The sequence below is a fragment of the Dermacentor variabilis genome, chromosome 2 (assembly GCF_050947875.1).
Source record: "Dermacentor variabilis isolate Ectoservices chromosome 2, ASM5094787v1, whole genome shotgun sequence".
NCBI lineage: Eukaryota > Metazoa > Arthropoda > Arachnida > Ixodida > Ixodidae > Dermacentor > Dermacentor variabilis.
In genome coordinates this window covers 255796886-256085243 of record NC_134569.1, presented here as the reverse complement: position 1 = coordinate 256085243, position 288358 = coordinate 255796886, and the positions used below count along the sequence as shown (strand labels likewise).

The 288358-nt window shown below is 48.0% G+C and overlaps 3 protein-coding genes, 1 long non-coding RNA gene and 1 pseudogene across 8 annotated transcripts; 2 read left to right on the top strand and 3 right to left on the bottom strand.

Moving 5' to 3' along the window:
- Window positions 1–24687: 24687 nt before the first annotated feature.
- LOC142571252 (uncharacterized) lies at window positions 24688–27877 on the bottom strand. Its single transcript, XR_012825816.1, has 3 exons — window positions 27584–27877; window positions 26882–26944; window positions 24688–24848 (listed from the first exon to the last, which is right to left on the bottom strand). It is a non-coding gene; the product is annotated as an uncharacterized LOC142571252 (long non-coding RNA).
- A 34922-nt stretch (window positions 27878–62799) lies between these two features.
- On the top strand, window positions 62800–245455 carry LOC142573252 (motile sperm domain-containing protein 1-like). 5 transcript variants are annotated; one of them, XM_075682861.1, is made up of 6 exons: window positions 62800–62954; window positions 84749–84940; window positions 138805–138880; window positions 150434–150597; window positions 194450–194668; window positions 245288–245455. In XM_075682861.1, the coding sequence occupies exons 2-6, from the start codon at window positions 84760–84762 to the stop codon at window positions 245317–245319; spliced, it is 672 nt and encodes a 223-aa protein (XP_075538976.1). In that variant the 5' UTR covers window positions 62800–62954; window positions 84749–84759; the 3' UTR covers window positions 245320–245455. The 5 variants fall into 5 exon arrangements, with proteins under 5 accessions (XP_075538976.1, XP_075538973.1, XP_075538977.1 ...); XM_075682858.1 differs by having other exon boundaries at window positions 62940–63076; XM_075682859.1 differs by lacking the exon at window positions 62800–62954 and adding an exon at window positions 63118–63339.
- On the top strand, window positions 143268–147364 carry LOC142573254 (uncharacterized). The gene is made up of 3 exons (XM_075682863.1): window positions 143268–143814; window positions 144606–144752; window positions 145774–147364. Exons 2-3 carry the CDS (start codon window positions 144612–144614, stop codon window positions 146014–146016), a joined length of 384 nt encoding a protein of 127 aa, XP_075538978.1. The 5' UTR covers window positions 143268–143814; window positions 144606–144611; the 3' UTR covers window positions 146017–147364.
- LOC142571251 (uncharacterized) lies at window positions 172658–174283 on the bottom strand (annotated as a pseudogene).
- A 38456-nt stretch (window positions 245456–283911) lies between the features above and the next one.
- LOC142573251 (SAP30-binding protein-like) lies at window positions 283912–286082 on the bottom strand. Its single transcript, XM_075682857.1, has one exon. It carries the CDS (start codon window positions 285782–285784, stop codon window positions 284975–284977), a length of 810 nt encoding a protein of 269 aa, XP_075538972.1. The 5' UTR covers window positions 285785–286082; the 3' UTR covers window positions 283912–284974.
- Window positions 286083–288358: the final 2276 nt, after the last annotated feature.

The following is a 288358-nucleotide window of genomic DNA, read 5'->3' as shown; positions in this document are numbered from 1 at the left end:
CGTCAGCGCTGCGTCCAGAAATACTGCACGCCCTACACGACGATCCAACCGCTGGGCACCTCGGATTCTCCCGGACGCTGTCGAGAATACAGGAAAGGTATTACTGGCCGCGTCTGACCGCCGACGTCGCCCGTTACGTCAAGACATGCCGAGAGTGTCAACGACGCAAGACACCACCGGCAAGGCCAGCAGGATTACTACAGCCGATCGAACCTCCTCGCCGACCATTCCAGCAGATTGGGATGGATTTGTTGGGGCCGTTTCCGATATCAACATCCGGGAATGAGTGGATCGTCGTAGCGACGAACTATCTCACCCGCTTTGCTGAAACTAAAGCTCTACGAAAAGGCAGCGCAGCCGAAGTGGCGAAATTTTTCGTCGAGAACATCCTGCTGCGACATGGTGCCCCAGAAGTCCTCATCACCGACAGAGGAACGGCTTTTATAGCAGAGCTCACCCAAGCCATTCTGCAGTACAGCCAGACAAGCCACAGGAGGACAACGGCCTACCATCCGCAGACGAATGGTCTCACGGAGCGCCTAAAGAAGACCCTCGCAGACATGCTAGCAATGTACGTCGACGTCGAACACAAGACGTGGGATGCGGTCATGCCGTACGTAACCTTTGCGTACAACACGGCGGTGCAAGAAGCAACACAGATCACGCCGTTTAAGCTGGTTTACGGCAAGAACCCGACGACGACGCTTGACGCCATGCTGCCGCACGTAACTGACGAAGAGAATGTTGACGTCGCTACCTATCTACAGCGCGCCGAAGAAGCCCGACAGCTCGCTCGTCTGCGAATCAAGAGCCAGCAGAGGACCGACAGCCGGCACTACAACCTCCGACGACGCTTCGTCGAGTACCAGCCCGGCGACCGTGTTTGGGCGTGGACACCGATACGCCGACGAGGACTCAGTGAAAAACTACTGCGACAATATTTCGGACCCTACAAGGTCACCCGACGTATCGGCGCACTGGACTATGAGGTCGTGCCAGACGGCATTTCGCATTCACAGCGACGCCGCGCACGATCTGAAGTGGTCCACGTGGTGCGTCTTAAACCCTTTTACGGACGCTGACGAACTTCCTTATTTTGTTGTTTTCTTTGCTAGGAGTGCTTTTCTTTTATTACTTTCGTTTGTTTGCAGCATCGGGTCGATGCTTTTTAAGAGGGGGGTATTGACGCGTGTACTTATATTTAACGGGCGACCACGCTTCGCCACCTAACAAATGTTATCGCGCAGCGCGGGACGCGTCTGCATGTATCCGAAGTTTCTGGAAAGTTATCGATGCTTCTATCCGCTGTCTGTTGTCGCCGAACCTTGTGTTGTCTGATTTCATCGCGTGACTCGAATAGTGTAGAACATTGTGGAAGGCATGCGGGTCCCAACGACTAGTCTGGAAGATTCGATGACTGCTGTATAAAAGCCGACGCACTTGACCCGCTGATCAGATTTACGACGATCGCCGACTGTGTTCGCCGCTCTCGTTGTGCTTTAAGTGTAGCCTGTTTTGTGGGCACAGGTTCGCCCAATAAAAGCTAGTTTTTGCCTTTCACAGTATTGCTACTGTGTTCTTTGACGTCACGACCACGTGACAATACTATGGTGGTTAGAGGGGGAGGTGTCGGCATCGGAGCGCCGGAGAGACAGCATTTTTTCAGGACGATGCGGCGGCGCTGCTGTCGGCTCCGAGATGCCTCCCGTACGCTGGCTAAGGTCCGCTGCGGTGATTTGGCTCCGCTGTGAAGTTCTTTCTCGCTCCGCGGCTTCTTGGGACGCAATACGCGTATCGAAAAATCATTTTCAACGCTAGGCACCTTTATCACTGTAGCTGGCGTAACGTACTATGTACTAAATTTTGGTCATTTTATCGCCGCGCTTTAGCTTCGCGCTCAGTGCAACACTTGTGAAACTCATAATTGCACCAAACAGAAAGCTTCCGCAGTAGGCGCTTGTTTGCGGTTTGCCAGTGCCGCTTTAACATTTTAAGGGACTATTATGGGTGCCGTATGCAGTTCTGTCTGGCGTGACTTTATTAGTGTCTTTAGCTACACGTGCTTGTCCTAATCGTCTACTGGTTGGAAACGGGCTGCTTGAGTGAACCATGATAATTTCAAGTTTATTTAGTTTTGCAATGAAAGGTAGAACTGTAGGCACCAATGGTCAAAACTCAGCATAATGAGAGCGTTAAGGGAAATTTGCTTTCCAATATTAGAAACCTGCAAAGAACTAAGTTCGCATATTTAGTACCGCTGAGATAGTGCCAAAGATGCCTTAAAAAATATTTGTTGTTAATGAAATAATACACACGACTCTATATACATGGTTGTTAGCTCTCTAACAAACAATATGACACGAAATGGAGCGCAAATCCAATATATAATGGAGGTATTTAACCAGAAACGGTGAACAAGGTGCAGTGCAAACAATCATTTGTCGGGTGGGAAATTCTGTTCAGATATGCAGATATTGCTGGGCATACAATGTGATGTGAACAATTCTTGTTTTACATATACAAACGCTTTATGTTGGTCTTGCCGATATAAACGTTGCAGTTATGCAGTTATGTTGTGCGCCTCAACTTGAGGTACTTCATTTTTTCTCGATTCCCTTGCTTCGATGCGTTCTGTCCTGCGACAAGGACATGCAACCTCGTGATGACAAAAAACCGTATCACTTGGTTGGTGATTTCTACTCTATGCTGCGCACAGCCAACCATATCCAGCTTATTTATTGACAGGCAGGAAATAAGGCCCATGGTGCTGTCAGCCTTCAACTTGTTAAAGCTGAAACAATGCGTGAAGGCATCTTCCATCGCAGCAACCAAGTCTTTTAGTGCCTGAGATGGGTAAAGTAGGCCACCTCTATCCATGTGGTTGGTAAGGTACGACTCTTCCGGAAGCAAGCGCGAGTCTTTTGCCTGAAGCAACAGCTAGAGAACACTCTTCGCACTTTGTTCTCATTAGCATTTTCCTGGTAACGTACCCGCTGACGTAGTAGGGTATGCGAGAGTCGCTATTTGATCCCACCATTTCACGATGAGCTGGCATCGCATCACAATGCTTTACCATCTCGTGAACTTCATTTAGGTGGCCCACATCCAGGAGATCATCCAGCTTACTCTGCATCCCGACCAAAATTTTCCAGTGGCGTGGGTCAAGAAGGCTACTCATAACTCCTTATGACAAGCAAACAAAAGCGGGGAAGGCGAAGCTAACTTCACCCCAGACTTCACGACGCGCGCTTGGAGCCGGAGAGATTGCTCAAACACATCACGCTAGGCATCTCGGAGACGATGCCGCACCGCCATACACAGCGCAGCCCAGCCGATGCTGACACCTCCACCTCTAGCCACCATAACGTATACTACAGTGTACTAGAAGACCTATTCTAGTACACTGTACATATACCGTCATTCCCATGACGGCACTTCTAGCCACCATAACGGCACCGTGCCCCCTTAAGAACCTCCCATAGACGGTGGCGCCAGATTTCTCTCTAGGTGTTATAGTGAGAAACTCTATGCTATGTTTAAAAGCACCTACTGAACATCAAACCCGTTGTCTATGTTTTTGGCTATTTCTCGCTCACAAAAAAAACTGGGTCTGACTATTTCTGGGCTACATTTTGAGGTCATTTGGCTATTTTTTGTTGGGGCCATCTGTCAACCTTGTTTGCCTTGTGTGGTATAGTGTCGCCCCCTGCTAGATCTGCGTGTTATCATCATTTATGTTTTGTAGTAGTCCAGCTAGATGGCGCACCCCCCTTCTGTCATGTGACGAGCTTGGACCAATCAGGAGGTGCCATCCGGCGAGTGGTCTTTTTTTGTAATAAACGGCCGCTAGCCGCCTCAGTAACTTTTTTTTCTTTCTCTATGCCTCAGTCCTAGTCCGGTTTTCATCAGGAGCAGGTAGCTCCGCGTCTCCCTCTCTGCATCGGCGCTCGCCGCGCGTTCGCTGGGCGCGGGCCCCCACTTGCCGCTGCCGACACATCTTTTGGCGACGAGGATGGGATTCCCGCTGCGGTTCCGACCGAAGCCCCAGGAAACCAACGAGCTTCGTAAGTGAAGCGTCCCTTCCTGTGTCTGCACCGCACGCAAACGCCGCCGACGCACTTGGCGTCGCGAGGCTTCCGAGCCTAGGCCTGCCCGACCCCTTTGTTCTTCCTTGCCCCATTCCTGCTGCGAGCTCCGGCTTGTCTCCTGCACTGTCTCCTGCACGCTACCTGGCATGGCGTCTTGTACGGCGAACCTTCCCGTTTTTCTTGAAGTGCCCGGGCCACCGTTAATTCCATGGTATCGATGGAAAAAAAATTTTTCAGGCCCACCTCGAAGCGGCCGGCGGTGGCGACTGGACGGACGCGCTACGAGCGTCCGCGCTCGTCGCGCGGACGCTCGTCGGACGTGAGGGGCAACGACGTGAGGACGTGAGGGACAACGAAAGTACTTTGCAGACGAGGAGCAGAAAGCAGCAAGGCAGTTAAACTGCGCAGCGTCACCGTCAAGCGAAGCAGCAAGGCAGTCAACTAGCGCAGCGTCAACGTCAAGCGATACGGTTCCGCCAGCGTCAGACTTCCAGAAACTATTGCAGCGGCTTGACCGGCTGTTCGCCCCGTCAACAAATGTTCTGGCGGAGAGGCACGAATTCACCAGTCGAAGGCAGTTCGTGGGAGAAGGATTCCTGGAATTCGTGACCCTCAGTGAAGGAAAAGGCGGTACAGTGCAACTTCGGCACAACCTACAATGAGCGCGTCCGAGACCAAATAATACATGGGGTAGCGAACGTCAGCGTTCGCGATAAGTTATTAGCTCATGGCAAAACCCTGTCCCTGGACAAGGCAGAAGAAATTGGACGCGTTTTAGAAGCCTTGCATCGAGTGAACCACGCGTTCGGCTCCGAAAATGTACGAAGAATCGAGGCATCTCAACTTGGCGTTCCGTCGACGGACCAAGATGACAGACTTCTTCCGGGGAGCTGCCAAGATGGCCGACTTAGTCCGGCAGGCCATGAAGATGACCGACTTCTTCCGAGAGGCCGCCAAGAGGGCCGACATTTCGCACATGGCTCCTCCGGGAACCGTGGTGCATGCGATCGGTGTGGCAGCAGGAACCACATCGCGTCTTACAGGAATTGTCCAGCAAGAAATCGGCGTTGCAACGCCTGCCACACGTTGGGCTGCTTCGCTTCGGTATGTCGAAAGGCCCAAACAGCGGTGCAACACGTCTCTTCCGCAGAGACGTTGTCTTCGTCAACTTCCGCAGGGCAGCCGTCCGCGTCTGTCTTGACGGTAAGCGCTTTTGAAACTAAAAAAAGATTTGGAAGTTCCGGTCGTAGTTAACAGCGTCTCCATGCGACTGGTGGTGGATACGGGAGCGTCTGTGTCATTCATGACGGCCGAAGATTTTAGAAATCACTTTGGTCGACAGCACAGGCTGTCACAAACAACAGTGGACTTGAGAAATTTCTCCAAGCAACGCATCGACATTGAAGGCCTGTTTCAAGCCACTGTCCAGTTTTTCCAAAGGTCATGCTCCGTCACGTTCCACGTAACGACTACAGGAACATCGCTGCTGGGTTTAGACGCCATCAAACGCTTGGGCATACAGATCGACGGTACGTCGCTGACATGTCGTCTACCTTCGCTTCCTCCAGTACAGAGCCCCACAGGTGTGCCTCCGGGTTTTGATCACCACTTCAGTGACGAGTTGGGTGTCGTCAACAACTTTCTGCACCGAATTCATCGGCAGCAAGATGTGAAACCAGTATCTTCAAAGTTGCGCCGACTACCCCTGGCTCTCCGTGACCAGGGCACAAATGAATTGCGACGTCTCGAGGACTGCGACGTCATCGAGCACGTCGAGGCTTCTGAGTGGGTGTCTCCACTCGTGGTGGTGCGCAAGAAGGATGGAACCATGCGGCTCTGTGTAGATCTACGGGAACAGGAGAGTCTTGTGCCTCAAGTTCAAGAAAGGGTCTTGCAGAAACAGTGGCAAACTAAGCAGTGTGCAGACAAACGTAGAGGTGCTCAGGCAACTCGTGTTAAGGTGGGAGACACCGTCAGGATTAGATTAAACAGGAAAGGATTTTTTAAATACAGTAAACCTCGTACAGTGAAGGCCCAGATAGGACCATCTATTTTTGCACTCAGTGATGGGAAGACGTGGCATGTGTCTAAGTTAACCCTAGTGATGAAGGATCCAGCATGTAGTACATTGTGTACAAGTGATAGACTTTTTGTACTCATATCCAAATCTGGATAGTCATTCCGATGACTCGTCTGTAGTGACAGCGTCTTCCCATAGTCATAAGCATCAGCTAAGTAGTTCGTCTGACTGTATCACTTCCAAGTCTGAACAGTCAGCAGTAGTCTCTGATTCCGTGGGGGAATCGGTAGCCTCCCAGGACTTGTTGGGACTTCGAGAGGAGCTTCCTGGGCAACCCTCTCCAGCTTTGAGCGACACCAACATTCAGTTGTCCAACCAGGGGGAGGGAAATAGTAGTGGGACGACTGGGTCTTCGAAGTCGACCGATACGCGTCGCAACCCCCAAAGTTCTTCTGAGGTACGCACACGTCCTCATCGTGACAGAAAACAGCCTCCGTGGCTCGATGATTGTTTCTTGAGTGTAGAGCGTATTTCCGTCTTCGAAATGCCACGGCTAGGGGCCTCGCTGTGACATTTAGGAGACAGTTCACATGTTTCGTTAACACAGGTATAAAATGTGTTCCTTGTTGCGGTGCAGCGAGTCTTGTGCCGTGTTCCTTGTCGGATTTTGTTTTGAGTGACTGCCTGTTTTGGTGCCCAAGACTGGTGCGCGTGTGTGTGAACTTGGGCAGGGACGGACTGAATTTGTTGTTGACTTAAGTGCGTGCCTTGTGTGCAACTGGTGCGCGTGTGTGTAAACGTGGGGGGGGGGACGAACTGAATTGTCCTTGGACTTAAGTGCGCGTCTTCTGTGCGCGTTTCACTGTATGCTGACTTTGTTTCCAGGGGGGGATGATGTGGTATAGTGTCGCCCCCTGCTAGATCTGCGTGTTATCATACATTTATGTTTTGTAGTAGTCCAGCTAGATGGCGCACCCCCATTCTGTCATGTGACGAGCTTGGACCAATCAGGAGGTGCCATCTGGCGAGTGGAGTCTTTTTTTTTGTAATAAACGGCCGCTAGCCGGCTCAGTCCTAGTCCGGTTTTCATCAGGAGCAGTTAGCTCCGCGTCTCACTCTCTGCGTCGGCGCTCGCCGCGCGTTCGCTGGGCGCGGGCCCCCACTTGTTGCCGCTGCCGACACAACACCTTGCTGCACTGCTCAGTAGGTAACGTTGGCTCAGTCTGCATTTAGAGCCTTGAGCTCAATGTGAATAAACACCCACTCATTCAAAGTGCTTGAGGTGTGTGAGGTTTATTAACTGACTTGCTCTATGATACATCTTGCACTGGCCAAGTTAACAAAGCAAGTGATGATAATCTCGTGATTTCATTATTCCAAACGTGAAATGCCTAAAGCAGAACAACCCATTTTCTCTTTTATTTAGTAGCACTGTTTTCCAGAAGGAAGCAACTCATAGTACTTCATTTAGTCATTTGTGAACAATGAACAGTTTGGCAAGTGAACAGCAAATAATTAATCGAACCAAACAATTACTGAATATGGTATATCGCGGAGGAAGGAAACTAAGGAGAGGCCCTGACGTCACTCTTCGTGAAGCTAAAGTAAAGCCGGAAGTTGGCGCTGCTCATGGCGTTGCTCCGCCTATCGGGCCAGCTCTCCTCTCTTGTTTACATTTCTCGCGAAACCACACCGCGCTGCGCGCAACCGTGCTGCGCGGACCCGCGCGCTCCGCAGCAATACTAAGCAATCGTTAGCATGATTCCGAGAAAAAGGGCAAAATTTCCCGCGGATATTCCTTCGTCCGTTGCCATTGCCGTGGCGCCGTACATTGCGTACAGCGTTGCATGCGCGTTCATTTCACGAATTTTAGTTCCTCCTGTCCCACCTGGCCACTGCAGCAACGTCCGGTAGAGCACGGTCCAGATAACGCAGCGCAACAAAACACGGAGGCCAACGCAAACCTGCCCGCACGGCGCCTTTGCCACGGTACGAAACCTACGGAGCAACACGTGTGAGCGCACAGAACAATAACAAAGCCGCCATTGTGGCCCGAAAGGCGGGGCCACTGCAGCAAAGAAAAAAAAACCCAGCAAAACAAAGCATAACCTACTACGTCATTTCCTCCACATCTTTCTCCTAGCGCGCGTAGGGGATAGGGCCTCTCCTCAGTTTGCTTTCTCCATGGGAGGAGGGGTGGGCCATGGTGTGGCGCAGACCGCTATGGGGATGCAGTGGGTCGGGGTGCTCCGAGGTGTGTGGAAGGGTGTAGTGGTTCCGGGACTTACTTTTGGAGATGCGGTTGTTTGCTTTGGATCAGGGGTACAGTCGGGACACGATGGGGGCCTGGGGTCAGTGGGTCGCCTCTCATTGGGCGCTCACGGGGGGACTGCGGATGAGGCTGTGCAGGTTGATGTGGGCTGGACTGGTCTTGGGGTGGGGGAGGCTCGCAGCGAAATTGAGTATGAGGAACGAGTGAGCAAGCAACAGAAAGTCCCCGTTACAATATCGGCCCGACGTCTCTGGCCGACTGCAACACGGTTGGCCCGAGCTCGGCGCCCGATGGAGGGCCAGTATCGAGGATTGACACTGGCCTCGCGTCCGCCGACCATCGGCAAGTGATTTAGGCCCGACCATGGACTGTAGCCGACGTGACCGAGTGCACACTGCATGCGGGCCGACTACGGCCCAATATTTCGTAAGCACCGGTTTGCCGTTGGTCATTGGTCGGGTGCTGAAGTTTTTTAAAATTATTTTTTATATTAAAAAACACATCAGGTTTTTTTTTCTTTTTTTGCTGGGAGTTGCGTTTTCAGGTCGACGATATACAGTTTATTAGAAGCGTTTAACTCGCGCTGACAATTAATATACGCGATATGCGCGTAATTCACAAGTGAAACATAATTGAACGCCTCTAATTCTCTGTACTCGTTAGTGTAAATACGCAACACGCAACAAAAGAAACCCGTGAACACAATTTCTCTTTCTAGGTGTTTATGTTGCAATCATAAGATACATTAATTTTTTCGTTCAGCAGTGTCAACAATTTGCAAGTAGTCTTTGTTCCCTGAAATAGTATGATACAGCTAAAGGACAGAGCTGGTCTGCTGTGAGAGTTTCCCATACTGCCCGGGAGGCTCTCTTTCAGCCGTTTCTATGTTCTTGGCTCTGAACGGTATAGCATCCGGCATTTCTCTGTCACCGTCGAGAGTGAAGCTTGGATAGTTACAGTGCTCATAAAAAGTGAAACAAATGAACAAACAATAATATAGTAATGAATAACTCTGTGAACCATGCAGATGATTTATCGTGGACTTTTTTCACAGTCGTGTGCAAGAAATCCCGATCCTGACACAGCCACGCACAAAATAATTATTTTGTCGTTGCACATGCACGTAATGAACATATACTGTGCACTTTCAGTGAAAATTAGTGCGTCTAACTTCTGCCACGTGATTCACGCTTTAGAGCCGCCCAAGGAAACATGAGGACAGGAAGGATAGATTTACTGACTTGGCTCAGAATATCATTGCGAAAAAACAAAAAACATCCAGGCAGCGCGATAAATGAATACAACATATTGTTGCACAAACAAAATAGCAAGCATACTGCCACGAGACAAATGTATAGGTATACATAACGTCGCGACCGCGGTGACAAAGTATTACACATACACTCGAAAATGCAACAACAGAAAAATTGAGGAACTTGCATATGGGCTGTCCGCAGGGTTTCACGTACGTGTCTTCTTGCCTGATGTTCCTAGATCTACTCTAGTCCACAAGCGGTGAAGCGCCACACACAACCCATTCTTACCTGCAATGCACCAGACGTATATCGTACAGTACTGGGTATTTACCGTTTTGTTTTTTCATCTGTGGGAAGGAACGAAAGCAACTTCTACTTAATTATGACTCTTACGCAATTACAAACAGACAAGCGTCTTACCCGATTTCTTCCCGAATGGTGATAACAGTTCCGAGCGTAGCAGGTCATTCGCACACTGTGCTTCAATTTAAGCAGTGTCGTACCAGTGTTTCCTAGAGAAAAAATTTAAAAAAAAAATACGTCACGCTTACAAGACGAAAAAGATAATATTAGAAACATATACATAAAAGTACGTCTCACATTTCCTTGTCCCAGCTCTCGAACGCTTGATTCGTTCTCATATAAAGCCTCTTTTTTTTCTTCCTGTCAGAAAAAATAAACACAAAAAACAAGGAGCTCATCATACGTTGGAAAACCATTTACGCAATACAAAGCTAGTTTTGTTCGCTTGAAAAAGACGGTCATGCATTACACAACGTGAAATTAAAATGCCACTTACGAGTACGCATATCTTGAACAGCGAGATACGGCGGCTCCACTGCATGGAAAGGGCTTGCGCTGTTCTTGTCCTTGTCACTTTTGTGTAGTTTGCGTTTATATGCACAGTCCACGATAACAGAAATGCACCAACTAGTCTACCAAGAGACGCGGAATGAGCTGGCATCCAGAGCTATTGGAATGCATCATGCAACCGCACAAAAACAAGGGACAAAGAAGGAACACACAAGACAGGCGCGGAACTTCAACTAAGATTTACTCAGGGAAATCTCACATTTATACAAGTATCATAATCACACTTGCTAATCATCAGACAGCCATCACTCGACGTTGGCATGCGGGCGTGAGTGCCACAAATTTGCTTGTAAATATTTGAACTCTTTATCGCTCAATGACACTGAAGAGCTGCTTACGCAGCTGCCAGATTGGATTTTTATACAGTAAGCTTCATAGATTTCTCGGCTCAGTTGTGACGCAAACATCTTCAAGACTTTAGTGTCGCGGAACCTAGGCGTGCAATTACGACAATGGCGACAATGGTCAGCCAGTTTGCCACTCCCCGCCAATCCTTCTACTCCTGCGCGGTGCTCCTGCAGTCTGACGTTTAGGCACCGTCCCGTCTGCCCTATGTAGCTATTGCCACAAGAGAGAGGTGTCTGGTACACTACCCCTATTCTGCATGGGACGAACCTGTCGACGTGCTTGATACCACATTCATTTCTTTTGTTCTTTCTGTTTTCATTTCTTTTGTTTTGAAGTACCGTTGGTTTTCACGGCGCCCAAAAAACTGGCGGGCATGTGCAACATGGTGCAGCGTAAGAACAAAAGAAATGAATGTGGTATCAAGCACGTCGACAGGTTCGTCCCATGCAGAATAGGGGTAGTGTACCAGACATCTCTCTCTTGTGGCAATAGCTACATAGGGCAGACGGGACGGTGCCTAAACGTCAGACTGCAGGAGCACCGCGCAGGAGTAGAAGGATTGGCGGGGGGTGGCAAACTGGCTGACCATTGTCGCTATTGTCGTAATTGCACGCCTAGGTTCCGCGACACTAAAGTCTTGAAGATGTTTGCGTCACAACTGAGCCGAGAAATCTATGAAGCTTACTGTATAAAAATCCAATCTGGCAGCTGCGTAAGCAGCTCTTCAGTGTCATTGAGCGATAAAGAGTTCAAATATTTACAAGCAAATTTGTGGCACTCACGCCCGCATGCCAACGTCGAGTGATGGCTGTCTGATGATTAGCAAGTGTGATTATGATACTTGTATAAATGTGAGATTTCCCTGAGTAAATCTTAGTTGAAGTTCCGCGCCTGTCTTGTGTGTTCCTTCTTTGTCCCTTGTTTTTGTGCGGTTACATGATGCATTCCAATAACGACCACCAACTAGCCCGCTTATCCCTGTTAAATATCCACAGCTAGCATTTGGCGGCAACTCACGCCACTGCTTGCGCCTCCGCGCCATTTGGCGGGAACTCGCCTGCGCCCCTGCGAGTAGGCGGCGTTGCGCCTGACGAAGAAAAAATAGACAGCAAGGAAAACCCCGCTTCGCTTTCTCGCTCCGTCCTCGCTGGTGGGACCTGATGCCGACGGAGAGAATCGCCCGTCCCTGCTTTTCAAGAACCTATTCATTCTTTCTTGGAGAGGGAGATGCGACCGCGCTAGACGACCGCGGTTCTCCACACTTTTCCTTTTTTTCAGGCGCCTCCTGTGAGCGCGTCGCCGTTTCCTTTTGGTGTGTGTACTGTGAACGTGTGCGTGCGTGTAAGGAAAATCTGCGTTCTATATTTTGCAGGGATTGGTAGCTCTATACGAATATGTATTGTGGGGTTCTCACACCCATGCTCTTGGGACAAAGGAACGACAACACAGTAGTGCAAACAATCACAAGGGCATTTATTGCACCTTTCATAGATCAATGCCTGCTAGCCGAGTTGCTATCTACAAAACATGCCGATGGGCGCGCGACAAATCGCGGAAGTCCGACTCACCGCGACCGGATAGCAAGCGAATATGTTTGCCCCTTGCTGGATCCCAACGCCTGGTCGTTCGCGCGTACGGTCACGCGAACGGTGGCTCTTTCGCACGAGACCTCACGAGACGGTCTCGCAGAAGCATGGATAGGCGCACGCGCGGCCCGAACCAAAGAGGAAGCGCCTCCCCCTTTTCGCGCCCAAGTAACCCCGCCCGTAGGCGGCGTTAGCAGCGCAACACTCGCGCCATCTCTCGTCCTGCGCCTCAACCAGACCGACTGCCGCGGGCATCACGCAGGCCACGCGGCGAAGCCGGACCGCAGGAGACGGGAGCCACGCGAGAAAACAGCACATCAGGGGACGCGTGAGAGTTGCGCATCCCCACAGTATATAGCTTATGTATAAAATAACTTTGACCTCTTCATTGCGTCGAACAGTACATTGGGTGCTATGTACGTTAGCATGTAGGTTCTGTTTTCTTTTTTGGGAGTATTGTATAAATATTTTATAATCTTGTTTTGCTTTCTTTTGTACTTGCTCATTATTGTATACCTGTTATTACCGTGTGCAATTATCTTTGTTTTAAAAGTCTCGCTGTAAAGGCTCTGCCAAGCGAAAGGGGGCTGCTGCTTTGCCAATCTGTATCTGACAGCTTTTTCTGCGCCTCCGCTATCTGTACCTTTACAAGGCAGAAATAAATAATTTGAATTTTAATAAATATTTATCGTCAGAGCATCACGTCTATATGTGCACGAAGTTCGATATGTGCGTGCATGCATACACAGTCAATACGCTTTCCAGGGAGCATTGCACGAAAATGGTAGATATGCTCACAGGAGACGGCGCTTGAAAAAACACTCATAATATACCATGAATTTATTAATTCTTAACTGCTTGATTGTTGAATGTCATTAGTTCATTGAGAAAAAATTGGAAGAATTTGATCTAACTATAGTTGTTCCCAATCAAATCCACGTCGACAGCAGAAATGCTCCATTTTATGAATTACATTGATTTGCATGCAGACTTATTCTTAGACGAATCGACAATAGCTACAAAAATTGCAGATTTTGACATCTCTTCACAATTCGGCTTCGTATAATGGCTTCTTCCACCCTCCCCAGTGAAAACATCCAACTGAAATGTTTTCCTAGAACTGTACAGTCGCCTCCGCTTATATCGTTTGACGATTTTTGCTGTGCTGCGACAGGGCCGTTTACAATTAACACGCCGTTCGCGAACAATTTTACTTGACTATTTCCGCAGTTCAGATGACTATTACGAGAACTGTCTAATGCGATATCCATTTGATTAAATTTTGTTCCCCGTTAAATAGTTATTTTCTCGATAGTATACACTAAGAAAAAAAAAAGAAAGCAATAATGAACGATGGAATAGTGTTACAAACATATACGTTTTCGAAGCATTGAAATCTTGTGATTTTTCGTAAAGGGCATGTAATACTTCCGCCACATGTATTCTTCCTCCTACTTCCACAGTGGTCTCCACTAACTCATATTCTCATAATAGTGGTCATTGCATGCGCACCCGCATATATCGCGAGAATAAATTTGATTCTGATTTCATAATTCGCTCCAATTACTACTGTTCGATCAGTCCAGAACAAAACACAGAACCATATCCTTTAGCCGGAAGTTTATCTAACAGCCAGATGAACTGCCACTGACGTCTGTATGTGATGGTTGCTGTTTTCCCCCGTGTGACGAACCGCCGTCATCGCTTTTGTATAGCTGCTCTATATTCCGTCATCATCCGTCCGTCAACAGTTGTTACGCAAAAACAAAACAAAATTATTTCTACCTCTCACTTGTTCAAAGCACTGCGCAGCCTGTAGGAACGCGCTGGCGCGTGTGAACCTGTGGCCTAAAGGCTCAATTTCAAAGTATAAATTCCTGACTGAACCACTGGCGAAGACTTTTCGCGCTACGTTACATTAATATGCTCGCTTTTCTTGTTACCGATGACAAGACATTAAATTTGTCGGCCCCTGCATGCAAGACAAAGCTGCATCAACACAGCTTCTTAAATGTATTGACTCAGCGGCAGGTGGTCTCATGGGTGGCGGCGGTGGAAGGGAGACCTGCCACGAGGAGAGGACGAAATCAGGAAGAAAGCAATTTGTGCAGATAACTCAAAGGGAGGCTCATTTCTCATTGGCGCACGCTCCTATGGAGCGAGATATGGGGTGGGAGTGCTTGCTGCAGTGGAGCACGTTTTGTTAGAATGTGAAGACGTCTGCCCAGCGGTCGATTTGGGCACCACTGGCCTCCTTGAAGCCCTTGGGTTCAACGAGAGCAGCTGAAAAGTAAAGATATCCGCAATAAGGATTAGTAAGAGGCGATTGGAGGATTGGTGGAAGAGAAGTAGGGAGACGACAAAGAACGGAGACGTACAGGGGCATGATCAGAGGGTTTGGTTGGGGGGGTTCATGGTGATTTTTTCTTTGTTTATTGTTTAACCTGGGTAGAACATTGGGCGGTATAATAGCGGGAGCTTGGTGGCGCGGCCAACCGCCCCGTTCCAAAGGGGACGCTCATAACACCCATCCATCCATCCGTGCTCCAGCACCCCCGGCCATAGAGTTTCATACAATAATTTGTAGGAAACTCTATGCCCCCGGCCCTCATCGCAAAAAGAGGCACGTTTTCGCCTCCGGCCGACGCACTACCCTACTGCAGTACACCATAGTACGAGAGCCATACTTGCGTACTAGGCCGTTGTAGTGCGCTCACATCGCGGCAGAGCTTGACGCACTTCGTGTCGACGCCGACAGGTGGCGCGGTTCGCAGCGTCACCTGAAACTTTCCTACGCGTTGCGGTAAAGCGGCTATCGCGCGCTGCTGTTTTGACCCTAATAAAAGTAAAATGCACGACATGCAACACACGAAACTTCTTTCGGTGCACCTTCGCAGTTGCACAGAACTAAATTACTACTGTTGTGGTTAATCTAGAGATGGTTGGCGATGTTTTGTTGCCGGAAGCACGAATGAACTAACCTTGCTATTAACACTGTTCTGTTAATAGCTTGATACGGGCGCTGCAGTCACCGTAGCAAGGAACACTCGAGTGTTTTCTCCTGCTGATTGATAAAATTGCGAGTCTGGTTTTGCCACAAGGACCGTGCATCCGCGTTTCCAGCACCACCGCGCCGAATTTACCAACCACTTCGTTTTTCTATTTTTCTCAGGTAAGGCGCGTGCAGCGCGGAAGTGTGTTGCACTAAAGCAAACATTTTCACGTTGCCCCACCTATACCACACTCTTACACAAAGGTACACCCCTTCGGGTCTATTGGCCTCGAGCTCCACCACTGGAAAAGCTGGCGCCACCGTCGGCGTGACGTGTTAGGAGGGATCACGTGGACAAAGCGGCCGCGTCGGCTGCTTCGGGCGCGCCGAAGCGAGCTGAAAACGAGTTTAAATTCCCTCGTACGCTGCGGTCCTCAGTTAGTGGCGAAATTTTCCCGCTTCGAGTGTCTCCTTTACAACGCTTCAAAGCACTACAATAGGTAGTGGCTGCCTTTGAAGGCGCGCAACATGGTAGGCTACTGCTCGGTTCCGCAGGGCCGGACGCACGTAACGGAGGCCGGTGTCAGCCTTATTCACATGTAGCCACAGGACAAGAAGCTGCGTGAAGCTTGGCTCGCGAAACATAAAACCGGAAAACAGTCATCGGCTACAACTCGGGTATGCAGGAAGCACAGACGCGAGGAAGATTTCTGCTACGTCGCCCGGTCTGCGATGTTCTGAAAACGCGCACTAAGACGCTCGCCCGAGTCCGCTGCCCGACTAATTTCATGACGGTCTGGTCTATGAACTTGTCGATGCTATAGGTACTCGCAAGTTCAGTGGAGTGGAAAGGCAGCGGTAAGAAGCACATTTAAAGGGCCCCTGAAACGGTTCGGACAAATTTTGTAGACGCGTAGGGTACAGCTTAAATAGAACATTCGCACTACAATTTGAGTGAAGCGTTACGTATTAATGGAGCTACAAGCGATTAGAAGTTACCCTCCTCCCCATCCACGCTTTTCCTCCTCAACTCGTTCGCCGAGCGAGCGGGGCTACGCTCCGCCTTCACTGGTCCTGCGTCACGATGCGACGTCACATCGTCCACTTCCGTTTGTTTTGGAGCCCGCCCCCGCCCGCGCGAGATCTCTCCGCTAGCCGCTTGGCTGTCGACCCCAAGCGAGAGCTATCGAAGCAGCGTGCGTTGCGAGCATTCTGTCGTAGCGCCGAACGTGTCTGGTATTCCGTTAACCACAGGCAAGCTGGTCATTTCGGCAAATCACTGGAGGCATAAACTCAAGCTGATGAAGGAACTTTGGCGTAGACGTACGTGAGCGGCCTGATCGGTCTACACGGTCCAGACAATTGTTGGCGCAGCGCTTAACCAGCCAAACAAAGTGCTAATATTGCTATAACCAAGTGTAATACATTTTAAACATTTATAAAAACAACGTGTCGATGATTACACTCCTGCGAAAAATACGCACCAGCAGCAAAGAATACGCTTCGTTGCTGCTACTGTGTATGGTTGCGCTCTATGCCACCAGGTGGCTGCACCGTGCAGACCATTCACATTTGCCCTTCTGCTCATCTCGGCTCATACCGTTACGGCACAGTCAAGCGGCCAGACCCTGTCCCCTTGCGCTTGCGTTTGCCCTAATATCGGACTCGCGAAACGCTGTTGCGTTAGCAATCTTCCGGTGTAAAGTGACGGCCACAAACGCGCAAATCCTGGCGCCGATCGGATAGCGGTAGTCCGATGCGCAGCAGCCAGTTCGCTCGTACGCTGCCTTGCAGAGGGACACGATGTCGCAGCTTGACATATTGCCAGTCGCTACGTTTGCAGTCCACAAGGCAACAAAGTCGAATCATAGTGTTCGCGAAAAGACTGAGACCAACTGTGACCGCGGAGCTCTCGTCAAAATGGAGTACGTTGTAACACAAGCAGACGACACTTGCTGTGTGCCGGAAGTGCTTAATGTACTGAAAAATTGTTCTTGTGCATTCTCTTTATGCTACTTTCTTATCATAAAAACAAATTAACCAACATTCCAACTATTACGAAGATAATTTGTTTACCATAAAGCTGGAAAAATTATCGATCACGCGCCCTGGTCAGCCAATCGGATAGCTCGCCCCACTGACGTCATACGGGTGATTTTGGTCATATGGGTAGGGGCGGCTTAAAATTCTGCCGAGCAGTGCGCTGCGATCGGCAGCGATGTGCATTTTTAAAACTTTATAATAAATTACACGCTTTACTCAGAGCACTTAGATGTGTCAATTAATGATCGGAAGGACCTACTCTAACGACTCAGTACGTTTGTAGAAAATCGTCAAAAGCGTTTCAGGGTCCCTTTAAAAAAAGCATGGCATATGGTCATGTTTGTGTTATGAATTATTGCACTGGATTACAAAAAAGGAGCAGCGGGAAATTGCACGCTGAGAACACCGATAAACATACAGTGCGACGCAACTCGAGAAACAATATTGAAAGGTCAAAGAATTTAGAAGAAAAAAAAGATTGAATCGTCGCGACGGGACATCACAGTCCACGTAGGCGTCGAAGTCTCTACAATGAAATTATTTTTGAACAGCTCTGATAGCGCCCACGCAACAATGGTTGCTTGTATACTGTCAAATGCTCATATTCTGCGGCCTAAAGCTCATGGCACAGTGCGAGAACGCGCGCGCGGAGAAAGCGAAACAGTGCGCGGACAAGTATGCAGACGCGCAGTCGGTCGCTGCGAATCTGCGCGATCGCTGCATTGAGGCTTCGTTCTATTACGCTCCATTTAGTTATACAAACACTATAAGAACATATTTCACATAGTTTGCTCTCAGCGTTTGGCTACCTTTCACGCAAGAAGCCGGTTCGGGCGACTCCATCGCGGCGACCGTGCGCAGTGGCGTTCACTGTACGTATTCGGTAAGGAGATAGCGTCTGTAAACGATTGTGTGCTTTCAGTTTGCCCAAGATTATTATTTAGACAGTAAGAAACTTCTCTCGTTTCGAAAGTACTTATAGAAATGTCCGGGAGAGCTCGCGCGTGGTGTTTTCAGTGAGCGCTGACAGCAAAACCTATGAGGAGCGCGCCATATGATCCCTCATACTACGCCAGCGAGGCGCTTCCGATAGATGGCGACTCCGTAACTCCTCGCCGCCAATATCTGCCACACAACGATAATCGTCATCTGCCTTGCTTGCGTTTCCTTTCTTGAAAACGCCGCGCCCGCTACTTTCCTGTCGGGAATGATATGTCATGCTGATAACGCGAATGCCGTTCGTTACTGGGAAATACCGGGCTCGCGGCGTTAAAGAAAGGAAATACGGATAAGACAGATGACGATTATCGTTGTGTGGCAAGATACGACTCAAAGGGCGTAAACTTTTCTTAGAGTGCACGTTGCCCCGTCCACGCTTTTCAGCACGTTCTCTGCTTGTTCCTGAGATTTCAGGCTGAGTTTCTTAATCGCTGGTCCCCTCATGTATACCTTGCAGTAAACATCGGTTGTCTGTTGCAGAGGAACACGACTACTTCATCGGACGGGACAATGCCTTCTTTTAGGTTGGTCGACGTGCAATAAAGCACTACGTCAAGGTCGGGGAGTTGATGTGAACTCCTATACTTGAAAGGATCGCGAGTCTTTAAATCAAAAAGAAACGACCAACAGTGTTGACGCTAGCTCTGCCGTAACGCCCTCGTCTTGCGCCGAGTCATGGTCTATCCCGGAAGCGCCGGTGAAAACTCCGAATGGTTATTGTCCAGTGCGCATCGGTTTGTTTTCTTCGCGGGTGCTTTGTCATTTTCACACCTTTTCCTTTTGTTCCTGGGCTTCGGTGACTCCTTCGTCAGCTACTGTTGTAAATTCGGAAGTATCGTGGGAACAGCGTTTTCTGATAGCAGTGGCTTCTCACGAGGAATGCGCACCTCTTTGCCGTCTATAAAGTGCACGAAGTCCCTAATTATGAATCGCGGTTGGAAGAGCAACTCACAGACGGCGCAAGATTCATCCAGTGTCTTATCTGCACGGTGGAGGTTCCTCTCCCATTCCTTTCTCTGTTCTTCATCACGTGGTACGCTGAAAAAATACGCCTATAGTGCATCTTTCACGCGGCTGTAGCTACTTCTGCACCCGGGTGTAAAAGTAGTAATTTCTACGGCGGCTTGCCAATCTCACTCACTCACAGTGCGCATTGAGTGAAGTACGAACGTGTCAAGCACAGAGGATACTGGTGCAAACGCCGGCTGGACTTGCAGTCGACAGCACGTCGATCCAACAGAAGATACTCCACACGAAGCGAGGGGAAGTTTTCAGGATGGATGGTGTGATGCGCAAATATGGGGGCAACGGTTCGTGTACTCAAAGGTTTTAACGGTTCTCTTAGGCGGAGCCTCCGAGAACCCAATTGAGGACAAAGCCATTGGTTTCAAGAACACACACACAAACTTTCAATGGAACTAAAAAAGGCTTAAAATAAATGATAGAAAGAAATAGAAAGAATAAAATAAACACTCAAATAGACATCACGGCAGTAAGACGCATTTGGGGCTAGTGTGAAGCTAACTAGTGCGCGAGTCCGGGCTTGCCACGACGGCAGGGACGCATAACAGTCTCGATGCGGGGACGCGGCGACAAGTTGGCGCAAGGAGTTGCGCCGGTCTCACCAAAGGTCGTGGTGTAAGTTGACTGACCGGGCGACCGGAGCGCGCCAGCTCTGGCTTGGAGAGGTAAAGCAGGCGGCTTGGTGGCACGAGCAGACGGCGACGGCGTTCTGGCCGGGCAGCTGGCATAGAACTCGGGCCCGTAGCCCGACTGTTCTCGTCCTGCCCACGGGCGCAGAAGCTCACCGGCCTTGAGGAGCTGACGGCACGCTCGGGTAGACGGGCGACGCACAGGAACAGGTTGGCAGGAGGCCCCGGTCGGGTGAAGTCCTGGTGGCTCGGGTCCGGAACCCGACGGCCCGTCTTCAACTCCCGGTCCGGTGGTTGACCTCCTCCTGGCGTCGCTTCCTGGAACTCTTCCGGCGTCTCCCCTGCGTCTCTCCTTCGTCTCCCCTTTCTGCCAGCGCACCACGCTTTTTCTTCTCTCTGGCAGATTAGGCATTCTCCGATTGCCTGCCTGACGCCCCGTGGTCTTTCCTAATTGGTTTGCTTTTCTCCTTTTAGTTGTTTTTCTTGCGCCGCGCGTTCACGTGCCGGACGCTCTTCGGCGTTGTCGTTTTTCTCCTTCCAGCACGGAATTCGCCTTTGCGCGCGCACTCCTTGTCGTCTGCTCCTGACCGTCCCGATCACCGCACCATGTCGCGCACCACACATCACAGATGGATGGATGGATGTTATGAGCGTTCCCTTTGGAACAGGGCGGTGGGTTGCGCCACCAAGCTCTTGCTACTATGCTGCCTAATATCCTACCTAGGTTAACCAATGAAAAAAGAAAAAAAATCACTATGAACTACCCCGTCCAAATTTTCTGATCCCCTATTGCGAACTCTGCTTTTGTACGTCTCCGTCTTTTGTCGTTTCCCTACTTTTCTTCCACCAATCCTCCAATCGCCTCTTACTAATGTCTATTGCGGACCTGTTTGCTTTACCACTGCTGCCGCTGAACCCAAGGGCTTCAAGGAGGCCAGTGGTGCCTAAATCGACCGCTGGGTAGACGTCTTCACATTCTAATAAAATATGCTACGTCGTTTCCCTAGCTTGACCGCAGCAAGCACATGCTTTTTCTTCCTTCTTATATCTCGCTTTATAGGTGCGTGTTCTAAGGCATCCCGATCTCGCTTCGAAAAGTAGAGCTTCCCTTTGAGTTATCATAAATGGTTTCTTTCCTTATTTCGTTTTTTCCTCTTAAGTAGTTACTCATGGCAGGTTTATTTTCCATTGCCGCCACCCATGAGATTAATTCAGCCTCTCTGACTTTCCGCTTGACCTTTGTTGCTGTGTTGCCCACGTACCCCACAGGCCGCATACTTGCTGGTAAGCTTCCTAGTTATTTTCCTCCACTGTGAATCAATGTTTTGCCTGTACAGATACCTGAACACTCTCCCAGCCCATTTACTTTCTTCCATATTCCTCAGCCGTTCTTCATACTCAATTTTACTGCGAGCTTCCCTCACTTGAAAACTAGTCCAGCCCATATCCCCCTGCACAGCTTCATTATAGTCTTCCCGTGAGCGCCCAATGCGACCTCGACCCACTGACCTTTGGTTCCTGTCGAGTCCTGATTGTACCCCTGACTTAAAGCAAACAACCGCATTTCCAAAAGTAAGTCCTGGAACCATTACCCCTTTCCACATACCTCGGAGGACCTCGTACCTATTGTATCCCCATAGCGCTCTGTGCTTCATTATGGCTGCATTTCTCTTCCCCTTGACTGTTATGGTTTTTTCCTGTATTTCCATATATCCATTGCCTTCGTTTATCCATATACCAAGGTATTTATATTCTGTTACCCGAGGTATTTCTTGGCCCTGTATCTCCACTGTCTGTTCACTGTTTTCATTGAATACCATAACACCTGATTTTCTAACACTAAATTTCAAACCTAAATTGTTGCCTTCCTGTCCACAGATATTAGCCAGACGTTGCAAATCACTTTGCTTGTTAGCGAGCAACACAATGTCGTCCGCATAAAATAAACCTGGGAGTTGCTGCTCTATTAATAACTGTACCTGCCTGTTTGTATGAGAGATTAAACTCGATATTACTTCCTTCTATAGCGCCCTCTCCATCCTCACTATGTACATCATAAACAGCAGCGGGGATAAAGGGCACCCCTGCCTCAGTCCCTTGTTGATATGAACTTTCTCCGCGCTCCGCATCCCTTCCCATTCATCGCAAACGGTATTTTCTAGGTAAATCTCTCTCAAAAGCTGTAGAAAATCGTTACCTAAGCCTTCCCCTTCCAGAATATCCCACAAAATGTTGCGGTCTACGTTGTCGTATACTCCTGTAATGTCCAAAAAGGCCGCATACAACGGTCTGCTTTCTGCTTTTGATATTTCAATACACTGAGTAAGAACAAACAAGTTATCATCCAAACGCCTACATATTCTAAAGCCATTCTGAAGCTCTCCCAAAATGCCATTATTCTCTGCCCATGCTTGAAGCTTTAATTTGATTGCCTGCGTTGCTAGCCTGTATATTACCGATGTAATGGTCAACGGTCTATACGAGTGAATTCTGTCTTTCTCCCCCTTACCTTTTTAAATTAAATTAATTCTACTTTGTCGCCAACTGTCTGGTATTCGTCTATCTTTTAAATTTTTTTCTGCTTTCACCAGAGCTTCCTTACTTTTTGGTCCCAGTTCATTTATCAGCCTAACGGGAACCTCGTCTAGCCTTGTGGCTGTGCGCTTAGGAATTTTTTCTTCCGCTTTCTTCCTGTCTAAATTTGTCAGCACCAACTCCTTTTCCACTTGGGTATCTTTCATGCTCTTTTTTTTTTTTTATCAAATACAACCTCGTCCTTGCCTTGGAAAGATTCGGCTGTTACTTTTTTGATGTAATTTATTGCCGCTTCTCCTTCCAGTCTGTTTTCATCTTCGTCTAGGATATGTTGTTGTATTGTTGTTGACTTCCTGCCTAATAATTTTATGTGATTCCAAAATATTCTAGGTGCGGCCTTCTTTTTCTCACGTATTTCTGACAACCAACGTTCACCTTCACCTTTTAATTTTGCTGGCACCAGTATTTGAACCATAGACTTTTTCTCCCGGTGGTGGTGAAAAACTTTTATTGATGAGAAGGCCAAAAGTAAAAACAAATTAAAAAGCAGCGTTGTGGGCGGCCTTCAGGCTGCCGGTCGTGGCGTCCAGGCCATGCCTAGTCGCGACGTCCTCCGCCCAGTTCACCAGCCGGAGTTGGATATCCGGCTCGGTGCTGGACAAAGCAGCCTCCCACTGCTGCGGATTGCTTAAGCGCCAAGAGGCAGGGGGCAAGTGTGCCGGTCAGGAGAATAGGACGTGAGCGTAATCGGAGCGGGACCCGTCACATAAGCGGCAAGCCGGCAAGTGCGTCCCGGGGTGGAAGAGGGCAAGACGTGCAGGAGTAAGATAGGTATGGGCCTGAAGGTGGCGCCATAAGTGTTGGTGGGGCTGGGAAAGGGATTGGTGCGGAGGGGGGAAGGCGAGACGAGAGAGCCCACGAAACACGCAAGCAGCTATTTGATGTCTAAAAGATGTCTTGAACGGCTAATTCAAAAGCCTAGTAGCTGTCTTGATCAAGACATTTTGTAGCCATGGACGTCTAGAAATACTGAAGTAAGCCCTGCTAACGTTACGCTAAAAGTTGGCTAATGGACAGCTTGACAAGAACAACTGAAGACTTTTATTAGACATTCCCTCAAATTTTGCGGCAGCTGTTACAGTAACACAACGTTTGCCCACAGTTACAATTTATTTTAAACGAGGCATGGACATCAGAAAAAAAAGTTTATATTGTCGGATAGAGTGATGCAGAGGTAGTTTTTCCAGATGTGAACCATGGGAATAGTGTAGTACAGCCTCATTGGTCAATTTGTGCTTTTTAATTAGACCAATCAATTGAATGCCACCTGTCAGAATTATTTTGCAAATAAAACAATATCTGTATTGTATGCTGATATAATTCCAATGTTCACTTATTGACCTAAACAAGAACATCTCTGCGTGAAACACGTCATTATTGACAAAACTTCGCCCTGCTGGGTCTCCACCAAATTGAAATAGTTTCTAGCAAAGAAAAATTTTGTCAGTGATGCTGCAGTTCAGGCAAAAATTACATCCTTGTTTCAGCTACAGGGGGCACAATAGCCTTACACCAGTATACGAAACAGAACACCGTGCTGCAATGAGTTAAGAAATAAAGGATAGTACACATCTGGAAAAACACTCTGCGAACCACTCTAACTAGCAATATAAATATATTGTTTCTGATGTCCATGCTTCATTTAAAAGTAAATTGTAACTGACTTTCTGGGTGCCTCTTGTAAGGTAGCGCCACATGCTTGCACAGCATCACGCGGAAATAATGGCGAGTTCTTCAGCATACCATACATTAGTGAATTCCTTGTATGTTGCATGTTAGAAGAACTGAAAGATAAATCATAATATGCTGTTATTTTTTTTTTCATAAACTGTATGATGAGCTTTTCATGCATAAAAGGTGATTGCAAGCGAAAATGCAGCAAGGCATCAACTTCACACCATGTCACATACTCATACTTTATTACCTAATAAATTAGAAAAGATGCAGAAAATGTAATTAACAAGAGTGACAAATAGCAGCAAAGGTGATCATGGATAAATCTTCAAGATGATTGCCGCCGCTGCCAGAGTAGGCCAGCCTTCGTAGGAGAGCAACTGGCTGCCCACAAAAGCTTGCTTTCACAGGCCACGCGTGACGGTTCTTGTAGACATAGGAAAGCAATACCTGCACAGAACAGGAAAAAAAGGGCAAGGGAAGAAATGGGAATGTTGAAATTGGAACTTCAATTAGCAATATGTGCTAAGTAAAAAGTTTGGCTCACATTAAAAATAAATTTAAGCACTCATTTCTCTTAAATTACAGGTATCTTAAGGTATGTATGCGATGATGTTTAAAATGACTAGTATATTTCCTATCATAAAAGGCCAACAAACACTGACACCAAGGACAACATAGGGGAAATTACTTGTGCTTAATAGATTAAATAAAGAAACGATAAATTAATGGAAATTAAAGTGGATGAAAAAACACCTTGCCGCAGGTGGGAACCGAACCCGCAACCTTCGCATTTCGCGTGCTATGCTCTACCAATTGAGCTACAGCGGCGTCGTTTTCCCATCCACTTTCTTGGGTATTTATGTGTCCTAGTCGAACGCTGGGAGTGTTAGCCAGCGCCACAACTCAGAGACCTTGTTCCTGGCATATAGTCATTAAGTTGCATAGCAGAGTCAAAGTCAGCCTTTAATTTATTGTATGGTGTTTTGTGGCTAAAAAGCCACTTATCAACCTGTCAAACAAGTCTGAGAAGCTTCCTGCAAAATATAATCAGTTTAAAACAGTAATTCACTCTGCAGGTAAATGATGTACTAACTTAATTAAAAAGTTAAATAGCGTTTTATATTGTTGAACTAAAAGCAAGTTTGGCATTTTGCACTGCCTAGCTGTTGCCTTTCTTTCAAACTTAAACATCACACAGCACAGAGTAAGCAGGTAGCATGCAAAGGAGGACTGGTGATAAAGTAGTGTTCCAAAACAACACTCCTAGCTGGATCAATCACTTTGTTGATATATTTTCATGTGACCCTAATTGGCTTCGGGCAATACCTCACACAAATGACGCAACACCTTGGATGATGCGTCATACAAAATTGAAAATATCTCATGATGTGATCAAACAATAACATTGCCCACTGACTTGGAAGTGTTAGCATGCTGTTTGCGTGAGAAAGTGCAAAGTGATTCGTATAGGTGGCAAATTCATCAGTGTATCTATAGCCTCAGGTAATTCTGAGCATCTATGCTGACTTGCAACTGAGAAGCCACTGCACACAAAAAGGTGTATTCAAGTAATGGTCCATGCAGAATAATTGCCCACCTAGTGAAAAGGCAAATGTGGCAGGCTAATGGGCCAGGGCAAATAGATTGATAAATTCTGATAACACCTCCAATGATATTATTGAAATAGGTGATAAAAAACAGCACAAGTAAAATTGCAGTTATGACAAAATTTTAAAAGCACCTCTGCAAACTGCTGGAACCCTATGCATCATGCCTGTTCTACACGCACATATGTTGCAGCGCAATCTATATCTCAGACGCAGGCACCTCCACAGATCACTTTGTGATCTCCTCACAATAAGGTTAAAAAACAGTCTGGCACAAGCTACTTGATGTGATTCATTTTGCAAGCGCCAGCCAAGTGCTGATGGTGGTAGAGCGAAATTGAAGTTTGTCCTTGTATGGAAGCCTTGGCCCATGTTTTATCAATTCTAGCGGCAAAGCACACCTTTTACAGCACACATAAATCTTAAATTAGACTGCTTGCTGATGCTGTACAGTAAATTCCTGTAAAGAAACTAAATCACACAGAAAATATTTAGAATACCAAACTAATCAAATACTGCCTTGAATACATTTGTGCATTAGCGAAGGAAGGTGTAATGTACACTGTTGTAGAAAATTTTTACTCATGTATGGAATACTTCTATGACACAGCAGAGTTAATTTGTGAGCTCTTACATAGCAATGACTACCTACAGGTAAATTTTGTAAGGCTTAGGGAAACTAATTATTAGTAGAACTGTGTATGTACACTGGCACTGAGAAATGGTTTAATAGTGGCAGCTTATAATGGACCAGTGCAAAAAAATGGCCATTTGTGTGACACCAATTAGCTATTTTACCACGAAGCGCTCCCTGGCCTTAACCCATATAAAAAGCACTGGGAGGACCAGAGAGGGTACAGTACATCGGCTTACACTGATCATGATGAGGTCCCGTCATCCAGCTAGTGCCAAGGTACAAGAAGGATGTCCAGCCGTCTATAGAGTGAAAGGGACAAAATAAGATAGCATCAAGTCAGTTGAAAGGCAAATTTGCAATTACGAATAAGGTGACCCGGTCACAGTCATTCATTAATAAATGCCAAGCTGTCGTGATTTCACTCCCAGATGGAAGCACCTACTAGGTTAAAGGTTTTGCTGCTTATTTAGAACAAAACACAGGTGAAATTTGTACATCAGCAGACGATTTAATTTGGAATTCTATAGATGAAGTAAACACTGCAGTTATATTTTTTGTTTTGCTATGAAGTGGGAAGGCTACAAACTGCATAGTCACTGACACACACGCGCGCACACGTAAGAACAAAAGGACACAAAATAGGGCGAGTTCAGTCTGGTTCAGCATTACAGCCAGTGCGTCGTCTTCGAATGCACTCCTTTCGGTTGGTTCATGCTACGTTAACCACAGGCTAACAAGCAGGGCAAAGTTCTGACTGTTGTTGCGGAAGTCGTGGAGCGCGGTAGTGCTTAACGGCTGAACACAAGCAGAACCCTCGTATAAAAGTAATGACGAAAACTCGTAGGGCAGAAGAGCCCATATATCAAGAATTGTCGCGGGTAACACCTAAATATATTCACATTGTTGACGAAAAACGAAGCGCAATGTATTTAACTTACCGGAAAAAGTGTTATCCGAACGTGCGACGTACAAAGACGCACCGAGACACGAAGGCGGCGAACGCAGATCCCGCCATTGTGGTAGTAAGCCGTCGGCGAAAACACGCAATACAGCCGATGTCACGAAGCACTGATGCAAAACACACGGCACACAGCATCAGCACAGCTAAATGACTCCAGTTAATATCCAGTATAAATGTACAGAACGGCTTAGAATGACGCACACCTGGATAACGAACCCACGACCGAGACATAGCGGGCGGCAATGGCCGTTTTTTCAAACTTCCTCCCTCCCAGTGTTTCCAGCACAGAATAAGATGTCCAACAAATTTGGATTGTGCCGCCGAAGTGATCGCAGCGCGGTGGCTCTGTGACACCGCTGTGCAACACCGGCGTTTCGCTCCTGCTGCTGTAAATACCTGCTGCGCGAGCATAGAATGGTTTCCAGGCGTCGTGTGCGCGCCCCGTATGGAAAACAATAACACGCCTTTGATTGTTGAAGTTCTGGTGTGAAATTATTTAATATTAAAGCCAATTAACTTATGTTGCTTCCAACGAGTTCGATTTGTCTGTGGCGTCTTTTATTCGCTAACGCCGACGGCCGACGGTAACCGCACATTTAACACGTCGTTTGGCATTTTATACACTTTTAGACAAAAAGATCTAGAAAAGTTCTTGAGTTAGACATTCTGAATGCGTTTACCAAAACAGACTCTAGTGACACCAGTAGTGGGTTTTGCCGCAGATAGAATATATACTAGCATATTCCAAGTGCTGAGGTTATTTTTAAAAGAAATTCTATTTTCAGTCTTATCATAGACCAAGACGTCTATAGCCGTTTGTAGCCGTTTCAAGAAGTTTTTAAGAGGTTCTGTGTTTCGTCGGAGGCGATAGTGCTGCGTGATATCGCGGTACGTGAGGAGCGCGTCGCGCGTATCCATTCCCGGCGGGGGCGCGCTTGCTCGGTCAGTCGAATCTCGAGCGATGGAATTGGCCGCCTCGTTACCAGGGTGGGCCGCGTGAGCGGGCACCCAGATGGTTTGGATGGGGCGAGAGGGAAAGGTATCGGAACGCAAGATTCCGATGGCCGGGTGTGCCACCCGTCCAACCGCGTATTTGTAGACTGCAGGTTTGGAGTCGCTGAAGATGTACTTCGCGGAGGTTTGCGTGATGGCAAGGGCAATATCTGCCTCCTCGGCCTCGACAGAGGTAGAAGTGCATACTGAGGCAGTAAGAGTGGGTCGGAGAGAATTGTCAGTGACGGCAAGGGCATGTGCTGGGTAGCGGCGGTACGGGGCACCATCTACGCAAGCCATGGCGGCCTGCCGTTCGTACTGAGGCCAGAGCGCGGAGGCTCGCGTTGCTCTACGGAAGGGGTGGTGTTCGGGATTCATATGTTTAGGGAGGGGATTACCGGTTATGAGGGGGAAGACATGGGAAGGGATGGGCAGTGATGTGGGAAGAGGAATAAGAGGGGAGAGATTAAGGGTGGAGAGAAGTGCGCGACCCGGGCGGGTGCGGGAGAGACGGAGGAGCTGGGCCGTGCGATGGGCCTCCGTCAGCTCCGTCAGGGAGTTGTGGACGCCCATCGACAGTACGAGCCGTCGACGTAGATGTGGGAAGGGACAGGGCTGACTTATATGCGTGGCGAATGAGGCTGCTGACTTTGTCTTCCTCGGCACGATCGAGAAAGGTAGATATACGGAAGAGAATAAATGAAGCGGCTGAGAACAAAGGCCTGGACCAGGCGGCGGAGGTCGTGTTCGCGCATGCCGTGGTGGCGGTTTGCAATGCGGCGTATGAGGTGGACAGTGTGGTGTACAGTGTTTGTGAGTCGAGTGATGAGGGTGGTGTGCTTGCCATTGGACTGAAGAAAGAGTCCGAGGATGCGGAGGGTAGAGACGAGAGGAATGGGTGTGCCGTCGAGGTAGACGGTGAGTGGAGAAGGCGACAGGGGGGCCATCCGCCCAGGCTGAAGGAGCAAAAGCTCCGATTTGGTCGGGGAGCAGCTCAACCCGATGGCCCGGGCGTGAGTTGCTAACGCGTCCACACCTGCCTGTAGAGCGGTCTCCCTGTCGCCAAGATTGCCGGTGGTCACCCAGAGGGTGATGTCATCGGCGTAGAAAGCATGAGGCAGAGCTGCGATAGCTCGTAGAGCACGTGCCAGCAGGAAGAGGGTGATGTTGAACAGAAGAGGGGACAAGACAGAGCCTTGGGGGGTCAGACAACAAGACAACCCTTGTTGCCAAGGGAGAAGGAAGGAGAAGAAAGTGGGCCGTATGAGATTTCGGCTGTGCGTTGGGCGAGGAACGCGGTAACGTAAGCATGGACACGGGGTCCGACACGGAGGGAGGAGAGAGCGTCCAAAATGGCGGTGTGGTGTACATTGTCGAATGCTTTAGTAAGGTCCAGCGCCAGGATAGCTCGAGTAGGTGGGAAGCGGATTAGGTAGGTCGGTGCAGAGGTAGTGGTCCCGGAGGACCGCCAGGAAGTCAGTATCGGTGAGTGGGGAGGAATGAAGGAGATGGGAGATATCCTTGCGCTGGGAAGCTTTAGTGTGTGTAGGGTCTAGCAGCACCCTGAGAAGCGACCACGTGTCGCGGAGGCCCAGGTTGCCTGCCATGCGATCGCACGTCTGGCCCCACTGTTGTCTAACGAGAGAGGCGCAGTGCTCCTCCATGACCAACGCGAGTCGGGCCAAACGGAGGCGCAGGCGGCGACTGTATTTCTGAGCCTGCCACCGGAGGTGGACAGCGTTGTAGGCTTCCCAAAGGTGCAGCAGACGGCTGTCTACCGTAGTGGAGTGTGGTGCTGTAGGGAGCGTGGATGTGGCAGTGTGGACGTCCGCCAAAAGGGTCTCGGTCCAGGCAGAGAGATCGGTGATAGGAGCAGAGGAGGAAGTAGAGAGACGAGTGGAGCGAAAGCGGTCCCAGTCGACTATCTGGGTCAGACGAGTAGAGGCGCGAGCAAGGGAGAGGAGTGGGAAAGTTGTACAGAGGACGTAGTGATCGCTACCGAGGAAGACCCCTGTATTAGTCCAGGTCGGATTGGCGACATATTTGGCGAGGGTAAGGTCCGGATTGGTGTCTCGTTGAACACTAGATACGATCCTGGTGGGGCAAGCGAAATCATTTAAGGACCGAAAGGCACTCGTTGTGGATGAAAGTCCAGAGTGAGTGGTCTTTGCGAGTGTTCTGGGGGTAGCCCCAGCTGGTATGTGGGGCATTGAAGTCCCCAAGAACGACCAGGGCATTGCGGCCAGCGCAGGAGAGCGCTTTGCGGAGGACGAGGAGGAAAGGAGCTGAAGGGGCTTTGGGAGGACTGTACACATTGAGAACAAAGAGCAGGGAAGAAGTTTGGGCGTGTTGGTGGGGTACATTCAGACTAGGATACATAGCGCAAAGATTTTTGACACAGGGACAAGCAGAACACAGGACGAGCGCTAACTTTCAACAGTTGATTTATTGCAGCTGGTGAGTACATATATACTCACTGGGACGCCACTGCAATAGAGCACACTGAAGGGAAGGAGGAAAAAGACAGTCATGTGACCATTATGCCCAAAAATTCGAGCTCTTTCCGGTCGTCCGGTGTTCTGCTTGTCCCTGTGTCAAAAATTTTTGCGCTATGTATCCTAGTCTGAATGAGAACAAAGAGGCTTGTCTCAGTGCGACGGCGAGGAAAGATTTCAAGGAGGAGATGGGCACACTCCGAAACGTCCAACTGGTGCTGCACCGCAGCAAGGTTGCGCTGCACCAGTGTGGCAACGTTTGGGTGGACCCCAGAATGGATGGAAGGAGGTGTAGTCGCGCAGTTTCACGGGAGTTAGGGGTTCCTGGAGTGCTAGGACGGAGGGGAGAGTGTCGGGAGGGATGCCCTGGAGGTGGTGCTGCAGGGTGTTCCGCTTGCTGCGGAAACCCCGACAGTTCCACTGCCAGAAATTAAGGCGCGTGGGGTGTCTGGCCATGATGGATGGCGGAGTCCCGGCCCCGACAGAGTTGGGGTAGGTGCAGGGGTGAGTGGGGCAGGGAGCGACAGGTGTGCGACGGTGGCCTCAGTCGCGCTTTGGCGGGTCTCTAAGGCCGCGACCCTGGTGTCTAGGGCGGTAAGGTGGGATTCGATAGCGGCCACACGGGTGTCGATACTGGCGACGCGCTCTTCAAGTCGCGCAAAGCGGGCCATGGCGCGCTTCTCAAACGCCTCCAAGAAGGAGGTTGTCTGGCGAATCACGTCACGCTCGGGCGCGACGGGGTCGGAGGAAGGTGATCGGCGTTTGAGCGGGGGACTGCGGTTGGGAGAGGAGGCGCGCGATGATGCAGCCGAGGATGCCGTATTCATCGGCTGCACAGCTAGCGACGGCGGCTGTGAAGGTGCGGGAGCTGGGGAAGTAGGAGGAGGAGCGGGGGAGGACAGACGCACTAGCGCGGCCTGCAGCTGGCGCGACAGCTCCTGAATTTGGAGCTGCTGGGCAGCCATAGCGGCCTCGAGGGCCACGGTTTGGGGGTCCGACGTGTGAGGCTGCGGTTTCCAGCTTACCGGTGATGTGGTGGAAGGGGCGGGGGCGGTGGACGCCTCGGAATTAGGCAGAGGCGGGAAGGAGACGGAGCGGTGGCGGCTGGCAGGCTGGGCACCACGGGAGACAGAGTGGCGGCGGGGGCGGGAAGGGCGGGAGGTCTTGAGGATGGGCACGGTGGGTGGCGCTGGTGGGGGAGGCTGGTGCTTGGAGGTGGCCGGGGGAGATGACGGGCCGTTCCGCTCGAACCGGAGCCCGCACGGGCGCGAGCCCGTGACGTGGGCTCCCTTGCACATGATACAGCAGGGGACGCAGGTCGGGTGCTCGACTGGCTTGTGGGCCTGGCCGCAGCGGTGACGAGGGCGGACTTGGGCTTGGTGCAGACATCCGCTCGGTGGCCAGGAGCCCAGCAGTTCGTGCAGGCCTCGGCTCTCGGGCGGAACGGGTGGCAGCGGTAGACCCCGCAGGTGAAGACGATGGTGGAGGGTAGAGTAGAAGCGCCGACGTAGGTGATGAGGATGGACTGGGAGCGCCCCATCTGGCGTGCGTCAGGGATGGCGTAGGGGGTGTTCACGTTCATTGACTGTAGGTCTTGGACGATCTCGTCCTGGGTTGGGGAGTCCACTGCGTTGTGTATGATGCCGCGGAGGGCGTTGTCGGGTGCGGCCATGTAGGCACGCAGGGGGTAAGATATGGCACCCAGGCGGAGTTCCGGGACCCGAAGGTAGAGGCGAGCGCGCGGCTCAGATGGGGTGCTGACAGTGAGGGAGTTGTTGTACGGATTTATCCGTACACGGTCGGCGGTGCGTGCGGTGGTGTAGTCGATGGTCGCATGAATGCAAAGGATTTGGAGCAGGGCTCCATTAGTGGTTGTGCGGAGGTCAAGCCCTCCTCCCGGTCTGTAGACGATCTTGAAGTCCTCCGCTGGGAGGCGAGGTAGGGGAGCGTGACGACGGAGAGTGGTAGTGCAGGCATACTTGGATGGTGTCGAGGCAGGCGGTGGCGAGACGATGGGCTGGTGGGCCGCGGCTGCACGGTGTGCTTTTACGGCACGGATCCAGCGTGAGTCAGCTTCAAACTCGGCAGGGCTGATGGAGGTGTCTGCGGCTTGATATTCCATGTCGGCGTGTGAGCTGTACCGACGTAGGCGGCGAAATCGGGCGGCGTCGACAGCAGACGTTGCGCGGAACGCAGCTCCCGCGTAGGCAGAGTCCGCTTCAAAAAGGCGTTTGGTGGGATACGGCGAGAAGGCCGTTTCCCATATGACTCCCGACGATAGCGGCCCGGGCAAAGGCGGTCGGTGAAGGTCGCGTCGTCTCGGTGGTTACGGAGCGCGCTGACAACACGTCTGTTCACTTCGGCTGACTCGTTGTTTCTCCTTCTCCCGGTATATTTCCCATTTACTGGTTACTTCATCCTGTGGCTACTGCGCCTTCTTTGCCTGCCTGTGCCCTCGAGATGCTTTCTGTCGTTCGGCGACCGCCTCTCGTATCTCCTTGTTCCACCAGCTTTTCGGTTTCTTTTTTCCTTTCCAACAAACATGCTGTTTCTCTTTCCGTATTTCTGTCGTTATTACACTTAGAAGCTCACCATATTCCCACTCCTTACTTGGCCCCTTGCCAAAGTTCTTCAACTCAAGTGACTATATTTGCTATTTGTTCAGCGTTCAAATTTGGACTGGCCATTGTGCTTTCCTTGCTCTCTTTCCCAACTACATATCCCATTTTCAAAAATTGGAGGACGCTTAAGCTTCGCCTTCAAGAGTGGAACGCGGCAGCGTTCCCATCGACCCGCCAAGGGGTGTAAGACAAAGCGCTACGGCGCAGGGATCACTTACGAGGCGCCCCGCATCCGACTTTGCGCCCACCTATCACACGGAGAGCGTCGAGCAACGCAGCATTCTGCGCGGGAACGAAACGTGCGCCTGAGCAAACGGAACGAACCAAAGAACTCGGTGTCTCGGAGGGGGAAACGATGTACGCCAGCCAAACGTCGTGATCGGCACGGGCAGAGAGATAGACAGATAGTAATCTAAAGAAAGGAACGACGCTTGATTCTGCAACCCGCGTGGGAGCACGGCGAAGCGTCGCCAGGGGAGAGGGAGTCGGGGCCGCAACGCGCCTGGCACCGGTCCGCGCACAGCCCAGCCCCAATGCGCGCATGGCGCTGCCACCTGTCGGGGCAGCGCCGTACATTGAGAGGAGGGGTCTTCTGTGTTTGCCGCAAGATGGCTCTGCGTGTGCGGTAAGCGCAGAAGAAATGTAGCGGAAACGTACTTCGCTATTCGTGTAAATGCGACTTCTGTAAGTTACGTGCTCATAATTACCGATATACACCGTAGTATAACATTCTACGGCACGTTTTTAAGGCAACACCGCGTTCACTAAAAGCGCGTTTGTACCGATTTCAAGCATCGAACTCGTGGCTGAGTGGTAGCGTCTCCGTCTCACACTACGGAGACCCTGGTTCGATTCCCACCCAGCCCATCTTGGAAGTTGCTTTTTATTTGTGAAGTGCCTGCCATGATTTATCGCTCACGGCCAACGCCTCGGACGCCGACACCCGACACCGACGCCGACGACACCGGCTTTTCTGCGACACGAGCTCCTTAACGCTATCGCGTTAAAATGATGCGTTTATGGTCGCTCCCTATGCTGCTAAAGGAGGAACAGGCGGCATTTTAAGGAGAAACAGGCGGCAGCGCCTCTAGCGGGCGCCAGAGCAGTCGATGCTGAGTGCGCCACGGCGACACGGTGCAGGGATGCGGCAGTGAGCACACTGCCCCTATTCTAGTACACTGTACTAGTACAGTGCACTAGAAAATATTGGCATATACTTCTAGTTCACTGTAGTACTAGGCTGCTCTGAGTCGCGACATCTTGGCGGTTTTGTACGTTCGGTATTCCCTGCAAGAGCATTAGTATCGCATCAAAGAATGAACTTCTCTAAAAACCTAAAATAAAGTCCTGAATGTACCTGCATTTTAGGCTAGAAAGTATAAGGAGGTCTGTCACTAAGAGGCAGTTTATACTAAGGCCAACCGTTTTTCATATTTTTTAAATGTTTTTTTTAAAGGGCTGCCAATGCAGCGACCCGTTCGGCGGAGTGGAAAATGGGGGTGAGCGTTATTTTGCATGCCCGGGTCGTTCTACTGCGTACCGCCATTACCCCCTGAAAAAGCTGTTCAGGGGGTAATGTGCGTGCGTCTAAATGCCGTACAAGAATCCCTTCCGTGACCTTATCCTAGGTGCCTAGGGACAGAGTCGTTTAGGGACTTTTGAGAAGGCGCGATGGTGGCGCCAAGTGAGGCCGTGGCGCCATGTGGGGCGTTGAATCTCCGGCCCACGCCGACCGCTGGTCGTATGATCACAGAACCGTACGTAAGCTTCGCTTACAACACGACGGTGCAAGAAACAACACAGATGACGCCGTTCCAGCTGGTTTACGGCAGAAACCCGACGACGACTCTCGACGACTCTCGTGAACTAGACCCATCTTTACTGATATGCAATTAAGTAGATCAAAGCAGATGCTGTCAAAGTGCATCTGACAGAGTGTTTGGAATGGGCATTCCTGGGTGATGTTGCCAAGGAGGGAGTCGTGAGCTTAATGCATACGGCAGCTATAGCATATGAAAACCAGCACTTTATTAATTGTTTAGATACCGCAGAGCTTGCGCTAATGGTGGTCATAGTCTACTATAATTTCCACCATATATGGCCCTTGTCATCACAAGTTATTTTTATTGCCCCACAATGTATTCCCTCTGTATACAATCAACATCTCTGCCAAGGACAACAGAAACAGTACGATTGGAAACTGCAGAATTCTCCATCTGCGGAAATGGCTGGCTGATTGCCGCATAAAGTTCTTTGTGAGCTGGCATTGATGTCTAAATCTCAACTGATTTGCAAGCGTACAAAATAGGCTTTGGGATACTTGTACCACAAGAAGAGAGACTAGAATGAATGTTGCCTGTGACATATGACACATACTCATGACGAGGGATCGGTTAGGATTCCCCATGAATACAACATCAAATAGCTTTATATTCCCACTAACTTGATAGTACATAATACTGATATGTAACAAAAATAAACAACAAAGTAACTTAAGAACGAACAGGCCTACTACGATTGAGCCACAAGGGGAAAGATGGAAACATTTGTGTTCATTCATTCATTAAAATAAATTTATTCAGTGCCCTGCGAGTTGGTGGGGTGGGCCTGGACCCCGCCTAGGTTTCAGCCAAGGGTTGTTGGCCCTTGGCAGCTTCCTCGGCTCGCTGGACGGCCCTATGTTGGTGCGGCAGGTCCGAGCTGAGCAACGCAGACTCCCAGCGCGCGCGGAGGCTGTCGCTGTTTGAGGCTGCATCACCGTTACTCTCTATTATAGCCGTACATTCCCATAGGATATGCTCCAGGGTTGCTCTAGAGTTGCAATGTCTGCACTTGTCCGTTGGGTATAAATCTGGGTGTATTAGGTGCATAATAGCTGGACTCGGATAGGATCTGGTCTGTAACTGCCGCCATTCTACATACTGGTTTTTGCTTAATTTTGGGTGCGGCGGCGGGAATGTACGCCTCTGCAATCTATGGTGTTGTGTAATTTTGTGAAATCTGGTCTGTCGATCTTCCCACTCCCACTCATCGGTAGTCGAGGCCAACGTTTTGTCAAGGCTAACCGAGGCTCGGTCCGTAAGTCCTCGAACCATGCGGTGCGCCACCTCATTGCTGACGTCTGGTAGTGTGTGAGCGGGTGTCCAGATGAGATCGACACTTTTGTCGCGGTTATTGGCTAATTTTAGGAGTCGTAGTGCCTCTGGGGAGATTCGACCGTTGGCGAAGTTTCGTATGGCCGTCTGGGAACCACTGATGATTACGCCCGCTGGTGTTTGTGCTGTGGCTAGCGCAATAGCTACTTCCTCTGCGGTTTCTGCCTGTAGCGTGTTGACTGTAGCGCTCGTCATGCATTTTCCCTCGCAATTTATCACCGCTGCTGTGTAGGCGCATTTGTGTCTGTATCTAGCTGCGTCTACAAATGTGGTGTCCTTCCTGTTACCGAATTTCATCTGTATATTGCGTGCTCTGCTTTCCCGTCTACCCTGATGGTGGGTAGGGGGCGTATTCTTGGGTATTGGAGGGATGGTTATCATGTCTCTGATGTGCCTGGGCATATCTACTTTGACGCCATGTTCGGTGTGATACGTTATACCTAGGCGATCCAATATTTGCCTATACCTGTTCGTTTTGGAGAGGCGTTCGTATTGTGCTATTCGTTGTGCCTCGATTAGCTCATCCAGTGTATTGTGGAGACCTAGCTGCGTAGTCTATCGTTGCTGGCGGTGATGGAGAGTCCAATTGCTTGCTTGTAGATTTTTCTGATTAAGCAGTCTAATTTGTATTTTTCTGACGAGTATCATCGTAGGTACGGTGCCACGTATACTGTTCTGCTTATTACGAACGCTTGGACTAGTTGAATCAGATTGCCTTCTTTAATTCCACTACGTTTGTTGGCTATTCGTTTAAGCAGCCGCATGATTTGAGAACTTATATTGTCTAATTTGCATATGGTCTGTCCGTTGTAGCCATTACTTTCAATGATGAGGCCCAATAGTCTGATCTTGTCAACCTTGGGCGTGGGCGTACCTTCTGCCGTAGTTAGGTGAATTTCCGGATTGTTTCGTTCCTCGTACTTGCGTGGTTTTCAGCCACGTCGCGACGGTACATACATGAGGAGCTCAGATTTCTCTGCCGAACACGCCAGTCCGGTTCCTGCTAGGTATTGTTCAACTGCTTCTATGGCACGTTGTAATGTGTTTTCAACCTGTCCATCGTTGCCATCACTCACCCAGAGGGCGATATCGTCAGCGTAGATGGTATGATTGAGGCCATCGATTTCCTGTAGCTTTGCTGGTAATCCAATAAGAGCCAGGTTAAACAACATCGATGATATTACTGAACCTTAAGGCGTACCTGCGCTTCCGATCTGTAGTTCTTCGGAGTTAAGGTCTCCTATCTTAATGTGTGCCTTTCTGTTGGTAAGGAAGTCTCGTATATAACTGTATACTCTCTGGCCTAGGCCTAGCTCATTTATTCTGTTTAGTATTGTTTCGTGGGCAACACTCAAAAGCTTTCTTTAGGTCCAATCCTAGGATATTAGCTTTGGCGTTCCGACTTGTGTTATCTATAATTTGATGCTTAAGTTGGAGCATTGCATTTTGTGTGGACAATTTCTCCGGAAGCCCAACGTTGTAGGGGGAGAACGTCGTTATCCTCGAGATAGTTGGTCAGCCTCGTTAGGACAACGTGCTCCATGAGCTTGCCCACACAGGACGTGAGTGAAATGGGTCTCAGGTTCTCCAACCATAGCCGCTTGCCTGGTTTAGGTATTAGAATAATCTGGGCCGTTTTCCATTGTTGTGGTATTGTACCGGATTGCCAGAATTCGTTCATATATTGGTAAGTTGTTCTAGGGAGGCATCAGCGAGATTTCAGATCGTCTTGTTTGTTATTCCGTCCAGTCCCGGCGTGGATGTAGTGTTAAGCTTTTGTAGAGCTGTTGCTCTCAATTCCGCCTCGCTAATCTCTTCATCTAATTGTCTGTTTTTGGTCCCTGTGTAATCTGGGTGAATTGTTGGCTTAGCCCAAGATAAATACCTTGCGCTATCTCATCGATAAAAGCTGTTTCAGTTTTGTCATATGCATGTAAGATTTTGTTTGTTTTGTATGTACGTGGCTTTACTTTCCTCAGGATTCAAAAGGTGCCTGAGGAAGTTCCACGTTCTGGACAATCCTAATTGATTATCCATATTGGTGCATGTTGCTTCCAATTGTTGATTACAGAGCTGTTGTGCGTATGCTTCTATATCTCTGTTAAGCTGGGCCAGGCTGCGTCGGAGCGTCCTGTTGCGTCTCTGAGTTTTCCGCCTCCTCAAGAGACCTTTAAAACTTCTTTCTGGGCGAGTTGGTGCATACTTCACATAAAAATTGTAACAGCGCAAACAGTGTATCAGCGCTTGTGTCTCGTCCTTGTTACTTTGTGGGCGCATGTGTTTGTGCTGTTACAATTTTTATGTCAAGACCTTCTTTAGCTTCCCACATATGTAGGAATTTACTGTCTACCTGTTCCATTTGCGTGTCCTGGGGGATTACGTGTGTGGCTGCGTTAACATCCTGCTTAAGCTGCGTGCTCCAGTCCACGATGTCTGTGATAGTATTATCATTTTTCTTGCGAATTTGTCTGAGTTTGTTCCAGTCTACAAATTTGAGTTGTTTGCCCTTAGATTAGCGTGGCCCTGCTTTAACAGTGATTTTGAGGATGTTACGATCGCTGCCTAGATCCTGTTGGGTGTTGTGTTAAACCATATCGCATCCTTAATGTTCTTTGTAAAGGTGAAATCTGGCGTAGTGTTCACACTAACACTAGACCCCGCCTCGTAGCTAGGTGTTGACGGGTCTGTGATGAGGGTAAGGTCCTCTTGTTGTGCTTCTAGCCATAGGTGTCTACCTTTTGGGTTTTCAAATTTGTATCCCCATGCCGCGTGTTGAGCATTGAAATCCCCCCAATCACTAAGGCTCTGCCTTCTGTGATAGTGAGAGTCTTGCGGAGAAGTAATCGGAAATTGGGACGTTCGTTTCTTGGGTTACCATATAACATTAAGGAGAAATAGACTTTGTTTTTCTGGTAGGTATTAACTCTACTAATATATTGTCTACATCCGCAATGCCTGTATCATGCTGAACGACCGTGTAGGCACGTTTGACTAGAATTCTGACAGCTCTCGTCTTCCCGTCGGCACTAAAGAATGACCTATACCCAGATAATTTGGCCTTACAGTGTGGCTCCTGTAGCATTATGACATCAGCATGTTCCTTATTGATTAGGTGTTGATGTAGGTGGGATCTCTTTCTGCTGTATCCGTGACAATTCCATTGCCAGATAGTATAATGGTCGTGTCGATCCATGGGGGCAGTTACCTCCACCGTAGGTGTCGAGGGTTTATTATATGGTTTAGTGGTTGTTTTGATGGGGCCGCCTCCACTGGTTTGCGGTCCCCATGACTTCATACAAGATTCATTAGCGGGAAATTTTGTAGCGATTGTGTTAAATTGTTATTGTATTTGCGTCATAATAGCCTGTGTAACTTGCTGGGTAATTTGCGTACGCAGGTCTTTAAAGCGTGTATCTGTGATGTCTAGTTTGTTTTCTAGAATTTAAATTTTGCTTTCAAGTTCATTCTGTCTTTTCTCATGAGGTTTAACGGACTTGGTCTTTTTAACTGTGATCGTCTCATTACCATCCGCGGCTTTGCGCTTGGCTGGCGTGTTAGCCTCTTCTTCCATAACTGCCTCTTTTTCTTCAATACTATCTAGTGTAATACCCCGCCCGTTTTTAAGAGTAATGTTTTCTTTCCGCAGTCCACTGTTTTCTTCTTTTAGAGCGACAATCCACTGATGATGTTCTAGCATCATTTGTTTCATTTTTTGCTAGTTCTTTTTCTAACTCTATTTCCAGTGTTAGGTGCAGCCTCTGCCTCCACGCAAACCCCGGAAACTAAGTCACCCTAGCCCACCTGTGATGGGGGTCCAGTGGTGTAGTCGCTGGTAGTACCCTTGCTGTTGCCAATGGTCTGTGGTGGCTTGATTGGACTGCCATTGCGCGGTCGGGACCTTGACCTTGATCGGTTGCCGGAGCGTGATCTGCTTCTGGCTCTTCTGTTCCTGCTGGCTGTACTTAGTCTTCTTTGTTTATCGCCGTAGTTTTCGTATTCCACTTGTTCCTCCCTCCGGGCACGTTCCCATCTTCATCTCTTAACGAGGTATGGGATGCGGTACCTTGCTTGGCATCGTTTATCCCCGGTCGGGTGGTCTTTTCCACATAGTTGGCATTCTGCTTTGCATTCGTGGTCTTGCTTTGGATTCTTGGCGCCGCAACTCCCGTAAATTTTATCAGTAGGATTGGGGTATACGTCTGCTCGGTGACCAAGTCTTCCGCATTCGTAACAGATGTCAAATTGTTTCTTGTAAAGTGCACATCGAACGAGCGCAGCTCCATAGTTCACATAGCTAGGGACGTAATATCCATCAAAAATGACGATTACGTTGTTTGCATTGCCCATACGCTTGGCGTAGAGGACGCTGGGGTTACGTGGAGCAGCTTCCTAACGTACGATGTCTTCCGGGCTTTCATCGGCAGAGATACCTCGGATGACTCCTTTCGAGGTCTCCTCCGGTGCTGCGCGATATACACAGACTTCATATTCCTTGCTGCCAATGCTTAGACTGGTTACATTGCGAGATGTTTTTGGGCTCTTTCTTTCGATGGCGTGCTGAGGACTATAATGTTCTGCTTCTGGTTGAGGCAAAGATTATCTTCTTCATCCGCTGTGCGTTCAACATTCGCAGCACGTTGTACGCTGTGGTAGATGCGGTCTGCACCATGTTCGGTCACGTTGAGGCCACCTCTTGGTCTAATAATGATCCTGTAGTTGTCCATTGGTAAGTGTGGCATGCGGCTGGCGACGATTAATCGTCGAATCTGCCGATTGCCCTTTTTCTTGTTCCAAGTAGCTTCGTGAGCTCGCTGAAGTGGTGTTTTATCACTTCTATGATTTCTTTTCATCTCGTACCAATGGCCTCGGTCCAATTCTTCTGGTTGAATACCTTCGCCGTCTGCGCTTACCACCTCCATGTTAACCTTAATGCTCCGCGAGAGTCGGGTAGAGGGGTTTTCTCCGGCTCTGATCGCGGCGTTAGGCTCAGCACGTCAGTCGCCGTGGCTGGTGATACATGGCGACGGGGATGCTCTCGCTAGGCGGGCTTCCCGGTCGGCGTGGCAAACTGTTTGAAATGATTTCTGGAAATGGCCCACCGGGTTGATTAGGTGCCCAGGTGATCCTTGCGTCTTCCTGCCTCTTCTTAGATGTGAATTTCGTAGTTCCAGTCGAAAAAACGCCGGCTATCATTCGAAGTTTACGGAGCTGACGTGAAACGCATCCGCTTTCCGTCGTCGTCTTCTCCCATTTGTGTTAATTGTATGAAAAAACTGTACCTAAGATGTCATCTTCCCAGCAGCAAAAATAAGATCATGCACAAACTAGCATTACTCTTCAGGCACACCCCAGGCTGCTCACACCATTTTCTAGATCTGAAGTCCAACAGGCAAAAGGGGTAGCTGTCAAAATTTTTTTTTCGGCTGAATACCTTCAAGATAAAAGAAGTTATTCTATTCCATATCCTCACATGAAACAGCAATATTGTTACAAGCCATTTTCACACATTTAAGAAGGCATCAGCAATGTGATGAAGACAATTGAAGAAGCACTCATGTTCTTATTTCCATTGCAATACAAACCTACACTTGGTCATATGAAGGTGCATGTGCCAAATTCAACACTAAATGGCACCGTGTACTGTTATGAGGCACATAGAACACATTCCAAGGAAGTGAAATATTTGTAATGCAGTTACTGTTGGTGTCGAAAGAATTTGGCCAGTCAGAAGGGTAATGCGCTAAATAAAAAAAACCTACAGGCTCACTATGCAATGCTTTTTGTCAAACTATCCAAAACTTCAATGTGTGCAAGTCCACAATGACCAGGAAAAGAAGTAAACAAATTTCTTGAAGATGGAATGAAAAAGAAATGCTGCGACAATTGAGAAATGAATTCTTTGTACTTTCTAGTGGTACACGGATAGGCAGTCAGTGGGCACAATTTGAACTTGAACTCATGGCAGTGCTGCAGGGGCAAATATACCACACTCATACTTCCGAGAAGCGTCAGTTACAATGCTGAGTTGGAAGGGAAACTTTGCAAATACTTCAGAAGTTCAAGCATCTGACCAGTAAGTAGTCGAACATGACTAGGGGAAATATAATCAATTTCACAAATAGCACCATTCCAAAAGAACTGGCACACTGCATTGATTTCTCAGGTGACTATTTTTCTAAAAGCCACCGTGCGCATTAATACAACCTGAGGCAGCTTAAATCTAGGTCACATAGAATAAAAAAAAAATACAGCGGCGAGTGTAGCCCTTCAATTTACTATCTCGAGACCATGAGCGAAAACTTGAATTTGAAAAGGTTTGTGTCACGATCCACCCCGGGTCGTGAACAAGGGAGGGCTCGTGGCACCTTCCGATAGACGGACGCTCCACAGCGTGGCGGTGCTGAACGATGACTGACCGGCGAGCAGCCGTGCTCGTCGGTGTTTATTGTGGTGCGGTGACCAATTTTGCCTGCCGAGCTTTAGCAGGCCACCGAGCCTGGCGGCGAACGAACATTATGCCTGGAGGGCGTCACATGCTTGCTACACCCCCTTACCCCCAGTTTGTTAAATAAAAAACAAACGTCGATGTTTTAAATACGAGGCTCTGCCTCCACCCTAGCTGGGTCGACGGTGCCTGCTATTCAGGCGAGCAACGGTCCGGTGGCCTCCGCCGTCGAGTGCTCCGCCTGGGCACCGGTGTTGATGGGTCGGGTGTGGCAACGCCAGTTGCTGCCTGGGTCAGCCTCGCTCCATCCGGAGGGTCCGTATTGGTCGGCATCGTCAGTGGTGCCGAACTCGACACCGGTCCAACGGGTGCCGCACCACTGGCTATGGTTGCCGCCTCCGAGGTAGGTGGTGCTCTGCTGGGAGCGACTGGTGCTGCCGCTAGTCCTCCTGCGGGCTGAAACTCAGAAGTGGCAGTAGGGGGTGCTGGCCAGGTCCCGAGGCGAGGCCTGACGTAGTCGGCGTGTCTGTGCCACATGGCCCCGTCTGGCATGCGCACGAGAAGCGATGAGGCGCTGGCAGGAGACACCACCTGTCCCGGAGACCAGGGTGGGCCAGGACGAAAGTTCCTGGTAAAAACTGGAGCTCCCGACTCTGGCAAAGGACCGGGACGGCATCCTTGGTCAGCAGCCAGCTTCTGCTTCAGCTGCTTCAAAAGCACTGTGGATCGGAGGTCCGGATGCAAGACATCCAAGGGTGTCTTGACCATCCGGCCCAGCAGGAGCTCACAGGGGGCACGGCCAGTGACATCGTGAGGCGTGGTCCGGTACTGGAATAGTATCCGGGCAATCTGCGTCCGGAAATCCCCGGTCTGGCTCTTCTTGAGCTTGTCTTTGATTGTTTGCACCACCCACTCGGCTGCACCATTTGAAGCAGGGTGGTACGGCGGAACCATCATCTGGCGGACTCCGTTTTTCGTCAGCCAGGCCAGGTACTCTGCGCTGGCGAAGGCAGGACCATTGTCGGACACGATGACATCCGGCAACCCCTGGGCGGCGAAGACCTGTCGTAGCGCTGCCATGGTCGCGCCTGCAGATGGAGTGGTGACAGGTAGAACCTCCACCCACTTCGAAAAGCGTCCGCCACCACCAGGAAGTAATGGCCCTTGAAGGGTCCCCCAAAATCCACGTGTAGGCGGGACCAGGCTCTCTGGGAACGGCCAGGGGGTGCTTTCCACATGACGCGAGGCTCGCCGATGCTCCTGGCAGATTTGGCAGTTCTGCGCCACATGCAGGTTGGCTTCCGGGTACTCTGGCAGACGAACGCCCAGTGCATGAATCCAGTTTCGGCCCAGCAGCGTCGGCGACGACCCCTTCGTTAAGTAAAGAGGAAGGGTTGCCTCCCTGTCGCCAAAACGAACGCTGACCTGTGCCTGACTCTGGACCTGGGAGAGTTGCCCGGAGGAGCTGCGCAGCATCACGCCCGAAGCCTCGACGGGCACGCCGGGGAACGTACGCTTGAAGAGTTTCCCGGTCATTACTGACACGCTGGCCCCTGTGTCCAGCTTCATGGAAATGGGGTGCCCGCAGATTTCGACGGTCAGCATGTACGGCGGCACAGACGACGGTACACAGCCTGTGTGCCACATGTCGAAAATAGGCGGGTTCTTGGCCACGACGTGAAGCCTGGCCGCGGAAGAATTTGAGCTTGCTGCCGCATGCCTCCGCCGCGTACCCTTGCGACGGCTACCCTGGCCGCGGGCTTGTGTTGTACCTGGGCTTGAATCAGGCTGCTGCTTGCTGTTCGTCCTCCCCGTTCGGAATACACGTTCCAGGTGCCCAGTTTTCCCGCATGTAAAGAATTGTGCTTGAGAGAACTGGCACTGTGAAGGGAAATGGGCACCACCACAGCGACGACAGGTACTGCCCTTCGTCCCGAACTTGTTGACTGCCGCTTCCGCCGACGGTGAGCCAGTCGCACGGGAAATCTCGCCGGCGTCCTTGGCGGCAGCTTCCATTGCCAGCGCTGCCTTCACGGCGTCGTCCAGCGACGGGTCGGGAAGCTCCAGGAGTCGCGTCTGCATGGCGGGGTTGTTGATTCCGCAGACGAAACGGTCCCTGAGCAGCGAGTCCAGTTGGTCCCCGAAGGCGCAGGCACTCGCTAACCCTGGCAGCGCAGCAACGAATTGCCCGAGGGTCTCTCCTTCCTGGCGGCTCCGGTTGTTGAAGCGGAAACGCTCGATTAGTGTGGACGGTGCTGGGTTAAAATGCGAGTGCAGTATGGCAAGCAGCCACGGAGTAAGCTCACCCAGCGTCTTAACGTGCGGCGTGGCTGGCTTGAGAAGGTCGAGCAAGAGGCTGAAGACGCGGGTCCCGCAGCTGGCCAGGAAAATGTGCCGCTGTTTGGCCTCGGGTGTGTCGTTTGCCCGTAAGAACACGTGGATTTGCTCCTCGTAAATTTGCCAGGCGGACCCATCTCCCTCGAACGGCTCGAGCCTTCCGTACAGCGGCATGGCGACAGCAACTGGGGGCGGTGTTTCGCCGCTCGCGGCGGCGTGGGACAATCCGCGGGTACTCGTCGCCAGTGTCACGATCCACCCCGGGTCGTGAACAAGGGAGGGCTTGTGGCACCCTCCGATAGACGGACGCTCCACAGCGTGGTTATGGTGTCTAGATACACCTAAAACCCCTCCATACACGTTTCCGCCGACCAGATTAAGTACCGCCAACTAAAGCCCCTGCATGTACGCGCCACCGCCGCTTTCTTAAAGGGAAACTGAAACGGTTTTCAATTTCCATGAATTGCTGGGATTGGGAAGAACAGACCTAATAATTTACGGTTCCGAATTTTTTTTTCGTTTTGTTAATATAAGGGGCGGAAATCGCTTTCTAAATCACCCGCGCGGACACGCCCCCATCGCTTCCCGGAGCGCCGGGTGAGGTTGTTGCCAGAGGAGAGAACCGGCGAGAGCGACGTCATGGGCGGAGACCGAGCAAACCGAGCTGCGTGCCGGCGTGCTGACATGTGCTGGCATGCCTCTTTCCGTCCTGCGTTTTACTGAACGACGCTACGAGAGATCTGCCGCCGCCGCCGCTCACGTTTGTTTTGCGATTTTCGTAAACTGTTCTTTCTTTCTGTGCTGCGTGAGTGCCTACAGCCAAGGGCGCCCAAGATGCCCTCGTTCTGTGCAGCATTCGGCTGCGCGAACACAGGCGGGCGAGACGATGTGGTGTTTCACAAATTCCCGAAGGAAAAGAAGCTTGCAGCGCAGTGGGTACGTGCGGTGAGGAGAGATAAGTTCGTGCCGACGAAATCAACTGTGCTGTGCTCGGACCATTTCCGCGACAGTGACTATCATCGGAGCTGGACAACGATGCGGGCAATCGGTATTCCAGTTAAATCGGCGCGACTGAAGCCCCGCGTTGTTCCGTCTATAATCTCCTACAAGAGAAACACCTCGCCACCCCCAAAAGCGGCCTTCGCCAAGAGGAGAAAGCGTGAGGTAAGGGTTTTAATGTGCACACGGGCAATTTTTTACCAGATGATCACCTTAGTGTCGAACAAATGGTCTACGACGAAGCGAGGTGGAGGCACCGCCGGGTATATGCACCTACGTGCAAAGTGCTTGCCGTTTTCATCCTGTTTTGCCTCTCCGCTTTGTCACGGAACACTGTACTACAGCTGTTTGTTCGGCGCTGTTCTGATACGGTGAAATAACTGGCCGGGGGCACGCTTGCGCATTCAGTGATATTTGTTATTCGTCCTACCTCGCGGTGCCCGCAGATTTAGCTGTTCAGCATTCGTGTTCAAATCGCACGACATGAGGCGTTACGGTAATATTTTCATGCTCGCGTTAGAGTAGTTGAACTCGGCGTGTAAAAACTTCGTTCCGTAGATTTATACTTATACGGCTGCTAACACGTTCTTTAAAAAAAAGTTTCTTTTCGGTATTTTTAATTGCAGCCCGTCGCGGTAGCTTCACGTGCATGCTCGCGCGAGCAAACGCCGCTGGCACGCTGCGAAGCATAGACGGAAACGCGCGCAGTAATAAATTTTGGTGACCGGACTCGAGCGTAGCTTCCACAGCGTTGCACCTGAGGTATCAAATGGAGTGTAGGCTTGCCTAGTGACATTCGACGTACGGTTCAGTTATCGTGTTTACCACACGGCGGTGCTAAAACTGCCCAATATCTTTATGTCAACACTAGCATGGAGCACGCATACCGATTCTTGATCGAGCCACACTCGCAAAGTCGTCGAACCATAGTATGAATATTGCACATATAATACCTCTGGTCATCTCTGGATGTGTATGATAAGCAACTTCCATGACTGTAACTCACAGCACTGCATGTGCGCGCTTTGAAACGCGGCACTTATGTTCGCGATCGTGTATCAACGCTGAAAAAAACCACGGGACTTTAGACAAGCAGCGGCAAGGTGCATGACATCGCGGAATTGCACCCGTGTTTAGAATCTAATGAGAAGTTAGTGCTTCGGCATTCTTCCAGCAGCATGTTCCCAGTGACACTTTAGCGCATTTTTTCTCCCGTCATTGCAACGTGCAGCTACATGAAAAAAAAAACATACGTACCAGCTAAGATTTCCAGCGCGCGAGAAGGTGCACACATCGCTCTCGCTGTTGGCACACTCAACATCGCCGTTGCCGCCATCGTTTTCCGTATCGGCTGTGGGTTCAAACATGTACGGGGAAAATACAAGCTGTCGGAGTCAGCGAGAACGTTCCATTTTACAACTCAGCTATGAAGCCAGAACAGCAGAACCGCGTGCTACCATAGAGAAAGGAATGGTGCTACGCTGACGGAGACATGCGGCGACATGCGGCGGCGGCGACCGGCGACTACCGCCAACGACGTCACAGCGGCCCCGACCAATCACGGGCAACAGCGGCGTTCGCGCGATGCCCTGAGGCGCTGGTGCGCGTTTTCTTGAAAAAAACAGCCGCTTGCGTTTGTTTCCGCCCTTTTTGAACCAGATATTCGTGTTCAGGGGACTCAGAACTGTAGAATGCCGCAGAGAACTCATTTTTTTCGAAAAGTGTTTCAGCTTCCCTTTAAGTAGCGACAACCTTTGTTGCGCGACGCCTTTTCCCTCACACCAAATCCGGTTCCGGTATTTCCGGTTCCGGCATTTCCGGTTTAAAATTTCCGGTTCCGGCGTTTCCACTTCCTGTAGTTACGCTGCGGGAATTTCTGCTTTGACTGCTGTTAGACGATGGTGAGACGCCCGCGCGTGCTTAGCAGAGCTGTGGCAGTCACCATAAGAAGAATGCAAAGGGGACAACCTGTTGTATTCCGCTGAAGTAGTAGTTCGCGGTCGCTGTTGTCCAAATGCACGAAAAACGGCAGTGGTACCCAAGCGCCCAGGCACTACATTCCACTGTACGTTGTCGCGCGTGCCACAACCCGTCGCAGGTTGACGCGAAGCAGCGAACACGAGCAGATCGCTGGTTACAGTAGGCGATGGTTCTTGGATGTAATCGTATTCACAGTTTCAACCGCAGCTCGTGCAATTAAAGCCTCTCCAGCGGCGCGAAAGTAAACAACGCTAAAAAACAGTGTCCCTTCCATTCGGAACAGGAAGCTGCAGCTACGTAAGTTTCGCTTGACGCCGGAAGCTAAGGGGGTGAGGGGGAGAGGGGCGTGGAGGAGGAGGGCAGGTTGGCGGTACTTAACCTGGTCGACGGAAACGTGTATGGAGGGGCTTTACCGCCAACAACCTGCCCTCCTCCTCCACGGTCCTCTCCCACTCACCCCCTTAGCTTCCGGTGTCAAGCGGAACTTACGTAGCTGCAGATTTCTGTTCCGAGTGGAAGCGACACTTTGTTTTTTAGCGTTGCTTACTTTCGCGCCGCTGGAGAGGCTTTAATTGCACGAGCTGCGGTTGAAACTGTGAATGCGATTCCATCCAAGAACCACCGCTACTGTAACCAGCGATCTGCTCGTGTTCGCTGCTTCGCGTCAACCTGCGACGGGTTGTGGCACGAGCAACAACGTACAGTGGAATGTAGTGCCTGGGCGCTTGGAGACCACTGCCATTTTCCGTGCATTTGGACAACAGCGACCGCGAACTACTACTTCAGTGGAACACAACAGCTTGTCCCTTTGCATTCTTCTAATGGTGACTGCCACAGCTCTGCTAAGCACGCGCGGGCGTCTCACCATCGTCTAACAGCAGTCAAAGCGGAAATTCCCGCAGCGCAACTCCAGGAAGTGGAAACGCCGGAACCGGAAATTTTTAAACCGGAAATGCCGGAACCGGATTTGGTGTGAGGGGAAAAGGCGGCGCACAACAAAGGTTGTCGCTACTTAAGAAAGCGGCGGTGGCGCGTAGATGCAGGGGTTTTAGATACACCATACCGTGGTGGTGCTGAACGATGACTGACCGGCGAGCAGCCGTGCTCGTCGGTGTTTATTGCACGACCTACTGGAACTCCAGACCTGCACAGATCTCCCTCCTCCAGCACGCCTGGTCTATTTCGCCCCTTTTGCCGCTAGGGAAAGAACGTACGAGCAGAGTGGCGCTAGTTATAACCTGTTTGCTGTCGTCTGCTTTTGCGATCTGTTCAGCGCTTGTCTTGCCACTTCGGCAGGCACAAAGCGCTTGTATTGGCCGTAAATGAATAAATTCACAAATATACAAAAGAAAACATATTAGCGAATGCTTTGCGTTTGAATAGCGAAACTATAGGAGGAGGAGTGGTGCGAGAAATGTAAACAACGAGCATAGGTGGCAGCTGCAATGCTAGATCGACGGCATAAATTTCCCTTTCCTAGCCTCCGTAAGAGACTGGAATAATTGTTTAAAAAGATTCATAGGATAATCTAGCTTTTGTAGTTGATTACAGATAGCCTAATGTCGTAGATGACATTAGGATTTACTGCTGTGTGCCGTAGTGAAAGGCAGATGATCTGGTAAAAGTATAGTAAAAGTATTCACGAGTAAGTCCTCCGCCCGATATGTGCAATAGGCTGATCGATTCTGTTTCAAGGGAAGGTGAGCATATCTTGTTTTTAATATCGTTGGATGTCTAGCTCAGTAGAAAGCTTGCAAAAAATTAAGCGATCCCAGTGCTTTAAAACGTGCTGCACTGCAGGCCTTAAATCGTGTCACGGAACTCTCTTCAAACTGTAAAGCTATCTTTTCTGCATGGTACGGCGGCGGCATAACGGTGGTGCTTAAGATACGCACGCAGTGAAGCTGTGTGCGTAATTCACTTTTTGAACTCACAACGAATTCACGGACAACTTTTAAGGGTTAAAATGAGTGGTAATCGTTCTGTCGCCGAACATTACGGTGGTTTAAAGTTTCTAAAGAACGTAGAAGCGAATTTTATAACGTGTACAATGAAACTGTTGTGTACGTTGCGAACTCTATACACAATGTGATTTATAATAATCTGCTTGAAAAAGGCAATAGGAGTGGCTATATATAACGCTATTTTAGAGAGCAGCGGACTACATGCTCCGACATTTTTTAGGTTCGAGCAGTCAACTTTTGGAGCCAAGTAACCGATCAAAGCCTTGTGAGATCACTGTCACTGTGTTAGCAAAAATCATCAACTAGAGAAGCAGGTCGTCACAACACAACAGCTGCCGTACTAATTACAATACCGCACAGCCGCCCACCGCGTAGCAGACGGATGGATGGATGGAAGGTAGGAGCGTCCCCTTTGAAACGGGGCGATGGCAGTTGCCACCATGCTCAGATTTTTATTTTGCCTTTTATTTTTATCTGTGTTGTGTGGTATTGAATTTCTCGATTTTCTTTAAATACGTCTTCCTACCCTTTTAACCTTATGTCACCTCTCTGCTTTTGAGCCACCAATCCTCCAATCGCCTTTTGCTAATTTCCACCGCATATTTATTTACATGACTATCATCTCTGAACCCTAGGGCCTCAGGAAGGGTGACTGTGGCCGCATCGACATCGGGATTGATACCATCACATTCTAGTATGAGGTGTTCCATCGTTTCTACATATTTACCACACACAGTACATGTGTCTTCTTCTTCGTTAAATTTATTTTTATAGCTCCGCGTTCTAAGACATCCTGATCTAGCTTCAAAGAGTAGGGCACTGCCTCTTGAGTTATCATAAAACGCTTCCTTCCTGATCTGCTGTTTCCAGTATCGATATAGTTCTACACTATGCTTCTTTTCCATTGAATTTATCCAATTTTTACCTTCCGCATTTTTAACCTGTCGTTTAATGCTCTGTCCTTTTTCGTCCTCGTGTCTGGCATACTTACTGGTAAGCTTCCTAGTTCTTTTCCGCCATTGTGAGTCAACGCTCTTTCTGTATAGGTATTTAAACACCTTAGCTGCCCACCTGTTATCATCCAATTTCCTCAGACGTTTTTCGTATAGGATTTTACTCTGAGCTTCCGGTGCTTCGAATGATGCCCAGCCCATATCTCCCTGTACTGCTTCGTTTGTGGTTTTCCCGTGGGCACCTAGTGCTAACCTTCCCACAGCTCTCTGATTTACTTCTAGTCTCGACTGAACCTCTGCCCTTAAACACAGGACCGCATTCCCGAAAGTAAGCCCCGGCACCATTACTCCCTTCCAAATGCCTCTCAGTACCTCATACCTGTTGTAACACCACAATGCCTTATGTTTCATTATCCCGGCATCTCTTCGCCCTTTTGCTATTAGAGACTGTTCGTGCTTTTCCGTGTACATCTGCCCTTTGTTTATCCATACCCCGAGATACTTGTATTCGGCCACTCGGGGTATTTCGTGGCCTTGTATTGTAAGCTCCTGATCAGTTGTATCGTTGAAAAACATCCCACCGGACTTAGCTGCACTAAAACTGAAACCTAAACTGTCTCCTTCGTCCCCACAGTAATTAACCAGAGTTTGCAAATCTTCCTGGCTATCTGCTAACAGTACAATATTGTTACGTAGGAAGACACCGACGAAAAGCTATTTACAAGTATATTTACAAGGCTACAAGGCAATACGCTGCCCTTGGCCAAGAGGCAACAGCCCGCGCTAGCTTCTAATCGTCGTCGTCGTCTTCGCACTGCTCGCCTTTCGTGATCGCACATATTGTGCCGTAGCACTACCCCCGGCGGCAAAAGCGCCGTCCCGGAGCGACTAAAGATCGGACTCGGAAGCAGTGTAGTAGGCCTTGAGCCTACTGACGTGTACGACATCACTAGATGCCAGAGGAGAGGACGAGGTTGAACCCACAGGAGCAATTTCGTAAGTCACAGGCGTCACCTGGCGCAGCACGCGGTAGGGCCCTGTGTATCGCGAAAGGAGCTTCTCTGAAAGTCCGACATGACGAGTGGGCGACCACAGGAGCACGAGCGCACCAGGCGAAAACTGTACGTCACGATGGCGGGCGTTGTACTGGCACTGCTGAGTGGTTTGTGAGGCCGTCAGTCGAGCACGGGCAAGCTGGCGTGCATGGTCGGCGAGGGCGATGGCGTCACGCGCATACTCGCTTGTTGAGACCGCAGCAGGAGGAAGTGCCGTGTCTAAGGGCAAGGTAGGTTCGCGACCGTACAGTAGATAAAAGGGAGAAAATCCAGCGGTGTCGTGCCGGGAAGAATTGTACGCAAATGTTACGTAAGGAAGGGCAATGTCCCAGTCGTGGTGGTCCTAGCTTGGAAACGTACTTGGCCAGCATATCGGTAAGAGTACGGTTTAACCGCTCTGTCAGGCCATTGGTTTGAGGATGGTATGAGGTAGTCAGTTTGTGTTGAATGGAGCAGGAACGCACAATGTCAGCGATAACTTTCGAGAGAAAGTTTCGACCACGGTCACTAAGGAGCTGTCGCGGGGCACCATGAAGCAAGATAATGTCACGCAAGAGAAAGTCCGCGACGTCAGTGGCGCAACTGGTAGGGAGAGCCCGAGTGATAGCGTATCGGGTGGCGTAATCAGTCGCGACGGCTACCCATTTGTTCCCAGAGGATGACGTAGGAAAGGGACCGAGCAGGTCTAATCCAACACGAAAGAACGGTTCCACAGGGACGGTGATCGGCTGGAGATGACCGGCAGGTAGCACCTGAGGTGTTTTCCGACGCTGGCAGGGATCACAGGCAGCAACATAGCGTCGAACGGAGCGAGCGAGACCAGGCCAATAGAAGCGGCGGCGGACGCGGTCGTACGTGCGGGTTACCCCAAGATGTCCTGCAGTGGGTGCGTCATGTATCTCAAAGAGCACAGTCTGTCGTAGCTGTTTTGGCACGACAAGAAGAAGGTCAGAGCCGTCAGGGAGGAAGTTCCTTCGATACAGAATGCCGCCTTGGAGGACATATCGGCGAACGGATGCGTCGGTAGGTGTAGAACGCAGACGCTCGATAAGTGCACGCAGCGATAGGTCTCGGTACTGCTCATCGGCGATGTTAGCGAAGGCAGACACAGAGAAAATGCCGTTGGCGCTACTACTGTCGGCGTCGTCAGGCTCGTCGACCGGGTAGCGAGACAGGCAGTCAGCGTCCTTGTGTAGTCGGCCAGATTTATAGGTGACAGTATACGAATATTCTTGGAGGCGTAAGGCCCAGCGACCAAGTCTTCCTGTAGGATCTTTCAGTGAGCATAACCAGCAAAGCACGTGATGGTCTGTGACAACGGAAAATGATCGGCCATATAAGTTTGGGCGGAATTTCGCAACCGCCCAAACTATAGGGCCAGACACTCACGCTCAGTGATGGAATAGTTGCGCTCCGCGGGTGAGAGGAGCCTGCTGGCGTAAGCGATAACTCGGTCGTGGCCACGCTGGCGTTGTGCCAGTACCGCGCCAATTCCGTGACCGCTGGCATCAGTACGGACTTCGGTAGGCGCAGAAGGATCGAAATGGGCCAGAACGGGAGGCGTTGTGAGAATGTCGATTAGATGTGAGAATGCAGAGGCCTTGTTATCGCCCCACTGGAAAGGGGCGTCTTTTTTCAAAAGCTCGGTTAGTGGTCGTGCTATGGCGGCGAAATTTCTCACGAAACGGCGGAAGTACGAACAAAGGCCGATGAAGCTGCGCACATCCTTGACACACTTCGGAACAGGGAAGTGCGCAACAGCATGTATCTTGCCTGGGTCCGGTTGCACTCCGTTCGCGTCAACGAGATGTCCAAGGACGGTAATCTGGCGACGGCCGAATTGGCACTTGGATGCGTTGAGTTGCAGACCGGCTCGACGAAAAACGTCCAGGACTGCTGAGAGGCGCTCGAGGTGCGTAGCGAACGTTGGGGAGAATACGATAACGTCGTCCAGGTAGCACAGGCACGTGGACCATTTGTATCCGTGAAGAAGGGAGTCCATCATGCGTTCAAAAGTGGCAGGGGCGTTACATAGACCGAACGGCATCACTTTGAATTGATAAAGACCGTCGGGTGTGACAAAAGCAGTCTTCTCGCGGTCGAGATCGTCCACGGCAATCTGCCAGTAGCCGGAGTGAAGGTCAATAGAGGAGAAATAGCGAGCACCGTGGAGGCAGTCAAGGGCGTCATCAATCCGAGGTAGGGGATACACGTCCTTTGTGGTAACCCTATAAGGTGCCGATAATCCACGCAAAAGCGCCATGAGCCATCCTTCTTTTTGACCAGTACTACAGGTGACGCCCATGGACTATATGATGGTTCAATAATGTGCTTGGCAAGCATTTTGCGAACTTCTGCGTGAATAACTTGACGCTCAGCTGGTGACACTCGATACGGGCGGCGATGAATAGGAGAGGCATCGCCGGTATTAATGCGATGTTTGACAGCTGTAGTTTGGGCCAAAGGACGATCGTTAAAGTAAAAAATATCGTGGTAGGAAAACAGAACGCGGTAGAGTTCACGAGCGTGCTCGGACGGCAAGTCGGGGGCAATCATTTTCTGGAAGTCAGCGATGGTACAATTTGCCGACTGCTATGGTAGAGGAGTATCGGATGAAGTGTCGTCAACAGCAATGGATGCTACTGAGTGATTCTCGAATGAGCAAAGGTGGGCCAGAGACATCCCACGTGGCAGCACTTGTGTCGTCAAGCCAAAGTTGACCACTGGCAGGCAGACGCAATTCGCCGTAATAGATAAAACTGTATGAGGTACTGTGATCCCGTGTGTAAGAAGGACGTCTTGCATAGGAGCCGCGATGTAGTGACCGTCGGGGACTGGTGGGGATGACACTAGGTCAACGTAGGTCAGTGCCGAAGGTGGCAAGCGAACGAAGTCGGCGGAACTGAGGCGACTGGGGTGTGGTTCAGCAGGATCGAGAACAGGCAGGTCAAGGCGGAGAGTACTGGCGGAACAATCGATGAGAGCAGAATGTGCGGAGAGGAAGTCTAAGCCGAGGATGATGTGGTGGGGACAGTGGGCGATGGCTGTGAATAGCACGATTGTTGAGCGATCGGCGAAGGAGACGCGGGCGGTACACATACCGATAACGGGGGCTGTTCCGCCATCGGCGACACGGACAACAGGCGTCGTGGCGGGCGTAATAATTTTCTTGAGCCGGTTACGAAGGTCAGCGCTCATTACGGACAAATGCGCCCCAGTGTTTATGAGTGCAGACACAGAAACACCGTCGACTTGCACGTCAAGAAGGTTCAGATGAGGGGGCAACGTCAGTAGAGGATTTGGCGGCGTAGGGAGCAATGCAGCGTCACCTCGAGGCGCTGCATCGTCTAGTTTTCCGGCTGGGAGCGGCGTCCGAAGGGAGTCGGCGAATAGGAGCGACGGGGCTGGGGAGAGCGAGATTGGCGTCGTTGGGGCGAAGGCGAACGAGAATAGGGGCGGTTCGTTGCAGGAGAATCAGTGGCGGCATTATCGGAGCGTGCGGCATAGGGACGAGAAGGGCCACCTGGGGAGCGAGAGTAGGCAGTGTAAGTAGACCGGATCGGGGAACTCCAGCGACTGCGACAGTGCCGAGAAATGTGCCCGATTCGATGGCAGGAGAAACAAATGGGCTTGTCGTAAGCAGTGCGCCATTCAGATGGGTTGCGGAAACGTGGTGGGTAAGGAGATGCGGGACGGGGCGGAATGGAAGAAGCCGGGCGGGTATCAGGGCGATGGGCCGAGCAGATGGTGTGAAGACCCATGTTTTTGAACTCCTGGCGGACAACTGCCTGGATCAGGGGAACCATGACTGCAGATGTGTTGGTGGGACTGGAGTCGAAGGCAGCCGGATAGGCGGCCTCGATCTCACGCCGGACGATCCTGGTAACATCAGCAGTGTTGTTGGGACGAGGAGCGTCGGCACAGGAAGATGTCGCTGGGGTGTTGGGCAGACGGGCAAACTTCGGGTCAATACGTCGGCTTTTGGCGAGTTCCAGGCGGCGGCACTCTTTTATAACAGCATCCACCGTCGCTACGTTGTTGCACACGAGCAAGTTGAAGGCGTCATCGGCAATGCCTTTGAGGATGTGGGAAACCTTGTCTGACTCAGTCATGTGGGTGTCAACTTTGCGGCACAGAGCCAAGACGTCCTGAATGTACGTGACATAGGGCTCTGTTGACGTCTGCCCACGGCCGGAAAGCGCCTTCTGCGCGGCAAGTTGGTGACCGTAGGGGTTGCCGAACAAGTCTCGAAGCTGTGTCTTAAGTGAATCCCAACTGGTGAGCTCATCTTCGTGCGTGCGATACCAAACTCGAGGTGTGCCACCAAGGTAAAAGACTACGTTGGCGAGCATGATAGTAGGGTCCCACCGGTTATTGTGGCTGACGTGTTCGTACAGGCTGATCCAGTCCTCGACGTCTTACCCATCTTTGCCCAAGAATACGCTAGGATCACGGGGAGCGGGGAGAGCGATGTAGGTCGTCGAAGTGGCAGCAGGTGTCGGAGGCGGCTGAGTCGAGTTGTCGTCGCCGGGAGCCACGAAGGGAGGCTCGACGTACCGTCCTGTGCGAAGCTTCGTGACGAGGTGCAGGGAACGTCCACGTCCACCAGATATGTTACGTTGGAAGACACCGACGAAAAGCTATTTACAAGTATATTTACAAGGCTACAAGGCAATACGCTGCGCTTGGCCAAGAGGCAACAGCCCGCACTAGCTTCTAATCGTCGTCGTCGTCTTCACACTGCTCGCCTTTCGTGATCGCACATATTGTGCCGTAGCAATATCGTCCGCATACATTAAACCCGGTAGTCGTTGCTCAACAACCTTTTCGCCTAATCTGTACGACAGATTATACCCTAGATTGCTTCGTTGTAACCTTCTTTCCATGCTTATCATATAAAGCATGAACAGCAGCGGTGATAGAGGACAACCTTGCCTTAATCCTTTGTGAACCTCGACAGTTGTCGTACTCTTGATTCCTTCCCATGTTATTTCAACATTATTTTCTCGATATAGTTCCTGTAGAAAATCAATTACCTCATTATCGATACCTTCAGCTTTTAATATGTTCCACAGGAGTTCCCTGTTCACATTGTCGTATGCACCACTTATGTCCCGGAAGCCTAAATACAGAGGTCTATTTTCCGCCTTAGCTATTTCTATGCACTGGGTAAGCACGAACAGGCTATCATCTAAGCGCCTACCACTTCTGAACCCGTTCTGAAGTTCTCCAAGTATTCTATTACTTTCTACCCATGACTGCATTTTTAATTTCACCGCCTGCATCGCCAGCCTATATATAACTGATGTTATCGTAATTGGTCGGAAAGATTTTATGTTCTTCTTATCACCTTTCCCTTTATAAATCAAATTCATTTTACTCTGTTTCCAACTGTGCGGAATTTGCTTATTTGTTATGACTGCCTCCAATGCTTTTATCAGCGTTTCCTTGCTTCTTGGGCCAAGTTCATTAATTAACTTGATTGGAATTTCGTCTATCCCCGCGGACGTGCATTTTGGAACATTTGCTTCCGCCTTTTTCCAGTTAAGATTGGTCAATTCTAAGCTGTTTTCTATTATGCTATTCTGTGTTGCTCCCTCACTTGGGGCGATTACCCTATCGTCTTTCCTAAATGACTCTGCTATAACTGAACCAATGTAGTTCACAGCGTCATCTCCCTCTAAACAATTTCCTTCGGCATCGTGAATCTGTTCCTCTTTTCTGTGATTACCTTTACCCAGCCAGCTTATATGGTTCCAGAATTTTCTTGACCCCCCTTTAGTTGCATCGCGAACTTCAGCCAGCCAGCGATCAGAGGACTGCTTTATTTTAGCCTGGACGAGGACCTGCACTTGTTGTTTCTTTTGTCGATAATATTCCCATTTTTGGCCCATTTCCTCTTCAGATAACTGCGCCCTCTTTGCTTCTCTGTGTTTCCGAGATGCCCACCGTCGTTGTTCGATGGCCTCTCTAATGTCCTTATTCCACCAACTTCGTGGCTTCCCCTTTCCTCTCCAGTGGTTTACTCCTTTTACCTCTATTATTTTTGTACTAATGAGTAGTTCTAACTGATTATAATCCCACCTTTCCATGGGATGTTTCTTTATTGCTTCCTCCATGCCAGCCGCTATTTGCGCTATTTGCGCGTCATTTAATTTTGCGTACTCTTTTTGGCTTCCCTGCATTTCTCTTTTGAGTAGGGCTCCCAACTGTAGACTAATACGCTTATGATCACTTCCGAGGCTGTACTTCCCCTCTTCGTCTATTTCCATTATTGCTAGCTTGCTATACAATCCCTGCGACATTAAGCAGTAGTCAATGGTCGTTTGTCTGTTACGGGACTCCCACGTGATTTGTCCCTCACACTTAGTTTCTCTATTTACTATAACTAGGTTGTGTCGCTCACAGAAGGCTAGCATCAACTTCCCATTACAATCTGTGTATCCATCCAGATCCTCGATGTGGCCATTCATGTCACCCAGCAGACAAATATTGGCACCTTCTCCAAACTGCTTTATATCGTCATCTAGACACTTTACTAGATCTTTGTTCTCTTGCCTGTATTTGTCCCCTGTCCCTAAATAAACTACTCCTAGCCATGCCTTTTTACCGGCAATTGTACCTGATACCCAGACATGTTCTTTGCAAGTTAACTTTATTCTTTGCCGATTTGTTCCTTGGTGTATGAGCATACCTACTCCTCCTCCCTCCCTCTCCGTTGTTGTTCTATTGCTCCCTTCCCAGACGTAGCCTTCAATAAGCGGTGGGTCTTCTAGATCCCTGAGGTGTGTTTCGCATAGCGCGTATACACCTACTTCTTCGTCCTTTAACTGCTGTTCTATTTCTAACCACCTCGCTCTCTTTCTACCGCCTTGCATGTTTATGTACCTGATCCTGGTGTTAAATTTATTTGTAGTTTTCTTCCTCGACCTCCTAGTGGCCATTTTATTGGCGTCAGCCTCTATTGTTGCACTTTCTACACTGTTTCTACCTACCCCTACGCCCTGAGGCGCAGTGGACCCCCTAAAAAAGCTACTGCCCGACCTGCCAGGCGCCAACCGATCTCGGCTCCTAGCCTTCCATTAAAGTGGATGCCATCTCGTGTAAAGCCTCCGCCAAAGCCTGCTCTATGCACTTCTCTGTTTATGTCTGCCACTTCAAATCCTTTCTCCTGGCTTAGCTTTATTTCACAATTTACCGCCTCAACGTCCTTGGCAATTGCTCCGTTCCTTCCTTGCACCTCCGGCACTGTGCATACCACGATCTGGACTTGCTGTGCTATCGCCCTTAAATCGTCAACTCCCTCCGCTAATCTTTCCACTACTTTTGCAGCTTCACCATTCAACACATCATTTAGCCCCGCCGCTACCACTACCAAATTGCGCTCTGCAACATTCTCAGAAAGCTCGCTTTTTGTTTCTCTCAGTACTGCGTCCATTGTCCTGCCTGGGAACGTCCCGACTGCTACCCGCTAATCACCCTTTGCACGCTCCATTATAGCTCTTTTGCACCTCCTCATATTTGAATCACCACCGATAAGTACTAGGGCATTCTTTCCCTCCCTCCTAACTTCCAGGTTGTGCTTATCATTGACTATGAGCTCATTTCTTGGGGTTAGCTTGTTCCCCTCCTCTCCTCGCGCCCGCTGGCGCCCCTGTGGCTGCAGCGTCACCTCCCGCGGGGCGTGTTGCGCTGCTTCGCTATAACTACGCCGATTCACCGGCGGCGAGCTGACTACCGCTTGCTCTGCCACCCTGCCCCCGACTTCGCATGTAGGGTCTACCCTACTTTCTGTGCTTTTGCCACCGGCTTGGTGTCCCGATCCATCATTCTCCGCTGCGCTCGTCTCAAGCGCATCGAGACGCCTATGTAGTTCTGCTCTCCTTTCCCTCTCTTCTCCAAGCTCGGCCACGGTTCTTACTAATTGCGCGGCCTGCACCGCTTCCACCTTGACCAACTCGGTGACTTTCGCCTGCAAAGCTAACCGCCTCTCCCGCTCCTCCCCCAGGTCTGCTTTCAGCTCCTCGAACTTGGCTGTCCAATTTCCTTCCAGTTTTTGGACTGCTTCCCTGACCCCTTCGCACAGCCTGCACGTAAAGCTAGACTCCTCCGCGTCTGCTAAGCTCTGGAAACTGGTCTCGTCGAGGGAGCACCAGCGCAGGCACTCGTCGCACTGCACTGGCTCCGCGTCCCCCGCGGCCTTCCCTTTCTTTGGTTTCATCGCTATAGGCCTACGTCCTTAGGCTCAACGAGCACGTCCGCCAAATCACTTCGAAGAGCTAGCTGAGATAGTTAAATAGGCCTATTAAATAGGTCCCGCCTAGCACCTAGGCCTAACGAGGGAAACCGCCAGACCTAGACAAAGCCGGTACGTTTACCACGCTTACCACGATTTCAAAATTTGCGCTCCTGCTCCATGCAAAATAAAACACTTCAAAAACATCAGCTAATAAGAAGAAAAAAGAGTACTTAGCTACGAACGAAGTCGCTGAAGCCTCGACACAGGAGCGTCCGCACGCCCAATTACTATTTAAATGCAAAAAAAACAGCAAATAAAAACAGAAGCAAGCTCAAAGCATGCACAAAAACTTATGATTTCGTCGTCGCCACGGAGCCCCGAAAAGCACGTCCATCCGCCACAAAATCCAAATCCAACCATCCGATGGATGGTTGGATTCCGCCGCAAAATAAAAGCGCCACCTACGGCCGTCGGTTGAACGAAAGTGGGCGCAAGCTGCTCCTATAGAAGCCGGATATCTGTGCAGGTCTGGAGTTCCAGTAGGTCGTGCCTTCCAGATATGGATGGATGGATGGATGGATGATTGTGGCTCAACCCTTTGAATCGGGCGGCGGCGGCGCGCGCCACCTAGCCTTTAATGGTTCTATATGCATGCATACCTATGTATTTACTCCTTTACTTTTGCGTTGATATTGTCCACCAATCAGATAGCCTCCGTTTAGTTATTTCTACCTGTTCAAAGTCTATTCTACTTTCACTGTCTTTAAAACCCAAGGCTTTGAATAGTTCCCCGTTAGATTCAACTGCAGGGTGAAGTTGTTTACAAGCAAGTATCACGTGTTCCGCCGTTTCCTCCTCCTCTCTACACGCCTCGCACACCAAATCTATCTGCTGGTATCTGGCTCGGTACGTTTTAGTCCTCAGTACACCTGTCCTGGCTTCGAACAACAATGAGCTTCCCTTAGAGTTATCGTAAATATTTTCTTTGGGTATTTCTTGCTTAAACGTCCTGTATGTCTCCAATGCCGATTTGGTTTGCATCTCTGTACTCCACATACCCCTCTCTGCCTCCTTAACCTTTTTCTTGACAGATGATTCCTTACTTGTTCCCCCGCTACTGCCCAAGTATTTGCTTGTCAATTTTCTAGTTCGCTTCCTCCACCTCGTGTCAACATTCCTCGTGTATAAGTAACTGAAAACCTTCCTAGCCCACCGAATTTCCCTCATTTTTCTCAATCGCTCCTCAAATGCTATCTTGCTACTAGCTTCTGTGCCCTCGAAAGAAGACCATCCCAGATCCCCCTGCACTCCAAGATTTGGTGTCTTGCCATGTGCTCCCAGAGCGAGCCTACCCACACCACGTTGCCTAATTTCCAACTGTTGCCGGGTCTCTGTTCTAATACATAGAACTGCATTGGCAAAAGTCAGGCCTGGTACCATTACCCCCTTCCATATCCCTCGTACTACCTCGTACCTATTGTAGTTCCACAGTGCCCTACTCTTCATAATCGCTGCACATCTGTTACCTTTAGTCGTTAGATATTTTTCGTACTCTGTCAGATACTCAATGCCATTATTTATCCACACCCCAAGGTACTTGTATTTATCGACTATCTCCAGCGTGGCCTCCTGTATCTTATGCTCGCCGCAACTGTTACCATTAAAAATCATGACTGCTGATTTTTCTTTGCTAAACCTCAAGCCCAATCTGTCTCCTTCTGTACCACATATGTCCATTAATTCCTGCAGATCTTCTGCGTTGTCAGCCATTAATACAATATCATCCGCGTACATCAGTCCTGGTAATGACTGTTCAATCAATTTTCCTTGCTTGAGAAATGATAGGTTGAAGCCGAGTCCGCTTTGCTGTATTTTGGCCTCTAGACCTTGTAGGTACAGCATAAACATACCTGATCTACAGAAACGCCATCTCGCGTCCCCCCCGCTGAGTTCCATGCGCTGCCGCTGCTCATTTTCGTACCACTGCGAAAGGTGCAGTCATGTGGTACAGTTTACCTTCTCTCAAGTGAACGGCTCGTTTATTCTATGGGCTCGTGTGTTTGAGTGCTGTGGTGGGGTCAGCGGCTGAGGCTCTGAGCGCCGTCGACGATGGTGAGTGTCGCGCGCGTCCCTGCCACTGCTCTGCGGTACGCGCCCAACGGTCGGCGGCGACCGCTGCGATTTCGGCATGGCCCAGCGCGTCGGCATCTGGCAGACCATTGTGAAGGAGCCCGGTGAGGGACAGCTGTTTCCAAACTGGCCTTGTCACGCGGCTTTGGGTGCTGCAAGAGTTGCAGCGTGCGCGTGGTGAAGTTGAACCCACCTTTGATCAGGGAACGGGGAATATGACGGCCGATCGGTCTTCCTGCTTTTATAAAGAGCACCATCCTCGGTATCGTGCTTCCCGAGTGAATACGTACTGTGTACTTGCATCGCATTTGATGACAGCGCGACGGTGGCATAATACATTGTGTCCGCGCGATCATGTGTGCCTGCGGTGAGTTTCTCTTCGTTAGCGGGTACAGCGCTTTTATTTTTTCATTCGTTCTTGCGACAAAGCAGTGTCATGCTTGTCGTGGTGGCGAACGGCGCATCTAAGATGTTTCAGGTCGGGTTCTTACTCGCGTGAATGGCTGGATTCCTCAGCCGAAAGTTAGCAGCACAACGGTTGTCTCGCTTCCTGTCTTTTCAAGGACTCGCCTGTGCAGCCTTTATAAGCTAAATGTTTTACATACTAATGCGTTGCCAATCATAATGAAGTTTCGAAAGAAAGTAATATCGGTGGCCCTAAGCACGCAGTGACAGGGATGGACGAAATTCCTGTTTGAGTATAATTTGATGATTGGATGCAAAAATAAGGGAACAGAATCCTTGTGGAAGGTGACTCAGATGAAATCGTCAAATCAGCCGTGGCGAAAATGATACGCAACACCAAATAATGTTTTATCATTACTATATCGTTTATGCAGTAGCCGAAATGTTGGAGCTTCGGACACAGGCCATGGGTAATTGAATAGGTGATCTTTAATTGTGTATGAATACTTAGAAAGATATGGCTTCGAATGTTCAAGCCGAATACTTCCTTGAAAAAAAAAAAAAAGATACAGGATCACACAACTTAAGTGCTAAAGTATCGAAGTTCATTAAAACAACAAAAAAAAAAAAGACTTCACTTATATGGGTATAATAAATCTGAGAGCCACAGGAAAACCCACCACAGTGGCTCGTGCGCTGGCACAGTGACATTATCGATGGATGGATTGATGGGTGGATATTATGAGCATCCCCTTTGAAACGAGATGGACAATGGGTTGCGCCACCACGCTCTTGCTATTATACTGCCTGATGTTCTACCTAGGTTAACAAAGAAAAAAAAAAAAACCACATGATGAATTCCGATAACCAAATTTTCTGACTTCCTATTGCGAACTTTGCTTTTGCACGTCTCCGTTTTTTTGTCGTTTCCCTACTTCCACCAATCTTCCAGTCGCCTCTTACTAATCTCTGTTGTGGACATGATTACTTTCCCCCTTCTCTTAATGCTGAACCCAAGGGCTTCAAGAAGGCCAGGGGTGCCTAAATTAACCGCTGAGCAGATATTTTCACATTCTAATAAAACATGCACCATCATTTTCCTAGCTTTACCGCAGCGAGCACATGCTTCTTCTTCCTTCTTATATTTAGCTTTATAAGTGTGTGCTCTAAGGCATCCTGATCTCGCTCAAAAAGTAATGAGCTTCCTTTTGAGTTATCATAAATTGTTTCTTTACCGATTTCGTTTTTTCCCTTTTAAGTAGTTACTCATGGCAGGTTTCTTTTCCATTTCCCCCACACATGAGATTATTTCAGCATCTCTGAGTTTCTGCTTGACATTCTTTGTTGCTGTGTTGCGCACTTTACAGGCCACATGCTTGCTCGTAAGCTTCCTTGTTCTTTTCCTCCACTGTGAATCACTGTTTTTCCTGTACAAATACCTCAACTCTCCCTGCCCATTTACTTTCTTCCATATCCCTTAGTCGTTTTTATAATTAATTTTACTGTGAGCATCCCTCACTTCAAAACTTCTTGAGCCCATGTCACACTGCGCAGCTTCATTTGTAGACTTTCCGTGAGCGCTCAATATGAGGTGTCCCACTGACCTTTGGTTGCCATCGAGTCCAGTTTGTACCCCTGATTTCAAGCAAACAACCACATTTCCAAATGGAAGTCCTGGAACCATCACACCTTTCCACATACCCTGGAGCACCTCGTACCTATTGTATCCCCAAGCATTCTGTGTTGCATTATGGCTGCATTTCTCTTCCCCTTTACTGTTATTGTTCTTTCCTCTTTTTCCATATATGTATTGCCTTCGTTTATCCATGCACCAAGGTATTCATATTCTTTTACCCGAGGTATTTCCTGGCCATGTATTGTCACTGTTCACTGTTTCCATTGAATACCATAACACCTGATTTCGTAACGGTAAAATTCAAACCTAAATTCTTGCCTTCCTGTCCACAGATATTAGCCAGAGGTTGCAAATCACTTTGCTTGTTAGCTAGCAACACAGTGTTGTCCGCATAAAATGAACCTGGAAGTTGCTGTTCTACTGTACCTGCCTGTTTGTATGAGAGATTTAACCTAATATTACTTCCTTCTAGCACCTTCTTCATCCTCATCATCGCTCTGCAACAAGCAGTGCCCACTGCGGCAGATTTTGGCACATTCCGGTTAGGGCCTTCCAGGTGTGCAGACTAAATGGCAATGGAGAAGGAGCACACGACGACGCTTTAGTGTCGTCGTGTGCTTTGAGAGAACTATCTGAACATTGGTTGTGAGTGCTGCCTGTGCACTGTAATGGCGTCCACAATGAGGAAAAAAAAATGTCAATGTGCCAATGTCACATGTATATTGTATATAAGCAAAAAATAGGTGGCACATATGAATAGCGGAGGCGTGCTTATAAGCAAGTGCGATATTTACTATTTTTACTACTTCAAGTGCACATTTCCAGTTCTTTGTTATTTATCAGCACAACATAAAATGAGGCACAGTGCAAGGTCCAAACAGAATCACAGAATGTCGCACATCATGCAAATGTGCTGCAATGACACCAATTTATGTTAGCTGCAGAAGTGATGCAGAAGGTGTTGGTACCAGCACGCAAAACAGCTGGTGCAGGAATGTGCAATAAGCTACCAAGCAATAATTTTTCTGATAGGAACTGCCAATATTTCCAAAGAATGGGCCTTACATGAAAACGCTCTGTACGTAACAACTTTTTATGTGCCAGTCCATGGCTTTTAAGTAAACGTTGAGGTAGATTCTTCAAACATCTTCAAGCGGGAAAGTCAAATTAACGAAGGACACAATGCATTGATGTGTCTGAGGCTTGGTGCTGCAGAGTTAAATTGAACTGTCGCTAATTAAAGGATTAGTTGCATCATAAGACATCTAAAATGAGCTATTTCACTATCACAAAGAAACTCCACAAAGTAAATGTCATAGTTGGCTCAGTAAAAAGGAAATGCGTTGTATCAGTAAGTCCCTTTGGCTTATTTATTTATGGTCTACTTGTTTGTGTAATTTCTGTAGTTGAGTTTCTGTTCATAAACTGGTGCAGGCTATGAAGACAGGTTTGGGGCAGAAGCTGCTCACAGTGGCTTGACAACATGCAAATGCCTCCCAAGTGTAAATGCAAACATGTGCATTGGCAGCTTTGACCAAGTGCTGCCGCTTGTCAGTGTGACAACATCAGTCGTTCATGTGGCTTATTTTGTGTGCGCGCAAGCTACTGCTCACTGCGCATGTGCCGAGATATAGCGTGTGCTTATATAGGCACCTGAGTGTCATTGTGTGTTCTCTTCTTGTTGTTGTGTTGAGGCTGCCAGCATGCGGTTTGATAATAAAGTATCTTCTAACCCATGCCTGGTATCAAGCCACGTGACAACAAGGGCAGTCTTTATGCCAGGTTTCTAGGATGTCCACCACGAGGCCAAACGGAAGCATGGCGACCACTGTTGGGAAGCGACCGGGGTTCCAAACGGAGGACGGCAACTTTGAGGTGTAGCTGGAGCGGTTCGAAGTACTTGCTGTGACGAACGACACAGTCGAAGACGAGAGGCTCCCGGTCTTTTTAATGGCTATAGGTGAGGAGGCATACGTCAGGCTGCAGAACTTGCTGCTGCCTAAAACACCATCTGAGGTGTCATTCATGGAAGTCGTGGGTGTTCTGAAGAAGCTTTACGCTCCTAAGTACTCCCTAGTCACGGAACGGCATCATTTTCACCAGCAAAAGCAAGAGCTGCATGAGACAGTCGCAGATTTCTTAGTCGAATTGAAGAAGCTCGCTGCAACATGCGAATTCAGCACCTTTTTGAACAAAGCTCTGTGGGGCCGGCTCGTTGCTATGCTACGTTGAGGGAGTATGGTGCAGGCTGTTGACACTGCCAGACCACGAAGGGACATTCGAACACAGCATAGCAATAGCAATGGAAGCTGCGACACAGAACACGAAAGAAATGCTGCAACCCAATACTAAAGGAGCACCTTCGGAAACAGAAGACATCCAAACAGAACAAAGCACCAGCGAGAGAAACACCGACCAAGTCCAGCCTCACAAAAGCGAAGTGGTCAGCGAAAAAAAGAAACGAAACAAATGTGTCATCGATACGGAGGACAGCATTCACTCGTGAGTTGCCTATTACTGAACAGTACCTGTTATAAGTGTACAAAAATGGGCCATGTTGCCAAAATGTGCAAATCTAAGCTTGTCCACAGTGTAGAGAATTAAGAGTGCGACAATGAACTACTCAATTTGTATCACATGAACCACATAGAAAGCATGCCCACCATTTTACTCGAGGTTCTGATAAATGGTAAAGTGATACCCATGGAACTTGACACAGGCGCAGCAGTGTCAATAATGTCAGAAGGAGAGTGTGTTAAACACTTTTGAAATGCCTCTTGCAGACAAGCAAATGTCAAATTAGCCATGTACAATGGCACGGCAGTCCATACGGTAGGCGTCATGGATGTAAAGGTGCAATACCAAGACCAATGCTTCCAACTGCCACTGGTCATAACGAAGCAAGAATGCCCACGTTGTTTGGCTGATATCGGCTCTCTAAAATCAAAATAAATTGGCCTAAAGTCTTGTCTGTAAAGGCTTCAGATAAGAAGGCATCGCTTGCTGAGAAATTTCCTGACATGTTTGACTCGGGTTCTGGTACCATTAAAGGGTTCTAATGCAACATTGAATTGAAGGATGATGTGTGCCGTGTATTTATGAAAGCACGACCAATGCCATACGCTTTGCGCGAGCAAGTCGAGCAAGAATAGGTCAACCTAGAAACAGTTGGTGTCATACAGAGTCAGACACAGTACATGGGCAATCTGCCTGTTATTTTCCCAAAAAAGAACACACAGGAACTGTGATTATGTGATTATGTGGCGACTATCGTGTCACGGCAAATCCAGCAATAAAAGTTGATTAGAATATCCCTTGCCACTGTCTGAAGATATGTTTGCAAAGCTGCAGGGTGAAACAGTGTTTTCTATCAGAAATCTCTTGAAAGTGTACTTGCAGCTTGAACTAAAACAATCACAAGAACTGCTCACCATTAACACCCACTTAGCCCTGTTTAGCCTCTGTTGCTTGCCTTATGGTGTAGCATGCGCACCGGCTATTTTCCTAGCAGTGATGGACCAGATGTTATGCAGTATGCCAGGAACTGCCTGCTACTTAGATGATGTAGTCATTGCAGGTGAAAATTACAAGGAGTGCTACCACAGAGTGGAGCAAGTGCTTCGACATCTAAGTGAACACGGCATAAAAGTGAACTCTAGGAAATTCACTTTCTTTCAGCAGTGATAAGATTGACAAGAATGGCTTGCACCAAACAACGGAACAAGTAGAAGACATTAGAAAAGCACCAAGCATGACCAAGCTGAAGGCCTTTTTAGGTTTGATTAACTACTATGGGAAATTATTGCCAAATTTCACCTCAGTCTTGGAACCATTGCACTAGCTTCAAAAAGAAACTAAATGGCGCTGGTCATGGGAATGTGATGAGGCATTCAGCAGATACAAAGTAATGTTGACTGATAAGAGTGGGCTGCAACTCTATGATGTGAAAAAAGAAATTTCGATCACATGCAATGCATCTGATTATGGGTTAGGTGCTGTGCTATTGCACGTGGTGCATGGGGAGGAAAAGCCAGTTGCTTTTGCGTCACGGTCATTGTCTGTGTCCAAACGTAACTATAGGCAAATTGAAAAAGAAGCGCTTAGTATCGTGTTTGCTGTAAAAAAAATTTCACAAGTATCTGTACTGATGCGTCTTTGATATGATTACTTATCACCAGCCCTTGACAATTTTGTTTCATCCTAAATGGCCGGGCAGTGCGGCGGCCACTGCCACTGACATTTTTGGCCAACTACAGCTGTAGAATCAAACACAAGCCAGGATTGGCTATCCAGCATGCCGATGCGTTGTGCCGCTTACCCCTACCCAACACAGACAGCAGCTCCAGGAAGTCTTTTACTTTTTGGCCCTAAATGACTTGCTATTAACATCAAAGGATGTCAGCCAGAAAATGGGAGGTGATGAAGTGCTGAGGGCTGTGCGTGACAGGATTTGGCATGGATGGCCCAAAGCAGTGTCTGAGGAGCTAAAACTATTCTGAATACGCCAGTTGGACCTCAGTATAGACGACAGGTGTGTTATATGGATAAATAGAGTTGTAGTACCGGAGTCATTGTAAAATGGTCCTTAGCAATTGCTGCATGAACAGCACTTAGGAATAACCCAAATGAAAGCGTTAGTGAGGTTCATAGTATGGTGGCCTGGAATGGACGAGGCCTTCAAGAACATTGTTCGCAAATGTGAAATGTGCCGGACTGTCCTCCCTGCAGTGCCACCCGTACCTTTGTCTCCGTGGCAAGTATCTTAAAATCCATCGGAACGAGTGCATTTAGATTTCGCCAGACAAAAGGGAAGACATTTCTTGCGTCTATCGACACATAGTCCAAATGATTGGAAATTAAGATCATGAACGGAACAACCGCCTCAAAGACAGTTGAAGTCGTGCATTCTTGGTTCACGGTGCATGGGTTTCCCCTGGAGATACTGATGGACAACAAGCTGCTGAGTTCAGAGACTTCCTGCAAGCTAATGGTGTGCGGCACACACTGACGCCACTGTACCAATTGCAGTCTAATGGTGTGGCGGAGCGTGCAGTTCAGACAACTAAGAAAGCACTGCTCAAACAGGCCCTAGAAGACGCAGAAAACGGCACTAGTAGAACACTTCAACACAGAATAGATAACTTCGTATTTTGTTATCGAACAACGCCTCCCACTTTCACAGGAAGAACACCTGCTGAATTATTCGTACAAAGGAAGCTGTGGACCTGATTGTCGCTACTGTGCTCAGACGTAAAAGATGCGATGAGCGCTAAGGCTGCCAAAATAAAAACACCTTCTGATATGCGCAGAGGTCCGCCGCGAGTGTTTGCTATGGGTGATCGTGTACTAGTGCATGCTGTGTGTGGAGAAGTGGTGAACTGGTGGCCTAAAGAAGTGATGCGTGTAAAGTAGTCTTCAACATATGTAGTAAACATGCGAAGCAAAGTGTGGTTCGTGCACATGGGCCACCTACGAGCATCGAGCCAACGATATTGTCACGTGGTAGTGACGATCGAGGACACAGCTGAAAAACTGGGAAGGATGAAACTAGCATTTTATTGGGCAAAACTGTGCCCACAAAAACAGGCTACACTCAAAACCCAGCGAAAGCGGCGAACACAGACAGCGATCGTGCACATCTTCCAGAAAGTTCTACATCATTTGCATTGCGCATACATGAAATCAGGTTACAAAAGGTTCGGTGACACCAAACAGTAAAAAGAACCGTCGATAACGTACAAGAAACTTCCGGTACATGCAGGCGTGTTGGGCTGTGCGATAAAATTTGTCAGACGGTAAAAAGTGGTCGCCCGGAAAAGACAAACAAGTACACCTGTCAATCTCCCCCTCTCAGAAAGCATCGTCCCGAAGCTGCAAACCAAACAGGGTAGCTAAAAACAAAAAGGACACATATTAAACAAAACCAACCAAGAAGAAGTTCCAAAGTAACACAGTAAAAAAAAAGTCCAGTGTTCAGCTATGTAAAGTCCCAAATTTCATTAGTGCTGGTAGAACGACTTAAGCCTCACAACAAAGACTATTTCAGTTCTTGAACGGCGCTGCTGTGATAGTGAAATGCCATCTGGCACGACCTCATAGTCGAGTGAGCCAATGCGCCAGATGATCTTGTAGGGTCCAAAATAGCGGCGTAATAGTTTCTCACTGAGTCCTCGTCGGTGTATTGGGGTCCAAACCGAAACATGGTCGCCAGGTTGGTACTCGACGTAGCATTGTCGAAGGTTATAGTGTCTGCTGTCGGTCCTCTGCTGGTTCTTGATGCGCAGGCGCACGAGCTGTCCAGCTTCTTCAGCACGCTGGAAATATGTGGCGACAGCTTTGTTGGTGATATGCGGCAGCATGGCATCGAGAGTCGTCATATTCCTGCAGCAAGCCTGCTTGAACGGCGTGATCTGTGTTGTTTCTTGCACCGCCGTGTTGCAAGCAAAGGTCACTTACGCAGGACCGCGTCCCACGTCTTGTGCTCGACGTCGATGTACATTGCTAGTGTGTCAGTGAGGGTTTTATTTTATAAGACCGTTTGCTGCAGGTGGTAGGCAGTTGTCCTCCTGTGGCTTGTCTAGCTATATTGCAGAATAGCTTGGGTTAGCTCTGCTGTAAAGACCGTTCCTCTGTCGGTGATGAGCACTTCTGAGGCACCATGTCACAGCAGAATGTTCTCGGCGAAAAATTTCGCTACCTCGGCTGCGCTACCTTTCAGCAGGGCTTTAGTTTCAGCGAAGCGGGCGAGGTAGTCGGTCACCACGACAATTTACTTATTTCCGGATGTTGACGCAAGAAATGGTCCCAACAAATCCATCCCGATCTGCTGAAAAGGTCGACAAGGAGGCTTGATCGGCTGTAGTAGTCCCGCTGACCTTGTAGGTGGTGTCTTGCGTCGCTGACGGTCTCGGCATGCCTTGACGTAATGGGCGACGTCGGTGGTCAGGCACAGCCAGTAATACCTTTCCTGTATCCTGGAGAATCTGAGGTGCCCAGCGGTTGAATCGTGTTGTAGGGCGTGCAGTACCTCTGGACGCAGCACTGGTGGAACAACAAGAAGGTTGTTGGTGAGGACTGTTGAGAAGTTCTTCACAAGTAAGTTGTTTTGAAGCGTGAATGAAGACAATCCGTGCTTAAACGACCTAGGGATAACATTGGTACTCCTTTCTAAATACTCGATGAGGCCTTTTAGCTCCGGGTTTGCTCGTTGCTGTTCAGTGAAGTCTTCCATGCTTATTATTCCAAGGTCGTCTTGTGCCAGCGGGTCAGTGGGGGCGTGTGATAGGCATTCGGTATCAGAGTGTTTTCGTCCGGACTTGTAGATACAGTGATGTCATATTCTTGCAGTCTGAGGCACCACCGCGCCAGTCGTGATATAAAGGATCCTTTATATTCGCTAGCCAACACAACGCGTGATGGTCGCTGACGACATTGAATGGCCTGCCATAAATATAAGGGTGAAATTTAGGTGTAGCCCAAACAATGGCGAGGCATTCCTTTTTGGTCGTAGAATAGTTGCCTTCCGCTTTTGACAGCGACCGGCTAGCGTACGCTATCACCTGTTCAACTCTGTTTCTCCTCTGGACTAGAATGGCGCCGAGGCCTAGGCTACTGGCGTCAGTATGGATTTCTGTATCGGTGTACTCGTCGAAGTGCGCAAGTACGGCGGCGACTGTATGCGTCGTTTGAGTTCTTCAAATGCGTCGGCCTGCGGCGTTTCTCACTTGAACTCAACATCACATATAGTTAGACGTGTCAACAGCTCAGCGATGCGTGAAAAGTCCTTGACAAAGCACCTCTAGTAGGCACACATGCCAAGGAATCCACGCACTGCCTTCTTGTCGATGGGTTGCGGGAACTGTGCGATGGCAGCTGTCTTTTGCAGGTCTGGACGGACACCAGATTTGCTGATTACGTCGCCTAGGAACAGAAGCTCATCGTAAGCGAAGCAGCATTTTTGCGGCTTCAGAGTAAGCTCTGATGACTTGATGGCCTCTAGTACTGTCGCAAGCCGCCTGAGGTGATCGTAGAAATTTCCGGCGAAGACGACGCCGTCATCCAAGTAAACGAGACAGGTCTGCCACTTCAATCCTGCTAAAACTGTGTCCATCAGGCGCTGGAACGTTGCAGGCGCCGAGCACAGTCCGAATGGCATAACCTTGAACTAGTAGAGGCTGTCTGGGGTGATGAAGGCAGTCTTTTCGCGATCTCTTTCGTCGACTTCTATTTGCCAGTAGCCAGACTTGAGGTCCATCGACGAGAAGTATTTAGCGTTGCAGAGCCGATCCAATGCGTCGTCTATTTGTGGGAGGGGGTATACGTCCTTCTTCGGTGATCTTGTTCAGACGACAATAATCGACGCAGGAACGTAAGGTTCCGTCCTTTTTCTTCACCAAGACAACAGGAGATGCCCACGGGCTTTTCCATGGCTGGATGATGTCGTTGCGCAGCATTTTGTCGTCTTGTTGCCTAGCTTCACATTCTTGCGTCGAAATTTGGTAAGGGCTCTGGCGGAGTGGTCGAGCACACTCTTCGGTTATTATGCGATGCTTTGCGACTGGTGTAATTTGAATCCTCGATGACGTCGAAAAGCAGTCTTTGTATCATTGGAGAAGAGTTCTGAGCTGTTGCTGCTTACTAATGGGGAGGCTTGGACATGTCAAAGTCTGGTTTGGGAACTATGGTCATTGAGGTAGATGTGACAGAATCCGTGAGCACAAACGCATTGCTGGTTTCCACAATTTCCTCAATGTACGCAATTGTCGTGCCCATGTTGATGTGCTTGAACTCCTGGCTGAAGTTGGTTAGCATCACTTCCACTTTCCCTCTGGGGAGTCAAGCCATCCCTCTTGCGACACAAATTTCACGGTCGAGTAGTAGACGTTGGTCGCCCTTCTACGTCAGCGGGTGTTTGGGTGCCGATGGAAATAATGCTGGAGCTCAGCGGAATGCTCACTTGATCTTCGAGCGCACTCAAAGTATGGTGACTACGAAAACTCTCTGGCAGTATTGCTTGACCTTCTGACAGCATTATCAATTTCGACTTCAGGTCAATGAATGCACTGTGTTGGTTCTGGAAGTTCATGCCGATATTGATGAAATTGTGAACACTATTAGAGGATAACGAAGGTGGCAGGGTAAGTCCAGTCATAAACAGTAATTCTTGCCATGCGGATGTCAGTCCGCGTAATGAGGGCCTTCCCATGCAGTCTTAACTTTCTTCAACTGGGCGGTGATGTGTCCACTCATGACGAAGTAATCCACTCCTGTGTCCACTAAGGCGGTGACTGCGTGGCCATCGAGAAGCATGTCAAGGTCGATGGTTCTTTGCCTTGCATTACAGTTAGGTCTCGGCGTCGGATCACGGCTGCGTCGCATTGACCTGTGGCTGGTACGTGGTGTCGTCAGGTCATCTTTCGTTAGCGTATTCTTTGCTTCCAGACTTTGTCGCGATGGCGGCGTGTCGTTGAGAGAGTCTATCTTCGTCAGTTCGACGAACAGCAACCGCACCTCCATCGGTTGCTGCTTTTAGTTTTCCGGATATGGGCTCGCAGAGCAGCGCCCCGGGCTGGGCCACTTATGGACGGCGCTGAAGCGACAGGTGATGGTCTGGTGATGGCGAACAGGACGGTTCTCAAGGACTCCACTGCATGGCGGCGAGGTAGTCGGCGATGTCACATGGATGCTCCTCAAGCTGTGGACGTGGTGCGTGGACGGCAAACACTCGAAGTCCCAAGTCACGGTATGGGCATCGGTGGTACTCATGGCCGGCTTCTCCACAGTGATAGCAGAGCGGGCGGTGGTCGGGGGCTCGCCAAATGTCCATCTTCCTCGCGTAGCTGCGCTGGGTGACAAGTGGGCATGCTGGCGCCAGCGGTGGTGGATGATGAAATTGTGGTGTTACAGGGCCCTGGCAGGGAGACCTTGATGGCAGGCGACAGCGGTGTAGGTCACAGTTTCTGGCAGAGGCTGTGGCGATGACGGTTGCACTTCAGTAACCCCAAGTGATCGCTGAACCTCCTCTTTGAGGATGTCGGCGATTGAGGCTGTGGCGACGAGCGACCACGTAGACCGGTAAAGTCTCGGGCTCTCGCAGGAGAGGAAGAACCAACACACAATCTCTTAGCGTAGCATTCTTTTTAATAATCTCCTTCGGAACGCTAGCCCAGGCCGGAGCGTGCCAGCCTCTCGAGCCTCGTGTAGATGCGAGCGTCTACGTCATCTCTCGTGCGACGCCGATGCTGCTGCCGCTACAGAGGGCTCCCCTCCCTAGAGAGGAGGAAAGTTCGACGAACGATGGAAAGTCCACGTGACGCGGCGTGTCTTGGCGTTGGTCTTGGGTGTCACGTGCGCAGGCGGCGAAGGATGCAGCAGGGTGGCGTCGCATATTGGTGGAGCTGATGGCGCGGGTGCTTCGATGTAGGCGGGTTTGAGACGTTCCAGGGCAATTGTGTCTGATCGGCCGTTGACATTCACAAGAAACGTCGTCGGACGACGCTCTAGAACACAATATGGCCCGGAGTAGCGTGGTTGCAAAGGCTTCCGCACGGCATAGTTACACACGAAAACGTGGGTAGCAGAGGTGAGTGCGGGAGAAACGTACGGGGATCTTGCTCCTTGTGAACGTGTAGGCACGGTGTGTATCTGGCTGAAAAGGCTTGCAGTTCGGCAACGTATTTGGCAGGTGATGGCATAGGCGTTTTGGGGGTGGCGACAAAGAAATCGCACGGAAGGCGTAGGTGAGTGCCGTAAACTAGCTCAGCACAGGAGCAACCTAGGTCGCTCTTGAGTGCAGCTATGATGCCAAGTAAGACGAGAGGCAAATGTAGGACCCACTTCTCCGGCGATTCATGTGCCATAAGGGAGGCCTTTAGATGCCGGTGAAAACGTTCAACTAGTCCGTTGGACTGCAGGTGGTAAGCAGATGTGCGAAAACGTGTCGTTCCAAGTAGTTTGAGTAGCTCGTTGAAGAGTGCTGAGTCAAACTGTCAACCGCGATCTGTGATTATTGTGGATTGGCAGCCGAACCTTGCGATCCACGTAGACACGAAAGCTGCTGCAACAGTGGGCGCTGAGATGTCAGATATAGGTGTAGCTTCTGGCCACCGTGTATAACGGTCGATGCATGTCAGTATGTAGCAGTACCCTTTCGAAGGTGGGAGAGGTTCGACGAGGCCCAGGTATACGGTGTCAAAACGAGCATCCGGTGGAAGAAAAGACTTGGCAGGCGGAATGGGGTGACGCTGGATCTTCGAACGTTGACACAACAAATGGCAGCGAACCCAATCGCGAACTTGCGCGTTTAGCCGAGGCCAAATGAAACGACTGGAAAGAAGCTTCTGTGTCGCGCGTATGCCAGGGTGCGACAGGTTGTGCACGGTTTCGAATAGACGTCTGCGGAGGGATGCCGGAACGTATGGTCTAGGTGTGTCGTTAGAAGTGTCGCAGACGACGGACGTACCATCTGGGGTCACAATGATGTCTTCCAATTTCAGGGACGTTGACGAATTCCGGAGTGTACGAAGTTCAGTGTCGCCACGCTGTTGACTGGCGAGTAAGTCGGCCTCGATGATGAAAGGTTCGATGTCAACATGGAAACGACATTGACACGACTCAGCACATCGGCTGGAACGTTGTCGGTGCCCTTGATGTGGCGGTACGTTGTTGTAAACTCGGAGATGTAGGAAAGGTGTCGAATCTCGCGGGGTGAGTAACAGGACGCCGAACGATTCGTTGCGTGCACAAGGGGCTTGTGGTCAGTCAAGACAGTGAATGCACGGCCTTCTAGAAAATGGCGAAAATGCTTGATAGCCAGGTAAACGGTGAGTAATTTACGGCCGAACACACTGTAGCGGGACTGCGCAGGCTTCAGTTTCTTGGAGAAAAAAGCGAGTGGATGCCACGCATTGTCGATGAATTGCTGCAGAACGGCACCAACGGCGGTGTTTGAAGCGTCAGTCATGATGGTAGTGGGTGCGTCTGGCTTTGGGTGTCTAAGCAGCGTGGCGTCGGCGAGGGCGGACTTGACTCTTGTGAAAGTGTCGGTTGCCTCTTCAGTCCACTGAAGAACTTGTTTGCGCTTGTTTACCATAAGAGCGTCTAGCGGAGCCATAAGTCGTGCGCACTCGGGAATGAATCGGCGGTAGAAATTGACGAATCCGAGAAATTGGCGAAGCTTGGTGAGTGTGGTCAGTCGGGGAAGGTTTTCAATGACGCGAATCTTGGACGGCAGCGGTCGAATGCCGTTAGCGTCGACGATATGACCGAGGAACTCGAGTTCGGATTGACCGAATTCACTCTTGGCGGTGTTGATGACAATTCCTTTACTGGCAAGGCGTGAAAACAACAACCGCAAGTGGTGAAGATGTTCTTCTGCCGAAGAGCTTGCGACGAGAAGGTCGTCAATGTATGCAAAAACGAAAGGCAAACCTCGGGCGACGGAATCGATGAAACGCTGAAAGGATTGGCCCGCGTTCCGTAAATCGAAAGGCATGCGGAGAAATTCGAAAAGACCGAAGGGTGTGGTGATGGCGGTCTTGGGAATGTCTTCTTCAGCGACCGGTAGTTGATGGTTGGCACGAACGAGATCGATCTTAGAAAAGGTCGCACCGTGCAACGCTACCGTGAAGTCCTGAATGTTCGGTAGAGGGTAGCGGTCAGGAACTGTGACGTTGTTTAGTGCCCGGTAATCGCCGCATGGGTGCCAGTCTCCCGTCTTCTTAGGCACCATGTGAAGTGGTGATGCCCAGTTACTGGATGAAGGGTGGATGATGCCAAGTTGCAGCATGTGTTCGAACTCCACGCGAGCAATCTTGAGTTTCTCCGGGGACAATCGCCGGGGTCGGAAATAGACAGGTGGGCCGGAGGTGACGTTGTGATGGCACACATCATGTTGTACCGGTTGCGTCTAGTCCGGCAGGCGCGTCAAAGTGGGAAACTCGCGTAGGAGCGCGGCGAAAGGTTCGTCCAACATGGCAGAAATAGGCGCTGTGGGCGATGTGCCTGATTATGGGACGCCAGTAACGGATAGCTGGGTCACGGAGTCGATGAGACGGCATCGTTGGATGTCCACAAGGAGTCTGTAGTTATGCAAGAAGTCTGCTCCAATGACTGCATGACGGACGTCTGCAATCAGGAAAATCCAGCAGAACGCTCGTCGAAGGCCAAGGTTTAGCATGACGGAGCGTGACGAGAAAACTGGAATCCTGGTGCCATTGACGGCTTGCAAAAACGAGACAGGTGTCGCTTTTCAGTCGGAGTGCTTTGCGGGAAAAATGCTGACGTCAGCCCCTGTGTCGACTAAGAATCGTTGTCCCGTAACTCTGTCCGTCACATAGAAAAGGCGACTTGTGTGTTGGGCCGGACCACTCGTCGCCATTAGAGGTCGGCCGGCCTGTTTCCCTGCCAAGCGCAGGGACGCCGACAGTGACGAGCGTCGTTTCCAAAACGGCGGTGGTAGTAGCAAACGCCAGGCGTTGTAGTTGAGGTTTCATTTTGGGTGCCCGTGCATCTTGCTCTGCTGGAACTACGGCTGCATGGGCGACGAGACGTGTGGCGATGTTCAGCTCCATAGATGATGCGTTCCAGGCGCTCATACAAGGAGTCGAGCGGAGATTGCACTGTGGTAGAGCAGTGAAGAGTTTGCAGAGCGGTTGTATTGTCACCCGGAGACTGTGACGTGGCTGCGATGGTTGGGGTGGTTACTTCCATGACTTTGTCGGCCAAAGCTGCAAGTCTGGTAAGGTCCATGGTGGAGGCTGTCGCCAGGACCATCTGCACGTTAGCCGGGAGTCGTTGCAAAAACAATTCACGCAACAGCGTGTCGTCAATGGATCTCGCGTTGTTTCCGAACAGCTGGCTCATTCGGCGAAGAAGTTGACTAGGGCGTCGCTCGCCGAGTTCTTCAGCGGACAGAAGCTGCTGGATGCGAGAACGCTGTGAAGCTGCTGTGCGCTGTAGCAGTGCTGCCTTGAGATCGTCGTAGGCGGCGGCAGACAATGGGGAGTTCAACAAATCTGCTACCTCGTCAATGGCGGCGGGCGAGAGCGCTGCGACGGCGTAATGGAACTTCGAGGCTTGAGAGCGGATACCAGCGACTTGAAATTGCGCTTCGGCCTGAAGAAACCACGCCGAAGGATGCTGGTCCCAGTACTGTGGGAGGCGGACAGCGATGGCGGAACAGGAGGGCTCACCGCGTTCCTTGGAAGGGTTCTGGCCTTGGGCTCTCGTAGCATCGGTCTGGTCCATGGTCGTCTCTACCACAGGAGCATATGGCAGTATCACGTCCGGAGTCACCAAACTGGGGCGACGAGCGACCATGTAGACCGGTAAAGTCTCGGGCTCTCGTAGGAGAGGAAGAACCGACACACGATCTCTTAGCATAGCATTCTTTTTAATAATCTGCTTCGGAACGCTAGCCCGTGCCGGAGCGTGCCAGCCGCTCGAGGCTCGTGTAGACGCGAGCGTCTACGTTATCTCTCGTGCGACGCCGATGTTGCTGCCGCTACAAGGCCACTCGAGGCTGCGACCTAGGGAAGAGCTTCTGCAGTTCCTCGCAAATGACCTCTCTAATGGTCTCTGGCATGTCTTTACTGCTGAATGATTAAACATTGGTGTAGTTTCGGTGATTATACTGCCTTGTCTGCATATCGAGCGTCTTCTCAATGGTTGTTGCTTCGGAAACAAATTCAGCAACAGTCCCGGGCGGATTGGGTATCAATCCGATGAAGGGCTCCTGTTTTACCCTACGCATGAGGAAACGAATTTTCTTCTCCTCAGGCATATCTGGGTCGGCGTGGTGGAACAGGCATGTAATCTCCTCAGTGAAGATCGCTATGGTCTCGTTGGGTATTTGTACTCTGGCATCTAGCATAGCTTCGGCCCTTTCCTTGCACACCATGCTCGTAAAAGTCTGCAGGAAGCCGCTATGGAATAGGTCCCACGTTGTCAGGGTCAACTCTCGGTACTCGAACCACATTCTGGCGGCATCTTCTGAGGTGAAGTATACATGCCACAGCTTGTCTTCGGAGTCCCAGGTGAAATACGTGATTCATTCATAGGTCTCTAGCCAGGACTCTGGGTCTTCAGTTAATGATCCTTGGAAAGATGGCAGGTCCTAAGGTTGTTGCAGCAGAATGGGGGACGCTGGGGCAGCCATTGGTGTTGGCCATGCTCTTCTTGGTCTTCTAAGGTAGAAGTTTGTGCTCCGGGGGCAGCTGTTGCAGTCGGCAGCTTGCTCGATACTCCGGGACGATTTTGTTATTGTTTTGCAGTCCTGGCTTGGATCACGGCTTGTCGGGGGCGTCCGGTACATTAACGAACTAGCACCTCCACCAGATGTCACATGGCAGTGACGGTCGAGGACACAGCAACAAAACTCTGAATGGCGAAACTAACTTTATTGGGCAAACCTGTGCCCACAAACACAGGCTACACTCAAAGCTCAGTGAAAGCGGCGAATGCAGTCGGTGATCGGCGAAAATCTGATATGAGGATCAAGCGTGTGGGCTTTTATACATCGGTCGTTGAAGGTTCCAAAGTAATCGCTGGTGCCCGCGTATCTTTCAGAAAGTTCTACACCATTCGCGTTGCGCATACATGAAATCAGATTACACAAGGTTCGGTGACACCAAACAGTGAAAAGAACCATCAATAACATTCAAGAAACTTCCGATACATGCGAGCATGTTGCACTGTGCGATAACATTTGTTAGATGGTGAAAAGAGGTCCCCCAGAAAAGACAAACAAGTACATGTGTCAATATGACGTGACCCACTGGTTGAAGTGGAACTGCTGCTTGTACTTGACGTCACCGATACTACACTGACAACAGGCCATAGCCTAGAGTCGTCATCGCCAGCAACAACTCCACTGCATTCCGGCAATCACGAGCAGCCAGTACCCTTACAATGCAGCTCAAGGGATCGGTGTCCACCTGATCACCTAACTTATGATCATTTCTAAAACTGTGCGTAAAGGAAGTGTTCTGATGTCATTAGTCATTCGCATGACAGGTTTGTGTGCTCGCAAACTACTGCTGGCGGTGCATGCGCTGAGAGCGTGTGCTTATATTCACGCTCTAGTATTGTTATGGTTTCTCTTCTTGTCGTTGAGTTAAGGCAGCCAGCGTGCGCCTCGATAATAAAGTATCTTCTAACCCATGCCAGGTGTCAAGCCACAACAGGAGTCCACAGAAAAATTTCTGGAATTTGAAATATCCCAACTGCCCTTCCTGAGCATGCGCTGGAAAAAGCTTTTGTCACTCAGAGTGATGGCTGGCTGGCTGACACAACCCTCTTCTTTCTAATATGGAAGGCCTTGATCGCATCACTAGAGATAGGATGTTGAGACACTAAAAATTGCTGTTTTAGGCACCTCAAATATTCACTAAAGCTGGCATTTAAGGCATATATAGGTGCCAATTATTTTCCTTTAGGCATGTATAAGCTCAATAAGAGCTGCGCGTTTTGGGATAAATTATGATTGTCTAAGCAACACAGCCCACTAAACCCTTATTTTGTGAAATTCATTTTATTTTTTCAATGAAATGGGATGAGGCAGGTTGAGTAGGTTACAAGGTTTATCTGAAATTTAGACACTGTGGGAAAGGTTGTGAAAGTAGTGACAAAGAAGAGCTATCCCCATATTTTCGAGTTTCATGTTGTGCCTTTTCTGACTGAGTATTAGTTTGCGTGAAGAAAAAAAAAAACGCTAAACATCCAACGAAGTTAGCGGCGCATACTTGTACTTTTGAATATTGGATGATCCGGTGCCAACTGTGAAATAGGCACTTTAAAGGTGCCACTAAAATGTTTCCAGACCCATAGTTCGTGCTTATATACTCAACAGGCACAATAAGGACATAAGTTAAAAAAAAAGGAATTTCCTGTAAAATTCCAGTTCTACACATTATGTGCAAGCTGCTGTCTGTGACATGAAAGCACCACTGTGTCATCAAAAAGAGCAGCTGCGTTGATGGCAACGGGTGACAAGGAAAAAAAGTTTCGCTTCAGACATTGAACGTTGGTGCTCTTTGTCTGACATTGACACATTGGCCGCTCTATGTACTACACATTATAGCAGGTTCACATTTACATTTTCTAACATTATAGTGGTACCCGGTGTACAATTCCCACCTCACAGTTTACAAATTTATACCTGTGTCTTACGCCACATCCTGATTCACCTCTTTGGCGTGTTTATTGAACTTTCCCTTTGTGCACATTTCCCTGGTGTCTGGGGTAAGACAGAAAACCGCATCCACACCCCAACTCATTGCTACATTTTTAAGCCTTGTGTAAGCATGTTCTTCATATGAAATGAATATAAACATACATGAATGTCTTTTTTATAAAAATGGCAATCGTGAGTCGGCGCATGTTTTAGGCGTTTTTTATCTGTTGTCCTCGTTTCTGACGAGTGCTTTATGCACCGACTAGCTCTGTTTTCAACTATAATACGTTCTGTACTGTCTCAATGTCAAGCCTGATGGCCCGGAATTTTCACTAGTTCGTGTTCCACCATACCTTAATATCCTTTTAAAAGCACTTGCTCTGCTGTAAAGCTTGAATGGACTCTTATTTACACAACATTTGGCATGTCATTTTGAAAGTACAGTTAAAGGGACACTAAAAGCAAATATTAGGTCAACATGGACTGTGAAAACACCATTCCAGAAACCTCGCAGCACTTGTTTCGTGCCAAGAAATTACTTAGTTTAAGAGCAATTCACATCTGAAGGGTCTGCATAGCTTTAGCGCAATTCCGATCTCAACCTCCAAGTGGAGGAGGGGTGACATGAATATGCTGTCACCGCCCTTTACCGCCGTCGGTGAGTTAAATGATGCGCGGCAAACGGTGCTACGTTTTTTTGCACACAACGCAAATGCGCGGCCATGGAGAAAGCGAACCAAGACGGAGCATTGGATTTGCTACTGCAACTGCTTTTTGGTCAAGTGGCGTGGACTGTTCGGGCATCCGGAGGACGTGGAATTCTCCGTGGCTTTTGTGCGAGTTTCGCGAGCCAACAAAACCGACGCAGCACTACGTGACACCGAAACTACTTAAATGCAAAAGAGTGGGCGGCGTAGAGTCAACCGAAAATGAAACCTTTCGAGCAGCCATGTCAATGAGTTCTTTTTTCAGAATATCGAATAGAACTGGGCAAATAGCATTTTGTTCCGTCTTATAATGCGGTGCAATTATGTTTTTATTACGAGAGGTTGAGTACTAGTCACAGAATTAAAATGTGGAGTGCCTATGTCGTTGGGCTAGTACCTGAATGTCACAATTCGTGACCTGCATTCACTTCAATTTCTCGATTACTAAAACATTGCTTGCAATAATATTGACGCCTCAGGTGTTCTGAAGCATTAATCTATCACTTTAGCTTGACTTAATTATGACTTATGCGACTTGCCTTTAGTGTCCCTTTAAACCTTGATATAACAGATTTCAGTATAACTAAATTCTTGATTTAACAAAGTAGTTAACCTTTATAACTTATCAAAAGAACACTATGTATCGTGAACCTCAGTATACCAAAAGGTTTTTATACAATTTCAATATGATGAAATTTCACTGCTGCCACAAATGTATACCGAGACAATAAGTAAAAACTGCCGTCGATGCAGACAGTCAAATGGTTGAATTACATGCGGCTGCTTGCACACGCACCTCTCAAATCACCCAAGAGAGAGCGGCCACCGAAGTGGAGCAGCGCAACAGCAAGACCCTCTCGCTGTCATGTTCCGTCAAGTGTGATAAGATTGCAATGCGTGCTGTATGCTGCAGGTGCGAGGAAAAGCGTGTGAGGGTGAGCCGAAATAGACAGTGGCTTGATGCACGCCATCTTCCCTGGCTGTCAGTGCACTCTATCTTGGGGATAATCTGCGGCGAGTGCAAAGATAAACCGAGCCAAGATGGTCATTGGTTCATGCACGCTGTCTTTCCATGCGTTTAGTGCTGGAGGTCACATAATCTTGAGTTTCGGAGATGCGTTGAAGCAAGAGGCAGCTGAAACGTTCGCTCCCTTCTGCCTGTGTGATAGTGTTCCAGGTCACTATCAGCTGCAGTGGCAGAATGGACGCAAAAGCTTCGCAAGCTGCACTTCGTACCGCCGATGTGAAGATATCGTCAATGTGGCATGAAACTGCATCTTTGGTCGTTGACTCTGAAGTTCAACAAAATTTCTTTTTCAAATTGAAATTAGTTTTTCTGATTGGCCAATAATCCGGAAAATTATACAGCCCATCTGCGTAAGAAACATCTCTTGGCAACTGCACTTATCAGCATAAAAGGTCGAAGTTCAATACAAGAAACTAAATTGCCGATTTCACCGACTTTGCTATATCAAGAATTAACTGTACTTGCTCTGCTGTAAAGCTCGAATGACTCTCCATGGTGGCGTAGTGGCTTTGGCATTGTGCTGCTAAGCCTGAGAGGGTGGGATCAAATCCCAGCTGTGGCGGCTGCATCTCAATGGGGGCAAAATGCAAAATGCTCATGTACCATGCATTGGGTGCACGTTAAAGAACCCCAGGTAGTCAAAAATTAATCTGGAGTTCCCCACTTCACATTGCCTCATAATAATATTGTGGTTTTGGCATGTGAAACCCCAGATTTTAATTAAATTAATTAAAGCTCAAATGGACTCCTATTTAAGTGTCATGTACTCTTTTGAAAATAGTACTTGTTTTGCTCTAAAGCTCGAATGATCTGATGCTGCTGCTGCAGGTGACCCGGGGATGTGCAGGGAAGCTTCTCCCCTGATGTCAGCCGAGCATCTACGGCATGCTGCCCCCCTGGTGGGCCGCATGCCCGTGGTGGTGTGCCCGTCCCAGCTTGACTTCTACCTGGACCAACAGGAGAGCCACAAGCAGGTGCTCACCCTGTACAACATCAATGACTTCTCGGTCCGCTTCCAATGTGAGTAATCTGGAACAGGGGAACAACTTGGCGCATAAATATCTTTCTTGAAGATATATGGATACATATATCTTCATGTTTATATGCTGCATTTGAGTGTACTATTGTAATTTACATGTACAACCTGTATTTTACTGTTCGTGGACATAAAAAAAAAAGGAATAGGCAAAAGAATAAAAGAAAGGGGGAAAGTTTTTTCATTCATCTTGTTGTTTTGTATTTCTGCAGCCTATCAACCTTTATTATTTCACCATCTATGTTAAGAACCAACTGTAACACAATAATTGGCCAAGTTATATTGTTGTAAGTTTCTCTCTAACTCATGTACACTGTGTGAAAATATGTAACATCATGTGTGTCCTCTCACTGCCAATGAGCTGGCCACCAAATGATGCGCAATATATGTTGCGGGTACAGGGGCCTTTGTCATGGGCTGTGCACCTTTTGCTCCTGCACCTTTGTAGTCAAGATCAAAAATAAACATTCATTCATTCATGCATGGGTTACAATCGACATTCTTGGCGCAGTGCCAAGTACGCTATGTTATCACAGTGTGAAAACACTGCCACCAGTCGACGAATCTGATGCTAATCATATGGAATCTGGAAGCATCTTCAGAAGCGACCGTCCGAAAATATGGACGAAGTTTGTCAATGCGTGGTACCTGCATATACGCTTGCTTTTGGCCTACACGCCTAGACAGTCCATGACTGCAGTTTTCTTGTGATGCCTTTTATGCTATTCCTTTTCACAATTTTTGGGATTTGTCAGTAGTCAGGTCGACACTCCACCCACGTTGTCAACAGGATCAGGTGGCCTTGAACGATGGATAACAAGAGCTAAATGGAACTCGTAGACAAATCAGCAAATAGCACATGCAGACCTAAAGGGTCCATGAAACGGTTCGGACAAAATTTATTGACGCATAGGGTACAGCTACAGTAAAACATTCACACCACAATTTATGTGAAGCATCTCATATTAAAAGAGCTACGGATGATTACAAGTTACCGTTCTCCATAACCGTGCTTTTTCTCCTCAATTTGTTCGCTGGGTTATCGGGGCTAAGCTTCACCTTCCTTGGCTCTGGGTCATGTTGGGACCGTCTACTTCCAGTTGTCTTGGAGCCAGAAGGCGGAGCCTCTCCGCCAGCCGCCTGGCAGTCGCTCCCAAGCGAGAACTATCGAAGCAGCATGTGTTGAGAGCATTCTGTCGCGGCACCGAGCATGTCCGCTATTCCAGTAACCACAGCGAGCTGAGCTTTTTAACGGATGGGTGGAGGCGTAAACTAAAGCCCCTCCATACTACTACTGTTGTGGTGAAGGAGCTTTAGCGCGACGTACACGAGCGGCCTGATCACTCTAGATCAGTCTGCATGGTCCAGCCACCTGGTGGCACAGAGCTTAACCAGCCAAACGAAGAGCTAATATTGCTGTAACCAAGTGTAAAACATTTTAAACATTTATAAAAACAGTATGCTCACGATTACGTTCTTGGCAAAAATTTACACCATGATAAAGTGGAAGCTTAGGCCAGTTGGTGATTCAATATCGACATGTTTGCACAACGCAAAAGACGAGGACTGAAGGAAGAACACAACATAGGTGCTGACTTAACTGATCTTTATTTGTGAAATCGCCAGAACTATATATATGAGCAAAAGTAAAGAAAAGGCAACTTTTGCATTATGTCACACATGAACCTCTATTGCATCACTTCCAGCTACTTGATTTTGCTTTTGGTGAGGGCAATAGATGGCATGCTGATGCAAAGGTCACCCAGCTGCTGTATCTTGTCAGCCTCTATGATTGCATGTGTAGGCTGTTCTTGGTGTTTGGAAATTACGACGCAGTTTTCAAATTCAGGGTCACAATGGCAGTCTCTGCAGTGAATGCCATGATGACTTTGCATGGCGGTATAAACATTGTAGAAACGCTCTCTCAATCAGTCATTTAAACATCTGCCTGTTTGGCCAACGTATTTCTTTCCCCAAGTCAAGGAAATCATGTAAACCAAACCCAGGACGCATGCTCCAAACCGATTCTTATGGTTAGTAGTGCAAATATTTGGTCATGTGGCATGAGCATTCACATGCCTCAGCATGCCATCTATTGCGCTCACCAACAATGAAATCAAGTATCTGGCTGTGATGCAATAGAAGTTCATGTGTTACATAATGCAAAAGTTGTTTTTTCTTTACTTTTGCTCATGTATATAGCGTAAAAACCTGCGTATAATACGAACCCACATATAGTATGAGGTGAAATTTTTGGGACGCGAAATGGAAAAAAATGTTTTATCAGCATATAATACGAGTTAGGAAAACTCGAGGAAAACATTCATTTAAATTGCACTCCATGCTACAATCAGTGTGTTCCTGAGCTGCGCTCTCTTCAGATAGTTCTTTGTCGGACATATCTTCCCAAAGGTACTCATTGATGGCTCTGTGCCATTGAGCACGTTCGAGATGCCGCACTTCTTGAATGCACGAAGCACAAGGTCCTCTGGTATGCTGGTCCATGTGTCCACAATCCACTTGCATAGCGTGGCTGGCGAAGCCCGCTTCAGTCGCCGTCGCTGCAGGCTCACCTGAGCGCATCCAATCTGCTTAACAACGCTTGACTGCGTCCTTGAACGGCTTGTTCATGCAGACATCTAAAGGCTGCAGCTGAGACGTCATCCCACCCGGGATAACGACGAGTTCAGTGCCGGATTCATGCAACAGCCTCTTCACAGATAAAGTCAGCGCCTGTGTTGTATTCTTCCTTCAATCCTCGTCTTTTACGCTGTGCAAACACGTCAATATTACACCACCAGCTGCACCGAGCAGGCTGTTCACGTTTGTGCCTCCGCTCACCCCATAAAATGCCCAGGCCCCGTTCGATAGTGCTTGCATTTCCCAGAATACTGGACACACGAAACACTGTTGTGGTATATAGCAATCCTTTAGCGTGAAGTGATGGCCGCCAATGCATAGATGCTGGTGCCGATCGGGTACCGACAGCCCGATGTGCTGCAGCCACTCCGCTTGCATGCTTGCCTTCTGGAGCGACATGATGTCGTAGCTTGACATGTCACCCATTGATACGTTTGCAGCCCACAACGTAAGCGCAAAAGATGGTGCTCATGAAAAGACAGGTCGAGATCAATACAGACCGCGCAGCTCGCGTCAACAAGGAGCACATTGTTTGTTTGTTTGTTTGTTTATTGATTTCTTTCTTTCTGTACATCAACAGAAATCGAAGCAAGAGCAAAAGGATGTAGAGCCTGACAGAGGCTTTTGTTCTGAAATACAGTTCAGCACGCAGTCATAATACAAGTAGAGAAACAGCAACAATATACAATGGTTAACATAAGATAATCTATGTAGTAATCTACGTAGTAATTGAACAATCTAAATTGTCTCTATAAATATATAGAAAATGAAAAAAAAAATATCACAGAGTAAAGAAAACAAGCAGATCGACATAGATATATTGTGACAAGCGGCAACAAAAGAAACAATGTTTGCTCAGAAATAAAACACACAGTGCACATTGAGTAAGATAAAAAAAGTCAATACACATGGAAGTTGTAATCAACACTTAAACAGTACTTAAACATATTCAATGCAGTTTTCTAGAAGAATTTGCTTAAACCTATTTTTGTAAATTTGTTTATTTAGGTCTAAAATGTTGCCAAGTTTATTAAGCAGACGAGGTATTTGGTGCAGAATATGCTGCCGACCATAGGGAGAGAGAGAGAGAGAGAGAGAGATAGAAATAACTTTTATTTATATAGCCGGCAGATTGATGGGGGGGCCAACCCCACCTAGATTGCGGCCAGAAGCCCTTGAGCTCTAGCGGCATCCTCGGCCTGCTGGACAGCCGAAAGTTGGTCTTCGGGGGCCGAGCTGAGCAACACGGTCTCCCACTACTTCCGATCCTAAATTTTTTGGCCCTGTCGGGGCGCCCGAGGGCAGGCCCAAATAATGTGATCCAGGTCCGCCCTTTCTTGACAAAATTTACAATTGGCCGAATATTGGTCTGGGTAATAATGATTATAAGTCACCGGATTTGGATATGTATTTGTTTGAAGGAGGCGCCATGCCACCGCCTGCTGCTTATTAAGTGATGGGTGTGCGGGAGGAAAACGCACCCTCCCCAATCTGTAATGATTAGTTATCTCCCTGTAGCCAAACATCCGGTCCCCTGTCAGCCCCAGCCGCGGCGCCCCGGTGGCTTGGCTTGTGAGTCCTTGAGCCACGGTGTCGGCCGCCTCATTGCCGGGGAGGGAGAAGTGCGCAGGCTCCCAGATGATATGGACAAACCGCTCACCGCGGAAGTTTGTCAGGATACGTTGTGATTCCGGCTAAATGCGCCCCTTTGTGTAATTTAAAATGGCGGTTTTAGAATCACTGACTATTATCGTAGGGAGTTCTAATTTTTGGTGTTCTTATACTTTGTGTGCGGAGGCAGTATTGAACACATCTAGAAGAACTGTACGTGGGGTATAGCTTATTATTTTGGATATGCGAAAAAAGCTTGAGATAATAGATTTAGTTAGCTTGCAATATGAAATGTTTTGTAAATAGCAGACGCATGCTGAGACCTTGCGGGTGACCATAATATCCCTCAAATATTTGTAGTACCTTTTTTTTTGTAATGTGAGTAATGTGGTATAATTGTGTGCTGTCATTGTGCCCTAAATCAACACACAGTAACTGAGCCTGGAATAGAATAGTGTATAATATAGCGCTTTCTTGAGCCAAAGTGGTAATAATCAACTTAATCTGTACACACATCCAACGCTGTTGCTTAATATTAATGCTAATTTATTTACGTGTTCATTCCAAGACAGGTCTTCCTGGAACCATACGCACAGAAATTTTTGAACCTTAACTTGCTGAAGCGTCTGGCCCTCAAAGAAAACATTTAAGCTTATATTCCGTGGCTTATTGATAGGTGCAAACAATATGTATTTAGTTTTACTCTCGTTTAGCCGTAACTTCTTAATTTTAAGCCAACAAGACAGTTTACTTAGCTAGGTATTTACACTTCCTTCAAGGTTAGAAATTGAAGCACCAGTAAAAAAAAATGTTAGTGTCATTGGCATACATAATTATTTTAGGAGAATCCGGAATGCGACACAGGTCATTTACGTAAATTATAATTAACAGTGAACTGAGTATAGATTCTTGTGGGACACCTTTGTTGACTTTAGCATGCGAGGATGTCTCCTGATTAATAACTACATATTGGTAACGGTCTGTCAAGTAATTTTATAGTAACCTGTTGGCAATACCATGGATGCCGTAATTATTAAGTATTTGTAGAAGAACGCTATGACACGTGGTATCAAATGCTTTATGGAAATCTACAAACAGCCCCAGCGTGTAAAGCTTTCCCTCGAAATTATTTAGTATCTCACTTTTAATATCAAGTAATGCAAACTTGGTGGATTGCCTTTTTGAAAGCCAAACTAGGCCTCACTTATGATATTATACTTATTAAAGAAATTTTTTAATCTGATATTAGTAGCACTTTCAAACACTTTCGACAGTATCGGAAGTACCGATATTGGTAGATAATTTGAAATTTCTTTGTCATTACTACCTTTGAGACCGGACACACACAAGTTATTTTCAGTTGATCAGGAAAAACCCCAGTAGAGAAAGTTAAGTTAATAATGTATGAGAGCGTGGACGATATCACATCAGCAATGTATTTTATTGGCATAGGTTTGATATCATCATGTCCTGCCGCACAGTTGCTTTTAATCTTGGTTATTAATTCTTCAGTCTCACGACGTGAAATAGAATCCAAAACTATGGATTTAGGTAAACCACGGTTATTTATCGATAATCTTGGATCATCGTAACCACAGCTACAGGTTTTCCCGCTCAGTTTAATTCAAACGCCATTCAGAATAATCCAGCTGCCAGCCAATTTAATCTGAGCGCCAGCAATTTTAATCCCAGTGCCAATAATTTAATCCAGGCGCCACCACATTTAATCCCAGCGCCATCCAAATTAATCCGCGTGCCAACTCATTTAATCCTTGCGCCAGCCATGTTAATCGAAGTGCCACACACTTTAATCCCAGTGCCAGTCAATTTATCATGTTCTAGAACACTGTAATCATGTTGGAAATTGATTGAGAAATGAATAATTCTTGCAGAAGAGCTCGTAACAGGCATCATGAATGCCATATATTCATTGATGTGATCACTATATTGGCATCAGCACTATAGGAGCATAGTTTCCACGCTACCGGCGTTGTCACGGTTTCTTCAGAAACACTTCCGTGTGTTATACCGCTCGCTCATTTCCTCCTTTTCGAGACGCATTTCCGAGTGACAACAGACTCACATAAGTGAGGCAGAATTGTGACGGATATTACGCGACTTGGGTTGCGATCATGGCATGTGATTTCCTTCCCTATCGTCTTGCATATCGATCGACATTGTTTGCAAGTGTAAAAACTTGCTCGCCATTACTCAGGCACTTGGCATAATCACTAAGCGATTCAATATAGCTCACTAATCTCGTATTTTACATGCACTCTTATGCTTCCAACATGCATACCAAATGAAATGGTTTTGAGAATGTAACAGCTTATCCTTGAGTGACATGATTAGGTCACTACAGTGACCTACTCGACTTCACCGCCGTCGCACCTCTCCTAACCTGCCTAACATATCAAAGGAAATCGCTTTCAAAGCTCAAAAACCTGCTCCCTATCACTGACTCAAGTGACGTGATCACTAGTGACTCGCGTGACGTCACAACGCTTCTCATGCATGCACTATCCTAAACTGCCGGCATGCATATCAAACGAAGTGGCTTATAAAAGGTAATAACCAGCTATCACCCAGCCAATGACGTGATTACTAGTGACTCCCATGACGTCATCATGGTTCTCACCCAACCATGCACTCTCCTAACCTGCCGAAATGCATATCAAACGATATGGCTTTTGAAGAGCAACAACCTGCTCATTATCACAAAGTCAAATGAGGTGATCACTAGTGACTCACGTGACATCATTACGGCTCTCACCCAACCATGCACTCTCCTAACCTGCCGACATGCCTATCAAACGAAATGCCTTTTAAAGAGCAACAACCTGTTCATTATCACAAAGTCGAATGACGTGATCACTAGTGACTCCCATGATGTCACCGCGGCTCTCGCCCAATCATGCACTCTCCTAACCTGCCGACATGCAAATAAAGCGAAATGGCTTTTGAAGAGCACCAACCTGCTCATTATCACAAAGTCGAATGATGTGATCACTAGTGACTCACGTGACGTCACCACGATTCTCACCCAACCATGCACTCTCCTAACCTGCCGGCATGTATATCAAACGAAGTGGCTTATAAAAGGTAATAACCAGCTCACTATCACCCAGCCAATGACGTGATCACTAGTGACTCCCATGACGTCACCATGGTTCTCACCCAACCATGCACTCTCCTAACCTGCCGAAATGCATATCAAACGAAATGGCTTTTAAAGAGCAACAACCTGCTCATTATCACAAAGTCGAATGAGGTGATCACTAGTGACTCATGTGACGTCACTACATACGCACGCGAGCTTCAACTCCCTTTACCTGCCAGCACGTATATCAAAAGAAACGGTTTTCCAAGGGCAGGTAACTGCTTTTTATCGGTCATTAACAGGACGTGATCACTAGTGACCTACGACGTGCTGTTCCGAGGAACTCGCTCAAGGTATCTTGTTAGAGAAGAGACGCATTGACACGAGCAAACCGTGTTATGATGGTGACTCACATGACGTCACCATGAAGAATATTTAGCACGCACTCTTCATTAATGGCTGAATTAATATAAAAATATTTTTAAAAAGCGAAATATGTGACTTGAATCACTCTTTTTTTCTTACAAATGAATTGGTCATTATGGAACGATGGTTATAATATTGCCAGCAACCTTGTCATGCTACCGACCTCGAAAGAAAATATCCTTGTATTAGGCTTACACTTTGATGGTTGCCTCTCGTTAATCAAATATAAGTGGAAAATTGACGAACTGCTGAATCTAGGATGCGTGGGATTGGGTGCGCATTCTTTTCTTCTAAAGCTCGAGGATGGACTGCAAGAAGTGCAACTGAAAAAATAGCGTCGTGATGTATTTTATGAGACATCTCAGTCGACACGAGATGTACAAAGATACGGTGAGATCTTTTGAACGAAAATATGTAATTTATTCGATGCGGTATTTAATTTCACAAGATACCAGGGCACTTCCTGAATGGGATTATTGAAACAAACCGAGAACAACTACATGTCGTCTTCTCTAAGCGCAGCCTGAACAAAAGAAAAGTTGTGCCTATCAAATGCAGCGCAATCTACGCGTTGAACAAGTGCCATTGCATGTTGTGCACCATTTACAAGCGACGAGCGCCTGAGCTCCTTTTGTGTGACTCCTTATGGAGTCACCAGCACTGCGTCGCGTCGCTCACTGAGGTACTGTTTCACTTGACATTTAAACTTGGAGAAAACTTCCTCAACGGGATTAAAAAAAGGGCTGTATGGCGTCAGGCGCTTGATGGAATGGTTTGAGCTGACCAGATTTGCCTGTTCTGCGCGACTGTGAGCGGGAGCGTTGTCGAAAATGAAGACGGCCTCTGTATCCGGCTCTTTGGAGTCAACCTAGCCCAAAACGTTGGCGAGAAAGTCATTGAATATGATCCAATGGACTCTTTCGACAATTTGCCAGTGCAGCACACCGTTTGCCGACATGCAGGCGATGATGTTCATGTTCGCGCCTTTCGTCGAAGTCGTCGTCTGGAGCGCTGCCGTGCCCTTTTTTGCACGGCCAAATTTTCTTGAGCACCATATTGTCACGTGGTGGTGACGTTAAGAACACAGTAGCAATACTGTGAAAGGCAAAACTAGATTTTATTGGGCGAACCTGTGCCCACAAAACAGGCTACACTTATATCACAACGAAAGCGGCGAACAGAGTCGGCGATCGTCGGAAATCTGATCAGCGGGTCAAGCGCGTCGGCTTTTATAGAGCAGTCGTCGAATGTTCCAGACTAATCGTTTGGACCCGCGTGCCTTCCACAAAGTTCTACACCATTCGCATTACGCGATGAAATCTGATAACACAAGGTTCGGCGACAACAGACAGCCGGGTAGAAGCATCGATAACTTTCCAGATAACTTTCCAGAAATCGACGCAGAAACGCAGGGTTCCGTCCTTTTTTTTCACCAAGACTACAGGAGATGCCCACGGGCTTTTGGACGGCTGGATGATGTCGTCGGGAAACATTTCTTCGACTTGGTGCCTTATAGCTTCGCATTCTCGCGTCGAAACTCGGTATGGGCTCTGGCGGAGAGGTCGAGCGCCCTCTTTGGTTATTATGCGATGCTTTGCGACTGGGGTTCGTCGAATCCTTGATGACGTCGAAGAGCACTCTTTGTATCGTCGAAGTAGACTTCTGAGCTGTTGTTGCTTAATCGCGGGGAGACTTGGATTTATGTCGAAGTCTGGCTCGGGAACTAAGGTCGTCGGGGTAGATGCAGCGGAATCCGAGAGGACAAACGCATTGCTGTTTTCCAGAATTTCCTCGATGTATGCGATCGTCGTGCCCTTGTTGATGTGCTTGAACTCCTGGCTGAAGTTTGTCAGCAACACTTTCATGTTTCCTCCGTGCAGTCGAGCGATCCCTCTTGCGACGCAAATTTCACGGTCTAGCAGTAGACGTTGGTCACCTTCGACGATGCCTTCTACGTCAGCGAGTGTTTCGGTGTCGACCGAAATAACAATGCTGGAGCGAGGCGGGATGCTCACTTGATGTTCGAGCACACTCAAGGCGTGGTGACTACAAGGGCTCTCCGGCGGTATCGCATGATCTTCCGACAGCGTTATGGACTTCGACTTCAGGTCGATGACTGCGCCGTGTTGGTTGAGGAAGTCCATGCCGAGAATGACGTCTCATGAACACTGTTGGAGGATAACGAAGGTGACATGGTAAGTGCGGTCGTGAATGGTAATTCTTGCCGTGCACATTCCTGTCGGCTTAATCAGGTGTCCTCCAGTGGTCCGAATATGAGGGCCTTCCCATGCAGTCTTAACCTTCTTTAACTGGACGGCCATGTGTCCACTCATGACTGAGTAATCGGCGCCTGTGTCGACTAAGGCGGTGACTGCGTGGCCGTCTAGAAGCACGTCGAGGTCGGTGGTTCTTTGTCTTGCATTGCAGTTGGGTCTTGGCGTCGGATCACGGCTACGTCGTGTTGAACTGAAGCTGGTACGTCGCATCGTCAAGTCGTCTTTTGTCGGTGTAGTCTTGGCTTCCTGACTTCCTCGGGACGGCGGCGTGTCGTTATTATGTCGTCGAGATGGTTTCTTCGGCGTCTTCGTCGGTGGCAGAGGATCTTCGTCAGTTCGACGATCAGCAACCGCACCTGCATCGGTTGCTGCCTTTAGTTTTTCGGATATGGGCTCGCTGACCGGCCCCGGGCTGGGCCAGTGTATGGTCGGCACTGCGGCGACAGATAGCGGCCTGGTGATGGCGAACGCGACGGTCGTCGAGAGCTCCACTGAGTAGCGGCGAGGTAGTCGGCGATATCCCGGGGGCGTTCACCTTGCTGCGGGCGCGGAGCGTTCACAGCGAAACCTCGCAGTCCCATCTCCCGGTATGGACATCGTCGGTAGACGTGACCCGCTTCTCCGCAGTGGTAGCAGAGCGGGCGGTGGTCAGGAGCGCGCCAAATGTCCGTCTTCCTCGCGTAGGTGCGCTGGACGACGGGTGGTCGTGCTGGCTGCGGCGGCGGCGGACGACGAAACTGCGGCGTGACAGGGCCCTGGCGCGGTCGCGGAGGGGGACCTTGACGGCGCGCGACGGCGGCGGAGGTCATCGCTTGCGGCTCAGGCTGCGGCGATTCAGGGGCTACTCCAAGCTGTTGTTGGAGCTCCTCACGCACGGCGTCAGCAATCGAAGCCACTTGAGGCTGTGATGATGGGAACAGCTTTTGTAGCTCCTCCCGCACGACAGCTCGGATAGTCTCGCGTAGGTCGTCGGTGGCCAGTGATTGAACCCCAGCGTAGTTTGTATAGTTCGTGCGGCGATCGAATTGCCGGTTCCGGATCTCGAGTGTCTTCTCAATGTTCGTCGCCTCACGAAGAAACTCTTCGACGGTCTTCGGTAGGCTTCTTACCATCCCGGCGAAAAGTTCCTCCTTTACACCACGCATCAGTAAGCGGACTTTCTTCTCCTCCGCCATATCCGGGTCGGCGTGGCGGAACAAACGGCTCATTTCTTCCGTAAAGATGGCGACATTCTCGTTTGGCAGCTGCACTCGGGCGTCCAGCATAGCTTCAGCCCTTTCCTTGCGCACGACGCTTGTAAAGGTGCCTAGGAAGCCGGTACGGAACAGGTCCCACGTTGTCAAGGTCGATTCCCTGTTCTCAAACCAAGTTCTGGCGGTGTCTTCTAAGGCGAAGTAGACATGCCGCAGCTTCTCGTCGGAGTCCCAGTTGTTGAATGTTGCGATTCGTTCGTAGGTCTCCAGCCATGATTCCGGGTCTTCAGTCGCTGCTCCATGGAAGGTTGGTGGGTCCCGAGGTTGTTGTAGGATAACGGGGGACGCTGGGGCAGCCATTGGGGTTGTCTTGACCACGATCTTCTTTGTCGTCTCAGGTAGAAGTCCGTGCTCTGGGGGCAGTCCTTGCAGTCTGCGGCTAGCACGCTGGTCTTGGGTGATGTTGGTTCTGTCCTCGGGCTTCGGGCTTGGATCGCAGCTTTGCGGGGGCGTTCGGTACATGAACGCACAAGCACCTCCACCAGATGTCACGTGGTGGTGACGTTAAGAACACAGTAGCAATACTGTGAAAGGCAAAACTAGATTTTATTGGGCGAACCTGTGCCCACAAAACAGGCTACACTTATAGCACAACGAAAGCGGTGAACAGAGTCGGCGATCGTCGGAAATCTGATCAGCGGGTCAAGCGCGTCGGCTTTTATAGAGCAGTCGTCGAATGTTCCAGACTAATCGTTTGGACCCGCATGCCTTCCACAAAGTTCTACACCATTCGCGTTACGCGATGAAATCAGATAACACAAGGTTCGGCGACAACAGACAGCCGGGTAGAAGCATCGATAACTTTCCAGAAACGTCGGATACATGCAGGCGCGTCCGTCGCTGTGCGATTACAGTTGTTAAGCGGCGAAACGTGGTTGCCCGATAAAGATAAGCACATGTGTCAATATATTGTAATTTCCCTGCAGGGGCGTCTGCGTCAGCAGGCATTTGGTGTGTGGCGACACCACGTACCCGAGCACACGAGGGTTGGACCCTCCCGCGTGTAGCCGTGCGCGGCTTAGCCGTGTCTGGGAGAAAGGGGATCCTGGGGGTTGAGCCTAAGCTGGGTGTTTGGACCTTTAAGGCCCCCGGCGGAGGCAACACACCTCTTCGGCCTCGGCTTCACATAGACGGCACCCTCGGGCTGACCCACCCGGGGGAAATCAGCAGTCGCCTTTTCCTGTCCTCCTCTCCAATCTTCGTCTTTCTCTCCCACTTTTGCATCTTTCCTGTCTTCTCTTCACTTCTTTTGCTTCCGTATTTCCTGGCGGCAAGGGTTAACCGTGTGTAATGTATCCAATCTTGGGTATATACATTAGGTTATAGTGGCTGTGTACTGCTGGCGCTGGCAGGCTGCATTTATACAGAATCTTGTCACGTCCCCGTGTTGGGCTCCATGGTGGGTGGCTGGCACAGCTGCCGAAATTTCAGTAATTTCTATAGCTTTTAGCTCATTCCCCAAGCTACCTGATCGACCTCTTTTGAAAAGAGGCCGCACTGATGAACCCTTCAACTTTTTCGCCAAGAGCAAAGATATTTTCCCACATTTTCATGTGATCCATACCGAAACGAACCAAAGGACTGTAAGAACGCTTTCTCCATTTGTTGTTGCGAAGTGCCTCACTGACACACTAGGCCCTGCATACAAAATTACTAAAATGGCCAGTGGCGACCTTCTTCTTGAAGTTCGTGACAAAATACAACACGACAAATTGACAAATCTTGTTTCATTTGGTGAAACCCCAATTTCAGTAACCCCTCACCGTTCCCTCAACAGCACAAGAGGTGTAGTTTCAGAGCAGGACCTTCTAGAACTGACTGAGGCAGAGCTCCTAGAGGGCTGGAAGGAGCAGCATGTTACTAATGTGCAACGAATCAAAATCCGCCGAGATGACAAGGAAATACCCACAAAACACCTGATCCTTGCCTTTTGTACCAGCATTCTCCCTGAAAGCATCGAAACAGGCTATATGAAAATTACTGTCAGACCGTACATACCAAATCCACGACGATGTTTCAAATGCCAAAGATTCGGCCACGACTCTCAGAGCTGCCGAGGCCGTACCACCTGTGCAAAGTGCGCATCCCATGACCACCCTGTGGACAACTGCAACGACCCACTTCACTGTGCAAACTGTGACGGTGAACATGCCGCCTATTCTCGCTCCTGTCCTTCATGGAAGAAGGAAAAAGAAATCATAACACTTAAAGTAAAAGAAAATATCTCATTCAAAGAAGCGCGCAAGCGTCTTTCTATTGCACAGGGACCTACATTTTCTGAAGTGGCACGGCTGGGGGCACGGCCACAGCAGTATTCGGCGGCTGTTAGGACCACCCAGAGTAGACCGGCGGCATCGCCACTGGCCCCCACTGCGTGACCAGCTAGTGCTGGCCTGCCGCCCAGCAAGATCCAGCAGCCCTCAGGGTCTGCTGTCTCTAGTTCTTTAAGGGCCTCTGCACGCGTAGAGAAGCCCGAAACACCCGCGAGCGGACATCCAACGCCTCGGTGGAGGCGATGGATACATCACAAAGTGCGTCGGCGTCCCAGACGCCGAAGGCTCGGCGCAGTTCTCAGGAGCGCGCCTAAAAGAACAAAACCCACATCACAAGGCCTGGAAAGAGCCCTGTGGGCTAAAGTAGCTTCTCTCTCCTAAACACACAGCACATATCAATAACAACATGGATACACCAATATTACATTGGAACGTTAGAGGTCTCCTCCACAACCTCGACGACGTCAAAGAACTCGTACATAAATATAATCTCAAGGTGCTGTGTGTGCAAGAAACACATCTAAAACCAACACACTCAGCTTTTCTGACGCAATTCGCGATTTTTCGGAAGGACTGTGATGATGCCAACACCTCTTCCGGTGGTGTAGCAATAATAGCTGATAAGTCCGTTGCATGCCGTGCTCTGGAACTTCAGACACCTCTTGAGGCAGTTGCAGTTCGGGCCTTATTGTTTGGAAAACTAATTAGCATTTGTTCTATCTACATACCGCCTAACTTTCGGCTCCATCGAACAGAACTCGAGGGATTAATAGATGCCCTGCCAGACCCATACATACTGGTTGGGGATTTCAATGCACACAATACTCTTTGGGGGGATACCCGATGCGATGCAAGAGGTCGAATAATAAAACAAATCCTGTTTTCTTCAGGCGCCTGCGTGCTAAATAAGAAACAACCAACATTTTACAGTCTTGCACATAACACATACAGTTACATAGACTTAAGCATAGTATCCCCGACCTTAGTAACCCGTTTAGATTGGAATGTTATTCAGAACCCTTATGGCAGTGACCATTTTCCTGTGATCCTCCAATCTACAAAAGAACATGATCCTTTCCCACACGCCCCTCGATGGAAGATTGCATCTGCAGACTGGCAAAAATTTAAGACTCTGACGTATATGCCTCGAAATGCTCTTAACGATTTTAATATAAACGACGCTGTTGCTTATTTTACCGCTTTTATGATTGACGCCGCATTGGAGTGCATCCCACCAAACAAACGGGACCCCGAAAAAAAGGCAAGTGCCCTGGTCGAACGAGGACTGCAGGAATGCACGAAAAAAACAGAATAAGGCTTGGGACATGCTGCGCCGCTCTCCAACAACTGAGAACCTCGTTAACTTCAAACACATAAAGTCCCAAGGAAGACGAACACGGCACACGGCTAAAAGGGAAAGCTGCGAAAAATACATCTCCGGTATTAACTCCTACAAACAAGAAGGAAAAGTATGGAGTCGGTTGAAAAAATTAGTAGGCCACCAACCTTACCTCCTGCCTTTGGTCGATGTCCAAGGCAATAACCTTGAAGACCAGGCTAACGCCCTCGGACAGCATTTCGAACATGTGTCCAGCGCCGAACATTATTCAGAGCTTTTCCATAAACTAAAAGAATCTGCAGAAAGCAAGCCGTTCAATAGAAAGTGTGGAGAAAACGAACCTTACAACAGTCCCTTCAGTGTTATGGAATTCAGAACATCGTTAAACACTTGTGAAAGCTCTGCTCCCGGAGCCGACCTTATTATGTATGAGATGATCAAGCATCTGGACTCGAGCGCTCAAATGGCTCTGCTGTCCCTCTTTAACACTATTTGGGCAACTGGGTTCCTTCCACTGGCATGGAGGGAAGCCATCGTGGTACCCATTCTAAAAAAAGGTAAAGATGCATCCTCAGTGGAAAGTTACCGTCCCATTGCTTTAACAAGTTGTCTTTACAAACTTTATGAAAAAATGATAAACTGCAGGCTCTTAGATTTCCTTGAAGAGAACAAACTGCTCGATCCTTATCAGTGCGGTTTTAGAGAAGGCCGTTCTACAACAGACAGCCTTGTTCGCATAGAAGCAAACATCCGCGACGCTTTTATACACAAACAGTTTTTTCTGTCTGTTTTCCTCGACATAGAAAAAGCTTATGATACAACGTGGCGGTTTGGAATATTACGAAATCTTTCAGAAATTGGTATCCGCGGGAATATGCTTAACATAATAGAAAGCTACTTAACAAATCGCACACTCCGCGTTAGAGTTGGGAATGCTCTGTCCAGACCATATACACAGGAAACTGGGGTGCCGCAGGGAGGCGTACTCAGCTGTACGCTTTTCATCATAAAAATGAGCTCCTTACGTTCAGCAATACCACCTGGCGTGTTCTACTCCCTATATGTAGATGATATACAGATCGGTTTCAAGTCGTGTAACCTCGCAATCTGTGAATGACACATCCAAATTGGACTGAACAAAGTGTCTAAATCGGCCAGAGAAAATGGCTTTAAAATCAATCCCAATAAAAGCTCATGTGTGTTATTCACACGAAAGAGAGGACTGACCGCAGATCCCAATATAGACTTAAATAGACAGCGCATACCTGTAAACACAGAACACAAATTTCTGGGCATTATTCTGGATAAAAAGTTAACATTCATTCCGCACCTAAGATATCTTAAGCACAAATGCCTAAAAACAATGAACATTCTAAAAATCTTGTCGCATGCAACATGGGGCAGTGACAGGAAATGCCTCATGAATGTCTACAAAAGCCTTATACGTACACGCCTAGACTACGGGGCCGTGGTTTACCAGTCTGCCGCCCCAAGCGCCTTAAAGATTCTTGACCCTATTCATCACTTAGGTATCCGCCTGGCTACCGGTGCCTTCAGGATGAGTCCTGTGGAGAGTCTCTACGTTGAAGCCCACGAGTGGTCGCTTCATCTTCAGAGGTCGTACTGCAGTTTCCTTTACTTTCTGAAAGTTAACGCGAACCGAGACCATCCGTGTTACGAAACCATAAACAACCTTGCATCTGCAACGCTGTTTGATAATCGACCTGCAGCTAGAGAACCATTTTCTCTGCGCGTTAGAAAACTTTCTAAGGAAATGGAAGTTCCGGCTCTTGAGCAAAACCTTATGGTCCCAGCAAAGCCACTGCCGCCATGGCAGTGGCAGCACATAGAATGCGATACATCCTTCATAGAGGTTACAAAACACGCTCCAGAGGCACACATAAGAATGCATTTCTTAGAACTCCAGCACAAGTACCCGTACACAGAATTTTACACTGACGATTCGAAGTCGCACGCTGGCGTATCCTATGCAGCTGTCGGCCCATCGTTCTCCGAATCCAACGTTATGCACCCGGAAACGAGCATCTTCACTGCAGAGGCTTACGCAATACTGTCTGCTGTCCAACAAATCAAGAAAACAAAGCTACAGAAAGCCATTGTATTTAGACTCCCTATCTGTCGTAAAATCTCTGATATCACTGAAGAACCTCAAGAATCCCATACTCATTAATCTATATTCACTCCTGTGCAAATTATATTCGTGTAATAAACAGGTCATAGTATGTTGGGTGCCTGGGCACAGGGGCATCGAGGGCAACACGCTCGCTGATGAAATTGCCAAATCCATTACAAAAAAAGCTGGCAACTCTTCCGTAGGTATCGCACCATCAGACCTAAAACTATTTGTGCGCAAAAAACTTAGAAGGCATTGGCAACAGACGTGGGATACTGAAACTTCCAATAAACTCCATTTAATTAAGCCACTCTTAGAAAATTACGCACCAATAACAAAAACACGGCGAACTGAAGTCATTTTCTGTCGCCTTAGAATAGGCCATACCTATGGCACACACTCTTATCTATTGACCGGTAGCGAAACTCCAATCTGTTGTAAATGTGGCGAAACACTGACCGTCCTCCATGTCCTGCTGGAGTGTCGGGAAACGGAATCTCAAAGAAAAAAGCACTTCCCTCTAGTGTACCGACAGCAGATCCCTTTACACCCATGTATGTTCCTTGGTGCTGACCCGCTTTTTAACCCAAAAACAGTTTTTAACTTTTTACAGGATGTTGACGCATTACAAATACTAGGCCCACAAGTTTCGTAGCACGGCCTCTAATCAGAGGCTCCTGCTGTGAAAGCATCGCTTTGTATAGCACTTGCCTCCGGGCCCTTTCAGTTAAGGACTTTGTTGAGGCAGTAGTGCTACTGACATATATACATTTTTAGTACCTCACACATTCATGGTATAACTTTTAGGTTAACAGCACATCTCACAAGCCATTGTCATTATGTTAACATGTTTATACCCTGCTTCTTGTCTTATGCCTCTATAACGCCACACTATCTCGTCATAGACAGCCACCATAGCCTTTGTCATTACTTTTCTCACCGGGTACGTAACACCATTGCTTGGCGCTCTTTGGCCATGACTGGCGCTTGCGCCACCAAACCCTATACATCATCATCATCATCATCATCATATATTGTCATTTGTTTCGTCGACGTAAAAGTGGCAAACCTGGGGCCCAATGGTTTGTAACCATTGCGCATACTCTTTTCGCTTCTTCACGTTGGAGCGGTTGCAGTCCACCGGCCTCGGGGTCGCTAATTTGATGGAGTAGGTGTGTGCGTCGAGGAGGTGGTCAACAGAACTGATGCTGATTGTGAGGCCAGGTATTTCTTGGTCAGCGGTTCGCTTTATCTGTTTCAGCATGAACGCTGGGTTCTCGTCGACAGTTCTTGTTACGACGGCGACAACGTTGGCACCAAACTTTCTGATGGAGCCCCCCGTTTTCAGAGACACTTCACGGTCTGTCGCTGAATTGACCTTAAAGTTTTTAGGTTTATGCCCAGTGTCTCGGCGAGTTGTCTCAAATCTCCGCCGCGCCTTGAGGCATTGACGATTCTTGATCGGTCCACGTCAGGCACCTTATTGTTTTTCCTTCGTGGCTTATTTTGATCCTTGACCTGAGGACCCCGCTTTCGCACGACGCTCGCCTGTTCGCCTTCAGGAGTCCCACCTTCCATGGCGGTCAGTTCAGGTAAAAATCAAGCACAGCTGTAGCACCGGGAGCACATAACAAAAGGTCAGACCGCCACTATTACAGAAGCGATGTGAACGCCATCTGCTGAGTCCTCTGTTTTTGTTTCACCACCATAGCAGGAGAACGGCGTGTGCAGTTTCGCCTGCGGTGACGCAGACGATAAGTTGTCTGCTTTAGCTTTTTTTGTTCTACTGCTCTATGTCATTCAGAAATACTTCCAGTAATGTAATTCTAAAGAGCACAAACTCTTCTTAATACTTCCACGATTTCCCTGTCGTCTGCGATTGCGTTCGACTTGCTGCTTGAAAAGCAGACGATATCGTTTCGTAACCTAGCGGACTCAGCAGACGGCGTTCACGGCGCTTCTGTAATAGTGGTGGTCTGACCTTTTGTTATGTGCTCCCGGTGCTACAGCTGTGCTTGATTTTTACCTGAGCTGACCGCCATGGAAAGTTGGACTCCTGAAGGCGAACAGGCGAGCGTCGTGCAAAAGCGAGGTCGGATCCGTTCAAGGATCAAAATAAGCCACGCAGGAAAAACAACAAGGTGTCTGACGTCGTCCGATCAAGAATCGTCAGTGCCTCAAGGCGTGGCGGAGATTTCAGAGTGCATGGTTGGGTGAGAATCGTGGTGACGTCACGTGAGTCACTAGTGATCACCCCATTTTACTTTGTGATAATGAGCAGGTTGGTGCTCTTCAAAAGCCATTTTGTTTGATATGCATGTCGGCAGGTTAGGAGAGTGCATGGTTGGGTGAGAGCCGTAATGATGTCACGTGAGTCACTAGTGATCACCTCATTTGACTTTGTGATAATGAGCAGGTTGTTGCTCTTCAAAAGCCATATCGTTTGATATGCATTTCGGCAGGTTAGGAGAGTGCATGGTGGGGTGAGAACCATGATGACGTCATGGGAGTCACTAGTGATCACGTCATTGGCTGGGTGATAGTGAGCTGGTGATAGCGAGCCTTTTATAAGCCACTTCGTTTGATATGCATGCCGGCAGTTTAGGATAGTGCATGCATGAGAAGCGTTGTGACGTCACGCGAGTCACTAGCGATCATGTCACGTGAGTCAGTGATAGGGAGCAGGTTTTCGAGCTTTGAAAGCGATTTCCTTTGATATGTTAGGCAGGTTAGGAGAGGTGCGACGGCGGTGAAGTCGAGTAGGTCACTATAGTGGCCTAATCGTGTCACTCAAGGATAAGCTGTTACATTCTCAGAACCATTTCATTTGGTATGCATGTTGGAAGCATAAGAGTGCATGTAAAATACGAGATTAGTGAGCTATATTGAATCGCTTAGTGATTATGCCAAGTGCCTGAGTAATGGCGAGCAAGTTTTTACCCTTGCGAACAATGTCGATCGATATGCAAGACGATAGGGAAGGAAATCGCATGCCATGATCGCAACCCAAGTCGCGTAATATCCGTCACAATTCTGCCTCACTTATGTGAGTCTGTTGTCACTCGGAAATGCGTCTCGAAAAGGAGGAAATGAGCGAGCGGTATAACACACGGAAGTGTTTCTGAAGAAACCATGACAACGCCGCTAGCGTGGAAACTGTGCTCTTATAGTGCTGACGCCAATATAGTGATCACATCAATGAATATATGGCATTCATGACGCCTGTTACGAGCTCTTCTGCAAGAATTATTCGTTTCTCAATCAATTTCCAACATGATAACAGTGTTCTAGAACATGATAAATTGACTGGCACTGGGATTAAAGTGTGTGGCACTTGGATTAATATGGCTGGCGCAAGGATTAAATGAGTTGGCACGGGGAATAATTCGGATGGCGCTGGGATTAAATGTGGTGGCGCCTGAATTAAATTATTGGCACTGGGATTAAAATTGCTGGCGCTCAGATTAAATTGGCTGGCACCTGGATTATTTCCAGTGGCGTTTGGATTAAACTGAGTGGGAAAACCTGTAGTAACGAAATAATCGTTAATTTCAGTTGCAACCTCTCTGTAGCCAAGGCCACTAGGGTTAGCTAGAATGCTGGGGACGTGGTTTTGTTTTATTTGACCGGAAAGGTTTCTAACCTCATTCCAAATTCTCCTGAGATCATTACTTATTTTACAAAATAAATTCTCATAATATCTGAACTTTGCACACCTTAGTTCACCATTTAGCTGGTTTCTGTACTTTTTAAGCTTAATAAATAAATTTATGCCACGTGTCTTTAAAATTCATAGTACATGCTATTCTTCTTGTTTATTTTTTTAAGTAAGATATTAGTTATCCAGACTTTTCTAATTTTCTGCCGTTTTACGTACCTTACAGATACCGGGAAAGCATCATTATAACATTTTATCAGTTTAGACATGAATACGTTGTATGCCAAGTTAAGATCCTTTTCTCGGAACACGTGATTCCACTCGGTTTGAATAACATGATGCCGGAATATTTCTAGTGTCCTAGCGTTGATCTGGCATGACCGCACTTTTTCATTAGCTTTGCGACTATCATTGGAAGAAGGAAGGGTACAAAAGATAGGTAAGTGGTCGCTTACTTCTACAACCAACATTCCAGCAACGCAATGGGGCGGGTGTATGTTCGTCAACCAGATATCAAGCAAAGTCACAGTCTGAGCAATGAGACGGGTTGCCTTAGAAATGATGTTTCTGCAAGCTTTTGCAAGCTGTTTTTGTAATACAAGCAGACGATACTTAATGTGTACCGGAAGTGCTTGACTGTAGTGATAAATTGTCCTTGTGCATTCTCTTTCTGTTACTTTCTTTTTATAAAAACAAATTAACTAACATTCCAACTATTACGAACAACATTTGTATTTCATAAAGTTGGAAAAGTTATCTATGAAGCGCACTGGGCAGCCACTCAGATAGCTCGCCCTAGTGGTGTCAAATGGTCACCTCGCGTCACCTGGTTAGGGGCGGCTGAAAACTCGGGGGAATGGCGTGCGGCGATCGGTAGCGGTGTACATATTTAAAAGCTTATAAGTTACATGCTTTACGTGGAGCGCTTAAGTGCGTCACTTAATAATCAGAAGGACCTACTCTAATGACTTAGTATGTACAAAATCATCAAAATTATTTAGGTACCCCTTAGCAACTTAGTGGCTTGTCTTGTACTGTGGTTTGTGTGTGGTTGGCAATTACTTGATAGACTACAGTGCAGTCCACTTATAACGATACCACATATAATGATATATCACTTATAACGATGAATCGACTTAAGAGCATAAACTTATGTGTTAGGGCTATGAGAAAGAAACCCATATGTAATATGTTATTCACCGCATGTCGGATATAACGATCGAAATATTGCTTTCTGAGCTGTGTTTCCTATGCAGACTAATCATGACATTTCCGTTGCTAAGTTCCTCTTAAACGAACAATGCCGAGACGGTGTGAAAAGCTTGCCTATGCGAGTTTGTATCAGCTGCCATTATGGCGAAGTGTATCCCGCCCGCGCGCCGATTGTGAAAGCCATGGAGAGCATCGCGAGGTGATGCAGTGCGCCACAAGATGGCGCCAGCTGCTTCGCGTGTGTCTGCGTCGCCCATGGTCGGGCTCCATGCATCCAGAGAAAAGAGAGGGAGAAAAAAAAGCAAAGTGGCGCCCGCCCTTTCTGCACTGTTTCAGCGAGCTCTGAAATGAGCAGCGGAAGCAACCTCAAAGTAGATGGTGTAAAAGAGAAGATGGTGCAGACAAAGCATATGTTGTTCCTCATTGATTTCATGCATGCTAAATTACAGCCACCAGTGTTTGCTCAGCAGCTGGACGCAATGCAAACCGCGGTTGTGAATCTGAAACTTTTGCGAAAGCAAGTGCAGATTTTTTACTATATCAGCGCGCCTGACGCTTCACATGTTGTTCAGAGGTACATGTATAAATATTTTATTTTTCACTGCCTATTTTCTTCAACATCGATTTTTTATCGAAGTAAGTGGCAAATTTTGTTTCGTAGCTTCAAAGGTATGTTTCGCAGCTTTTTTTTTTTTCTTATGGCAGTCCAGTTGTAGCGATGATCGATTATAATGACCGGATTTTTCATTCTTCTTGATATTGTTATAAGTGGACTTCACTGTATGCTGTTTTTCTTTTTGGCTCCACTGTGGGCTAGATTCCCTAGTAACCCATCAAAAAAGGTGCAGCCTCAACAGCTATAGCATCAGCTGCTGGCCACATTGTGCATATCCGATCTGAGTTGTAGCGCTTTTTTTCCCCACATGTTGGCTATGGTGTTGCGCTGCATGTAGTTAGCGGGTGATCTGTGTCGCCTTTTCTTCCATGCATACAGGTGGCATGCTTCACAAAAGTAGTAATGCTACAATGACTATTTAACATGTGTGCACTGCTGTGGTATTCTTAAACGTTCCTTGAAAGTCCTTGAATTTTTGTCTCAGAAACCTGTATGAACTCTGTAGCAAGGCCTACCAAAATACAGTGTGTGCGGTTCATGTAAAGCTGTCCATTACTTTTTTCATTCTTGGTGGCATTTAGTTGGGACAGCTGGTATACCTGTACACCCTGTTTGTATGTATAGGGTATGCTGTGCGTGCGACTAGCACAGAAGGTAAGCTCTGGCTCTAGCAGTTTAATGCGTCTCCAACCTGCAGTGCAAGTTAACCATATCTACCACATTTTTCTGGGTGTAAGGTGAAGAAATGGTGCACACTCATACAATATATTTAGTGCTAGGAGCAAATTGAACTAGCCACTGATGGAGGGTTGTCCACTCCTTAAATGACAGATTTCAAGGGGCCGACTCGCCTGTGTTTGCGAGTGGTTTGGCAACAAGACGTGGGTTTGGCTCCCACCCATGGCAAATCATATTTTGGTGCACTTTTATTACCCCTTAACCTGTTATTTCCACATTTCAATTAAACATAGCATTCAACTTCCCCTGTCCTTTCTCCGGCTTCGTTGTTTGTCACATCCTGTGGCTGTGACTAACAAAAGAATCAAGCCCCTCGGATCCCCTGATTATTTTTGCTCAATGCAAGAGAGAGTCTCCCCCTGAGCCATGCTCTTTTATACCTTCATCTGCAGAGCAGTTTACCGTGAGTCTGGTGTCAGTGCGTAAGCAAGGAGCATGGTGGCCCTGCCACCATCTCCACAGCTTCTGGCTTTGGTCACTTTGTGTGATCACACATTGGAAGATGTTGGTGTGCATGCTCCCCACATGCCAGAAATTCACATTTATTGCTGTTAAAATAAAAGACACAATAGTACATATTTGCAATGACATGCTCCGTTTTCAAAGTAACTAGTAGATTCTCCGTAGTGGTTGGAGAGATAATGGCAGCATTTCTTTATCTCTTTTTGTCGCTTAGTTTTGAAGTTTAAGACGTGCATTTTTACAAGCTTTCTCTGATGCATCCAGTCATCTTTCTCAAGTGCAATTTTTGCGCCCAAGCTTCTTCACATGTGCACCATTCAGATAAGGCACCTTGTGCTGTGCAGAGTTTTGTTGCAGTTGAATATAATGTCTTATATGCTAAGTCATGGCAGCAACAACAGTTATGATGAATTTTACTTTCCTTTATGGGATTGAGGTCCTTCTACATGAAAAGCTTGTGAAAAGTACCATGTTGTTTGCTTTCTTGAGGTAGCCCCATTTACAGTGAGCTGCCTTCCATCACATTTGAGGCATATGGGATAGCGTTTCGGGAATGTCTGGCTACCTGCTTATGTGGTGTGTCTCTAGAAGTGCACCATTGCTGGCCGATCCAACGTGATTCCTTTTCATAGTGTCTCCTTTTCTCAAGATAAAAATTCCAGCACGCGACGAATTTTGACATGAATGCAAATTGAGGAATGTAGCAACACACTGTGTTGCCACTGCAGATGTACAAAGTGGCAATCTTGCTGCCAACCATGATGCCAAGTGATACCACGGCACAGCACACCTTGTTGTCATCACAGCACCCCAGTTGAAACAACACAGCATCCTGGCTGTGACTTTGTTGCAATGGCTTTGTTGCTTTGTTGTTGCTTTGTTGCAATCCAGTGGCCGTGCTCCTTGAAGAGATGTGTTATGAATGAGGTGCTATGGCTTTAATAGATTTAGACTACATACCCCTTTTGTCACCCTTGCACATTCATTGTGGTGGATCGGCCAAGAATGGTCTCATACCAGTATGCGCATTCAACTTCAACTTTATTTCGCATCTTTCCATACTTGGAATACTGAGAAGGTGGCAGGAAACCAACAACTAGTTGGCTTGAAGGGCACCATGCCCAGGGTATGGTATTCATTGGTAAGAGCTGCTATGAAGAACATAGTAGTGAAAACAAGTACCAACTGCGGGAATAGAGTGTAGCATGTTGCCAGAAAGATGAAAATAATAAAGGGAATGGGAAATGACAATAATCATGAAAATGTAGAACATTGGGTGCCAACAAATAAAGTGCACATACAATGGTAAAAACAAGTTAATAGAAATGTTAGTGTCAGGCGACAGTAATGCGGCACATTTTGCGCAAAAAACTAAAACATTGTAACAATAATGGTAGCATCAAAGCAACACGGCATAGAAGGAATCAGTATGACAACAAAACAAAAACAAAAGGCACGCATGTTGTGGACTACCACTGTCACATCTCCTACAAGTGGCTTCCAGCTACATGTGCTGTTGAGTGAATACTGTTTCTAAGTTTCAGGTGTAAGTTTACCTGGATTAATATCTAATGGCTGTAGTTTATTTATAGTAAAGGGCAAATGGTGCTGTAGTCTTTGGCATTCATAACCAGTGCTGCTAAAGGGTATATGCCAGGGTATGGATTGATGAAGCTTGGGTCTTATTTTTCAGTTTGACCATGTCCTGCTGTGATTAGATTTCTCTTCCCCAATGTAGAGGAGTATGAATAGGTGTTTAGAAAGAGAGTTACGAGGAATGACTCTGAAATCTTGGCATAAAAATTTTATGGGATATCTGTAAGGAATGTTAGCAGTAGTACGGAGTGCTTTCTTCTGGAAAATATGTAGTTTATTGAGATCAATAATGGTGGTTGTAGCCCATATGATGTATACATATGACAAGGGAGATGAAAAAAGGACAGTGTCGTAAATGGTCTTTTTAAGTAGTACTCAAATTCATTAATGGGCAGCAGACTCTTTAGAGCTTTTGCTAGTAGATTTTGAACCTGTAAATTCCAAGAAAGGTGTTTGTTAAATGCCACTCCTGATGTTCTTATGTCACTTACACAGGGAATGTTAGTTTTAAAAAGAAATAAACTTACAGGGCCATGGCATGTTTCTAGTCTGGAACAAAACGGCTTTGGTTTTCTGTGTGTCAATTGGGAGTGAGTTAGCAATGCTCCAGTCATGAAGATTGTTAAGGATGTTGTTACATAAGTAGGTGATTTCGTTAGTAATGGCTACTGCAGTCAGTAGGGTACTGATATCATCAGCATGGATAAAAAATTTTGCATTGGAGCGTGATCTGGACAATATATTGTTAATATATAGGTTTCTTTTAGTGGTATTGTGTCCCTGTGATTGGTGCTGTGTTTTGGATCGATCCAAATATCTCATTACATCTAATTTATATAACCTACTCCTAATCCTCTCAGGCGACGTTGAAACTAACCCCGTACTCGACAAGAGTTCAACACTTTCTATGGTTTTAGAGACTGTTTAACGGATTGAATCTGGCCAAAACGCCATTTTAGAACACTTAGAAGCGCTTAAGCACTGGCAAGCTTCCGTTGACGTGGTACTTAAACAGCTCTCGGCCAGAGTACGTGCCATCCATTGAAGCTGATGCTGTTGCCTTAAAAACGAACCCAGTGGCTACATCGTTCGAATCAGCATACAGTACGTGATAGCTTTTTGGCAAACTGAAATCTATTGAACAAGCTTGTGATGATGCTGAAAACAGACTACGTTGTTCAAATTTGTTATTCTTTGGAATTCTTGATAACCCATCAGAATCTTGGTCCACGTCTGAAAGTGATGTAGTCGATTTATGCTCGAAATACCTTGATATCTTGTTAGGGCCACCCCAAATCGATCAAGTGCACCGTCTGGGTTGTTACCACAACCAAAAATGCAGGCCTATCACCGTTTTCAAAAATAAGCAGTGCATGATAGAAGGGTTTCAAGCTAAAAGACAGCCCATATGCCATACGCAAGAATTCCTCTCTGCAGACACGTGTGGCTAGAAAGAAGCTACTGGAGTTTGCGAGATCAAAAAACACCATATGCAAGCTCACTGTTGACCGAATGCGAATGGACACTGAGTGTATATGTACGATGCCGCAACCAATACAGTAAGACAATTACCCCGATAGCTAGTGCGGCCCTCTAAACAACATCCACTCGTTAAACCCTTAATTTCACACACAGCTGCAGTAACAAAGTCATCCGTATCACTTACTAATGTACGAAGCCTCATTCCAAAGCGGATCGAACTATGTTCCTATTTAGATAATAGTGACTGCAACATTCTATTGTTAACAGAAACCTGGCGTCATACATATATTGCGAACTCTAAAGTACTAGAGGACACAGATGAATATATCATATATTGGAAAGACCAAGATAGTAGAAGAGGTGGAGGCCTGCTCATCGCTGTAAAAAAACACTTTTCCAGTTTCCTTGTTGATGTCAGCAGCCCATTGGAAATTCTGTGGATTTTCATTGCATAATCTGCTTCTCAATCTCTCTTCAGTGTGTGCTACCGACCGCCAGATAATTCTGTTTCCTTTGTTTCCGATCTTTACAATAACCTTGCCTCTATCCGACATAAATTTCCCAAAGCCACAATCAACTTTTTTGGCGACTTCAATTACCCTGATGCGGATTGGACTGACCTAATGTCGCGCTCAAGTACCACTCGCGATTTCATTCAATTGACCCTTCACTTCGCACTTACTCAATTTGTTTACGAAGCCACACGTCAAGTGAACACCTTATATCTTATTTTCATATCTGCGCCTCTTTACAGTATAGCACTGAGTTTAATGACCACTTGCTTCTGCCTGCTAAACTCGAGATACTTGCCTGTTTGCATAATGTTGTGCGAAAACATGTTCTCAACTATAACAAAGCAAACATTCATGCTATTAACCGGGAGCTTGAAATATTTTGCAAATCCTTCCTTTAATCATTCTCCTCTCACTTAGTCATGGAAAACTGGTCTCTTTTCCAGCAAAAACTAACTGATTTGGTTCAGGTACACACAACAGGTATCTCATTTAAAACGAACTTATCTAAAGCATGGTTCCACAGATCACTACGCGCAATGAAAGATTTTAAAAATGGCTTTTTAAGACGGCAAAAATCAGGGGCACGCCCCAGTCTTGGATGAAACACCAGCCTGTGGAAAAAAAGTACTGTCCTGCTTTTCGCACCGCCAAACACAAAATATATGTCATGTGACCTTCAATCGTTTATTAAAAATAACCCTAGAAAGTTTTGGAAATCAATTTCTCCCTCTACCTTTGACATCATTTCACTGTTGGACGATGACGGGACAAAGGTTAAACATGAGGACTGTACTGCTTTATTCAGTAATAACTTTACGAGTTTTTACAAAGAAAGACTATTCCAGCATCCCATCTTCGGAGGAAGTCAACTATAGGTACATGGATCCCATAGTCATATCTCATAGATAGGAGATATCTATGTTATAGATGTTATAGTTGAGTTTTCGTATCTCATAGATAGCAAGGTATTGTCTCAGGCATCATCATACAAGTATTTAGGTATTCATCTCACGCGTAATCTTTCATGGGCCACGCATGTCAACACCATTTGTGCGAAAGCTTCAAGGACACTGGGGTATCTGTGCCGGAACCTGCGGAATTCCCCTAACAATGTTCGAAAACTGACCTATCTAACATTTGTGCGGCCACAGCTAGAATATGCAGCATCCATATGGTCCCCCATATCAAAACTACTTGATAAACTTGCTAGAATCCGTACAAAATAGAGCCGCTCGCTTCGTTACACATAACTACAGTCCCCTTTTGAGCGTAACACAGATCAAACTTAATGTCTCTTGAACCATTACATATTCGTTGTTGAATCGTTCTTTTATGCTTATTTCATAAATATCGCCACTGCACCAGGCAATCTGCGTTACCTCTAGAAGCACCGTCATGCATTTTGAGCCGTTTACATAATCAGTATAGCATCAAGCGCATATACGGAAGAACACAAGCCTTCAATTTATCAGCCCTTTCACGTGCCATCATTCTTTGGAATGATCTTCCCTATAATATTGAATCCATATGCAACCATTGATCGTTCCATGATCAGCTGCACGAATACTTTCAAGTGACATCGTGATGTTGAACCTTCTGTTGTATAAAATATCGTACTTTTTAGCTATTGTGTTTTTGTAAACCCCTGCTTTATTTTTTTTTCTTGAGTCACATGTGAGACATTTGTGCTGTATTTGTAACGACAATTATTTTGTGTACTTTGCTCTTATGTTTGTTGCTGCTTTTTAGTACTAGCCTTGGGCGACGCTTTCCCTTTCCTTTTTGACCTGTATATTTTGCATTTCTTCTAATATCCTTGTTCGTCCCCCTCACTCAATGGCCTCTGGGCCCTGTAAGATATTGTAAAGAATAATAATACTAACTACTGCCGGAATTGCAGCATCGATTAACAAATTCAAGGTATCAACATGTGCAGGAATTGATGATATTAATACTAAAATCCTTAAATCACAGTCACAGTATCTAATATCATACTTGCCCACATCTTTCAACAATCATTACCAATGAGTGAAATACTGCACAAATGGAAAATCGGGAAAACCACACCAATATTCAAATCAGGCAAGAAATCTAACTTTAGCAGTGTGTTCAATGGGGCTGGTTGGTTCATCTTTAGAATAAAAACAGGAACAGCGCAACACAGGACGAGCGAGTAAACAGTGCTCTGTCCTGTTTACTCGCTCGTCCTGTGTTGCACTCTTCCTGTTTTTATTCTAAAGAAATCTAATATTAGTGATTATCGTCCAATATTGTTATGGTGAAGGGAAGGAAGAAGTTGGATTGGACTAGAGGAAGACGAAGTCTGACAGTTGCCTGAACGCCATTAACCTCAGTTGTAAATATGCATTATCTTACACTCGTGGGCCTGCTTTCTTCCTGCAACATTTTGGTGGAAGGTGCGGGGTACAATCACGGAACTTCACAGCGGACGTCATCTACCTGCTGCCACAATGGCAAATCAACCGACACAAGCGACAACGCCTCAGCAGCCCGTGCGAACGGTCATCCTCACTCATCCACGGGACCCAGGGACATTTTGTGGCACGGACAATGCCGACGTCGAGGACTGGCTTACGATGTACGAGCGAGTGTGCGACAACAACAGGTGGGATCCAACAGTGATGCTAGCAAACGTGATATTTTATCTAAGAGGAACTGCGAAGCAATGGTACGACACACACAAAGCTGACCTAATGAGCTGGGATGTCTGCAAAGAAAAAATGCGAGACCTGTTTGACAGACCTGTTGGTCGTCAGCTGTCAGCAAAGAAGAACTTGCGTGCGGCGCTCAGACGTCCACAGAATCCTATGTCATATACGTACAGGATGTGCTGGCCCTCTGTCGCAAGGCTGATGACAACATGACCGAGGCAGACAAGATTGGTCACATACTGAAAGGTATTGCAGATGATGCCTTCAATCTCCCGATGTGTAAGGATTGTGCCACTGTGGATGCAATTGTAAAGGAGTGCCGGCGCTTCGAACAAGCGAAGGGCCGCTACGTCCCTCAAACTTTCGACCGATTGCCCAATACCGCCGCAACATCTTCTTGCGAAGACCCGCCGCGGTTCGTTCAGCCCGCAGGACCGGAAGATATCACGCGCATTGTTCGCCGTGAGCTTGAGGCCATGGCTCCGGCTCCAGTTCGTCCCGACTGTCGGGAAAGCGTGCCCGCTATCTCCCTTATACAAGCGGTCATTCGGGAGGAAATAGCAAGTTTGTGCATTCCATCTCTCTGCTTGGTCCACCATACAAACACCTACCAGATTTCTCTGGCCGCTCACTCCCAGACGCAAAGCTTTCCGCCACCCCGTCGCAACCCAGCTTACTGGCGCACAGTGGATGATAAACCCATCTGCTTTAATTGTTCCGGTATTGGACACGTCGCCCGTCATTGCCACAGCCACTGGTCGTCGCCTCCTCGGTGGTCGTCTCCGAGTCACTACCGCCAAGTCCCAGACAATCGTACTTTCTCGCCCTATACGCCGACTAGGAACATCAACGCCGACGGTGCTCCACCAAGATCGAGCCGCTCCCCGTCTCCGCAAGGTCGTAGGTCCCGTTCACCTCTCGTTCACTGCTCTTCATTCCCTTCTGCAACCGGTCGCTTCGCTTTGAGAAACTAGGCGGTGCAGCTCCCGGAGGTGAAGCTGCAACTCCGACCCGGCCCACAAATCCTCTGTTAACCCTGCCTACATGTGAAAACCTACTGGACATTGAAGTTGATGGCATTCCTGTTAGATCTCTCGTCGATAAAGGAGCGCAGCTTTCAGTTATGAGCGCTGCTCTCCGCTGAAGGCTCAAAAAGGTTTTGACACCGGCCATACCGGGCACTGTGCGAGTCGCCGATGGCAGTACTTCACCTGTCCTTGGAATGTGCACAGCACGTGTGACCATTGGGGGCCATTATACCGTTGTTCTGTTTATCGTCCTTGAACACTGTCTGCACGACCTAATTCTCGGCCTCGACTTCCTTTCGAAACACTCTGCCCAAATTGACTGCTCCGCAGGTGTTGTACAGTTGGATCTGCCGCTTCCTGCCGAAGCAACAACTTGTGCTTCACACCGCTTATGTTCTGCTGAGTATGCAAGGCTGTCTCCACAGGCGGCTACAAATGTCCTCCTGACGCCCTGTCCTCCCGTACCTGATGGCGAGTACGTCATGTCGCCGCTTACTGACGTGGTTTTGTCGTGCAATTTTGCCCTGCCGAGCACCTTAATCCGGATCCGCGAAAACTGCACTCGCGTGCCCATCCTCAGTTTTGGATTTTCATCACATGTGCTGCCACACGGTATCGCCATAGCATATATCACTCCTTTGGAAAAATTTGAGGTTTCTTCTTTGACCTCTGAATCCTTCCTCAGTACCAATGGACCTTTGTCACCCACTCCTTCGTACTCGACGCCTGCGGACAATGTTTCTAAGATGATCGCCCCTTACCTTCCTTCCGAGCAAACAGCAGCTCTTCATCACCTCCTGTCATCTTATCGGGACATCTTTGATTTGGACGACCATCCACTTGGCCAGACATCTGTTGTCACGCATCGCATCAACACCGGTGACGCCAGCCCCATTCATAGGCGGCCATATCGTGTCTCCGCAACAGAAAGGGCCATCATACAGAAAGAGGTAGACAGGATGATGGACAAGGGCATCATTGAACCTTCCAGTAGCCCGTGGGCATCACCGGTTGTCTTAGTAAAGAAAAATGACAACTCGTGGCGCTTCTGCGTTGACGACCGTCACCTCAACAGGATAACAAAGAAGGATGTTTTGATGACGCTCTTGACTGCCTTCACGGATCCCAATACTTTTCATCAATTGACCTCCGCTCCGGCTATTGGCATATTAGCGTCGTTGAGATGGATTGCGAGAAAACTGCCTTCGTCACACCGGACGGTCTGTACCAATTTAAAGTCATGCCCTTTGGATTATGCAATGCGCCAGCTACATTCGAGCGCATGATGGACTCTCTCTTGCGCGGCTTGAAGTGGTCTACATGCCTCTGTTACCTCGACGATGTGATTGTGTTTTCGCCGAACTTTGAGAGCCACCTGCTGCGCCTCACAACCATACTCTCCATGTTTCGCAGGGCTGGCCTTCAGCTAAACTCCTCCAAGTGCCATTTCGGTCGCCGTGAAATTAACATGGTCGGCCATCTCGTAAATGCCGCCGGAATCCAAACTGATCCACAGAAAGTTCACGCCGTGTGAAATTTTCCTGTACCTTGTTCAACAAACGATGTCCATAGTTTTCTGGGCTTATGCTCTTATTTCCGGCGATTTGTGAAAAATTTTGCAGACATCACTCACCCTCTCACTGAGCTTCTTAAGAAAGACGTCTCTTTCTCTTGGGGACCACTGCAGGAGAAAGTGTTCTCTACCCTGATTGAGCGGCTTACAACTTCCCCAATTCTGTCACACTTTGACCCTTCTGCGCTCACTGAAGTACGAACTGACGCGAGTGGTCATGGCATCGGCGCTGTCCTCGCTCAGCGTCAACAGGGCCAACACCGTGCCATCGCTTAAGCTAGCCGCCTTCTTTCCACACCCGAGCGAAACTACTCCATTACTGAGAGGGAATGTCTCGCGCTTGTATGGGCAGTCGCGAAATTTCAGCCGTACCTTTTCGGTCGGAGCTTCTGCATCGTAACCGATCATCACGTCCTCTGCTGGCTCTCCTCTTTGAAGGACCCAACTGGACGACTTGCACATTGGGCCTTGCGTCTACAAGAATATACATTTTCTATTATGTGTAAGTCAGGGCGCCTGCATCAAGACACTGACTGCTTGTCCCGCAATCCCGTGGATCAACCGGACAATACCAATGCAGACTCAGACATCAGTGTTCTATCCCTCTCCGGCTTCCTCCATATTGGCGACGAGCATCGCAAAGATCCTGTTCTTCACACACTTATAGAACGCCTAAGCTCCTCGCCCAATGACCCGTCCCTCAGGATGTTCACCTTGCGCGATGGAACTTTATACCGTCGTAGCATTTGTCCTGATGGCCCGGAGCTCCTGCTAGTCGTTCCCAAGCACCTTCGACTAGCCGTGCTCCAGCAACTTCACGACGCTCCTACTTCTGGACATCTGGGCATCACTCGTACATATGACCACCTGCGGCGACGCTTCTTCTGGCCCGGCATTTATTGCTCTGTGTGCCGTTGTCACTTCTTGAACCTGTGTCAGCGCCGGAAGACGCCTGCTATACCTCCCGCTGGTTTTCTTCAACCAATCGATATCCCCACAGAGCCTTTCTTTCGTGTGGGCCTAGACCTCCTTGGCCCCTTTCCAATTTCCATCAAAGAAAACAAATGGATTGCTGTAGCAACCGAGATATGCCATCGCACGGGCGCTACCAACCAGCTGCGCTACAGATGTCATTGACTTCTTACTATATGGCGCCATCGTGCACCACGGTGCCCCTCATCAGTTGCTGACGGATCGCGACCGCTACTTTCTATCGAAGGTCGTCGATGATCTGCTCCGCTCCTGTTCTACAGAACACCAGATTGCTACCGTGTACCACCCTCAAACGAACGGCCTCACCGAGTGATTTAACCGCACGCTAGCTGAAATGTTGGCCATGTACGTTTCTGACGATCACCGCGACTGGGACGTCGCTTTACCATACATCGCTTTCGCATACAACTCGTCCCGTCACAACACTGCCGGATTTTCACCATTTTACCTGTTGTATGGCCGCGACCCCACCTTGCCCTTTGACACGTTGGTACCTTCCGCAGTACAATCACCCAGCACTGGTTACACTCGCGATGCTATTGACTTAACCGCCCAGGCCTGAGAAGTCGCCCGTCATCGCCTCACAGTCTCGCAAGCTTCTAAAAAGCGACGCTGCGACCTTCGGCACCGAGACTGTCATTTTTTACCTGGTTCCCTTGTCCTTCTCTGGACGCCTTCATGTCGCGTCGGCTTGTTGGAAAAACTACTTTCCCGTTATTATGGTCCGTACCAGATCTTACGCCAACTGTCCGACGTGACATACGAGATCGCCCCAGTCGGTTAGCCTTCAGTGCCTCCCAACGTCACCAGCGATGTTGTTCACGTCGCCAGGCTGAAGCCCTATGTCCCCCCATTAAGTGAGGCTCTATAACTTGCACCGGGACGGAACTGCTCCGCCAGGAGGGTGATGTTACAGTGAAGGGAAGGAAGAAGTTGGATTGGACTAGAGGAAGACGAAGTCTGGCAGTTTCCTGAACGCCATTAACCTCATTTGTAAATATACATTATTTTACACTCGTGGACCTATTTTCTTCCTGCAACAATATCTTGAACGAGTCTCCCATGCAAATCACTTGAACATGTCCTTGTTTCCAACATCGCTCAGCACCTAGAAGCCAATCATTTTTTTTTACCTGAACCAATATGGTTTTAGAGAAGGTTTCTCATGTGACACACAACTCTTAGAATTTACCAATGATTTGCTCATGCACATGTAGAATAACCTAGACATAGACTGTATATTCATAAACTTTTCTAAAGCTTTCGATCGCATTCCGTATTGTCATCTAATGTCTAAACATTGGTACCTTAATTTAGATTCTTTAACTTCATTCTGGGTGAGAAATTTTCTTTCCTTCTGTAAACAATCACCGTTACTAATTCCTTCTCCTCTCATAGTGATGTGACCTTCGGTGTCCCCTAGAGTAGTGTTTTAGATCCATGTCATTTTTTATTTATTAAATCAATGATCTGCCAGTGGGTATCTTTTCCAACATACGACTTTTTGCAGACAATTGCATAATCTACTGTAAAATCTCTTCAGCTGATCATCTCGCTCGCTAACAGGACCTGGATCTCGTAACTAGTTGGTGCTCACGCTTGCAAATGTCTCGTTAATACTGATAAATGTAAACTAATGACCTTCACCCACAAGAAATCAGCTTCAGCATCTAACTACACCCTTAATAACTGCCACATAACATGCACAATGTCTTGCAAGTACCTTGGCGTTGTGGATATGCGCGACTCTCACGCGTCCCCTGATATGTTGTTCTTCCGCATATCTCCTGTCTCCTGTAATCTGGCTTCGCCGCGTGGCTTTACAGGAGCGGTCGGTATGCTTGCAGGGTAGCACGAGAGATGGCATGAGTGTGGCTCTGCTAACGCCACCTAATGGCGGGGTTACTTGGGTGCAAAAAAGAGAAAGCTTTTTCTTTTTGGCTTGGGGTTGGCAAGCGGCGTGGATGTGCTGCGCGTGTGCCTATCCATGCTTCTGCAATACTGTCTTGCGAAGCCTACTCCGGAATGGACGAACACGATTGTCTGAACACGCCATTATTCGCATGACTGTACGCACGAACGACCAGGCGTTGGTGTCCAGCATGGGGCGAACATATTCGCTCACTATGCGGTCGCTGAGTCGGACTTCCGCGATTTGTCGCGCACCCATCGGTATGTTTTGTAGATAGCAACTCAGCTAGCAGGCATTAATCTACGAAAGGTGCAATAAATTCCCTTGTGATTGTTTGCACTACTGTGTAGTGCAAGCAATCACAAGGGCATTGGGGTGAGAACCCCACATCTTGCTGCTCAACGTGGACCTCTTGGAGCATCGAATGATAGTTCTAACAGTTTTCCTTCGTTCAAGATCTTTGTTTGAACCGAAGCATAGGGCTAGTATGGATTTTGATTGCTAACATTGATGGCGTGCTTTCTTGAGCGAGGCGACGGTGGCTGTAGTGTGTTTGAACTTTTTAACATGCTAAGCCTTTTTGCAAGTGCTTTTTTTTAATGACATTCGTCGGTACGAAAGCCCCATGGTCTACATCCTGGGAGAGCAAGGCTTAGCACCCGCAGAGGATTGGCAAGCCTCAAGCGAGTGAGTACAGAAGCCTCGTGGGTGGTCGATGCCATAAATATATGGCATCAACCATTTTGGACTTGTTCGCGGCGCCGTATATTTATGTCATTCATCCTGAAAGGGTTAAAAATGCAAACACGTGCTTTGCCGAAAGCAAAAAAAAAAAAGACTCGCAGATAGGTCCAAAGTCTGCGAACATCATTTTGAGTACAACTATATTTTGAAGTATTACTAGCATGTTATTGTTTATAACAAAAAAAGTATTGATTCCTCATGGGAGATTGATGCTGGTTCCTGGTGCAATCCCCCAACTTTATTTCAGTCTTTGTGAGCACATCTCAAGGACAAGAAAAGGGATGCAATGTGCCATTCACCAAAAGAACGAGCTCGAGCATCAGGAAGCACTCTGACGAAAGCCTAATTGTAGTGAATGCACTTGATGGGATTAAAATCTTGGAGTTGTATTGGGAAGAGTCAACCTAAAAAATATACGCTGCTAACTTTTTCTTCAGCAAGCTTAGCACCATGACTTGCTGTATTCTTAAAATTTGAATTTATTGAGGACGCTATGTATGCCACACAGAAGCAATATGTGGAGCATTTTACATGAGGCAACTGGTATGCGAGCGTCTTTTTGAGTTTTGAAAACTGTTGTCCTTGGAGAGCTTGACACTTGCTGCATGAAGAGCTCCATAATATCCACAAAAGGCTATTTCAAGCGGCTATATACTACTGTCACAAGAGTTGAGATCATCCTTGGAGAAGCTGACTGCTTGTATATAAGTGTGCACGAGAAAAGAAGGCCCAAGTAGAACAGCAGCTCATGCTCAGATCACGTGCTCTGCAAGCACTACGGTGCATTAGCGCAAGCTGTTAGGCCAGTTGGTGCATGATGAACATGAAAAAAAGGGGGGTACCAGTGAAACACAAAGGACGCGCACACAAGGAAAATGCGTGAGACACGGACAAACGCTGGACTTTTCAACTGTACTTGAAATTGAAATTTACTCTGCCACACATAACTTCTGACGCATGCACATCTTCAACCCCTCCCAAGACATATGCATAGATAACACCGCGAAGATACATTACCGAAGCTTCCTTCAGCGTCATTTGAACACCTTGAAGCCAGCGGACCTGTTCGCTGTTTGAAGTTCGGCGAACTTGGTGGCAGTGTTAAACGACGGCCTACCTGGAGCAACCACACCCATTTTCTTAGACATAGAGGACCTTTATTACTCAATTCACCATGATGAATTGTTTGTGACGGTGCGTGAAGCGATTGAACTTAGTGGGGAGGTTCGTTTCCAAACCTAGTAGGCATGAGCATTGGAGCGTTTTTTGAATTAATATCCTGTTATTTAGAATCTACCCTGGTTGAGTTTAAGGGTCGCATATTTTTACAAAAGAAGGGGACTTGTATTGGGTCTAGCATTGCCCCAGTGCTATGCAGTATTTTCTTGGCAAAAATTGACAACCTCATTGTCACATCCTTGAACAATGATCATATGGTCTGTGTATTTACATACGTTGACGATTTGTTTATCTTTTTAAGGCTTTCACCAGGGGACATAGCAGATAGTATAGCACAGTGTATTTTATCTGGTTTTAAGGAATGCTCTCATGGTTTAAATTTCACCTACGAACTGCTGGATGACAAAGGAATTAGATGCCTCGACTTACAGCCAAGCTTTCATGACAATGACCATGTCTGCTGGATGTTTTCACCCCGAACTAAAAAAGCACTAATGCCGTATGATTCTAATCAGTATAGACTGGTTAAGAGAGGTGTAGCGGTTGGACGCCTTCTGGACGCAGTGCAGAAGAGCTGCTGCCACCGCATGGCATATAGACTGAAACAGCACGTTGAGATGTTGCATGCAGCAGGTTTCCCTCTCTCAGTCATTAAGGCTGTTACTGAAGCCGGTTTACGGAAAGTAAAGGGTCTAGCAAGCCAGAAATCACCGTCATCAGAGCGAAGAAAGCAACTAGAAATAATACCGTACATTCATGAAAGCGTCCACAGATTTAAGAAGGTGGCGGGAAGGCAAGGTGTAAGCATTGTGTTTTCTGCACCTTGCAAATTGGCTAGCTTGTGCGGGAGGATTGGAAACGAGGGGGCGAAGAGAGGGGCCTGTAAAGTTAAACATGTGACACCCTTCATCAAGTGCAACACTGGTGTTGTTTACTGCATTCTGTTGGCTTGTGGTAAAGTCTATATAGGCCAGACAGGTAGGTGTGTTAATAAGTGCTTGCAAGAACATAACCTATCCTTAAGTGGGGACCAGGGAAGCAATTTGGCGGTTCATTACCGCGGCTGCAATAAGTGCAAAAAAAGTGTGCCATTGTTCGCTCGTGTGACCATTTTAGGGAAGGGCAAGACCAGATACGAATGCGAAATCTTAGAAGCTTTTTACATTGGAAATGAGAAAGACATTTCTGTCAGTGATACGTCTTTGTGTTTAACAAACAAGGAACGTGCTTACCTATCGAGTAGGTAAAATATGATGAATACAAAACTGATATTCATGCACTGGTCTTGGGAAGAGTAGAAGTTGTGCATGCATCAGCTGTTTTCACACGGTAATGTATCTGTAAGGTCTTATCTATGCACATGTCTTGGGAGGGGTTGCAGATGCGTATGCATCAGAGGTTATGTGCGGCAGTATAAATTTCAATAAAGTACAGTTGAAAGTCCAGCGTCCGTCCATCTGTAATGTCTTTTCCTTGTGTGTGTGTCCTTTGTGTTTTGCTGGTACCCCCCTTTTTTCAAGTTTAGTGTGGTGCACAGTTGTGACAGTACTTATAAAAGGGCCTGTACGTTATATGTCTGTGGAAGCAACTGCGATCAAGCAAGCATCCAAACACAACCATGAGGCAATACGAGAAACAGCATGTGCAAAAATCAAGAAGAAAAATGTCTGTGGTGTCGAATGCGTACATGATTGTCGACCCCTAAACAACCCTTTCACAAAGATGGTCATCTAAAACTGTTCTTAAGATATGTACTGTTTTTAAACACCGAAGAATTTGTCAGACATAAGATGAATGCTATTTCTGCTGATTTATTGTGGAACATCCTGGTAAGGATAGACAAACCACCTGTGCATGCCTGCACTTGGATGTGATGATCGTTAAAGTGACATGCGTAGTCATATTTTATATGATTGCGTGTATATACACTAGAAGTTTGTTCATGTGATCCTGTTACATATTATTTCCTGCACCAATGTTTGCTATTGAAACGCAAAAAAAAGTACTGTTACGCTTCTTTTATACCAGTTCATGTGTTCCCGGAAAACACGATCTTTCAAGAAAAACGTTCGGTACATTGCCAAACCAGTTGTATTTTCACGTTGTAGTGACAGTCAAGAACACAATAACAATACTGAATTACAAAACTAACTTTTCTTGGGTGGACTTCTGCCCAGAAAACAAGTGACACTTGAAGCACAACGATAGCTGCGAACACAGTCGACGAATTTTGAAATCTGATCAGCAGTTCAAGCATGTTGGCTTTTCTACACCACTTGTCGAAGGTTCCAGTGTAATCGCTCTTGCCTGTGTGGTTTCTAGAAACTGCTACACAATTTGTGTCGCGTATGCAGTGTGATTATACAAGGTTTGGCGAGAATATACATGACAGATAATCTGAACGATAATATTTGCACAAGTTCGAAATCATGAAGGTGTGTCTTGCGCTGAGCAGTAACTTTAAGCTGTTAAGGGGTGAAATGCAATCCCCCAGAAAAGGATAAATAAGTACACATGTCAGTATCATACTGTCACGTAGTGACGGTGACGAACACAGCAGCAAGAACTGTAGATCACAAAACTCACTGTTTGTTGAACGAACTTGTGCCCAGAAAAACAACTTATACTCAAGTACCATGATAGCTGAGCGAGTGAAGTCGTCGATCATTCAGAATTGGATCTGCAGATCAGGTGGTTTGGCTATTTATACCTGACTCAATGAACCTTCCGTGTAATCATTGGCGCTCGGGTAAGTTTTAGGATGTACACCAGTATTCCCGTCACGCACAGGATTTGATTACATGAGGCTCGACGACAACATAGACAGAGACAACAGATGGAACCATCGATAACATTAGAAGGACTTCCGATACAGAAAGGAGCGTCTTGTGCTAAGTGATTACCTTTAACATTTGTTAGCTGGTGAAATGCAGTCGCTGGTTAAAAATAAACATAAAGCATCTTCCCAATGCTAAAAATATAACACGAGAGCGAAAAACAAAAAAAGCACCCTTAGTAAAGAAAAATAACCAAGCAACAAAAAGAAACAAAGTTTAAAGGCGTTCATTAGTACTTGTAGAATGGCTTCAGGCATATCATGGATTACATTAGAACCTCATTCATACGTTTTTGAGAAAAAACATACTAACCGGTAAAACGTATGATCCGAATTAACAAAAACAGCCTCAACTATCATTGACATCCACCTAATGCGAAGTGTCGCACCATCGTTGCGGCATGGGACACTGACGCACGTTAAGCTGGTGGTGCTCCGGTGGCCCGAGATGTGTTTTGTTGTTTTCCTATTGCATGGTGTTTTAAGAGGGTGACGGGAAACCGAAACGAAATCGATATGGTGGGCAACGATGCCGCGGAAGCGAAACATGATGCCCACATCGTGCGCCGCCTTAACTGTTTCGTTACGCCTATTCAAATCAATCACCGGTGATCGATGCTTTAGATTGCCGATTTTGACATGTTGGAGCCATTTCTTGTCAATTTATAGCCATTCAGTTGTTGGTGCATGCGAATCGGTTATAATTTTCCCACTCGGGCAATGTTGTGATTTTCGATGGACCTTTTTGTGAACTAATGTGCGTATGTTGTAGCGAAAAGAGGTGTAGCTGTCACCTTCTGCCGCACTCGAGAAAAAAGCATGCCGCTCACAATAAAGCCGCACTAGCATAAAAATTTTGTAACCAAATGACTCTCAGCAAGTTACGAATTAAATCGTATCGCTGGCTTTGCTGTCTAACAGTGCTGAGCAGTGATAAATTAACCGAAAATGACGCCACCTGTTCACTAGTGAGCTCTTGTTTGGAATCCGTTAAACTATTTCTGAAGGTTCGCTGCATGTCCAACATATGGACCTGGCTTTTGCAACCAATTTCCAAGAGTTTTGCTCTTGCTTCTCTCGTAAAATGCATGCAAGGGGCGCTGCCAATGTCACTGCGCATGAAAATGACTTAAGATTTTGTGGCAGATAGACGTGTTTTTCCAGGGCTCCATGGCAGCAACGAAATCATAAGTTCTTTGTGCATGCTTTGAGCTTGCTTCTGTTTTTGATTTGCTGATTTTTTTAGCCTTTAAATAACAATAGGGTACTTAGCTTTTTTTCTGTTTTTTCCCACTTTTTTCATGTGCCCATGTGTGCTTCGTGTGTATTTGGTTTTGCAGGATAGTTGGAGCGTCCTTTCATGCCACGTGCTTCAACACATGCAACCTGGGGGGACATTGTCTTTATAGGTTAAAACACGTTGGTGGGCTAGTTGGTTAGAATCCATGATAGAGTTTATAAGTGCGACTGAACGAGGACGTAGAAAGAAACATACACGGAGACTGTGCTTCACTTTCAATTATAGATTTTATTTTTGCACGCATTGATAAATATATACCGTACGACCGGAAACTAATGTAACAGCAAGAGATAACTTTCAGTGGTGCATTTCGATGAACCATACACGTGTGCAAGACATGGTGAAAACATATACTGCAATGGTTACAAAGATAAACCGAGGAGAATAGTATCTTCTTTTCAGATAGCGACACTGATGGCTTGCTGTGGTACCATACAACATTCATTGCATTTCACATAATCTCGGAAGAATAGCGGCAAAATCGGGGGTGGACATGGTTTTCTCTGCCTCTGAGCATCTACAGAAGCTATGCAAACAGGTTAATACAGAGAATAACAAAAGGCACGCATGTTCTTCTCAACATCGCAATCAATTTGTAACCTGCACTCATAGTGTTGTCTACGCCATTCCACTTTTTTGTGGAAGAATGTATGTTGGTCAAACTGGCAGATGCATCAATTAGAGATTAAAAGAACATCAATATGACATCATTAGGGTAATCTTGGGTCATTTGGGTGTCCATTGCCAAGATTATTCCTGCAAACCCATGTTTGAAAGTACTTCCATTCTTTATAGGGCTCATAAAAGGATGACAAGGGAGATTGTGGAGGCCTATGAAATTGCAAATTAGAGGAAAGGTGCGTGAGCAAGCCATCGAAATGCACCACTGAATATTATTTTTTGCTGTCACGTTTGTTTCCACTCTTACGATATATATTTATCAATGCGTGCAAAAATAAAATCTACAGTTAAAAGTGAAGCGCCGTCTCTGGGTATCTGTTTCTACGTCCTCATTCAGTCGTGCTTATACAATCTATCATGAAGTCCTTATAGCCTTTAAATAGTAGCTTGGAAGCAGCAAGACTAATAGCTATTAGTGACTTTACTGTGTGTGCTTTGGTATCGGGAATATTGCTGTGGTAGGAAAGTGGGAGCCTGGTCGTGTGGTTGATCACGTGCGAACACATCATACCTTAAGTCTGTGTGGCATTGATTGCTTTTAAAACATTGGTGAGAATTACTTTGCAGTATTTTAAGGATTTAGATTCCTTGCATATCGGCTTTTGCTAGAAGGCACATACTCTGAAGGCTTTGGTATTTGCATTAGATAAAAGTTGTGCAATACTTGGCAAGAAAGTCAGGAAAGTGTGCAGTGTGCAGTAAACTAAAAGGTGGACAGGACTTGCCCAGCGCTTGGCGAAGGGAGTGGACGACTTGCGCGAGCTGTCCCCTCAGGTGCAGGTAGAAAAGTAGAAGTAGGTAGAAGAAAAGTAGGGAAACAACAAAAAATGGAGATGTGCAAGAACAGGAGGAGGAGAAGGCGGAAATAAAGAGACAAGGCAGGGATGTTAACCAGAAATGCATCTGGTTGGCTACCCTACTCTGGGGGATGGGAAAGAGAGAATAGAAAGATAATATAGAGAGAGGGGGAGGAAAGCCGTGGTGAGCTCGTGCACGCATGCGAAGGGCCTGAGCGAGTCAAAGACGTTCACATAGGCCAGTCACTCTCAAGAAACACAACTTCATAGCTTTGTGGGCTGACGAGTGATAGGGACAGTTTTCAAGTAGCACCTGCACACACAATGGCCAATCGTCCAGTCGCCGCAATGCGATAGATAATGTTTGTATTTCCAACTGAAATCGACGACAATGGCACAATAAATGTTCTGTGTTCTCTTCCACGCCGCAGATGTCGCATGCAGCACTGTCGGTAATTCCAATCAAAGTAGTGTATGCCTTCGTGAAAGCCACTCCCAACCACAGCCAGTATAGAAGCGATGCCTCACGTCGGTGAAGCCTGGATGGAGGTCGGAGCTGTAGTGAAGGGTTCAGTTCATACAATCCGGTGTGCCTTATATTTCGGATGTTCCACTCTGTTAAAGAGAGCTTGCGTGCCAGGTGACGAAGCTGCCTTGCAGCGTCTGTCCTCAAAAGAGGAATGGGAACAATGTGTTGTCCTTGATGTGACTCTCGGGTAGCTGTGTCTGCTTGATCATTTCCACTGATCCTGCAATGGTCAAGTAGCCACTGGAAAATAATTTCATGCCCTTTCTGTTTGACATCGTGATGAAGTTTGACGATTTCATACTGTTACGCCCACGAAAGGCGTTTATTGTAAAGCCAGGTAGAGTTAGATGCGATGGCCTTGATCAGCTGAGCGCCTGTCGAGATTCAGCTAGCCAGCTGCACGTCAGCTTCCTCGTTCACCTTTCTTGGATGCCCCCCCATACTGTTTGTTGATGTGTAAACCCACTACGCACGTAAGGGTTTACACATTTCCCTCTGCGCAGACGAAGCCCATCAGACATGTCAAACAAGCTGTCGAGAAATAAAAGGCTTTAAATGGGCGACATGTGAAAGTTCAGTTTTTGCTGACCGTCGGCCCTTTTACGTGAGGCGTGCTATGCGGTAGGTTAATTTGCTGATACGATCAGTAATAACATAGGGTCCAACATAGGGCCAGCAGTTTTTTACGTAATCCACGTTTTATGGTTGGTTTCCAGAGCCACACTAAATCACCAGGGTCATATATCACGTGTCAGCGTCTTCGGTCGTAGCGTGCCTTCGAGCATTCTTGTGAAACAAGAGTGCGCAAAGAAGCAAGTTGTCGGGCTTCTTCAGAAGACAGGCTGTCTCGGATATACAAAGATTATCATGGCTTGAAAACGGGAAGAGAGTGTCTAGTGTATAACGACGTGGATGAGCATAAAGAAGAAAGGGACTGTAGCCTGTAAGTTCGTGCTGTGAGGTCTTAAATGCGTATGTAATGAAAGGTAGCATGCTGTCCCTAGTTCTTATGATCTGATGCGATGTACATGGACAGCATGTTAGTAAGAGTTCTGTTTGTGCATTCCGTTAGTTTGTGGATGATACGGTGTGGAATGTCAAAAACTTGAAGCACATAGATGAAGCATCTCTTCGACCACGTCTGCAGTGCACTGCCACCTTGTTCCTTGTGTCACAGTAGTTCTTCACGCATGATCTGCCGTATAGTAGACGAAAAGTCGGTGGACGGGCTCTCATCGACGCTGGCAACGGTTGTCACATTCACCAGGCATCAAAATTTTGGCACAATGCAACATGTTTTCAACGTCTCCAACGTGCGGCAATGACGTACATCTGAGACTGAATCAACGTGTTCCCTGCTTATAAGAAAATTATAGACATCTTCTGCAATTCCTTTGAGGAGATGTCAGACTCGGTCTTCCTCAGACATCTGTGAATTTACTATTTCGCACAGCTTGAGGATTTCTTCTATGTATGTAGTGCATGTTTCTGCGGGGGTTTGAGCTCTCTGAGCTAGAGTTCTATCGGCGCATTTCTGTTTGGTGTAGGAGTCACGAAAACACTTCTTAATTTCCTCAACGAAGTGCTTCCATGTTGTTAGGGCGTCTTCATGGTTTTCATACCACATCAGCGCTGTCTCACTCAGAAACAATACAACATATTCAAGCTGAGTGACAGAATCCCAACAGTTGTAGCGGCTCACCCTTGTGTAGTGCATCAGCCACTCATCAACGTCTTAGCCCACTTTTCTCACAAACAAGCAGGGTTCCATGTAATGTTGCAAATGTCCAACTTGCACTGACCTTTGAGCTGGTAAAACTAGAGCTGGCGTTTGTCCACCTCCGTCCTGAGCCATAGGGAAGGTCGTTGGCAAGAGACCGGCAAGGTGACGGCTCCAGCGAAGTTCTAGGTGTTGCGACTCCATGGTACGTTGTGTCATACCCCGCACCCAGGTTTGCCATTTCCAAAACATGAGAATTTAGTAGCCAGGAAATAGCAAAAAGTAGCCAAAATAGTAGCCAGTGCATTTCAGGTGCTTAAAAAGTGGCCAAAAAGTCGCCAGGCAGCCATCATGGCCAATCACTTAAGAAGAAAACTGTGGTGTACCCGATTATGAACTATTACTTTTCGAGCTGTCTTTTTAGTGCCTTTCGACTTATTTAAAACGTGACTTCGGGAATCAAGTTAGAACTGGTGGTTTCATAATTGTATTCGGGAATGGTTATTACTGCATAAATGGTCAAGTAAACGTAAGTACTTGTCACTGAAGTCTATAGTATCAGCGAATATGTCGTGTGAACAGTTCTCGCGCTTTAGTCATTCGTCAATGTATCCGTGTGCCATATCTCAACTTTGCAAGGGAATATCATATAGTAGACATGAATTCTTCTCCCTTAAGAAAATTGTTTTTATAGCAGTTTTTATAGAAATACATCGGCGTGTCGTCACATGGTTTCAGTCAAATTCATCAAGGAACGTAATAAAAGATGTTTCCACCGTATAATTTTCTGAGCAATCAACTTAAAGGCAGACATTCGAATGAACCAGAAGTTCCTGTTGAATTAATTTCGTCGGTTGCAAGGTGGCCGTTTAGTCCTCCCTTCCAAATAGACATGGTGATGATGGTAGTTGCACATTTTGTGTTTATAAGAGGCGTAGTACAGCGAATTATACCGTTTATTTGTGGCATTTTGTCTTCTTTGTCTGCTGTTCTTACAGCAAAATGTTGCTTTCAATAAAGCCAGAAGGTAGCCAAGTACCCAATCCGAAAATTTTCCCGCCACGAGCCTTTAAATATAGCCAATTTGGCGCAAAGTAGCCAAACCTGGCAACCCTGCTTGCACCTCCACCACTCTGTTACGCCCACAAAAGGCGTTTATTGTCAAGCAATGTAAGAGTTAGGCGCAATGGCCTTGATCAGCTGAGCGTCTGTTCAGATTCGGCTAGCCAGCCCAGCTGTACATAGTATTCTTCGTTCACCTCTCTTGGATGTCCCCCATACAGTTTGTTGAGGTGTAAACCCACTATGCACGTAAGGGTGTCACAATATGTTAGGTGTTCGTGAGTTCCACGTCTGAGATTTGACTGTATGCTGTGTAAAGCTGGTCTCGAGTCGGTAATCACGGCCCATGTACCAGGATTTTCTGTGTAAATAAATTGAAGCGCACTGTGCAGAGGTGTGGGTTCTGCAGCCGTGGATGTCGTGACATATGACGTCTTGAATCGCAGTGTTACTCCTCTTGTCGATATAAACACAGCACCCCCAGAACTGGTCGATGTGGTTGATCCATCAGTATAAATGTGTACGTGGCTACTTGTACACTACTTGTACATTTCTTGTACAACAGAAGTAAGCTCAATTGTTTTACTGTAAGCGGTGATAGATCTGACTTTTTCTGAAGTCCTGGAATTCTGAAGTATACTTCAGGATGGCACAAACACCATGGAGGAGACCCCGACCTTGCCGAAGTTGTGTACCTCGATGTAAGCGAGGCACGATATGCACTGACAGTTGTGCTAAATGACATGCGGGGTCTTTCCAAGGTGAGTGCGGTGAGGTGGTGGCAAGGGGTCCAGGCAGTGTGCCTGACGTGCACGCATTGTCTCGACAACATAGTGCATCGTGATTGAATGATCTTGAGCAGTGGCAACAGTTTCAGCAGTAGATGCACTGCGTGGTAATCCAAGGTATATCCTCAGAGCTTGGGCTTGAATGTTTTGAACTGTATGCAAATTGGTTTTGCAGGTGTTGGATATTACAGGTATTCTGTACCGGAGGAACCCAACAAACAACACCCTGTACAGCTGTAACATGGATTGCATGGACACCCCCCTATTCTTTCCTGCAAGAAACCTGAACAGATGACACATAGCAATCAGTTGCTTTCTCACGTGGTTCATGTGAGGAGTCCAGGACAAGTCTCTGTCGATCACAACACCCAAGAACCTGCGACTTCTCCTGGACGATATCACTTGTCCGTTGATTGATATGGCGTACGCAGACATTGACTTCCGGTTAAACGCCACAACTGCGCACTTTTCCCATTTCACCTCCAGACTGTGTTTACGAAAGTAGCATGATGTCGACGAGGCTGCCTTCTGAGACCGTGCGCAAAGCTGAAGCCGTGTCACCCCCGATGTCCAGATGCTGATGTCGTTGGCGTAGATAGAGCCTAACAGTACTTGACAGGTCCTCGAATGTTGCGGTGAAGCTGCCGCGGTGGGCAGCTATATACTGTTTCCGATTGTGTGGATCTTGCGCATTTTCTTGTTTACATAAAATCTAGTGGTTGGAAATCGAATCATATGATCGCAATTTGGCAAGGTACTGAACGTTGGTGCTGAGAAAGCGTCTTTTCCGGTAATGTATGAACCGGCAAAAATGAGCATAACTCTGTTGGGTAATTTTTTGTGTTCTCGATTGTGAATGTTGGCACCTGGAAAATGCACATAATGGGAACATATCAACAAGGTTCTACTGTACTTAACGTTTTGAGTGGCACTGCTGTGACTGCTAAATGCCGCCTCACATGACCTCATAGTCCACTTCGCCGATGTAGGATGATCTTGTAGGGTGTGAAATAGTCTCGGAAAAGTGTCTAACTACGTCCTTGTCGTCATATCGGGGTCCAAACCCAAACATGGTCGCCGGGCTGGTATTACACATAGTGTCGTCAACATTGTAGTGTTGGCTGTCGATCACCTGCTGGTTCTTGATGCACAGGAGGGTGAGCTGTTGTTCTTCTTTGGCGCACTGCAGAAAGGCAGTGATGTCAAGGTTTTCTTTGTTCATAACGTGTGGCAGCATGGTGTTGAGAGTCGTCGTTGGGTTCCTGCCATAAATCAGCTAGAACAGTGGGATCTCTCTTGTTCCTTGCACAGCCATGTTGTAAGTGAAGGTTACTTACAGACAGACAGCTTCTCACGTCATGTATTCGATGTTGACGTACATTGCTAACATGTTGGCAAGGCTTTCGTTCAGCTGCTTCATAACAGCATTCGTCTGCGGGTGGTAAGCAGTTTTCCTCCTGTGGCGCATTTAGCTGTATTGCAGAATCGCTTTGCAAAAGCTGTTCCTCGGTCAGTGATGAACACTTCCACAGCACGATGTTGTAGCAGGTAATTAATGACGAAGAATGTTGCCACTTTGTCTGCACTAAAGGTAGTGCAGCCGCTTGAGTAAGGTAGCTTATTGAGTAAGGTAGCTAGTAGCCACGACGATCCACTTATTCCTGGATGTTGATGTCGGAAAGGGTCCCAAGAAGTCCATCCCAATTTGTTGGAATGGTCGACAAGGAGGCCAATTTGGTTGTAGCAGTCCCGCTGGCCTTAATGGTGGTGTTTTGCATTGCTACACTCTTGGCATGTCTTGACTTAATGTGCGACGTCAGCAGTCAGGTGCAGCCAATAGTACTTCTCTTGTATCCTTGTGAGTGTATGGAAAAAACCAAGGTGCCTGGCTGTCTGTTCATCATGCAGGGCGTGCAGAACTTCTAGCCACAGTGCTACGGACACAAAAAGTTAGTTTGCACAAACCGGGGAAGAGTTCTTTACGAGGACATAGTTCTGTAGCAAAAATGGTGGCAATCCATGCCTAAACACCCTTGGGACAAAGTCGGTCTTGCCTTGCAAGTACTTAGCAAGGCTTCTTAGTTCTGAGTCTGCTGACTGCTGTTTGGTGAAGTCGTTGGCACTTATTGTTCCCAGGAGGTGTCCTTGTCTTGGTCGTCTTATGGTAGTGGGTCAATGAAAGCACGTGACAGCCAGTCAGCATCAGCAAGTTTCTGTCCGGACTTGTAGACCACAGTAAGGTCAAATTCTTGCATTATAAGGCTCCCGTGCTAGGTATCCTGAAGGGTTCTTTAAGTTTGCCAGCCAACACAATGCATGATGATCACTCATGACTTTGAAACGCCTGCCATATAGGTAAGTGTGAAATTTTGCTGTAGCCCTTTTGATGGCAAGGCATTCCTTGTCGGTCATAGAATAATTGCCTTTCGCTAGCATAAACTATGACTCTTTCAAGCTTGTCTTTTCTTTGGACTAGCACGGCACCAAGGCTTACTCGGCTTGCGTCGGTATGGATTTCTGTATCAGTGCTTTCGTTGAAGTGAACGGGTACTAGTGATGACTGCAGGCACCGTTTAAGCTCTTGGAATGCTTCAACTTGTAGCGGTTGCCACTTGAACCCAACATCTGATTTCGTGAGGTGCGTCAATGGCTCAGTGATGCAAGAAAAGTACTTGACAAAGCGCCTACAGTAGGCACAGAGGCAAAGTAATCTGCGCACTGGTTTCTTGTTGATGTGCTGCTGGAATTTCACTATCACAACCATTTTCTGTGGGTCAGGACGAATTTCAGACTTGCTGATGACTTGGCCCAAGAACAGGTGTTCTTTGTCTGCAAAGCGGCACTTTTCTGCTTCAAGATGAGTTCACTGCTTCAAGAATGGTTCCAAGCTGCCTGAGGTGATCGTCTACATTTTCAATAAAGATGACATCATTCAAGTAGACAAGACTTGTTTGGCATTTTGGGCCTGCCAGGACCATGTTCGTCGTGCACTGGAATGTTGCAGCTGCCGAGCGAAGGCAGAACGGCATGACCTTGAATTTGAAGAGGCCATCTGGTATAATAAAAGCACTCTTATCTCTGTGCCTCTCATTGACTCTCAAGACTGCCTACTGGCAGTCTTGAGATCCATTGACAAAAAATACTTTGCATTGCAGAGGTGGTCCAATGCGTCGTCTATCCGTGGGAGGCAATATATGTCCTTCTTCGTGATATTGTTCAGCTGGCCAAAATTAATGCAGAAACACAGACTTCCATCCTTCTTCTTAACCAAGACAACAGCAGACGTCCACAGGCTTTTCAATGGCTGGTTGATTTCCTCACACAGCAATTTGTCAACTTCTTTCATAGCTTCTCGTTGTGACGAAACTTGGTAGGGGCTCTGGCAGAGTGGTCAAGTGCAACCTTTACTTGCTATGCAATGTTTGGCAATTGGCGTTTGTCAAATGTTTGATGACATCAAAAAGAAGTCTTTCTACTAGTGTTGAAGATTTGGAGTCTGTTTCTGTTGTTTGCATGGAAAGACTTGGATTTAAGTCAAAATCTGGTTCAGGAACTAGGGCCGTCGAACTAGATGCGGCAGAATCCAAGAGGACAAACTTATTGCTGGGTTCTACAATTTACTTCATATACGCAATCGTTCTGCCCTTGTTGATGTGTTTGAACACCTGGCTGAAGTTTTTCAGCATCAGTTTCACTCTTCCTTCATCAGCCGAGCAATCTCTCTTGTGGTGCAAATTTCACAGTCGAACAGTAGACGTTGGTCACCCTTGATGACGCCTTCTACGTCTGCAAGTGTTTCGGTGCTGACGGAAATGGCAATGACGGAAATGCTGGAGTGAGATGGGATGCTCACTTGATCCTTGGGCACACTTAAGGCACGGTACGACTCTCCGGTGGTATCGCCTGGTCTTTGGATAGCATTATGAACTTTGACTTCATATTGATGACTGTGCCACGTTTTTCAAGAAGTCCATGGAGAGAATTATGTCTTGTGAGCACTATTGGAGGATAATGAAGGTCTCAGGGTAGGTCCGGTCATGAACTGTTTGCCATGCAGATTCCAGTCGGTGTTATCAGATGTCCTCCAGTTGTCCGGATTTGAGGGCCTTCCTGTGCAGTGGTAACTTTCTTCAGCTGGGCGGCGAAGGGCGTCCACTCATGATGGAGTAGTCGGCTCCTGTGTGCGCTTAAGTGCTTGACCGCATGGCTGTCGACAAGCATGTCGAGGTGGGTGGTTCTAGTTCTTTGTCTCGTGTTGCAGTTAGCTTACTTTTCATCCCTCTGACGTAGGCACAATTGACTCGTGTATTGGAAGGTTGAAAAGGAGATGGGAGAGGGGCACATGAGGACAGCGATGTGCAAGACGGGATGAACGCATGCCGTGCGGGGTGCAAAGCACAAAGGCAGGTGTGGCGAAGGCGCGGAGCACATAGACAGCTGTGGCAGCTCTCATTTCTTTTTCTTCAAAGATTTTGCATTCTTTTTTCTTTTGGCACACACACACCGAGTAGGTAGACTGAATTGTTATAACTGATGACCCAACTTGGGAGCATTGTAATGAGTGGTTTATTCCAACATAGAACGCACACTAAAGTTTGCGGTGCCAGGACTGCACATTGTCACATTTGAGTATTGTTAAAACCAATAATGCTATAACTGGGTTCCACTGTACTTCTTTCTGCCTAATTGAAATGTTTGGATATTTGTACCCCTGCCTTTTTCATGCAACTCGGTTATAACAATCATAGATTATAACAGGGATTTTCTTGGCACTTGAATAACCTGCCATGAGGCATGGGGACTATGGCATTGCGCAGCTAAACCAGAAGGTGCGGGAAAGCCACGTTTCGATGGGGGTTAAATGCAGACACTTGTGGTATTGTGCATTGGGTGCACGTTAAAGAACCCCTGGTGGTCTAAACTGATCCAGAGTCCTCCACCAAAGCGTGCCTCATAATCATTATGTTTTTGATGTGTAAAGCCTTGGAATTAATTTAAATTTAATTTTGACACTTGGACATTGTGTTCGACTGTAGTGTTAAAAGTAGGAGGGTGCAAATTCCGAATAATCGATTTTGAATTAAATATTAAGTCGACTGTCAGAACATTTTTCACAAAATTTAATGCGTATAAGTTTTGGGCAAGAAAATATGGCGCTGCACGTGCTCGGGAGTCTCCTAGCATTGCATAACAAGAATGTATGATCAAGTTATCAGTAACATAAGTACATAGAAATCAAGATATGCGGTACGGTTTTCTCTGACTAAATGGAGCACCAGATTAGTATGCCTGCACTGATTACAGCTCAGTCTAGTATATGAAGGTCTGGAAAATATTTTTTTTTATCAATAGAATTTCTGTTGAATAGATTCAAGTGCTTTTTTTCCTCTTAAACTTAGTGATGCTCTGTTGTACTGGATACCAATGAGGTTCTCAATTTAATAGTGTACCTGTGTTTTGCAACTATCTTTTATTTATTGCACAGAAAGTCTTTCTTTCTACTTCTATTTTTAAAATATAGACAGGCTCAACCTTACAGCAGTTGCATTGTCGTAGGGCCAATCTGTGTGACAAACAAAAGGAGCGCGCATCACGCGACTTGTTCACTGCTTCACACGTAGCCCGCGCTGATGGTAAAAAGCAGATGCCGTCCGCATCCTTTCGTTGTCAAGTTCAGTGGCATTTGCCACTAATCAAAGATTCTGAAACCTGGAGGGTCACAGCACACTCGCGCGATTACCTTCTTCCCCCCCTTGCCCCCCTTGTTCATCTGTCGTTTGCACAAATGTATGTAACCGGCCATGACTCTTTCACATGTGCTGTGTACATCCCAGGCTAGTCTTGTGACTGATTGCTTGAAGCTACAAAAGGAGACTGATGTGCGTCTATGTACGATGTTGGGAATGAGAGGCCACTGTAAGGTGTTTTGCAAAGATGGCGGCCGTGAACAACAGTGTTGCCATCCCATGCATGTGCTTTCGTTTGCGAGGCAGTTTGTTGGCTTTCCAAGTGTTGTGTGGCTGCTGTGAATAAATTTGCGTCGATTCGGTACCAAACTGTAACTTTAGTTGCCAATGCCCCGTGATGCGACACCGATTAGGCCTCATTTCCAAGGCAGTGTGGCCATGACGAAAATTTGCTGCTGGGCGATGTAACAGGCCGCGAACTGTCGCGGAATGCTTTCTGCTAATATGTCTGTATAGGTGGCTCATCAGTGATCGATGGCTGTTGAAGCAATGTAAAGTTCGTTGCCGTGTATCCACCATGATCTGTCTGCCTACTGACGGTTAATCGGCTCAATCTTCACCCTTAATTTTTAAATACAGGCTGCTTTTGTTGCAGCTGCCTCTGTCTGGCATCGCGTTATCATTTCTATTGGTCCTATCCTGGACGATCCTTGTACCGACAGGGATGGCCCCTGCTGACGCAGTGTCATTCTGCGAATTGCAGAATTTGGGTGCTCTATGTGTGATTCTTTCCATCGGGCCAATATTGGAGAGTGCTCGCGGTGATAGTCTGTTACCGTGTCAGCTGTAGTGGCTCGTCCACCTTAAATTCAGCGCTCCTTTTATTCTGAAAACGAAGTGAAATGCTTGCTTGAGCGGCATCGAGCATGAGGGGCTCCGTGCTTACCTGTTTTAACTTTTTATTTCAAGTAGCTGTCGTGTTTCTGCTATGCTGAAGTTGCCATTTCTCTATGCAGTGCTGTCGAATGCGCCAAGATGCTATGCGGTTGCAGAGCCCGAGGGAGTGCTGAAGCCCCACTCCTTTATTGACGTGTGAGTGTTACTACTTCTTTGTGTGCTGTATCCGTACATTCCATATGAGACCACTAAACCAAAACACTAGTGACTAAGTATCAACTTCTGCTATACCCCATTGTGAGCGCTTTCAGAAGAAACTATAATCCAGCATAAGCCATTGAGAGGCCAAAGGAAAGAAACTAAAATCTAATGCAAGCCATGCATTCTTTTTACTGTGGCAATGAAAACCATGGTATCTACAGCAAAGCATGGTTGAGAGCCAGACATGGCAATCGACTGAGCTGCCACCCAACTTACATGCTTGGCAGTTTTTACAGTGTATATTGTAATCATGATGCAGCCTTGGAGATTGGTGTCATGTACATGTTTCATTTCCGATTACTATTATGCCCAAGCACAGGCAGTGCTGTCATCTAGAACTTATAACATCTGAAGCTGGCATTGGCGGCAGAGGACTTGCAAGTGAAGCTTCGTCATCTGAAGCCGGGCAACGCTGCATGGGAGTCAGGAGCATGCCTAGCAGATTCCATGAAACTCCATTTGAAGACATAGGCGTACAAAATGTTCTGGCTGATATCACCTGCACCAGAGAGCACAAAAAAAAGGTTGACGGATCTGCATGCCTGCCACGTTTTCATGCACACTCTTTTCAGTTTTGTCAATGTTACGTCTCCAACCCCCTGAATTTTCATAAGATTCATTCTATAAGATTCCAGAACCCTTCATTCCCATAAGAATTTAAAACTTATGTCCCAATAAAAATGCTTTGAAATGTTTTTTCTTGATTCCTGATAACAATTTTGACACACTTGCAGTTTTGAAGAGAAAATAGCTTGTGTTCTATTTTAGATTTGTAATTGTTTTTTCTTTAATGGAAAGGTAAATGCATGTGCTCTAAGCCCAATTGGGTTGTAATATTTTATTGAAAATTTCTTTTTAGGCATATGTTTGACATGTCAAGATCGCATTTTTTTTTCAGGCAATCTTAATGCACTCTAACTCTAGTTCAAGATGGCCTAGAACATTGCTTTATATCTTAGGACACACCTTAGACACTCTAGATTACTTCTGTATCATAACCGCTCTGCTTGGTTTCTTTGTCTAGATGCTAATTTTGTTACCAGCAAAAGAACCCAGTTTCTACGGTTATCAGGTACTACTTGCACTGCACGCACTTTTCCTCAATGGTTGACATACAACTTTCAAGCTGTCCTAAAAGATCTAGTTTGGAGTGAACACCTGCTACCGACTCATCTGAACACTTATTTTCATTTCTGATAGCAGTGGTGTCAACAGCCATTTTCTAATTTCAGCATTAAGATCCTGCATGTTCACTCTGTAGTTTTGAAGCAAAGAACACATTTGTCTTGGGCACGGCAGTACAAAAAGAATAAAGCTTTTACTATGGTAACATTTGCCAAAATGTTTGCTCACCTGGCGCATGAAGGCAAAAGAGTTTGCCAACCACCTGTTCCGTATGATGCCCACTATATTGGTCCCTCACTGGCCTGTCAACCTCAATGAGAGCAAGGTACACGCAGCTGTGAGGCAGCTCACAGGCGCAGCTATTAAGCGTGTTTTCATTTTAACTCAGGTCACGGTGCCAATTCAGTTTCTTTCATAATGTTAAAGGCACTGTTGCCATTTTAGCAATTTTGTCGCTATATCTTGCGACTTCTTGTCTGTTTAGCAACAAATTTTCTATTTAGCAGCCGGTGATACTTTTAAACATCATGATAGAACAATTGGCTGCATATTTAGTGACATCGAAATTAGGACAGTTCTTTGAAAATTACTTTTTAGAATGCTCTTCAAAATCCACAAAAAGGAGACCGAAATTGGCTGTATGATGTGTGGGCTCCATGACCATGATGTAGCAATGGAGGTGTGCATTCACGGAAGCGATATATTGCATCTGTGTATAACTCACACCAAAAATCTTTAAAATTTGACTGTAATGCCGGGCTTAGGGTTATATGCGAATATGCACGAAGTCATGGGATTGAATCCCGGCCACAGCAGCTGCATTTCAATGAGGGCGAAATGCGAAAACACCTGTGTACTTAGATTTCGGTGTATGTCAGAGAACCACAGGTGGTCCAGATTATTCCAGAGTTCCCTCCCACTACGGCGCATCTCATAATCAGATCATGGTTTTGGCACGTAAAACCCCACAATTAAGAAAAAAATCACAGCCAAACGAGAAAAAAGTGAACTGCTTAGAAAACAAAAATATAGTTCTCCTCCTTCACGTCTGATGGGGAAGTGTGTTTGTGAGTGGCGTAGAAGGTCCTAAAAGGGGCGTTTCAAACTGATGACAACCAATGGGTGCAGTAGGGAACGATTTAAATGCTTGTTACAGTCGTGTACTGATGCAAAACCTATTTTTAAACAAACACGAGCAGGCAGGCCGTAGAAGCCCTGTTCATTGTGTGAATCCAGCTTTATCAGCATCGTCGAAAAGTGCTGTTGGCTGCAGATACGATGTGAACGAGTCATGCATCCGCTTATGGTGACTGTTTTTTAAAGATGTCAGCATTGTTGTGTGCAGTTATTTCCACAGGTTATGCATGCAGATTTCTTTTTTCTTTTGTTTCTTTCTTTCCAGGCTGTTGTGATTGGGGGTGTGGGTTATATGCAGTGGCGGAGTATGTGCTTAAATATACAGTACGACGAGGCATACAAGCTTCATGTTGTTCTCACGAAATGTAAATTCTGTTTTCTTTTTTAAATTTTTAGTGACACCCATTGAAATGGGTTTTCATAGTGCGAGTCCTGCAGTTTCATAATGTGTGTTATACCCCTGCCACACTGGGCGTTTTAATGTCATTCGAATCGAATGGCATTAGCATCAAATGACATTATTCGGCTGCTACACAGTGATATTTAATGCCCTTAGTACCGAATGACTTCTGCAATCGAATGAGTTCGAGAAACTCATTTGGCTTCGCACTCAGAGCAAATGTATACTCTCAATATGGTTCAGAACAACATTCGTTTGGACTAGATTGCGCATACTTGAACTAGAAAGGAACAGCGCCAACTGAGACAATCATGAGCAAGAGAACGGCATAGGACAAGCACCACCTTCATCTATCTTTATTCACTGAAAAATCGGCAAATATAAGGAAAATCACAGACGTGTTAGTGATACTTCTGTGACCCTGTTTAAAAGCGAAATGTCATATCTTGAATGCTTTGGCAGACGATACATTGTGGTCCTTGTGCGCATGTCTGTGATTTTTCTTATACAGTTGAAGCCCGCAATAAAATCCCGGGCTACGAAATTCTCATGGCAACGAAATATTTTCGTATCCCCAGCGAACGCCGATAGGATCCAATGCATTTCATACCTCTCGGCAACGAAATATTTCTATACTATCAGCAAAATTCGCTGGAATGCAACCCAGCATATTACCACTCGCGCAAGGCTAGCAGGCTCAAAAATGTGCTCAAATGCTATTGCTTTCCACTAAAATTGCATAAAATACCACCACATTACGCTTGTGTGGGCGCCGCTATTTTTTGTTTAAAAAACAACCAAGCGCAGGAAGCGACCACGCCAGAAGCACGTCATCGGAAACACATCATCGCCGCCATCTTGTTCATTGATGCCCGTTTGAAGCGGTGCACGTGTTGATACCGATATGTGACAACGGTTTTTGCATGCCTAGTGTGGTGCGTAGCGAGGAAAATGCACCAAAAACAAGCAAATCTACGTCCCACAGAGGTGCAATTGTTTAAGGCACTTGAGATGACGGTTGCAGCATGGAGTGCCGCGCATTGCGCTGTGATTGAGTGATCATCTGGGAGTACGCATTCCTTGCTTCAAGAACGCTGGTTTTGGTGCCACCTGACAGGCATTGCGTGAGGATTCGGCGCAGGCATAAATTTGCACCAAGGGGCCATAATTTCGATCGACTTCTTTCGGGTATGCAAGATGCCATCGCTTTCGCGCTTGGCACTGGAAGCATCTCCGGGCCTGCGGGTAACAGGGCGTGCTGGATAAATGCTTCTGCATGCATGGAGCGCTGTTGTTGCTCTGTGTTCGGCGCCGAGTTCTGCAAAACCTTGCAAAAGTGATTAAATCTCAGAACGCAATTGACAGAGAACAGTGCTCCAGGGCACTGCTGCCTTTGCTGATCGACACGTGCTGTGCACTTTGTCCACTGTTGGTAGTGTGGCCCTATATCCTTGAGCAAGCTTTCCGAAGTAAGCTAACGAAATTTCGACAGTACATTTTTTTTCTGCGACGCATTACCTATCTGTGCTGTCTCATTTCGCAACATTGAAATTCTCACGAATGAGAATATTTTAGCGTTCCCTGCCGACCTCGTTATTGCGAGGTTGAACTGTATTTGCTGATTTTTCAGTGACTAAAGATAGATGAAGTTGGTGCTTGTCCTGTGTCGTTCTCCCGCTCGTGATTGTCTTAGTTGGCGTTATTCCTTTGTAGTTCAAGTATACTCTCAATTCCAGAAACAAAGCAAAACAAGACAGAGTTTTTGCAAATTGAAAGCCGTATACGTTAAGAAATAATTACTTTTGCATGTTTTGATGCACTTGTTACTTTAAAGAGAAAAAATCTGCACCGAAGGCTGTCGCAAAATGTTACTCTTCAGCTCAGCAGCATCTGGTTGCTGCCGATGCCGCCGCCACTCTGCTTGTTGGCCACATTGTAAACACTCGGGTGTCTGGTCGCACATGTTGGTTAATCAGGCATCAGCACGAGCAGCGGGACGTGCAAGGACAGTGAGACGAGCACACTGGAATTGGGCGGAAACTTTTGCACTTATTTGAATTTGGGAGGAAAATCTACAGGACCTGCGTCGGGCGAAAAGAAACCTAAAAGTTTATGCGCATATTGTGGAGGGACTCCATAAAGCCGGCAATGGCAAGACAATAAAAGAGACGAAGAGGAAAATTGAGAACTTCGGAAACAAATACAGGCAAGTACAATTTTCATTTTCTATGCTGTGCATATTCGTTAAATAAAAAACACTAAGGAGAATGTATTAGGCAAAGTAGCGTTGCAGTTTGTTTTCTAGCCTGGAGGCCAGTATAGGCTTATTGTGGGCTGTTGCATCACAGATTGTGTCTAGTACGGACACCAGTAGCATCACTTCGTTTTGTTGAAAGTGTTAATAGACGCGGTGCACTTTTTTTTCCTATCATGCAGTGCATACCTTAATCGAATGCATTGTGTATCTTGTTTTAGCATACTGGACCAGCAGGCATATAAAAAGCAGCTGCTGAGGTAGCTTTGAGATGTCATACACCAGTCATTCGGGGCGTATAGATAAATGCAGGGTGCGCGAATTGGTCGGGTCTACTCGAGATTGAAAACGTCCCGTGTGACTGGTATTATTCGTGCTGTGACGACTTAATTTCCAAATAGCAGAATAGGGAAAAAAAGCATCTGTAAGCGAGTATCACAGTGCATGTGAGGGAACAGCTAATTTCAGGTAACGACAGCTTTTCGTTACCTTGACCTTCAGAGCGCAAATTTACATATGCTGTTCATGTATGTTATGTATGTTAACATGTATGTAACATGTATGTACCTATGTATGTTATGTGTGTTCATGTATGTTAACACACCCAAATAAAAGTGAGCGGTACGCTCACTTTTATTTGGGTGTGTTCTTTGCTGTCAGTTCTGGGAACCCATGGCACAAACATAAAAGCTTGATAACTGACAATGCAGTTCAAACATAACTGTGCTTTATTTCTGTTGCAGAGATATATGAACAACAACAACAAAAAAAGGCACTTGGTGTGGCTAGATAACGTGGCCATTTTATTGGGAGCTGAACAAGTTCCTTCAAGTGTTGACAACAGCCTGCTGCATCAGAGTGCATGCAACAACAGCAGCACAGTGGAACGAGTAAGTGCAATACATATTGTACAATTTTTTCAAATGAATTTTTGGAGCAGTTATGTCTTTAAGTATGCAAAATTTTGATATCACAATTTGGCACTAAACAAAACTCACATTTTTCTTCAAGGCGCTTTCATTGCTATTTTCTGCACAACGGACTTTGGACAAACATGCCACAATGCAATATTTGTAACATTTGCAGCGCCATAAATATATATAGAGGGTTTTATAGTAGGGGCCCCAATAGTTTGGGGCCCCAAAGAGCTTTGCGGGTGTTAGCGTTGGGGCACGCAGGAGTGAAGAGTTTTAGAATAGGTTATTACGTTTGCGGATAGCGTCTTGCGCTGACAGTGTCACTACGGCGTCAAACAAAAGCCATTAGAAATAATTAAATAAAATATACCACTTTATGATAGGAATAGTAATTTTGACTTGCGTGTATTCGCGCTTAATTACAATTTAGAAGTTATTCTGTAAGCAGCAAGCATAGTTGGGCTTAGTTTTCAGCAAACCAACTTTATGTGCCTTCACCAGCCAAGCTTAGTCGTGTTAGGCCTACAAGCCATAAAATGCACAGTCGAATTCGGAATCAGCAGCGTCTAATGAATCAATCTTCATAACATAGGCTAGTTGAGAGGAAGCGATAACCACCGTCACTTCTAGCTTGCAAACTTCACGTGTTACCACGAATCGAACCCAGTTTAGTGTTAGGTTAGAGCCGTCGCTTCGGTGGGCGCCGCCATGTTTGCTGACGCAAAGCTTTTGGAGCCACTATTTGGGCTCCAGCTAAATTAGTGAAATAGCATTCCCTACGCAAAACCCAAATGCAGTTTGCATCTCACGCATGCACAGTGGCTTCGACGCTATTTCTTTGGGGCCCCTATTCTAAAGCTCTCTACTGCTTAATAGAGTTTTTTGTGTTTTTATAGAGTTTTTAATGGAGTTTTTATGTTTCACCTGCATCGGTTTATCCATATGAAATCATTGAACTATGAATTGCATTTTTATTGTATTAATTTTTTTACAGCTCATCAGGGGCATGGATTCTGGAAATGACTTTGGCTCTGAGGATGGTGCCTTGGTTGGTGACGGGAGTCTCGTGGACTCTGAAACTTCATCCACAACACAAGGCTCGGCCACCGCCAGCGACAAACCGTCACCGCTGTTGAACACATCCAACAGCGGGGAGTGCTCACAAGCGCCAATGCTACCGCCAGCTCACAAGAAAGCTAACAAACAAACCCCGAAGAAAAGGCAGCCCTCACAGTAATTGCTGTTATCCCAAGTAGTTGAAGAGCAGGGGCAGCTTTGTTTCAGCATAGAGTGGCCGAAAGAGAAGGAGCTGCGGCTGCATCAGTGACATATGAGGCTGGATGAAACTAGTACTGTTGAGCATGAAGGACGTTTAGTTGCAGTTCTAGAAAAAAATAGCAGGAACATAGTGCTATTCACATATAAACTGTTTTCTATTTTCTGTATTTACTTCAAGTGTCTTCCTCAACTGACGCCGAGCACTTCTTAAGGCATACTAAAAAAAATTTTTTTAAAAAGATAACAAGTATGCTTCCTACTGTCATGTTTATGTTCATTTTGTGTTTTGTTGCGCCTGTTTTCATGAATACTGCACAAGGGCAGCTCTGACTTCACGACCTATCGCAGTGGATGCAGTGGTAGTGTGCGACAGTTGCTCATGCAGAGCATCAGATGCAGTGGCTTCATGTTCCCACTGCTGTACCACAGTGTGTCTGAGGTCTTCACAAATATTATGTAAAATACGTGATGCCTTGAGTTCATGCTTTGCATTGGGCAAGATGCACTTCATTCTCTTCATAATAAACCTAAAGTGAGCTTTCAATCTTTGGAATGCAGTTTGCTGCCCTTGATAGATTATAGTTGAAAGCAGCTTCGTGTGTGTCAGGCAAGGCATTTGGAAATGGCTTCAGGAGGTTGGTAGTAAGTGGAAATGCCTGGTCACACAGAATAATTGGCTTCACCTCAACACCCTCCATCACAGCCACAGGCAATGAGAAGTGTGCGCCTTCAACTAACGCAGACAGTCTTGAGCTTGCATGCACATTGGTGTCGTGGCACCTGCCTGGAGCTCCAATATTTACGTACTGAAAGCAGTACATGGTGGTCTAACACCGCCAAAAGTATGATGCTGTACCTGCACAGAAAGCAATACATACGTACAATTATGTGCTGCACCTTCACTTCAATCTATTCTGCATTGTAATTTCCTGACCACATGGTACAAGTCACTTGTGCTCATATTGCTGCTGAAGAGGCCAACGCTAGCAAGTAGCAGTAGTTTTGTGCCATGCTAACACGAACTATGCTACAAAATATGCTCTACAAGAAATGTAAAGGAGTTACCTCTCGCTAGTCAAATTTATGAAACTTAGATAACAAACAAGAATGAAAGACCACGAAAAATTGTTATAAGCTTTAAATTTCATACGCAATTTTATCTAGATAAATATGGATAATAAAACGCCCATAAAAAGTTTAATATTTCCCAAACAACAGACACAAGGCCCAATCTGTGTTAGTGAAATGACTTTATAAAAGTTAAAAAAAAAAAGCTTTTGTACTGCTTACCATCCTTTATAGTTGTAATCCATGGTGTTCTCCTTTGGTGGCGACACGCAAAAGTGGCAGACGTCAAGAGTGCCAGCACACTGAGGAAGGCCACTAGAGCAAAAAACTCGCCTCATGTGCTCTGTCATTTCTTGGCAGCAGATCATACGAAGCCACTTCGTAGCTGATCAGTTACGGCCTTACAGAATTCTCTGCACAGCACGTTCACAGTTGATTGACCGATGTCAAGAAGGTGTGTGTGATGGTTCTGTCCTCTGCCCTGGAACACAATCTGTACGATCCCACTGCCACTTGCTTCTCCACGGAGATTGGCCTTCTCGATCGTGTGGTTTGGCACTCCAAGACAGATCTGCAGGATTCCACCAAATATCTGAATGTAGACGGTGACACATGGAAAGCTTGTTTGAAGTGATTTTCTCCAAGGTTTGGCAGAGTGTCTTCAAACCAATGCTCATTCCTTTGAAATGTCCAATGCTCTCGGTGAACAATAGAGGAAGTAGCCATCACAGCCACAACATCGAATAAGTTTGCTTGAATATGCTGCTCAGTTTCATCACTGTGTCTTGCTTGTGTGTCTGTTTGAAGGTCTAATCGTCTCCTCTGATTATTACGCTTTGCTCGTAGTGCAAAGTACGCAGTAACTACACCTGCTGCAACTGAGCGTCGTTGTCCAGTGTCGCCATGTCAGCCATTTTGTTTGTTTTCAATTTATTGGCTACCAAGCTGGCTAAGCCTTGTATTGGCTTGTACTGGCCACACAGTCTGATATAGAACAACTTTTTTTATACTCATTGAAATAATTTTTTTTTTCAGTGAGGCGATGACCCAAAGCTATTTTTAAATAAATGGATTGCTTTTGCAAGCACTTTATACCTACCTTGTTCTACTTTTGTTGCCAGGTTCTACTTTAGTCACCAGGTATCGCCACCGAATGACATTAATTTTTCGAGTGTAGCACCTTTGCGAGCAAATAGCAGTTGTTGCACCAAATGCCATTCGCTTCTAATGACATTAAAACACCCAGTGTGACAGGGCTATTAGATTGGCAGACGTTCACAAGCATAACAGTAAATTTAATTACCAAGAATTAGTGAAGTAAGTTATGGTGAAGTTTACAACTCAGCATGTGAATAATATGACAGAACAGCTGTCAGAACAGCTGAAAAGCACACATATCAGAGGGGCTGGGCTCGTTGAAGCGAATCTGAATGCACACCGCCTCTGGCGCTCAAGGCTTTTTGAGAAATCACTATTGGACGACGCTTTGAGGTGGATCAAAAGGCGGAAACTTAGTATTTGACGTGTATGAACATCATGTAATAGGTGGTGGTGTCCAAACTGACAAGCAGCAGCAAATGCTGGCATAGCCCGACTTGTGGCTACCCGGATGAAATGCAGGCCTGCAGGATATCTGCAAGCAGCTACGATGTTGTTGCTCGGCTGCTGAGCAAGATATAGGTTCGATACAGTTGGGGAGAAGATGAGTGAATGAATTGTAATTCATTTGTATAATGTCTTATGCACACAGTATTTGTGAGCACCGCTGCATGAGTGACAGGCCGCTAAAGGTCATGGCAGCAAGGCCTAGCAATGCAAGCACAATGATTGTGACTAAAGGAACAGAAGAAAAGCATTTACCATTTCAACTGTGATGCGATTGCAGTGTCGAAAGTTTGCTCACACCTAGACGAACATTTTAAGAATCCAAAGCGGCCAGGCTGTGCTGACATTGTTGTGCCAGAATTCAGCTGTGGCACATAGTTGGCTTGTGGCATAGTTGGCACGGGAATCGAGCCTCTATCGTGGCTCCATTCCCATGCAACAAGAGAAGAAATCCTGAAACAGCAGCGTGCTGTTAGACAAAGTGCTTACCTTTTGCTGCTTTGGAGCAGAGCCTCGAGCTGTCACCATCTTCTGCTTGCTGACGTATCACAGCAACCCATTGTTTCCATGCAACCATGCACCACATTATTTTGCGAAGGTGGCATACAGGCGCAGAAGCCAAAAGCGAAACTCTTGATATATAGCAGACATTTTGCTAGGAGCTGGAAGTGCACTGTGCCACCATCTTTTGTAGGCCACCTATTATTGCCGTGTCAACAGCATATGACCGAGAAGCGTGGCATAATTTGTTCTTTCATGAGAGCTGGAAACTCGATAGTTTGTTGGCATAACATAGAATAAATGTGTCTTCATGATAGGATAGTCACGTGACCTGTGCCTTTTTTTTTTTTACCATGTTGGATCTGTAATCTTAAAATCTGAAGGTAAGCACAGGAGTTCAGCTAGTTTTTCAGATAGTTTTTCAAGTGCATTAGTAAAATAAGAGGTCCTCTACAGAACGACAGAAAGCTGAGCTAGTTGGTAAGGATTCATTATGCAAAAAAGAAGTGAGGCATGCAGACAGGGCACAAGAGTAGAGACACTCATGTTGTTCACTTCTCTACTCTTGTGTCCTGTCTGCACGCCTCACTTCTTTTTTGCATAAGGAGGTCCTCTACACCCTGTTTGTAAATTCACTCTTTATTCCCCACCTGCATGGACACTAGGTAAACGTGAAACTTTTAAGAAGAGGTGTTATGGCACGTTAGCTTATGTTATAGTGCTCCAAAGGTGCCTACATTATGTTAAATCCTCTGAACGATTTTAGCAACAATTTTACAATTTTAGAGGAAATTTAGCAACAATTTAGTTATGTTTTTGTCTTCATTTAGCGACATGTTAAAAAAAAACGTTGGCGACTCTAATTAAGGACGCCAGACATACATCGGTAGAAAGAAACTATCTCTCGCTCAAATATTTTCTTAGTTGAGGCTAAAAAATGTTATCTTTTCATTCTCCTTAATGCCGAACAGGTAAACCTGTTTGAACTGGTTCTAACCATTATATTTTTGCTCCGGAGCTGAACCTGAATTGAACTGGAAAATATGCAGAAGCCTGAAACTGAACCCAAACCCAAAAACTTTTCGGTTCAGCACCCTGTCTCCAATACCCTGTGTCCTGCTGGAGGTTAATTTTGATTGTTCAATCAAGTAAACCAAATAAATCTCCTCATATATTTGATTGCTACAAGTTGTTGCTTGCAGAGTTGTTCGTCACCGGGAGGCATTGGAGGCAAATGTAGGCCGCCGCGACCACCTGCGCATCATTATGCGGGAGGAAGGGGGTCGTCTGCACGGACACAGGGACGTCCCGGCCACCCTGCGGCCAGCACGCAGCCGGGGGGACGAGCCTCTCTCAGCAGCCACTGGTGAGCTCTGCCCGCTGGCATTTTTTGCCAAGAGCACAAGCGGTAATCTTAGGCACCGTCCTAATAACTGCTACATAGGTCTGCATTAGGTATGCTAAATGAGGGCTCTTTGAAAAGCATGCCATTGAGCCTACTTAGCCAGAAACACTCGGCCATTTTGCAGCTTTTGTTGTAGTTGGAAGACTTACTTAGGATTGCAACAGTGGGTTTTAGTGCCCCATGTTTTTTTTTTTAATTTTTATATATATGTGATACTGCCAGTCTCAGTGAGACCCACGGAGGAAGGAAACTAAGGAGAGGCCCTACCCCCTCCGCGCGCTAGGAGAAAAGTGTGGCGGAAATGACGTAGTAGGTTCTCATTTTTTTGCTGCTTTTTTATTTTTTTTGTTGTATGGCCACCCCTTTTGGGCCACAATGGCGGCGTTGTTCTGATTTTGAGCGCTCACACGTGTTGCTCTGGTAGGTTTCGTGCCGTGGCAAAGGCGCTGTGTGGGCGGGTTTGCGTTATTCACCGTGTCTTGTTGCGCTGTGTTACCTGCACCGTGCTCTGCCGGATGTTGCGCGAGCGTGCGCGAAACCACGCCGCGCTGCGCGTGGTTTCGCGAATGATGCAAACAAGAGAGGAGGGCGGCACGAAAGGTGGAGCATCGCGATGAGCAACGCCAACTTCCGGCTTCACTTTTGCTTCACAAAGAGTGACATCAGGGCCTCTCCTTAGTTTCCTTCCTCCGTGATGAGACCAAAGCAGGTGGGGTATGAGTTCTACAGTTCTACAAAAAAAAAAAAAGAAAGAAAAGAAAGCATATGCTACAAGGTACAGTAAAATACAAAAATAGGAAAAAATATTTTAGGTATTGAAAAAATCACCGATGACGATGTGAAATACAAAAATTTTCATTAGTATGACACCTCTCAATAACAAATATAGTATTACTAGAATTTATATAGAACTAGCGAATAAATGACCCATTTAAAATTAGAGAACTTTTACAGATAACAGCGCAGAAGTGATCAGTTTGTGGTAGAAATTTTATGCGTAGTAAACAAATATTATAATGAAAATATAGGGGCATGTTGATTGACATCTTATGTGTATGATGTCTCTAGTATGTTGATGAATGATGAAAATGATGGAGAAGAAACCGAGTTCAGAAGATTCCATTCTTTGACCGCATGTGGGAAAAGTGAAAACTTGAACATGTCATTGTGGACACTGTACTGGTTTAATGTAAATGGTGATTTTTTTCTCAAGAGACGTGATGTAGACAAAATAATGTACAGTTGAACCTGGTTATATTGAACTCGCAAGGAAGCGCCTACCAGTTCGATATAGGGCATAATTTGATTTAAACCTGCTAAAGAATTGGACGTCGTAAAAGCACATACCCTTTATAAAAGCACTTTATTGATGAAACTAGCTTAGTTTCGCATGAAATATTCCTGTATCTTCCTCCGCTTGGGCAACTTCGCTGCCTGCGACAGCATGCTTTTCTCCACATTGTCTGAAGAGTCGGAGAAGCTGAAGCCGCAACCTTCCATGTTTGCGCAGAAGCGCCGGACTAGTGCAAGTGCACCTATAACCTCAGAGGATGTGGGCAAAGGATGATTGTTGCTTTCTTCATTGTGCTCGCCTTCACTTGTGTTCGGTACGATGTCGGCAATGTAGTCTTTGTTTTCGGGCTTTCCCGTGGTCGCGACACCACCATCCATACTCCCAAACTTTTTGATCGTTGATCTGTCAACGGCTTCCGTAAATTGTGACAGATCGCTCCAAACTTTGGCGACACCGGCGATGGCTTCGTCACACTCATAAGCATTTTCAGAGTCATCACCGGGCATGCGGAAGCTGGCACATCTGAAGAAGCTTCAGATGAACCACTTGTACACGGCTGCCTCGACGTCAAGGCTGTGCATACGCATTGGGCACAATGGGCACTAGATTGTTTGTCCACTTTAGCTTTAATCTTCAAGATTGATCCTTCAAGATTATGCTGACAGTGCACTTCGGAATCTCGTACGCTGCGGCGACATTCGAATTCTTACTGCGTTGAACTCAATTTATGTTCACGGCAAAAGGCAAACTCAGTGTGCTTCATGCTAGCCATCACGGCAAAACCGTGGGAGAAGGCCCAAAAGGTGGTAGCACAATGAATGAGAAAAGCAGCGCAGCAACTCTGACTTCCACCATCTTGCACGACAAGGGTACAAGAGCCTCTGATTGGCTGTGGGCGGGCCAGGATTATGTTTTGCAGGGGGGGTGTCGCCGACTCGCCCAACACTGCGCGGTCACGGTAGGGAGAGTGAATCGATGGAGCCACACCACCGGGCTAAACCACATTTAGGATATTGTCGCGGTACAACGCGGACAGAACACAGGGAGACGTTCTTCAAGAATGACAGGACAATCTGTTCAAAAACCAACAGAGCAGAAACACGCCTTCTTCGTCATTGCCCAATCTCACTGACCCACTAGACGGAGTCCATTAGTATTCCCATCGTCGTCGTCGTCTGCATAGAATGCACGTGTCATTTGTCCCTCCCTACGAGAGCATCGCCCTGATGCTAGACAAGAAGTGTCACTTGCGTAAGTAAGGCTGCTGGCATATTCACTCACATACGGCTTCATGCGGACAACGTGCACAAGTTCAGGACGGTGCGTGCGGCGCCGCATACAGTTGGGATTATCGGGAACGGCCTCGTAGGGGACATCACTGAGTCACCGCAATACCCGATATGGTCCGAAGTATCGCCTTAACAGTTTCTCGGAGAGGCCTCGTTTCCGTATGGGTGTCCAAACCCATACTCTGTCGCCGACTTCATAGGTAACTATTCTACGGTGAAGATCGTAGCGGCCTGCATCGTAGTCTTGCTGCTGGCAGATCCGCGAGCGCGCGAGTTGCCGAGCTTCTTCTGCGCGTTGGGTAAACACATCGGCGTCCGTTCAGTGTCCTAAAAGTCATGTGGAAGCATCGCACCCAACATCGTTCATACATCTCGTCCATGAACAAGGGTGAACGGAGTCATGCGCGTCGTCTCTTGTTTCGCCGCGTTATATGCAAAGGTGATATAGGGTAGGATGTCGTCCCAATTTTTATGTTCGACATCCATGTACATTGATAGCATGTCTTCAATGGTTTTGTTCAGGCGCTCTGTTAACCCATTGGTTTGTGGATGGTAGGCGGTTGACTTTCGATGGGCCGTTCCACTTAGTAGCAAGACGTGATCTAAAAGTGCAGCCGTGAATGCGGTTCCTCGGTCTGTTGCTACGACGGTTGGCGCCCCGTGTCGCAACACCACATGCTCAATGAAAAAGCGCGCTACCTCGGCTGCTGTGCTGCTCTGGATTGCCTTTATTTCAGCGTAACGTGTGAGATAGGTGGTTGCAACGATAACAAAGCGATTGCCTGCAGTAGAAGTAGGAAGTGGGCCCAAAATATTGTCACGTGGTGGTGACGTTAAGAACACAGTAGCAATACTGTGAAAGGCAAAACTAGATTTTATTGGGCGAACCTGTGCCCAAAAAACAGGCTACACTTATAGCACAACGAAAGCGGCGAACAGAGTCGGCGATCGTCGGAAATCTGATCAGCGGGTCAAGCGCGTCGGCTTTTATAGAGCAGTCGTCGAATGTTCCAGACTAATCGTTTGGACCCGCGTGCCTTCCACAAAGTTCTACACCATTTGCGTTACGCGATTAAATCAGATAACACAAGGTTCGGCGACAACAGACAGCCGGGTGGAAGCATCGATAACTTTCCAGAAACTTCGGATACATGCAGGCACGTCCGTCGCTGTGCGATTACAGTTGTTAAGCGGCGAAACGTGGTCGCCCGATAAAGATAAGCACACGTGTCAATACCCCCCTCTTAAAAAGCATCGACCCGATGCTGCATACAAACGAAAGTAATAAAGAAAAACACCCGTAGCAAAGAAAACGATAAAATAAGGAAGTTCGTCAGCGTCCGTAAAAGGGTTTCAGACGCACCACATGGACCACTTCAGATCGTGCGCGGCGCCGCTGTGAATGCGAAATTCCGTCTGGCACGACCTCATAGTCCAGTGCACCAATACGTCGAATGACCTTGTAGGGTCCGAAATAGCGGCGCAATAGTTTCTCACTCAGACCTCGTCGGCGTATCGGTGTCCAAACCCAAACACTGTCGCCGGGCTGGTACTCGACGAAGCGTCGTCGGAGGTTGTAGTGTCGGCTGTCGGTCCTCTGTTGGTTCTTGATCCGTAGGCGGGCGAGCTGTCGGGCTTCTTCGGCGCGCTGCAGATAGCTAGCGACGTCAACATTCTCTTCGTCAGTGACGTGGGGCAGCATGGCGTCGAGCGTCGTTGTCGGGATCCTGCTGTAAACCAGCTTAAACGGCGTGATCTGTGTTGTTTCTTGCACTGCCGTGTTGTAAGCGAAGGTTACATATGGCAGGACCGTGTCCCACGTCTTGTGCTCGACGTCGACGTACATTGCTAGCATGTCGGCAAGGGTCTTGTTCAGGCGCTCCCTGAGACCATTCGTCTGCGGATGGTAGGCAGTTGTCCTCCTGTGGCTTGTCTGGCTATACTGCAGAATGGCCTGGGTGAGCTCTGCTGTAAAAGCCATTCCACTGTCGGTGATGAGGACTTCTGGAGCACCATGTCGCAGGATGTTCTCGACGAAAAATTTCGCCACTTCGGCTGCGCTGCCTTTTGGTAGAGCTTTAGTTTCAGCAAAGCGGGTGAGATAGTCCGTCGCCACGACGATCCACTTATTCCCGGATGTTGACATCGGAAACGGCCCCAACAAATCCATCCCAATCTGCTGGAATGGTCGGCGAGGAGGTTCGATCGGCTGTAGTAATCCTGCTGGCCTTGTCGGTGGTGTCTTGCGTCGTTGACAGTCTCGGCATGTCTTGACGTAACGGGCGACATCGGCGGTCAGACACGGTCAGTAATACCTTTCCTGTATTCTCGACAGCGTCCGGGAGAACCCCAGGTGCCCAGCAGTTGGATCGTCGTGTAGGGCGTGCAGTATTTCTGGACGCAGCGCTGAGGGTACAAAAAGAAGGTAGCTGGCGCGGACAGGTGACAAGTTCTTCTTCACGAGCAGGTTGTTTTGTAGCGTGAACGAAGAAAACCCGCGCTTAAATGCCCAAGGGACAACGTCGGTGTTCCCTTCCAAATACTCGACGAGGCCTTTTAGCTCCGGGTCTGCTCGTTGCTGTTTAGTGAAGTCTTCCGCGCTTATTATCCCAAGGAAGGCGTCGTCGTCCTCGTCGTCTTGCGGCGGGGGATCGATGGGGGCGCGTGATAAGCAGTCGGCGTAGGAGTGTTTTCTTCCGGACTTGTATATTACCGTGACGTCATATTCTTGTAGTCTGAGGCTCCACCGCGCCAGCCGTCCTGAAGGGTCCTTTAAGTTAGCTAGCCAACACAACGCGTGGTGGTCGCTGACGACTTTGAATGGCCTGCCATAGAGGTAAGGGCGGAATTTAGCTGTAGCCCAAATGATGGCGAGGCATTCCTTTTCAGACGTAGAATAATTGCTTTCCGCTTTTGACAGCGACCGGCTAGCATACGATATCACCCGTTCAAGTCCTTCTTTCCTCTGAACTAGGACGGCACCAAGGCCTAGGTTACTGGCGTCAGTGTGGATTTCGGTATCGGCGTCCTCGTCGAAGTGTGCAAGTACCGGCGGCGACTGCATGCGTCGTTTGAATTCTTGAAATGCCTTGGCCTGCGGCGTTTCCCACTTGAACTCGACATCACATTTGGTTAGATGTGTTAGCGGCTCCGCGATGCGTGAAAAGTCCTTGACAAAGCACCTATCGTAGGCGCACATGCCAAGGAATCTGCGCACTGCCTTCTTGTCGGTTGGCTGCGGGAACTTTGCGATGGCAGCTGTCTTCTGTGGGTCGGGGCGTACTCCTGATTTGCTGATGACGTGGCCTAGAAACAAAAGCTCATCGTAAGTGAATCGGCACTTTTCCGCCTTCAGAGTGAGCCCTGATGACTTGATGGCCTCTAGTACTGTCGCAAGCCGGCTCAGGTGATCGTCGAAATTTCCGGCGAAGACGACGACATCATCCAAGTAAATGAGACAGGTCTGCCACTTCAATCCTGCTAAAACCGTGTCCATCACGCGCTGGAACGTTGCAGGCGCCGAGCACAGTCCGAATGGCATAACCTTGAACTCGTAGAGGCCGTCTGGGGTGATGAAGGCCGTCTTTTCGCGATCTCTTTCGTCGACTTATTTTTGCCAATAGCCAGACTTGAGGTCCATTGACGAGAAGTATTTAGCGTTGCAGAGCCGATCCAGTGCGTCGTCTGTCCGTGGGACCCCTGGGGGTATACGTCCTTCTTCGTGATCTTGTTCAGACGACGATAATCGACGCAGAAACGCAGGGTTCCGTCCTTTTTTTTCACCAAGACTACAGGAGATGCCCACGGGCTTTTGGACGGCTGGATGATGTCGTCGCGCAGCATTTCGTCGACTTGGTGCCTTATAGCTTCGCGTTCTCGCGTCGAAACTCGGTATGGGCTCTGGCGGAGAGGTCGAGCGCCCTCTTCGGTTATTATGCGATGCTTTGCGACTGGGGTTCGTCGAATCCTTGATGACGTCGAAAAGCACTCTTTGTATCGTCGAAGTAGACTTCTGAGCTGTTGTTTCTTAATCGCGGGGAGACTTGGATTTATGTCGAAGTCTGGCTCGGGAACTAAGGTCGTCGGGGTAGATGCGGCGGAATCCGAGAGGACAAACGCATTGCTGTTTTCCAGAATTTCCTCGATGTATGCGATCGTCGTGCCCTTGTTGATGTGCTTGAACTCCTGGCTGAAGTTTGTCAGCAACACTTTCGTGTTTCCTCCGTGCAGTCGAGTGATCCCTCTTGCGATGCAAATTTCACGGTCTAGCAGTAGACGTTGGTCACCTTCGATGACGCCTTCTATGTCAGCGAGTGTTTCGGTGCCGACTGAAATAACAATGCTGGAGCGAGGCGGGATGCTCACTTGATGTTCGAGCACACTCAAGGCGTGGTGACTACGAGGGCTCTCCGGCGGTATCGCATGATCTTCCGACAGCGTTATGGACTTCGACTTCAGGTCGATGACTGCGCCGTGTTGGTTGAGGAAGTCCATGCCGCGAATGACGTCTCGTGAACACTGTTGGAGGATAACGAAGGTGACAGGGTATGTGCGATCGTGAATGGTAATTCTTGCGGTGCACATTCCTGTCGGCGTAATCAGGTGTCCTCCAGCGGTCCGAATTTGAGGGCCTTCCCATGCAGTCTTAACCTTCTTTAACTGGACGGCGATGTGTCCACTCATGACTGAATAATCGGCGCCTGGGTCGACTAAGGCGGTGACTGCGTGGCCGTCTAGAAGCACGTCGAGGTCGGTGGTTCTTTGTCTTGCATTGCAGTTGGGTCCTGGCGTCGGATCACGGCTGCGTCGTGTCTAACTGAAGCTGGTGCGTCGCATCGTCAAGTCGTCTTTCGTCAGTGTAGTCTTGGCTTCCTGACTTCCTCGGGACGGCGGCGTGTCGTTATTATGTCGTCGAGATGGTTTCTTCGGCGTCTTCGGCGGCGGCGGAGGATCTTCGTCAGTTCGACGAACAGCAACCGCACCTCCATCGGTTGCTCCCTTTAGTTTTCCGGATATGGGCTCGCTGACCGGCCCCGGGCTGGGCCAGCGTATGGTCGGCGCTGCGGTGACAGGTAGCGGCCTGGTGATGGCGAACGCGACGGTCGTCGAGAGCTCCACTGAGTAGCGGCGAGGTAGTCGGCGATATCCCGGGGGCGTTCACCTTGCTGCGGGCGCGGAGCATTCACGGCGAAACCTCGCAGTCCCATCTCCCGGTATGGACATCGTCGGTAGACGTGACCCGCTTCTCCACAATGGTAGCAGAGCGGGCGGTGGTCAGGAGCACGCCAAATGTCCGTCTTCCTCGTGTAGGTGCGCTGGACGACGGGTGGTCGTGCTGGCTGCGGCGGCGGTGGACGACGGAACTGCGGGGTGACAGGGCCCTGGCGCGGTCGCGGAGGGGGACCTTGATGGCGCGCGACGGCGGCGTAGGTCATCGCTTGCGGCTCAGGCTGCGGCGATTCAGGGGCTACTCCAAGCTGTTGTTGGAGCTCCTCACGCACGGCGTCGGCAATCGAAGCCACTTGAGGCTGTGATGATGGGAACAGCTTTTGTAGCTCCTCCCGCACGACAGCTCGGATAGTCTCGCGTAGGTCGTCGGTGGCCAGTGATTGAACCCCGGCGTAGTTTGTATAGTTCGTGCGGCGATCGAATTGCCGGTTCCGGATCTCGAGTGTCTTCTCATCATCATGGTGTGGTTGAAGCGCATCGCGAGAGATGGCGTGAGTGTGGCTCTGCTAACGCCAACTAACAGCGGGGTTACTTAGGCGCAGAAAGGAGAAGGCTCTTTGGCTTGGGGTTGTTAAGCGGCGCGGACGTTCCGCGTGTGTGCCGATCCATGCTTCTGCAAGACCGCCTCACGAGGCCTCGTTCGAAACAACGCCACCATTTGCGTGACCGTACGCACGAATGACGAATGTTGATGTTCAGCATGGGGCGAACATATTCGCTCGTTATCCAGTCGCGGTGAGTAGGACTTCCTAAATTTGTCCCGCGCCCATCAGCATGTTTTGTGGGTAGCAACTCGGCTAGCAGGCATTGATCTATGAAAGGTGCAATAAATGCCCTTGTGATTGTTTGCACTATTGTGTTGTCGTTCCTTTGTCCCAAGAGCACACGGGTGAGAACCCCACACGTTTAAAGGGACACTAAAGGTTACTATTAAGTCAACGTGGACTGTTGAAATACCATCACAGAAACCTCGAAACGCTTGTTTCGTGCCAAGGAGAGACTTATTTTAAGAGAAAATGCGTTCTGAAGCGTCCGTGTACCTCTAGCGCAGTTCAAATCGCTTGCCCTCCTATCGAGGAGTACTGACATCATGGTCTCATAGTGACGTTGCGCCATCGGTGAGTAGAACCCCGTCCGCAGACGGCGCTACGGCTTTTCTGCGCAAAATGCGTACGCGCGGCCAGAAACAGAGCCAAGACAGAGCCGACAGCAGAGCGAAAGCGGGAATATGGTGGCTAGCGAAAGGAGAAACGAATTACGTCCCACGGCACACGGAGAGTCCGTTTTCGTTAAACTATAGGCTGCGGCGAGCTCGCAGCATGGTCGGCGTGGTCTATGAGAAGCGACGAGCCTTTTCGCACTCGCAACAGGGCATAAAAATGTGCGAATCGACGCAAAACTCGGCCTAGAAACATGCTTCGCCACACCCAGGGCTCAATACGACCCAAGCTGGCACGACCCAGATGTCGTTTCCCGCACCGCCACCAGGCGCCGCTACTATACCTAAAACTCCAGCGCAAGACGCCCATAAGCTGGTACTTCATTCTATGACGCTAACTTCGACGCTCGTCGCAATGGACCCTGACACCGACAGATTGGCTCGCGATGGTGGGCTCAACTTCAGCGATTTGAGCACCGACGAGCGCGACCTGCTGCTCCGGAGCGGGAAAGCAACGAGGGCTTCCCACGACATCACATGGACGTGGCATTCTCGCTGCTTGGTCCAAATGAAAGTTTCGCGAGCCTGCAGAACCCTCACAGCACGACGCGATAACGAAACTACTGAAACTCCAAAGCGTGCGCGGCGCAGAGTCGAGCGCGCAGAGTCGAGCGAAAACGAAACCTTTCGAACACCCATATTACTGAAGGGTAACGTCAAAATGTTATTTTTTCTTAGAATCGAATAGAAGTAGACAAGTAGCATTTTTTCCGTCTTATAATCGAATGAAATGATATTTCTAATACGAGTAGTTGAGTATTAGTAACACAAATTATGAGGAGTCCTTTCGTCATCGGGCTAGTACCGGAATGTCGCTGGGGGGGTCTCAAATCGTGTCACGCATTTACCTCAATTTCTCGGTTACTAAAGCTCTGTTCGCGATTATATTGACGCCTTAGACATTCTGGAACATTGCTCTACCACTTTAACTTGAGTTTCTGGTAACCTTTAGTGTCCCTTTAAAGACTTCAGAGTATCAAATAATGCATTAGGGCTATGGCCAAAAAAAAACCTATATAACAATATGTTATTCACCGCATATCGGATAAAACTATCGAAATTCTGTCTGTTGTGTGGCATTTTCCATGCAGAATAATTGTGAAATTTGTGTTGCTAAACTCCATTTAACCGAGAGGTGTAATAAGTTTGCCTGCGCAAGTTCGTATCTGCTGTGATTGAGTATAAACTCCACGCAAGCTATCTTGCGTGTGACGGCGACAAGCAACATGATGGAGATGGCTGTCGTGCTCGCTTGTTGCCTACAAGTCGTACCGCATGTGAGTGTCGACTTTGAGTGACATCTCCCCAGTGTTGCTGGTATGAGGGCAGGAAATATGCACCAAAACTCGCATGATGCGTGCTTTATTAAGTTTGTGTTTTACTATAAGGAGCAGCGTGAAATATTTCTGAAGGTCCTGCAGTAGGTTATCCTTGCATGTAGCAAAATTTAGTCTTTGCTTGTTTTGTGCGACATTCGACATGCTATTGGCTTGTTGCTCATAGCACTTCCAGGTGATTAGCAACGAATTCTAGATTTCCAGAACCGAGTGATCGAATGACAAGAACAAGCGATCTGTTCGTGTGACGACCCGTTTCGTCGCTCAAAGCCATTGCTCATCGCCGTTGCGCACAAAATCTCTCTCACGGGATTTGGGTTTTATTGCGCAGTGCGTCCCGCCAGCACGCCGATTGCAAAAGCTAAGGACAGCATTCCAAGTTGGCGCAGCGTGCCACAAGATGGCGCCAGCTGCTTGTGGCACGCGAGCGTGTGCCACAAGCAGCTGCGAGCGTCCAGAGAGAGAGAGAGAGAGAGAAAAAGGGAGAAGCAACCTGCACCTGTGCTTTCTTTCTACAATCTCCCTCTCTTCCTCAGCGAGTGTGGAAATGCACTGCGGAAGCAGTGTTAGGTGCCTCAGCAAAGCAAAAATCTGTGTCGTTTGAGATGAAGTTGCAAATTTTGCAAGACTCAAAGTATGAGCTCGCGCAGTCGATGAAAATGAAAAGGGCAGAGATGTAAGGTTAAATGGGACCGTGTTTACTCTGCAGAAGATATGGCCGGTACAACAAGTATGGCCGAACGTTAGGTTAGCCCCACTACATCGTCTCGTTCGTCTTGTTGGTGATCGTCGTTTTTGTTCCTCGTGTGGCACTGTGATATAACCCCCAGTAGTGAAAGTGCCGACCCGGCGCCTTCTAGATGACGGCCACATAATATGGATTGAGATGACTCACGTGGATGATATCTGTTGACGTCGATGACAGGGAAGCATCTGCTGGAGCTACTTCACTAGTCACATCACTGAGCTGTCGGACGACGCGGTAAGGGCTAGAGTACCAGGAGAGCAGTTTTTCCAATAGGCCTATACGCCTTGAAGGAGTCCAAAGGAGAACAAGGTCACTGGCAGAGAACTGGACATCACGATGATGGTTGTCATAAAGAGACTTCTGTCTTGCCTGTGACTCAGAAAGGCGACGGTGGGTAATCTGGCATGCCTGGGTGGCTGTAGCTATAGTGTCGCGAGTGTACTCAGATGGGGACTCAAGAGCAGTTTCCAGGAGCATGTTGAAAGGCAATGTCGGGTCCTGCCCTAAGAGAAGATTGAAGGGGGAGTAGAGAGCGATGTCATGACGGTTCCGAATTGTACACAAACGTCACAAATAGAAGCGTGGCATCCCAGTCACCATGATCTGAGGAGACATACATCGAAAGCATATTTGTAAGTGTTTGGTTCAGGTGTTCAATGAGACCGTTCGTTTGAGGGTGGTATGCTGTTGTTTACTTGTGTTTCGTGCCACAAGAGCAAAGTAGATCTTCAATAATCCGAGTTAAAAAGTAGTGGCCCCTGTTTGTGAGAAGCTGGCGAGGAGCTCCGTAGTGTAAGATGACGTCTTGGAGCAGGAAGTCTGCGACGTCAGTAGTACAACTGCTCTGGATGGCTCGTGTGACGGCGTAGCAGGTTGAATAATCCGTTGCGACAGCTATGTACTTATTTCCAGCTCTGGAGGTAGGGAAAAGGCCTAACAGATCGAGGCCAACATGGTAAAATGGTTGGGTGGGTATATCAATTGGCTGGAGGGTTCCAGCCGAAAGCAAAGCAGGCTTCTTACGACGTTGGCAGGGTTCACAAGCAGCGACATAATGTCGCACAATATGGTAGAGTCCAGGCCAGAAAAATTGTCGCTGGACACATTCGTAGGTCCTGGAAACGTCTAGGTTGCCAGCAATGGGGACATCTTGGAGTTGCGCGAGTACAGTTGCCCGGAGATGAGAAGGAATTACTATCAGCAGTCCATGTCCTTCTGTGCGCATATTTCGGCGGTATAAGATGCCGTCCAAAACGAGGAACAAGTTAAGCGAGGGGTCTGACTTGTCAGAACGGAGGTGGCTGATGAGGTCTGTAAGGATTGGGGGCTCAATACCATCGCTCGTAATCACTTGTTAAGATTGGAGTCGGACATGAATTAGAAGGTAGCTGGCCCATGCCGTCGTCCAACCTATTCACGCTGAGGACGTTGTTGAAGGGGACTGCTTCTCATCGAGAACGAGGAATATGGGTTTATTTACACTATCTACATAAGGACGTTGCAGTTCATCAGTCTAGCATGACTGCGAGAGAGAGTGTACTGAGCAGCCGCACAACAGCGGTTTATAAACACTCGGTCCTCCCTCGATCCCAAGGTGAGCGAAACGTTCGTCCAGTCATCGTAAACAAGTGGCCTCTCTGCGCGAGGGATTACACGCACGCACACTCACACACACACTTCTTTGTGCGAGGTTCACGGTCCTCAACCGACGTCAGACGAACTTCCTAGAACTCGGGCTTACTTCAGGAAAGGCGCCTTCTATTCCCCGAGCTGACCTCCGCAGCGCGCCGCCAGGTGCCCAGTGTCTTGCGTCTATAACAGCGCGGGGGAAGGTGCCTCGAACTACGTTCCCTCGGGGACTCCCCCGCTCGTGGCAGACCGGGTAGGCGGTGTCGTGTTCCGGCACAAAGCCTGCTTCGTCGAACTCATCTCGGCTCCTGTGACGGAGAGTCGAGGATGCGCGTATTGTCCTCCAGACATAGTCGACTTAGTGACGCCGTGCCTAGAGGGTTGCGGCGGCCTTCCAGGAAAAGTTTGACGCCGCTGTCGCAACTGGCTTGCAAAACTTGCACTTCAGCAGGCCGTTCTTAACAGGTCGCGCAAGGATGTATCACATGCTTGCTCTCGCTGATGTGGTAGAAGGCGGAGAGTGTGAATATTCCCGCAGTTGCATCACTGGAGTCAGGAGTGTCAGCGGGGTGCCGAGACAAACAATTGGCATCCTGGTGCAACCTACCGAACACTGTGTAGGTGAATTCTTGAAGACGTAGTGCCTTGCGACCTAGACGACCCATTGGATCCTTAAGTGTCGAGAGCCAACAGAGAGCATGATGGTCCGTGGTAACAGTGAAAGGTCCACCGTATAAGTATGGCCAGAATTTGCTCACTGCCCATACGAGTGCGAGGCACTCGCGCTCTGTAATGGAGTAATTGCGTTCAGTGTGTGAAAGCAGGTGACTTGCATACACAATACCATATTTTCACGAATGTAAGTCGGCTCGAATGTAAGTCAACCTCCCCCCCCCCCCATATCATTTGTTACAGGGGAAAAAAAAAGAAGAGCATACCCGAGGGTGCACTTGATAGCGAAAATTTATAGGTAGCTGGCATGGTCACTGGACTACTCGTCTTCACTTGTGCCATTGTCCTCACTAGTGCAGCCATTGTCATTGCTGCTATGGTCCCACAGTGCGTCGTCTAGCGAAATTCTACATTTGGCTAATGACCGCACCATGACATCTTGTGGAACAGCAGCCCACGCCGAATGCACCCAACCACACGCAGCCGTCAGGGAGGCTCTTTTGACAGGTCCGGTTGGCGTAATTGCGCGGTCTTCTGCCGCAAGCCACTCGTAGTCACGGCGGAGCAGGTCCTTAAAAGGCGAAGATCCGGGCTTGTTTCATGACCATGTCGCACTTCACTGGCAGGGACCGATTGTGCATTTCAGCGGCGTACGCTGCAAGCTTGGCCTACAGCTCTGGAAAGCATCCAGACTTTGGCCCCTGGGAAATTCTTCACTTGCCGTCACAGGTGAAAATTTTGCTACGCTGCAGTCATCACCCTCGCACCACCTGTTCAGAAACATCGAACATGCGGCCCACTGCGCAGTGATTTGTTTCTTCAGCGTAAAGAATGGCAGCCCTCTTTAACGCTGCTGTGAACGAGTGCCAAATGTTTAGTGGGCCTGGAGCACTCGCGACGACTGAGAAAGCATGTAAGTAGCACGTAGCCGGCAGTTCAGTCGAACGCGTCAAACTAAGAGCTAGCTACAGGGAAAGAGAAACATGTGAGGGGTGTCTGGTCTTCCATGAACTATTGACACTCCCTGCAAGCCATAGAGTTTCTCGTTATAACACCTAGAGGGAAATCTGGCGCCACCGTCTATGGGAGTTTCTTAAGAGGCGCTGTGCCGGCATGGGAATGACACTATATGTGTCTGCGAGGCTTGTGTTGGCTGATGTTGTAAGAGACTTCGTCTAAAACGTGGATATGGCTACATAAATAATTCGTTCTTAAATTAAAATCATCATAAAAGGTTTTCTTTCGCCCATATTACATCTTCCAATGAAGTTTACTCACCTACAATGCATAACCAAGCGAAGAAAAGCAAGAACAGACAACAAACTGTTCCAAAGCAAGCGCGAACCTTGTCGTCTGTCCTCCAAATTTAGCGGCCCACTGATACTTCTTACGTTTCATATAATTTTACATGCAATAACAACCTCTCATAATTAAAAAAACAAGTTTTGTGTTATAATAAAGCTAAAACAGCTTCTTACGTGCTGTTTTAGTTGAAAATGAATCACCGTGACACACGGAACAGTAGTTTCCAGGCACGTCTTCAAAGTGTCTGGGCTGCCCGAGACACTTTGCCAATGCAAAGTCACAATATACTGGCATTCCTATGCGTACCACAGCGCAGCAGCACCAGATTTCCCTCTGGGTAATATGGCGAGAAACTCTATGCCACAAGCACTGCCATTCTAAGGGTGCCGCCGCGAATGGAACGGCGGCATGTCCATCAACTATCGACACCCCTCCTCCTTGAGTGTTGTGTGCACTGTAAAACTCTCAAAAATATTGAAAAATCCTTCTGAAAAGTGAATGAATGTACGGGATAGCGAAAAGCTGCGGGTAGGGCCATAGAGCAAACATAATATTGTAACTACATTGTAGCTCCCCTGATATCTCGTTGGTCTCGCTTTTTTGGTGGTGCCATGTTTTGGTTTCGATTGTAAGTCAACCCACCCACTTCAGATTTTCAAATTAAAAAAAAAAACAGGTCGAAAAAATGACTCGAAACTGATAAAGGCCATCTGGCGTAACAAATGCGGTCTTCTCACGATCGATGGCATCGACGGCAATCTGCTAGTAACCGGAGCACAGGTCTATAGACGAAAAATATGTCGCACCTTGTAGACAATCCAATGCGTCGTCTATGGGTGGCAGTGGATAGACATCCTTCTTTGTTATCTTGTTTAGATGGCGGTAATCAATGCAGAATCGCCAGGTGTTGCCCTTTTTTACCAAGACAATAGGAGAAGCCCACGGGCTAGACGATGGTTCAATAAAGCCCTTGGTAAGCATCTCATCAAACTCCTGTTGTATTACTTGGCGCTCAGTGTGTGACACACGATAGGGCCATCTGTGAATAGGCGCTGCATCGCCTGTATGTATGCGATGCTGAACTAGGGACGTTTGTCCCAAAGGCCGACCGTCAAAGTAAAAACTGTCGGAATAAGATGTGAGCAGATGACGAAGATCGTCCGTTTGTGTGGGGGTAAGGTACAGGGCTATCATCTTGGTAATGTTGTGCGTTGGAGGCATGTGGCGGAATGAGAATTGCAAGCGGCGGAAGAGTTGGAGGAAGACGGAAGAGGCAAGAGGGAAGAAAGGTTGTACTCCTGTGACTGCAACAGTGTGGTGAGAGAGATCCCTTTTGGGAGTACCTGAAGGCAGAAGCTGAAATTCAGGAGCGGAAGGTAAGTTTCGTTAGCCGATTTGGTAACTATGGTGTGAGGAAACTACACACCGTGCAAAAGTAAGGTACTGACATAGGGAGGGACAACATAGCCACCATCCAGTACACAGGGGTTGGGCACAGCAGTGATACAGGTCATCATTGCCTGCGGAGATAGACAAACAAAGTCGGCGCAACAGAGCTGGATCGGTACGGTGGCGGTAAGGTCAGTAACATCAGGGAACTCAAGTTTGATTACACCCGCCGAGCAGTCAATTATAGCTGAGTGGGCAGATAAAAAATCAAGGCCAAGGATCACGTCATGAGGGCAGTGGTCAAGCACATGGAACAATACAGATGTGTGGTGACTGCCGACACTGACACGAGCGGCACACATTCTCAGCACAGTGGTAGTTCCCCCATCAGTGATTCGTACGACGCGGGACTCGGCAAGAGGGAACACTTTCATAAGCCGCTTCCAGAGATCAGCGCTCATGACAGATGTGTGCGCCGATGTCGATCAGGGCAGTGACAGGTAGGCATCAACTTCCACGGCGATTAGGTTCTGATCTATTGGCAAGGTAAGGAGGGGATTTGCAGGTCGAGAGCCCAATGCAGCGTCAACACCGGGAACTGCATCCGTCAGTTGTCCGGGGAATAGCATACAAAAGGGTGAGGCGATGAAAAATGACGGGGCAGGGGCGAGCAGGACCGACGATCATGCGGCAATGGCAAACGGCTCGAGCGCCTGATTGGCGCAGAAAGGCCGCGGTCATGGTATGTCGGGAGCATTTGGAGTATGAAATGGCTGGCGCTGGTTGTCATTGTAGCGGTACTAATAGAATGTGGAGGGTGAAAACGAGGGCTGGTGATACCGGCAACAGTAAGAAATGTGCCCCACGCCGCTGCAATGGAAGCATATGGGCTTGTCGTCTGGTGTTCACCATTGGGCCAAATCTTGGTAGCATCAAAATGTCGATGGAAGTCGGTGAAGAGGGGCAGGGCTAACCGGAGGGCCTGTTATCATCATCATCATCATCATCATCATCATTTATTGTTCTCTTAAGGGTCCCTTCGGGGACATTACATAAGGGGGGTTGAATTCTTGTGTTGGCCACTTATTCGGGGACAACTGCGTGGATGAGGGAGATCAGCGATTGCATATCCTCAGAAGGGCGCACGAAACAAGATGGTGACGCAGCCTCGATTTCGTGCCGCACAATTCGGACAACACTATATGGAGTGGACGATTGAAGGGCTGAATGAGTGTCTTCGCACGATGATGTAGCGGCGGTGTTTGGAAGCCGCACGAACTGTCCGGCAATGTGAAGGCTCTTTGCGTCTTCGAAACGTCTGCACTCGTGGATAATTTCGTCTAACGTTGAGTAGTCTTTAAAAACGAACAAGTTAAACGCATCATCGGCAGTGCCTTTCAGAATGTGCCTCACTTTGTCAGCCTTGGGCATACTGGCATCGACGCGGCAGCAAAGAGCTAGGACATCAAGGATGTACACAACGTACGACTCGGTAGCTGCCTGAGCCTGACAGGATAGATCTTTTGCAGCGGCGCACTTGCGACCAGCGAGCTTGCCGAAGAGGTTGCAAAGTTTTTGCTTGCATACGTCCCAGCTGGTCAAGTTTTCTTCGTGTGTGTCATACCAGCTGCATGCTGGTCCCTGGAGGTGGAAGAGAAGATTTGTGAGCATCACTGTGGCGTCCCATTGGTTGTGTGCAGCGACGCGTTGGTATATGCCAAGCTATTCTTCGATGTCGACTTTGTCGGTACCGTTACCAGAGGAGGTGCCAGGGTTGCGCGGATGGGTCAAGACGACTGATGGTTGCGGTGTCACGGATGCTGATGGCCCGGGTGCACCGGGTGCTGGTGCCACGCTTGACCCAGTGGCCTGGTCATCGGTCAGCATGGTAGGATGGCCGAGGACAGGCCCACTGTAGAGTACCGTCTTGTGCAGTACCCCGTACCTCCATCAAAAACGAAACGGGCAGAGATGTAAGGTTAAGTGGGACTGTGTTTACTCTGCAAAAGATATGGCCGGTACAACCAGTATGGCTGAACGTTAGGTTAGCCCCACTACATCGTCTCTTTTGTCTTGTTGGTGATCATCGTCTTTGTCCCTCTCGTGGCACCATGACAGTATTGACGATTCTGAAAACCATGATCGTGAAGGCTAGAACCCGTGACCATGCTGATCAACGGAAATGGCGGACTTTGTGTGCCAGGGCGAAACCCCCATGTATGAAACCAGCACAGTAGCAGCCGCTGACATTACCGTACTCTGGGAGCACATCGCTACTGGCGATTAGGTGGTGCTTCGATGGTGGAGTTTCTGAGTACAGATAGCGCTGCCTCATTTAACGAAGATTCTATGACGGCGCGATCATTGTTGCGACAGATGGCGGCATTGTGCGACGGGGGCGGCGATATTGACAGTGGCCTGTCTTTGATACTGACCCCAATGTTCATGCAAAATGCACTGTCATCAATAGAGTTGCTTGTTGGTTTCATGCACAGTAAGTTATAGCCACCACTGTTCGCGCAGCCGCTGGACATGATGCACACCGCAATTGTGAACCTGAAACTTCCGTGAATGCAAGTGGCAAAATTGGTTTTGGAGCTGCGAAGGTATGTTCGGCAGCTTTTTTCTTCTTTTTTTTACGGCAGACCACATATAGCGATGATCAGTTATAACAGTTGGATTTTTCGTTCTTGGTATCGTTATAAGTAAACTGCACTGTCGCGCAATTGCTGCCCGACTGGCTGGTTGAGGCACACTGCGTGTATTCGTGGGCTTCTTTCTGCTGTATTGGGAGTTTCTCATGTTGCTCTACAATTTTCTTACTGACAGTTTTCATCTAACTATAATGTTTGAGAAGTTGAATAATTAACAAAGAATAAGTATCTAATTAGGTGGAATGAAAAAATAATCTGAATATCTCCAAGTGGCGGCAAACAACATTACCTTGATTCTGTCCAGCTTTGTGGCATTTGAAGATTTTTAAATCTTGGTGCTTGATTGTTGGGACACCCTGCATATTGAGTTGTCTGTAGTCAGTGCATTTCATTACGAAACAATTTGCCCAAATCACCCACAGCGAAGCGCCGCCGGCGACCAATCTCCGCTAACATGTCAACATTGATGTGACCTATAGCCCGATCTTGCAGCCCATAACAATCATGAGTGAAAGCACCTAATGTAAGCAACATAAATAATGAAAGTGTGGTGTCATCAATTGATGTAAAAGTGAAAAATTAACATAAGCAGCAAATACATGAGTAAAAATACTCATAGCATTTTTAGGGTACTTGACGCACTCTTCGGGGACTGTGTGTTTGTGTGTGCGTTAATGTGCGCACATGTGTGGAACTGTTTTCCCGCCTACCTGGCTCACTGGGTAGAAGGTGGTCGAATGGTTAGTGCATCGGGCTGCAGTGCTGAGGTACCAGAGTTCGAAACCAACCATAGGACCAGCTGGGGTCACCGAGTATCTGCCACTGCGTACATAGATGTCACTCTTCAACGAATCTCTTTAGTGCTGACATCGGTCACTGTAGATGGAGGACTGCTTGGCACGGCTGTTCAAAGAAATTCTATCTTTGATGCTGACTTGGAGCACTTGGGTATGTGCCACTCGGGCTCTGGTGGTCTTCAAGGAACCTCTTTGATGCCGACTTGGGTAACTAGATGTGTGCCACTGGGAATGTCTTGCCTCTACCATAACAAAAAATATCCCTTATATTTCTGTGATGCTGAGCAGAATCAAACCCATGTCACGAGGGTCCCTCATGGACAGCAAACCGACGCTTTGGCAAGCTGCTTGCTCTACAAATACACTGGGTATGTGCCGCTTTCAGTGAAACTCATTTCACGCCAACGCTTTAACGAGTTGTGCCATGAATGCACTGGATATGTGCCACTCTTTAATGAACGTCTCACCTACTTGAGTCACTGAGTCACTTAAGCCACTGAGTGTGCGGCAACTGAAGGAACAATCCTCAGTGTTCGCAGGGCAGGCACTGGTGCGCTGCACTTCTCGTTTTGGAGGCTGCATGCAGACTTCTTGGCAGTGCCATTGGATGACAGAAAGAAGGTCCAGAAAGAAGCTAGAGAGAGGAGCCTGGTTGCTGCATTTCTGGGCATTCGCATGCACTGGCGCGCTGTGCATTTCAGAGGCCACACGCAGGCTTCCACTAAAAATTCTGTTGGGGTGAGTTGGTACATATCCAGTTAAAAAGAATAGCGCAAACCAGGACGACCACAAAATGAGAGGGATGCCCACAGAAGCGCTACTAAAAACTGCTTTTGCTCTCCCACCACAACCCTCTTATATAACACCATGGCCACACATGTGCAAACATAATGAAAATGAACGCATCACTTACGCCAGGCAGTTAACACATATGTGAGCTTAAAAACTGGCACTCTGCAGTGTAAATAGATAAGGATGTGTCACTGACACAGTCATCTGCTTTTTTTTTTCTTTATGTGATAAGCTTCTATAACTAAGTGCACTTGCTCGCTTTTGCTTCAGCCCAGAGCCAAGGTCTCATCAAAGCACGGTGCACACTTGCGGCAAGTATTCAAATGCGACTCAAGATGTGCCCCTCTGTCAGCATTGCTGTTTGCTTTTCTGGCATGTTCCCTGAGTAGCTTGTTGATGCACAGCCTGGTCTGACCAATGTACGTCTTTCCACATGATAAAGGCAGGGCATCAACCACTTTGATTGCGCAGGGAACGTACGATATCCCATTCCTAATTTGGCAGCCTCGCCTGTTATCACCGCATGTGTGGGCACACAGTTTTGCGAGCTTATTCGGAGCAGAAAAAGCCAGAGGGACACCTTGCCTACCTGCGACCTTCTTAAGGTTGCGGGAAACATTATGTATATAAGGCACCACCACAGGTCTGAATGCTTCATGTTCTGTCGTCGACCTCGTACTCGGCTTTCTGAATTTCAACCTCTGTAACAGACCCTCGGCTAAAGCTATCAAGAGCGTCATAGGGAACCCTGCTGCAGAAAGCCGCCGAACCTGATTATCAAAACTCTCCTGCATTTTATGCATACACGATTTATTGAGAGCTGGTTCCATGCATTGGGATGCTATGCCTCTTTTGACAATTTTTGAATGCTTTGACTTGAAAGACAAAAGTTCCTTTTGTGCCCGAGGAAGGTAAACCCAACGAACATGACGTTCACAGAACTATGGGTTAAGATCAAGGAACTGCACGTGTTTATAGTGGGGTAGTTCGTGGGTAAATCATAGTCCTTGACCACAGTGATTAAAAACCTCATTAAGAGTATCCTGATAGGAGGAGCCAGACGCTAAAAGCACTAAAAAGTCACCGACATATCTAAAGACCTTTAAAGGGGGAGGTTACCCTCGAATACCAACTTTTTTGTTTATTGAAATATCTTAATGAAATTTTCAGGATAGACTCATAGCAAAAGCATTAGTAGAACTACAATATTCCATGCAGTTATGTTCACTGGTTCTCAAGTTACAGCAATATGTCAGAATGGTGCTCATTCCAGGCCTGGAGAATTTTCAAAAGGTGCTGCAACTGTGAAATTCACTATGACTATTCCCAGATGGATACCTCAGAGCAAGACAGATCCCTTTTTAAAATTTCATTGCTGAAAAGTTTTAGCGTACCACCGAATTTAGTGTTGGTGATTAAGATTTTATCAATCAAATTTTGATTAAATATCACAAATCACAGACACAATATATATATAAAAAATGGGCTTGTCTTGCCCTCAGAAATTTATTCAAATACACAATAAAAGAAAACTTCTGGAAATCTGATGAGCCATGTCTCTGGTTATGTCTCTGGATACAGAGACATAGCTGGAACAAGCAGCCTCACCAGCCAAAAAAGTAATTTTGAGAAAATGAGCTTTGAAAGTTTTGAGCACATATATTGGTCTAAAATGACCCTGCAGCGTAACTGCAGATGTTCTTAGGCACTCTCTTCATTTGTCACCTTTGTACCTTCTCTTGCAATCATTTCTTGGCCTTTTTCAGGCGCAGAGAATCTTTCTCGGCTGCCCGTTGAATGGCCTGGTGGCCAGGTGTTAGCCCCCACTGACGAACACAGCTCTTGGGTGGCCCTGTGGCAGCCAGCACTACATGTTAAAACTGCCTCATGCAGTGCTGTCTCCACAGCAATCAGTGATGCATGCTGCTCATTGGGCATCAGGGACCACAGCACAAAGTGAAATGATTCTGATGCATTCTGCATTTTTGCTCCCAGGCGGTGTTGCAGAAGAGAAGTCTGTGAGAGGCGCTCATAAACAGGTAGCAGTGCTTCTGCAACATAGGCTGGAAGATTGTACCGATGTTTCGGAGGTGGCACACCATCACTCTTGCTGGCGTTATGACGACACCACGAGTCCGCACCCTCAAGGCACAAGTTGTGGTGAGGACCCCCGTCCGTCGACGTCACATGGTGGTACGATGCCATCACCGCATGCTGCATTGCAGCCACATCATTTGAATTATTCTGTAGGGCCCAGCCATAATAGTCTGTCATGGCAGTTGTCGATAAGGGCCTTTGTCAGTCTGCCCTTCCATCCTAAAGCCCTGTCACTTTTTTGCACAAGGTTGCACAGTGCTGTCCCCATCCTCTTCTGGACATGGTTCAGGCATTCTTCTTTCAAAATGGGGACCAGTCCATAAACATTTTCTTGTACAAGGGCAGAGAAGGTGGCACTATCTCCGTCAGACAGGAGCGTTGTGTAACAAAGGTTGTGCTTTGGCACCAAACGTGAGAAAAGGATGACAGCTGCCGCTGTCTCCATCCTCCCAGACTTAGAGTCAGTGTTTTTCTGGCACACATGATCCTCCTGCCAGCTTGCGTAGCCTGGGTCCCCAGGCTTTGGTCCTACTTGGCAACCAAGGCACTGGTTCAGTATAACAACGGCGTCCAAGATGAGGCCTGTATGATATTCAATTATTACACCAACTACAATATGGGACGTGTCGCCATGCTTGTGCCATGTTCCATCAAAGTTTACTGTGATATCCCTGCTGAAATATGGATCCATTTCCTTGTAGGTGGTTTTCACAGCAGAAGCAGATTCTCCATAAAACTTGTCTATGCACTGTGTCTACGGTTCCCTGAATTTCTTCAAGTGCTTCTGAAAAGTCTTATGATGCAGGCCATGATGAGGCACGTTCATCGCTGCCCAAAAGTCATTGAGGGCTGTCTATCCCTTCCTTACCTGTTTTGTTGCCGCAATGGCTCTTATATTCATGTCAAAGGCCATTGAGTCATCCTGACGAGCAGAACTCCATGAGCTTGCAACTACTCCACACTCTAAACATAGCAGCTCAAGCTTTGTTGCAAGACCAAGTTGGGTGCCTCCTTGAACCTTCATCCCAGTCACGAACACCATTGGCATGGGATCCCGGATAGCAGGTCACCTAGGACATCCATTTGCTCAAGGAGAAATTTTTCGGCTTCACTTTTAGCGGTGGCAGTTTCAGGATCGCCCTCCATTGCTTGAAATTTCCGCTCTGTCGCTCACATAGCGCCAAGTCCTCGTTGCACAGCAGTGCATTTTTTATCCGTCGCCTCTTTCTCCTCACACGTCAGGAAACGTGTTTTCAAGTGCTCAGTGGACGACACAATCCCACTGTCCGAGGCAGATGAAAGAGAGGATGTGGAAGCCGCTGCCTATGAGCATGAGACACCAGGCGCACTCATAACGACAAATTCTTGTGCCAGTGGAGCAGGAGTCACGTTGCTAGAAGCGTCGATGCAACCACGCTTTTGTGTAGATGAAGCAGAAGCTGCCCCACTGGAACCATTGGTGCGATCATCGTCGGCGTGCGGGCGAGCGGCGAGCTTCACCGTGTGGGCGAGCTTCATACAACGCTTCCTTGCACCGAATGCGTGTAGCATCTTGAGTTTCTTTGGGCGCATCGTGGCTGACCGCACAACAATCGGCAGGCTAAATGCAACAACAGTCTCGTAAAGACAGTTGAAAATTGTCTCGTAATGACGGTAGAAACTTTGAGAATATGCGAATGACTGCAAAAATAGGCGATGGCAAGCGGAACACATAAAGGGCGCCAGCGATGGAGGAGCCGAAGCAGACGACAGCCGGACGCATTATGCAGGAGACCACTACGTCATTGCATGCAGTAGCCAATGGGAGTCGCGGAGTCCCCCGCGTCCTTGAGGAGAGCTGCACTTTGCCCAATCTCAGCTTCGCGTCTCAGCTGCAGGAAACTTCAAAACTCTCACGAGCCCTTCAATCATGAGCGATTTACGCCACGGGTGACGGGAAAAAAAAGCACAAGAATGCGCGAACAACACAACACCAAAATGGCGGTGCTCGGGGAAGCGGTGGAGAAATGGCGTTCGCGCCAAATAGGGGTACTTTGAGTGCTCGCTCGCCGCTCGAGGGCTGCTGCGGCTCATTATAAACTCTTTTGAAATAGTTTTATGATGAATTAGACGTTGATATTTACAGAAATGGTAGTTTATAAGACATACTGCCCGAATATGTGGTTTTTGAAAAATCGGCTTTTTCGCAATTTTTGGGTTTTCAAAGGCCGCGTTCCCCCTTAAAACCTTTCCCTCTTTAAAAATGTCATCTAAAGATGGGTCTACACTAGCTAAGAATACATCACAAAGGACTGGGCTGGCGCAGGACCCTTCTTTTTGTGTGTCATCTCCTTCATCTTCTTCTGTCATCAATGAGCTACTCAGCCACATAATCCAAGCCACATGTCGAGCAAGATACTATGGATATTCCCTACGTAAACGTCTGGCCCCAGCAGATTTGAGAGCCTTCTTCGGGCTTGTGACGCCGTCATGGGGACATGTCAAGAGATTGTGCAAACTACTACGGTGTGAGCTTTGGCGGCAAGTGCGCCTTTGCCAAGACTGGCTCTGGTCGGTGTGCCATTCAGCCGATCCGGACTGGTTTGCCCTTCGTAAGTACTGAGCCTTCACAAGTTTTGTTGCACAGCTCACGGAGGCCAGCTGGAACTGTATTCTAAAAGATCTGTGCTGGTCCCACGGAAAGACTAGTTCTACTGAAAAGAAACATGTTGAGGTACTTGGAAATATCAGCCTACCAGAATACGTCTCCCGTATGCTGAGAAAGGCCCTAAGTTCAGTGTGTTTACATGTGAAGAAATCGGATGAAGTTGTGCAGTTTTTGTAAGGAAATGAAAATATTGGCTATGCTTTTTCAATAGATATAGAAGATTTATTCTATTTGGTACCGCAATGCGAACTGCTGATTAGTGTGAAATGCTGCATTGAGGGAAACGGTGAGCTCGAGTTACAGAATGCTGTTGGACTATCAGTGGGGAATTTCTTAAATCTTCTAGACGCTGAGCAAAACGTGAACAAGGTGAATGCAGGAGCCAACGTTTCGACAAGTGAACTTGTCTTCTTCAAGGCGACATATGCTTTCCTCGCCACAGTATATATAGGTGGGGTTCTTCTAAAGGGAAAGGGTGTGAGGCGGGAGGGTGCGGAAACGAGGGAAAATTTGTTAGCGTGTCGAATTGAGAGTAAAGAAACGCTGTGTACAAGGTCAATGCCAGGCCCCCCCCTTCACCCCGGTCTGTCAACACACGCGGGTTAGCCGGCGTGTCAAGGGCGCCTGACACGCAAGGGCGCCTGACACGCCGGCTGACAAAAAAAAAAAAGGAAAGAGGAGAAGAAAAAAAGAAAGAAAAAATGGGGGGTACGCCAAGAAATCAAACTAAGTGTTGTTGCCTATAGCTTGAAGTTTAGCACAGCGAATAGATTCTAAAGCTCCCTTTGAAACGTTTGTGCCTATTGGTTGCAATGTCTTGAACTTATGGATAAGGTATGATTCTCGGTATTTTCTTTCTCCTTCAGAACGGAAATTTGACTGTAAGATGTAGAGTTTAAGTTCATCAAAGTTATGACCTGGTTGGTTGAAATGCTCGGCGACGGCTTTGGGAAGCTTTTTAGCTGTGTCAGCGCGATGTCCGTTTAATTTGACGTTCATTGATTGTCCTGTTTCACCGATATATTGTTTCTTACAGAAGGAACATTCAAGCATATAAATCACATCCGAACTTGTGCAAGTGAAGCTAGATTTGACTTCATGTGTATAACTATTTGCGGTGCTTTTAATTTTAATGTCACTTTGAAGGTGCCTGCAGGTTTTGCACCTAGGGCGACAACATGCTTTTATTACGGGGGAATGCTGCTGGCTGACTTTTGCGTGCACTAACATGTCTTTAAAGTTCTTGTTTCGGCGATAGGTAACCCTGGGTACATCCGGGAACGCTTTTCGCAGAGGCTCGTTACTTGATAATATTGGGTGGTATTTTCTTAGGATGTTGTTTATGTTTATGTTGCATTAGAATATTTTGTTATAAAGGCCGACGGTCTGTCAGATTCTAATGTGGGCTGTCTCTTCGCCAATTCCGACTGTCTCTCCAATCTTGACGCGGCATCATAAGCTCTATCGAGAGCCACTTGGGGATAGTTCCTTTCTGCTAGCGTTGATTTAAGGTCATTTAGGTGGTGGATATAATCGTGGTCTTCGCTGCAGATTCTTCTGATGTGTTTCACTTGTCCGACAAAAATTCCTTGCTTGCAATGTCGCGGGTGATGACTGTTGTAGTCTAAATATTTCTGGCTATCTGTAGGCTTCCGGTAAAGTGTCGTTCTCAGTTTTCCGTTTTCCATGTAGACCGTCGTGTCTAGGAAGTTGATCTGACTAGGACAGTGGTGAGCAGTAAATTTAATACTCGGGTGAAAGCGATTGAAATGGCTAATTAAGTTGGTTAAGGCGCTTGTGCCGTCTTCCCATATTATAAATATGTCGTCAATGTAACGAAGATAGGTGTGGGGTTTTAAAGGGTAGGATTTCAACAGGTCTGCTTCAAGCTGTCCCATGAAAATGTTCGCATACGTGGGAGCGAATGGCGTACCCATGCTAGTGCCGAAAATTTGCAGGTAGTGTATAGAACCGAATTCGAAATAGTTGAGCGTGAGAAGTAACCTAAGGAGCGATAAGTAAACTTCAGGAGCGTGCGCTTGGGGACTGATTGCGAGGGATCTAGAAACGGCTTCAATTCCTTCACTCATGGGAATGTTGGTGTAAAGGGCAGAAACATTCAAAGTGACTAGAATAGTGCGGTTGGAAAGGATTTCGTTGGTGTTGATGCCGTCGATAATTCGAAGGAAGTGCGGCGTGTCTTGAACGAAAGATGGGAGGGTGGTGGGTATGTTTGACAGGTGGTGATTTAAGAATTTAGATAGTGACTCAGTAGGTGTGTTGTTATTAGACACAATAGGCCGACCTGGGATTTCTGCTGTAAATATTTCTTCGACCGGAACTTTATGTATTTTAGGAAGAAGATAAAAGCGGCCTGCTGTTTTGTTATTGGGCATCATGAAGCGATATTCAGATTGCGTGATTAGTTCCCTGGACCGGAGCTCCACTATTGTGCTTAACACAATATTGCTGTAATCTAAGTTGGGTTAGAGTCAAGCTTTCTGTAATGGGTGTGGTTGCTCAGTTGTTTAGAGGCCTCATTCTTGTACTTTAGAAAGGCCAGATTACGATACTGCCGCCTTTGTCTGCTGGTTTTATTACAATATCATTCCTTTTCACAAGTTCTTTAAGGATTTGGTGTTGAGCGGGGGTCAAATTTTTGCGTTTCCGGCAATGCCGTGTTGACTCTAGAATTTCCTTTGATATCAGTTTTAAGTATAAATCGAGGTCTGGGCACTGTTTGGTTTCCGGTGCCCACGTGCTAGGTGGTCTAAGAGAGTCTCTATCTTCTTTTCCTACATCTGGTCTACCGAAAAAGAACTCTCCTTGATGCGCATGCGTCGTGAAAACTCTGTTATATCTTTGTGGAGTTCGTATTCGTTTACTGCGTTGTTCGTCAGACAAAACGTTAGACCACGTTTCAGGAGATCAACTTCTTCGGGGCTTAGACTCTGGGATATGTCTACTACATTGCTGCAGTGCTCTGGATTTCGAATCTTCTAGAGTTTTATCTGAAAGTTACGTTTATTGTTTTTAATGACCAACTGTTTTTACAGTGGAACAGCATATGTATCGGGTCCTATGTCACCCCAGTCCTTTGTGACATATCTTTAGCTAGGGTAGACCAGTCTTCAGATGACATATTTAAAGAGGGAAAGGTTTTAAAGGTTTTCAGAAACTTCGATGACTTTTCAGTTCTTTTAGCGTGTGACTCCTTCTACCAGGATACTGTTAATGACGTTTTAGGTGTTTTTAATCACTGTGGTCAAGGACTATGATTTACCCACGAATACTCCACGATAATCATTTGCAGTTCCTTGATCTTAACCTAGAGTTCTGTGAACGTCGTGTTCACTGGGTTTACCTTCCTCGGGCACGAGAGGAGCTTTTGTCTTTCAAGTCAAAGCATTCAAAAATTGTCTTTCACTAGCTTGTTCAAAAAAACATCGAGCGGCAGGATCTGCGATGTCATGCCACCTGGTATCACGACAAGGTCAGTGTTTCATGCAGCCAGCTTGTCATTAATGCGCTGGTAAAGGTGGCACCTGAACACGTCAAGCACAAGCATCCCACACAGACCCAAACTGCCGCCGGGTCTCTACGCCAAACGTTATCAATACAGTCAGCGAGCAAGTTCGTGGTCATCCAACCTTTTTCATTTGCGTGCACAATCACGCCACTCGGAAACACGATTCCTTTCGGGAGCATCTTCCGTCTGAAGATAAGATATGGGGGCAGCTTGTGCCCACCTGCAGTGCAGCAGAGCATTGTGGTGACTAGTCTTTTCATGGCCGGAAGACAAAACGCGAACTAGCTTCGCCCCCTTCTTTTCAACGGTTGTGGTGGCAGGCATGTCAAAGTAGAGTGGCACTGATCGGCATTTCCAATCTGCCCGAAGTGGTAACCGTTTCTATGGCGCAACTTCAAAACGTACCACTGAAAACTGCAATTTCTCTTCATATTCTTCGGGCAATTTTTGGCATATCCTTGTCCGCCTTCGAAAAGAAAAGCCTTTTCTTTTCATAAAATTTGATAGCCAGCACTAGCTCGCTTTGAAGTCACTCCGCATTAGCCCTTTCCGTAGCGCTAACTGCATCGCCCGTACTTTGAGCAGATCGGTCGTCACAGGCCGCTGTGCCGCTCACTGCCCTTGCACATATTCTGCGAGCAGCTCTTTTATTTTGGCAAAGGGGCCCTGCTTCATTCCACTAAAACCCTTCCTTGTTGCTTCGCTGGAGAAAATATTCTCCTTCTGTTTGCGCCAGTTTCGCACACAAATTTCGGGAACTCCGAACGCCCGTGATGCGGCCCGATTTCAGTCTGTTTCTGTGCACATGATAACTTTTCTTTTAAATGAGGCATCCTGGTGGACTCGGCATGTCTTTGCAGTCGGCACTTCCATGCTGATTGAATAAACACAGAAAACTGGAAGACAGGCGGTAGACAAGGTTACACCAGCACCTGGTTACACATACAACATGGAGGTATGCACATGAAGGAAGCTGTGGCAGGAAGTGCGCACGAGGCGGCCAGTTTTTGAATGCCAATGGCAATATGATACCACGGATTTAGGGTTGTACTCGATTCTAACACGCATACAATTTTTGGACCCCTTTTATCAGAAAAAAGGTGCGCATTAGATTCGGGTAAGTACAGTATGAAAGTTATGCTAGAACTATTTGAGAAAGAAAAAAAAACGGTACTTAATAATACGGTAATTTCATGTTAAAGTTGCAAGCGGTGTTACAGAAACATTCCGATTTTCTAATTTTGCAAAAGAACACCATTAGATAAGATTTTAAAAATGTCAACAGTAAGAGGTTAACGTTGCCATAGCTGCCATGGCCATGTACTGGTTAACATGTTGTCACAGATCTCCTCCGGAGAACACTGTGGCCGAAAGAATGGACTAGGCGACAGGTGTACCCACAGAGATGCACATTTAATACCACCCACGCGACAAGAACAGCAGCACACAAACCTAACCAAACTAACCCACAAGATACAAAAACTATCAGTACACACGAACCGGTAACACTGCCACTAGCGTTCCATTGAGAGTGGTTGGCGTTCGTGCTTACGTCTGGTTCGGTGCGGATGTGGCGTGGTGTGGGTCCCGTAGCCAGCGTCGGAGTGGCGTTCGACGTTCGAGGGCTGGCGTCGCTGGAGGCGTCGTTGGTTGCGTCGTACACGCTCCCGGTCCAAACGCCCGTGGAGGTGTGGCCGATGATGTTGGCGTTGGGGCACCACCCGGAAGGGTGGCAACAGCGGTAGAGACACCCCTGGCCGTAGCAGGTGGTGGCGTCCTCCGTGGACTCCCCGGAACGGGCTCAGGAGCGGCAGGAAGTCTGCGGTGCAAAGCCGTAGAACGCGAGCTCACCGGAGCACTAGCCGGCGTCGCTCTGTCCCTCACCCGCCGAGTCTCCGCTGCTTTCTTCTCCCCCCTGTGTCTCGCCCTTCCTCGCCCTTTTATAGCCTTCTTGTTAGTCCACGTAATCCTTCTCTTCGTCTTCTTCTCTTCTCCACCAATCGTCGCTTTCCATCTCACCGGATACTTCTCCACCAATCATCTCTTGTCACCTCACTGGAAACTTCTTCTTTATCTTCTTTCATCTTCGGTTAATCCACGTCATTCTTAACGCCATCCTCGTCGTCTTCTTGAAACCTTTCTTCGTCTACCATTTTATTTCATCTTCCCTCTTATATGTGACAAGGGCCCCCTCTCTCAAGAGTTTTTCCCTGAAAAACTGCTCACGTCGTCCTCCTCTTTAAGCCATCCAGCCAGCCGACTATCTTCTGTGGCGATTCTGGCCCCAGCACACCACACAGCACAACGCAGATGACCAGCACACACCAAAAGCACACCACTAACACATCACTACCGTTGTCCATACGGTGTTCTAAACATGTTAATGTCCACAACTTAACTGCGATTTCAAAACAATGCAATTGTCCACCTGGTGTCCTTAATAAACATGTTAATGTGCACAACACACTCCTTTGTATAATCACGTAACAACCACAACAGCACCAACAGCTTGATACATCCCTGAGATACATAGCACAGCAGCAACAACAAGATACCTCCCAGAGATACCTAGAGCTGTTCAGTTGGCTCTACTCATAAAGTCCGCTCCATCGTTATCCATGCCTTTAATATATTCCACCTGAAATGCGTAATCTTGTAAGGCCAAACTGGACTTACTGGACTCTTTACTCTGCTTGTCCTTGCTATGCTTTCCGTTGCTTTCATGCTTATCCTTGTTGTGGTGTTTCTCCTTGCTTTGTTGCTTTTCTTTACTTTGCATATCCTTGTCTTTCTCCTTGCTGCTCTCTTTCTTGCTGTGCCTCTTAGAGCCCCGCTTCTTGCTCGCCTTCTCCTTACTGCCTTGTTCCGCCTTCTCCTTGCTTCCTTTTCCCACCTTCTCCTTGCTGGACTTAGCCTTGCCAGCCTTCTCCTTGCTTCTGGATCTCGGGCTGCCTTCCTTAGAGGAGCCTTTCTTGGCCTTCTTGGACTTGCGCTTGCCTCCCCTTTCCTCTTTGGTGTTCTTGCTGTTCTTGCTGCTTTTGCTTCTTAGCCAGGGACAGAAACCCTTCTTTTTCTTCTTTTCTTTACTATCCTTGCCTTTGCTTTTCTTGTCTTTGCTCTTGCTCTTCTTGTCTTTGGACTTGTCATTGCTCGTGCGCTTCTTGCCTTTGGACTTGTCTTTGGTCGTGCGTTTCTTGTCTTTAGATATCTTCTCCTTACCCTCTTCCTTTCTTTCTAAACGCTGCGTTGCTCTGCCTGTCGCTTGAGCTCTTGTCTCCACTGCCGACGAGAAACTGACTGCTCCCTCACCCGCCTGAGCTGTCGTGGGCCTTTCCTCCTTTGGGTGTTCTTCAACGTTGAGCATCCTCCACTCGGGATCGGGGTCCTCGACACTTCTTGCCCCCGTAATGTTTCCCAAGATGAGGTCATAGATGGGTTGCTCTACGCATTTTGCCACTACCTGTCTAGTATAATATGGTGTGGACACTAGAATTCTGGCTTCAGGAAGGTACCCTACTGTGCCGTCTGCGAGAGTGAGGGTCGATGTTTCCCCTGTAAGCTCCTCGTCCTTCACCAGGCTTCTCCTAACCAAAGCTGTGTTGTCTCCGCTGTCTCTAAGCACCAATGCAGGGTGGTCCCCTATTTGCCCCACCACCGGCATTACTTCTTTTGACTTGGGCGCTCCACTCACCACTTCATTTCCCAGCGGGGTTTGTTCTCCTTTCCGCGGTGGAACTTCAGGTGGTGTGACAAGTTCTGCCCGAGAGTCGACAACGCATGCAGCTTGGTCCTGCCCCAGAGTTATCCGCTCGAATCGCTGCGGATACGCGTCCAAATCATCTCTTTTGTCATCAAAAGGAGCCATTGACTTTCTTGGACAAACCCTAGCCGGTCTAGGAGATTCGGTACCCGCTAAGAAACGCTGATCATTTTCCGTGATCCCCTCATATCCTCCTGCGATATGCGCCTGTTTCCACAAAAGGAACTTCTTCTCCCGTTCTATCTTTCTTTTCTCCTGCTCTTCTGCCTCGCGAGCTCTTCTAGCCTCTCGCTCCTCTGCCTCCCGAGCTCTCCTAGCCTCTCGCTCTTCGGCCTCACGAGCTCTTCTAGCCTCTCGCTCTTCTGCCTTGCGAGCGTCTGCGCGTGCTTGCGCCCTTTCCTCTCTCTGCCTTTTTGCTTCTTCTTTCTTCTCGTCCCAGAGACGCATCGCCTCTTCCTTGCTTAACCCTAGCTTGAGTGCAAGTTCTAGCGTTTTTACCAACTCCATACTTTCTGCCGTCGAGAGATCGGAAAGATCTGAGACAAAGCAAAAAGAAACAAGGAAATGAATCCTGGCAGGCTCGCCACTTGTCTTTGTCACGGATCTCCTCCGGAGAACACTGTGGCCGAAAGAATGGACTAGGCGACAGGTGTACCCACAGAGATGCACATTTAATACCACCCACGCGACAAGAACAGCAGCACACAAACCTAACCAAACTAACCCACAAGATACAAAAACTATCAGTACACACGAACCGGTAACACTGCCACTAGCGTTCCATTGAGAGTGGTTGGCGTTCGTGCTTACGTCTGGTTCGGTGCGGATGTGGCGTGGTGTGGGTCCCGTAGCCAGCGTCGGAGTGGCGTTCGACGTTCGAGGGCTGGCGTCGCTGGAGGCGTCGTTGGTTGCGTCGTACACGCTCCCGGTCCAAACGCCTGTGGAGGTGTGGCCGATGATGTTGGCGTTGGGGCACCACCCGGAAGGGTGGCAACAGCGGTAGAGACACCCCTGGCCGTAGCAGGTGGTGGCGTCCTCCGTGGACTCCCCGGAACGGGCTCAGGAGCGGCAGGAAGTCTGCGGTGCAAAGCCGTAGAACGCGAGCTCACCGGAGCACTAGCCGGCGTCGCTCCGTCCCTCACCCGCCGAGTCTCCGCTGCTTTCTTCTCCCCCCTGTGTCTCGCCCTTCCTCGCCCTTTTATAGCCTTCTTGTTAGTCCACGTAATCCTTCTCTTCGTCTTCTTTTCTTCTCCACCAATCGTCGCTTTCCATCTCACCGGATACTTCTCCACCAATCATCTCTTGTCACCTCACTGGAAACTTCTTCTTTATCTTCTTTCATCTTCGGTTAATCCACGTCATTCTTAACGCCATCCTCGTCGTCTTCTTGAAACCTTTCTTCGTCTACCATTTTATTTCATCTTCCCTCTTATATGTGACACATGTTCGTAGGGGTGGGCAGCGCAACCTAAACGAAAGACAAAACGAAGTACACAAAACGAGCGCAGACTAACAACTGGCTTATTTTTTCAAACAAGTGACTAAAATGTACAGAAAATGTAAACATGTGTAAAGTGATGCTTACAAGGATGAAAGGGTGTTAGCCTATCTTGCCATTCAAAAAAATCAGTTTTTTTATCCTGCAGAGCGGTAGAAGTGTGGCTGATGCACGCACCTGAGTTTACATGCACGAAGTAGGCTTCCATGATCTTGTGGTTTATTTGATTCATATCTTTATACAGTATTTCGGTTTGTTCAAACAAAGCTTTGCATAAGCAATCTCTACAATGCATGGCCAGATTCGAGCCTGTTGCATTCCTGATTGCACCTTGGTTCTCCCTAAGGCGGATGTTAAGGCAGTGTCCCATCTGCCCAAAGTACTTTTTGCCGCACGAAAGTGGAAGGACATAGGCCACTCCCACCGAGCATGCCACAAGCTGCCCCGAGTGTTTGACACGGCACATAGCCTTGGACGGCTGTTTAGGTCTATTGACAAAATTGCAAATCTTGTTTAATGAGTTTATTGCTGAAAAGACAACTTGAACACCATATTTCATGGCTGTCTTTTTTAACCCGTGCCAGCCATGAAATAGGGTGTTCGAGTTCAATAGGGTGTTCAGAACTTTGTTCAGGCAGTGGCACATTTAGGAACTTGTCAGGGATAATTGTACACCAGTGTCAATGAGCACCGGGACATTTATGCCGTCAACAATAATGTCAGTCAAGTTCTGTCTGGTCGGCAAACTGAGCAGAGGATTTTTAGGTCCAGTCATAAATATGCAGCATCACATATGGGAGCTGCATCAGTTTGCTTCCTAGGGAAGAGCGTCGGGTGTTCACTGAGGACGGCAGGCGACTAGACTGAGGCGAAATGGACCGTGGCTAACGAGCTTGTTCCACGTAGCAGTAGCGTCAGTGTTAGGCACTCGCAGCTCAAATTGAAGCTTGAAAAGGTGCGGGCTGAGTCCGGACCGACAGTAACCATAGGTTGTTCCTAGAGGTGAGGAGACAATGAGATTGCAGTCTATGACCAGATGCAGCAGCGGGCAAAGCAGGTTAGCTGATTGTCTCCAGTTTGCCACTTGGCTTTGGTTTCGATAGCCTGGAGGATATTGCTGACTAGGCAAAGGATAAGGTCATTCAGAGAGTTGTGAAGTGGCAGTAGAGCAGACCAAATGACCTCCCAGATTTTGGAGTTTTTCGCTGGACTATTGCTTGAAAAAGTACTGCGAGAAGCTGTTGGGATCACTGGCACATGGAAAAAAGGGTGGCAGGTGCCATTGCTTCAATTTCATGCCAAGCAATTTGTGTCAGGTCTTCTGAAGTTGATGGTCACTGCAATTTGCTGTCCTTGCATGAGGATGCTGCAGCTATGTTCTGCAAGCAGGTAAATGACGTCACAATGCACTGGCTCTTTGCCTGCTCAAAACGTTTGCACGTCTTGATAATACAGTTAAACCTCGATATAGTGAAGTTGGTAAAATTGGCAGTTTGCATTGTTATATCGAAATTTTGTGGTGTTGAAATGCGACCTTTTAGGCATCTAAGTACAGTTGCCGTTGAGTTTTCTTACACGGAAAGGGGCCATAGAATTATCTGAATGATTGGACAATCGAAAAAAAAAAAAAATTTGTATGAAAAAACAGTTCACTTTGATCAATTTGGGAACCGATGACAAATGATACGGTTTTATGCCACATTGATGTCTTCACATCGGCAGTACGAATTAAGCTAAGCCAGCCATGCTTTCGCATGCACTCTGCCCCTACGGCTGATATCGTTGCCTGTACTGGGACGACACTACCGTGAAAAGTGCCGGAAGCAGGGAGTGAATGCTTCTTCTGCCTCTCTCTCCAACAGGTCATCGAAACTTGAGATTACGCAACCTCTAACACTAAACATGTGGGAAGACACCTTACATGATGCCATGGCATCTCAGTGCGCGGCTGCGTATGTGCTCAGCCACACTTATAGCCATGTGCAGCCATGGCCGAAAAGTGTGCCAGCTTACAGCCCACTCCGCCCCCTCACGCGTGCTTGATTGCCTTGCGACGAGTGAGCTCCCTTCTCCCTCTTTCCCTTTGCTTGTGTGGCAAGGTGGCACTTGTGAAGCCACCACCTTTCTTCTCTTACCCTCGCACACTTTCACTTGCACCAGAGTCCTTCCATGTTTTTCTGGTCACGAAACTCCGCCGTCACGCTATGGGAGAGGTTCATATGCTGCCCAAAGGTGCCGCGACGCGGCGCCACTGTGCCACAGAGGGCATCGTTTGTGTACCGAAACGCGTGTGCAGTGCGAGGCGAGCTGAATGATCGGGTGCGTTCTGTGCATGTGCTGCGCTATTTTTCGAGTGCTGTGCTGTTTAGTTGAAGTGGCGGGGTGGGACAACGATGCCGAACACGTGTTGCAAGTAACAGCTGAAGAAGTAGTATGGTGGTATCTCTTACAAGCCATTAAAAAAAAATTACTGTATTTGTGATGTGGCTACTTGTGTTCGTTTGAGAGTTGTTTTGCCATGTGTTATGAAATGCTTATGCTTTACACTTTCTTGTTTATAGAAACAATCGATCATGCATTCTGTATTTATTGCCATTCGTTTGCTGGTGTTTGTTTCCTGCCCCCAATGCATATATCTCACATTTGATGTTATTTCTTTACGCTTATTATATCAGTGCCATGCTTTTAACAAACTTCTTGCATTGTGAATGGTGGACCATTCGTGACCGGACGCCTCTGTGCTGTCTGTATTTCGCTCCGCTTATTTTACATGATAAATAAATGATCGTGCTTGCATGTTGTTTTTGCACCAACACGTTCTATTTCTTTTCTTAATCGAATTATAAAGTTTTTAACATATTGTAAATAGTTGCGCATTAATAACCAATATACCTAGTCTCGTCGTTTGTGTGTCGAAACCATGAGCAGCGTGAATAAGTGCTGGCCTTACTGACGCTTCTAAACGACTGCTTGCTAAGGCAATTGCCTAATTACAATACATCTAATTTCAACTGCGCAGGTCCTAACACTTCACATTCACCTTAATCCATTGCTAAAAGCCGCACCGAAGACATTTAGTAGTGAAGTTTGTCTTGCATTAATCCTACCTAAATCTCATTCAGAAATGGCATCGCTTATCGCTTTGCAGAGAAATCTTAAGTGCACGGAGCAGCTCAATTTCCTTTTCTTTGTCATTAAGTATTCTACGGTAGCAGCCCTTTGCAATAATAATTTGATTCTTTTGATCTCCTTATAAGATACTGCCCACAGTCAGAGTCCTTCTCTGCCACAGTTTAACAGAAAGTTAACAGCTGTGCTCGGCGAACAATCTGGCGCTATGCGCAACGGAGAGTTGGCGCTTACTTACTGGTAAGCGGGGGTGACAGCCCATATGTTTGCATCTGGTGATAAGTGGGACCACTGGCGCTTTGTTGCGAATGTGCGGTGTTTAATTTCAGGCAAATTTTAAAAAGCGGAGCCCACGAAAGTGTTAAGGCAAACGGCGATGATGTAGAAATCTGGAATGAGACCACCCGGCCGTGTACAGCAGACGCATCTCGACGGGGGCGAAATGCAAAACACTCGTTTATTTAAATTTAGGTGCATTTTAAAGACATTTAGTAGTGAAGTTTGTCTTGCATTAATCCTACCTAAATCTCATTCAGAAATGGCAGCGCTTTGCAGACCTTTAGGTGCATTTAAAGACATTTAGTAGCGAAGGTTGTCTTGCCTACCTACCTACCTAAATCTCATTCAGACATTTATTTACGTTTACTTAAATTTAGGTGCATTTTAAAGGATCCTAGGTGGTCAAAATTAATCCTGAGTTCCCCACTACGGCTTGCCTCATAATCGTATCGCGGTTCTGGCTCTTAAAGTCGCAGTTTTTTTTTTGTCTGAGATCACCGCAAGCTCCATGTTATGAGCGGCTTTTTTTTCGTCCTGGCCGCTCATATCATGGCCGAAGACGTGCTCAGGCAGTAATTTAAGCATATTCAATGTTAAAAATAGTTACGTGAAACTAAAGCGACAGCTGACGAAGTCGAGAAAGGTAGAATACCGAGGCTGCCCCACACACAACCACAGCGGTAGCGGCATTCGCATGCCCTCTCATGCACGGTTGCGCCTCTAGCGGTGGGCGCTGGCTCTATATGAAACTGAAGCGGCAGTTTCGGGACCAGAAAAAAAAATGGAAGGACTCTGCTTGCACCTAAAGCACACAGTGCGCATGGCACAGTAGGGTCTTATCGCACTTGGGCTTTGTATGGAGAATGATGCGGCCCCAATTCGATCCTTCTTGTCACGTGGCAATCCTTCTTGTCACGTGGCATGCAATTTGAGAGGTGCGTTTGCAAGCAGCCGCTTGTAATTGTATAATTTGATCATCTGCATCCGCAGAAGTTTCCATTTATTGTCTCTTCATGCTTTTGCGGCGGCAGTGAAATTTTGTTATATTGAAATCACATACAAATGCACTTTATTATACAGTGAAACCTCATTAAACCATAGTTGGCTGGAGCTCGGAAAAAGTATGTACTAGAGAGTAGTACTGCTTAACTGAAATAGTATGAGATTGCCCACTTACCTGTCAAAAACGGAACTCAGAGAGAGTGTTATGAAAGGGGAAAAAAACATGCAGTATTTATTCACTTCGCGCGATGAAAGTGTTATTTTCGTTTGATGCTACGGTGGCCTAACAGCGACGACCACGGCCTCAAACTTACTGAAGCTGCGAGCCAGTTTTTCAGCCAGCCCCCTATTCTCAGCAAGCACTCGCATGGCAGATTCTTCGTTGGTGTTGCATATTCTCTGTGCACAGGCACGGTAGCGCTGCAGATGTCGCGAGGCACCTTTTTTATTACGGGGTGGTGTTCTCATCACGATGATTGCATTCATGAGGCTGACGTAATGTGCAGCTTCTGCCACTGTTGCGCCTGAATCGCCCGTGCTGTTGCTTTCTTTTTCATCCTCATCACTGTTGCATGGCGACACTTCAGCAACAACAGAGGCAACGATGGCGAAAAGTCGGAACGTCGTAGCCAACATCTCTTCGCGGTCGCAGCAGCACTGCCGAGGAACTGCTTCGCATTCCAAATGCTATACACCGTAGTCAACAGTGAATTCCTGTTGCATGCCAGCGCCGACTTCTTCATGTCATGTTCGATAGCATGAACAATCTCTAATTTTCCTTCTATGCTGAGCACCCGGCGTCTTTTTTATCCGAGCTGAGGCATGACACGAGTGACGCGAGTCCTTGTTCGCACACCGCCACAACGCTTTCTGGCATGGCACCGAAATGGTGTTGATGTCGATGCGGCTTCACGCGCAAAAACACAGGGTGCTTTGAGGCCATTGTTCTGATCCATGGTTCCGATCTCTGAGGCTTGTGCTGCCATGTGAAGTGATGGTGACGACGCACCGCCATGTTTGCACGACAAAAAGTGGAAACACTACATGTTAACCGATACGTACATAATAAGCTGGTACGGTTTATACGGATACAAAACCCATTATGTTCAATGGCCGCTAAGTCAACGATTTGACTTCACTACTTTTAAGACGAAGCTACTTTTTAAGTGGGTACTGTTTAACGAGGTTTTGCTCTATTAAGGTTCCAGATATATGGTGTCTTTCTTGATATATAGGTCTTTCTTTTCTTAGTGATGTTCATCCTTCAGCTTCTGCGTACAAGTGTCCCAGTTGGTAAGCTCATCTTCTTGGTTTACAAACCACACCCTCACTAAGCAAAGCATCAGGTTGGCCAACATTACATTTACATCCCATCTATTGCAGGTACTCGCATGCTCACCCATGCCAATGCAATAATCCACATTGACACCACAGAAGGTTCTTGAATCTTTCTGATACCCCAGGAAGATGTTGGGGATTGGTGGTGCCTCCTCTGTCATGATGTTAATACAGAGATTGCTGCCGAGCTCCATGGTCCCTTCTGGCTAACTCCACGAGTCTGTCATGGCACAAGCACAAGCAGACTAGATCTAGGTGTTTCACAAAATGATCGGAGGCGCAAACGTGAGCAATCTGCACGGTGCAGCCTCCTGGTGGCACAGAGGTCAACCAAACACAGAACTAATATAGCAGTAACGATGTGCATTCTACTTTGCTGCTGGTGTAAATTTTTGGCGGGAGCGTAATTATGAACACTGTTCTTTTAGGTGTTTAAATTGTCTTATGCTTGATTAGAACAATATTAGCTCTTTGTTTGGCTGGTTAAGCTCTGCGCCACCAGGTGGCTGGACCATTCAGACTGATTTAGAGTGATCAGGCTGCTCACGTACCAAAATGGCAAGTTGGGCCCGTTGGTGGGAATCATAGTGTTTCGTTACAGCACAATACAAGACAAGGACACAAGAAGGCATCAAAACAACGACACGGCGCTGACTCTCAACTGATATTTTATTGAAGTATAACATATATATAGGTGCCAGTTTATAACCATGACATGCACGAGGCACAGAGATGCATCGACGCAACTGTGACAATCTGACGTATAATCAAAATTGACATAGGTAACGCAATTCCTTGTCATGAAGAGTGATAGACGGTTCGCTGATGCGTAGGCTGCTCATGTACACCTACGCTAAAGCTCCTTTATCGCAGCAATAGTAATATCCCCTTCAGGCGCGAATAAAATCTTTGCAATAAAAAAAATATATGAGCATCATTTTGTGCTCTTCACGGCTCAAATGACAAGTCTTGAAGAGACTACAACAAAAATTTTATTCTTTCATTGTATTTTGCGTTGGTCCCCGTTCGGAGACAGGGCGCCTCAATACAGAAAAAATAAAGCACAGCATTAACAGAACGTGCGGTAGTGTTCTTAGGGAGATATTTGGAACAGAATGCGATTAATTAATTATGATTTGATTGGTAAATTAAAGCAAAGCCTACTTGGCGTGAAAAAGGTAAAAACAATTGTTGTGGGCCGACACGCACAAAAACACGTGGCATTTTCGGCAGCGAATCCGGCACTTCGCTTTGCATCCCTCACGGCGACAGCGTTGCGAATTCGGTGTGCTGACATACTCTGGCCAGTGATTGTAGCCATCATACCTGATGGTTACGGTCGGTAGCAAATGCGGGCTTGCCTTCTTCGCAACAGGCTCAGAGTATTCACTGCTTGGCCGACCACGCTTTTTTGGAGGAGCTCTGCTGCATGCGATTAGGCTATTAGCAATGTCTGTTTGGAAGGCCATCATGTCCAAAGTACTTTTCTGTGCAAGGTTCTCGGCACTTGCGTCTCTCAGGTATTATATCCAGCTGTTGCACAGCGCAAAAGACACAAAGTGAGACATGGCCCTCACTGGCCACTTTCTAGTTCTTGCCGTAAGGGGGTACAGCGACATTAGGAAGTCGAGTTTATCGACCCCTCCCATGTACAAGTTGTACTTTAAAATCACTTCTGGGCAGTCAATTTAAATATGCTGCCTTGTTGCCTCGCTCCATCTTTTGACTTTTCCAACATTAACAATTCCCATTTGTGTGGATGCCATGTTTACGACTCCGTTGTCTTGCCATCTCACAACAGCAATGTCTCCTTTCGTGGAAACCTTCTCTTCCATGCTTCCCCGACCTTCTTTCTTCAGTTCTTTGTCACTTCTTAAGCAACACTTGAGCAGTCGGTTGGCTCGTATCGTGCCGCTGGCAAGAATGCCCATTTCATTTAGCTGCAGGATGAGTGGCACTGAGGTGAAATAGTTGTCCATGAAGCACTTCAGTTTCTTTTCCTTAGGCATTGCCTCAACAAGACGCATGACGACTGACCCGCCAAGTCCGAGATGTGCATGTTGTGCACTGACTCCTGTTCCCTTACCCTGGTACAGCTCAAGGTCATGAGCTAAGCCATCGGCGCTGCAGCGGAATAACACCTTCACCCCTTCTGGATTTGGCTTTCCCTTCACAAACTGTTTTGCAGGGACACGGCCTGTGAAAGTAATCATCTGCTCATCTATACTATTGTGCTCCAAAGGTTCCAGCTGCAAGCATCGTGACCTGACGGCTTCTATGACAGGGCGCACTTTCCATAACTTGTCCTGGCTGGCTGGGTCACGAGGAGCGTTTGAGTCCGTAATGCGCTGCGCGGCTATAATTCTAAAAAAATCGCTTTGCTGTCATAGATTCCACTATTGATGGAATTCTTGTCGAGGCTTGCCAATACATGCGAATTCTCGGGAATTTTAGAATTCCCATCAGCATGAGAATTCCACAAAAAACTTTGATTTCTTCTGCAGAAGTTCCTAGCACGTTTCCATCTGTCTGGAGCATGTACATGTTAGTGAATGTTGCTAGATCACTAAAAAGCGTGGGTGAAAAATACCTGGTGAAGTATGCCATGGGCTCCTCAGGTACTGATCCACCTTGAGGCTTGTAGGTGCAATCGGTGTTCTTAGGCTGAAAAGCTTGGGCCACCCAATTCAACGCATTCATCTTCTTCGATGATGCATCTGGCACTTGCTTGTCCTGCGTGCAAGGTGCTCCAGGCGATGCTCCTGCACTCTGCACAGTGCTATCTGTAGCAGAAGTCTAAAAAGAAGCACAAAATTATTCCTAAACCTGGGATCACAAAACATGCACTATTACATTATGCCATATCTCTTGCTCGGTGTGCTCGTCATCAGAGAGATCTGCGTCAGAAATATCGCCGTTTTGAATTCTTCGAAATATTTTTTTCAGCTGTGTCGTCATCCAGCTTCTTTCTTTCTAAACCATGCTTGGAAATGCCTGGAAAATGAGAGGTTTTCGTCATGTTAATGAGAGAGCGGCGCCGCGTACTGAAAAAAGGAGCGTGTTAGCAAAGGCGGGATTGAGGCGCCATGTCCCTGGGGGAGGACGCCAATATTCGGAAGCATGTGCAAGGCTGAATATGTTGACGATAAGAATGAGAACGGTTATATCCCATTCACGGGACCTTATTATAATAAATAAACGTCAATGCGTCACTCAGCGTACACTCTTAACAGTGAAAAATGAAAGAAAACAAGAAGCATTTACGGTTCGCTCCGTAGAAGATAGTCGCATACATTTTTCCCGCGCTTCTCTGGCAGCATTCTGTTCACTTGGCGTGGGATGGCCCCACTTGTCCATTAAAGTGGCTCGGGGGGCGTGTTCCGGCGCATTCACAACGACGTTTTTCTTTGGACTTTTACGCAACAGGGCACGCGAAGTTCACGTCCCTGCGTGGGGACACGGTGCCCGAAGGGGATATGGAGGTGCTTTAGTTTATGCCTCCACCACCCGTTAAAATGCCCAGCTTGCCTGTGGTTACTGGAATACTGGACACACTCGGCACCGTGACTAAATTCTTGCAACACATGCTGCTTTGATAGCTCTTGCTTGGGATTAACAGCCAGGCGGCTGGCAGAGAAGTTGGAGAGGCTCCGCACGCTGGCTCAAAGGCAACTGGAAGTAGATGACACGACGTCCCACCATGACGCAGAGTCAGTGAAGGTGTTGCTTAGCCACGATCACGCGGTAAATGAGTTAAGGAGGAAATACATGGCTATGGAGGAGAGCAACTTGTAATCGTCCGTAGCCCTCTTCATACGAGACGCTTTGCACAAACTGGTGCAAATGTTTTGCTGTAGCTGTACCCTGTGTGCCTACAAATTTTGTCCGAACCATTTCAGGAACCCTTTAAGGCTGAATTTGCTATTTGCCGATTGGTCTGCGAGTTCTGTTTCACTCTTGTTATCCACCGTTCAAGGCCCCCTGATTCTGTTGACGTGGGTGGAGTGTCAATCTGACCACTGCTCTAATGTGGCTCACTGCTCTGTTTCCACTGTACCTTTAATGCAATATACACAGAGACAGGTTAAAACCTTCCACTGTGACATTGGTGTTCACTGACAATACAGCATGTGCGTTGAAATTTAGAAGGAAGCCATTGAGGGCCCTCTCCTGTCTGCAGGTTCTGTGCCCCAGGAGCCATCACTTGGAGCTGAACGTCGGCTGAGCCAAAGAGCCACAAACGGCCCAAGCCCTGCAGTTTTTGTGGTGGCTGTGGCGTGCCTAGTGGCTCTGGTGCTGCCACTAGAGGGAGCAAGTGGTAGCAGCAGCAGCAGCAGCAGTAGCCATCCGTTTCTGCAGCTCACCCATCAGCAGAAACTGATTGCTGCCTACATCCTTGGTAGGTCTCTGCCTCTCCATGGTAGGAATGCATGGCTGATAACAGGGCACATGAACACGAGGACAGGAGATGGAAAGTGGGTGACCCAGCCCCTAACTTCCATATAGACCATTTATTGGCAAGGAGGAACGTAGCCTTGAACCAGCGTGCCGTGCCACTCTTCTCCTCGTGCTAGTACGTGCAAATTCCCGTCTCTCCCAGTGGCATAGTGGCAGGTAGCGGTGTCACTGGGAATCAGTGAGATCCAACATGTTCCATCTACGATTGCTGCGTTGTCAGATGACTCAAGGTCAACAGGCTGCCACTGTGCTGTATTCAGGTGCAAAAATAACTTTCGGAAGTGAATGTGAAGTGCATCTTCAGCTGGGGCAACTCTGTGGACTCCACGGCTGCAGTTGCAGACAAGCGTTGGCTTTTGATTGCCAGCATAAAGAAAAGAATTGATGCCGTCAGCTTTGTTGCATGTATTTTCAGAAGATTTTTGAGAGCATTAGAAGACTGATTTACTTTGAGAAACATGATCAAAGTGTTGAATAGCTCAAGTGCATGGGAAGAGGAATATGATAAAGGACAGAGTGCTAACCTTTGCTATGACATACCAACAGGCCCACATTGCCATGGTGGGTAAATGTGAATGTGCGCGAAACATGGGACAATTAAACCTATCTGGTGTTCCAAAGACAACTCTCGGGTCCGTAGTACAAGAGGTCTCAATTGCCCATTTGCTGGCGGGGACCCTGAGCGATGCGGTTTAAACAGTTATACAAACACTACCACATTGCAGGTGTCAAAAATATTGGAACTGCAAGTCGCAACATGTGGTGTAATGGTGTGTAAGCACGTGCCCGTTAGTGCGTTGCATTAGTGCGTCACATTGCAGCTCGGCCTCCTCGTTATCAATTTGTCGAGGGATCAAATACATGAATAATAACTACATTATAATTGCCGAAGATGCTGCAAATGAATTCTTGAATGCTATGAACTGTGAAGACAAGTAAAATATGTATTTTTTTGTGAAAGAATATACTTGTATGTCCCGAAAATTGTACGCGAAATACCTGATATCAATGCTTCCATGTTTTTGTCTATTTAATAAGTAAAGAAAATATCACACGAACTTTAGGACTATATCAGCTTGAAACCAGCAAAGCAGTGCATGCCGCTGATATGAAAAATGTAAAGGCTATGAAATAAACAAGATCACAAATATTTTAATGAAGCTTTGTCATTCAAGAACCTTGTTTACATTTTTGTACAGATTTAGCGGCCAGGGAAAAATCTCAGTGATGCTGTCCTTTGCTCCCATGTATTGCGCAGTAGCACCTGTCACCGGTCATGTATTGTGAGTAATTGCACCGAAATTATAGTCGCAACAGAGAGCACATGTAAAAATCAGGAGTTCTGCGAATTATCACAAACGGCGCACTTTATTTAAAAGTAGTCTCCATGACCATTTAGACATTTGTCCCGCTGTCTGACGAGTCGCGTGATTCTCGTCTCGTAAAACTCCTTGGATCACTGCTTCAAAAAGTCTGTAACTGACTCTTTCACGTCATTGTCCAACATGTATCTGGTTCCCTTGAGCTGTTCCTTCAATTGCCCCAAAATGTGGAAGTCTCAAGGTGATGGGTCTGGGCTGTATGGCGGATGTTGGAGCGCTTCCCACTTGAATGTTGCCAGTTTTGTGTTCACCACATCAGCTACAAGGAAACGGGCATTGTCGTGGAGCAAGATGACCCCATTTGTCATTTTTCCACATTGTTTGTTCTTGATTGCGGCATGCAGCTGATTTGGCATTTCACAATATTGGAAACGATTGACAGTCTCTCCAGTTTTAGCTAAAATTACGTCAACTACACATTTCCAGCGGAAATGACGACCTTTGCTTTCTTTGGGGTGGTGAATTCGTGTCTTTCCACAGTAAGCTTTGCCGTCGTGTTTCAGGCTTGTAATAGTGGCACCACGATTTGTCCCCGGTCACAATTACAGACAAGACATCGTCACCCTCATTGTAATACCGGATCAGATGAGTCAAGGCAGCACCAAACCTCTCCGTCTACTGGCAGTGGTTCAAAATCTTGGGCATCCATTGCGCACACAAGAGCCGATAACCGAGATGTTTATGAATTATGGTGTGAACCGAACCGTGACTGATGTTCGCACGCTCTGCCAGTTCACCGATGCTTATCCTCTGTCCTTGTCTAACAAGCTCATCAATGTTTGCAATTGTATTGGGATTGATTGCACAGCGGCTTTGGCCTGGTCTTGCATCATATTTGCAACTTTCACATCCTTCTTTGAAACGTTTGCTCCAATGCTTCACAGTGGCCAATGAAATGCCAAGTTCAATTTACACGGCAGCCATATGGTGACTAATTTCTTTTTGGGAAACGCCTTCAGCTGTCAAAAACCTCACGACACCACGCTTTTCAACTTTCGGAGCGTACATTATGTCACGCAACCATGTTCAACCCAGCATATGAGAACATTAAACAACATTTATCCTCACACTTGCGTGTAATTTTGTAAATGAGAGATGTCTTTGTGCTACGCACATGCCTCGCAGATAATTAACTGAGCCATTATTGCGCGGGATGGGTTGGCTCACTTTCATTTGACTCACCCTCGTACATTAGAAATGCGAAAATCCAATGAAATACCGTATTTACTCGAATGTAAGTCAACCCCCCCATATTGCTTGACCGGAAAAAAAAAATAATAGAGCATACCCGAGGGCGCATTCGATAGCAAAAATTTATTAGTAGCTGACATGGTCACTGCACTACTCGTCTTCACTAGTGCTGCCATCGTCATCGTTGCTGCGGTCCCACAGCGCATCGTGGTCCAGCGAAATTTCAAATTTGGCAAACGACCGCACCAGGACATCTTGCAGAACAGCAGCCCACGCCAAATGCACCCAACCACACGCAGCCATCAGGGAGGCTCTTTTGACATGTCCGGTTGGCGTAATTTCGCAATTGCGGCCCGCTGCGCAGTGATTTGTTTCTTCGGCATAAAGGATGGCAGCCCTCTTGAATGCTGCTGTGAATGAGTGCCGAACGATTAGTGGGCCTGGAGCACTCATGACGACTGGGGAAGCATAGAAGTAGCACGTAACCGGCAGTCAAGTGGAACGCGTCAAACCAATACCAATGCCTTTAAACAGAGAAAGAGAAACTTGCGAGCGGTGTCTGCTCTTCCATGAACTACCGATACTCCTCGCAAGCACCGCCGTTCTGAGGGTAACGCCGCAAATGAGAACAGCGGCGCTTCCATCAACTATCGACAGTCCCCCATGAGTGTTGCATGCACTGTAAGACTCTCAAAAATGTTGAAAAACCCTTCCGAAAAGCGAACAAACACACGGGATAGTGAAAAGATACGGGTAGGGCCATAGAGCAAACATAAATTGTAACTACGTTGTAGCTCTAGTTGGTATCGCTTTTCTTGGCGGGGCCATGTTTTGGTTTCGATTGTAAGTCGGCCCCCCAACTTTACTTTCAAGTTGTAAAAAAGGGGTCGACTTACAATCGTGTAAATACGGTATACAAATTCGAAGATACAGCTTGATAAAGGGCAAAAAAGTGTCAGTGCAAACAAAGTTCACTGCGCACATACACAAAACCTCGAAACAAGATATTTAAATATATATGTATAAGCCTCCAATAAATCTACGTATCTAAGAAAAAGTTACTGTATTTAATGCATCGAAGAAGGCAAGTAAGCTTGTTGCGCGATCACAGATTTTTTTTTATTTTTTTTATTTATACATACTGCAGCCCGTTAGGGCTATGGCAGGAGTGGGTGTACATGCGAGGAAAACTGATTATGATATGCAGAAACAAGAACATAGAAATATAAAGATGTGAAGGAACTATACATCAGCAATAGCATTTAAAAATTGAGAAATGGGTAACAAACGAACTCGGCAGGTAACAAATTCCACTGTTCAATCATGCGGGGAAAAAAACTGTATTTGAAAGTGTTAGTGCGTGGATGGAGTGGTCTGATATTAGAGGCATGATAAGCTCTAGTTGAAGTCGGGCAAGCTGGCATTAAAAGGGAGGGATCTGATAGGTGACAAAGAGAGTTCTTATAAGAATAGAAAATCTTCAGAGATTCTATGTGCCGCCGCCTTGAAAGAAACTGGAGGTTTAATTCCGTAAGAGCAGCTGATGGTGAAAAGTCTCGGTCAAAGTGACGGTAAACAAAACGAATAGCCTTCCTCTGGACAGACTCAATACAATTAATTTCACATTGTTTATATGGGTTCCATACGCAGGAAGCATATTCTAAAATTGGGCGAATCAGTGTTTTATATGCTACTAATTTAGTGTCCCTCGGAGCAGCAGACAACGTCCGGCGGATGTAATCAAGTTTTTTTAACGCTTTACTACAAATGTAATCTATATGTTTAGACCAAGACAAAGTGGGTGTAAAAATGACGCCTAAATATTTGTATTGAAAAACTCGTGTTAGTGGTACACCGTTGCATATATAATCATAACATACGGGCATGTGTCTGTGAGTAAAAGACATTACAACAGTTTTATCAAAATTTATGCTCATTTTCCAAGTAGCACACCAGTCACAAAATGAAACAAAGGAATCTTTAAGGCGCTGATGATCAGCGAGTGAGTCAACTGGGCTGTACATAACACAATCATCTGCATAGAGGCGTATTTTTGAAGTAACATGGTCTGGAAGGTCGTTAATAAACAATAAGAATAGTAGAGGGCCAAGTACGGATCCCTGTGGGACTCCTGAGGTGACATCGACTACAGACGAATCCGCAGAATCATAGCATACGAATTGGGAACGCAAAGAAAGGAAACTGGAAATCCAAGACACTAACTGAGGGTTATTTAGAATATTGTTACGTAGGAAGACACCGACAAAAAGCTATTTACAAGTATATTTACAAGGCTACAAGGCAATACGCTGCGCTTGGCCAAGAGGCAACAGCCCGCGCTAGCTTCTAATCGTCGTCGTCGTCTTCACACTGCTCGCCTTTCGTGATCGCACATATTGTGCCATAGCACTACCCCCGGCGGCAAAAGCGTCGTCCCGGAGTGACTAAAGATTGGACTCGGAAGCAGTGTAGTAGGCCTTGAGCCTACTGACGTGTACGACATCACTAGATGCCAGAGGAGAGGACGAGGTTGAACCCACAGGAGCAATTTCGTAAGTCACAGGCGTCACCTGGTGCAGCACGCGGTAGGGCCCTGTGTATCGCGAAAGGAGCTTCTCGGAAAGTCCGACGTGACGAGTGGGCGACCACAGAAGCACGAGCGCACCAGGCGAAAACTGTATGTCACGATGGCGGGCGTTGTACTGGCACTGCTGAGTGGTTTGTGAGGCCGTCAGTCGAGCACGGGCAAGCTGGCGTGCATGGTCGGCGAGGGCGATGGCGTCGCGCGCATACTCGCTTGTTGAGACCGCAGCAGGAGGAAGTGCCGTGTCTAAGGGCAAGGTAGGTTCGCGACCGTACAGTAGATAAAAGGGAGAAAATCCAGCGGTGTCATGCCGGGAAGAATTGTACGCAAATGTTACGTAAGGAAGGGCAATGTCCCAGTCGTGGTGGTCCGTGGAAACGTACTTGGCCAGCATATCGGTAAGAGTACGGTTTAAACGCTCTGTCAGGCCATTGGTTTGAGGATGGTATGAGGTAGTCAGTTTGTGTTGAATGGAGCAGGAACGCACAATGTCAGCGATAACTTTCGAGAGAAAGTTTCGACCACGGTCAGTAAGGAGCTGTCGCGGGGCGCCATGAAGCAAGATAATGTCACGCAAGAGAAAGTCCGCGACGTCAGTGGCGCAACTGGTAGGGAGAGCCCGAGTGATAGCGTATCGGGTGGCGTAATCAGTCGCGACGGCTACCCATTTGTTCCCAGAGGATGACGTGGGAAAGGGACCGAGGAGGTCTAATCCAACACGAAAGAACGGTTCCACGGGGATGGTGATCGGCTGGAGATGACTGGCAGGTAGCACCTGAGGTGTTTCCCGACGCTGGCAGGGATCACAGGCAGCAACATAGCGTCGAACGGAGCGAGCGAGACCAGGCCAATAGAAGCGGCGGCGGACGCGGTCGTACGTGCGGGTTACCCCAAGATGTCCTGCAGTGGGTGCGTCATGCATCTCAAAGAGCACAGTCTGTCGTAGCTGTTTTGGCACGACAAGAAGAAGGTCAGAGCCGTCAGGGAGGAAGTTCCTTCGATACAGAATGCCGCCCTGGAGGACATATCGGCGAACGGATGCGTCGGTAGGTGTAGAGCGCAGACGCTCGATAAGTGCTCGCAGCGATAGGTCTCGGTACTGCTCATCGGCGATGTTAGCGAAGGCAGACACAGAGAAAATGCCGTTGGCGCTACTACTGTCTGCGTCGTCAGGCTCGTCGACTGGGTAGCGAGACAGGCAGTCAGCGTCCTTGTGTAGTCGGCCAGATTTATAGGTGACAGTATACGAATATTCTTGGAGGCGTAAGGCCCAGCGACCAAGTCTTCCTGTAGGATCTTTCAGTGAGCATAACCAGCAAAGCGCGTGATGGTCGGTGACAACAGAAAAGGATCGGCCATATAAGTATGGGCGGAATTTCGCAACCGCCCAAACTAGGGCCAGACACTCACGCTCAGTGATGGAATAGTTGCGCTCCGCGGGTGAGAGGAGCCTGCTGGCGTAAGCGATAACCCGGTCGTGGCCACGCTGGCGTTGTGCCAGTACCGCGCCAATTCCGTGACCGCTGGCATCAGTACGGACTTCGGTAGGCGCAGAAGGATCGAAATGGGCCAGAACCGGAGGCGTTGTGAGAAGGTCGATTAGATGTGAGAATGCAGAGGCCTCGTTATCGCCCCACTGGAAAGGGGCGTCCTTTTTCAAAAGCTCGGTTAGTGGTCGTGCTATGGCGGCGAAATTTCTCACGAAACGGCGGAAGTACGAACAGAGGCCGATGAAGCTGCGCACATCCTTGACACACTTCGAAACAAGGAAGTGCGCAATAGCATGGATCTTGCCTGGGTCCGGTTGCACTCCGTTCGCGTCAACGAGATGTCCAAGGACGGTAATCTGGCGACGGCCGAATTGGCACTTGGATGCGTTAAGTTGCAGACCCGCTCGACGAAAAACGTCCAGGACTGCTGAGAGGCACTCGAGGTGCGTAGCGAACGTTGGGGAGAACACGATGACGTCGTCCAGGTAGCACAGGCACGTGGACCATTTGAATCCGTGAAGAAGGGGAGTCCATCATGCGTTCAAAAGTGGCAGGGGCGTTACATAGACCGAACGGCATCACTTTGAATTGATAAAGACCGTCGGGTGTGACAAAAGCAGTCTTCTCGCGGTCGAGATCGTCCACGGCAATCTGCCAGTAGCCGGAGCGAAGGTCAATAGAGGAGAAATAGCGAGCACCGTGGAGGCAGTCAAGGGCGTCATCAATCCGAGGTAGGGGATACACGTCCTTTTTGGTAACCCGATTAAGGTGCCGATAATCCACGCAAAAGCGCCATGAGCCATCCTTCTTTTTGACCAGTACTACAGGTGACGCCCATGGACTATATGATGGTTCAATAATGTTCTTGGCAAGCATTTTGCGAACTTCTGCGTGAATAACTTGACGCTCAGCTGGTGACACTCGATACGGGCGGCGATGAATAGGAGGGGCATCGCCGGTATTAATGCGATGTTTGACAGCTGTAGTTTGGGCCAAAGGACGATCGTTAAAGTCAAAAATATCGTGGTAGGAAAACAGAACGCGGTAGAGTTCACGAGCGTGCTCGGACGGCAAGTCGGGGGCAATCATTTTCTGGAAGTCGGCGATGGTACAATTTGCCGACTGCGATGGTAGAGGAGTATCGGATGAAGTGTCGTCAACTGCAATGGATGCTACTGAGTGATCTTCGAAGGAGCAAAGGTGGGCCAAAGTTGAGCACTGGCAGGCAGACGCAATTCTCCGTAACAGATAAAACTGTATGAGGTACTGTGATCCCGTGTGTAAGGAGGACGTCTTGCATAGGAGCCGCGATGTAGTGACCGTCGGGGACTGGGGGGGATGACACTAGGTCAACGTAGGTCAGTGCCGAAGGTGGCAAGCGAACGAAGTCGGCAGAACTGAGGCGACTAGGTTGAGGTTCAGCAGGATCGAGAACAGGCAGGTCAAGGCGGAGAGTACTGGCGGAACAATCGATGAGAGCAGAATGTGCGGAGAGGAAGTCTAAGCCGAGGATGATGTCGTGGGGACAGTGGGCGATGACTGTGAATAGCACGATTGTTGAGCGATCGGCGAAGGAGACGCGGGCGGTACACATACCAATAACGGGGGCTGTTCCGCCATCGGCGACACGGACAACAGGCGTCGTGGCGGGCGTGATAAGTTTCTTGAGCCGGTTACGAAGGTCAGCACTCATTACGGACAAATGCGCCCCAGTGTCTATGAGTGCAGACACAGAAACACCGTCGACTTGCACGTCAAGAAGGTTCAGATGAGTGGGCAACGTCAGGAGAGGATTTGGCGGCGTAGGGAGCAATGCAGCGTCACCTCAAGGCGCTGCATCGTCTAGTTTTCCGGCTGGGAGCGGCGTCCGAAGGGAGTCGGCGAATAGGAGCGACGGGGCTGGGGAGAGCGAGATTGTCGTCGTTGGGGTGAAGGCGAACGAGAATAGGGGCGGCTCGTTGCAGGAGAATTAGTGGCGGCATTATCGGAGCGTGCGGCATAGGGACGAGAAGGGCCACCTGGGGAGCGAGAGTAGGCAGTGTAAGTAGACTGGATCGGGGAACTCCAGCGACTGCGACAGTGCCGAGAAATGTGCCCGATTCGATGGCAGTAGAAACAAATGGGCTTGTCGTCAGCAGTGCGCCATTCAGATGGGTTGCGGAAATGTGGTGGGTAAGAAGACGCGGGACGGGGCGGAATGGAAGAAGCCGGGCGAGTATCAGGGCGATGGGCCGAGCAGATGGTGTGAAGACCCATGTTTTCGAACTCCTGGCGGACAACTGCCTGGATCAGTGAGACCGTGACTGCAGATGTGTTAGTGGGACTGGAGTCGAAGGCAGCCGGATAAGCGGCCTTGATCTCACGCCGGACGATCCTGGTAACATCAGCAGTGTTGTTGGGACGAGGAGCGTCGGCACAGGAAGATGTCGCTGGGGTGTTGGGCAGACGGGCAAACTTCTGGTCAATACGTCGGCTTTTGGCGAGTTCCAGGCGGCGGCACTCTTTTATAACAGCATCCACCGTCGCTACGTTGTTGCACACGAGCAAGTTGAAGGCGTCATCGGCAATGCCTTTGAGGATGTGGGAAACCTTGTCTGACTCAGTCATGTGGGTGTCAACTTTGCAGCACAGAGCCAAGACGTCCTGAATGTACGTGACATAGGGCTCTGTGGACGTCTGCACACGGCCGGAAAGCGCCTTCTGCGCGGCAAGTTGGTGACCGTAGGGGTTGCCGAACAAGTCTCGAAGCTGTGTCTTAAGGGAATCCCAACTGGTGAGCTCATCTTCGTGCGTGCGATACCAAACTCTAGGTGTGCCACCGAGGTAAAAGACTACGTTGGCGAGCATAATAGTAGGGTCCCACCGGTTATTGCGGCTGACGTGTTCATACAGGCTGATCCAGTCATCGACGTCTTCCCCATCTTTGCCTGAGAATACGCCAGGATCGCGGGGAGCGGGGAGAGTGATGTAGGTCGTCGAAGTGGCAGCAGGTGTCGGAGCCGGCGGAGTCGGGTTGTCGTCGCCGGTAGCCATGAAGGAAGGCTCGACGTACCGTCCACTGCGAAGCTCCGTGACGAGGTACAGGGAACGTCCACCTCCACCAGATATGTTACGTAGGAAGACACCGACGAAAAGCTATTTACAAGTATATTTACAAGGCTACAAGGCAATACGCTGCGCTTGGCCAAGAGGCAACAGCCCGCGCTAGCTTCTAATCGTCGTCGTCGTCTTCACACTGCTCGCCTTTCGTGATCGCACATATTGTGCCGTAGCAATATTATGTAGTTTCAAAAGCAATTAGAATGTAGTACTGTGTCAAAAGCTTTGCTAAAATCAATGAAAATGGTGTCAATCTGATTACCTAAGTCGATGTAATGGGAAAGGTCATGAGTGAACTCCGTAAGTTGTGTTACAGTACTAAAACCGCGCCTGAAGCCGTGCTGAAAGCTGTTTAATAGGTTATTATTTTCAAGGAACAGTATTATATGCTTATATATTATGTGTTCTAGTATTTTACATGAGGTTGCAGTTAAAGAAATAGGCCTATAGTTAGATAAAAGCTGCCTGTGACCAGATTTATATAAAGGTAGTACTTTAGCTATTTTCCAGGAAGAAGGCACAATGCCACTATTAAGCGGCTTCTGACATATAATAAACAGATATTTAGATGTCCCTAGCGAGAATCGTACTAAAAAGGAATTCGGAATTCCATCAGGGCCGGCTGGTTTTTTTGTATCTAAGTTTAGTATGAGATTCAAAACACCTTCTAGGCTAATGTTGATATCATCAATTGCATATGAATCGCTAGTTGCAAATGTTGAACGACTGGAATCATCCGAGGCGAATACTGACTGAAAATATGTATTAAATGCTTCTGAAATCTCTAATCGATCGTTAACAACACTGTTGTTGATTTTAAAAGATGTGGAAGAAGAAGAGCCAGGAGATATGAAAGACCAGAATTTACGGGGGTTAGACTTGAGCAGTTTCGGCAACTGAACATGATAGAAGAAATTTTTGGCCGAGGTGGTTTTTTTCTGAAGTTCATTTTTTACCTGAGCGTACAAAACGCATGCCTCAGGATTATTCAAGCGTTTAGTGCGAAGTCTACCAGCACGTCACGATAAGTGCAGCAGTTCTCGGTTCATCCAGGGAAGGTTAATGTTTTTTTTTCTTAGTTTTCAAAGGAACGAATCGATATATACATGATTTGACTATGCTTTCAAAGCACGCCACGAGCGCATCAACGTCACTAGATAGTCCAAGTGCCAAAAATGCGTCGAAATTATCGGATAGTTCATCTGTGATACGGACGTCATCAGCTCTGGAAAAGTCTCGAAACGTGGACAGCGTAAAACTTTGGTTATGGATTGGCCGGTTTACAGATAGAAAAACAGCGTTGTGATCCGAGATACCATCAATTATTTCGTACTTGTAACCCGTCTTGGCAAAATCAGTGCTGAGAAAAATCAAATCCAGTACTGAGTCACCACGGGTGGGACTGTGAACGACCTGCTTTAAGCCAAGAGATAACGATAATTCAACAAATTTCCTGTTTAATGCATTACCATGATCAAAAAATGAGAGAGACGTCCAGTCGATTCCGGGAGCATTAAAATCACCCAATAAGACGAAATTTGAGGAAACTAAATTCTCTTGCAGTAAAAGTTGGTCCAGGTTGTCAAGAGTTTCCAACGAACTATTAGGGGGACGATAGAAAATGCATACGTTTAAAAATTGTTTAGCATAGTAAAGTCTACAGCAGACTGATTCTATGTCTAGCGGAGAGAAGAGGACTTTGAATTTGAAATCTGAGCGAAAAAGCAATGCAACACCACCACCTCTTTGATTATGACGATCATTTCGCACGGTGACGTAACCTGGTGGTGTAAACTCCGAGTCATGAATACCTTCATGTAACCAAGTTTCGGTGATACCAATAATGTCAAGTGAATAGGACAAAACAAGTGCAAGAAAAAGGGGAAATTTATTAGCTATACTTCTAGTGTTGATGTTCATAATGGTAAGGTCTCTTTGGGTTGTAGAAGAAGTTCAAGCTGTTGCTGACTGTGATGCGGGACATGTTGTCTTAGAAAAGTTGCGACGATTAGAGATTTTTACAAGAGAGTTGGTGGAATCGCACCAGTTATACCGAATGTTGTCAATGAAAATATGGTCAAACCTAATCTTAACAGAAGACCCATTGTTGCGATGCTGACTGGACGCCTCCCATAGTTTCTTCCGAATTCCACGAACTGTGGGTGAAAAGTCATCAGAAAGCCTAAGTCCGGAATCCGTAAGCTTAAAACCATTCTTCAGCAAAGTAAGCTTATCATTAAAATCAAGCATTTTCAAAATTACCGGGCGTGGATGGTTTTCACGAGCTCTTCCCAAACGATGGAGGCGTTCGATGCGAGGACATTGAATACCAAGACTCTGTGAAATAATTCAGATAATTTGGAAAGAAGGGAATCGTGAGTTTCATCAACAGTTTCTAATAAACCATGTAAAATAATGTTGTTCCGCCTAGACCGATTTTCTAGATCTTCATTCTTACCAGTCAACTCAGAGACTGAACGCTTCAGTGCGCTTATTTCGTTATGTAATTGACCATTTTCAGGCCGTGAAGCAGGGGTGGCCAATGCCTTTTCAACAGCGGAAATGCGCAATTCAAGTGCCTCGAAGCGCATACCAACAGAACTTTTTATCTCTGCAATGTCGCGAGCCATGTTCTTATTGTTAGTCAATATTTCAGTCAAAAGTTGTACAAGCACAGGATTATCGGAGTTCGACAATGCTTCCTCAACCACCAGCTCTCCAGTAGGATTAGAAGCCCTCGGTGAATTAGCAGAGCGGCTTGAATGGCCCAAAGAAGCGCGACCCTTTTTAGTAGATTTAGTCGACCGGGTTCCCGTAGTGGGTCCAGGGTTAAGCTCGATATCACCACTCAAGAGAAGGCGGTTGAGGGCCGTCAACATAACAGAGCATACATCATGAAAAAAAAGTGGCTGTGGGCAGCACAGCAACAGCAAAAAACGATCGTCGGACTTTAAACAATGAGCATTTTTGCGGTAACATACCTGCATAAGCAAGAAGCAGTATTTAGGCAGCATTCCGTAGCTGTTGCCAAGCTGCCCACTGATGAGGGGAACCGCACAAAGGGCTTTTAAACCCCTGCCTGATGATGTCACTGAGCTGGGAGGGTTGCTGATTGGTTTGTCAGGAATGGCAACGTTGAGAGCGGTGTCTAGCGGCAGAGATGAGCGGATCGATGGCCGGCACCCATGACACACGTGGGCGATAGTGCAGACCTGCGCAGCTTCCTCGATCTCAGCCACGTGCAGTTGCACCGGTGATGGTGCGTGCAGTCAGCTGCGTGAAGGCAGCAGCAGGGACGACGGTTCCGAGGAAAAGACTGGCAAACTGCATAAGCAAGAAGCAGTATTTAGGCGGCATTCCGTAGCTGTTGCCAAGCTGCCCACTGATGAGGGGAACCACACACAGGGCTTTTAAACCCCTGCCTGATGATGTCGCTGAGCTGGGAGGGTTGCTGATTGGTTTGTCAGAAATGGCAACGTTGAGGGCAGTGTCTAGCGATAGAGATGAGCGGATCAATGGCCCGCACCCATGACACACGTGGGCGATAGTGCAGACCTGCGCAGCTTTCTCGATCTCAGCCACGTGCAGTTGCACCGGTGATGGTGCAGTCAGCCGCGTGAAGGCAGCAGCAGGGACGACGGTTCCGAGGAAAAGACTGACAAACTGCATAAGCAAGAAGAAGTATTTAGGCAGCATTCCGTAGCTGTTGCCAAGCTGCCCACAGATCACAGAAGCCTAAGGCCGACGATGGTGGCTCAGTCTTTTTTGCCTTGCTCAAAAAAGACTGAGCCACCTTCGTCGGCTTAACTATGCCTTGACTAGTTCACTCTATCCATGCCACTACCCCCTCCCCCAACGCTTTCACTCCCAGATAAAGCATGCAGTGCGCGCTCACGATTAGACATTATACGGAACATGACGGCGATGGCAGGAATGCACCTGGAGTATCCATATAATTGCTATCGCAATAATATTGTCATGATCCGCCCGGGTTCGTGAACAAGGGAGGGCTCGAGGCACCCTCCGTTAGAAAAAGTAGGAAACGACTTTTTCTAACCACTCCGCTGGAAGCGACTGGTACTGCCGCTAGTCCTCCTGCGGGCTGGAACTCGGAAGTGGCAGTCAAGGGTGCTGGCCAGGTCCCGAGGCGAGGCCTAACATGGTCGGCGTGTCTGTGCCACGTGGCCCCGTCTGGCATGCGGACGAGCAGCGATGAGGCGCTGGCAGGAGACGCCACCTGTCTGGCGGACCAGGGTGGGCCAGGACGGAAGTAGCTGGCGAAAACTGGAGTTCCCGATTCCGGCAAAGGTCCGGGACAGCACCCTTGGTCAGCAGCCAGCTTCTTCTTCACCTGCTTCAGGAGCACTGTGGATCGGAGGTCCGGATGCAAGACGTCCAAGGGTGTCTTGACCATCCAACCCAGCAAGAGCTCACAGGGCGCATGGCCAGTGACATCGTGGAACGTGGTCCAGTACTGAAACAGTATCTAGGTAATCTGTGTCCGGAAATCCCCAGTCTGGCTCTTCTTGAGCTTGTCCTTGATGGTTTGCACCACCTGCTCAGCTGCACCATTCGAAGCAGGACGGTACGGCGGAACCATCATCCGGCAAATTCCGTTCTTCGTCAGCCAGGCCAGGTACTCTGCGCTGGTGAAAGCAGGACCATTGTCGGAGACAATGACATCCGGCAACCCCTGGGCAGCGAAGACCTGTCGTAGCGTCGCAATGGTCACGCCTGCTGATGGAGTGGTGACAGGTAGAACCTCCACCCACTTCAAGAAGGAGTCCACCACCACCAGGAAGTAATGGCCCTTGAAAGGTCCCCCAAAATTCACATGTAGGGGGGCCAAGGTATCTGTGGGAACGACCAGGGGGGATTTCCACATGACGTGAGGCCTGCTGATGCTCCTGGCAGATTTGGCAGCTCTGCACCATGTGAGTGATGTCCTGGTCCAGGCCAGGCCACCAAACATGGGATCGGGCCACAAGCGGGGTCTTTTTCACGCCAGGATGACCCGCGTGCAGCAACTGCAGGAGCCTGAACTGGAGACTTTGTGGGATCACCACCCTGGAACCCTACAGTAGGCAGCCCTGCTGCAAGCTTAGCTCAGTGGCCTTGTGGCTATAGGCCTGCTGCACCAATTCCTCCCCACGGGACACTGCCTTAACCACCTCAGACAGGACTGGGTCCCGGCTGGTTGCTTGCGATACCGCAGACCTGGAGAGCACCTCTGGGTATGCGTGCTCCAGCATGAACACTTCAGCAGGTTCTGGAACAGCATCAGGCGCCTCTGGCAGGGGCAGGCGGCTCAGGGCATCAGCAGGTCCCAGGTCCTTTCCCGGATGGTAAACCAGCTGGTAACTGTAAGCTGCCAGCCTCAAGGTCCAGTGTACCACTCGAGGTGATGCCTGCACAGGAACTGCCTTGTCAGACCCCAGCAGCCCCAACAGCGGCTTGTGGTGCGTGACCGCCTCGAACCTTTGGCCCCACAAATACTGGTGGAAGCATTGACACCAAACATGACGGCCAAACCTTCCTTGTCCAGCTGGCTGTAACATTGCTCTGCAGGTTGAAGCCGACGAGAAGCAAACGAAACAGCGCATTCCTGGCCATGTTTGTCCTGGTGCGCCAGGACGGCTCCCACGCTGTACGGCGACGCATCTGCGGTCAGGACGACAGGCTTGTTGATTAGCTCCTTGCTGCGCTGGAAGGCCCGCTCCTGTTCCTTCTTCCAGACCCATTGCTGACCATCTTGAAGCAGAAGATGGAGCGGTTGTAGATGGCTCCGACAGGTTCAGCAGGAAACACCTATAGAAGTTGATGAGGTCGAGGTAGCTCTGACGCTCGTTCTTGTTCTGGGGCTTAAGCTCCTTAAGCACAGCATCAACTTTGTGGGGAGCCGTGGCTAGGCCAGCCTGGGAAATGACATGTCCCAAGTACTCAACACTGGGGGCCAGGAAAATGCACTTTTCCAGCTTGAGCTTAAGACCGGCGTCCTGCAGCCATGCCAGGACGTTGTGCAGGTTCTGCAGGTGGTCCCCGTTGTTGCTGCCAGTAACCAAGATGTCATCCAAATACACCGCCACGTGCCTCATGCCCCTGAAGAGCTTGTCTATCTCCCTCTGAAATATGGCTGGGGCTGAAGCCACGCCAAATTGTAAGCGAGTGTACTGAAAGAATCCCAAAGTTTTCGATATCGTGACATACTTCCGGGAGGTATCCTGGAGCACCAGCTGCTGGTAAGCATCTCTGATGTCTAGCTTGGTGAACTTCTGTCCACCAGACAAAGTTGACCAAAGATCTTCAATCCGGGGCATTGGGTACTTCTCAACGGTAGTGACGGGGTTGATGGTAACCTTAAAATTCCTGCAGATCCTGACACTCTTGTCTCACTTGAGGACTGTTACGATGGGAGCCGGCCCATTCAGACGTCTTGATGGGCACCAGGATGCCGTCTCGCTGTAACCGTTGCAGCTCCTGGGTGACCCCGTCCTTCAGGGCGAACGACAGTGGGCGAGGCTTGAAAAAATATGGCCGGGCCCCCTCAGGTACGTAGATTCCAGCCGTCGTGCCAGCGAATGTGCCTAACCCTGGCTGGAACAGGGACTTGAACTCTGTCAGGAGGCTGGGGACATCTTTTACCACGTGCAGGCTGGCTTCCTGGTACTCTGGTAGACGAACACCCATTGCATGAATCCAGTTTCGGCCCAGCAGTGTCGGCGACGACCCCTTGTTAAGTAGAGGGGAAGGGCTGCCTCTCTGTCGCTAAAGCCAACGCTGACTTTTGCCTGACCCTGAACCTGGGAGAGTTGCCCAGAGTAACTGCACAGCATCACGCCCGAAGGCTCGACGGACACGCCGGGGAAAGTACGCCTGAAGAGTGTCCCGGCCATGACCGACATGCTGGCCCCTGTGTCCAGCTCCATGGAAATGGGGTGCCCGCAGATGTTGACGGTCAGCATGTATGGTGGCATAGAAGGTGGAACAAAGCCTGTGTGCCACATGTCGAAAATCAGCGGGTCCTCGATCACGACGTGGAGCCTGGCCGCGGAAGAACTTGAGCCTGCTGCCGCACCCCCCCCGCCGCGTACACTTGCGACAGCTGACCTGGCTGCGGGCTTGTGTGGTACCTGAGCTTCAACCAGGCTGCTGCTGCTGTTTCTGTTCGTCCTCTCCCTTCGGCATACACGTGCCGGGTGAGCAGTTTTCCTGCACGTAAAGGATTGTGCTTGAGAGAACTGGCAATGTGAGGGGGAGTGGGCACCACCGCAGCAACAGCCGGCACTGCCCTTTGTCGCCAGCTCGTTGACTGCCGCTTCCGCCGACGGTGAGCCAGTCGCACGGGAAATCTCGCCGGCGTCCTTGGTGGCAGCTTCCATTGCCAGCGCTGCCTTCACGGTGTCGTCCAGCGACGGGTCGGGAAGCTCCAGGAGTCACGTCTGCATGGCGGGGTTGTTGATTCCGCAGACGAAACGTTCCCGAGCAGCGAGTCCAGTTGGTATCTGAAGGCGCAGGCACTCACTAACCCTCGTAGCGCAGCAACGAACTGCCTGAGGGTCTCTCCTTCTTGGCAGTTCCGGTTGTTGAAGCGGATACGCTCCATTAGTGTGGACGGTGCTGGGTTGAAATGCGAGTGCAGTATGGCGAGCAGCTCACCCAGCGTCTTAACATGCGGCGTGGCTGGCTTGAGAAGGTCGAGCAGGAGACTGAAGATGCGGGTCCCACAGCTGGCCAGGAAAATGTCCCGCTGTTTGGCCTCGGGTGTGTTGTTAGCCCGGAAGAACATGTGGACTTGTTCCTCGTAAATTGGCCAGGCGGACCCATCTCCCTCGAACCGCTCGAGCCTTCCATACAGCGACATGGCGGCAGTAACGCGGGGCTGTGTTTCGCCGCTCGTGGCGGCGGGGGACGATCCGTGGGTACTCTTCGCCAGTGTCACAATCCGTCCGGGCTCGTGAACAAGGGAGGGCTTGAGCTGCCCTCCGTTAGACGGACGCTCCACAGCGTGGTGGTGACGAACTATGACTGACCACCGAGCAGCTGTGCTCGTCGGTGTTTATTGCGGTGCAGTGACCAATGTTGCCTACTGAGCCTGGCAGGCCACCGAGCCTGGCGGGCCAACGAAGATTATGCCCGAGGGGGCGTCGCTTGTTACGAATATAATAAATGTATCCAGCAACTGAAGTGTCCCGTGGTTGCTTATTGCGCAAAAGGAGAAGTAACAAAATCGTACTTCCACCATGTGACAATTCTCTGCGCCGCAACAATGTCTTCCTTTTTTTGTCTTTTGTGAGGCCGGGCCACTGAAAGGGAAAAATGCAAAGGAAAGCATGTTGGCTTCCATCGAATGCCTGCTTTTGGCACATGATGTGGCTACCGAACGAATATTGAAGAAAGCGTGATACGTTTGGTCCGCACAGAACCACACACATACTGGTAGGTATCCTACGCCGGCGAGATAAGACTTTCCGGAGAAGTTGCGTTCAAGCGAACCTGTTGCAATCCGTCGAGACCCCATAGTGATGGGGGCAAGCGACCATTGTTTCTTTTTCTTGTATGCTAGCAAGAAAGCGTCCAAAACTCTGGTAGGCGAAAATTCACTCTGCCAGAGAAAAACGAACGCGCACCAAGGTGCGCCGCACGGTGGGCGGGACAACACGAGAAAAACGCATGCGCTCTGACTGGCTCTGGCAGCCTGCAGGTAGCGAGAACAAAAAAAATTGGAAGAGGCTCAATGTGTCCTCGGAAATAAAAGTCAAAGTACAACAACAACAACAAAAAAACATAAGAATGCAATTACCTTTGCTGGCTTTAGTGTCTTTACATTGATGTTTTGGCACAGGTGAAAAAAATGCTGATATTCTTTTCTGTGACATGACGGCACAAATGAACCTCCACAATGCTTGGTCTTATTGGACCTCGCTGCACGTCTTGTCAACTTGTCTGATAGTGTGTTGATTTGGCTTGTCTTGTCGTATTGTCTGTTGTACCTTTGGCGTCCAATGTTTATAACAACATTAAACCCACAAAGTTCCGGAATTGAAAATCTAAAGCACGACTTTGGCAATGTCAATACACCTTTCGCGTTATGAGTTTATGAGAACTTTATACCCATAAAGTTTCAAAATTGAAATCCATGCACTTCGTAGATTGCCCCTCCGAGATGCCGCAATGAGCCCGCTCGTCATCGAAACGCCTTTGAAACTTTGTGCTTGGATGGTGTTGCCTGCATGATGTGACTCCATGCGCATGAATGTTGCCACGAGATCCAATGTTCGCACTGAAATGTCTTTTCGAGCGTGAAAAAGACATTCTAGACAAAATCCAGAATGATTTCCGGCGCCGGGCGTTTTTGTCGACGGTGCATGACTGCACGAAAAAAATTGGGGGGGGATGAAGCCCCATAAGCCCTACCCCCCCCACCTCTGGCTACGCCCCTGCGTCTCGGCGATAAGCTTCTGCCCTGCACCCATACAAGATAACCTGGCGCAGCAGCAGGACTCTAGGGACACCGCATCCTGTCTATCCACGTATCACGTTTAATGCACTTCTATGTTGTTTTTCTTTCAACTATAGTGTTTTCAACATCGATAAATTATGAAACTTTCAAATTTTTGGTATAGTTGTGCAGATCAAGAAAATTAAGATGACAGCTGTATGAAAACTAAAGATTGGATCAGAGCAAAGGTTCACAGAAATTCCTGGAACATTGCGTAGCATCTTTGTGGAAAACCTGATGCATTAGGCAGTGCACCTGAAGTTAAAAGGAAGCTGAAAGCTTTTCCAGAAAAAATGAGTGAAGAGCAGTACATCGTGGTTTTCAACCCTCTGAATTCGAATATCGCATCGAAATTGAACGAAGGAAAGCGCAAACATATTTTATTTTGACCTAAAGTGCAGCAGCAGACATGCCCAGCTTGCGTGCCTCATTTCCGCCTGTGATTGGTCGGGCGCCCGTGACGTCGACAATGGTGTTCGTTCAGACCGACTGCTGCCGCTACACACGAAGCACGGAGCAAGGTAGTTTGGTGCTGGTTTACTGATACGGTCATGGAAAATTTCGAGAGCTTGAGTTTCTCTGAGGAGTTCGGCGTTAAGTCCAAACTCCACGAGAGCGATTTCGCTCGCGAACGGTGACGGGCGACGGCTTCGAGCGACAAAACGGGCCGTCGCTTGAACAGATTGCTTGGTGTTGTCACTCGATCGCTCATTTCTAGAAATCTAGAACTCGTCGCCCGGAAGTGCTATGAGCGACTTGCCAATAGTGCGAAGCCATAACTGGATGTACATAACTCAAATACTACTGTTTCTCGCACGGAACAAGCAAACTATTGAATTTTACACGTGCAAGAATAAGAACTTAGTGCAAGAGCTTCAGAAATATTTATGCTCCTTCTTCAGTAAAATACATCAACTTAATTTGATAAAGCATGTGTCACGCTAGTTTCGGCGCGTATATTGCTGCCCTCATACCGGGAAGTCGTCGCTCGCGTGGAGTTCGACTTGCAGACGACGAGTGAACGCGACAGCCATCGCCTCGCTTTTTGCGCTGTCGCTGTCGCATGCAAGGTCCTTTGTAAGGGGTTTATACTTTACTCACTACATGTACGAGCCGATAGCGAAGAGCCGGCCTTTCCAAGAAGAAAAAAATGCTGGTGCAAGCACTGCTTTCCACGCGAACGAAGGCGAAGTGTTAGCAACTCCTTGTGTTGTAAATGTTCTTTGGCGAGTATGTTTTTTGCTAAGCTGCATTCAGCGTTCCAGTGAGTATGTTTCCGGGCAAACAACTGCAGTGTTATGTTCCTGCATGCCTCCTCATAGAACGTAAGCGGTGATGTGATCTTCGGAATTTGTGCGCTGCCCCAAAGCTGTCGGCAATCTACACAGACGGTTTAAACATGGGAAAAGTTTACCGGCTGTTGTAGCACGTGTAGTATAGAACCTTCATCAGCGTGCCATCCGCATGCTACTCGTAACTGGCGAATTCCGTCGGCTACGTAAGATGGTCAGTTTCTCTATGTGTGCGAGAGAAGGGGGAGCACAGCGTCCTGGTGTGAGCAGGCTTTCCAACACATGCAAACTTTACGCTTGCACTGCGTTGTGGTAGCTGCATGCAGGCTGTTTCACAACACACGTGCGAATAGAAAATTCGCGGCGCTTTGATGTGAAACCTGCGTCAAGGGTGGGAGATAAACATGCACCTTCCGTTTAGCGTGCTAATCATTTGTTTTTTTTTAACGGAGAACCCAAAGCACGCATTATTGATAAACTCCGGTAGTAATCGTCACAGAAGTGGTTAGAGCACAACACTGTTGTTCTTGAGCGCTTGAAGTTGTTTCGCTTCACAGCAGCCTCCCACCTAGCTGAAAGCTTCTTGTCTTGCAGGAACTATTGGAACATCAGAAGATTGTCGCGGCCGCTGGTGTTCGTGCAAGCATAGGCTGCACAGAACGCCGGCATGATCGGCCTACAAGTTCAATGGTTGCTGCGCACGTCAACTACCACCCCTATATACACACAAACAAAGGAATGTAGGGTCGAGCGAAGCAGATTAGGACGGCACGCACGCAGAAATAAGCCCGGTCAGGCGCGGTTGCGGAGACTGCGAAGGAACGGAACACCAGTGCTGACGTCACTCCGCCGCGGTTTTCGGTCTCCGCTCGCATCGTCAGCGTCAGCAGCAGTGCGCGGCGCTCGACGGTGGGTGGAGCTATAGCGCAATTTTAACCGACGATTGCATTGCTCCTAAGTGAAAAATCCCCCCCAAAACTTTACCTGCATGGTTTATATGGTTCCCGCATCCGTATATGAGCGTCTTATTGAATTCGACAGACTCTTCAGCTTCCTTTTAATTTCTTCTAGTCTGTTGTCGGAATTTTGTGGCATACCGAACCTGAGCGCAAAAATCCTAACACAATGCTAAAGGTGGCACCCGGGTCTTTGGGACCGAAAATCAACCCAAAATTCTAATTTTGAATTTTTAATTTCTGCATTCCTGACGCGTTTGTACACCTATCCCCGAAATTTGGTTTCAAAATAACATGTATTTCTTCCATTATTGTGACCTAAATATGCGAGTCCGCAAGTGTTGCTCTTTAAATTGAGGAGAAATTGCGGCCAATTTTCGTCGCCCATAACTCCATGACTATGTGCTCTGCCAGTGCCATGTTGGTCCCCATCTAAATCTCATATTTCCGGCTTTTTTTTATTTGTTGGTCGGTGACATTTTGCGGCCACGGGAAAACAAGAGCAAAAGAAATGTGCTGCGCGTGCTACTATTGGCCAGTTTGAGCAAGTCACCGAGATAGTAAGTAGTGATTGGCTTCAAGAACCACGAGCACTCAAACAACGACAACAGCCACCATTTTGTCTTAGTCTCGTGAGTGCGACACTGGATATGCAAGAGGTTCAACAAAGTTTCGTTCCATGAGTCGTTACAGGCAGAAATGTGCAAGATGCAAGAAACTTCCGATGGCTGGCAGCTCGCCGCTGTAGTACTGCCGCCGAACGTTAATGCCTCAACTGCTCTGCTGGGTCACGCATCTCCACACGCCTGTTCCACTCGCATAAGAATTTACACAGTTGATTTAACTGAAGGGGAAATGGATAAGGTAAGAGCGCATGAACGAGCTACGTTCGACAAGATTGCAACTACCCCGGCTTTGGAGCGAAAGATTCGGCATTCTGTTGAAGGTCCGATCGCTGAAAGTGCAACAGCCTCGGTCACGAAGCCGCTGCTCGGTACATTGTCGTCGAACATGCAGCAGTGAACAATCTTCCCGGCGTTCTCTCGTGCAGTACTTATAGTGATTCTGCGATGCTAGTACGGGACAATCGTGATTAGTCTGACAGCAAGATGTGTGATGAAGTTGCATCAGGATGGAGCTCATCGTGACAATTTAGGGCCCGAAAGCATGTAATCCTTTTAAAGTGAACGTACTCGCAGTGCTCGCTATGTTGTCGACCGGCAACGGCCATGAATGATTCCTGGTGCCTACTGATGGCTTTTGGTGCAGTTTTTCCAAACTTTGTGAAATGTTTTTTGTTGTTTTCTAAAAACCATCATTTTGATGATGATGCCGTATTGGAGGTCTGCTTCTACTTGTGCTAACACTGCAATTCCTTTTTTTTTCAGAAAGGTAAAGCTGTGTAGCATGCAACTTTACGAAATAACGTTATTGCATTTATTAGCAAATCTTAAAAAATGGTTTTGTTTTTAGCAGTTAGATGGATTTCTCTCACTGAAGTTTGCAGTGTTCTCATTTGATATAAAATTGGGTTAGAACACCATCCTTGCTAATTTGCACTCTTTGTTCCGTACCATTTTTGTATGTCAATTTTTATTGTGCCTTATATAGTTTGGTGAACAGCTCTCCTCCAAGTAAAATATGCAATAAACCTGAATTTGTTCAATTCCTGGTAATGTATTTATTCTGCTAAAAAACTGGATGTATATTTAAAACTAGCACATTGATATACATAAACTCAGCAAGTTTCATCAAAATTGATCAAGAATTAAACAAAAGAGTTTTCAAGTCCAGGGTCCCCCCTTAAATGAGAGAAATCCTGATTTTGGTGTCATGTATGGCCATCCCGCAAAAAGTTAAAGTGACATTCCACTTCGTGAATGCGGGTGATGCGCAAGCGTATAGGTGCTATAGTGCGCACAAAGGTATCGGCCCTCGATGCGCCTAGATGCCTAGACTCTCCGCATCGCAGATCACTTTCAAGATAAGGCTCGCGCAGCCATGCGATGCGCAGCAGCCCCCCCCCCCCCTCCTCCCTCACAGCATGCACAGGCAAACATGAACACATCACACTTGATAACCGCGGGTACTAGCTGTCAAAAGCGCTGGCATGCGGAAGTGTGACAGCAGCAGCGAGCGAAGTGACCTTCATGCTGTCTATCGCTTCGACCCAAACTGGGCGGTGAGAATACAGCACCACAGAGAAATACATTCTACAAGAGCGGACACTCGCACAGAGCTCAGTGGCTGAATAGATGGTGGCACACCAAGTGCCTGATCTGAAAACCTGAACCACACTACCGGTTTCGGTTTTGGCAGGGGTGGAAGTGCTGGGCCAATTGTGCCATTCTGTGCCAAAGTACCGTACCTTGCTGTGCCGAGCTGCACCAAAACGGCATTTTAGTACAATTATTCCCCAAATTTAGGCGACCATAGTTTTTGCTCAGGCAACACTGGGTATATGTGCAATGCTGTCTTACATGTCTCCTACCAGAATGTGCTGGCATTGGGTTAGCCTTGGCTTTCGTTAGACTCATTCTCCCTACTCTCAGGTGTTGCATGGTGTTGCGAAGTTGCATCGTTGTGCAGTAAACTTTGCACTGGGTTTTGTCGTGCCGCTGTCCGAGTCCAACGTGGATGTGGCCGATGTTCTGCAAAGTGGCTTCAACAATGGTTCAGAGCCGGTGGTCATGAGTGAAGAAGCGTATGGGGTTTCATTATTCTTCTGATCAGCAGGTATTGCCGATTCCTACGAGCCATGAACAAAAGTAAGTGCTGACAGTCTCGGCATGTCTTGATGTAACGGGCAATGTCGGCGATCAGGAGCAGCCAGTAATACCTTTCCTGTATCCTCGATAGCGTCTGGGAGAATCCGAGGTGCCCAGTGGTCGGATTGTCATGCAGGGCATGCAGTACTTCTGGACGCAGCGCTGAGGGAACAACAAGAAGGTAGTTGGCACGAACTGGTAGGTTGTTTTGAAGTGAGAAGACAATGCTCACTTAAATACTCTAGGGACAACATCGATGTGCCCTTCCAAATACTCGACGAGGCTTTTTAGCTCCGCGTCCGCTTGTTGCTATTCGGCGAAGTCTTCCGCGCTTATTATTCCAAGGAAGGCATCGTCATCCTTGTCATCTTGCGGTGGTCGGTCAATGAGGGTGCATGATAGGCAATCGGTATCAGAGTGTTTTCGTCCGAACTTGTAGATTAGAGTGATGTTGTATTTTTGTAGTCTGAGGCTCCACCGCGCCGGCCATCCTGAAGGATCCTTTAAATTCGCTAGCCAACACAACGCGCGATGGTCGTTGACAACCTTGAATGGCCTGCCACATAGGTATGGGTGAAATTTTGTAGTAGCCAAAACGATGGCGAGGCATTCCTTTTTGGTTGTACAATAATTGACTTCCGTTTTTGACAGCGACTGGCTAGCGTAAGCTATCACCCGTTCAAGTCCGTTTTTCCTCTGGACTAGAACGGCACTGAGGCCTAAGCTACTGGCATCAATATGGATTTCTGTATCGGCGTACTTGTCGAAGTGCGCAAGTAACAGTGGCGACTGCATGCGTCGTTTGAGTTCTTCAAATGTATCAGCCTGTGGCATTTCCCACTTGAACTCGACATCACATTTAGTTAGATGTATCAACAGTTCAGCGTTGCGTGAAAAGTCCTTGACAAAGCGCCTGTAGTAGGCACACATGCCAAGGAACCTACGCCCTGCCTTCTTGTCGATGAGCTGCTAGAACTTTGTGATGGCCTTCTGTGGGCTTTCAGTCTTCTGTGGGTCGCGGCGGACTCCAGTTTTGCTGATGATGTGGCCCAGGAACAGAAGCTCATCGTAAGCGAAGCGGCACTTTCCCAGCTTCAGAGTGGGTCCTGATGACTTGATGGCCTCTAGTACTGTCGCAAGCTGCCTAAGGTGATCGTCAAAATTTCCGGCGAAAACGGCGACGTCATCCAAGTAAACAAGACAGGTGTGTCACTTCAACCCTGCTAACACTGTGTCCATGACGCGCTGGAACATTGCAGGCGCATAGCACAGTCCGAACGGCATGACCTTGAACTCGTAGAAGCCATCTGGCGTGATGAAGGCGGTCTTTTCGCAATCTCTCTCATCGACTTCTATTTGCCAGTAGGCAGACTTGTCTACTGCCACCTTTGAGCGTATGATGGACTCCTTGCTCTAAGGTTTCAAATAGTCCACATGCCTCTGCTACCTCGACGACGTCATCGTCTTCTCGCCAACATTCGACATTCACCTTGAGCGTCTAACAACTATATTTAATGTATTTCGAAAGGTGAAGCTGCAACTTAACTCGTCCAAATGTTGTTTTGGCCGCCTACTAACTACTCTTCTGGGCCATCTCGTTGACGCTTCCGGAGTACAGCCACAGACGTTCGAAGTTTTATGGGGCTATGCTCGTACTTTCATCGTTTTGTTCCAGATTTTGCTACAATTACTAGACCTCTCGCTAATCTTTTGAAGAAAGGCGTACAATTCTCGTGGGGTACTGCAGAAGCCGCCACCTTCTCTCGTCTCATCACTCTTCTAACCTCACCACCCATTCCCGCCCACTTCGACCCTGATGCCCCTACAGAATTGCGTACAGATGCCACCGGTCATGGCGTAGGTGCCGTCTTAGCCCAGCATCAGCATGGCCAGGATCGCATTATTGCTTATGCGAGCCGCCTCCTAGCACCGTCAGAGCACAACTATTCCATTACAAAACGAGAATGCCTTGCTGTTGTCTGGGTAGTTGTGAAGTTCTGTCTTTACCTTTACGGTCACCCTTTTTTCCATAGTCACTGACCATCATGCTCTCTGCTGGCTCTCATCGCTAAAAGATCCTACAGCCAGCTTGGTCGATGGGCTTTGAGGCTACAAGAATTTTTATATTCCGTGGTGTACAAGTCTGGCCGCCTGCACCAAGAGGCTGACAGCTTGTCACGTTACCCTGTTGACGACTCTGACTCCTCCAATATTGCCAGTGCTTCTTGCATATTCTCTGTATCACAGCTGCTTCATTTTGCCGACGAGCAACGCCGTGACGCCTACATCAGAGCACTCATCGACTGTTTTGAACACTCTCTGGCCGATGCTGCTCTACGCCTCTTCGTCCTCTGTTACGGTACTCTGTACCGTCGTAACTTTCATCCGGATGGCCCTGAGTTCCTACTTGTATTACATAAACACCTCCGCTCCACCATTCTAGAAGAGCTTCACGACGCACCAACGGCAGGACATCTCGGTGTATCTCGAACCTATGACTGTGTACATCGCCGTTTTTTCTGGCTGGGCCTTGTCCGTTCTGTATGTGAAGGTAAAAACCAGTCAAAAAACACAAAGGGCAAGAGGAGAGGTTTTTTGACTGGTTTTTTCCTTCAAGTATGTACCAACTGGCCCGGATTTCAACCCTTCTGCAAAGCCGTTCTGTGCGATGTTGCTTCGCCGCTTGTGAACTTTGCCAACGACGCAAGAAGCCTTCCCAGCTCCCCGCTGGTTACCTGGAGCCGTTTGACATCCCTGCCGAGCCCTTCCATCGTGTCGGCTTAGACCTTCCTGGGCCATTTCCGGAATCTACATCAGGAAACAAGTGGGTTGCAGTCGCGGTGGGCTACGCGACCCACTACGCCATAACCCGTGCTCTTCCGACCAGTTGCGCAACTGATGTTGCGTACTTCCTCCTACATGATATTATTGTGATGCATGGTGCTCTGCGTCAATTGCTAACAGACCGTGGCCGTGCGTTTTTGGCCAAAGTCATCGACGACATCATGCGTGCCTGCTCAATACGCATAAATTTACCACCTCCTACCATCCCCAAACGAATGGCCTCACTGAGCGCTTGAACCGCACCCTTACAGACATGCTATCCAAATACGTTTCCGATGACCATCGTGACTAGGACCTGGCTCCACCTTACATTACCTTTGCATACAACTCTTCCCGTCCCGAAACTGCTGGCTTTTCCCCGTTTTACGTCTTGTATGGCCGCGAACCGACGCTACCACTGGGCATTGTGCTTCCATCCGCCACAGCTTCAACTAGCGATTATTCCCGTGATGCAATCGCCCATGCTGACCATGCTCACCAACTTGCGCACGCTCGTCTACAAGTGTCTCAAGACAAACAGAAGCAATGCTATGACCTCCGTCACCGTGATGTCCATTTTGTGCCCGGCATCCTCATGTTGGTTTGGTCACCATCGCGTAAAGTTGGCCTTTGTGAAAAGCTGCTTTCCTGTTACACAGGCCCATATCGCGTGCTCCGCAACGTGACCGATGTCACCTATGAAATCGTTCTAGCCACACCCACTGCGTCCTCCACTGTGACAACCAGTGACATTGTACACGTCGCCCGACTCAAGCCCTACAACTCTGCATGCGCCTTGGATATTTAACAGCACTGTGACAACGCTTCTGCCATGAGGGGGGAGGGTAATATTGCGATATCATCGAGCAATGCTCAAGAGACGAGCCCCCGCAAGAACGATGATGAAGTTGGTCGGTGCCCTTGGCGCGAGCGTCGGCCTGGCTCCCTGGCTCCAGGTAAATAGCGTCTAAATAGCCTCTTTCGTTTGTGTCTTTCCACACATAATAATATGTTAGGGAAACACCTATAATACTCATATCGCATCTCTCCAAACTTTTCAGAACCGAGCCATAAGAATAATTACTTGCAGTTCATGTTTTTCTAATGCCACTTCCTTACTACACGAGAATAACATCCTTACCATTTCTGGACTGACTAAATACAGCCTAGGTACTTTTTTCTACAGATTAGTGAATAGTGATCTACCATCGATCACATTTTCACTATCTAACCTGACTATTTATAATACCACCAGATTTTTGTTAAATAATAATTTTCATTTACCAAGAATCCGCACTATAGTAAACAGACTGTAGAATTCACTTCCTTATCAATATGGAACACTTTTCCTCCATAATGAAAAATTCAAGATCTTTATCACAATTTAAAAGAGAACTAAAAATTCATTTATTATTGACAGATTAAAGGGCCCCTGAAACGGTTCGGACAAATTTTGTAGACGCGTAGGGTACGGCTTAAGTAGAACATTCGCACCACAATTTAAGTCAAGCGCTACGTATTAATGGAGCTACAAGCGATTAGAAGCTACCCTCCTCCCTAGCCATGCTTTTCCTCCTCAACTCGTTCGCCAAGCGAGTGGGGCTAAGCTCCGCCTTCACTGGTTCAACGTCACGATGCGACGTCACATCGTCCACTTCCGGTTGTTTTGGAGCCCGCGCCAGACCGCTCCGCTAGCCGCTTGGCCGTCGACCCCAAGCGAGAGCTATCGAAGCAGCGTGCGTTGCGAGCATTCTGTCGTAGCGCCGAACGTGTCTTGTATTCCGGTAACCACAGGTAAGCTGGTCATTTCGGCAAATGACTGTAGGCATGTAGGCATAAACTCAAGCTGATGAAGGAACTTTAGCGTAGACGTACGTGAGCGGCCTGATCGGTCTGCACGGTCCATACACTTGTCGGTGCAGCGTTTAACCAGCCAAAAAAAGCGCTAATATTGCTCTAACCAAGTGTAAAACATTTTAAACATTTATAAAAACAACGTGTTCATGATTACACTCCTGCGAAAAATACACACCAGCAGCAAAGAAGAATACAATTCGTTGCTGCTACTGTGTATGGTTGAGCTCTGTGCCACCAGGTGGCTGCACCGTGCAGACCATTCGCATTTGCCCTTCTGCTCATCTCATGGCTCATCCCGTTACGGCAAAGTCAAGCGGCCAGACTCTGTCCCCTTGCGCTTGCGTTTTCCCTAATACCGGACTCGGGAAACGCTATTGCGTTAGTAATCTTCCGGTGTAAAGTGACGGCCACAAACGCGCAAATCCTGGCGCCGATCGGATAGCGGCAGTCCGATGCCCAGCAGCCAGTTCGCTCGTACGCTGCCTTGCAGAGGGACACGATGTCGCAGCTTGACATATTGCCACTCGCTACGTTTGCAGTCCACAAGGCAACAAAGTCGAATCATAGTGCTCGCGAAAAGACTGAGACCGACTCTGACCACGGAGCTCTCTTCAAAATGGAGTACGTTGTAACACAAGCAGACGACACATGCTGTGTGCTGTGGTTAAGTGTACTGAAAAATTATTCTTGTGTATTCTCTTTATGTTACTTTCTCTTCATAAAAACAAATTAACTAACATTCCAACTATTACGAAGATCATTTGTTTACCATAAAGTTGGAAAAATTATCGATCACGCGCCCTTGTCAGCCAATCGGATAGCTCGCCCCACTGACGTCGTATGGGTGATTTCGGTCATATGGGTAGGGGCGGCTTAAAATTCCGCCGAGCAGTGCGCTGCGATCGGCAGCGATGTGCATATTTAAAACCTTATAATAAATTACCCGCTTTACGCGGAGCACTTAGATGTGTCAATTAATGATCAGAAGGACCTACTCTAACGACTCAATACGTTTGTAGAAAATCGTCAAAAGCGTTTCAGGGTCCCTTTAACAACAAGGATTACTGTATTCGGCGTTTGTTTGCTTTTTCTTTTTCTTTTGTTGTAAATAAACTGTTGGTATTTTCTTCCCACACAATTTCCCCTGCTACCATGAGATATGCTAAACCTTATGATTATTTGTAATCAATTCTGCATTTTGTTCTGTAACCATTCTTTTCTTGTTGCTTGTATACTTCCTTATTATATAATACTGTTGCTTTGAAGTGTTAACTATAGTAACTGTTCTTGTACAGGAGCTCCCGATACATACAGTCTTTGACTATGGCACCTCCTCCTGCATACTAAATACTTGTAATATGACCCAACTTCTAATAATAAATATTCTGATTCTGATCCAACGCATTGTCTATCTTTGGGAGAGGGTATACGTCCTTCATAGTGAATCTTGTTCTGTCGACCATAATCGACGCAAAAATGTAGGCTTCCATCCTTTTTATTCACTAAGACAACAGATGCCCACGGGTTTTTAGACGGCTGGATGATGTCGTTGCACAGCATTTCGTCTACTTGCTGCCTAATAGCATCACATTCTCGCGTTGAAACTCGGTTAGGGCTCCGACGGAGTGGTCGAGCCCACTCTTCAGTTATTATGCTTTGCGACTGGTGTTTGTCAAATCCTCAATGACGTCAAAAAGCAGTCTTTGTATCGTCGAGGGTCAGGGAGACTTCAATTGATGTCGAAGTCTTGTTTGGGAACTACGGTCGTCGGGTAGATGCGGCAGAATCCTAGAGGACAAACACATTGCTGGTTTCCAGAATTTTCTTTATTTATGTGATCGTCGTGCCCTTGTTGATGGGCTTCAACTCTTGGCTGAAGTTTGTCAGCAATACTTTCGTTTTTCCTCCGTGCAGTCGAGCGATCCCTCTTGCAAAACAAACTTCATGGTCGAGTAGTAGACGTTGGTCACCCTCGAAGATGCCTTCCACGTCTGCAGGTGATTTGGTGTCATTGGAAATGACAACGCTGGAGCAAGGCAGGATGCTGACTTTATCTTCTAGCACACTCAAAGCGTGGTGACTACGACAGCTCTCCGGTGGAATCGCTTGACCTTCCGACAGCTTTATCGACTTCGACTTCAGGTCGATGATTGCGTCGTGCTGGTTCAGGAAGTCCACACCATGAATGATGTCTCATGAATACTGTTGGAGAATAAAGAAGGTGGCAGGGTAGGTCCAGTCTTGAACTGTAATTCTTGCAGTCCAAATTCCAGTCGGCGTTATTAGGTGTGCTCCAGCAGTCCGAATTTGGAGGTGTTCCCATGCAGTCTTGACCTTCTTCAGCTGGGCAGCGATAGGTCCACTTATGATGGAGTAGTTGGCTCCTGTGTCCACTAAGGCGGTGACTGCATGGCCGTCGAGGATCATGTCGAGATCGGTTGTTCTTTCTCTTGCGTTGCAGTTAGGTCTTGGCGTCAGATCATGGCTGCATCGTGTTGAACTGAACTGGAACGTCGCATCATCAAGTCGTCTTTCGTCGGTGTATTCCTGACTTTATGGCTCTGATGGGATGGCAGCGCCTCATTGATATATCGTCGAGATTGTCTTTTTGGTGTCTTCGTTGACGGTGAAGGATCTTCATCAGTTCGACAAACAGCAACCGCACCTCCATCGGTTGCTGCTTTTAGCTTTCCGGATATGGCCTCGATATGATATGGATATGTATGGTCGTCATTGCGGCAACAGGTAGTGGCCTGGTGACGGCAAATGGGACGGTCGTTGAGGGCTCTACTGAGTAGCCGCAAGGTAGGTGACGATATCGCAAAGTTGTTCGCCAAGCTATGGTCGCGGCACGTTAATGGCAAACCCTCGCAGTCCCATCTCCTGGTGTGGACATCGTCGGTAGACATGGCCTGCTTCTCCGCAGTGGTAGCAAAGTGGACAGTGGTCAGGAGCGCGCCAGATGTCTGTCTTTGTCGGGTAGTTTCGCTGGGGTCAGCTGGCGGCGGCGGATGGTGGAACTGCGTTGTTACAGCTCCCTGGCGTAGGCGCGGAGGTTAATTTCATGATGGGCGATGGCAGCTTAGGTCATCGCTTCAGGCTGGTGTTGTGGTGATTCTGGCTTGCCTTCAGGAAGTTCCAGTAACCGCTGGAGTTCTTCCCTCATGACATTAGCGATTGAGGCAACCTGAGGCTGCAGGACCTTGGGAACATCATTTGAAGTTCCTCTTGCATGAGACTGCTCTGATGGTCTCGCATAGGTCGTCGGTGCCCAATGATTGAACTTCTGCATAATCTGCTGGGCTTGTGCGGCGGTTGAATTGCTGGTTCCACATTTCCAGAGTTTTCTCGATGCTTGTGGCCTCGTGAAGAAACTCTTCGATGATCTTCGGTGGATTTCGTATCATTCCGGTGAAAAGTTCTTGCTTGACGCCACGCATGAGTAGGCGAAGCTTTTTCTCCTCAGACATTTTGAGGTCGGTGTGGCAGAACAGGTGCGTCACCTCCTCAGAGAAGATCGCTATATTTTCGTTGGGTAGTTGTACTTGGGCTTCTAGCATAGCTTCGGCCCTTTCCTTGCGCAAGAAGCTCGTAAAGGTCCGCAGGAAGCCGCTGTGGAACAGGTCCCACATTGTCAGGGTCTACTCCCGGTTCTCAAACCACATTCTGGTGGCGTCTTCTAAGGCGAAGTATACATGGCGCAGCTTGTCGTCGGAGTCCCAGTTGTTGAAAGTTGCGATTAGTTCATACGTCTCCAGCCAGGTTTCTGGGTCTTCAGACGATGATCCATGGAAGGTTGGTCGGTCCTGAGGTTGTTGCAGTAGAATGGGGGACGCTGGGGCAGCCATTGGGGTTGCTGACTTGGGCTTGATCCCCTGGTCTTCTTGGAAAGAGGTCTGTATTCAGGTAGCAGTCCTTGCTGCCTGAAGCTAGCTCGCTGGTCCTTGGCGACGTTAGTGTTGTCATCGGGTTTTGGGCTTGGATCGTGGCTTTGCAGGGGCGTTCACTACATGAACGCACTAGCACCTCCACCAGATGTCACGATGTAGTGACTGTGATGAACACAGTAGCAAAACTGTAAATGGCAAAACTAAATTTTTATTGGGTGAACCTGTGTCCTCAAAAGCAAGTTACACTTAAAGCACTACAATATTGGCGAACACAGTCGGCGATATCTGATCAGCGGGTCAAGTGCATCGGCTTTTATACATCAGTCATCGAATGCTCCAGAGTAATCGGTAGGACTCGTGTGCCTTCCACTATGTTCTGCACCATTCGTGTCGTGCATACATGCAATCAGATTACACAAGATTCGGTGACAGACAGCGGATGGAACCATCGATAACATTGCAGAAACTTCCAATACATGCAGACGCGTCCTGCGCTGTGTGATAACATTTGTTTGGCAGTGAAATGTGGTTGCCCAATAACAAGTACACATGTCAGTATCATTTAAAATTTCTCACCTTGGCGTAGTCCAATAGTGCAGTGGTGTTGTGTCGAAGTGCAGAAGCATAGCAAGGATACGCCAGGAACCCAAAAACCAAGCTACATAAAAGAAAGTAAAGCCAGTTCCACGCAGTGAAAGCTGTCAAAACAGCGAAGCTAGTGGTCGTTCTCTGCAGCTTGAACTTGTATTTAGTGAGATTTTCATGAAAGTTTTATGTCTTAACGCCGTTTTACTGGATTCGAGCTTCGGTTTCTAAGAAACATCCCAAGAACCAGATGCCAAGCAAGCTGTACATCATCACTGCAGACATTGACATTCTCGATACCATTGTTGACGGGTCTGTGTACGAACTGATATCTGGGGGTTGGCTTGAACTTCCCAGTCTCGATCCTCGGTAGTAGCAGCTTCCCTTCGCTGGCACTTTGCTTGCGCTTCTTGCTCTAAAAGCTCGGAATTTACGCGAAGTTGGCGCTGCCACTCTCGTGCAAGCTCTCATCTCTCGATGCAAGCCGCTTGCATCGAGCGAAATCCATGGGGTGAAAGGATGCACGCCGGCGAAACGCCTGCTCCTATACCCCCTCTCCTCCTCCACCCTCGGCACGCACTGTGTTTGGTCCGCTTCCCCCCCCTCTTCCTTGGCGTGCTCACTCATTGGCCCGCTCCTACTCTCGGCGCGCCCTGTCGTTGAGCTCCGGAACCTGAACCCCCCCCCGCACGTGACACCGGACAACGGACGGCGAAGGCTTGACTTAGAAGAGCTCCGCTGTTAAAAGAAAAGGACAGGCGGGTCGTTGAACAGGCGAACGCTCAGATGCACAGCTGGCCACGCTCGGTCGGTGGCGTGTCTGGCACATGCCGCATGCATCTTGTGCATCATTGGCTTGTTGCTGGCTAATGCAAGAAAATAAACATACAGAACTTCTAAGAACTGTCTACTAATTTGTAAGCATTGTTTGGCTCGCCTGTGACTTTGTTATTTCTTAGTTTTGCTCAATTGCTTTTCCTAGCTTATGCATGTCTACCCATGGCCTTTCCGGTGGCAAAGAATGCTTAAGCTTTAATAGACAGTTATTAGATTTTCTCACTGCATCCGGCCCCTTCAGTGCAGTCGTACCAATCCGCCTTTTTCATGGCGTGACGGCACATGCGCCCTGCCCTAGAGGATTAGTCTCGAAACGTTTTGGAAGGGACATGTGCGTGGCCTGATATTGGGGGGGAAGTCTCTGGGAAAAGGAAATGCGCACAGACGCGCACTGCAGCAAATACTCGTGCCGTGTACCGCGTTGGAACTCCACTGTTATATAGCCTGCGTCGGTGCAGTGCCGAAAACATGCTGACTGCAACTCCACTTTAAAACAAGGGGTCAGGGCTTCGTCCTGACTGCACCATGAACCATGTGATTTCCCCTTTGCATTGATGGCTAGCAAATATACTGATAGGCCTCTGCGCTTCACTTTGGTAACACCTCAAAAACATCATGTTGCTGACAAAGCGTTCTTGCTGGTGATGGCAGCGAGGGCCTGACTTTAGGTACTCCTTAAGGCACGGCAACACTACGTCGATAAGAGACCGACAAGATGCTGACGGCATATATTTAGCACAATGTGTCTCTGAGACAATTTTGTTCTAATAGGCCGACAACGACGCAACCGATGGGCGCGATTTGTTGCAGCACAAAGGGCTTTCTTGTCGATGGGACCGACCAAATCGGCGTGCCGACCATGATCACTGGACCAAACCCCACGCGATCGGCTGTCGAACTGAAAATGCAATATATCCGCAGCGCCTTGAGTCGGAACATGCCTTCGAAATCGGAATTCGCCAGCTGCAGTTCTCTCAAGCCATGCACATGAAGGTTTAGCCAATGTTGATCCTGTTTAGCGAAGGTTGGGTTAGGCCTGGCCCCGTCGCATCTTGTCGGTCTCTTATCGACCCAGTGTTATCGCGCCTTAAAGGAGTACCTAAAGTCAGGCACTCGCTGCCGTCACCAGCAAGAGATGGCCAATGCTGCAAGAAGGCTTCGTCAGCAACATGATGTTTTTGAAGTTTTACCAAAGTGAAGCGCAGGGGCCTATCAATAAATTTGCTAGCCATCAATGCAAGGCAGAAATTACATGGCTCACGGGGCAGTCAGCTCGTTTTCGGCACCACACCGACGTAAGCTATATACCAGTGGAGTTCCTACGCGGTACACGGCACGAGTACTTGCTGCAATGTGCGTCTGTGTGCATTTTTTTCCAGGAGACTTTACCTCAATATCAGGGCGCGCGGCCCTTCCAAAACATTTTGCGACTGATCCACTAGGGCAGGGTGCATGCACCGTTGCGCCATGAAAAAGGCGGATTGGGGCAACTGCATTGAAGGGGCCGGGTGCGGCGAGAAAAATCTGATAACTGTCTACTATAGCCAAAGCATTATTTGCCACCTGAAAGGCCATGTGTAGACGTGCACAAGCTAGGAAAAGCAATTGAGCAAAACTAAGCAAAAACAGTCACAGCCGAGCCAAACAATGCTTACTCATTAGTAGACAATTCTTAGAATTTCTGACCCGCCGTGGTTGCTCAATGGCTATGGTGTTGGGCTGCTGAGCACGAGGTTGCGGGATCGAATGCCGGCCACGGCGGCCGCATTTCGATGGGGGCGAAATGCGAAAACACCCGTGTGCTTAGATTTACGTGCACGTTAAAGAACCCCAGGTGGTCAAAATTTCCGGAGTCCTCCATTACGGCGTGCCTCATAATCAGAAAGTGGTTTTGGCACGTAAAACCCCAAATATTATTATTAGAATTTCTGTATGTTTCTTTTCTTGCATTAGCTAGCAACAAGCCAATGACACGCAAGATGCATGCGGCATGCGCCAGACATGCCACCGACCGAGCGTGGCCAGCTGCTCATCTGAGCTTTGGCTTGTTCGACGACCCACCTGTCGTTTTCGTTAAACAGTGGAGCTCTTTGTCATCCGTTGTCCGGTGTCACGCGAAGGGGAGGGGGAGCAGGTTTTGGAGCTCACCACCAGAGGGCACGCCGAGAGTAGGAGCGGGGTCCCACCGGGATAGGAGCGGACCAATCAGTGAGTGTGCGAGGGGGGGGAAGCGGACCAAACAGAGCGTGCGCTGGGGGTGGGGGAGGACATAGATATAGGAGCAGGTGTTGTAGCACCGGGGGTGGGGGAGGACAGGGGTATAGGAGCAGGTGTTGTAGCACCGGGGGTGGGGGAGGACAGGGGTATAGGAGCAGGTGTTGTAGCGCGAAGAGCCAGCGTGCACCCTTTCGCCCCAGGGATTCCGCTCGGCGCGAGCGGCAACGGGAGCTCGCACGAGAGCGAGAAGCGCCAGCAAAGTGCCAGCGAAGGGAAGCCGCTACCGCCGAGGAACGAGAACGGGAATCGCAAGCCAACCCCCAGTTATCAGTTCATCCACAGACCCGTCGACAATGGTATTGAGAACGTCGATGTCTGCAGTGATGATGTATGGCTCGCCTGTAACTTGGTTCTTGGGATGTTTCCTAGAAACCAAGCCAGCGCTCTGATTGCCGCCGCACAGGGGTGGCATTAGAGCAGGAGTGAAGAGAGCAAGGCTCGCGCCGTGCACGAGTGATTGCACCAGGGGCATGCGCAGCTAGAGCAGCGCACTGGCCTCGGCTACAGAGCTGGTTACGGCAAGGCACAACGGCGATGCAAAGTGTAGGAACGGGCACCAAAAAGCTGCGCTCTAAGAAAACTCAATGCCCTTCCACTCTGTGAAGAAGGACAACCAGCGGAGTTCTGTATGCGGGTCCCTTAATGGCGAACTGCACCTACGCGGCGGGTCAGCCCAGTATTGCGCTATCTTTGGGATGGGCCCACGTCTGGGGAGTACTTAGCGACTGCTTCACTTCCGCCGCGGTTCGGCTCGGCATTGCACTATCCTGGGGATCGGCCCACGTATGGGGGATGCTTAACGCCTGCTTCATCTCCGCCATGGGTTGGCCTGGCATTGCACTATCTTCTGGATATTTTTCTACACACAGATAGTGGGGAAAGTAGCCCTTAACAGTTCGCTGTAAAACTTGAAAGGATTGACAAATACCAGACAGTTGGCAACAAAGTAGTATGAATTTAATTTATAAAGGTGAGGGGGAGAAAGATAGAACTCACTCATATAGACCGTTGACCATTACATCGGTAATATATAGGTTAGCAATGCAGGCAATTAAATCTGCAAGCATGGGCAGAGAATAAAAACATTTTGAGCGAACTTCAGAATAAATAGGCATCTGGATGGTAACTAACTTATTTGGCCTTCTCATTGTATCGAAATATACAGAGTAGAAAGGAGACCATTATATGTGGCCTTTTTAGACATTACAAGAGCGTATGACAATGTAGACCACAACATTTTATGGGATATTCTGGAAGGGGAAGGCTGAAGTGATGATTGTATACAACTTTTGAGAGAGATTTACCTAGAAAATACTGTTTGTGTTGAATGGGAAGGGATGAGGAGCGAGGAGAAAGTAGGTATCAACAAGGGACTGAGGCAGGGGTGCCCTTTATCCCCACTGTTGTTTATGATGTACATGGTGCGATTGGAAAGGGTGCTACAAGGAAGTAATATTGGGTTTAATCACTCATGCAAACAGGTGGGTATAGTAGTAGAGCAGCAGCTTCCTGGTTTGTTTTATTCGGACGACTTTGTGTTACTAGCTAACAAGCAAAGTGATCTGCAACATCTGGCTAATATCTATGGACAGAAAGGCAAGAATTTAGGTCTGAAATTTAGCATTAAAAAATCGGGTGTTATGATTTTCAATGAAAACAGTGAACAGACAGTGTCAACACAGGGATGGGAAATACTTCACGTAAGAGAATATAAATACCTTGGTATATAGATAAATGAAGGTAATAGATATATGGAAATACAGGAAACGACAACAGTAAAAGGGAAGAGAAATGTGGCCATAATGAAACACAGAGCTATGGGGATACAATTGGTAAGAGGTGCTGTGGGGTATGTGGAAAGGTGTAATGGTTCCAGGACTTACATTTGGAAATGTGGTTGTTTGCTTGAAATCAGGGCTACAATCAGGAATCAATGGCAACCAAAGGTCAGTGGCACGCCTCGTGGTAGGCGCTCATGGGAAGTCTGCAAATAAAGCTGTGCAGGGTGATATGGACTGGACAAGTTTTGAAGTGATGGAAGCTTACCGTAAAATAGATTATGAAGAATGACTGAGGAATATGGAAGGAAGTAAATGGGCTTGGAGAGTGTTCAGGTATTTATTTGTACAGGAAAAGTATTGATTAATAATGAAGGAAAAGAACTGGGAAGCTCACTAGGCAAGTATGCAACCTGTATGATGAGCACCATGGCAACAAAGAACATCATGCGGAAAGTCAGCCTCAGATAATCTCATGAGTGGTGGCAATGGAAAAGAAACCTGCTAAAAAATTTATAGGAAAAATCAAAATCAGGAAAGAAACAATTTATGATAACTCAAAGGGAAGCTCATTACTTTTCGAAGGGAGAGCAGGATGCCTTAGAACACGTACTTATGAAACGGTCTGCTCCAGAAAAGTCATAGAAAACGATGAATAGGGATAAGAAGAGGAGGAAGAAGAAGATACTAGGGTGGAGGAGATTAAAATGAGGGACGACGCCCGTCTCCTTACGTATGTGCCTATGTGAATCACTTTAGGAATGCTACATTTTGGCGCAGCCGTCGAAGCGAACATGTGGGTGACTTTCTTCGTTGACTCAAAGTCACGACCGGGCATATCCTTTAGCTATTACCAAGTGCAAGGTGAGCCAGCGGAAGACCTTGCTTGGAATGTCGCAATGGCCAACCTCGTCAAAGTGCTGCTGGAAGGAGCTTTTATGAGTTGCGAAGAACTTCTGCAGACGGGATCTGTTAGAGTGGACCTGCAGCTGCAGGAGCTTGTACACTTGGTCCTGGAACCTTCGTACTGACGCACCGTTAAGCAGGAAACATCGCCAGAGGTGAGCCTTATTTTAAATGCCATTGAGCAACAGCAACAACAGATGACGCATCAGCGTGAACTCATGTCAACTCTGCAAAAGTTGCATAACCTCGAACGGAACATTGTAAAATCGGTTATATTCGAGGAAAGCTCCGCGATTCCCAACTACTGGCTTTGGTTTTACGAATATGCATGTGAAAAAAATTGGTGGCTCTCTGACGATGAGAAGATTAAGAGTATGCGTCGCTACCTCGGTGCCACCTCTAGAATACGACATGCAGTTTTTGGATAAGCTACCAGCTTGCTGGAGCAATTGGAAAAGAAATTTTTTGGCGGCTTTACCCTGTTGAAAGTTGGGATGTGGTTCTATGCTTTACGCACCAATGTGGTTCATTACTAGAGTACCTACTCGAAAAACGCCATTTGTTGTATGAAGCGGAACCTAAGCTCACCTCATCAGTCGTTAGAGCTGTAATTACACAACAGCTATGTGTAGATGTATGAAACCAAGTTCAAATAAAAGCACCAGTGACATTTGAAGACTTTCTGCAGTGCATGCAATTCTTGTTACCAACAATGGGATCGACGCAAGGACTAGAGGCCTGCAAAACAAGAGATATTCCTAATCCAAGTGAGTTGAACGCAAAAGATGGCTTCACCGCCTATCAACAAAGGATTCCTCCACCCAGCCCAACACATAACCTAAAAGAAAGTTCGTATCCCATTACCGATTGTGTCGAGAGGAGTAGTCAAAATGGCACACTGAAGAACATGACTATACGTTGGTTGTTGCCACAGAAACAAGTCAGTGTCGTTGAAAAGCCTCACATGTATGATACTGTCTACGTAGTGTCCACTTGCTTGCTTCACGTCCCTTTCAAGGTCGATGGCATTGAAATTAAAGCACTCCTCGACAGCGGAGCCTCTGTGTCCCTAATAAATAGGTCTAATGCATGTCAGCCGCTTGCATAGTGGCAGGGCCCTGTGCGTCCAGGCATACGATGGGACTATGAGCTTATGTAATGAGTGGGCGAGTGTAGTTCTTGAATGTCAAGGTCACAGCATTTAGACAGACGTATTAGTGTTGCCGGATGTAAGTTATGACCTTCTGTTGTCCCGCCCTGCTATGAAAAAGTTAAAGATGAACATCTATGGGACGACAAAGTCTTGATTGAAGACAACTTAACAAGACAGAACAAGCTAGAGGTACCTGGACACCTAAAACGAATTTGCTGTGAGGATGACATAAAAATGGCATTCCCAGAGCTTTTCTGCAAAGGGAACTTCCCATCAGCGATAAAATCTCACGCAGCAGCGACATACCGGACGTACAACCTGGCAACCGTGTTTTAGTACGGAAACGCAATGGCACTTCCAATGACAAGTTTTATGGACCCTTTCAAGTAATCAAGACTGCCTTGCAGCGTGGTATCCTGAATACCATCTGGTACTTGGGAGACTCTGGGCAAACAGAGTACGCCTCCATCAGCAATGTGTTCAAATATTACACCAGGAGGCGTGTACGAAGAAATGAAGTGGTCTGCTCCAGAAGTGTCATAGAAGACAATGAAGAGGGATAAGAAGAGGAGAAAGAAGAAGATACTAGGGCGGAGGAGATTAAAAGGGGGAACGACACCCTTCTCTTTACATATGTGACTAAGTCAATCACTTTAGGAACGTTGCAAAACCCTGCCAGGGCATCTGCGTAAGCAGGCGTTTGGTGTGTTGCGACACCACATACCCGAGCACACGAGGGTTGGTCCCTCCCACGTGTAACCGTGCGTGGCTTAGCCCTGTCTGGGGAAAGGGGGATCCTGGGGGTTGAGCCGATGCTGGGTGTTTGAACCGTTAAGGCCCCCCGGCGGAGGCAACACACCTCTTCGGCCTCGGCTTCACATAGACGGCACCTCCAGACAGACCGTTCTGGAGGAAATCAGCAGTCGCCTTTTCCTGTCCTCCTCTCCAATCTTCGTCTTTCTCTCCCACTTTTCCATCTTTCCTGTCTTCTCTTATTACTTCCGAATTTCCTGGTGGCAAGGGTTAACCTTGGGTATAACATCCTTGGGTATATATATTAGGTTGTAGCGGCGATGCATGGCTGGTGTCTGCAGGTATTCTTCCAACTTTGTAGCGTCCCCTTGTTGGGCTCGGTGGTGGGTGGCTACCATCGCCTCTGAATTTTCCCCGTCTATATAGCAAATGACTTTCCTATACTACCTGATCGCTCCCTGAAGAGGGGGCACACCAATGAAACGCTCACATTCTTCATGCAACCAAAACAATCTTTTCCCAAGTACCACGTTGTACCATAGTCAGCACGACAAGAAAGCAGTCAGAACGGTCTCACCATTTGCTGTAGCGAAATCTCTCACGGAAGCAATTGGTCCAGGCTACAAAGTAATGAAGATGGGAAGTGGCAATCTTCTTCTCAAACTTCGCAACAAAGTACAGTATGACAAACTCTGGAAAGTTGTAACATTTGGGGAAATTCCCGTCTCAGTGGGCCCACACAGGTCAATGAACACAGTTCGTGGGGTCATCTCAGAAGATTACCTTCTCGAACTGAGTGAAAGCTAACTGCTTGAGGGATGGCAAGACCAGAACGTAGTGAAAGTACAAAGGATAGCATTGAGGCGAGATGACATAACAATCATTACTTTTGGAACCTGCAACCTACCTGAAACAATAGAAACCGGTTACTGTAAGCTTTGCTTCAGGCCATACATCCCAAATCCACGTCGATGCTTCAAGTGTCAGCACTTTGGGCACGGGTCGCAGAACTGCAAAGGATATGCTACTTGTGCTAAGTGTAGTTCTTCTGAACACGCTTCTGACATCTGTACTTCACCAAATCACTGTGCCAACTGTGAAGGAGGTCACCCCGCCTACTCACGATCTTGCCCCTCGTGGAAAAAAGAGAAAAAAAGTACAGAACTGAAAGTAAAACTCAGCCTATCTTTTCCAGAGGCACGTAAGCGTTTCTCACTCCACAATCAGTCAAGTCCCTCCTACACCGATGTGGTGCGCTGGGGGGCAGCGCTACATCATACGGCAGCCGCCCAAGTCACACGGAGTGTGACTGCAGTCATGCCATCAGCCCCCCAGGCTGGAATAGCCAGCGCTGTTCTGGCCCCCGCAAAGGAGGACCAGCAGACCCTCAGGCCTGTTGGACCCAGGGCCACTGCCCAAGCAGATCGGCCCAACACTCCCGCGAAAGTGCCTGCCACGCGGGCAGCATTCATCGCCTCAGTTGAGGTGATGGATAGGAGCACAACTCCGGCGTCTCAGACACCCAAGGAATGGCGCAGCTCCCGCGAGCGCGCTGCGAAGAAAGAAAAATTTCGTATCACGGGGCCTGGAAAGGTCTCATGAGGTAATCTAATGTATATCTCTTAGACAGTATGAGATTCTCCTCCCATACTCTTGGGACAAAGGAACGACAACACAGTAGTGCAAACATTCACAAGGGCATTTATTGCACCTTTCATAGATCAATGCCTGCTAGCCGAGTTGCTATCCACAAAACATGCCGATGGGCACGCGACAAATCTAGAAGTCCGACTCACTGCAACCAGATAACGAGCGAATGTGTTCGCCGCATGCTGGATCCCAACGCATGGTCGTTCGCGCATACGGTCACGCGAACGGTGGCGCGTTCGAAGGAGGCCACACGAGACGGTCTTGCAGAAGCATGGATCGGTGCTCGCCCGGGACGTCCGCGCTGTTCGCCGATCCGCCGCCAAAGAGGAAGCGCCTTGTCTTTCGGCGCCCCAGACCCCGCCTGTCGGTGGCATTAGCAGCGCAACACTCCCGCCATCTCTCGTACTGCGCCTCAACCACTCCGACCGCCGCGGGCACCAGGCCACGCGATGAAGCCGGATTACAGGAGACGTGAGCCATGCGGGAAAACAACATATCAGGGGACGCGTGAGAGTCGCGCATCCCCACAACACACAGCACAAAACATATACAATATGGACACACAGATATTACAGTGGAATGTCAGGGGTTTACACCACAACCTAGACGACATTAAGGAACTTTTACGTAGGTACACTCCAAAGGTTCTGTGTGTCCAAGAAACACATCTTAAACCTTCACAAACAAGCTTTCTCCACCAGTATGCCATTTTCCGAAAAGATCGCAACGAGGCCCTTGCCTTGCCGGGCAGTGTGGCAATAATAGTAAATAATGATGTTGCTTGCCGGAAATTACAGCTTAAAACGCCCCTAGAGGCAATTGCTGTCAGAGCAGTGCTTTTTAGTAAGCTGCTGACAATCGCATCTTTATACGTTCCTCCCAACTGTCAATTCTCCAAAACTGAATTTGAAAGCTTTATTGCGCAACTCCCAGAACCTTACATTGTCGTTGGAGACCTAAATGCTTATCACACCTTGTGGGGTGACTCTTGATGTGATGACAGAGGGCGTCTGCTTGAAAACTTCCTCCTAAGTACAGGTGCGTGTTTGCTAAATAAGAAGGAGCCAACTTTTTACAGTGTTGCAAACAAGACATTTTCATTATAGGTTTAGCCATTGTTTCAAGTACAGTCATGCCATACTTTGAGTGGAAAGTACATAAGAATCCATACAGGAGTGATCATTTCCCGATTGTTTTAAAATTAAGGAAATGGGACAAGTGTTCTCCACATGTGCCTCAGTGGAAAACTGACTTCAGCGAACTGGCAGCGATACAGAGAGCTGACATATATGACCTGGGCTGATATTCGTATGGTTACTATTGACGATGTAGTGTCATATCTAACCGCATTTATTGTTGACGTAGCATCAATATGTATCCCGCAGACAAATCGCATCACCCATTAAACAACGTGTTCCCTGGTAGAACGATGAATGTAAAAAAGCGCGAAAGAAACAGAATAAGGCTTGGAATCAGCTCTGTGACTCTACGACTACCGAAAACCTTATCAGCTTTAAGAAAATAAAATCAGACGGTAGAAGAACATGCCGCCATGCCAAAAGGGACAGTTGGGAGAAGTACATTTCCAGCATTAATTCTTATACGGACGAAAGAAAAGCCTGGAACAGGGTAAACAAAATAAAAGGTCACGAAATTCATCCTCTACCATTAGTAAACACGCAAGGAGATACCCTTGAGGACCAGGCTGATTGTCTAGGAGCACATTTCAAGCACATTTCCAGTACATCTCATTACATAGATACATTCCTAAAATACCAGCGACAAGCAGAGCAGCTGACTCTGGGTCGGAAAGGCTCATCCAAGGAAGTGTACAATCGTCGATTTAGAATGGCTGAGTTCCAGGCCTCACTGAACTGTTGCAACAAGTTCGCCCCAGGAAGTGACAGATTAATGTATGAGATGATCAGACATTTACACCCTGAAACCCAAAAAACACTACTGTCACTTTTCAATTCCATGTTCTCTGCCGGCTACATTCCTTCTGTCTGGAAAGAAGCAATCGTAATCCCAATTCTCAAAGAGGGCAAGGACCCTTCCTCACCGAACAGTTATAGGCCTATAGCTCTGACAAGTTGTCTGTACAAACTATTTGAGAAAATGAGTAACCGTCGCCTCATCCATTTTTTTTATATTATTACGATATCATCGAGCGATGGGGGCTCAAGAAACGAGTTCCGTACGACGTTACATCGCCGCTTGTGAAGTTTGCCAACGACGCAAGAAGCCTTCCCAACTCCCCGCTGGTTACCTGCAGCCGCTCGACATTCCTGCCGAGCCCTTTTATCATGTCAGCTTAGACCATCTCGGCCCATTCCCGGAATCTACATCAGGAAACAAGTGGGTTGCAGTCGCGGTGGGCTACGCGACCCACTACGCCATAACCCGTGCTCTTCCGACCAGTTGCGCAACTGATGTTGCGTACTTCCTCCTACATGATATTATTGTGATGCATGGTGCTCTGCGTCAATTGCTAACAGACCGTGGCCGTGCGTTTTTGGCCAAAGTCATCGACGACATCATGCGTGCCTGCTCAATACGCATAAATTTACCACCTCCTACCATCCCCAAACGAATGGCCTCACTGAGCGCTTGAACCGCACCCTTACAGACATGCTATCCAAATACGTTTCCGATGACCATCGTGACTAGGACCTGGCTCCACCTTACATTACCTTTGCATACAACTCTTCCCGTCCCGAAACTGCTGGCTTTTCCCTATTTTACCTCTTGTATGGCCGCAAACCAACGCTACCACTGGACACTGTGCTTCCGTCTGCCACAGCTTCAACTAGCGATTATGCCTGTGATGCAATCGCCCATGCTGACCACGCTCGCCAACTTGCGCAAGCTCGTCTACAAGTGTCTCAAGACAAGCAGAAGCAACGCTACGACCTCCGTCACGGTGATGTCCATTTTGTGCCCAGCAGCCTCGTGTTGCTTTGGTCACCTTCGCGTAAAGTTGGCCTATGTGAAAAACTCCTTTCTCATTGCACAGGTCCATGTCACGTGCTCCGCAAAGTGACCGATGTCACCTATGAAATCGTTCTAGCCACGCCCACTACGTCCTCCGCTGTGACAACCAGCGACATTGTCCACGTCGCCCGACTCAAGCCCTACAACTCTCCACATGCCTTGTATATTTAACAGCACCGTGACGGTGCTTTTACCGCCGGGGGCGTAGTATTACGATATCCTCGAGCGATGCTCAAGAAACGAGCCGCCGCGAGAACGACGATGAAGTTGGTCGGTGCACTTGGCGCGAGCGAGTGTCAGCCTGGCTGCCTGACTCCAGTGTAAATAGCCTGTAAATAGCCTCTTCTGTCTGTGTCTTTCCACACGCAACAATATCAACAAGACACTCGATCCCTTACAGTGCGGTTTTAAGGAAAGTAGATCCACAACAGATCCCCTTGTCCGCTTCGAGACAAATATCCGTGATGCTTTTGTCCACAAACAATTTTTCTTGTCAGTATTTTTAGATATGGAGAAGGCATATGACACAACCTGGCGCTTTGGAATCCTCCGTAATCTGTCTGAAATGGGAGTTTGAGGCGACTTGCTGAACGTGATACAGAGTTACCTCTCCAATCGTACGTTCCGTGTTGGGGTTGGTAACGTTCTATCTCATCCATTTACGCAAGAGGCTGGTGTTCCACAAGGTAGTGTGCTGAGTTGCACTCTTTTCATTGTCAAAATGAACTCGATCCAGACTGTCATACCACATACTCTATTTTATTCTGTATATGTGGATGACATCCAGATAGGTTTCAAGTCATGTAATTTAAGTACCTGCGAGCGACAAGTACAACCTTGCATAAATAAATTGTCTAAGCGGGCAGACAAAAACGGCTTTAAACTAAACCTTCTAAAAAGTACATGCATCCTGTTCTCTAACAAGAGAGGCATACTGGAAGACCCCGCAATAGATCTCAATGGACAACGGCTATCTGTGAGCCATGAACACAAATTTCTAGGGATCCTTTTAGACAGTAAGCTAACTTTTGTACCACACGTGAAGTATCTTAAAGTGAAGTGCCTCAAGACTATGACCCTACTGAAGCACTTGTCACGTACACCTTGGGGAAGTGACACGAGGTGCCTTTTAAAGCTGTACAAAAGTCTAATATTAACACGGCTTGACTACGGAGCAATAGTCTACAATTCTGCTGGCCCTAGTGCTCTGAAAATACTAGATCCTATTCACAACTTAGGCATCCGCCTTGCTACAGGCTCCTTTAGGACTGCAAAGCCTCTACGTGTAAAGCCTCTACGTAGAATCTAACGAATGGTTATTGCACTACCAAAAGACATATTTAATTTTCTCCTACGCCCTGAAAGTTAACTCATATATTAAAGATCCTTGTCATTCTACAATTTGTGACTTGTCCACTGCTAGGCTGTTTTGTAACCGCCCAACCACTAGGCCTCCTCTGTCCCTCTGCTTGGAAGCACTCTTAGAAAAAACAGGGGTCCCTCTTTTACACAATGTCCTAGTGGCTCCTACACGGCTTCCACCATCTTGGGAGTGGCAGACTATCCAATATGACATCTCTTTCTTAGAAATAGCAAAACGAGCCCCAGGGGCACACATATATTCGCATTTTCTGGAACTTAAGTAGAAGTACTCCTGTGATGAATTTTACGCAGATGCTTCAAAGTCTCCAGCTGGTTTGCTTACGCAGCTCTGGGTCCCTCAATTTCAACATCTGGAGCATTAAACCCACTCACCAGTATCTTTACAGCGGAAGCATGCGCTATACTTAAGGCTATTGAACACATAAGGCTCACAAAAATCGCTAAGGCTATTGTCTTCATAGACTCATTAAGTGTAGTGAGAGCCCTAATTAGCCTACGAAAACACAAGATCTCCGTTTTGAATGAACTATTTGCTTTGTTGTGCTCTGCAAATATGTGCAACCAAGTGATCATATTATGCTGGGTACCTGGCTACAGGGGTATAGAAGGCAATGTGGCGGCTGACGAAATGGCTATGTCAGTGAGCTTTAGCGACAAAGATGGAAATAACCCCATTCCTGCCACAGACCTAAAGCCTTTTATGCGCCGTAAATTGAGGAATAATTGGCAAGGCGAGTGGGATACACAAGCAATGAATAAGCTTAATATTGTAAAACCAAAATTGGGGAACTGGATAAGTGGGAAAACAGCACGGTCGGTATAAGGAAGTACTTCTTTGCCAATTAAGGATAGGCCACACATACGGTACTCACTCTTATCGCTTGACTGGGGGCGATCCTCCAACTTGTATTAAGTGCGGCAATAGTCTCACAGTCCTCCATGTACTTATTCAGTGCCCTGCAATAGAAACAGAGAGGAAAAAGTATTTCACTTCTGCATGTGGCGAGAATATACCCCTTCACCCTGCATTCTTTCTTAGCGATGAACCGCTTTTTAATCTGCAAACCGTCTTAGATTTTTTAGCCGAAACCGACACCCTGAAAATCATTTGGCCAGGCAACTTTTAGCGCATGACTAACAGCCCTGCATTCAAGGGCTCTCAAAACTCTGGCGTCAGTGTTATGTTTTATTGCATCTTGTTTTAACGAAAGCCCATTGCCATAGCCCACATCACTGCCTAGTCAGCATCATTATTTTAGCACCTATATATTCTGCGCCACTTACAGCGACAGGTTTTAGGCCCTTTTACAGCCATGTCACATCTACCATGAGGAATTCATTGTGCACGCCATCCCCAATACATCGTCGACATTACCACTTGTCATGGCGCTCTTTGGCCAAACCTGGCCCTTGCACCACCACACATCATCAGGAACGTTACAAAATATAAGAAGGAAGAAGCATGTGCTTGCTGCGGTAAAGCTTGGGAAACGATGGAGCATGGTTTATTAGATTGTCAACATTTCTGCCCAGGGTTAATTTAGGCACCTCTGCCTTCTTTGAAGTCCTTGGGTTTAGCGAGAGCATGGGGAAAGTAAAGATGTCCGCACTAGAGATTAAGGCAATTGGAAGATTGGTGGAAGTAGGGAAACGAGAAACAACAGAGGTGTGCCAATAAAACGTTCACAATAGGGGTTCAGAAAGTTTTATGGGAATTCATCGTTTTTTTTTCTGAGTTTGTTTTCTTTTTTAGCATAAGTAGGACATTAGGTATATAATAACAAGAGCTTGGTGGCGCAATCCATCCATCCATCCTCCTTTGTACTTTCCTCGGCGTGCTATTCTCTTCTCCACCTCCAGGCTCTTTCCCCCGGCGCTCACTTCCTTCGCGGCTTCAAACATAGTGTCCCCGACTTCACTGACGGTGGGCCAAATACGCTTGCGCGTAGAATGCGTCAGAGTAGTGCCATCTGAGACTTGGGAAACAATGCGATCTCTTGTTTGCCGCGCAACACCATAGCCGCTGAACCACCGCTGCGGGTGATAAGAGGTATTTTCTTTTTATGTTGGAGTAGGCAGGATTTAAGCTGTATTAGTATACTTAGAATAGCGAACGGCCACTTGAGTGGAGGTGTGGTATGCCAGAAAAAACTCAAGGAGGTTGCGACACTACATTGGTGTTCCTGTAACTGTTCTCCTAACGCACTATGTTGCATTTTGAACAATCTATTGACTCTATTTAGAAAGTTTCGGGCACTTTCACTGCGTTACAACAGATTAAATATGAGAACGTATGTAGAAATTCGTGACATGATACCGACGTACCGGCACTCTGGATTCAGTGCGAATTTGAAGAAAGGTATGGTTGGGCCTCATTTTCTTTTTGAAATGCAAGTATAGCATTTGAAGGGGTACCCTACCAGCCTGAACTGACTTGCTGTTCAAGGAGACTTCAAAAAAATATAAAGGGCCTCTAAATCACCTCCGATATTTCTTAAACATTTGAGGTAAACATGTGCATTGAGTTCAGAATGCCGTCACGATCAGCAATGCCAAACGCGGCGGGCTTGGAACAAAATTAAAAAAAAAATGATCCCGTGCTCCTTTCTGATCCTTTCCGGTATCCCCGGCGCTCGTCGTGATGTCACCAGGAGCAGATGCGGTCGATTGGTCGAACCTACGACTTCCGGTTAGTCTGCTAGCAGGTACACGCGCTCCCTGCCCTTCCTCGTCGTGTTGTTCGCTTGCGCGCGCTTGCGAATAGGTAACTACGGCACGCAACGCACATGCCGGATCGCTCGCATTGCAACACAGTCATGCTTAGCATGTTTGCAGTGTATTGCGATGGCTAGAAGGTATCCTTGTGTGGTGCTTGGCTGAAAAAGCGTCAATTGGAAAAACGAAGTGACGCGACCTGATGATCACACCCTGCGCAATGCCTGGCGCGCAACATGCGCGCGCGCACAGCGCAGGGTCCATAGCGTCACAATTCGCAGGAGCACGGGCCGGCACGGCAGCAACAGTTGGTAGTTGAGTAGCGCAGCTACCTACTTTTTGTAACCGGTAGGTAACCGGAAGTGGACACTGTTTTGAAAAGCGCGGTGGCGGCCACGTTTGAGGAGCACTCGGCGAGGAGGAGACCAGCCAACGAACGGAGAGTAGCAAATGAGATTGAAACAAGCAAGGTCCGTGTTTCGATCATCAAACGCATGCAACTCAGCTATTAAGGCACCGTTTCGAAACATTATCGCGGCTACATGTTCATTGCAGGCTCGTGCTCAACTGCAGCTGCAGAATTAAATTTCGACCTCTGAGTAGTTTAGGGGTCCTTTAAGTGTTTATTTACATCATGGTTTTTTCTTCTGGTTCCTTGTGTGACCGTGGAGCTGACTGCCCTGCTTTTGTATGTGCAGGGCTTGTGACAATGCTTGTCGTCCGCCAGTGAAGGATGCCTCCATTCTTTTGGTGCCAGAGGAACGCTGGACGTCCTCCGCAGCAGCTTTGTGATTTGCTGTCTCGACTAAAGCACTTACGGATGCCTGTTTTTAACAATAAAGTGTGCAAGGACTGTTTTGCGATGATGCCTGCTCACAGACTTGCCCTCTCGACGAAAAGCCTCGTCGTGCACGACCACGTTACTCCCTGACAAAGAAGCTGCTTGCCGGTAATTCTGCCATGTGTGTACATTTGCAGGCTTCAAGCGAGTGTGAGCAGCAGCCTAGTGAGTTCAATAAAAGCTTTGGTACACCATTTCCTGCAGTGCCTGCACTGATGCAAAGTGGTTGAGCATTTCTTTGGCATCATGTCGTTTGTCACGGCTCTCTTCGCTAAAAGGGACACTAAAGATGACATTAAACCAACGTGGACTTAAAATATCATTCCAGAAACCCCGAATCGCTTGTTTCATGCCAAGAAAATGTTTAGTTTAAGAGGAAATCGCGTCTGAAGAGTCCGAATAGCTTCAACACAATTCAAGTCTCCCACTCCCAACTGGAGGGTGGTGACGTTGCATCGCCAACACCGCAATTTACAGCCGTCGTTGAGTAAAACGGCTCCCGACAGATGGTGCTAAGCTTTCTTGCGCAAAATTCAAACGTGCTACGATGGAGAAGTCGAGCCAAGGCTCGGATTTGCTGCTGCAGCTTCTGAAGCTCAAGTGGCGTAAATGGTTCGGGCATCGTGCAACATCACATAGATGTGGCATTCTCTGCTACTTGCAGTTTGTGCGAGTTTCGCAAACCATCAAAACCAGCGCAGCACTACGCGATAACGAAACTAGTGAAACGCTAAAGTGCGGGTGGCGCACAGTCAAGGAAAAACTAAAACCTTTCGAACGCCTGCATCATTACCAAGGGCAATGTCAATTAGTTCTTTTTTCTGAACATCGAATAGAGCTCGACAAGTAGCATTTTCTTCCATCTTGTAATGCTATGCTATGCAATGATCCTCTTATTGCAAGTGATTGAGTAGTAGTGACAATTATAATCAGTGCTTTCGTCATCAGGCTAGCACTTAAATGTCCTGGGGAAGTCTCAAATCGTGTCCTGCATTTACCTCAATTTCTCGATAACTAAAGCTCTGTTTATGATAAAGCGCAGTTTGACTTAATTGTGCAGTCGTGGGCTTGGACTCCGTGACATTTGCTTTCGTCATATGCGATTTGGCGGCTTGCCGATAGGTAAACCGCCGCTGTACTTAGGTGAATACCTTGTTTTTCGTGGTCGTGAAATAAATGGCGCGTCGCTGCGACGGCGACTTCAATTAATCGAGTGCGGTAATTGCTGCGCATTACGGGCGATTTAATTGCGCAATACGTGCTGCGTTATCGGTGTAGATAGAGAAAACTTATCCTGTGAGCCTTACTTCCGTCTGTCAGTAGGTTACATATTTCGCTCTTATCCAGTGCACATTTCTTGATATCCACTAACGATCTGCTTCAAATATCGACGAAGTGTCTGTTCATCGTGCAGATGTTTTCTTTTTTTCTCAGTGCGGCTTTTTTCTTTATTATTCACACAACTGGCGATGGGCAGCAGGGTTACGGCCGTGAGTTTTCCTTTCGAGCAAACTGTAGCAAGTATGTGACGCCCCCTCGGGCATAATCTTGGTTCGCCCGCCAAGCTCGGCAGGCAACATTGGTCACCGCACCACAATAAACCACGACCTACTGGAACTCCAGACCTGCACAGATATCCGGCTTCTATGGGAACAGCTTGCGCCCACTTTCGTTGAACCGATGGCCGTAGGTGGCGCTTTTATAACCTTTTCGTGATGGTATCAAGCCCGATGTCGATGCGGCCAGTCACCCTTCCTGAGGCCCTAGGGTTCAGAGATAATAATAGTCATGTAAATAAATATGCGGTGGAAATTAGCAAAAGGCGATTGGAGGATTGGTGGCACAAAAGCAGAGAGGTGACATAAGGTTAAAAGGGTAGGAAGACGTATTTAAAGAAAATCGAGAAATTGAATAATACACAATACAGATAAAAATAAAAGGCAAAATAAAAATCTGAGCATGGTGGCAACTGCCATAGCCCCGTTTCAAAGGGGACGCTCCTACCTTCCATCCATCCATCGTCTGCTACGTGGTGGGCGGCTGTGCGGCGTTATAATTAGTACGGCAGCTGTTGTGTTGTGAGGAACTGCTTGTATGATTTTTGCTAACACAGTGACAGTGATGCCACAAGGCTTTGATCGGTCACTTGGCTCCAAAAGTTGACTGCCCGAACCTAAAAAATGTCGGAGCGTGTAGTCCGCTGCTCTCTATAAATAGCGTTAAATAGCCGCTCCTATTGCCTTTTTTAAGCAGATTATTATAAATCACATTGTGTATAGAGTTCGCAACGTACGCAACAGTTTCATTGTACACGTTGTAAAATTCGCTTCTGCGTTCTTTAGAAACTTTAAACCACCGTAATGTTCGGCGACAGAACGATTACCACTCATTTTAACCCTTAAAAGTTGTCCGTGAATGCGTTGTGAGTTCAAAAAGTGAATTACGCACACAGCTTCACTGCGTACGTATCTTAAGCACCACCGTTATGCCGCCGCCGTACCACGCAGAAAAGATAGCTTTACAGTTTGAAAAGAGTTCCGTGACACGATTTAAGGCCTGCAGTGCAGCACGTTTTAAAGCACTGGGATCGCTTAATTTTTTGCAAGCTTTCTACTGAGCTAGACATCCAACGATATTAAAAACAAGATATGCTCACCTTCCCTTGAAACAGAATCGATCAGCCTATTGCACATATCGGGCGGAGGACTTACTCGTGAATACTTTTACTATACTTTTACCAGATCATCTGCCTTTCACTACGGCACACAGCAGTAAATCCTAATGTCATCTACGACATTAGGCTATCTGTAATCAACTAAAAAAGCTAGATTATCCTATGAATCTTTTTAAACGATTATTCCAGTCTCTTACGGAGCCTAGGAAAGGGAAATTTATGCCGTCGATCTAGCATTGCAGCTGCCACCTATGCTCGTTGTTTACATTTCTCGCACCACTCCTCCTCCTCTAGTTTCGCTATTCAAACGCAAAGCATTCGCTAATATGTTTTCTTTTGTACATTTGTGAATTTATTCATTTACCGCCAATACAAGCGCTTTGTGCCTGCCGAAGTGGCAAGACAAGCGCTGAACAGATCGCAAAAGCAGACGACAGCAAACAGGTTATAACTAGCGCCACTCTGCTCGTACGTTCTTTCCCTAGCGGCAAAAGGGGCGAACTAGACCAGGCGTGCTGGAGGAGGGATATCTGTGCAGGTCTGGAGTTCCAGTAGGTCTTGCAATAAATACCGACGAGCACGGCTGCTCGCCGGTCAGTCATCGTTCAGCACCACCACGGTATGGCGTATCTAAAACCCCTGCATCTACGCGCCACCGCCGCTTTCTTAAGTAGCGACAACCTTTGTTGTGCGCCGCCTTTTTCCCCTCACACCAAATCCGGTTACGGTATTTCCGGTTCCGGCATTTCCGGTTTAAAAATTTCCGGTTCCGGCGTTTCCGCTTCTTGGACTTGCGCTGCGGGAATTTCCGCTTTGACTGCTGTTAGACGATGGTGAGACGCCCGCGCGTGCTTAGCAGAGCTGTGGCAGTCACCATTAGAAGAATGCAAAGGGGACAAGCTGTTGTGTTCCATTGAAGTAGTAGTTCGCGGTCGCTGTTGTCCAAATGCACGGAAAACGGCAGTGGTCTCCAAGCGCCCAGGCACTACATTCCACTGTACGTTGTTGCTGGTGCCACAACCCGTCGCAGGTTCACGCGAAGCAGCGAACACGAGCAGATCGCTGGTTACAGTAGCGGTGGTTCTTGGATGGAATCGCATTCACAGTTTCAACCGCAGCTCGTGCAATTAAAGCCTCTCCAGCGGCGCGAAAGTAAACAACGCTAAAAAACAAAGTGTCGCTTCCACTCGGAACAGGAATCTGCAGCTACGTAAGTTCCGCTTGACGCCGGAAACTAAGGGGGTGAGTGGGAGAGGACCGTGGAGGAGGAGGGCAGGTTGTTGGCGGTACTTAATCTGGTCGGCGGAAACGTGTATGGAGGGGCTTTAGGTGTATCTAGACACCATAACCACGCTGTGGAGCGTCCGTCTATCGGAGGGTGCCACAAGCCCTCCCTTGTTCACGACCCGGGATGGATCGTGACACTGGCGACGAGTACCCGCGGATTGTCCCACGCCGGCGCGAGCGGCGAAACACCGCCCCCAGTTGCTGTCGCCATGCCGCTGTACGGAAGGCTCGAGCCGTTCGAGGGAGATGGGTCCGCCTGGCAAATTTACGAGGAGCAAGTCCACGTATTCTTACGGGCAAACGACACACTCGAGGCCAAACAGCGGCACATTTTCCTGGCCAGCTGCGGGACCCGCGTCTTCAGCCTCTTGCTCGACCTTCTCAAGCCAGCCACGCCGCACGTTAAGACGCTGGGTGAGCTTACTCCGTGGCTGCTTGCCATACTGCCATACTAATCGAGCGTTTCCGCTTCAACAACCGGAGCCGCCGGGAAGGAGAGACCCTCGGGCAATTCGTTGCTGCGCTACGAGGGTTAGCGAGTGCCTGCGCCTTCGGGGACCAACTGGACTCGCTGCTCAGGGACCGTTTCGTCTGCGGAATCAACAACCCCGCCATGCAGACGCGACTCCTGGAGCTTCCCGACCCGTCGCTGGACGATGCCGTGAAGGCAGCGCTGGCAATGGAAGCTGCCGCCAAGGACGCCGGCGAGATTTCCCGTGCGACTGGCTCACCGTCGGCGGAAGCGGCAGTCAACAAGTTCAGGACGAAGGGCAGTACCTGTCGTCGCTGTGGTGGTGCCCATTTCCCTTCACAGTGCCAGTTCTCTCAAGCACAATGCTTTACATGCGGGAAAACTGGGCACCTGGAACGTGTATGCCGAAGGGGGAGGACGAACAGCAAGCAGCAGCCTGATTGAAGCCCAGGTACAACACAAGCCCGCGGCCAGGGTAGCCGTCGCAAGGGTACGCGGCGGAGGCATGCGGCAGCAAGCTCAAGTTCTTCCGCGGCCAGGCTCCACGTCGTGGCCGAGGACTTGCCGATTTTCGACATGTGGCACACAGGCTTTGTTCCGTCGTCTGTGCCGCCGTACATGATCACCGTCGAAATCTGCGGGCACCCCATTTCCATGGTGCTGGACACAGGGGCCAGCGTGATGGTCATGGCCGGGACACTCTTCAGGCGTATTTCCCCGGCGTGTCTATCGAGCCTTCGGGCGTGAGGCTGCACAGCTACTCCGGGCAGCTCTCCCAGGTCCAAAGTAAGGCACAGGTCAGCGTTTGCTTTAGCGACAGGGAGGCAACCCTGCCCTTAATTTACTCAACCAAGGGGTCGTCGCCGACGCTGCTGGGCCGAAACTGGATTCATGCACTGGGCGTTCGTCTGCCAGAGTACCCGAAAGCCAACCTGCATGTGGCGCAGAGCTGCCAAATCTGCCAGGAGCATCGGCGAGCCTCGCGTCATGTGGAAAGCACCCCCTGGCCGTTCCCAGAGAACCTGGTCCCGCCTACACGTGGATTTTGGGGGACCCTTCAAGGGCCATTACTTCCTGGTGGTGGCGGACGCTTTTCGAAGTGGGTGGAGGTTCTACCTGTCACCACTCCATCTGCAGGCGCGACCATTGCAGCGCTACGACAGGTCTTCGCCGCCCAGGGGTTGCCGGATGTCATCGTGTCCGACAATGGTCCTGCCTTCGCCAGCGCAGAGTACCTGGCCTGGCTGACGAAAAACGGAGTCCGCTGGATGATGGTTCCGCCGTACCACCCTGCTTCAAATGGTGCAGCCGAGTGGGTGGTGCAAACAATCAAAGACAAGCTCAAGAAGAGCCAGACCGGGGATTTCCGGACGCAGATTGCCCGGATACTATTCCAGTACCGGACCACGCCTCACGATGTCACTGGCCGTGCCCCCTGTGAGCTCCTGCTGGGCCGGATGGTCAAGACACCCTTGGATGTCTTGCATCCGGACCTCCGATCCACAGTGCTTTTGAAGCAGCTGAAGCAGAAGCTGGCTGCTGACCAAGGATGCCGTCCCGGTCCTTTGCCAGAGTCGGGAGCTCCAGTTTTTACCAGGAACTTTCGTCCTGGCCCACCCTGGTCTCCGGGACAGGTGGTGTCTCCTGCCAGCGCCTCATCGCTTCTCGTGCGCATGCCAGACGGGGCCATGTGGCACAGACACGCCGACTACGTCAGGCCTCGCCTCGGGACCTGGCCAGCACCCCCTACTGCCACTTCTGAGTTTCAGCCCGCAGGAGGACTAGCGGCAGCACCAGTCGCTCCCAGCAGAGCACCACCTACCTCGGAGGCGGCAACCATAGCCAGTGGTGCGGCACCCGTTGGACCGGTGTCGAGTTCGGCACCACTGACGATGCCGACCAATACGGACCCTCCGGATGGAGCGAGGCTGACCCAGGCAGCAACTGGCGTTGCCACACCCGACCCATCAACACCGGTGCCCAGGCGGAGCACTCGACGGCGGAGGCCACCGGACCGTTGCTCGCCTGAATAGCAGGCACCGTCGACCCAGCTAGGGTGGAGGCAGAGCCTCGTATTTAAAACATCGACGTTTGTTTTTTATTTAACAAACTGGGGGTAAGGGGGTGTAGCAAGCACGATCTATAGTGTTTATTGTGGTGCGGTGACCAATGTTGCCTGCCGAGCTTTAGCAGGCCACCGAGCCTGGCGGCGAACGAACATTATGCCTGGGGGGCGTCACATATAATAAACACCGACGAACACGGCTGCTCGCCGGTCAGTCATCGTTCAGCACCGCCACGCTGTGGAGCGTCCGTCTATCGGAAGGTGCCACGAGCCCTCCCTTGTTCACGACCTGGGGTGGATCGTGACACAAACCTTTTCAAATTCAAGTTTTCGCTCATGGTCTCGAGATAGCAAATTGAAGTGCTACACTCGCCGCTGTGTTTTTTTATTCTATGTGACCTAGATTTAAGCTGCCTCAGGTTGTATTAATGCGCACGGTGGCTTTTAGAAAAATAGTCACCTGAGAAATCAATGCAATGTGCCAGTTCTTTTGGAATGGTGCTATTTGTGGAATTGATTATATTTCCCCTAGTCATGTTCGACTACTTACTGGTCAGATGCTTGAACTTCTGAAGTATTTGCAAAGTTTCCCTTCCAACTCAGCATTGTAACTGACGCTTCTCGGAAGTATGAGTGTGGTATATTTGCCCCTGCAGCACTGCCATGAGTTCAAGTTCAAGTTGTGCCCACTGACTGCCTATCCGTGTACCACTAGAAAGTACAAAGAATTCATTTCTCAATTGTCGGAGCATTTCTTTTTCATTCCATCTTCAAGAAATTTGTTTACTTCTTTTCCTGGTCATTGTGGACTTGCACACATTGAAGTTTTGGATAGTTTGACAAAAAGCATTGCATAGTGAGCCTGTAGGTTTTTTTTTTTATTTAGCGCATTACCCTTCTGACTGGCCAAATTCTTTCGACACCAACAGTAACTGCATTACAAATATTGCACTTCCTTGGAATGTGTTCTATGTGCCTCATAACAGTACACGGTGCCATTTAGTGTTGAATTTGGCACATGCACCTTCATATGACCAAGTGTAGGTTTGTATTGCAATGGAAATAAAAACATGAGTGCTTCTTCAATTGTCTTCATCACATTGCTGATGCCTTCTTCAATGTGTGAAAATGGCTTGTAACAATATTGTTGTTTCATGTGAGGATATGGAATAGAATAACTTCTTTTATTTTGAAGGTATTCAGCCGAAAAAAAAATTTTGACAGCTACCCCTTTTGCCTGTTGGACTTCAGATCTAGAAAATGGTGTGAGCAGCCTGGGGTGTGCCTGAAGAGTAATGCTAGTTTGTGCATGATCTTATTTTTGCTGCTGGGAAGATGACATCTTAGGTACAGTTTTTTCATACAATTAACACAAATGGGAGAAGACGACGACGGAAAGCGGATGCGTTTCACGTCAGCTCCGTAAACTTCGAATGATAGCCGGCGTTTTTTTCGACTGGAACTACGAAATTCACATCTCAGAAGAGGCAGGAAGACCCAAGGATCACCTGGGCACCTAATCAACCCGGTGGGCCATTTCCAGAAATCATTTCAAACAGTTTGCCACGCCGACCGGGAAGCCCGCCTAGCGAGAGCATCCCCGTCGCCATGTATCGCCAGCCACGGCGACTGACGTGCTGAGCCTAACGCCGCGATCAGAGCCGGAGAAAACCCCTCTACCCGGCTCTCGCGGAGCATTAAGGTTAACATGGAGGTGGTAAGCGTAGACGGCGAAGGTATTCAACCAGAAGAATTGGACCGAGGCCATTGGTACGAGATGAAAAGAAATCATAGAAGTGATAAAACACCACTTCAGCGAGCTCACGAAGCTACTTGGAACAAGAAAAAGGGCAATCGGCAGATTCGACGATTAATCGTCGCCAGCCGCATGCCACACTTACCAATGGACAACTACAGGATCATTATTAGACCAAGAGGTGGCCTCAACGTGACCGAACATGGTGCAGACCGCATCTACCACAGCGTACAACGTGCTGCGAATGTTGAACGCACAGCGGATGAAGAAGATAATCTTTGCCTCAACCAGAAGCAGAACATTATAGTCCTCAGCACACCATCGAAAGAAAAAGCCCAAAAACATGTCGCAATGTAACCAGTCTAAGCATTGGCAGCAAGGAATATGAAGTCTGTGTATATCGCGCAGCACCGGAGAAGACCTCGAAAGGAGTCATCCGAGGTATCTCTGCCGATGAAAGCCCGGAAGACATCGTACGTTAGGAAGCTGCTCCACGTAACCCCAGCGTCCTCTACGTCAAGCGTATGGGCAATGCAAACAACGTAATCGTCATTTTTGATGAATATTACGTCCCTAGCTATGTGAACTATGGAGCTGCGCTCGTTCGATGTGCACATTACAAGAAACAATTTGACATCTGTTACGAATGCGGAAGACTTGGTCACCGAGCAGACGTATACCCCAATCCTACTGATAAAATTTACGGGAGTTGCGGCGCCAAGAATCCAAAGCAAGACCACGAATGCAAAGCAGAATGCCAACTATGTGGAAAAGACCACCCGACCGGGGATAAACGATGCCAAGCAAGGTACCGCATCCCATACCTCGTTAAGAGATGAAGATGGGAACGTGCCCGGAGGGAGGAACAAGTGGAATACGAAAACTACGGCGATAAACAAAGAAGACTAAGTACAGCCAGCAGGAACAGAAGAGCCAGAAGCAGATCACGCTCCGGCAACCGATCAAGGTCAAGGTCCCGACCGCGCAATGGCAGTCCAATCAAGCCACCACAGACCATTGGCAACAGCAAGGGTACTACCAGCGACTACACCACTGGACCCCCATCACAGGTGGGCTAGGGTGACTTAGTTTCCGGGGTTTGCGTGGAGGCAGAGGCTGCACCTAACACTAGAAATAGAGTTAGAAAAAGAACTAGCAAAAAATGAAACAAATGATGCTAGAACATCATCAGTGGATTGTCGCTCTAAAAGAAGAAAACAGTAGACTGCGGAAAGAAAACATTATTCTTAAAAACGGGCGGGGTATTACACTAGATAGTATTGAAGAAAAAGAGGCAGTTATGGAAGAAGAGGCTAACACGCCAGCCAAGCGCAAAGCCGCGGATGGTAATGAGACGATCACAGTTAAAAAGACCAAGTCCGTTAAACCTCTTGAGAAAAGACAGAATGAACTTGAAAGCAAAATTGAAATTCTAGAAAACAAACTAGACATCACAGATACACGCTTTAAAGACCTGCGTACGCAAATTACCCAGCAAGTTACACAGGCTATTATGACGCAAATACAATAACAATTTAACACAATCGCTACAAAATTTACCGATAATGAATCTTGTATGAAGTCATGGGGACCGCAAACCAGTGGAGGCGGCCCCATCAAAACAACCACTAAACCATATAATAAACCCTCGACACCTACGGTGGAGGTAACTGCCACCATGGATCGACACGACCATTATACTATCTGGCAATGGAATTGTCACGGATACAGCAGAAAGAGATCCCACCTACATCAACACCTAATAAGGAACATGCTGATGTCATAATGCTACAGGAGCCACACTGTAAGGCCAAATTATCTGGGTATAGGTCATTCTTTAGTGCCGACGGGAAGACGAGAGCTGTCAGAATTCTAGTCAAACGTGCCTACACGGTCGTTCAGCATAATACAGGCATTGCGGATGTAGACAATATATTAAGCGAGTTAATACCTACCAGAAAAACAAAGTCTATTTCTCCTTAATGTTATATAGTAACCCAATTGAGAAACAAACGTCCCAATTTCCGATTACTTCTCCGCAAGACTCTCACTATCACAGAAGGCAGAGCCTTAGTGATTGGGGGGATTTCAATGCTCAATACGCGGCATGGGGATACAAATTTGAAAACCCAAAAGGTAGACACCTATGGCTAGACGCACAACAAGAGGAACTTACCCTCATCACAGACCCGTCAACACATAGCTACGAGGCGGAGGTCTACTGTTAGTGTGAACACTACGCCAGATTTCACCTTTACAAAGAACATTAAGGATGCGATATGGTTTAACACAACACCCAACAGGATCTAGGCAGCGATCGTAACATCCTCAAAATCACTGTTAAAGCAGGGCCACGCAAATCTAAGGGCAAACAATTCAAATTTGTAGACTGGAACAAACTCAGACAAATTCGCAAGAAAAATGATAATACTATCACAGACATCGTGGACTGGAGCACGCAGCTTAAGCAGGATGTTAACGCAGCCACACACGTAATCCCCCAGGACACGCAAATGGAACAGGTAGACAGTAAATTCCTACATATGTGGGAAGCTAAAGAAGGTCTTGACATAAAAATTGTAACAGCACAAACACATGCGCCCACAAAGTAACAAGGACGAGACACAAGCGCTGATACACTGTTTGCGCTGTTACAATTTTTATGTGAAGTATGCACCAACTCGCCCAGAAAGAAGTTTTAAAGGTCTCTTGAGGAGGCGGAAAACTCAGAGACGCAACAGGACGCTCCGACGCAGCCTGGTCCAGCTTAACAGAGATATAGAAGCATACGCACAACAGCTCTGTAACCAACAATGGGAAGCAACATGCACCAATATGGATAATCAATTAGGATTGTCCAGAACGTGGAACTTCCTCAGGCACCTTTTGAATCCTGTGGAAAGTAAAGCACGTACAGACAAAACAAACAAAATCTTACATGCATATGACAAAACTGAAACAGCTTTTATCGATGAGATAGCGGAAGGTATTCATCTTGGGCTAAGCCAACAATTCACCCAGATTACACAGGGACCAAAAACAGACAATTAGATGAAGAGATTAGCGAGGCGGAATTGAGAGCAACAGCTCTACAAAAGCTTAACACTACATCCACGCCGGGACTGGACGGAATAACAAACAAGACGATCTGAAATCTCGCTGATGCCTCCCTAGAACAACTTACCAATATATGAACGAATTCTGGCAATCCGGTACAATACCACAACAATGGAAAACGGCCCAGATTATTCTAATACCTAAACCAGGCAAGCGGCTATGGTTGGAGAACCTGAGAACCATTTCGCTCACGTCCTGTGTGGGCAAGCTCATGGAGCACGTTGTCCTAACGAGGCTGACCAACTATCTCGAGGATAACGACGTTCTCCCCCTACAACGTTGGGCTTCCGGAGAAATTGTCCACACAAAATGCAATGCTCCAACTTAAGCATCAAATTATAGATAACACAAGTCGGAACGCCAAAGCTAATATCCTAGGATTGGACCTAAAGAAAGCTTTTGAGTGTTGCCCACGAAACAATACTAAACAGAATAAATGAGCTAGGCCTAGGCCAGAGAGTATACAGTTATATACGAGACTTCCTTACCAACAGAAAGGCACACATTAAGATAGGAGACCTTAACTCCGAAGAACTACAGATCGGAAGCGCAGGTACGCCTTAAGGTTCAGTAATATCATCGATGCTGTTTAACCTGGCTCTTATTGGATTACCAGCAAAGCTACAGGAAATCGATGGCCTCAATCATACCATCTACGCTGACGATATCGCCCTCTGGGTGAGTGATGGCAACGATGGACAGGTTGAAAACACATTACAACGTGCCATAGAAGCAGTTGAACAATACCTAGCAGGAACCGGACTGGCGTGTTCGGCAGAGAAATCTGAGCTCCTCATGTATGTACCGTCGCGACGTGGCTGAAAACCACGCAAGTACGAGGAACGAAACAATCCGGAAATTCACCTAACTACGGCAGAAGGTACGCCCATGCCCAAGGTTGACAAGATCAGACTATTGGGCCTCATCATTGAAAGTAATGGCTACAACGGACAGACCATATGCAAATTAGACAATATAAGTTCTCAAATCATGCGGCTGCTTAAACGAATAGCCAACAAACGTAGTGGAATTAAAGAAGGCAATCTGATTCAACTAGTCCAAGCGTTCGTAATAAGCAGAACAGTATACGTGGCACCGTACCTACGATGATACTCGTCAGAAAAATACAAATTAGACTGCTTAATCAGAAAAATCTACAAGCAAGCAATTGGACTCTCCATCACCGCCAGCAACGATAGACTACGCAGCTAGGTCTCCACAATACACTGGATGAGCTAATCGAGGCACAACGAATAGCACAATACGAACGCCTGTCCAAAACAAACAGGTATAGGCAAATATTGGATCGCCTAGGTATAACGTATCACACCCAACATGGCGTCAAAGTAGATATGCCCAGACACATCAGAGACATGATAACCATCCCTCCAATACCCAAGAATACGCCCCCTACCCACCATCAGGGTAGACGGGAAAGCAGAGCACGCAATATACAGATGAAATTCGGTAACAGGAAGGACACCACACTTGTAGACGCAGCTAGATACAGACACAAATGCGCCTACACAGCAGCGGTGATAAATTGCGAGGGAAAATGCATGACGAGCGCTACAGTCAACACGCTACAGGCAGAAACCGCAGAGGAAGTAGCTATTGCGCTAGCCATAGCACAAACACCAGCGGGCGTGATCATCAGTGGTTCCCAGACGGCCATACGAAACTTCGCCAACGGTCGAATCTCCCCAGAGGCACTACGACTCCTAAAATTAGCCAATAACCGCGACAAAAGTGTCGATCTCATCTGGACACCCGCTCACACACTACCAGACGTCAGCAATGAGGTGGCGCACCGCATGGTTCGAGGACTTACGGACCGAGCCTCGGTTAGCCTTGACAAAACGTTGGCCTCGACTACCGATGAGTGGGAGTGGGAAGATCGACAGACCAGATTTCACAAAATTACACAACAGCATAGATTGCAGAGGCGTACATTCCCGCCGCCGCACCCAAAATTAAGCAAAAACCAGTCTGTAGAATGGCGGCAGTTACAGACCAGATCCTATCCGAGTCCAGCTATTATGCACCTAATAAACCCAGATTTATACCCAACGGACAAGTGCAGACATTGCAACTCTAGAGCAACCCTGGAGCATATCCTATGGGAATGTACGGCTATAATAGAGAGTAACGGTGATGCAGCCTCAAACAGCGACAGCCTCCGCGCGCGCTGGGAGTCTGCGTTGCTCAGCTCGGACCTGCCGCACCAACATAGGGCCGTCCAGCGAGCCGAGGAAGCTGCCAAGGGCCAACAACCCTTGGCTGAAACCTAGGCGGGGTCCAGGCCCACCCCACCAACTCGCAGGGCACTGAATAAATTTATTTTAATGAATGAATGAACACAAATGTTTCCATCTTTCCCCTGTGGCTCAATCGTAGTAGGCCTGTTCGTTCTTAAGTTACTTTGTTGTTTATTTTTGTTACATATCAGTATTATGTACTATCAAGTTAGTGGGAATATAAAGCTATTTGATGTTGTATTCATGGGGAATCCTAACCGATCCCTCGTCATGAGTATGTGTCATATGTCACAGGCAACATTCATTCTAGTCTCTCTTCTTGTGGTACAAGTATCCCAAAGCCTATTTTGTACGCTTGCAAATCAGTTGAGATTTAGACATCAATGCCAGCTCACAAAGAACTTTATGCGGCAATCAGCCAGCCATTTCCGCAGATGGAGAATTCTGCAGTTTCCAATCGTACTGTTTCTGTTGTCCTTGGCAGAGATGTTGATTGTACACAGAGGGAATACATTGTGGGGCAATAAAAATAACTTGTGATGACAAGGGCCATATATGGTGGAAATTATAGTAGACTATGACCGCCATTAGCGCAAGCTCTGCGGTATCTAAAAAATTAATGAAGTGCTGGTTTTCATATGCTATAGCTGCCGTATGCATTAAGCTCACGACTCCCTCCTTGGCAACATCACCCAGGAATGCCCATTCCAAACACTCTGTCAGACGCACTTTGACAGCATCTGCTTTGATCTACTTAATTGCATATCAGTAAAGATGGGTCTAGTTCACGAGAGTCGTCGAGAGTCGTCGTCGGGTTTCTGCCGTAAACCAGCTGGAACGGCGTCATCTGTGTTGTTTCTTGCACCGTCGTGTTGTAAGCGAAGCTTACGTACGGTTCTGTGATCATACGACCAGCGGTCGGCGTGGGCCGGAGATTCAACGCCCCACATGGCGCCACGGCCTCACTTGGCGCCACCATCGCGCCTTCTCAAAAGTCCCTAAACGATTCTGTCCCTAGGGACCTAGGATAAGGTCACGCAAGGGATTCTTGTACGGCATTTAGACGCACGCACATTACCCCCTGAACAGCTTTTTCAGGGGGTAATGGCGGTAAGCAGTAGAACGACCCGGGCATGCAAAATAACGCTCACCCCCATTTTCCACTCCGCCGAACGGGTCGCTGCATTGGCAGCCCTTACAAAAAAAAGCATTTAAAAAATATGAAATACGGTTGGCCTTAGTATAAACTGCCTCTTAATGACAGACCTCCTTATACTTTCTAGCCTAAAATGCAGGTACATTCAGGACTTTATTTTAGGTTTTTAGAGAAGTTCATTCTTTGATGTGATACTAATGCTCTTGCAGGGAATACCGAACGTAAAAAACCGCCAAGATGTCGCGACTCAGAGCAGCCTAGTACTACAGTGAACTAGAAGTATATGCCAATATTTTCTAGTGCACTGTACTAGTACAGTGTACTAGAATAGGGGCAGTGTGCTCACTGCCGCATCCCTGCGCCGTGTCGCCGTGGCGCACTCAGCATCGACTGCTCTGGCGCCCGCTAGAGGCGCTGCCGCCTGTTTCTCCTGTTTCGGCATTGGAGACATACAGGACGTTTAAGCAAGAAATAGCCAAAGAAAATATTTACGATAACTCTAAGGGAAGCTCATTGTTGTTCGAAGCCAGGACAGGTGTACTGAGGACTAAAACGTACCGAGCCAGATACCAGGAGATAGATTTGGTGTGCGAGGCGTGTAGAGAGGAGGAGGAAACGGCGGAACACGTGATACTTGCTTGTAAACAACTTCACCCTGCAGTTGAATCTAACGGGGAACTATTCAAAGCCTTGGGTTTTAAAGACAGTGAAAGTAGAATAGACTTTGAACAGGTAGAAATAACTAAACGGAGGCTATCTGATTGGTGGACAATATCAACTCAAAAGTAAAGGAGTAAATACATAGGTATGCATGCATATAGAACCATTAAAGGCTAGGTGGCGCGCGCCGCCGCCGCCCGATTCAAAGGGTTGAGCCACAATCATCCATCCATCCATCCATCCATCCTTAAAATGTCGCCTGTTTCTCCTTTAGCAGCATAGCGAGCGACCCTAAACGCATCATTTTGAAAATGGGATATGTAGTTGGGAAAGAGAGCAAGGAAAGCACAATGGCCAGTCCAAATTTGAACGCTGAACAAATAGCAAATATAGTCACTTGAGTTGAAGAACTTGGCAAGGGGCCAAGTAAGGAGTGGGAATATGGTGAGCTTCCAAGTGTAATGACGACAGAAATACGGAAAGAGAAACAGCATGTTTGTTGGAAAGGAAAAAAGAAACCGAAAAGCTGGTGGAACAAGGAGATACGAGAAGCGGTCGCCGAACGACAGAAAGCATCTCGAGGGCACAGGCAGGCAAAGAAGGCGCAGTTGCCACAGGATGAAGTAACCAGTAAATGGGAAATATACCGGGATAAGGAGAAACAACGAGTCAGCCGAAGTGAACAGACGTGTTGTCAGCGCGCTCCGTAACCACCGAGACGACGCGACCTTCACCGACCGCCTTTGCCCGGGCCGCTATCGTCGGGAGTCATATGGGAAACGGCCTTCTCGCCGTATCCCACCAAACGCCTTTTTGAAGCGGACTCTGCCTACGCGGGAGCTGCGTTCCGCGCAACGTCTGCTGTCGACGCCGCCCGATTTCGCCGCCTACGTCGGTACAGCTCACACGCCGACATGGAATATCAAGCCGCAGACACCTCCATCAGCCCTGCCGAGTTTGAAGCTGACTCACGCTGGATCCGTGCCGTAAAAGCACACCGTGCAGCCGCGGCCCACCAGCCCATCGTCTCGCCACCGCCTGCCTCGACACCATCCAAGTATGCCTGCACTACCACTCTCCGTCGTCACGCTCCCCTACCTCGCCTCCCAGCGGAGGACTTCAAGATCGTCTACAGACCGGGAGGAGGGCTTGACCTCCGCACAACCACTAACGGAGCCCTGCTCCAAATCCTTTGCACTCATGCGACCATCGACTACACCACCGCACGCACCGCCGACCGTGTACGGATAAATCCGTACAACAACTCCCTCACTGTCAGCACCCCATCTGAGCCGCGCGCTCGCCTCTACCTCCGGGTCCCGGAACTCCGCCTGGGTGCCATATCTTACCCCCTGCGTGCCTACATGGCCGCACCCGACAACGCCCTCCGCGGCATCATACACAACGCAGTGGACTCCCCAACCCAGGACGAGATCGTCCAAGACCTACAGTCAATGAACGTGAACACCCCCTACGCCATCCCTGACGCACGCCAGATGGGGCGCTCCCAGTCCATCCTCATCACCTTCGTCGGCGCTTCTACTCTACCCTCCACCATTGTCTTCACCTGCGGGGTCTACCGCTGCCACCCGTTCCGCCCGAGAGCCGAGGCTTGCACAAACTGCTGGGCTCCTTGCCACCGAGCGGATGTCTGCACCAAGCCCAAGTCCGCCCTCGTCACCGCTGCGGCAAGGCCCATAAGCCAGTCGAGCCCCCGACCTGCGTCCCCTGCTGCATCCTGTGCAAGGGAGCCCACGTCACGGGCTCCGGTTCGAGCGGAACTGCCCGTCATCGCCCCCGGCCACCTCCAAGCACCAGCCTCCCCCACCAGCGCCACCCACCGCGCCCATCCTCAAGACCTCCCGGCCTTCCCGCCCCCGCCGCCACTCTGTCTCCCGTGGTGCCCAGTCTGCCAGCCGCCACCGCTCCGTCTCCTTCCCGCCTCTGCCTAGGTCCGAGGCGTCCACCGCCCCCGCCCCTTCCACCACATCACCGGTAAGCTGGAAACCGCAGCCTCACACGTCGGACCCCCAAACCGCGGCCCTCGAGGCCACTATCGCTGCCCAGCAGCTCCAAATTCAGGAGCTGTCGCGCCAGCTGCAGGCCGCGCTAGTGCGTCTGTCCTCCCCCGCTCCTCCTCCTACTTCCCCAGCTCCCGCACCTCCACAGCCGCCGTCGCTAGCTGTGGAGCCGATGAATACGGCATCCTCGGCTGCATCATCGCGCGCCTCCTCTCCCAACCGCAGTCCCCCGCTCAAACGCCGATCACCTTCCTCCGACCCCGTCACGCCCGAGCGTGACGTGATTCGCCAGACAACCTCCTTCTTGGAGGCGTTTGAGAAGCGCGTCATGGCCCGCTTTGCGCGACTTGAGGAGCGCGTCGCCAGTATCGACACCCGTGTGGCCGCTATCGAATCCCACCTTACCGCCCTAGACACCAGGGTCGCGGCCTTAGAGACCCGCCAAAGCGCGACTGAGGCCACCGTCGCACACCTGTCGCTCCCTGCCCCACTCACCCCTGCACCTACCCCAACTCTGTCGGGGCCGGGACTCCGCCATCCATCATGGCCAGACACCCCACGCGCCTTAATTTCTGGCACTGGAACTGTCGGGGGTTCCGCAGCAAGCGGAACACCCTGCAGCTCCACCTCCAGAACATCCCTCCGGACACTCTCCCCTCCGTCCTAGCACTCCAGGAACCCCTAACTCCCGTGAAACTGCGCGACTACACCTCCTTCCATCCTTCTTCTGGGGTCCACCCAAACGTTGCCTCACTGGTGCAGCACAACCTTGCTGCGGTGCAGCACCAGTTGGACGTTTCGGAGTGTGCCCATCTCCTCCTTGAAATCCTTCCTCGCCGTCGCACTGAGACAAGCCTCTTTGTTCTCATTCAGACTAGGATACATAGCGCAAAAATTTTTGACACAGGGACAAGCAGAACACCGGACGACCGGAAAGAGCTTGAATTATTGGGCATAATGGTCACATGACTGTCTTTTTCCTCCTTCCCTTCAGTGTGTTCTATTGCAGTGGCGTCCCAGTGAGTATATATGTACTCACCAGCTGCAATAAATCAATTGTTGAAAGTTAGCGCTCGTCCTATGTTCTGCTTGTCCCTGCGTCAAAGTTTTTGCGCTATGTATCCTAGTCTAAATGTATCCCACCAACACGCCCAAACTTCTTCCCTGCTCTTTGTTCTCAATGTGTACAGTCCTCTCAAAGCCCCTTCAGCTCCTTTCCTGCTCGTCCTCCGCAGAGCGCTCTCCTGCGCTGGCCGCAATGCCCTGGTCGTTCTTGGGGACATACCAGTTGGGGCTACCCCCAGAACACTCGCAAAGGCCACTCACTCTGGACTTTCATCCACAACGAGTGCCTTTCGGTCCTTAAATGACTTCGCTTGCCCCACCAGGATCGGATCTAGTGTTCAACGAGACACCAATCCGGACCTTACCCTCGCCAAATATGTCTCCAATCCGACCTGGACTAATACAGGGGTCTTCCTCGGTAGCGATCACTACGTCCTCTGTACAACTTTCCCACTCCTCTCCCTTGCTCGCGCCTCTACTCGTCTGACCCAGATAGTCGACTGGGACCGCTTTCGCTCCACTCGTCTCTCTACTTCCTCCTCTGCTCCTATCACCGATCTCTGGACCGAGACCCTTTTGGCGGACGTCCACACTGCCACATCCACACTCCCTACAGCACCACACTCCACTACGGTAGACAGCCGTCTGCTGCACCTTTGGGAAGCCTATCACGCTGTCCACCTCCGGTGGCAGGCCAGAAATACAATCGCCGCCTGCGCCTCCGTTTGGCCCGACTCGCGTTGGTCATGGAGGAGCACTGCGCCTCTCTCGTTAGACCACAGTGGGGCCAGACGTGCGATCGCATGGCAGGCAACCTGGGCCTCCGCGACACGTGGTCGCTTCTCAGGGTGCTGCTAGACCCTACACACACTAAAGCTTCCCAGCGCAAGGATATCTCCCATCTCCTTCATTCCTCCCCACTCATCGATACTGACTTCCTGGCGGTCCTCCGGGACCACTACCTCTGCACCGACCTACCTACTCCTCTCCCCACCTACTCCGGCTCCCCAAACTCTGACCTTGAGGCGGACGTCTCCGTGGGCGAGGTTCGTGTGGCGCTACTCACACTCCGCACCACCTCGGCCCGGGGGGCGGACCGCATCACTAACAAGGTACTCCGCAACCTAGAAACCCCCTCCCTCGAAGTCCTTACTGATCTCCTCAATACACATTGGCAGGCTGGCACTCTTCCATCCTCCTGGACCCATGCACGTGTCTCATTCATCCCCAAACCCGGCAAACCTATTGCCCTCGAACACCTCCGCCCCATCTCTCTCACCTCCTGTCTCGGCAAGCTGTTCGAGCATTTCATCCTGGCCCGCCTCAAGACCTATCTGGATGATCATGACTTTTATCCGGACTCCATGTTTGGTTTTCGTCCCCAGCTGTCCACCCAGGATGTCATGCTCCAACTTTCCGAGGATGTCCTACACCCCTGCCACCACAAACGCACTCGAGCTATCCTGGCGCTGGACCTTACTAAAGAATTCGACAATGTACACCACACCGCCATCCTGGACGCTCTCTCCTCCCTCCATGTCGGACCCCGTGTCCATGCTTACGTTACCGCGTTCCTCGCCCAACGCACAGCCGAAATCTCATACGGCCCACTTTCTTCTCCTTCCTTCTCCCTTGGCAACAAGGGTTGTCTTGTTGTCTGACCCCCCAAGGCTCTGTCTTGTCCCCTCTTCTGTTCAACATCACCCTCTTCCTGCTGGCACGTGCTCTACGAGCTATCGCAGCTCTGCCTCATGCTTTCTACGCCGATGACATCACCCTCTGGGTGACCACCGCCAATCTTGGCGACATGGAGACCGCTCTACAGGCAGGTGTGGACGCGTTAGCAACTCACGCCCGGGCCATCGGGTTGAGCTGCTCCCCGACCAAATCGGAGCTTTTGCTCCTTCAGCCTGGGTGGATGGCCTCCCTGTCGCCTTCTCCACTCACCGTCCTCGACGGCACACCCATTCCTCTCGTCTCTACCCTCCACATCCTCGGACTCTTTCTTTAGTCCAATGGCAAGCACGTACCACCCTCCTCACTGGACTCACAAACGCTGTACACCACACTGTCCGCCTCATACGCCGCATTGCAAACCGCCACCACGGCATGCGCGAACACGACCTCCGCCGCCTGGTCCAGGCCTTTGTTCTCAGCCGCTTCATTTATTCTCTTCCGTATATCTACCTTTCTCGATCGTGCCGAGGAAGACAAAGTCAGCAGCCTCATTCGCCACGCATATAAGTCAGCCCTGTCCCTTCCCACATCTACGTCGACGGCTCGGTTACTGTCGATGGGCGTCCACAACTCCCTGACGGAGCTGACGGAGGCCCATCGCACGGCCCAGCTCCTCCGTCTCTCCCGCACCCGCCCGGGTCGCGCACTTCTCTCCACCCTTAATCTCTCCCCTCTTATTCCTCCTCCCACATCACTGCCCATCCCTTCCCATGTCTTCCCCCTCACAACCGTTAATCCCCTCCCTAAAGATATGAATCCCGAACACCACCCCTTCCGTAGAGCAGCGCGAGCCTCCGCGCTCTGGCCTCAGTACGAACGGCAGGCCGCCATGGCTTACGTAGATGCTGCCCCGTACCGCCGCTACCCAGCACATGCCCTTGCCGTCACTGACAATTCTCTCCGACCCACTCTTACTGCCTCAGTATGCACTTCTACCTCTGTCGAGGCCGAGGAGGCAGATATTGCCCTTGCCATCACGCAAACCTCCGCGAAGTACATCTTCAGCGACTCCAAACCTGCAGTCTACAAATACGCGGTTGGACGGGTGGCACACCCGGCCATCGGAATCTTGCGTTCCGATACCTTTCCCTCTCGCCCCATCCAAATCATCTGGGTGCCCGCTCACGCGGCCCACCCTGGTAACGAGGCGGCCAATTCCATCGCTCGAGATTCGACTGACCGAGCAAGCGCGCCCCCGCCGGGAATGGATACGCGCGACGCGCTCCTCACGTAGCGCGATATCACGCAGCACTATCGCCTCTCTCGTCTCGCCTTCCCCCCTCCGCACCAATCCCTTTCCCAGCCCCACCAACACTTATGGCGCCACCTTCAGGCCCATACCTATCTTACTCCTGCACGTCTTGCCCTCTTCCACCCCGGGACGCACTTGCCGGCTTGCCGCTTATGTGACGGGTCCCGCTCCGATTACGCTCACGTCCTATTCTCCTGACCGGCACACTTGCCCCCTGCCTCTTGGCGCTTAAGCAATCCGCAGCAGTGGGAGGCTGCTTTGTCCAGCACCGAGCCGGATATCCAACTCCGGCTGGTGAACTGGGCGGAGGACGTCGCGACTAGGCATGGCCTGGACGCCACAACCGGCAGCCTGAAGGCCGCCCACAACGCTGCTTTTTAATTTGTTTTTACTTTTGGCCTTCTCATCAATAAAAGTTTTTCACCACCACCGGGAGAAAAAGTCTATGGTTCAAATACTGGTGCCAGCAAAATTAAAAGGTGAAGGTGAACGTTGGTTGTCAGAAATACGTGAGAAAAAGAAGGCCGCACCTAGAATATTTTGGAATCACATAAAATTATTAGGCAGGAAGTCAACAACAATACAACAACATATCCTAGACGAAGATGAAAACAGACTGGAAGGAGAAGCGGCAATAAATTACATCAAAAAAGTAACAGCCGAATCTTTCCAAGGCAAGGACGAGGTTGTATTTGATAAAAAAAAAAAAAGAGCATGAAAGATACCCAAGTGGAAAAGGAGTTGGTGCTGACAAATTTAGACAGGAAGAAAGCGGAAGAAAAAATTCCTAAGCGCACAGCCACAAGGCTAGACGAGGTTCCCGTTAGGCTGATAAATGAACTGGGACCAAAAAGTAAGGAAGCTCTGGTGAAAGCAGAAAAAAATTTAAAAGATAGACGAATACCAGACAGTTGGCGACAAAGTAGAATTAATTTAATTTAAAAAGGTAAGGGGGAGAAAGACAGAATTCACTCGTATAGACCGTTGACCATTACATCGGTAATATACAGGCTAGCAACGCAGGCAATCAAATTAAAGCTTCAAGCATGGGCAGAGAATAATGGCATTTTGGGAGAGCTTCAGAATGGCTTTAGAATATGTAGGCGTTTGGATGATAACTTGTTTGTTCTTACTCAGTGTATTGAAATATCAAAAGCAGAAAGCAGACCGTTGTATGCGGCCTTTTTGGACATTACAGGAGTATACGACAACGTAGACCGCAACATTTTGTGGGATATTCTGGAAGGGGAAGGCTTAGGTAACGATTTTCTACAGCTTTTGAGAGAGATTTACCTAGAAAATACCGTTTGCGATGAATGGGAAGGGATGCGGAGCGCGGAGAAAGTTCATATCAACAAGGGACTGAGGCAGGGGTGCCCTTTATCCCCGCTGCTGTTTATGATGTACATAGTGAGGATGGAGAGGGCGCTATAGAAGGAAGTAATATCGAGTTTAATCTCTCATACAAACAGGCAGGTACAGTTATTAATAGAGCAGCAACTCCCAGGTTTATTTTATGCGGACGACATTGTGTTGCTCGCTAACAAGCAAAGTGATTTGCAACGTCTGGCTAATATCTGTGGACAGGAAGGCAACAATTTAGGTTTGAAATTTAGTGTTAGAAAATCAGGTGTTATGGTATTCAATGAAAACAGTGAACAGACAGTGGAGATACAGGGCCAAGAAATACCTCGGGTAACAGAATATAAATACCTTGGTATATGGATAAACGAAGGCAATGGATATATGGAAATACAGGAAAAAACCATAACAGTCAAGGGGAAGAGAAATGCAGCCATAATGAAGCACAGAGCGCTATGGGGATACAATAGGTACGAGGTCCTCCGAGGTATGTGGAAAGGGGTAATGGTTCCAGGACTTACTTTTGGAAATGCGGTTGTTTGCTTTAAGTCAGGGGTACAATCAGGACTCGACAGGAACCAAAGGTCAGTGGGTCGAGGTCGCATTGGGCGCTCACGGGAAGACTATAATGAAGCTGTGCAGGGGGATATGGGCTGGACTAGTTTTCAAGTGAGGGAAGCTCGCAGTAAAATTGAGTATGAAGAACGGCTGAGGAATATGGAAGAAAGTAAATGGGCTGGGAGAGTGTTCAGGTATCTGTACAGGCAAAACATTGATTCACAGTGGAGGAAAAGAACTAGGAAGCTTACCAGCAAGTATGCGGCCTGTGGGGTGGGCAACACAGCAACAAAGAAGGTCAAGCGGAAAGTCAGAGAGGCTGGATTAATCTCATGGGTGGCGGCAATGGAAAATAAACCTGCCATAAGTAACTACTTAAGAGGAAAAAACGAAATAAGGAATTAAAGAAACCATTTATGATAACTCAAAGGGAAGCTCATTACTTTTCGAAGCGAGATCGGGATGCCTTAGAACACGCACCTATAAAGCGAGATATAAGAAGGAAGAAAAAGCATGTGCTTGCTGCGGTCAAGCTAGGGAAACGACGTAGCATACTTTATTAGAATGTGAAGACGTCTACCCAGCGGTCGATTTAGGCACCACTGGCCTCCTTGAAGCCCTTGGGTTCAGCGGGAGCAGTGGTAAAGCAAACAGGTCTGCAATAGACATTAGTAATGGCGTTTTTCACTGGTCGATCTGGAGCGGCCGCCGAAATCCTCGAGCGAGCGCTCGTGTTTCACAAATCCGAATCCGCCAGCGGAGCGCAAAAACGCTCCGCGGCGGATCACACAGAAAGTCTGCGTACACGTCGCACGAACCGGTTCTGAAAACCATGCCCTACTTCCGTTCTGTACGTTTCCACGGCAACCAAACTCGCCGTCCCCCGTGTGTAATTTGACCGTGGCAGTTGCATAGTCCGTCATTTTCATGTCGCGCCCGCAAGGATTGTGCACGCATAACGTGCATAGAAGGCTTCGTACAGCACCTGCGTCACTTCGTAATCGCTGTCGTCCGAGCTCTCATCGCTAAACGCGAGCGCTGCAGCAGCACCGAACGCAGCCATTTTGCGAAGCAACACAATGTTGTGCGTACCAGTCGGGTACCGATTTCGCTTGAAGACGGAAGTGACGCGTGCTATTTCCGCCCGAATCCGCGCCTCGGCGGCGGAGCAAGTGAGAGAGATCCGGCGCGGAGCGAGTTGATCCGAAACGACCAGTGGAACGCGCGAAATTAACCCGCTCTAGATCGACCAGTGAAATTCGGATTCGTTGCCGCGGAGCAAGAAATCCTGCTCCGAATCGACCAGTGAAAAACGCCATAAGAGGCGATTGGAGGATTGGTGGAAGAAAAGTAGGGAAACGACAAAAGACGGAGACGTACAAAAGCACAGTTCGCAATAGGGGATCAGAAAATTTGGACGTGGTAGTTCATAGTGTTTTTTTTTTTCTTTTTTCATTGGTTAACCTAGGTAGGATATTAGGCAGCATAGTAGCAAGAGCTTGGTGGCGCAACCCACCGCCCCGTTCCAAAGGAGACGCTCATAACATCCATCCATCCGGGGAGGGGCTTTAGCATTGGGGCTGTGCGGGGACCGGTGCGAGGCGCGTCGCGGCCCGGACTCCCTCTCCCCTGACGATTCGCCGTGCTCGCTCGCGGGTTGCAGAGTCAAGCGTCCTTCCTTTCTTTAGATCACTATCTATTTATCTCTCTGCCCGTGCCGATCACGACGTTTGGCTGGCATAGATCGTTTCCCCCTCTGAGACACCGAATTCTTTGGTTCGTTCCGCTTGCTCAGGCGCACGTTTCGTTGCTCGACGCTCACCGCGTGATTGGTGGGTGCGAAGTCCGATGCGGGCGCCTCGAGTGATCGCTGCGATCGCTGCGCCGTAGCGCATTGTCTTACGCCCCTTGGCGGGTCGGCGGGAACGCTGTCGTGTTCCACTCTTGAAGGCTAAGCTTATGCGTCCTCAAATTTTTTGTTAGTAACAACCATGAGACCTGAAACCAACAAGCTCAAGTTCGGCACTCGCGATGTTTCTGTGGAGGATTTATAACAAAAAGCACAAAACCAGGAAACTCAAGGTAAAGGATAAAGCACCATTTAACACTTAGTATTGCTGCAGCCCATCCCCCTCTTTTATTTTGTCTGGTCGTGCTACATTTTTTTTTTACTATATAGGCATGAACTTCTCCTGTGCACAGCTTACTGCAGAGAGCATTAGGTGATGTTCTCAATCAGTGCCCGATCTTTATATACACTATGTGCTGGCTCAAAGAGGCTCGAAACACTGCAATAGAAGAAAAGGTGCCTGGAAGAAAGAAAAAAAGAAGTAGTTGTGCTGCAACCAATTTGGCAAAATGTCGTCCCCTTAATAAAAATTGTGCTTCCATATGAACTTCACCTCTCCAGTTTAGAGTAAAGTACCAGTGCACTTAATTATGAACAGCGACTCAATTTTCAAAGAGCATGTGCAGTCAGGCCAAAAGCATGGGCATGACTCCACATTGTGCTCCTGCATTGAAGGTGAATAACGCATTCCATAATAGCAAATGTGCTTTAGTAAGCTTCCCTGCAATATGAATTTGTAATGTACAAAGAATTGTCAATGAAGCTTACGACGAGCAGATGCACTTGCAAATTATATCACAATTGGAAAAAATGAGCGCAGTGTAAACCTATGTGCCCTTTCCACTCTTAGTATGCTTTACTGCATGCACGATGCTTATTTCCAACCCTGTATGGTGGTGTAGCAAGCTACGAAAGAAACATGGCATAATCGTGTTTTTTATTAGTACCTTTCTCGCAATACACCAATGTTTCACGGGCAAGTCTAAGCAATGTACTGCAGTGAAGCATACTAAAAGTGGAAAAGGGCCACTGTCACTGGACAAACTAAGAGTTCTTTAATTATACACTCGTGCACCCGCCGCCTCTCAGGTGGCCGAAGTGTACATACTATGCTGGGTGATAGCGGCCCTCTCCCATTTTTAGTATGCTTCACCGCGTAACTAAAATATGCTGCGGCGAAGAAGCAGTACATTCGTATTGAGTGAATCATTGACAAATGGTTTTGCAACATTACAGAAATAAATGCGCACCTTGCATCAGTCTACCACACGAAAGAGCGTTGTAACAAACGGTAGCTGATTCACACAGGCCGTGTATCTCACTTACCAGTCGTAAATGGTATTATGGGTAATTCAAAATTTCAGACACACGTAATATGTTTACGTTCGTACTCCTTGTGTAATAAGACTGCCAGAACTTCCACAATAGAAAGTAATTTACTACACACAAACGCAAAGAACACAGACATATGTCTAGTTTTTAACTCGGTCGTCACGCAAATGACATCATCATCAGCCTGGTTACGCTCACTGCAGGGCAAGGGCCTCTCCCATACTTCTCCAACTACCCGGGTCATGTACTAACTGTGGCCATGTCGTCCATGCAAACTTCTTAATCTCATCCGGCCACCTAACTTTCTGCCGCCCCCTGCTATGCTTCCCTTCCCTTGGAATCCAATCTGTAACCCATAATGACCATCGGTCATCTTCCCTCCTCATTACATGTCCTGCCCATGCCCATTTCTTTTTCTTAGTAATACTAGATTTGCAAGAAATATGAACTTCACTTTACCCATTGTTTGCACCAACTATGGTAAGCAGTCATTACACTTTTCAGCTTTATCTCTGTGGAACACATTACCATTCCCTTTAAAATTTTTCAAAGCTCACAGATTTCCTCACAGATTTCGTACAGAACTTAAGTATTTTCTTTTAGCTTCCTCCGACTTTCCCATTTGAGTGTAATATGTGTTGTATTTTTAACTTTCACTTTGTTTCTCTGTATGTCTCTCGCATTTCTTTACTTCTTTTTTTTCTTCTTAAGTTATTTTCGTAGTTTCCCCTTTTGTTGACTAATCCAAAGCCTTGTTATTGCTTAATACATTCATCTGCTGCTTTTCTGTTCATTTATGCCTTGTCTCCTAAAACCTTTATTATCGTAAATTTCACATGTTGCCATTGTTTTATAAATACTAGTCATCATGTACAGGAGGTCCCATTTCAGTTTCTAACTATGGGACCTCCTTCTGTATATACTTATCATGTAATTATCCACATTTTTGCCTTGAATAAAACTGATTCTGATTCTGAACTTCCACAATGGTACTGGGCAACACGATCAATCACTGGTCCAGGCGCCACCCAGGAACTGGCAAAATCAGCGACAGCATTCACACAAACATTCTACAAAGCTATTGGGCAACATGATTGTATCGGACATGTGTAGTGGCTGTACCAGCACGGTTGCACATTGGTGATGTGCAGTATGTACAGTGTGCTAGCTCATGTCTTTATAAGCCATGTTTTCAATAAATATGGGTTCATTTCTGGCTCTGGCTATGCTGCTATAAGCGTTTTCTCCCTCTGTACGCTACATGGTGTCAGAAATGGCCCCGTTGCCCTTCGAGGCCCGAGGGAAATCGTACCTGCGAAGAGCGAGTTATGGACCTGCTGCAGACACCACAGCCATTGTGGCTGACAGGTAATGTCACGGAAAACTGGAAGCGTTTTAAGCAGAAATTTGAGTTGTTTCTGCAAGCAACAGTGGCAAAGAACCAGCCAAAAATGGAAGCAGTGAAGGCAGCCCTCCTGCTGACCATGGCGGATGTCGATGCACTGGACGTCTTAAACAACTTCCAGTTCATGCCGAATGAAGTCAAGAATGACTACAGCACCCCGGTGAGAAAATTTGAAGCTTATTGCACTGAACTGAGCAACGAAGTGCACAAATATTTTTATACGGTTCTTATAACTGCGCAAAAAGACGAGGACACAAGAAAGAAACACACACCACACCATGAGTGCAAACTGCCAACTGTTTATTTTTTTAAAGCAAGCAACATACATACATTTCATTCAGGAACATGTGCACATGTCCGCATTGTCACTCTCACATGTGCCCTCTTGTATCCTCATTTTTTCGCGCAGTTATAAGAAACATATAAAGCTATGAACCAACTAGCCTGCCAGAATGTCCTACTTGAGATATATGTATTCCATTCAAGAAAGCAAGCAGATGGAGAACCATTTGAGAAATTTATTCGTGACCTGAAAAAGCAAGCAGCGCAGTGTAACTTTGGCATGTTGCAAGAATGGATAAGAGACCAGATTGTATTTGACACGCACAGTCCACGAATACATGAGAAAATGTTTCGTGGCAGCCAACTGACTTTGCAAAAAAGCAGAAGAAATGTGAAAAGCAGCAGAAACGGCAGCGCAGCGAAACGAAGTGTGGCGTAAAGGGGACGACAGTGTCGATGCCATTTCGAGGTGCTTGGCACCACCCTCAAAAGAGCGGAAGCAAGGAAAAGAACGTTTTCACTATCATAAGTGCAACCGCTGGCACAAACGGAAGCAATGCCCAGCTTTTGGAAAGAGGTGTCGTTTGTGCCACAAGCTGAACCATTTCACAAGTGGTTGGCGTAAGCTGTAGTAAGCAAAGTAAAAAACCAGCAAGACGAGGACTTTGGCATTCTTGAGATCACGACAGCAAGCCACGAAAGGGATTGGATGGTTAATGCTCAAGTTCGCAATCACGAGATAACTTTTAAAGTGGACACTGGGTCGCAGGCAAACTTGTTTCCCATGTCAATTTACCACCAACTGAGGGGAGCTTAAGAGTTGAAGCCAATGAACTCGGTGCTGAGGGCGTATAACGGCGATATTATATTGTGCTTTGGAACGTCTATGCAGGAAGTCAGGCTTGGGAGTACTTCCGCTACAATCGCATTTTTTGTTGTGAAGAATGGCCGGCAGGCCATACTGGGACTAGAAGCTAGTGAAGCTTTGGGTCTAGTCCAGTGTAAAGTACGCACCATCGACAAGATTTCCAATGATGGACTTCTCAAGAATTCCATGGCATGTCTTCGAGGATCCAGGTTGTTTGCAGCAGGCCTACAGCATGGTCCTGAAACCGGGAGCAGTGCAAGTCCTGCAACCAGCCTGACAAGTTCCTTTGGCGCTGGAAGAGCCTCTAAAGATGGAACTTGAAAGAATGGTACGTGCTGGCATAATTGTTAAAGTGGACGAACCAACTGACTGGGTCAGTCAGTACTTTAGTTCTGGCAGAGAAAAAAGATGGCACACTAATGGTGTGCATGGACCCTAGAGCTGTTAACAAGTACATAAATTGGCAGCATTTCCCACTTACTAGGCACGAGGATTTGGAAGCCCGTTTAACCAATGCAGCTTACTTCAGCTGCCTTGATGCGAACTCTGGCTATCATCAGATACCGCTTGACGAGCGGACAACCAAGATGTGCACTTTTTCTTCACCGTTTGAAAGATACTGTTTTATCCACACCTGAGGTATTTCAATAAACTATGAGTCAAGTATTTGATGGCCTACCGGGCGTGCTAGTATACACTGACGACATTTTAGTTTGGGGTTCCAGTAAGTAAGAACACGATGAGCGGTGAACAGAAGTACTTAGAGCTACTGAGAAAGCAGGATTGACTTTCAACGCACAGAAATGCAAGTTTGGAGTGAAATCAGTCGGCGACGTCATATGCCGAACGGGCATATAGCCTGACCCAAAGCTAATTGAAAGCTTGGCGAAAATCACGGCACCAAGATCCAAGACTGATGCCCAGCGGACACTGGGGGTACTTAACTATTTCGGCAAATTCGTGTCACAGTTGTCCGAGCAAACGACGCTTTTGTCAGAGCTTATCAAGTCCTGTGCAAAGTTCCGATGGACAGCAAACCATCTGCAACAGTGGAAAATCTGAATGTAAGTTTGGCTATTGCCCTCGAGCTTGCAATCTTTGATCCACAACAAGAAACTAAGACAATGTGCGATGCATCAAGGGACAGTGTGGGTGCAGCATCATTGCAATACTTTGGTGACCTGTAGCATATATGTCTTGTGTCTAAACCCGAGCTGAGCAAAGCTATGGACAAATTGAAAAGGAGGCACTGGGAATTTGTTCTGGCTGTGAAAGGTTCCACGAGTTTGTGAATGGAAGAAAAGTGCTTATCGAAACAGACCATAAGCCGCTGGTAGCAATTGTGCAAAAGGAAATTGCCGACATGCCACAGCGAGTGCAAAGATTCTTTTTGCAACTCCTAAAATACGACTTTGTTTTACAGTACATTCCCGGAAAGCAGCTGGTTCCCGTTGTCACGGTCGACAGCTGACCAGGGCAAAGACCAAGTTGGCACCACACACGACGTGGAGATCATGCGGTGCAGTCCTTAGGCTACATGGTCACTTCCGAAATGCAACGATTATTGCAGCAGGAAATGTCTTGTGACGACTACGTACAGACTGTGACGATGAGCTTAACAAGCGGGCAGCCAATGAAAGGGGAACTCAAGCCATTTTCGAAAGAACTGTCAGTCATTAATGGAGTACTGCTGAAGTGCTCGAAAGCTGTAATACCGAAGAGTATGCAACGAAGCATTCTGGAAAGAATTCATGCTGACCACCACGGGTTGTAAAAGTGCAAAGAGAGGGCTCGAACTGTTGTTTTTTGGCCCGGTCTGAACAGCAAAGTTGCTGCACTAGTAGAAAGCTGCGCAACATGCCGAAAGTATGCTGACAGGCAGCCGCATGAACTACTTATAATGCGGCCAGTCCCAAAATGTGCTTGGTATAGGGTCGGAGTAGATATCTTTCTTTATGCAGAAAATTTATACGTGGTTGCTTACGATGCCTTTTCTAATTTTCCCGAGGTTGAGAAACTCGAAGACACAACTGCAGCAACTACGATCACAGCACTTAGCACCATTTTCACCAGGTACCGCATACCTGTAGAAATCTGCTCAGATGACGGACTCCAGTTTTCTAGCCATGAATTTGCCAGATTTACCAAAACATACGACTTCAACCATGTAACCTCCAGCCCCCGTTATCTGTAGTAGAATGGCTTAGCTGAAAAATGTGTGCAAATCATTAAGCGCATCCTGAAAAAGACTTGGGAGGCGAGGTAGGACTTCTGGCTGGGTTTGTTAGCCTATCTGTCAACACCACTGGAAGATGGGCATTCTCCAGGTGAGCTTCTGAAAAGAAGGCTACATCGTTCTAACCTTCCCAACTTCGGCAGGGTGTCCTGGACCACTGTGAGGAAGCAGCACGAAGTCAAGGCTGGGAAGACTCTTGAAATACTGCGCATAGGCACGTAGGTGAGGCGACGCGGTGGTCCTCAAAAGCAAAGGTCGTCGGTGGAACTATTCTTATTTGGTACGAACTCAAGATCACCATGTGCTACAGCGAAACCGCCAACATCTGCTTATGACGGGTGAGCAGTACAGTGGTAAAATTGATGATGACTGCAAGGAAAGTCCACCGTGTGAGAACTCCCCTACACCGGTGCCTGCAGCACCAGCTGAACCAACAGCACAAGCCTCTGAAGCGTCATCTCTAGACACAGCCATAGGATAAACGCTACCAGCACGTGGCTGCGATCCTTCGCCTGGCATCCAACTGACGCAAGCTACTAGAAGGTCAAATTGTGCCATCCGGCCTCCCCAGAAGCTTCGTTATGAACATCTTAAGCAAGTGTCATAAGCTTTGGCAAATATGTATAAGTATTTATTTAAGTGTTTCTTTTATTTGCTCCCCGAGGGACAATGTATCGGACACGTGTAGCGATTGTATCGGCATGGATGCACATTGATGATGCACAGTATGTACAGTGCATAAGCCGCGCTCTCAATAAACATGGGTTCATTTCCTGCTCTGGCTATGCTGCTGTAAGCATCGTCTCCCTTTGTAGGCGACAACGATCAGTCATGGGGACAGGCGAAATCCACTAAACAATACACGGGCAGAACGACTACAGCCCAGATTCGATCACTTCATCACAGATTTAGCTACATCAAATAACTTCTCAAGCTTCACTCAGAGCTATTGTAGTGTTCATGACTTCACCGCTACCCATTTAATAACATTATTCAGCGTCTATTTGGGTGACCGTACCGCTTTTGGGCCCTAACTGCTAGAACGACCGGGTCGCAGCATTGGCAGCCTTACCTTTTTCTGAAGGACTGAAAGTTTCCCTTGCGTTACATTCATGGCCATATTATTTATGTGCAGATACAGTAATTACTCTCTATTTTAGTACACAACATTACTGAGCTGGTTTACACAAGGTGCCACAAGCTATGTGTTTAGCATCCTGAACAACTTGGTAGTGATATATGCTGAAGCCAGAGCTTACATCATGAACTTCACTGTGGACATTCTTCCATATTTCATATGTGCTCAGAAAGGTTGGTGATATCCATCCCATCTAAAACTTTTATTGTGACACACAGGTGAACCATCAGTCAGAAATGCTATACAGGCATATCACCCAGCCACGGCAGTCACATTTCGATGGTGGCGAAATGCAAGAACACCCATGGTACTAAGATTTAGGTGCATGTTAAAGAAGCTCAGGTGGCCTAAATTATTCTGGAGTCCCCAACTAGGGTGTGCCTCATAATCAGATCATGGTTTTGGCACGTAAAGCCCCATAATTTGATTTTTGACTTTTTGCAATTCATATATAAATTTACAATTTGATTTATTGCAATTAGATATACATTTTACCTGCACGTACATGTCAGCCTCTCCTGCTGAGCATGAGGCCACAGTGGTTGCATTAGTAATTCGGTAGAGTGAAAGAAATTCCTGGTAAGCAATTCACTGGTATTTCAATAAGCCTATGTGGTAAAAAATTACCGGTTCCCACCACTACGGTGTCCCTCATATCCCTGGCACAGTTTTTGGAAGGGAAACATTATACATAGTTACCATCGGCATGCACTAAAACCGAAAGCAATACATTAATTGCATGCTTAGCATCATCTTTTACACTGTGTAAGGATAGTCAAGTAGATGGAGTGTTAATGTATTCTATGCCGAGTTGCTGACATATTCCTATAATTAATCACTAGTGACATTTTTTTTATGCAGAAGGTTTCATTCTAGTTACTGGGATTTGAAAATGGAGAGCTTGTTGAAATTCATGATTACACACCAATCAAGTTCCTGTTATACTGATCAACTACTCTGTTTTGCTTAAGAGAATCAGTGCAAAAGTTAGCACAATGTTAAGAGGCTAAGCTAAAACACTTAATGAAGTTGCGAGTTTATTGTATATAGAGTCCCTCGACCGCCATTGAACAGCTTGTAGAGGAGCACAAAGCATGCCAGATGAGTGGAACAAGCATGATGAACCGAGTGTGCATTGGAACCTTCTCTACTGGGAAAGCCTTGCGATCACACTGCCTCCTTCCCACCTTTAAGCTGCTCCAGGAAGGTCACCATGGGTGTAAAGCCGTGATGAAAGGTGTGGCAAGATGTTGAAGCAGGGTGCTGCTCTAAGGATAGACAGTTGGGCGAGTTGGTACGGTAACATGATCTAGCGCTCGTCCTGTCTGCTCCTTTCTGTGTCCGTGTTCACTTCGCGCTACAAGCCAAGATCATGTAGCTGCTCTCAACAGTGTCCCGGGTGCCTTCAGAGTTCTCAAATGCCATTTCAAGCAGAACCAGTGCCCTTGCTAGAACTGCAGGAATGCTGAGAGCACTTGAACTATGCTGCACTATTAGATGGAAGAATGCTCCTTAATTTGTAGTGTGTTTATTCCGACACAATCTGGCTTAAAGTGGTCATCGTGACAAATGCCACTTTTGAGTAAATGATTAACATATTGTATTTGCATGCATATAATGCGACTATGAATATAATGCAAGGAAAGGCTTTTGGCCCCTCAGACAAAGAAGAATGTACATATATTACAATTACAATGTGAAGGGGTGCTGCAAAGAAACGAAACGACATATAAAATCGGGTGTCCACAGAACACTTTCATCATTACTGTAAACTGTCATAGTAAAATACAGTAAAAGGACGAGTGCACATGCACAATTTACTTGTCACTGCCGACATATTTGCCGCCTTAAGCAAGAGTGGCATTGTCCTCTATGCAATCAAGGTTATTGGACAGCAGCAGTTCAAAGTGCCCACAGCACAATTGAACACGACAAGGCAGTGTGAAAAGACGACTCTGTACGTGGTGGTAATAGCGCTTGTGCCAAGTGGTTTAGTTCACTGCAGTTTGAAGCATCAGAAACAATAAGGCAAGACAATACGTTATATTTGTGTCATGAACTTGAAAATAATGTTCCAAAGCTGGAAATTTCTAAAAAAAGAACTTGCAATATATTCGTGCAAATATGGTGTGTGTGAAATTCTTGCATAATTAGATTATTAAGGTGTAATGTGACAGACAATGGAACACCCTTTAGGAGTGTCAGGCTTCCCAAAGATTCTTTGAGGGAAATGAGATCAAGCATCTCCGAACTGTTGCCTTCCACCTGGCTTCCCTCAAACTGCTTGCCGAATGAGCAGTGTGCACAATGACAGACAGCCTCAAGAATACGAGAGGAGGAGCCTCCAAGCTCCAGCTTGCTGAATGGCTGCTCACCTAGTGCAGAGCAGACCAAATGCTTGCCTATTCCATCAAGGCAAGGCTATACCTCGCCACTCACAAGAGGGGTTCTAAGAAAAGCAGATCACAGTGCAAGGATTGCGCCAAAGTTGCTCTTCACAATTTTGGCAAAGGTTCAAAATGCTGGCTTAGCGACACTGACATTCGGTTGGACTAGTGGGTCAGTCATGGAGATTTTGTTAACTTCACAAGGACATGCATGCTGCCAATAGTTAAACTAAGTGGAACTCCCCCATGCACCCAGTGATATGCCCACAGTAGAGAGAGAGAATAAACACCTTAATTCAGGGATTGTTTGTCTTTGGGATGGTCTCCCCTTTCTAGGAAACAACAGGCTTTTGGTACATCGATGGCCCTCACTACCAGCCAACCCTGGCGTGTGAGGGTGGAGCTGACTAGGGCTCTTTCCTAAAGCTCAGTGTGTGGTATGGATTCGGTGTTTCAAGGAGCGATTCTGTACAGCCACCCACCATGTGGTAAAGGGTGCTCCACAAAAGTGGCAAAGTGCAGAGGACACACAGTGGATGAGATGGGTGGGGAAGGTATTGGTTTCGAGTGCTCCGAGGATGCGGTCTTGACCCTTGGTTTACTTTGTTACGCGGCGCTGGGAAAATTCTAAGTTGCAGCCTATAGTGCATTTTCATTTCCTGATAAAAGACTGGAGGGCGTGGGTGCCATGGCTTCACTATTGTAGACTGAAGAAACAGTGGTGCAGATTGTGACGCTCCACTCCTATCTGCAAACCTCAAAGCTGTACGCAGTACGCCCATCAAGAAATGAAAATAAGTAAATAATTTAAATTCTGGGTTTTTACGTGGCAAATTCATAGTCTGGTTGTGAGGCACACCATAGTGGCAGGGGACTCAAGATTAACTTTGGCCACCTGGAGTCAGGCGGGTACACAGGCGTCTTTGCATTAAGCCTCCATCAAAATGCAGCTGCTGCAGTCGGGTTCTAACTTGTGGCCTCAAGCTCAGCAGTGCACTGCCATAACCACTGCAGTACTGTGGCAGCTATAAAGAGAAGTCACACATAAGTTACAGGCGCTCTTATAAGTTGGTATTCCCGCTTTGCAGCATCGTGCTACATTCATTTGGATGACAAATTTGCCCTTTCAAGAGGCATTACCAGTGCGACAACGATTTGGCAAAGCTCAGCTGCCTGCGCTTGAGAGCAAGATGCATTCCAACGATGAGAGCCGGCATGTGGCCAATTGCGATTTCTTAATTCTTTCTTAAATAGTAGTCCTTGAATGACAGCATAATATGTACAACAGAGCGTTTCACAAATTTGTAAGTAATCTTGTAAGTGATGATGCGTGCAATTCTGCCTACGCTGCAATCTGAGAAGCTGTCGCAAACTATTTACATAGCGGCGGTATTCTCGAGCAACCACTTTCAGAGATACTTCCCCTTTCCCGAGATTTCACGGGACTAGCACCGGACACCGACGCTCATACACAAACACAGGAACACTGTTGCTCATAGACACAAGACGTGTCCTGGCGCTAATCTCGTGAAAGTATCTCCGAAAGTGATCGCACCAGAATACTACACCAACTCAAACTTACAGTACATTCTACCTCTCCATCTGCACTCATCCCCCTGAACTCCCAGAAAACAGTTATGGCGAGTGCAAACATGAAAACAACATACTTGCTCTCAACAACAAGCATCTGCTGATGCACCGCGCACCCAGAATTGCTGGGCATTAGGACGACGACAGCTCAAATAACCATCCCCCTTACGCCCCCACACACACATGCAAACTACGTGGAGGGAACATTGAAGAGAATGCCTCATGCTACCGCCTGGCACACGCACACCACGCACTCACAGTGCCCCTGGCTGGAATTGGGCAGTCTGTTTTCAAGTGCATGTTGTCATTAGAGTTTTAGATTAGGGGATGATCTCGTGAAAGTATCTCCGAAAGTGGTCGCTCCAGAATACTACACCAACTCAACCTTACAGTACATTCTACCTCTCCATCTGCACTCATCCCTCTGAACTCCCAGAAAACAGTTATGGCGAGTGCAAACGTCAAAACAACATACTTACTCTCAACAACAAGCATCTGCTGATGCACCGCGCACCCAGAATTGCTGGGCATTAGGACGACGACAGCTCAAACAACCTTCATCCTTACGCCCCCCCACACACATGCAAACTACGTGGAGGGAACATTGAAGAGAATGCCTCATGCTGCCGCCTGGCGCACGCACACCACGCACTCACAGTGCCCCTGGCTGGAATTGGGCAGTCTGTTTTCAAGTGCATGTTGTCATTAGAGTTTAAGATTAGGGGATGATCTCGTGAAAGTATCTCCGAAAGTGGTCGCTCCAGAATACTACACCAACTCAACCTTACAGTACATTCTACCTCTCCATCTGCACTCATCCCTCTGAACTCCCAGAAAACAGTTATGGCGAGTGCAAACGTCAAAACAACATACTTACTCTCAACAAGCATCTGCTGATGCACCGCGCACCCAGAATTGCTGGGCATTAGGACGACGACAGCTCAAATAACCATCCCCCTTACGCCCCCACACACACATGCAAACTACGTGGAGGGAACATTGAAGAGAATGCCTCATGCTACCGTTTGGCACACGCACACCACGCACTCACAGTGCCCCTGGCTGGAATTGGGCAGTTTGTTTTCAAGTGCATATTGTCATTAGAGTTTTAGATTAGGGGATGATCTCGTGAAAGTATCTCCGAAAGTGGTCGCTCCAGAATACTACACCAACTCAACCTTACAGTACATTCTACCTCTCCATCTGCACTCATCCCTCTGAACTCCCAGAAAACAGTTATGGCGAGTGCAAATGTCAAAACAACATACTTACTCTCAACAACAAGCATCTGCTGATGCACCGCGCACCCAGAATTGCTGGGCATTAGGACGACGACAGCTCAAACAACCTTCATCCTTACGCCCCCCCACACACATGCAAACTACGTGGAGGGAACATTGAAGAGAATGCCTCATGCTGCCGCCTGGCGCACGCACGCCACACACTCACAGTGCCCCTGGCTGGAATTGGGCAGTCTGTTTTCAAGTGCATGTTGTCATTAGAGTTTAAGATTAGCGGATGGAAGCGGCTTGCGTACGCAAGAACTAGGGGCCACGGTACTGCGCATGTGCATGGTCTGACGCAGGGGTCTGCGTATGCGCAGTACTGTGGCCCCTAGTTCTTGCGTACGCAAGCTGCTTGCATCCCCTAATCTAAAACTCTCTATTAGCTATGTCAATCACTCCACTATGACACACCACTTCACTGCGGTGAATTAATGCACACAGAGACTGAGTCTGCTATGCATAAAAGAAAGCAAATAGAGCAGCTCGTCAGACACCTTTCATGGAAGGTCTCGCGTCCTTCCTATCAGCCCAGCTTGGCATATCACACCACTTCGCTCTTGAGGACACAAAGAACGTAACTGAAATTTCAAAAGTGTCAAAAAAAAAAAAGGCACAGACAAGACTGATCACCACAAGCGCTTGCGGCGGTCAGTCTTATCCGTGCCTTTTATTGCATTCTCTTCATTTTACTGCATACCACGAACCAACTAGCCTAGCAATAAGCCTTACAAAGCCTTGCCAAGGTAACTGAGAAGGTGCCCTGAAAATGGCCAAGGTGTAAACAGCAGAAGGGCGTCCAACAAACAGGGTGTTACAAGTGCTCCTTAGAAAGAGGCATTTTCACCTACAATAGCGCCTGAGCAAACTGACATGCATAGCAATGAAATAGATGAATCTGTTCAGGCAATCCAATGGAGCATGTGTTCTTCCAAGGAGCAATTCTTGGAATTCTTAACCTGTTACTGTTGGTGAGCTTTACTTTTAATGCCTCAAACACCCAATTCTTCCTGTTGTCAAAAATAAGGTTTTCTTAATGATAATCATGAAACAAATTAAATGGAGGCAGCAGTTATGAAAATTACTGACTGAATCACAATTTGCCCACAGACTACACCTGTGATGTCCAGTGGTAGAAGCAGCGTTTGAGTATAGAGCCAGCTGTGAGACCATGGCTTAAGATTGCAGTTTGGTAAGTAGAGTCAACCATAAAAGCTTCTGGAGCATTAAGTTTTGCAGAAATTAAACATCCTCGTCACTTCTCCACTCGGCAGGGAAAATAAATAAGAAATGTGGTATTTGTAAACTGAAGTACATATACATTGGCCTTTTATAATTTGAAAGAATGTGTTTGCTACAACCGTCATTTTTTTACTCGGATTGCATGCTCTAAAAACCTTTGTGCATGCTCGTAGACTGAGGCTGCTATGGAAGTATGTGGCCTGAGCTGCCTACAATGTCCCTTTCCTTTTTTTAAAAAATTAATTTCACCAATTAAACAACCAGTAAGTGTTTATTTACATGTCAAGGGTTAATTGCGCTTTTCTGAGCACATTTGGAGCCACAATGTGGGCCAATCTCATTTTCAGATATACAGCATTCTTTGTTTCCTGCCCAAGGCGCCACCAGATTTGTACTACATTCAGAAGTGATGCGGGCCACTGCGGCTTCGCTGCCTGCACGAACAATAAGAGACCTGCCGCAGAAACGCCCACTGTATGGAGCAGAGCACACTCAGGGCTTGGCGGCGGGTTTCTTGGGCAACGTGCCGAAGGCCGAGATGACAGTGGGCCTGGACGCCAGCGGCGGCGGCGGCAGGATGGCAGAAGGGACGGCCGCAAGGGGCCTCGCGACGCCCAGCACGGGCTGCGTTCCACCCACGTCCCATTTACTCTTGCGCGGTTCGGGCTTCTTGGCCGTGCCCGTGAGGAACTCCACCTTGGTCTTCTTCTCACGTTCGCGCTTGTCCATCTCCTCCTTCTGGCGCCGTGACAGTTCCTCGTAGTACGAGTCCGGGCCCCAGCTGTGCGGGTCGTACGTCTCCGGTGGGTAGTTGGTGCCAAGCTCGTCGATGCCGCAGTACGCAATCAGTTTCTCGTAGATACTCGGGTTGCGGAAGTCCTTACGCATCTGGATGGACGCGTTCATGTCTCGCCCATCACGAACCTTCCGCTCATAGAGGCGTGCGATCTTCTCCTGAAGAGCCGGCGCGCAGCGGCCCGGCGGCTCTGGCGGCAGGAACACGCCATTCGGCCCCAAGCTCTGCAGGCATCGGTGGAAGGAGACTGGAGACTCGGGCCGTACGTACAGCACCTGGCCAGACTCGGCGTGTGCTTCGTCGTCCTCGCCGACTGCCTCGTCCTCGTCCTCGGCGCGGTACGAGACGAGCGGCACTCCACTCTGCGAGTTCGGCGTGCTCTCGATGCTCGGCTCCTTGCGCTCGATGGTCTCTGGCTCTGAATCGAGTTCGCCTTCCGAATCGGTGTACGTCTCGGTCAGCGACGCCAACGCTGTCGCTTTCGATGTCGAGGAATCGCTGTTCATGGTGGATAGTAGCGACGGTCACAGCTTTGGCATTGGCTTCAAGCCGCGGTGCATTCCTATCGGGTGTGAACACTTCGAGGCTACGCGTAATCACGTAATCAACGGATTAAATTACTGAATAAACAAGGAACGGTAACGACAAGTTGGCGGCGTCGCGCTAGCCTTCCTCCTCTGTTTTTTGCGTTGGATCAAGCAACAAGGCACAAGAGAACACAACCATTCAGAACAAAAATCGGTAACTGGCAACCCTCTGTGAGAGCAACCAAGAGAACGAGACGTTCATTTGAGGCATAGAGTTTCTAAATAAATACCCTAGAGGGAAATGTGGCGCTAGTGTCTACAGGGGCTCTCATTATCGCGGCCGGCGCTGGGTGCACGCGCGTGGCAGCAGACGACCCCAAGTGGAGTCCGCTGCTGCCACGCATGATGACGTCACAAAAAGAAAGCTTAATAAAGAATACATGAAATGCTAACGTTATCGTTTTGTTGGTAAATGCACTACGCCTAAATAAATAAAGCATTTATTTTATGCTGTGTTTTAAAATCGAAAATGACTGTGGGCTCCTACACACGCGTGCACGCAGTGGGAGGACCGTTGTGATTCCTTGTGGTCGTGTGGTGTGTACTGTAGTACTGGATCACTGTGTAATATCTGCGTAACGTTGTCGTTACGAAGCTACAGAAGCTTCGAACGAACTGTGCTGCATCCACGAAACAGCACGACATGTCGCCTCATTTGGACTGTCGGTTTCGAAGAGTCGTGGTAACACAGCGCCGACTGCATATGGTGTCGACACGGATAATGCATATTGCAGGGTGTGTCATATGTAGCGATTCTTTAAGTTGTGTGTACGCCTTCTGGCAAAGCCGGATGCCTGTTTGGCCTTGGTTTCACGTCGACACACTGCTCGCGAGCTCGAAAACGCAGAAGTGGTGCGCGTCGGCATTGACGTCAATGTAGGGTGCATACACATTTCCAAATCGCTTTGCAAAGTAAGGGCGCCTTTTGTCGATGAGCAAAGTGCATTCAAACATTTCGCGTCGCCTTACGCACGCAGAAGCCTAGTAACGAAGGCCTGGACGTGAAACGTGAATCTAACAGAAAGGCCTGTTCCCGCCTGAAGGCAATGTCGGCAAGTGTCCGTGACGAGTGTCGGGTGACTCACACGAGGCTGGGCGTTGAACAGTGTGTGGAGTGCCGCTGCTTCAGACTGGCCAGGGCCCAACCCGCTTTCATGAACCATTTGAAATGCCCAGTTAATTTGTTGCTATAGATTGTGGTGCAGTGAGACAGCCATTCCATAGCAGCCATGAAAATTACCTGTGGAAGTAATAGTAATGCGATAGGCTTTCGTGGTGATTGTCATTATGCATCACATGCATCGGAGTGCGATCATTTACACCCTGTGCACGTGTTTAGATAAATGCTTTATCTTCTGAAGATACGGTACAGCACCTGGATCTTGAGTGGATCTTTCACTGTACAGGCTATACCAAAACCTCTCTACCTCTGTGTGCTTCATTTTTGCCAACTGTCTTTGCTCTACAAAGAAGGCCAAGTTTCTCTTGTGCGACTTGCAATCAACAGAGGTCAAACACATGTGGTAGAGCATTAGTGGTACAATATTCAATTGGGGGCCATTGTACATGCACCCCTAGAAAATCATTTGCTATGGCAAATACTAACGTAGTGGCATTTCTTTTTTAAATTTGTATGCCTTAATAATGTTGTTAAAATATAGAAGTATGTCTGCCAATTTAATAAATTTTGAGATCCTGACGTAATTCCTAATGCATGTTGGTACATTATATTATTCCCAACGGGCTCCTCAGTATCGCTTTTATTTCTCAGCATTTCTCCCACAACAGGTATAGTTCTTTCATCTTTGAAACAAACGAAAGTCCTCCCGCTTTTCAAATCTGGTGACTAAGGCATTTGTAGCTATATATATATTGATCTCCTTAGCCCCTTATTCAAGTAAAAGGTTAGAATACATAGTTTATAAGCATACTGTTGAATTCATTGAATCGCATAATGCCCATGTAAGTTCTAACATGGCTTTTTGCATGGATTTAGTACCATGTCGCAGTTAACTCACGACGTCACTCATGCTTGTGTTTTCTAGCAATGTCAATCATGATTAATAGCTTGCACTTCATTTGCTTGCTTTTTTTCACATTGCATGGTGTGTGCATATTGTTCTTGTATGTATACCTGAATGAAAAATTCAGTTGCAAGTCAGTGCTCCTGTTGCGTTTTCACTGTCCTTCATACTTTGTGCACTGTTTCTACTCTTCCAAAAACGCACTAACTCGTCCAGCTCTCAGTATGGAAGTTTAAAGTCAGCTGTTAAAATGAGAATCCAATAAACACGGAAACTGTCTGTAGGACAATATCAATGATTTTACTGTTTGCAACATGCAGTTTGTACGTGTTGGTACAAGAAGATTTCAAAGAGATATACAGACTGTTACAGTGTGCAAGGTTGAATGGTCCCATCCCTGCCATGAATACTGCAATATCATAAGTGTGCACAGGTCTTGCACTGCAAGCCAGAGACTTGCTCCAGGGCT

Bases quoted from the DNA above. Each gene is read 5' to 3' on its own strand.
- LOC142573251 (XM_075682857.1), bottom strand. From the start codon at position 285,784: ATGAACAGCGATTCCTCGACATCGAAAGCGACAGCGTTGGCGTCGCTG.
- LOC142573254 (XM_075682863.1), top strand. From the start codon at position 144,612: ATGAACAACAACAACAAAAAAAGGCACTTGGTGTGGCTAGATAACGTG. The intron at 144,753-145,773 runs GTAAGTGCAATA...ATTTTTTTACAG, and splicing joins ACAGCAGCACAGTGGAACGA to CTCATCAGGGGCATGGATTC.
- LOC142573252 (XM_075682858.1), top strand. From the start codon at position 63,031: ATGGCCCAGCGCGTCGGCATCTGGCAGACCATTGTGAAGGAGCCCG. The intron at 150,598-194,449 runs GTGAGCTCTGCC...TCCTGTCTGCAG, and splicing joins GCCTCTCTCAGCAGCCACTG to GTTCTGTGCCCCAGGAGCCA. The intron at 194,669-245,287 runs GTAGGTCTCTGC...TTGTATGTGCAG, and splicing joins GATTGCTGCCTACATCCTTG to GGCTTGTGACAATGCTTGTC.